The sequence below is a fragment of the Chlorocebus sabaeus genome, chromosome 18 (assembly GCF_047675955.1).
Source record: "Chlorocebus sabaeus isolate Y175 chromosome 18, mChlSab1.0.hap1, whole genome shotgun sequence".
NCBI classification, from domain to species: domain Eukaryota; kingdom Metazoa; phylum Chordata; class Mammalia; order Primates; family Cercopithecidae; genus Chlorocebus; species Chlorocebus sabaeus.
In genome coordinates, this window is record NC_132921.1 from 14,442,775 (window position 1) to 14,731,132 (window position 288,358).

The following is a 288,358-nucleotide window of genomic DNA, read 5'->3' on the forward strand; positions in this document are numbered from 1 at the left end:
ATGATCATCATCAAACAGCACTTTTTTCCTTTTTCAAGAACAGTCTATTGGTGGGTGAAAGCATCATGACTTTTAATCACTGGGTGATTAATATGCTACTCAGTATTTCTGTCCTGAGCGACTGAAAGAACTAGGTACAACTTGTACTTTTGATGTAGCGGCTAGTGCCAGCTAGTTTCCCCAGAGAAGGAGAAGAGAGGACCAGACAGGACCTGGTATTTCAGCAGAAAATTTAATCTTATTTTTTTTCTCTCTCAAAGCAATCTTCAGCATCATCTACAATAATCTAGAAACCTCAGTGTTAAAGAAGAAATCTATGAGAATTTTACTCTAAATTAAGATATAATATTATGTTTTATTAGTGGGGAAAGAGGGAAGCATTGTAAATTACACATCTCTTGACTGTATTTTCTTCTTCATCATCGTCATCACCCCTTTCCCTGACTTGAGCGCATTTAATGAAGAAGTAATAAGATCAGTCACAAAATCAATATACATTTCCCAAACAAATACTTAAAGTAAATTATGTTGGTCTAAACAAAGTGAAAACTGTGCTTTTTGAAAGGGCTGTATTTTCACATTAAAGAAAACAATGAAAAGTTAAAAGTCCATTTCATTTTCTTCCTTTTCCAAATTTAATAATGAGGAAAAATAATTCTTAATATAAATATTTTATAAAAAGTTAACTGACTCAAACCTTTCTCAAAATCAGTTACTTTCCTTTTTAGAAGTTTCACATTGCAAGTTCATTGTTTCTATGTATGTTATGAAACTGCTGAGGATCACATATATTACATCCTTCAACATTCTTTATTTTCATGCCAATTAATTATGATATGTTCTCCTTGATCCTAGAGCAGGGAGCACAAACATAGTCATGTTTTTCTTAGTGCTTAGTACCATGGAAATTCAGAAACAGATTTTTAACTTGTCCTCTGAAAATAAATAAATGCTACTTTTAGGTAGCTTCTTTTTCTTGTCCCTTTTTTCTTAAAAAAAAAAAAAACTAGCATTTTGTAATAAGTGAGCTCAAATATGCTTTAGAAAGAGATAGGAAAAATAAATAAAATTAAAATATTTAAATGTAATAAATCAATAAACAGAAAAAAGAAATATTAAATAGCACATTAGACATGAATTTCAAGTTTAATGGTATGTAGAGAGATCACTATCATTGTGCAATTTTTATATTCACATTCTGGAAGTAAAGTTTTGTGCTATGTAAGTTGTAGGTCCAGGTATTAACTATAGAAGCTATGCTTCTCTGAATGCATCCCTTTATCCTTCCAAGTATACTGTTATTTTTTAGCTATATGTGCCAATTTTATTCTGTAATATAGTCACCATAACTATAAAACAAATTCAGCAGATGCAGGTCACTTAAAAATGTCCAATTCAACTGTGTGCTTTTTAGAATAGATTTGTCATGATTTCTAATCAATCAAAGGAAAAATATTGTTTGCCAAGTATTCAGAGAAATAATTGCCTAGTATCTTCTTTGGAAAACAAAACAAAACAAAACAAAACAAAATGGCCAAAGGGTAATAAAAGAAAAGCGATCATATCAGTGGTAAAATGGTGCAACATTGTGGCCCTGTGGATAGAAAAACTTCAGAGAACAGAGGAGTCTCCCTAAGCCTGATGGTTCAAGGTTTTTTGAAGATGAGATTGAGGTTAGACCCAAGAAAATGACAAGAAGATGAAACAAGACATACTGTAAACAGAGCTACAGATATTGGAACATTTCAGGCTTGAGTAGAAGGTTCATGTGAGGAACAATGAGAGCATTGGGGTTAAAAATTAAAACTTTTAATTAAAATTTAACATTGGGGTTAAAAATTAAAATAGTGTCCTTCTCAAAGAAATGGCAATTTTGTAAATGAATGTAAGATTTTTCTCCTGATTATTAACTGCCTCAGGACCCCATCTTCTCCATTCAGTTTCCACAGAGAAAGGGCCTCTTCTAGTCTCAAGGGCTAGGCAAGTGACAATCACTTTGTGCCTCAGTTTCCTCAGCAGTAAATTAATGATAGCAATATCTAACTCATAGGGTTGTAGTGAGATTCAAATGTGTCAATGCATGGAAAAATACTTAGTACAGTGCCTGGGCTTAGAAAATTGACAATAAACATCAGCCATTATTATGTCAATACTAAATAAAAACTCCTTCCACCTCGTATATACTTTTAACTACTTCAGTGATTCTCTTTCCTGTAGAAAGTCTAATTGATGGAGGGCAGGTGAACCCCTAAACTGGGGCTTCACCTGGGAGGGTTTTTGTCTTCACCTAGGAAATAATCCAAAGGCAGGCTGGCGGTGTCAGCAATTTCATTGTAGCAGCAATGTACATAGCAACAGAGGTATTGTCCCTCATGGAGCAGGTCTACCCCATGGCAACTGTGCCCAGAGCAGCAGTATATGGGGTGTGGGTCTCTGTATGTATACCCACATTTAATTATATTAATTAGCATGTAATTAAATGTGGGTATAAATACAACTGCCAACTATATTCAGTGGGCCATGCAGAACTTTCTTTTTTTTTTTTTTTTTTTTTTCATGCAGAATTTTCTGGAAAAATGTTTCTAGAACTTTTGAGGTATTTCCAGGACCATATAAGGTAACTTTCTGGTCATTGCCAAAGCCCATTGCCATGGCATTTATAAACTGTCATGGCACCAGTGGGAGTGTCTTCATGTTAATGAGGAGTGAGGGCAACTAGAGCTTGCTTTCATCGCCATCCGCTGGTTTCAGCGGGCTTTTTCGCTGCTCCCTCTTTCAACAAGATGTGGCTTTAATTAGCAGGGTTGCAGCCAGGGTCAACCTGTGCTCAGAAAGTAAGTCCTGATGAATTCCTACCTCACAATGATATCTCTTGATATTCAAGCTTACTCAGTTATAAAGATCAGAGGGTGTTCTAGTCAGGATTCTTCAGGAAAGCAGAACCAATAGGTTAGAGATAGATGATAGATAGTTAGACAGATAATAAGGAATTGGCTCACATGACTGTGGAGGCTGAGAAATCTCAGGATTTGCAGCGGGCAAACTGAACATCCAGGAAGGCGGCAGATGGCATAGTTCCAGTCCAACCCCAAAGGCTTCAGAAACAGGACAGCTAATGGTGTAGATTCCAGTCCAAGTTGAATCTGAAGACAAGAGAAAGCAGATGTCCCAGATGGAAGACAGCCTGGCACAGACTGAAAATTCTTTGTTATCTCACCTCTTGTTCTTTCTTGTCCTATTCAGGTCTCCAAGGATTGGATGAGGTCCACCCACTCTAGGAAGTGTAATTTGATTTAATTAGTCTCCAGACTCAATGTTAATGTCATCCAGAAATAGACTCTCAGATACACCCAGAATGATGCTTAAGCAAATGTCTGGGCACCCTGTGGCACAGTCAAATTGACTCTCACAGGGAGTGAGAGTCACAATGTTCACTCCAATTTGTTCTTTCATTCCATCTGGTATTTGTCAGTTTCCTAGCACTCCACTGAAGTTGGCCTTAGTAATATTACTTCTACTCTGCATGTGGTCAAATCCAAGTATCCTCTTCCCCTCATCTAGCTTGTCCTCTCGGCTTCACTGGAGACGTCTATCATTTCCTTTCTGACTTCAATGAAACCACATGTTTTCATGCTTAGAGTTTACTTTTCTAGGCCTACTTTTTTTTTTTTTAACCTGACCTTGAAATGTTTAGTATTTTGAGCACTTTCGCTTTAAAATACTACATAGGTAGGTTATTCTTCTATTGTGTCTCAGCTCCAAAATCACTCTTCTATATTTTGCTCTGTCATACAGGCCTGGAACTCTGCAAACTGTAGGTTTTAGACTCCTTTGTCAGACAGTTCCTTGATCTGCCTATTTGTTGGTCTGCCTAAAAGGAAAATTAGAAGATAAGAGGAAGTTTTGTTGTCCTGGTCACATCACACTAGCAGTTCGGTTTGCCCTATTCTTCAGAAAATTGTGGTCATTCCCAGAATCAACCTCATTTACATCAGTACCACCAGGAGGAAACCATTCAAGTTCTTCTGTTACCTATGAAACCTATTAGATTTCCTCTGAAAGTTCAAATGTTTCCACTTTCCTAACTGGATTCTGACTGATATATCGTTACATGCTGACATTTTCACTTTAAGATATTCAGCCCAGAGCTGGATTTCTATTCATGTAATTATGTTTTTCTTTTTACAGATTGACCGTGGTATCATTTGAATACCATGGAATTCACTATATTTAAATGTACAATTCAATGACTTTTAGTATGTTTCCAGAGTTGTGAAGCTATTACCACAATTTGATTTCAGAACCTTTACATCACCCCCATAAAAAAAGATGACCATTTGCAGTCTCTCCCCATTCCTTTGTGCAGCCAAGGCAGCAATTTTACCTTATTCCTCAATTGATTTACTTTTTTGGGACATTTTATTTAAGTGGAATCAAACAATATATGGTATTTTGTTAGTGACTTCTTTCACACACCATAATGTTTTTCAGGTTAATCCAAATTATAACACTTAAGAGTACTTCTTTCTTTTTACTGTCAATAATATTCGATTGTATGCATACACTACATTTTGTTTATCCATTTACCAACTATTGGATATTTTCTCCCTTTTTTGGCCATTAAGGGTAGTGTTGCTGTGAGTATTTGCAAAGAAGTATGTACATATGTTCTCATTTCTATCAGGTATATACCTGGGGATGGAGACGTTGGATCATATGGTAACTCTGTGTTTAACATTTAAAGAAACTTCCCAACTATTGTACAAAGTGACTTCACCATTCTACATTCCCACCAGCAATGTTTGAGGATTTTAATTTCTCCACATACTTTTCAACCCATGTTCTTGCCTTTCTTTTTTTTTTATTTTAGCCATTCTTGTGGGTGCGAAGGAATACCTCATTATGGCTTTAATTTCCATTATTTAGAAACTAATGATTTTGAGTATGCTTATTGGTCATTTGTGTAAATTCTTTGATGAATGTCTATTTAACTCTTTTGCTCATTTTTAATGGTATGTCTTTCTTTTCTTTTTCTTTTCTTTTTTTTTTTCAGATGGGATTTCACTCTCTCTGTTGCCTAGGCTGATTTTAAGGCCCTGGTCTCAAGTGATTAAGTGTCAAAGTACTAGGGTTAACTTTTGTTCATTGTTAAAATATTATTGTCTTATTACTGGGTTGTAAGAGTTTTAAAAATCTATCTTCTCAGGTCTATAAGTTGCAATTTTTTTTTCCCAGTGTATGGCTTATCATTTCACTTTCTTAATGGTGTCTTTGAAAAACAAACGTTTTTAAGCTGATGGTCTTATTTTTTTCTTCTTTGCTTGTCATTCTGGAGCTATATCTAAGAAATCTGTGAAGTACTTATTTGTTTTCTCCAAAATTACTTATATAGGTTTAACTCTTACATTTAGTTTCATCATCAATTTTGCCTCCTCTTATAATTAATTTCTATATCAATTAATTTTGATATTTTCACTTAGATGACTGATAAGATCTCAGACAGCATCTCAGAGTGAAGGTGCTCTTGGAATTTTTCACAAGTCTTGGAATTTTCTCTCCTTACACTTCCCTTTCCAAGCAAGCAAAGTGAGTGTTCATTTATTTAATAAATGTTAAACATTGAATCATCTTTAGTCCTATCTTTTTTTCACTTCTCCCCAACCAATTTCAGCATCTCAGTTCTGTCCAACTCTTTGTATTTTCACTACTCTTATCCTAAAAATCAGCCAGCTTATTAGTTTTCCAACTGATATCACCATTTCCTTCCAAATAGGTGCAATCTATACTCCACATAGAAACAAAATTGTCTTATAAGCCTTAAATCTGATTGTGTCACTCCCTTGCTTAAAACAATGCTCTTAAAACAAGAGGCTCTTAATAGGTTTGGATTGATTGTTTCATGCTGTAGGCCTGCTTTACAGTCTGGGGAAACCTATGAGCCCCTTCTCAGACTAATGGTTTTAACTATGTAAAATGACATATATAGTGTTACAAATAAAATTGCTGAAGTACACTTATCAAACTATTTTTTAAACTAATTTGTGAGATAATGTAAGAAATTCATTTAATACATTAAACAATAAAATTTAATGGAATGTTAAAACTGTTATACTTACATAGTGCTGACAGCATAAATGTTGAGGTGTCTGCAACGACTATAAAGCACCGTGAAAATATCTCTCATTTCTTTTGATGACAAAGTCGCAGGTTCTTCAAATGTGATGGTTATTTGGTAAATTTTATTATGGGTGGGAAAAAAGGATGCAGTATTGACTCATTCAAGTGAAGAACCCTTAGTCCGTTTTCCAGGTTTTTGTTTGTTTGTTTGTTTGTTTTGTTTTGCTTTTAGTTATAACAGATTACCTGAGACTGGGTGAGGCTGGAAAATCCAAGATCAATGGGCCATATCTGGTTGGCTTCTGGTGAGGGCCTTGTGCTGTGGCATAACATGCTAGAAAAGTAGAAGGAGAACCAGACAGGTGCAAAAATAGTACACAGGAGAGGCAGCCTCATTTGGTAACAACTTGTTCTCACAGTAACTAGCCCAGTCCCTTGAGAACTCATCAAGTCTCACTTAATGACCTATTGACCTCTTAAAAACCTCACCTGTTATTGCTGTCACTTCAGGGATGAAGCCACAACCCCAGTTTCAGAGGGAACAAAAATTTGAACCATAAAAGACCCTTAAATTCTATCCACATGTCTCCAAGGAGTGACCCCTAGTAGGAATTCCTAGGAATGGTTTCAATTGTGTTTACAGCAAACCCCTTACCATAGCTTAAAAGACCCACTTGATTTGGTACCCACCTGTCTTTCACCTCAGTGCCTGCCCTTTAATCTCACTCACTAAGATCTGGTCTCACTCTGCCTTACTGTCTCTCCAGGAGTTCTAGGATGTGCCAAGCTCATTTGGCACAGGGTCTCTGTACATGCTGCTCCTTCTGTCTGGAATGTTTCCCCGACTCCATAGCTGCTTCCTGACCAGTCTTCCTCAGTACACTTTATTTTTGCCATAATAAAATGAATCACACATTTTAACAATTTTATGCAATGGTTTTACTTGCTTAAAAATATTTTCTCTCCCACTAAAATATGTTTGTGGGGCTAGAGAATAAATACAATGCCCTCAATTCTATCCCATCCTCTGACATAGAGGAATCACACAGTTACCGGTATGTATTGCAAAACTAGTGTTAAATAAATAAATGATCCTACAAACATCCACAATCTTTCCCCTGAATGTCATTATTTCCAAGTGTACTATTGCAATAGCTGCAGCCCTTGCTTTCTTACCTGTTTTGTTGTTGTTGTTGTTGTTTGTTGTTGTTTGTTTTTGAAACAGAATCTCACTCTGTTGCCCAGGCTGTAATTCACTGGCATGATCTCAGCCCACTGCGACCTACACCTGCTGGGTTCAAGCGATTCTTCTTCCTCAGACTCCTGAGTAGTTAGGATTACAGGTGTGTGCCACCACGCCTTGCTAATTTTTTGTATTTTTAGTAGAGATGGGGTTTCACCGTGTAGGCCGGGCCAGTCTCAAACTCCTCACCTCAAGTGATCCACCCACCTAAGCTCCCAAACCTGTGTTATTTTTAATGAAACAGCCAGAGTTGTCTTTATTTATTTTTATTTAATTTTTTATTATACTTTAAGTTCCGGGATACATGTGCAGAACATGCAGGTTTCTTACATAGGTATACACGTGCCATCGTGGTCTGCTGCACCCATAAACCCATCATCTACATTAGGTATTTCTCCTAATGCTATCTCTCCCCTTGCCCTCCACCCCCTGGCTGGCCCTGGTGTGTGATGTTCCCCTCCCTGTGTCCGTATGTTATTGTTCAACTCTCATTCATGAGTGAGGACATGCAGTGTTTGGTTTTCTGTTCCTGTGTTAGTTTGCTGAGAACGATAGTTTCCAGTTTCATCCATGTCCCTGCAAAGGACATGAACTCATCCTTTTTATGGCTGCATAGTATTCTATGGTGTATATGTGCCACATTATCTTTATCCAGTCTAGCACTGATGGGCATTTGGGTTCGTTGCAAGTTTTTGCTATTGTGAATAGTGCTGCAATGAAAATACTTGTGCATGTGTCTTTATAGTAGAATGATTTATAATCCTTTGGGTATATACCCAGTACTGGGATTGCTGGGTCAAATGGTATTTATGGTTCTAGATCCTTGAGGAATCGCCACACTGTCTTTCACATTGGTTGAACTAATTTACACTCCCATCAACAATGTAAAATGTTCCTATTTCTCCACATCTTCTCCAGCATCTGTTGTTTCCTGACTTTTTAATGAACACCATTCTAACTGGTATGAGATGTTACCTCATTGTGGTTTTGATTTGCATTTGTCTAATGACCAGTGATTATGAGCTTTTTTTTTACATGTTTGTTGGCCACATAAATGTTTTCTTTTAAGAAGTGTCTGTTCATTTTCTTTGCCCACTTTTTGATGGGGATGTTTGTTTTTTTCTTGTAAATTTGTTTAAGTTCCTGGTAGATTCTGGATATTAGCCCTTTGTCAGATGGAGAGATTGAAAATTCCGGATTGAAAATTCTTTTCTTTAAGAATGCTGAATATTTCCTCCCAATCTTTCTGGCTTGTAGGGTTTCTGCAGAGAGATCCGCTGTTAGTCTGATGAACTTCCCTTTGTGGGTAACCCAACCTTTCTGTCTGACTACCCTTAATATTTTTTCCTCCATTTCAACCTTGGTGAATCTGACGATTATGTGGCTTGGGGTTGCTCTTTTTGAGGAGTACCTTTGTGGTGTTCTCTGTATTTCCCGAATTTGAATACTGGCCTGTCTTGCTTGGTTAGGAAAGTTCTCCTGGATAATATCCTGAAGAGTGGTTTTCCAACTTGGTTTTATTCTCCCCCTCACTTTCAGGCACACCAATCAAACGTAGGTATGGTCTTTTCAGATAGTCCCATATTTCTTGGAGGCTTTGTTCATTCCTTTTCACTCTTTTTTCTCTAATCTTATCTTCCCACTTTATTTCATCAAGTTGGTCTTCAATCTCTGATATACTTTCTTCTGCTTGATCGATTTGGCTATTGATACTTGTGTATGCTTCAGCGAGTTCTCGTGCTCCATTTTTCAGCTTCATCAGGTCATTTATGTTCTTCTCTAAACTGATTATTCTAAGTAGCAGTTCCTGTAACTTTTATCAACGTTCTTAGCTTTTTTGCATTGGGTTAGAACATGCTCCTTTAGCTCAGAGGAGTTTGTTATTACCCACCTTCGGAAGCCTGCTTCTGTCAATTCATCAAACTCATTCTCTGTCCAGTTTTGTTCCCTTGCTGGCAAGGAGTTGTGATCCTTTAGAGGAGAAGAGGCATTCTGTTTTTTTTGAATTTTCAGTCTTTTTGAACTGGTTTTATCTCGTCTTTGTGGGTTCATCTACCTTTGGTGTTTGATGTTGGTGACCTTTGGATGGAGTTTTTGCATAGGCGTCGCTTTTGTTGATGTTGATGTTATTTCTTTCTGTTTGCTAGTTTTCCTTCTAATAGGCCCCTCTTCTGCAGGTCTGCTGGAGTTTGCTGGAGGTCCACTCCAGACCCTGTTTGCCTGGATATCACCAGCAGAGGCTGCAGAATAGCAAAGATTGCTGCCTGCCCCTTCCTCTGGAAAGTTCATCCCAAGGGGCACCTGCCAGATGCCAGCCAGAGCTCTCCAGTATGAAGTGTCTGTCAACCCCTGCTGGGAGGTGTCTCCCAGTCAGGAGGCAGGGAAGTCAGTGACCCACTTGAGGAGTCAGTCTGTCCCTTAGCAGAGCTCGAGCACTGTGCTGAGAGATCCAGTGCTCTTCAGAGCTTACAGCCAGGAATGTTTAAGTCTGCTGAATCTGCACGCACAGCCACCCCTTCCCCTTTGAATTCTGTCCCAGGGAGATGGAAGTTTTATCTATAAGCTCCGGACTTGGGCTGCTGCCTTCTTTCAGAGATGCCTTGCCCAGAGAGGAGGAGTCTAAAGAGGCAGTCTGGCTACAGCGGCTTTGCTGCACTGTGTTGGGTTCTGCACCCAGTTCGAACTTCCCAGTGGCTTTATTTACACTGTGAAGGGAAAACCGCCTACTGAAGCCTCAGTAATGGCAGATGCTCCTCCCCCCGCAAGCTCGAGCATCCCAGGTTGACTTCAGACTGCTGTGCTGGCAGCGAGAATTTCAAGCCAGTAGATGTCATCTTGTTGGACTCCCTGGGGGTGGGATCCACTAAGCAAGACCACTCTGCTCTCTGGCTTCAGGTCCCTTTCCAGGGAGTCAGTGGTTCTGTCTCGCTGGCATTTCAGGTGCCACTGGGGTATGGAAAAAACAAAAAACAAAAACTCTTGCAACTAGCTTGGTATCTGCCCAAATGGCCACCCTGTTTTGTGCTTGAAACCCAGGACTCTGGTGGTGTAGACACCCAAGGGAATCTTCTGGCTTGCAGGTTGTGAAGACAGTGGGAAAAGTGTATTATCTGGGAAAAGCATAGTATCTGGGCCAGATAGCACTGTCCCGCATGGCACAGTCCCTCATGGCTTCCCTTGGTTAGGGGAGGAAATTCTCTGACCCCTTGCACTTCCCAGGTGAGGCATAGCCTCACCTTTGGCTCACTCTCTGTGGGCTGCACCCTCTGTCTAAGCAGTCCCAGTGAGATGATCGGGTACCTCAGGTGGAAATGCAGAAATCACCTGCCTTCTGCATTGGTCTTTCTGGGAACTGCAGACTGGAACTGTTCCTATTCGGCTAACTTGCCTGGTCCCAGCGTTGTCTTTATAAAATGCATATCATATTGTCACTCCCTTATATAGCACTACTCGATGGCTTACTTGGACAAAATCCATGGTCCTTACTTGTCCTACAAAAACAAGCATGGCTTCACTGTTGCTTTACCTCATCCATTTTAAATTTTTTTTTCACTCTTATTAAGCAACCATAAGTTATGAATTTCATTTCTGAGTGGTGAATTTTGCTAGTGTTATTTCTACTTATGGGAATAAGCGTCCTTTATCTTTTTCTTTCATTCTTCAGTTCTCAACCTAAATGTCACCTCTTTAGAGGAAATATCTCTAAATATGCTAACCAATTAGGTTTTCCTGTGGTTTTCACGATTCTCAAATGTGCCAGGAACTTTGCTTTGCAGTAGTGAGTTGCTTTGTACTCACTGTATGATAGTGAGTGCAGAGTGGATTTATCATGAAACAAATAAAGCTTAAAATCCAGAGCTTTCCTGTTTGCATGGACCCTGTCCAAGACTATTGACAAGTCTTAAATATATTTAATTGATGTTATGCTCTTGCAAAAATTTAAATGCAAAGGGTTCAGTCTACTCTTTCTCGATATTCTGGCCTATTATTTATCAAATAGTAACTAACATTTATCTGTATGTTATTGTAAGAGCCATGAGCATTTGTAAACTATTTATCTTAAATAAAACCTATAAACAGAGTTAGCCTGGATGAGAAAAAGCTGCCATGTCCCTGCTTTAAACTGTGTATCAGTATAGTTTCATGACAAACAGAGACATTAAGTGGAGGATGACACATCTAGTGCAAAAATTACTGTGCTGAAGAAGCCAAGGAAGTCATGGAGACCTCTTACAGTGAAGATCAATTTAGTCATTTTAATATATCTGTCAGATATATAAGATATATTATCATCAACTATTTTAAAGATAATGAATCATAAATTGAAACATGGTCTTACTAGAAATCAAAGCAACACAAATTAAAATAATGGAACACTATGTATCACCTATCAAATTGGCAGAAGTGAATAATATTAAATTATGGAAAGGAGACCAGGCGTAGTGGCTCATGCTTGTAATCCTAGCACTTTGGGAGGTTGAGGCAGGAGGATCTCTTGAGCTCAAGAGTTTGAGACCAGCATGCATAACATAAAGAGACTTCATCTCTACAATTTTTTTTTTTTTGATTAGCTAGATGTGGTGGTGCATCCTTTTAGTCCCAGCTATTCGGGTGGCTGAGATGGGATAATCACTTGAGCCCAGGAGGTCAAAATTGCAGTGAGCAGTGACCATGCCACTGCGCTCCAGCCTGGTGGAACAGAGCAAGACCATGTCTCAAAAAATAAAAATAAAAAATAATAAATTAATTTTTGAATAAATAAAATAAATTATGGAGAGGTAATCATGTGACACTTTCTCCTAGACTTTGAGAAGCAATTGGTTGTATGCAACAGAAACTTTTGTAAGGATCACAAACATTGGCCTAATAATTTAACATCTAGGATTCTATCAAGGACTGTAGGAAGATTTATATGTAAAAATTATATATTTTAATTTTCGTTATAATAGCATATCTTTGATAATGATGCATTGAGTAATAGAAAAAATGGTTAAATGAATTGTGCTACATGTATATGATAGTGTTTAGAATTTTATTTTTTATTTATTTATTTTTTTAAAGATAGGTTCTAGGTCTATGGGTCAGGCTGTAGTACAGTAGTGCAATCCTAGCTCACTGCAATTTTGAACTCCCCAGGCTGCAGCAATCCTGCTGACTTGACCTCTAGAGTAGTTAAGAATATAGGCACATGTCACCATGCCTAGCTATTTTTAAAATTTTTGTAGAGATGGAGTCTCTCTATGTTGCTCAGGCTGGTCTTGAACTCCTGGCTTCAAGTAATTTTTCCACCTTAGCCTCCCAAAGTGCTAGGATTATAGGCATGAACCACCACACCCAGCCAAAAATTCTACTTTGAGAGACTTGTTAAGGAAAAGAGAAAATATGCATAATATATTGTCAAGCAAAAGAAAGAAGATTAAGAGCCAAGCATGGTGGCTTACACCTGTAGTCCCAGCTACTCGGGAAGATTACTTGAGGAGTTTGAGGCCAGCCTGGGAAACATAATGAGACCCTGTCTCTAAATATAAAGAAATAAATATTAAAAAGAAAAGAGACTGAAAACCTGTCTACATAGTAAAATCTTAGTTACGTATAACTACCAGAAACAAATATACCAAAATGATAATGGAAGTTTTCTCTGGTACAGAGATAATAATGCACAGCTTCTATTTTCAATTTTTAATTTTCTATATTTCAAATTTTCTGTAATGAGAATGTATTATTTTAAAAACATGATGAAAAAATACTATGTCATATGAGCAAATTAAGTCATTTTATTAAGAAAAAAGTGGTTAAAGTATAGGCTTCTTGGACATAAATGGAGATTGCATACACTCATGAAATTGTATTGAAAACAGACAAGATTAACTCTGATGAATCAACTCTGCCTCTTGTACAGGTTTTCTTCTTTGGCACTTGGGTGGTGTTGGGTAATTAGCATGATGCTGACAGATGCTTAAAAGAAGTGTTTGAAATAAAGTTTTCTGACTTACTAATGAAACTACAAGGACAAAATCAAATGATTCAATAGAACTCGTGATCTTAGAAAAGACTGATAATGAATACTAAATTTTAATGAAGTCCACAGTAACACTGAAATGCACCATTTCATTTGCCGTTAACCTTTCTGGTATGCTACTCAGAGGTCTTTAAATTCTTAGGACAGGATACCATTTAACGACAAGGACAGGTGACTGTTTCATTTAAATGAGCACACTTTACTAAAACATGGCTGGGGAAGAAAATCGGTGAATGATATATGTGAAGAGATATGGAAAATCTAGATGAAATTAAGGCAAAAACAAAGGAAGTGAAGGAGTATTTTTCACAGAATTTAGCAAACTACTGATACTTCCATATGTGTTTTGGATATAACACATTTTTTCAAAGTAACAAAATTTTCAAATGAATAACAGTCTTTTACAGATATCTGACAAGAAACATTTAAATCTAATTCCATAAAGCATTCTTCAAGTATTTATTCAAATAAAAAACAATCTCTACAGAGAAGTTCCGCTAAGGGAGCAATTCAGTAGTGAGATCTGAGTTGGAACACATATTGTTGGAAATTGGCAGTATTGAAAAAAATAATTTTGCAACATTTCCACTATCACATTTCTTAGCAGCAGAAAATTGTGAATATCAAAGTTACGCTTCACAGCCCAGGTTCATGATGAGACAGGTGGCATAGTCGTATGAGAGATGAATCAAAAACATAGGGTACTCTTTCACATGATACTACAAGTTTTGTTTTTTTTTTTTTTTTTTTTTTTGAGACGGAGTCTCGCTCTGTCGCCCAGGCTGGAGTGCAGTGGCCGGATCTCGGCTCACTGCAAGCTCCGCCTCCCGGGTTCACGCCATTCTCCTGCCTCAGCCTCCCGAGTAGCTGGGACTACAGGCGCCCGCCACCTCGCCCGGCTAGTTTTTTGTATTTTTTAGTAGAGACGGGGTTTCACCATGTTAGTCAGGATGGTCTCGATCTCCTGACCTCGTGATCCGCCCGTCTCGGCCTCCCAAAGTGCTGGGATTACAGGCTTGAGCCACCGCGCCCGGCCGATACAACAAGTTTTGAGTTGATTTTATTTTTAGCTTTGTGGTTGTAATGTCACCAAAAAATTCAGAGACAACGCATCCAGTTGAGTGAGGAAAATAAGTGCACTATAATCCTCTGTTTTCTGCTGCAACTCCTAACCGCCTTCTTAGTCTCAGCATCTGATCCATGCTACCAGCCAAGTCCTTTCCTGAACCCTGGTAAATCGCAATGCCTGCTTCCTAAAGCAAGGTTATTCCTTCCTTTTCACTAATGTAAGAACTTCTCACGTGGGTTTAAGTTCAGGGTTTAAGCCAGCACCTATTGACTACCTCACAGCTTCTGCAGGTCAGCACTCTGCTAGCTCGAGTGTATCCCTAGCTGAGAGTCTCACTAGCCTCACTGAAATCAAGGTATCAAGGCCTGAGTTCCTTATTGGAAGCTCAGAGGAAGAACCTGCTTCCAAGTGCATTCAGGTTGGTGGTTCGGTTTAGCTCAGTGGGATTGTAGAACCAAAGTTCATGACTCTTAGCTCTCAGCCAGAGGCCTGCCTTTGCTCCTGGAAACTTGCTCCCATACCTTCTCAGGCTTTCCGTGAGGCCTCCTCCAGCAGTGAGAGGTGAGACCCTCTTATGTTGCCAATCTTTCTGATTTTGCCTTCTGCTGCATTTCTCTAACTCCAGCCAGAGAAAGTTCTCTGCTTTTAAGGACTTTTGTGAAGACTCAGATAATCTAGTTAAATCCCCCCATTTAAGGTCAGTAACCTTAACTACCTAGATGAAGTTACTTTTGTAATAGAAGGTGACATATTCAGAGATTCCAGGGATTAGGAAATTGATTTCTTTGGGGGACCATGCTGTCTACTACACAGATACTAGATGTGTGCCAGATAATTTATTATTGACTTGTTTTCATTGAATTTTAAAAATAATTAGAATAGATTTGTAAGATACAACCAGTTTTGTAATTTTTAAGATGTTTTCAGAATAGCTCTAATTACCTGGTCATTTAGAATGTATTACAACTTTCAAGTAAAAAATTCACCAAATCCATTAGAGCCATTACCTTTCAGAGAAAACTTTGGGCATTTGCTCTGCTTTATTTATCAGTATTTTGACAAAACCAACAAGCAAACCCCTCACAAGAATTATTCAATCCTTAGTAGCTGCTTTCTGTCATTAAATTCAAGAAACTAAGCATATATTGTTAACCAACATTTTTATTAATTTATCTCAATAAAGGATTCATTTTGCAAAAGTGAAACTTCGTATTCTTTGATAAATATCATCCCATTTGCTCATTTCACAATGCATATATATCAAAACATCAAGTTTTACACTTTAAATATGTGTAATTTTTGTCAGTTATGCCCCAGTAAATGAAAAAAAATAAAGTATGATAGTTATCTATAAAATAAAATTGTATCTAAAAGTATAAGTCTAAAGCACTATTGATGTATATATGAGTTATTATACATTAAATAATAAGCCAAAGACCATAAAGAAACTGACATTTTAATGACTACACTTAAACAATGATGACTTATAATTTAAGAAGCAAAATAGAAACATTTTAATGAGGATTTCAAGATCATGCTTACCATGGACTGATAGCAGATACTTAAAATTTCAGGAATTCCAAATACATACACACATACACATACACAGAGAGAGAAAGTGCTTTACAAACTTGCCAATTACTGTATGGCAACGAGAATTCACAGAATACTGATTTAGAATTATTAGTAAACTGATCTGGTAGGGCATCACTTTAAAATTATGAACAACTAATTAAATAACATTTTAAAAATAAATTGTTTTAGATCTAGTAAAAAAAAAAAAAACCCCTATGTTGTTGGTAAAAATACAATTTTGAGAAGATATTCAAAATATATATTTTTTAAATTTACCTTTTTGGACACTTCGCAGTCTGCTAGCAGGATATTCTTTGCCAGTGAGTGGTATGCAGACTAAGTGCCTCTCCTGATACATGAAAGCGCTGATTTGCTACATTTCCTATTACCGTGATATGAATACTCTCACCAGGGCCCATTTCAAAGTCTCCACATGATGTCGCTGAACAGGTTGCTAGAAACATATGCACATAATCAGATCTCCTGAGCAGGTTGGAGCCAGCCCCAGTACACCACAGTCTGTAACCTGGTATCACACTTTGAGAAATATTGTTCTGTGGTTAATGCGCATCCGTCGTCATCAAATTTCATTGTCAGACAGACTTGGGTCAATAGTCCAACTCTTTTCAATGACATCAACTTAATAGCCTCTGCAAACAATTAACTCATCCATTAGGAGAGGATAATACTACTTTCTTAACAGTTTTGTCATGAAGATTAAATCATATAACATATGTAAAGTGTTATACCCAGTGAATGCATTAACTCATATTATTATTATCATTATTACAAATCTGTTCTAGAGAAACAGATTTTGCTACCCCAGATATAGAATAAACTCTGTAAATAAGCTCTGTAAAACATCATAATGCGAGTCTCCTAACAATATAGCATAATGTACAAAATATGAGGTTTCAAGAATAGCCTACACACACGTGCATGTGTATACACACACTGAGCCCAGTACCTTTAGAAAACCTGCTGTACTAGTCCGTCCTCACACTGCCAATAAAAACATATCTGAGGCTGAATACTTTATAAAGAAAAAGGGTTTTAACGGACTCACAGTTCCACATGGCTGGGGAGGACTCACAATCATGGTAGAAGGTAAAGGAGGAACAAAGGCAGGTAAGAGAGCATGTGTAGGGGAATTGCCCTTTATAAAATCAGATCTCGTGAGACTTATTCACTATCATGAGAACCGCATGAGAAAAAACACAGCCTCATTATTCAATTTCCTCCCACAGGGTGCCTTCCACAACATGTGGAGATTATAGGAGAGACAATTCAACATGAGATTTGGATGGGGACAGAGTCAAACCATATCACCTACTATGCAAGTGTCTTTACTTATCAACTGATTTTAACACTCAAATATAGAAAGAAATGACAAATTGTAAGGTGTGGATATTTATAAGCTCCATTTCGTATACCATATTCTTTGAATTATTGTTCCAAAATATATGGAAATTTTACTTAGCAAAAGATGTTTGAATTAAATCATTCATAAATGGTTTCCTAAAAATGACTAAGAGAAAAAACAGAAACAAACTATACTGAAAACCATCTTTCATATGAGTATCCTGAAAAATATGCAGTATTCTTGCAAAATATGTTTGGAATATAATCTATATTTCATGAAGTTTAGTAACTTTTTTATATGACAGCAAAAAGCACTTTAACATATAAAAGTAATAATTTGACATTTTTGAAAGTGTTGTTTAGATCTCAAATGATCCCTATTTGTTAAATAATCTGGATAACATCCTATGAATATAATATCATACCAAAATGAAATAAAATAAATGTAAGAGAAGCCATGTAAGCAGATATTTGTGTGCTGGCAAAAAGTGGTACAATATGTTCCTTTCTCTTAAAATCTCATTATGTTGGTCTAGATTAATTTCTTTTTCCAAAAGATATATTAAGTTTATTTCATTCCAGAAAGATGGGGCCTGTTACTGATTAGTTGAACAAAGACTAATACCAAGCCACTACTGATTTTCCCAATATATTTAACTGCAGTAACCATGTGAATTTGTATGCACGTTTTACCATCGTTGTCTGTATCTATTCCATTTCAAAGTTCAAATAAAGAGTTCGGATAGCTTTGATAGATTGTAAAGAATATCGTTTTATTGTCTTTATTTAGTTCCTGAATTTCAGGTAGCAAGTAGTGAGAGTTTAAGATATCAAGCAATTTTAATCTAAAAAAAATTATTGGTTGCCCAAGGCCAGGCGTAGTGACTCATGCCTGTAATCTCAGTACTTTGGGATGGCAAAGGCGGGAGGATCTCTTGAGCCCAGAAGTTCAAGACCAGCTTGAGTAACAAAGTGAGACCCTGTCTCTGTGAAAAATCCAAAAGTTAGCTGAGCATGGTGGTGCATGCTTATTGTCTCAGCTACTCAGGAGGCTGAAGTGGGAGGATTGCTTAGTTTCAGAAGGTGGAGGTTGCAGTGAGCCATGATTGCGCCACTGCACCCACCCTGGGTGGTAGAGTGAGACACTATCTCAAAAAAAGAAAAAAAAAATTGTTTCCTGAAGTTGAATAGCAAGTGACTCGTAGAACTACAACTCATGAAAATCTTACACTTTAACTGATCATTACTAAAGCTATGTTACAGATGTAAAAACTAAATTGTGGCAATATGAAGTGATCATTCTTTCAAAATACAGACAGCAAGCAGCAGAGCTGTGTTTCAGTCCTTACATGTGTAACTACAATGCCTGTGATATAATACACTAAGCGAAATTGGCTTAGATCCTTTCATTGACATGTAACGTCACCTTCCAAAAGGCCAGTGATCTTTTAACTTTGTTTTTACTATCCTTTTCAACGGAAGACTTTAATTTTTGATATAATCAAATTGATTGATTTTTAGCCTTAAGATGTGTGAATTTGTTTTTTTAATCTTATTTAGCAAGTCCTTCCCAATATAGAGCGTCATGATTATCTTCCACAGTGATATTACCAGTATAGTAAAACTTGTTACAATCAGGTTTTTAATCCCTCTAGAGTTAGAGTAAGAATTAAGTTTTATTTCTGTCCTTTTGACTAATCAGTTTTCTCCAAATGCTCGGTTATTTTTTATTTTCTTTTGATTTGGGGGCCACTTTGTTGTAAATTAAGTTCTTATAAAGTTATATTCCCAAATTATATCTTCCACTCTTCTGATTAAAACCTCTAAAATTTTATGTAGTTTAAATGACAAACTCCTTAACATGGAATTTATTTATTTATTTATTCCCAAAATGTCTACTGAGCTTCTACTATGTGTCAAAGCTATCTGTCAGAATTAAATACTGTCTCTGCCTTCATGAATCTTGTTGTCAGGTATCACCGCCACTGAACAGGTAATTACAAGTGGATGGTGATTGGAAAGAGGAAGAATAAGGTGCTATCAGAGTGTTCTGGGTGCCTGCTAAAGTCTAGGGGTTAGTGCATGTTCTCATTTATAAGTGAGCGCTAAGCACTGAGCACACATAGACATAAACATGGGAAGAGCAGACACTGTGAACTACTAGGAGGAGGAGGGAGGGAAGGGATCACAGGTTTAAAAAGTACATATCAGGTGCTATGCTCACTACCTAGATGATGGGATCTGTACCCCAAACCTCAACATCACACAGTGTTCCCATTAACAAACCTGTACATGTACTCCCTGCATCCAAATTAGAAGTTGAAATTTAAATAATAGTGATAAGTCAATAAAAATAAAAATACGGGAATAAGCCATTAATAAAAATAAAGTCTGGGGATTAGGACAAACTACACTACGTGAATGACATTTCCCCTAAGAAGGCAACGTGGAAGCAGAATGTGGCCAAATGAGGGGCAGAAGACACATGAAACAGGTTTCAAGCAAAGGAAATACTATGTTGAAGGACGTAGAATACATGCAGATTGTGGCTTCCCCTAGACACTGGGTCACTTCTCTAGTATAGCTGAAGCAAAGAAAATGTCAGAGGTCAGATTCAGATTGCCAAGAAGTGTCAGAGGTCAGATTCAGAAGGTCTTTGAAGCCTTACAAAGACCTTTCCCATCTGCCCAATAGCTGAGCTTCATTTGTTTTACTCTCCTTAACATTCTTGCTATTTTCAAAACATACCATGTATTTTCACATGTTCTTGTGTCTTTCAACCTGTTCTCTCTGTTTGTGTTGCCCTCTTACTTCTCCCCATCTCCAGTAAACTCCCACCATGTCCATCTTTATTTAATTCAGCCTTTACTTCAGTCCTTAAGCTTGTCATACTTTTGTCAGTCTAAATTATGTCTTGGCTAGCAGAACACATACCTGTCACCTCCATTAATATGCACTTAGATCCATTTCTTATCACATGTTACCCAAATACTATGCTGTGTGTAAGTACCTTTTCTCATCTTTCTGAGATAACTGCAGAAATCACGGAATGGCCATAAGGATTAAATGAGACTATTGATGTAAAGCACTTGGCATGGTGTCTGGTACATAACACATCTTCAATAAAATTCATTATTTGTATGATAATTATCATGTTTGTCACTACTATCATCATCATCATCCTGCATTTTCCAGAGACTTCTCTGAAATCTTTCACTTCTTAGAAGATATGTATCTCAGAAACTATTTTTATCCATATGTACTTGTCTTTTATATTTGTTATGTTTTGTTTCCTCCATCTTCTCTGGGTTGGAGAACAAGAACCTAGTACTGAATCCACGGTTTGTGTCAAGGCCGGAAGAACATTTGGTCCGGCTAAAGTGTGGAAAGAGATAAAACCATATTCAAGCCATTCTGAGTCCTTTGCTTTCTCCGACTTTCTTATACACATTAAAACTCCCCAATAATAGAAAATTTGTATCATTTTTCCACCTTATCTACCACTAAAAAATATCCATTTATATATCTGTGTATTCAAAAAGTAATATAGACATGAATGATGACTTCTTCCCCAAGAGCTCTGGTCTTAGTACTTCAGGTGTGCTTCAGACCTATAGCGACCATGGCTAAGGAGGCATCAAGCGTTCCAGCCCAAGCCAAAGTTGACCATAATTGAGGTCAAATACTTGAATTATGCTGCATGCTAATCTAATATTTTCTCAGTATATATCTGTCTAGTTATCTGCTCCTTGCTTTGGAAAACCCATATTTGTTTTGCCATTTGATTTTTTCAGAGTAGCTGAAAGCATTCATTTTAAGTACTAAATTATAAGTACGAATTTAGTACTTGTAATGTATGAAATTGTCCGGGCACGGTGGCTCACGCCTGTAATCCCAGCACTTTGGGAAACCGAGGCAGGCGGATCACATGGTCAGCAGATCGAGACCAACCTGGCTAACATGGTGAAACCCCATCTCTACTAAAAATACAAATAATTAGCCGGGTGTGGTGGCGGGTGCCTGTAGTCCCAGCTACTCAGGAGGCTGAGGCAGGAGAATGGCGTGAACCCGGTAGGCGGAGTTTGCAGTGAGCCGAGATCAGGCCACTGCACTCCAACCTGGGCGACAGAGTGAGACTGTCTCAAAAAAAAAAAAAAAAAAAAAATGAAATTACAGAAATTAATTTATAAAAAACAAATTTTAATGTTGATTCTCCTTTAAAGTAAGCTTAAATGTGATTAATATGTAGTTCTTGATAAATTGGTATGGTAATAATGAATACATTAAGTATAGCAATGATAATTCCGAGATCATAGAACATAAATAATGTTAACAGATATTTTCATCCCATGCCATTAATGATCTCTGATAACCAGACATTAATTCCTACTAGTTATAAATCACTGTTAAGTTCAACCCACTATGTATTTATAGTTTAGTTTCTATATACAGCCAACCATATATATGCATCTCTTTTTAAAAATTTTACTTTAAGTTCTGGGATACATGTGCAGGACATGCAGGTTTGTTACATAAGTATACATGTGCCATGGTGGTTTGCTGCATCCATCAACCTGTCATCTAGGTTTTGAGCCCCACATGCATTAAGTATTTTAACACACTCTTCATTCTCCTCCATTTCTATTTCCTCTGCTCAGTGATAAATTGATTGCCGCTCAGTTCAGACACAGAATTGAGCACCAAGGGACTCTGACTACAAAGTGATGTTAGAAGGTCAGGATGAATCATGAAGCAGCTAATTTAGATCTCCATACATGAAAAAAGATGAAAGAGACAACCTGCCCATAATTTTCATATTATAGCAGAGGGGAGAAATAACAAATATAGACAAGGATTTGATGTTATGCCAAGCATTTATTTTTCCAATACATGAAAGTTCATATAAGCATAAGTTATCATTTTATGTTGCTATGGCAGTCTTTAGAGAGCTGCACACAAAATGTGCTGCCAAGCCATACACAAGAGAATTGAACTTGTATCTTGAGAGAGGGAGGAAGAAGGAAATGTGGCAGTTGGTTAAAATAAGGAGTTTGTAAGATGAAATATAAAAACATAAGTTTGTGATATTAGAGACTTAAGCATTCAACAGAATTTATACACTCCTAATGTTGAAAGCAAGACACTAAGATAGAATCTATTCCACTGACGTTATTTATATATCACATTTGAAGGAATATATATGCTTTAGTAGTTAGAAGAATACTTGAGCTAAAGTCAAATATGAAAACCAGAAGGCATGGACTAGCGATAGGATGCTAGTCATCCTATCAGATGTTCAGAGAATATGAGTATTTGTCTTTTAGAATGGGAGCAATCACCCTGCAAAGTAAATGACTAAGAGAAGCAATTAGCATAAAGGGTTTTTAAATGTTGTTAGATGATCATATAATTTGAAAGAGTCATAAAGGTTCCATCATTATAAGGACTGTATACAACACTTACATATTTTCAATGTACTTTATGATCATTAACTAGTAATTAGTGAAAAACTTTCTCACGCCAGAGAAATAAATGAAAATACATTTTTTGCTTTCCTTACCATATAAAATCTCCTGTGCAACTTCACCTAGCTTGTAGTGGATTTAACTCCTTGTTTTTCTTAGTATCTAGCAGAGGTCTAAACCTTTATGATTTGTGCCAGTGTATTTACAGAATGATTTAAAACATCCTTAACAAGTTAGTATTCAAACATCATTAAATATTTAATACTGGAGGGATGCTAAAAGTTAGCTCCTGTTCCATGAGAATAGTGTTAAAGAACACAACAAAAACTTATTAAAACTGCAGAGCTGGAGCAGCAGAAAAGTAAGAGAATCAGAAATTAAAATCATTGTCTCAAGGCAAGCTATGACTAATGAAAATGTACTACTGATCATTACCTTGCATGTAAACTGCTTTTATTGACAACCACACATAAAATCACCAGAGGAGGTATGGAGAGTTATAGGAAGGAAGGAAAGCAACAAAAGCATTAAATCTTACAGTAACTATTTCAAGTATTATTACATTAATTTACACGTGAAGAAACTGAAACCGAGAAAGGTTAATTTAATAGCCCAAAGAATAGAGTAAGCGAGTGTCAGAACAAGGATTCCAAGTTTATCTGATTCAAAATGGCTTCATCTCGTTGTCCTTCTATTTTCACTGCATCATCTCTGCCACTTCATTACATGCATAAACAGGGTCTAAATCTGAGTCCTGTACTGAGAATTCTGTCCCCTAAAGAATACATAATATACCTAAGTTCCTGAGATGTGAGATTTGATACTAATGTTTTCTAAAGTGGGTGGAGTAATGGGGTAAAGAGGGAAAATGAAAGTTAAATTGCTCTTAAAAATGCTGCTTTGTGGCAAAGCATAGTGATTTTGCTAGTATGCCTTGTATATCTATGCAAACGGGTTTCAGGGACATAAGGAAATAAACAAACTGGGACATTATGTGTTGCTTTGGAAATGACTAGGCAGCTGCCATGAGTAATTCGCTTGTATTAATTCTTGACATTCCTCCAACATAACTTAACTATTATTATTGTCTTTGTGGATTCATGCTCATGCCAAGTATCAAGAGGAATGCTCTGATGGACTATTCGGAGCCCCAATTTCTGTAACTATCACTTCTCAGTGTATTGAAAGCTGCTAAACATTAGAATCAACTGAACTGACTTTATTGTTTTATTACACTATATTGAATTGGATTCTTTGAGATTCTTATTCTCCAAACAATGAAAGGAATAAATATAAACTGTGTCTAACAAGTGAAGAAAAGATGGAGATCACTAGTTTGTTAAAATAATTTTGATGTAAGCAATTATTATAAAATAAAATTTTTGTAGAATAATGTAGGTATGCCACTGTTACTAAAAAGTTTTTTACGTATTCTCATCATTTAAAGCAAATATAGCAATATGTATTAAACTCAACAAATTTTACTATCAAAATTATATCTAGATAGAAACTTATAATATTCAAAACTCGTTAATAAGCAGATTAAGAAAATGACCTAATTTAATAAAAAATTACAGTTACTAGCTTGTGCCTTTGAATGGCTAGTTCAAATTATTAACAATTTCAGGAAAAAATTTTAAATTAATGATACAAAACATAATATTTTGCAATGTCCTTAGGTATTTGTCCTAAATTTGATATCATATGGTTTCATGTTTATGAAGAACTATTTCAACTGTGTCCTAAGTTGGTTTGCTACAGTTTTGCATATGACATCAGTTGAACACTCATAAGACGAGTGTTTGAACAAAATAAGTTAATAAATGATAGACATCTCCCTGAGTACTTCATTTTACAGCAGTCTCAGACTTTTTAAGTAAAAAGATAAGATTATTCAAACAGTGAATTCACACTCTGGTGTGCTCAGAATCACCCTGAGGGCTTATTAAAGTTAGCTGAGCCTTACAGAGTTTCTGATATAGTAAATCTGAAAGAAACGTTCGGGGCAAAGGAGACTGGAGCAAGATTTGCATCTCTAACAAGTTCCCAGGTAATGCTGATGCTTCTGCTCAGTGATCATCCTTCGAGAGACGCTACTATAAAGAAGGCTATTGAAGGTGTTTAGCCACCTGAGTATGAGCATTCGGAGTATTCTGTGTAATACTTCATGACGAAATTGACTAGATTGATCACAATAAGGCAATTTTAAACTCATTCCAGAAAAAAAGGTTTGATTTTCATAAATCATTCATAATGTAGTTATTTTATAGTCTTCATAATTAGGTGAAAATATTTCATAAGATAAATATATTACCTAAATACTTCTTTGGGCTACCAGTCAGATTTAAGTTCAACATGCATATATGCCACTTTGGGTCATGTGAGGACTATCCAATCCAAGCTAGACCTACTTTGTTTAAATTAAACAATGAGACTAAAACATCAGAATGCATGAAACTGAAAACCCAAGGTGACATTCTCCTAAACATTTAGTCATTATGGGAAAAAATAACAAAACAAGATAAAAAAAAGGAAACAAAACTGTCAGTTATTCATGTGTTTCAGCCCTTTCTGATATTTGCTAACCTTATAACCTGGTATATTTTGATCATCTATAACCTATTATATGAGTTACCCACATCGTTAAACTCCTTTTGGGAAATAAAAATGATGGAATATATAAAACATATTAGATGCAGCCAATAAATAAGCCATTCCATTATATGTATTTGACCATGCCTACCCTGAAGGAACCTAATAAAATAACACTTTCTTAGTGTATCTTTGTTAAAATATAGCTAGTAGTAGATTTGAACAAAATCTACGTGTGGTTCATTATGGGAAAATACTAATTCGCAAAGTTTATTGTTTTAACATGAACTAGGGTTTTGTTTACAAACTCTAGGGTTACAACTTAATGAACAAAACTGATGAAACCATGATTCAAGAAAAAGATTAATTGAAGAAAGAAAATTACCTTGACTAAATAAAAGATAAATTATGGGTTAATTACCCAAGAGCCAGACCCAAAACAGAGAAATAATGTTTAGGGTCCAGAATTTACTTAATATATAGGTAATTAATATCATGAGAAACAAATTTGAAAACCCTAAACTATTTATAATTAGGAAGCATTTAATAGATTTTCTTTTATCTCTATATTACTCTCTTTCTTCTAATTTTGATGATAGTTTCGATGGTTTGAAGTTGTAGTTATGAATTAATTTCACAAGAACCAGCCAGTACCCTTTATATATGTTCCAACAGTATAAAACAATGATTTACAGTGACTTATGGTGATAAAGAAAACACTTTAAAGCCCATCTGGCAACCTCAATGCAGATGGCCAGGATTCACTGGACAACTATTGTCTCTCTAAGCTAGGGTGAGCCATAAGGAGATTAGCCATGGATAATTATTAATTCCCAATTGCTTGCTGGACCGTATGGGAATACATTCAACTGTGAAAAGCATCAAACTGTTCCACTTCATATAATAAGAAGAGCAGATAATCAATGACTTGATACAAATGCTAATGACAGTTCTGTGGACAGATCTGAAGCTGGCACTTGAAGAATGTATGCAAATACAGTAAAAAATATGTACATTATAACAAGCCCAGCAATATTACAGGGTAAATTTTATGTCTCTAGTAAACAGAGCAGAGTATCAAACTAATTGTTCAGAATAAATGTGGAAACCTCAAATAAATTTATTTATTTGTGCCTCAAGTATGAGAGAATGAATCAGCGTGGTAAAAATAGAATACCACATTTAGAAGGGTATGGCCCTTGGAACACTTTGAATGACAAGACTAAAATAAGGAAGAAAGACAAAGTCCTGAAATGCTTAGGTATAAATGACTGTTATGTAGGTAAAATCCACATGGATTCATTGGAAGAGGGCTAAACATTTCATTGTGTATATGGGAATTTCTACTTCTGGTCAAAATGGAATAACAGAGGCTAGATTTATTCTCTACAATTGCAAAGCCAGAAAAATAAAATCAAATCACTCTTACAACATGAGACACAAAACAATGAGAGACACTGATTTCTGAGGGACAGAAACAAATTAGGTGAACCCTCCAAATACCCTCAGACATATTACCAAAAATAAATTTTGTGGACGGAAAAAAGGTACATGAAAAGGGCTCAAGATCATGAGTTATTAGATAAACACAAGTTAAAATCACAACTAGATAGCTCTACATGTCTACTTAAATGCCTAAAACTAAAAAGACTGTGCTTGTAGAGTGTTGCTGGGGATATGGAGCACTTGAAATGCTTATGTACTAGTGTGGTAGATAAACATATACCCACCACAGGGCACAGCCAATCCTAACTTAGAGGAGATGAATGCGTATTTTCATTAAAAGATTTCTACACAAATATTCATAGTAGCTTTGTCTGAAATAGCTAAAAACTAAAAACAATTGAAATGTCCACCCACAGGATTATAGAATATCTATACAATGGGCTCTGAGACAGTGCCCTCAGAGTAAAGAGGCTAAATAAATAAATAGGAAAAAAGAAAATAAAGCAAAAAACAAAGAGTTAATGTTCAGTAACAAGAGGAAGAAATTATGGACGCACATAGCAATGCAATGTGGATGGGTATTAAGTGTTTATGCTGAAAAGAAGAAGCTGGATTTAGAAAATGCATTCCTTTCATATAAAATTTTAGAAAAATAAACTATTCTATAGTGAACCAGATCATTGGTTGCTTGTGGATGGTGGAGACACAAAAGGACAAGAGAACAAGATTATAAAGAGGCACAAAGAAATTTTGGGTGGTGATGGATAAGTTCATTTTCTTGATTATGGTGATGAATTATCACCATATGTGAAAACATATGATACACTTTAATCATGTACTATATATTATAGTTCAATTATACCTTAATAAAACTGTAATAAAAATAAGCAAATAATTCCATACATAAGTTGTAGATGTGACCTATCTGTATTGGAAAATGTCAACTAGAGCATGGTGAAGAGGAGAAGTTGTAGGAATTCAAAGTGTTGCAACCATAGATCAGAATGTGAGATCCTGGCAATCTTTGGTATTGTAGCACACTATATATATAGTTATATAGATAGATAGATAGATAGATCCTGGCAATCTTTGGTATTGTAGCACTATATATATATATATATTTTTTTTCTTTGAATATATATATATAGTTCTTTGAAAGATATATAGTTATATATATAGTTCTTTGAATATATATATATTCAGAGAATATATATTCCTTTTGAATTTATAAAATTCTTTTGAATTCATAAAAAATTCCTTTATGATTGAGAATGTAAAAATAAGTTTTCAAAAATAAATCATATTATATAATTTGAAGAATTTTGCAGGACAAAGAATTAGCAATAACAGGAAAGTTAATAAGAGAATATTAGGTCAAAGTTGTACTTTAATTTTTTGGTCTGACAAATCATACAATCGAAGCAGCATTAAGAAGAGAGATGTCTGAGAAGTCGCAATATCCAAATGTAACACTCACAAATATCTATTCACTTTGGTTGCTTCAACATATTGAATTTAGTGTGTAACAGCTGAAATTGTGCCATTTGTTAAATGGCATTAGTCACAATGAGTTTGGCTTCTCTGATCAACTTGGGTGCCCTAGAGACCTAGACTTTGAAAGGTTTGTAAAAAATGTTTTTATTAATTTTAGGAACAATTTGTGATATATTGGACAGTGAGAGAAAATGGCAAAAAATTCTAATATCAGATGATTTGTGGACTAAAATTTTTTTAAATGTGCTGCAAGGATCATAACTCATAGGGCTAATCAATAGCATTATTAGCATTATTAATTGAAAGGCATTGATGCTCTTTACGAGTTTATAACAGTTGGGCTAGAACATGTAGGGGATAACAATTATCTTGAACCCACAAAGCTTAATTAAATTGGGATAAATAAATAAAATTTGTAAGTCAATCTAATTAGGATCAAATGCAGTGGTGCAATTATATTTTATTATAAGACAGAGCCCGTGGAGTTGAAAAATAATCAACTTCCATGAAAAATACATTAAATGAACAGCAACCTTAAAGGAGAACTGAGAAGAAAGTAACCCATTATGCTTGGTCATCTTAGTCTCAGGTAAGAGAATCTGTCATTATTTTAGTAGTATCATACGATTGACTCAGAGCCCTCTTTAATTTTACTTTATATAAAAGTCAAACAAGGATACAGAGTTCATTAAAGAGTATAGCAAACACAATTAAAAAAAACTTTTAAAGCAGTATAGCATGCAACTTTTCTAAATGATATGTAGAATTAAGTAGGAAATATTTCAAAAATTACCAAACATAGGGGATAAAGTATACATTGTTTTCAAAATGTTATATCATCCTTCTAAGAAAACTATGATATTTGTGACTTTAAAATAATAATGTTACAGGATAGAGAACTAAGACTCTCAATGTCCTAAACTACAACAATAGAAAGTTAATATCTTCATTACAGAAGAGAGAGTCCAGCCCTTTGAGATGAGCAGGGACCAAGTTGAATCTATGGGGCAGTGACCACAGACTAGCCTCTTTCTGTAACAAAAACACTTCCAGTTTAGTTCATTGATCATCACTTAATATTATCCTAGATATAAAAACTTTTTAAATTGCACTGCAGATAATGTCAAGATAACTCCAAGTTTTCTCTGCAATTTAAGAAATATGCCTTGAAATTGTAAATATTTTCTGCATATTTTATGAAATAATGAATTTAATAACCAAAAAGTGGCAAAGAAAGAGGGCCCACTCTAATCATTGCCCACCTAATTTTTTCAACATATTGAGTCAGTGGACTTTAGAGTAGAAAAGTAGAATATTTTCTAATGCCAGGTCTCCTTGTAGAGCACTCTGAGCTATATAACATTTTCAGTAATTCCTTTAACTTTGAATTCACATCAATAGGCTTATTGTTAACTTCTAACATCTCTTTCTCACAAAACTCAGATCAATAATTGGACTCATCTTCTTTTCAATATGACAATGCTCTTAATTTCTGGTGATAGTATTCATACTAAACACTCTTTCCAGTTTATGTGACAGTCCACAAAGGTTGTGGTATACACAGAACCAATATTTCTCCTCTTTGTATACACTACAATTAAGTCAAGTGTGAATTTCTGTTATGGATATGAGCAGTTTCATCCAAGTGTTAAAAATATATATCCTAGTTTACAAATGTGATTGCTTTTGTTATTCCATGTTGTATAGCATTAATATGGGGTGTCATTTAATAGTTTCTTTTGACAAATAATCTTGCCAATGGCCCGTTTCTGCTGCTTTACATGATTCTCAGCAATAGTGTTTCTTGTTTACATTCTGGCTATGAGACATGACACTTTGAATTGTGCCTTTGTAATTTTGTCTACTTTTCTACCTTTTAATGTTAAATAATTACTTATATGTAAGAAGGATTTATTATTAAGCTTGTGGAGAAAAAAGATATTGATTCATCCAAGAAATTAATGCATTCTATAAATCATGATAAGCATTGATGGCTCATGAGACTTTTGTTACATTTTCATATTGTGCACCTCTGTGGCAACTAGGGCTCTATGAATTGCAAAGTTAATAGAATGCAATTTTTACCATTCATGGAGATTCCTTCATCTTTTTTTAAAGCAATTTTTTTAAAAAGCAGCTTTTCATGAATTAATTAATACAGCTACAGAATCACCTGTTGAAGAACATATAAATTCACATTCTGTACTGGCACTAGGCCCTCATTATTTGCATTAATCATGTTATTTTTAGTTGTAATCATTATGTGAATAACATTACTACATTTTACTTCAATAACCCATGTTTTGGCTAATAATTCAGTCAGCATTTTGGAGATTTAATAGAACACAACAGTAACGATTAAAATGCAAACTTAATAAAGATAATGATAAAAAAGGGATGTAAAATTACATTTACAAATGACCCTCTGCTAATTTAGTAGCAGCCAAGGCAAACTCAACAAGGTAGGCCATATAGCACAAAGTGATATTGCTTTAAATGTAATGAAGTTTGCATAAAAGACTTATAATAAACTCTTTATTTCAATTTGTAAAATGAACATGCATTTTTGTTTCAAACTGTTTTTCCCTGTAAGTCACAAAACTGCCCAAAGACCAACAGGTTTTGGGAAAACTTGCTCCAGTGACTTCCTGACTCAGTATTAAAACTTATTCTCTAAAAGACAAACTTTCTCATTGTTTTAAAAATTATTTTAAAGAAAAGATGATCATGTTCCACCAACATTTCCAAGGTATATTAAACCTATATTCCAAAAAGATTTTTTACTTTTCACATTAATACAATTTTTCACTTATTCTCTGTTTCAATAAAGAGTTTTGCTCAACTGTCATGCCAAATAGTCTTCTGCCTCATTTAGCTGAAGATTGTGACACATAAATAAGAATAAAATAGAAACGAAATAATGAAATGTAAGCCTAGAAGGAAAAAAACTGAGGCAAAATTAATATAAGTGGAGAGTTTATTTGGTAAATCTTGAGAATTGCAAGCAGATAGCATGGATTCAAGTCACTCTGAATACACACTCCAATTAGCAGCAGTTACAAGTAGGTTTTTAAAGAAAAAGAAGAGGCAGTTCTAAAGTTGTTCACCAAGAATTTACATTAAAATAACCTAAACTGGCCAGGCATGGTGGCTCATGCCTGTAATCCCAGCACTTTGGGAGGCCGAGGTGGGCAGATCATTTGAGGCCAGGAGTTCGAGACCAGCCTGGGCAACATGGTGAAACCCCATCTCCACAAAAAAATACAAAAATTATCTGGGCATGGTGGCATGCACCTGTAGACTCAGCTACTTGGGAGGTGGAGGCATGAGAATCAAGAATCGCTTGAGCCCGAGAGGCAGAGTTTGCAGTGAGCCGTAATTGTGTCAGTGCACTCCAGCCTGGGCAACAGAGCAAGACTCTGTCACAAAAAGAAAACAAAACAATCAACTATTAATTGTGTATACATTGTTCTTTATTATCACAAATTCCAGGAACGTGAAGATAATGGATAAAACAGCTAGTCAGGAAAAAAGTGGCTTTAAACAATTGACCCCAGGCATCAGTGGCATGGCAGCAGCTGACTGAAGTTCCATACTCCTATCACTCCCGGCCTGACAAATTTTGCATGCCTCATATAACTCAAACTGCTCTGGGCTATCTTCCTTTCTCAGAAACCTGATGGAAATTTAAACACTTAAGAACACCTATGAAACCTACAACTGAAGGTGCAGTTGTATAAGATGATTAGTTTTACACCCGGCTCTTTTTCCTGGGGCACACTTTTCTTATTCTTTGTTTTTGCTTTTGTTTTGAAGGCCAGTGTCACATAGAGTTTTGACTTTTTTTTGATATAAAAAGCTAATAACATACCCCATCAAATTATGTTTTGGAGACACTGGATTATAATAGTATCTAATGGAAATAGAACAGTATGAACTTCAAAGAAGCTCAAGGAAAAAAATATGAAAACTAATGAATTAAAACAAAAAAGTTGATAGATAAGGCAAATGTAGCCTATAGAATTAAGCCTCACTTCTGTGCCAGTGAGAAAGGAAGTTTTGTTTTTGTTTTTGTTTTTTGTTTTTGATCTGCAGTGGTACAGAGGAAAACATGTTTGTAAAAACGAATCTGGAGTGAGCCAATCTGACACCAGCTTTAATAAGTTCCTGGCATAAAGCCAAGGGAGCTGAAGTACAATGATAAATTAAAGTTAATGACAATGGTTTTTACATGATACTAGGACAAATCACCACTTTGCAACTGATTGGGGAAATAACAACAAACTTTGTTTCACAATCAAATAAATACTAATGCGAGAGAGGGAAAGAAGAATGTAATTTAAAACTTAGTGTTTTGTTGATGAAAAAAGTCAAATTGTAAAATATTTGACTAGATTCTGAGCCAGATGTGAGGGCCATGACCCATGACACAGTCTCAGGAGGTCCTGAGAACATGCCCCCAAGTGGCTGGGTTACAGTTTGATTTTATACAATTTAGGGAGGTAGAAGGCCAGGTGCGGTGGCTCACGCCTGTCATCCCAGCACTTTGGGAGGCCAAGGAGGCACGCAGATCACCTGAGGTCAGGAGTTCAAGACCAGCCTGGTCAACATGGTGAAATCCCATCTCTACTAAAAATACCAAAATTAGCTGGGCGTGGGGGTTCACGCCTGTAATCCCAGCCACTTGAGAGGCTGAGGCAGAAGAATCTCTTGAACCCGGGAGGCAGAGGTTGCAGTGAGCCAAGTTTGTGTCACTGCACTCCAGCCTGGGGCACAGAGCGAGACTCCATCTCAAAAAAACCAGAGAAAACAAAAAACATAAATCCATATTGTATTTCATTAAGAAACTCTTTTTTTTTCCCTTAGAATACTTAGGTAAATCACTTTAAATGAAAGCAGCAAAAAAAAAAAAAAAAAAAAAAAAACTCCTCTAATTGATAGGTGACCATAGCAATAAAATGCCATATAGCTATTTTAGAAATTACAGCCAGTTTAAAAATAATTTCAATCCGATTTGCAGGACTTCCAGAGTCAAATCACAAATCAAATCTTAAAGCAATATTTTCTTTCTGCCTATAGTCTACAAGTTGTCCATTTTGGCAATGTCCTTTCAAATGATGCAATTATCGATCCCCAAACGTGAAAAATACTCAGAATTTCAATTGATATTTTATAATTTTCTAAAACTTGTTTGAAGTTAAACTGTTCTTTTAAAAATATATAATAAATTAGTGGCTCCATATCACTGCTTCAAAAGTCTACCATTTGATCCATTGTTTGTTTCACATAGCAAATGTTAATATCACTGAGAGGTGTTTTTGCCAATAATACAGATTGGTTTTGAACTACTAAAATTTTTCCAGAGCTAGGAGATTTGTTTAAACCTAGTACAATTATGTATAAACCATGATCATAAAAATAAGAATCATAAAAATACCAAAGCTGGGAATACTCGTTCTATTTCATAGAATGAGGTAATGGCAATTTCAAAAATCAAGAAAGAAAAAGAAAGAAAATCCTATCAAGGCCTAAATTATAGCATAGAATCTAAAAAATAAGAATTCTTCTGTTACTCTGTGCCATTTTTATCTTTCTTGCGTCAAGATACAGTACTCTTCAAGCAAGTACAAAGATTTTGAATGCTGGTCCACATGCTAGTTTAGAAAACCCTTTCCATTTGCAATCCATTATTTTTGAAAGCTAAGAGCACATACCCCGAGGCATGGCTTGCACAAACGTAAAGAGGAGAAGGACAGAGTAATTCAGAATAAGTAAATAATCACTTTTTTGATGGCTGCGAATGTGCCAATCATGTATTATAAACATTTTAAACATATTAACACATGGATTCTAATAATAGTACAGGATTATTAAACAGAAGTATTTGTTCCTTGAAAGCACACAACAGCAAAGAAGTCTCAGAAGCAGCAGATTTTGATAGTTAAACATCTCATCTGTACTTGACTAGTTTTCTTTGTTGCTAAATTGATGCTGATTTTAATCCTTTTTTTTCTTAGATGTAACTGTTTGGGTGAGGGAAAAGGGACAAGATGGAGGAAGGTGAACAAGATGGAGCAGTTCCTGTTGTTTCCGGGTTCTTCATCACAGATTTTCCCGCGCCCGGGAAAAATTCCCCGCTCCAGGGAAAAATTCCCCGCGCCCGGGAAAAGAACCAATCAACTGAGCCTGCGCAGAATGACGTCAAGCCGGGGACACTGAAATTCAAGAAGCCACTCCTACACACACGCCCCAAACTCCTCCCCTTCCAGCTCCCAGGCATAAAAGTCCACCGCCAGCAGGAACCCCAGTGACTTCTTCCGCCCCCCACATTTGTGGACCGGAGAACATCACCCGAGAGCGCCGGCGGGACTTCCCTGGCCCCCCCACCCCACACCTGAGGACCAGAGAACCTCCTCCGAGAGTGTATGCATATTTGCAAATAAAAGGCTGCCACTTTCTTCGCTCATTTTGGCCTTTATTGATTGAGAAACAAAACAGCTGGTGCCGAAACCCAACCTGGGAGGAGACCCTTCCTCAATATCCCCTAGGGGTCTGAGGAACCTCCTCCCCAGCGAACCAGCTCCCAACCCAACCAGCCACCAACACCGAACAAGTGTTCCAGCTTTCCACTGGTGCCGCTCTGAAAATTTCTTCTTCGGTGAGTACTCTCCTATGTTAACCATCTCCGTCCGTTTCCGTGTCCTTGGCCTGGAGTCGTAGGTACGCCCAAGGACGTAGCCACCCTGTGGCGCAGTGAGGCCTTCAACCCGGAGACGTCCGTCTTGAAGTCCCTCAATTCTCCGTTAGTGGCTCCAGGATCCCCCGGTCTCCAGCAGCAGCAAAGGACGCTTTGCCACTGCGTGAGGTCGGTTTCCATTTCTGGTGGTTAAACAATGGGAACCTCACAATCCAAAATCCCTAGGAACACCCCTTTAGGGTGTCTCCTCCAAAACTTGGAAGCCTTACATTTAGCTCAAGATTTAAAACGAAAGCGGCTAATTTTCCTCTCCACTGTGGCATGGCCGCAGTATAAATTAGACAACCAATCTCAATGGCCACCAGAGGGCACACTTGACTATAACATTCTATTAGATCTCTCTAATTTCTGCCAAAGGCTTGGAAAGTGGTCAGAGATTATCTATGTCCAAGGCTTTTGGGACTTGCGCTCTCGCCCAGACCTGTGCCCCCAGTGTTCAATGGCCCAGGTCTTGTTAGTTAAAACCCAGCCCTCGGCCCCCACACCACAAGCAGAGGAAGATTCTACTTCCTTCTCAGATGAGGCCTACGGGCGGGGCACCTCCCTCCCGACCTACCAACCCCCCTCCCTATGCTCCTCCTACCGCCCCTCCCTCAGCCACTCCTCTTACCTCTCCCATTTCCGCCCACACTCGCTCCAAGACCACAGTAGCGGCCCCCACTAGTCAGCCCTCTACCAGTCAGCCTGCCTCAACCCCCTCTACTGGTCAGCCGGTTTCAACCTACGCGACTGGTCAGTCTGTTTCAACCTCCCCTGTTAGTTTGTTGGCCCCCCTCCGAGAAGTTGCTGGAGCCGAAGGACTAGTTAGAGTCCATGTCCCTTTTTCCTTGGCAGATCTTTCCAAGATTGAAAAACGGCTCGGCGATTTCTCTGCTAACCCCACCCTATATTCCAAGGAGTTTTGATACACCTATGTCAGGCATATGATCTAACCTGGCATGACTTACAGGTCATTTTGTCCTCTTCCCTTAACCCAGAGGAAAGAGAGCATATTCTTGCAGCCGCCAGGCAACATGCAGATCAATGGCATTTAACCGACGCCACTGTCCCGTTAGGAGAGATGGCTGTCCCGTCCATGGAACCAGATTGGGACTACCAACCACAGCAGCCCGGCCGCCATAGGAGAGACATTATGGTTCAATGTCTCTTGGCCGGTATGCAGGCAGCCTCTAACAAAGTGTTCAATTTTGATAAACTAAAGGAAATCATCCAGCACTCAGATGAGAACCCGGCTTCCTTCCTAAATCGCCTTACAGAGGCAGTAGCCCAATTTACTCGGCTAGACCGCACCTCCCCAGCCAGAGCAGCTGTCCTAGCCTCCTATTTTATCTCCCAGTCAGCCTCAGATATTCGAAAAAAGCTAAAAAAGGTTGAAGATGGGCCTCAAACCCCCATACAGGACTTAGTAAAATTGGCCTTTAAAGTTTTTAACTCCAGAGAAGAAGCAGCTGAAGCTGCAGAGCTAGACAAGGAGAAAAGAAAGGCTGTGCTTCAGGCACAAGCTCTAGTGGCTGCCCTCCAACCAGCGTTGCCACTCTGCCGGCAGGGAAGACACAGGGCAAGTCTCCTAAGGGCGCTTGCTTCAGATGCGGAGACCCCAAGCATTGGGCTGATAAGTGCCCTCAGGCAAAGGGGAGTCTACCGTCCAATCCTTGTTTCAAGTGCGGCATAACTGGGCATTGGGCCAGTAAGTGCCCAAATCCTCGCTCGCCTACCACGCCATGTCCAGTATGCCATTAGGAAGGGCATTGGAAGTCTGATTGCCCCGCTGTCAGGACACGCCCTGCGCCTCAACGTGGTGCCTCTCCTCAAAGGTCGGAAGGCTCCTTCCAGCTCCTACACTTCGACGACGATTGACGGTGCCCTCACTTGGAGACCCCAGTCACCCTCGCCGAGCCCAGGGTAATGCTACAGGTAGTGGAGTGATCCAGCTAGTGACAGATTCTCTCAACATTACTTGGAAGCTACATATTCCATACCATCCCCAGTCATCTGGAAAGGTTGAACGGGCACATGGACTCATCAAGCAACAACTAACCAAACTTTCCATAGAGACACGTCAGTCGTGGGTAACCTTGCTTCCCCTTGCACTTACCCGGCTACAAGCTACACCTAGAGGCCCCACAGGCCTCAGTCCTTTTGAATTAGTATACGGGCGCCCCCTTGCACTACAAGAACTCCCTAGCCTCCCCACGCCATTAGCACCCTACCTTCCATACCTTTCTCTCTTAAGACAATTACTTAGAGAACACGCTGAGAGGTCACTTCCCCACCCTACACAAGGAAATTTGGAAGCCCCCTCAGCCCTTTCACCAGGTGACCAGGTTTTACTCAAGGACCTGCACGCAAAAGGCCTTACCCCTAAGTGGAAAGCTCCATACACAGTAATTCTTACCACTTCCACAGCAACCAAACTCTTAGGCCACAGTTCTTGGGTCCACCTTACTCAACTGAAAAGAGCCCCGGCCCCTCAGACTCAGTGGCAGTCCACTGAACTGTCACCCACCCGTCTGAGAATAACCAGACTTAATACAAACTACATGAGCTACGCTCTTCTGAAATTCTCCCGCTTTCTCACTATTCTCCATCTCAACTTAACTGAATTTCCCCTCATAGACCCTCTAGAAACTTTCCTTCCCGACCCTTCCCCCGACCAGTAGGTTTCCCAACTTTTTACTCGCATAGAAGACCTAGCTTGGTAAGGTGCCCTTTATGATTTCAGCAATGTTGAACTTACCCTCTACACCTTTGTTACCACTATTATGGTTCACTCTAATTATTCCTGCTAGCTTACTAATCCTAAATTTGTATGGAGATTTTCTATAACTGAAACCTGGTCTACTGACAACCAGGCTCACTCACAAACGCAAGGTACTGCAGATTGCTCCCCCAGGGCTGTCAAGCTGCCCTCCTCCTTAACTTTCACCTGAGTTCTGTCTACAACTATGACCACCCAGTCATATGTTTCTTGTACGACCAAACGGAATATAATTGTAAGAACTACTGGCAAGAAACCAACCTGGGGTGTCCATACAACTATTGCAACATGCATGAGATAGGTTTAATGTGTGCAAATGGCATTTGCTCCCCTAATGATCGACCTTTTGTAAGAAATATAACATCAGGAGGATATATTCTTACTATTAAGGATCCCTGGGACCCCCGGTGGGCTCAGGGAGTTAAAAGTGGACTATATGCAACATCTTGGTCCTCATATCCCACCGCAACCCTCCAAATAAAGAGAGTATACATGCAACAAGTACCCCTCCCTAAGAGTAAACAAGTATATCCTCCTAAGAGTGTACAGGCCCTACAAAATTTAACCTCAGTTGTAAAATCTCATGAACAGAAAATATAGAAGCTGTTAAGCCCCCCAAACTCCCTTAACAATGAGGACCCATTCTCATGGCTAACACTTATTCACCAGGGACTTAACCCAGGCTGCTGGAGTAAGGAACTTCTCCCACTGCTTCCTTTGTGCTGCACTCGGAAAAGCTCCCTTAGTGGCAGTCCCACTACCAACCGCTTTCAATATCACCACCGACTCTACCAGCTCCTCTCAAGCAACATCCTTGCCTCAAGTCCCATTATACCGTAATCCACAGAGTCAAACCCTTCCTTTTTGCTACTCTACTCCAAACTCTTCATGGTGTGATCACACACAAGCTCCCAGCAGGACCCAGACGGTCCCCATTGGAGGCTACTTTTGGTGTAACCAAACTCTATCTAAAACTCTTAACCATACCTCCATCACCCAGTCCCTTTGCGTTCCGGTATCTTTAGTGCCTAGCTTAACCCTATATAGCGAAGAATTGTCTGAACTAGCTTCTCAGCTCAGCTCCAGCAATAACATCCAAAAGCCGGCTGTTTTTCTTCCCTTAATTATCAGGGTTTCCCTAGCATCATCCCTAGTAGCCTCAGGACTTGGAACAGGGACCCTCACCCACTCGATTCAATCCACACAGATCCTCTCCACTCAGGTTCAGGAAGCCATAGAGGCTTCAGCTGAAAGCTTAGCCTCTTTACAACGTCAAATCACCTCAGTGGCCCAGGTAGCAGCACAAAATAGACGGGCATTAGATCTTCTTACTGCTGAAAAAGGAGGGACATGCCTCTTCCTAGGAGAGGAGTGTTGCTACTACATAAATGAATCAGGCCTGGTTGACACCAATGTCCAAACATTAAACAAAATCAAAAAGGAGCTTCAACAATTTAACGCCCCCTTAACCCCCGGACCACCGGTATGGCTGCTACCTGTAGTACAGCAGATGCTTCCATTCCTAATTCCCATACCAATCTTCTGTCTTATGTTATGTCTTGCTCCCATTCTAATAAAATTTCTCCGAGCCAGGGTCCAAGAGATCACCCGAGTCACCTTCAACCAAATGCTTCTGCATCCCTACACCCAACTGCCAACCTCAGACCCTAACTATGCCCCTTAACAGCAGGAAGCAGCCAGACAGACCACGGCACCCTAAATTCTTATAATAAGAGGTTGGACTGTTTGGGTGAGGGAAAAGGGACAAGATGGAGGAAGGTGAATAAGATGGAGCAGTTCCTGTTGTTTCCGGGTTCTTCATCACAGATTTTCCCGCGCCCGGGAAAAGAACCAAATCAACTGAGCCTGCGCAGAATGACATCAAGCCGGGGACACCGAAATTCAAGAAGCCACTCCTACACACACGCCCCAAACTCCTCCCCTTCCAGCTCCCAGGCATAAAAGTCTGCCGCCAGCAGGAGCCGGGGTGACTTCTTCGGCCCCCCACATTTGTGGACCGGAGAACATCACCCGAGAGCGCCGGCGCGACTTCCCTGGCCCCCCCCCCCCACACCTGAGGACCAGAGAACCTCCTCCGAGAGTGTATGCATATTTGCAAATAAAAGGCTGCCACTTTCTTCGCTCATTTTGGCCTTTATTGATTGAGAAACAAAACAGTAACCTTTATTACTCCCTTAAGTGGCCTTAATTTTTACCATTTAGCTATTCATTTCTTTTCTGCTTATGAAATTATGTTTTAAGGCCTTATTTGATTATAGCTAGGGACCCAAAATGCCTTCAGTTCTCCTCAGTTTGCCTGCAGTTTAGACATGCTTCTTCCTGAGAGCAGACTAGACCTCTGATTTACCTTTGCTTATAACATTTACCGTAGAAAGCTTGTCACTGTTAATCCTTTCTCTGCCCCTTTGAGATGTAAATCATTTTAAAATCTCTTTCTAGTTTTACAACCCAGGGATGTCTTTCTCAAGGACCTGGGAGCCATCCCTCTGAAATGCAATCAGCAAGGAAGATAGTGCCTTACCTCCCAGTCTCTGTGGGAGGGTAAGGTCTTCACTTCACTGGGCACTTTCTCCCAAGTTGTAAAAGCTACTTCCTTTCATGAAGATAGGAGGAGAAAGTTTACTTTTCCTTCAGGTAAAGCCAATTAGCAAACATAGAATGCCTAAGATCTTTCCACTCCAGCTCATACAAATTCTGAAGCTTTCTACCCCGTTGTTTCAGGGGAGTTGAGTGCAAACTGAGTTCTGGCCTCTCTCTTCCATTGCAAATAGCCTTGAACAAATTCTTGCTTGCCTGTTTGACTGTCTGGTGTAATTTTTTGCTTTGACAACAGCATTCCATAATAAGTTTGCCTGTGGTCACTATTTTTAATTTTAAAAGCACTTCCGCATGTACAAGCTAAAATGCATCTTCTCCATAACTTGTAATTGGCAAGAAAGTTCTTTAAAGTACTGACTTTTAAATGTTATTTTGCTTGCCCAAGAACACAAATAAAACCATGGCTACTGTTTATGAATCTCTTCCTACTTCCATAGGTAAGTCTATTGCATACATTAAATCAATTCTCATAACTATCCCATAATGTAGGGAACTGAGCTGCTTCAGCAGGAAAATTGGGGCCCCTAAATGAGGCCAAACCTCAGCCATGTTGCAGCAGCAGAGAGATTCTGAGAAGTGTTTTGGGAAAATGATATGCAGACTTCTGCTTTTTATATATCAGTAATCTCAAAGGAGATAGATCAGAATAGTGTTGTCAGTTCTCTTCCATGGAAGGACAATTTTAAAAAAAACAGTTATAAAATTGACTTTATAAAGGAAAAATTACTTTGAAACCTAAAATTAGAAGGGTTGTTATTTGAGAGTTAGGATAGCTTTTTAAAGTAATTAAATTTAAATTTCTGCAGGAAATTATCTATCCCATGGTTATTATTGTCTAATTTGGAAATCATTAGTTTAGAATGCATAAGAATATTAAATCTTGGAATGAGAACTATAGAAGTTATGCTGGAAAGTATTAGAAAGAAAGTGATGGAATATGGGACAATGAAGGCATGAGTATGAGCATTCAAGACAGGTGGCTTGGTTTACTTACCTAAGGAACAATGAACAATGATTACACAGATCTGAGTTAGGTAGAGTTGAAGTTGTTTCAGTGCTTGGAAAGACCTGAAATCCCCTAACTAGATCAATATGAATTTTGCACTAATTAAAAAAGGTGATGTCCTCTCAGAAGTCCTAAGCACGGTGGTGCTTGATAAGCCTCTTAAGTGAAGAAAAAGGTGGCTCATCCTCCAAGCTGAAGCAGACCTGGGAGAGGACACATGGCTTGGCTAGGAAAGAACAGGCTGGATCTCAATCTGTACTCCTTGTTTTTGCTGGGTGCTGTTATAAATTTCACAAACTGTGGTTTTTTTTTTTCCTGTGGAGGCTCTGAAGTCCCAGATAGTGTTTACGTTTTGTTCTCTCTAGCTGATTAATGCTTGTGCACAGCATTCTAGATAGCATAATAGTGTAAATCAGCCCTACATAATTTATCCATCATGAAGAAATTTAGGAGAACAAGGCCTGCTTTTTTCTTCTTCTTTTTTTTTCTTTTCCTTTGGCTCTTTGGCCTGCCAGCTTGCCCTATATATTTTGGACTGGCTAGCCTCCACAAATATGACAGCAAATTCCTTAAAATTTATCTCTCACTGTCTTGCTCTCTCTCTCGACACATACACACACACATAAAATGCTACATACGTGTATATCTGTATGTTTGTACATACAGATATGTACACGTTTCGTGTGTGTGTGTGTGTGTGTGTAAGATTTAGATTTAATTAAGTGCCCTACATTTTATCTGGCTATCCTAGTTTGAAGGAAAGTCACAGGAAATGTAAAACAGACCTAGCGTGACAGACTGATTTCAGTAATGTACCTAATGATGATTAATTTATCAACTTATTTGTATTTTCTTTATGACAGGCAAACACATGAAAAGCTTATTTTAGTGCAAACTATGCATGTCCAATGCCATAGATGCCCAACGTCATTGGTCCTAAGGAAAAAACAAATTAAAATTAAAATCCCAATGCAATACCACTCACATCTACTAAGAAGGTTAAAATTAAATGGACTGATCATACCAAGTGTTGACAGAGAAACTTGAACTCTCCCATATTGCTGGGGGGAGTAGAAAATGGTACAAGTTTGGAAAAGTTTTCCAGTTTCTTAATATAGTTAACAAATGCCAACTATATTATCCAGATATTTATACAAAAATACCAAATTCTATGTATACACAAACTATTATGCACAAATGGCTATAAAAGCTTTATTGGTAATAACCAAAATGGAATGCAATCCAAATGTCCCTCAGGAGGTAAATGGATGAACAAACATTAGTATATTTATTAATGAAATACTAATAAGCAGAAAAAAAGAATGAGCTATTGTTTCAACATCAATAAATCTCAAACGATTTCCCTGATTGAAAGAAAACAGATTTTAAAAGATTATGCACAGTATAATTTAATTTACATAAAATTCTAGTAACCAATCTATAGTAACAGAAAGATCAGTGCTTTTCTGTAAAGGGCATGGGTAAGGGGCAAGAAAAAAAGAATTATATTTAACAGGAACACTTAGGCAATCAATTTCTTTCTGGGCACTGCTTTGACTGCACCCCCAACCTTTTGAAATGTTAGATTTTTGTCACTTATCTTAAAAGATTTAATAAACTATCTTTTGATTTTTAAAAATTCTATGATTTATTTAAAAGTATTTCCAATGTTGTGGGGCTTTTTAAAGCATCTCTTTTTTATTTCTAACTTAGTATTATTGTGGTCAGATAGTATAGTCTGTAAGATTTCACTTTTTGAAACACATTGGTCCTTATTTGATGCCAAGCCCATCCTCTGTGTTGGTGGATATTAAATGTGAACTTGGAAAATATAATTTATATTTTTCATTTGTTCAGTGTAATTTTCTTTTTTCTTTTTTTTTTTTTTTAGATGGAGTCTCGCTCTTTTGCCCAGGCTGGAGTGCAGTGACATGATCTCGGCTCACTGCAAGCTCCGCCTCCCGGGTTCAAGCAATTCTCCTGTCTCAGCCTCCTGAGTAACTGGGATTACAGGTGCCCGCCACCACGCCCGGCTAATTTTTGTATTTTTAGTAGAGATGGGGTTTCACCACGTTGGTCAGGCTGGTCTCGAACCCCTGACCTCGTGATCCACCCACCTTGGCCTCCCAAAGTGCTGGGATTACAGGCGTGAGCCACCGTGCCCAGCGTGTTCAGTGTAATTTTCTATAGGTATAATTTAAGCTCTGTTGGTTTATATTGTTCTTTATAGTTATTGCTGATTTTTTAAATTATTTTTATTTCAATATGTTTTGGTATACAGTTGGTTTTGCTTACATTAAGAAGTTCTTTACTGGTGATTTCTGAGATTTTAGTGAACTTGCCATCAAAACAATGTACACTGTACTCAATATGTAGTGTTTTATCCTTCACTTCTCTCTCAACCTTGCCTTCCGAGTCCCCAAAAATGATTGTATCATTGTTACGCCTTTACGTCCTCATAGCTTACCTCCCACTTACAATGGAGAACATACAATATGTAGTTTTATAATGGCCTCCAGCTCCATCCAAGTCGCTGCAAAAGACTTTATTTTGTTCCTTTCTATGGCTGAATAGTATTCAATGTTGTATATATACCACATATTCTTTTTCCATTCGTTGGTTGCTGGGCCCTTAGGTTGGTTACATATCTTCACAACTGAAAATTGTGCTCATATAAACATAAATGTTCATGTGTCTTTTTCATATAACGACTTCTTTTCCTTTTGGTAGATACCCAGTAGTGGGATTGATGGAAAACTTACTGTTTTCCATAGTGGTTATATTAGTTTGTATCCCCACCAGCAGTGCAAAAGTGTTCCCTTTTCACCACATTCATGCCAACATCTATCATTTTAAAAAAATTTTTAACTTATAGCCATCCTTGAAGAAGATGGTATCTCATCTTGATTTTAATTTCATTGCTGAAATTAAAATTAAAAATTTTTAAATCTCCATCTATTAATGTAGATTTAGCTCTTTTTAACTGCAGACCTTCCAGTTTTATTTCATATATTCTGAAATTCTAATCAATACACATTTTTACTTGTTACATTTTCTTGATGAATTGATGTGTTCATCATTATGAAATATTTTATCTCTGGTGAGATTTATTACTTTGAAGTCTGCACTAATTGATGTTAATAAAACTGCACAAGTTTTTAAGCAGAAAGTTTGTCTGGTGTATTATTTTCCATATTATTCATTTCAACCTATGCTTGTTTTGATATCCACACCTACACTGTGTGCATCTTTTATATACAACATACAGCTATTTCTTGATTAACATCAAGTTTGAAAACCTCTTGTTTTCATTGAATTATTTTTTTTTCTATTTATATTTGCTGTAATTTTGATATATTTTGGCTTAAGTCAACCATCTTGGTGTGTGTCTTCCATTTATCATTTCTCTTTTTTTTTGTTTTTCTGTTACTCCTTTCTCATATTACATTGGCTTAATTGGCTGGGATTTTTTTTTTTTTTTTTTTTTTTTTGTATTCTTTCCTTTTTGGGCTTTTTAGCCATGTTTATTTTCTATCATTAATATTTAGTGTTTGTGCTAGTTTAATGATATTCAACTTTATCAGACTGCTAAATTTCAAAGTTTAATCACTTCACACTTCACTCATGTGCTCCTTTTCTTTCAACAGCTAAATACCCTCTGGTTTCGCCTACGTCTGTCTTCAAATGGTTATTTTTCATCTATTTTAATGATAGAGTGTATCGTTAACTACAGGGAGATTTTTCTGATATAAGCTACTTCACCATCACCAGAAATGTAAGTCTTCATTTAATTTTATACACATGATAACATGTATTAGAAATTTCAGAATAAATAACACATTATCAAATATCTCTAGCAGGTTATTAAGACTATTCCGGAGATATTTGTTGTTTGTGTTTGTTTTCACATCATGATGTCTATTTTAGATCTGAGATACACTTCTTTAATATGTAAGGTTGAATGTATCTTTAATGAATCACTGAGATTCCTTATTCAAATTATGTTGGTAGCCTCACCTCTTTTTCTTCTAGATTTATTGTTCAAAACAATATATTTCAAGTATATGCTATGTGTGACTCAGAAGGAAGTCTTCATGTTTATCAAGTGAAATAAGATATAAGAGAAGAACTTTTATCTTGTCTCAAGAAGTTTACTATACAGTTGAATACAACAAACATATTAAAACTAACTTCAGATTTTTAAACCTGGCAATAAAGTGTGTAATGTGTGTACAGATTTATGGTCATAAGGTTTAGGAAGGTCTGAAATGTCTTATTCGAACACATCATTGCATCTTCTCTCACTCTCAATTACACTTTTCAAGCTAGAACTCCTGAAGACCACTCACTAGTTAGACTCAGATAAAGCAAATTAGAATTCACACGAAAGGTACATTTTAAAATCCTTTTTAAATGGAAATAATGGTATCAGCTCTTTCACAGGAGTTAAGAGAGTCCCCCAAAACCAATGAATCAGAAGCTCACATTTTTGAATACTTTGCTTTTCCTTTGTTCTGTGGTTATGTGTTCACTGGTTTATATTTGTGTTTGTATTTGGAAAGAGTATAGTGTAGTCTATAATCTCTCTGGATTTTTACGATAAAGAAAGGTAATTATTTCGTGTCTGTTAGAATTATCTTGGAAAAAATAAAAGTACTCAGTACATTTGATATGATGTGTTTATCTTTTTTTTTTTTCCATATCTAGATAATTAAATGTTATTACAGGGTTATTATCAGAGAATTAAAGCCATTACATGGTCAAATTTAAAATACTTCAACCAGAATTAAAAATACTTTGTCAATACAAGTATTGACCAAATACACAAACCCAGTTTTCTCAAAAGAATGGACTGTCTGGGTACTTCTGAACTATCTTCTTCACAACACTTGTTATTATTTTTCAGGTTGATGTGGATTCGTTTCTACATAATTATCTGATTTGTTTATAATAATGCAGGCATTCTTACAGAATACAACTGGCATCATGCCTAAAACTCAATACTTTAGCAAATTTTATGGTATGAATTCCAAACTTAAACTTATTTCAAATTAGCAAAGCTCTTCACTGGGTCTGGAGTGAGAAAATCCCATAGAAAAGGTGAAAAAGCCCCAGAGAGAGTAAAAGAATCACGGAGCATATGAACAGTCATATATTTCAAGTTGCTAAGGGCAGTCTTGTAAGATGCTGAGGGACTATTGCCCTCTAAATTGTCTCTTTTCATTCCTCTGTGTATTTTATGCTTGTTTTAGAGGCTCAAAGGCACTGGATTTATTTCTTGTGGAATGCAGCTTATATTTTAGTCTCCTGTGTTCAATTTTACATTTTCCAAAGTGCACTACATTTAATAAATCTAGGTTAACAGTTCTCAAATGAATATGGGCAATTGTCAACACAACACAACATATTTCTGAGCTGTTTAGAGGTTGTGGCACACACTTAGGAATCATGGTACTGCAGTGATATGCACACATGATTAAAAATGCTTTTTTGCTGCTTGCGAATCATGTACAATTTAAAAATCAACTCATTTGACTTTATTTTAGCTTTAAGCATATTTTAGCTTTAAGCATAAAAGTTTGAAAGTGATACAGAATAGTCTGAAATTGAATGTCCAAGACTAAGGATATCTGCAGAAATACTCAAAGAAATAAATTATTAATCTTCAGATAATTCATTTATATCAGCACCTGAATTATATCCTGTTGCTCAACACAAAAGGAATAAATATACTACTTGAAACTTTATGCCCTTTACACAGAAAAGAAATTCTAAAAAGTGAGTCAATTGCAGGTTCAAAACAAAGTTGAAAAAATAAACATAGAGGAATCTCTTTTGTATTAAACTGGGGAAGCACCTTGAAAAGGAAGTATTCATGTAAGTTCTTTTCAGTGTGATGCAAAGGTTTATCTCTAATTTTTTAAAAAAATCCTTAATAAAGTAAAATGAATTTAATGATTGCCATTAAATATTTTTTTTTTTTCTAGAAGTAAGAAAGGTAAGAGATATCATTAGGTACCTTTTAAGACATATTGTTCACATGAAGGCCATTACAGTTATGTGCCTAGTTCAGTAGGAAGATGTATGAGTTTGCTTTATTTATATCCTGAATTATAAGTAACTTAAATACCCTAGCAAGCTGCAAAGAGAAAATAGTCTTTCATCTTACAAAAGACTTCATGCAGCTGTCCTAGTTTTGTAACATTATAGGGGAAAAAGTTCTGCAGGTATCAATACCCACATTTTATCACTGAGATATAGTAATGGGAAGTACATGTTCCAAGGATGGTGATCCAGTTATTTGTGCTTTTTGTCCTCACCCCAATCTCATCTTGAATTGTAATCCCCATAATCCCTAGGTGTGAAGGGAGGTACCAGGTGGGGAGGTAACTGAATTATAGAGGTGGTTTCCCCCATGCTGTTTTTGTGATAGTGAGTGAGTTTTCAGGAGATCTGATGGCTTCCTAAGCATCTGGCATTTCCCCTGTTAGCACTCTCTCTCCTGCCACCTTGTGAAGAAGACACCTGCTTCTGCTTCACCTGGCATCAAGATTGTAAGTTTCCTGAGGCCTAGCCAGCCATGCAGAACTGTGAGTTAATTAGACCTCTGTTTTGTATAAATTACCCAGTCTCGGGTATTTCTTTACAGCAGTGTGAAAACGGACTAATATAGGTGGTCTTTATGTCTTTGGCAACTTATAAATGGAAAACAAACTACGTGAGTCAGAACTGAGTCTTGGAATCCAACTTGAGTTGAATGGCAAAATATACACATACATATATAAGAGGATAAATATTTGACATCTGGCCTCCTTTCTTTCATTAATCTGGTGGTGTTTAAAACAAGCTCTCTAAATCCCCGTAGTTTGCATATTCATAATAAGTATAATAATACATTGACTTAATATCTGCAGGCTGGAAAAATAAAACTAGTTCCCAATATTAGATATGTGAAATTATTTCTTAAGTTGCCTTTTCTTTCTTTGTTCAGGTTATAGTTCCAATTTTTAATCTAATTGTGTTTCAGAAAGGCAATTTTCTATCGTTTAAAAGTATTTTCCTTGTAGACAATATCCCCAACTCAGATGCTCTCAAATGGTTTGCAGTTATTAAATACTTTTTATTCTCATATTTCAAACTAGTTATCTAATTAATCTGTATTTACTCTATAATACAACAAAATGAAGAAGTACTGAAAAGTTTAATGTTTTCTGAATACCTTTACCATCATTTCTAGCTTCATAGGAAAATAGGTATGAAAGGGCAGAAACAGACAAATAGTGTTCAAATCTTTGTTCTTAGAAGAAAATGAATGTTTTAATTTTTATACAATGCATGCACCTTTACAGTGTCCTTGAATGTAAAGTGCAATGTAATATCACACACGGTAATTTTTATTTTTCTGGGTATTGCCTGTAAGCAAGGCAAAATTGTTTGAGATGCAAAAGAATCTTTGAAGAGCATTTTTATAAAGTAAAAAGGACTTCATTCTTAATAATTCTGATCAAATGCATCTCCAAAGAGAAAAGATGATCAGTGCAGTTAAATGCCCTGTTGTATTCCAGTAGAAACTTATTTCTCCTGGGTGGATTTCAGCTCTTCCTGTGATGTGATTCAGGCAGTTTTTAGGCACCATTCCTTGTCTTAATGCTTTGCTTCTAAAATAGATAAACTTGATGACTTTAGATTATTGCTCTCCCTCAAAATTCAATCACATTTTACTTCTTTCAAGAAGATTTAGATACTTAGAATGCTAGAGTCAACTAAAGAGAATTTATTTCTCTTAAAAGTTATATTATTTGAATTTCTATAGACCTGAGAAAGAATTTCCATTCAGTAGACCTCATCTTTTCAGATTTTCTTAGAATTTGTGGACATGTCTTACAAATCTCCAGTCATACAAAAAAGTAAAGCATAAAGAGAATTAAACAAATATTTCAAAAGTTTAAAATAAAATATGAAAACTGGAGCAGTAGAATAGTGATGAGTTGTAACAGGTTTTCACATTGGGGATGTCCTTTGATAGTACACGATAATCCTGAAAAGTCATGTTAGTTAATTGGATGTATTCAAAATATGATATTCCATTTCTTAAAGGGGCCTTTGGGGGTAGTAGTGAACATAGAAAGGTGTTCAATAATATTGTTTTTGGATCTCTTTCTTTTTCTCTCTGATAGAAATAAATTTAATTAGGCAAGGGTGTATTCTTTTACTCATATAAATGGTCAAATTAGTGATGTGTTAATAATTAATTATCATTAAGCGGGACTGAAGATTTCTTCAACTTTTTTATTGACCTTTTTTTGGTTTAGTTTTAATTTTTTAGCTTTTTTTATTTTTTTGAGATGAGGTCTCACTCTGTCACCCATTGTGGTGTGCAGTGGTGGAAACATGGGTCACTGCAGCCTCCCGTCTTAGCCCCCTGAGCAGCTGGGACTGCAGGCACATACCCAGGTAATTTTTTATGTTTTGCAGAGATGGGTCTCCCCTGTTGCCCAGGCTGGTCTCAATTTCCTTGCCTCAAGCAATCCTCCTCCCTCAGCCACCCAAAGTGCTGGGATAGACACCTAAGCCATGATGTCTGCCCATTCTCTAACTTTTAGAACAAGTTTCTACCACTGCTCTTCTAGAAATAACAAAATGATGCAAGAATGCTTGGGCAGGTGGGAGGGGCGCTTTCATTTGTGAGCGGTTTCATACTTACACAATAAAAGTCACTCAGTAATGCCAACCATAATTTAGACCACAAAGACTCCCAAACGACTACCAAAATTAGACATGTTGTCAAATAGGCCACAGTAATAGGCTAGTTCTATTAGTTCATCCATTTGATTTTATTTTTTCAAAGTAATCCAGGGATTTCAGTTTGGTAAGATTTCTGTTTATTTGGCAAATGCAGTGCCTAATACTGTTCTAAGTACTACTTCATAAGTGTTAATACATTTAACCGTTTTAGCATGCATAGGACGTAGATTATATTGTTCTACCCACTGCATAGATGGTACATTTGAATATAAAGAGGCAAATCTTTTGCCTGGAGTCACTCAGAGAATAAGTAAGCTAGGAACCAGTAGGCCTACATCTAGTGGCTAGACATGATGGTGCCAGATGGTCTCCCCTAATGACTTCTGAAAAATTCACCTTAAGATGTGTGTGTGTGTGTATGTGTGTGCCTATGTGTGTGTGTATGTGTGTGTGTGTGTGTCTATGTGTGTGTGTATGTGTGTTTGTGTACGTGTCTGTGCATGTGAGCAGGTTGATAATTTAGTAAATCAGAAATTAGAAGGTCAATACACACCTTTACTTAAATAGTATATGTACTATGTTGGGATGTGGGAGTGTAGGGACAATTTTAGTTGATTTCTGGAGATGGTCAATAAGTTCAATAAGTGTTGAGCCCTTCCTGCTGCCAGAGGTTCTAGGACATTTATGTGATCCTTTCCCTTCCCTTAGTTATCTACTTCACACTTTTATCTCATCCATCATTAAGATTTCTTCCACTTCCTCACATTCCACTGATGATTTTGCTCTTCTGTTTAGCAAGAACAATAAAAGTAACCCAAGAAGAAATTCCACATGTTCCTACTTGAACATGTTCCCATTGATACTAGTATCATTATGACTTATTATCTCTATTTTTCCATTTCTGGACTCTTCTTTTTTTTCTACCTAAGACCAATCTTTATGCATTCACTATACCCGTTCACTCTCACCTTCTAAAAGATATCACTTCGGAAATTTTCTGCCCTGCATTGGTTAGCAAAAATAGTGAACTATTGTCTTATCTTTAAAAAACTCTCCTTTGACCCTGCATTATCTTACAGCTACGTCGTCCTCTGCAATCCAACCATGTCAACGTCCAGAAGCCAAGGACTACGAGTAATAGACATATATAGTTCAACAATACTGAGTTTAACTGTGATTCCCAACAAAGGAGAACACATAGCACCTAATTGTTGGGCATCTTAGTATGAGGATGTTAGAAAAGGCATATTATCAGATCTTGTGCTTCAGTGACATAGGAAAGTTTCAAGAAAGCAAGGTCTCTGAATTTGATGCTGCTGGGAATTAGGATGATATCCTGATTGAGTATCTTAAGAAACCTTATCTAAAAGGCAGAAGGAATAAAGGGAAAGGTAAACTTGTTAAGTTCATTATACACAATGATATTTTATTTTATTATTTATTTATTTATTTTTGAGTTGAAGTTTCACCCTTGTTGGGCTGGAGTGCAATGGCGTGATCTCTGCTCACTGCAACCTCTGCCTCCCGAGTTCAAGCGATTCTCCTGCCTTAGCCTCCAGAGTAGCTGGGATTACAGATGCCTGCCACCACGCCTGACTAATTCTGTATTTTTAGTAGAGACGGGCTTTCACCATGTTGGTCAGGCTGGTCACAAACTGCTGACCTCAGTTGATCCACCCACCTCAGCCTCCCAAAGTGTTGGGATTACAGGCATGAGTCACTGTGCACGGTCCACAATGACGATTTAAATAGGATTAAGAGAAAGTTTAAGGTTCTTCAGTGGCAGATATTTAAAGGCAATACTATTAATTACACACAAAATTATATTTTATCTTTTGCCAGCCTTTAAAGCAGATAAAATAAGTCCCCCTCCATTTTATTGTATTGTGTTAGTTTATTTTGTCATTTTTACCCTTTGCTTACATATAATTTAAATTTCTTAAAAATGCTTGAATATGCAAAATGCTTCTCTAGTATACTCCGAATCTGTCAGTTGCAAGTTTTGACAGTAAATAATACTCAGCAATGACTCAAACCATTAGGCATTTATTATTTTCTTAATAAGTACAATGAGTGAGAATGTATCACTTAAAATACTTCATGATATTTTCAATAGCTACCATTATTTCAGATAATATTTTCTAAAGAAAATTTCTAATTTTAAATTAATATGTAGATTTCCATATGTAGATATTTCCATATCTACTCTGCCATTCACATAGTATTAAAAAGTGATGTTGGTTACAATCTTTATAGACCTTTATTTAAAAAAATCTAATTGGATTATTTAAAAATTAGTTATTATCACCTAATATTCCAATAATAAAATATGACCATGACTAATAATTACAATAACTAATTTTTGAACAAACCAATTAGTTTTATAACATACATATACTTTATAGATCATTTCTTAGAATCTTGCAAAAAGAAATACTGACATATGGAAAAAAAATTACTGATTAGCAGCTCTTTTGCAATCACCATAGAAACTATTGTACTTCCAAGTCTGCATTGTATGCATCAGTATTGCCATGTGCAAATCTATCTTATTTTATCTTATCTATTTTGATTTATCTGGGGAACTAAGATAATGCTGTCTTTACTATTCTATTTCTACTGTAATTAAATATTGCATTTGTTATTTATTAAATACAAAAAGATTTCTTCATGTAATCTCACAGAAGCTAGACTGTCAGGTTGTAGTTTCAGAAAAACATTTAGGGAAAAAAATGCCTTCTGACTATGAAAACACTTGCATTGCATTTATACAATTTTTAAAGAATCTGGAACCTTCCCTAGCTTTTCTTTATATTTGTTGATCTTGACATTTTTGAAAAATATAGGCACCTTAATTTGTATAACGTTCTTTTATGGTTTGTATTATGTCCTTCTAAATAGAAATAGGTTATACATATCTGTCAGGAATAACACAAAAGTGATGTTGTGTCCTCAGTGCATCATATCAGGACACATTTCACAACATTTTTTTCTAATCTTATTGATCAGCTAATTCATTGGTTCAGGCAGTGTCTCCCATATTTCTGCACCAGAAATTATTACTTTTTCCTCTGTAATTAATAAATTCCTTGTGAAAAAAAAGTTGAGTGTTATGTAAACATGTTTATTGTCTCATGTTATACACTAGTTTTAAAAAACTTTGATGAATTTCTACTTTCATCATCCCTTCAATATTTATTGGTTGGCATCCTACTACAAGAAAGTACTTGTATGAATCTCTAATTATTTATTTGTTTGTGCCAGTGTGGACTCAGGTTATAACTCAGGTTATACTCCATGCTTTTAAAGCGGTATCTCTGTTAGGAGTAATACTTGAGGTTCGTTGTCCCACAGCCATGGAAAACTAGGATGTGGACACACCAGAGTGAGGTTAAGTGTGGAAATTTAATAGGCAAAAGAAAGAGAAAAGCTCTCTCTGCTGCAGATAGAGGGGCCCTGGAGAAAATGGGTTGGCACTCCTGTGGTGAAGTGCAGGAGGTTTTATAGATGAGCTTGAGGAGGCAGTGTTTGATTTACATGGGACATGAAAAATTGGTTAGACCAGGCGTATGCCATTCACACAGTGTGCAAAAATCTGGTCACCCCTACTCTAATCTTTGATTATGCAGTTTGGTTCTTTACCTGGCTAGTGCCATATTACCTGCTTCTTTTATGGTATGTATGGTGACAAAGAAAAGGGAAGATGAAGCCTCCATGTTGAACATACCTGGCCCACGGTAGGCTTTTCCCAGTGGAACAGCTGCTGGCATTCACCCATGGATGCTTCCAGTTTGCTCATCTATGTCCGCAGCTTGATTTTTTTTAGGCCGCTCTTTGTTAGAAAGGAAATGATTTGGGGGCTGCTTTTTATTAAAAAGAAAGCCTTGCCAAGGACCCCTTTGTCCTCACTATCTGTCTCTCCTGTATCACTCACTATTAGCACTTATTTTGATGGTCAAATTGCAAAAGACTATTTGAAGTGCTTCAAATCAATGATGATTATAAAACTTTCTTTACTCAATATGGAGAACAGTTGGTTCCCTGTATAATATTAGAATGAACATATAATGAATTTTATTTGCTGATCTCCATGGTGGAGAACCTGACAGAGGCACCTGTTGGGACATTTTCTTTTTCTTTCTTTTCTTTTCTTTTCCTTCCTTCCTTCCTTCCTTCCTTCCTTCCTTCCTTTCTTTCTTTCCTCCTTTCCTCCTTTCCTTCTTTCCTCCTTTCTTCCTTTCTTCCTTCCTTTCTTCCTTTCTTTCTTTCCTCCTTCCTTCCTTCCTTCCTTCTTTCCTTCCTTCCTTCCTTCCTTCCTCTTTCTTTCTCTCTCTCTCCTTCCTTCCTTCCTTCCTTCCTCCCTCCCTCCCTCCCTCCCTCCCTCCCTCCCTCCCTCCTTCCTTCCTTCCTTCCTTCCTTCCTTCCTTCCTTCCTTCCTTCCTTCCTTCCTTCCTTCCTTCCTTCCTTCTTTCCCTCTCTCTCTCTTTCTTTCTTTTTGAGACAGAGTCTCACTGTCACCCAGGCTGCAGGGCAGTGGCACAATCTCAGCTCTCTGCAACCTCCACCTTCTGGGTTCAAGCAATTCTCCTGCCTCAGCCTCCGGAGTAGCTGGTACTACAGGCGCGTGCCACCATGCCCAGCTATTTTTTTTTTTTTTTTAATTTTTAGTAGAGACGAGGTTTCACCTTGTTGGCCAGGATGGGTTCAATCTCTTGACCTCGTGATCTGCCTGCCTTGGCCTCCCAAAGTGCTGGGATTACAAGGCATGAGCCACTGAGCCTGACTGGGACATTTCTATGGTAGTTGTTACTGATCAGGAGGAGAGGATGCCCTGAAATGCTAAGCTTTTCACTCCTAAAAATTCTAATTCAATGTGCAGTATGAAGTCTGCAGAAACACACTAAACAAGAATTCTGTTATGTAACAGGAATTACTATGACTTAGGTAATCCAGGAATCACATTCAGAGAAAACTGTCTAGTAGCTCTAGTAATAATATCTCTTTAACTCACTGTTGTATAGCCAGTTCCCACCCCATACAGATGCTTACTTCTAAATGAATGAGTGAATGATAAGATTTATAGAAGCTGAATTGAAGATGGGGAAGGATTTTGACATGAATTACAACTAATTTGAATAATAATTTTCTATAAATATCCTACTTTCTTGTTTTACAATTTTTTGGTCTTTTTTGATCAACCTCTATTCTGCTCTAAATTACTGTACTTTCAAGCAACATTGTTTGAAACTTTCGCTAACAGTTTCAATGGGTTTAAGAATGCAGACACCTTTTTCTAATTGTTTATATATTAATAGCCTTGAAGATGATTTCAACTGCAAACATAACATGTTATAGCAGTTATCATAACAAAACTGTCCCTTTCCTGTTTCTGGTAGGTGCATTTGTTTCTCAGTGTGGTTAATACTGAGGATTTTTGTTTCCATCATGCCTTCTACTTCTAGCCCTCATCCATTGTTTCACTAATTCACTTCTAATCTTTACAGTTGCCCAAATGGTTTATCGGGAATTCTTTTGCATTCCTGTTTGATCTGTATATACACCAATGTGGTGCTATGAAGGTGAACTGATATTTAAAACTTAAAGACTTGCCTACATAAATTTGACCATAAGCCCACGTCACACATTTTCTCACCGAAACATAGAGCTGAAAGGGTTATCTTTTTAGGGACCTTTCCCCTCTGAGCACCTGGAGGAAAAACAATAAACTTTTAATTACTTATACTTACCTACCTATGTGATGTTAACACATACATTTAACAGGTGAAATTACAGTATCATCATGTGAAACCTCAAATTATGAATGTTCATAGCAGTGTTAAGGCAGAATGGAAGTAACCTGGGTCAGGTACTGCCCTATCACTCAATGCTTGTGGAATGTTGGCCAATTCATCGAACTTCTTGGAGTTTCACTTTCCTCGTGGGTTAAATGCTGGTAATAATACATGTCCCCAGAATATACATGTGTAATAATGGTGAAATATACTTCATATAAATAAGTTTCTTAAATTTCAGTTCAGGAGCATTTATGTGATTAAACCTCTCCTGATAAAATTATGCATAATAAAAATAATGCATAATGCATATTTAAAATTTAAAAATGTCCTTTCTAAATAATTGGTACATATTATTCAACTAATTATTTTCATTTTGGAAGCTAGATATTACATGCTTAGATTAAGAAAAGTGAAACATGAACCTTTTTAAGTTTTTTATGTAAGTGAGACTTTTCTTTGGTCTCTTCTGCATGCTTATAGTCATATGCACATTCTACTTAACCCACCATGAACTAGGAGACTACATTTTATTCATTTATTATTCCTTTTGATGAGGGAACTGGATGGTTTTAAGTACAAAGGATCTATGCCTGTCATACAACCCTGGCATTGTTAACATCTTAGGAAAACAAGTAGTGACATATGCTCATCCCTGACCCACCATTGATGCAAAAAACAAAAACAAAAACAAAAAAAAACGAAGACAGCAATCTTTGCCTTGAACTAAAACTAAGAGAATCCCCTTTACTACCAAACTGTGAAATGGCAAAAGCACAGCTTAGTTATCTTTATGAAACTTTAAATCAAGATATTGAAGACCACCTAGAAGTGATGAAGATCAGAATTACTCACTGATAAATCAATTGAGAGCTGCAGAATTGACCCAGTCCTCAACTCATTTGATTTTCTGGCTATCGAATATATTGTTAAAAGGATTTTGGTGGACTAAAGAAGTAGGAAGAGAGTATTTAAAAGAAAAGAAAAAACACAAAATCTTGATTTATGCCACTTAAACCATGATTATATTGTATCATTTCTGTATAACCCAAATAAATTCCCCTTTTATTAGAGGAAAAAATAGGGCTTTATTTTGATCTTCACTAACCCCAGAGAAAGTAATCCAAAACACCATAGAGAGAAAAGATAAATGAAAACACAGAGCCCATATTTAGTTATCTGATTTTAATTAAAATTGCTTGGGCATCCTGATCACTTTTCATAGGTGTGCCACACATTTTGATGAATGTACATAATTTATTTTTGCTAGAATTGAAGCTTCATAGATTTATAACAATATTGGTTAAATGGACCATTAAGCTGAATAAATTAAATCAAGTCATACAAAGTCAGTAAATCTTCCTATAAAGGTAGTGGCATAGGAGGCTTCAGGTGAAGTTAAGCTACCATTAAAAAAATGGGAGACACCTGGCATAGTGACTCACACCTGTAATTCCAGCATTTAGGGAGGCAGAGGCAGGAGGATGACTTGAGACCAGGAGTTAAAAGCCAGTCTGGGAAACATAATGAGACCTTGTCTAAAAAAAAAAAAAAAAAAAAAGTGGTGGCAGTAGAGGTATCACACAAGGCAATGGAACATTCTAGAATTCTGATTAACAAAGATCACATTGGTTCTAAGCATGTTAAACTCTGTATTTTATCCTTGTCCCTTATGTTCTTTCAGATTATCTTTTTTTCTCTATGTGGCAGACTAATTTCTTGCATTCTATTTTTTAGCTTCACAAGTTCCTTCTTGCACAGTGTCTAATATAGTATATACACTCTTCATAGTACTTCTAGCTTCAAAGATATATTTAAATCTTAAATACACTGTTTGGTTATTTTCCAAGTATACACCATCATAGATCATCTTTTCATTATTGCTTGTGTTTTATTCTATATTTTACACAAAGTTTTTTCTTGTCATATTTCTGACAATTACCATATATGAAGTTCTTGGAGATTTCTATGAACTATCTCCCTCATGGTGGGTTATCATCTGTGTTTGGTCATTTTTGTCTACTAATTCATATTTGGTCTAAAATAATCTGTGGGAGGTAGGGGTGAAACTGTCCTCAAATGACACTAGCACCTTTATGGATCTTGGCTTGATGCAGGTACCTTGCTGCCTTCCACGAGCCCAGTGCTGGGTTGGAGCTGCCCCCATAGCAACTTCGGTAGATCTGTTGGTTGACAGTTTAGCTTCATAAGATTTAGCTTTTTCTTTCTTTTTATTTTTTCTTTTTGGAAAAGGTGGAGGGCTTGTTGGGATTTTTCTTCCACCCTGTGAGTCAACTATTCAATAACAAGTTTATGAATCTGCAAAGTGGGTAACCCTCAGAAAATCTGGTCTGCCATGTTTTTGTGCTATCATCCATTCTTAAAACAATGTCCCACCTCAAAGACATAATAGAGTATCGGGGAACCAGCCCTCAATATTTCAACCTAGGTTCTTTTCTGTTTTCCCTAAGTGTCAGCTGGTCTGAGAAATAAAGAGAAAGAGTACAAAAGAGAGAAATTTTACAGCTGGGTCTCTGGGAGTGACATCACATATTGGCAGGTTCCATCATGCCCACCTGAGCTGCAAAACCAGCAGGTTTCTATTTTACTAGGAAAAGAACTCAGCGATATTTCTCCTACTCTTTTTCTGCAATAAAGAAAACATGACTCTGTTCTGCCCGGCCCCGCAGGTAGTCAGAACTTATGGTTATCTCCCTTGTTCCCTGAACATCGCTGTTATCCTGTTCTTTTTCAGGGTGCCCAGATTTCATATTGTTCAAGCACACGTTTTACAAACCATTTGTGCAGCTAATCATCACAGGATCCTGAGGCGACATACATCCTCATCTCACAAAGATGATGGGATTAAGAGATTAAAGACAAGCATAGGAAATTATAAGAGTATTGATTGGGGAAGTGATAAATGTCCACGAAATCTTCACAATTTAAGTTCAGAGACTGCAGTAAAGACAGGCGTAATAAATTATAAAAGTATTAATTTGGGGAACTAACAAATGTCCATGAAATCATCACAATTTATGTTCTTCTGCCGCAGCTTCAGCCAGTCCCTCCATTTGGGGTCCCTGACTTCCCACAACAATTGAGAATAGATTGGGACATACTGGTGAAGTGCCATCATCATGACAATATAAATATTTCTATTTTCTCATTACATGGAAACATAATTTAATGTCACATCCTGATTAAATTATTTTTTAAAAAAAGAATCGCAAGGAAGTTTCACAATCCTAGTGAGGGAACTGAAGACTAATTAAGATTGGAAAGTCAAATTATTAGAGTTTCAGCTATCTTCTTATCCTCCTAAACCAAACCATCATTTATTGACAGTCTAAGATAATAGAAAAGATAAAGGGCAAAATGTCCCAAAGTTTTTTTTTTCCTTCTTCTTCTTCTTCTTTCATTTCTACCATTTACTTTATGTGTGTGTGTGTGTGTGTTTTTTTTTTTCCCATAAGTTACACTTATTCTGGTCATCAAAGTTTTTCCTTAAAAAACCTAACAATGCCTAACTTGAGTGATTCACGGACTTATACGAAAATTGAAATCATGTATATGTTAGAATGTTATGGAACTTAAAATTACGTATCTATAGAAAAACTTTATTATGATAATTTTATATTAAAAAATCAGTCACTTAGAAGAAAATGTTAAACTTTAATTACAATGATACTCATTTTCTGTACCGAGTTGTCAGGAGGTATATGTTGGAAACCAGGTTGGCACCACCATCAGAGCTGAGAATTATGACAATAGAAGTCTTCATTGTAGTGAGGTACCAAGAATTGAGGAAATTATTTTCTTCCATGTATCTTACTCTGCGACAATTTTTTCTTATTTTTTTAAAATACAGCAAAACACACAAGAAAATACAACAATACACTGAACTCTCACATTCTCACGGTTTGTCTTCCTACATTTATTTCAGTTCAGAGTACACTTTGTATGTATCTCTTCACTTGTTAGTTCTGAAACAGTACCCTATTTCTTATATTTGTTTTAAAATCTCCAATACTGAATATTGTAGAAGCCTATTTGCCAGAAAGATAGCACTTCAGCTGAATGAAAATAATCTATTCAGTTCTGACATACATCCTGACCTCAAGTTTTATGCTTCATGGCTCATTTCCAAGGTTAAGTGAACTGGATTTTCAGGATCAATTCTGCAGTCAATTGAATTAACATTTTTAAGACTGTTTTATTATACAAGTGACTCTTACATAAGCAAAAACATTTAAAAAGTGGTTTTAATTCTTTTTAATGTAATTGTAATGGAATTTCATAAACATAAGAGTTATAGTTTCATTGAAAGTAATGCTGTGTGTTTTACTAATGTGAATTGTTCATTCCTCTAAATTTCTGAAAAAAAATTCTGAAATCTCTACTAAAGAGAACCTTTACAAATGTGCATTTTTTTCTCAGTATGCTCATATAATTTAATTGTAGAGGTTGGATCTAATTTAAAAGTCATTTACTTCAACACTTAGCCTCAAATTGTGTGTGTTCCTGCATATGTGTATGTATGTGTGTGCATGCTCTCTCTCTGTCTATATGTATACACACACACGTATGCACACATAATTCAAAGACAAATACATAATATATATTATATATAAGTTGTGTAGTGAGTTGTTTTTCCTTTTCCTTTTATTTTTGGACATTTAAAATTACTGCATGTAAAATGAAATTGGTATATAGTTATCTAATGTTTTAAAACTTGATTGCTAGTAAAGTATTGGTCATATACAATATACAACATATTCCAGATCTTGAAATACAAAAACATAGCGTTTATACTCACAAAAATAGAACACGAAGCTGTAGGGTACTGAATCATATAATTTTTTCCAGCTTATAAAAATATAAACTATTACCATAATTATATTCATTAATAAAATGAAAATGCAAGTTTAAGTTTTTGAATGAAAGTATGCTGTACTTCTCAACATTCTCATTAGTTACATAGTTATTAATATATTTGTTTCTAGTGTCTGTTCACATGAGCATAAAATAACCAGATAACTAAGAGCTAAAGTTGAGAAGAGAGCTTATTAACATTCATCTTGGCATCACTGACAAAAAGTAATATCTATTGTATATTATTTTTTAGTTTCCTAGAGCTTCTTCATTCATGAGATTAAGATGAGCTATTGTAAGATATAAGAAGTGAGTTTGAGTCATCAAGAGTACATTGCATTCAGAATGGTTTTCATGTTAAGCCAGTATCATTGCATTCTAATTTTTTCAAGTGTATAAATTATTAATTACACATATGTCACTGTGACTTTAAAAAGTATTGTATTCTCTAGAACTTCATTTTCTTTATCTACTCTGGATGCCTGGAAGACCACTTAACTTATACTCATTATTGTCTTTTTATTTTCTCTATTCTGGTGTTTTGTGTTCAGCAATGAGGTTGGGATCATTTAAAGGCAGGCCTTTGTCTTCTACTCAGTCATCATCATAAGTAGGAAAGATTTGTTCTTTATTTATAATTCCATTCACATATGGATATCAATTCATATAAATAGTTGAATTAGGTTGAGTTAAACTTCACTCTTTTAAGATCTTATGACTGTATTTGAGTGGCTTCAATTAATTATGACAATTTTCTATTTGAATATTATTTCCCAATTTAGGATACCAAATTGCATGTATTTTTCCTTAATGTATATATCTCGAAACAGAAATTCTCTGTTTACCATATAACAATAATTGACCTTTTTACATAATTCCCATTATTTCCCATAATAAAGCTCTATATTTTTATAGTGTTTTACAGTTTACACAGTCTTTCACTTAATCATTCACAAGCCTCTGAAACAGGATAGTAGTTAACTCAATTTTAATCATGAAGCTATAAAAGTTCAGAGAATGAGAATGGCATCTACGGCACAGCAAAAATGTGGCGAAACTGAGCTTCTGACCTAGATTTTATAACCACAGACCAGAGGTAATTTCTGGTATACCACACTGACACCAATGCCCAGTAACATTTCATAACAAATAATTCACACTCTATATTCTATGTTAACAATGAGATTAAATCTACACAATAATATGTGACAATTTCTCAACTAATTCAGCTAAATGTTCTTTCCTTAGCTACTGAAATCCTTATCCTAATATCAATTAGATGGTTACAGCAAATAAGATATTTCTCCTTTCATTCAGTACCATATTTTCTAGTCTTATTGCCTAACAGTCACTTGGCAAGTGACAACAATATGCCAGCATTTACCAGGCATTATGAGACTCTTATTTTTACATTGCTTCAGATACATCTCTCAAGGTTCCCAATCACACACATAAAAACACATACACAGGGACCCATCCTTTTCAGTTAAATTCTGAGCCAGTAGAAGTAAGCACAATAATGAAAAAGTGTCAGAATGCAACACACACTGCCTGCCTTGATTTGCTTGAAAAGTTTTACCCACAGAATCATACGTTACAGTATTTGCCAAATCACAGCCTTAAACATCTCCCATGTTTCTTAAGGTCTTATTCCACTCTTCTGAAATCATTTCAATTATATTTAAAATGCAAATGCTATTATTCCTTTCTTGTTCTTTATTATATCCAGCCAACTAACATGATTGTATTAGCTTTCATTGCCGACTTTCATACACCATCATATATACACACAATATACATTATTCATAATTAAAAAATAAACATACACTAACATAAAATAAATTGGTTTATCTATTAGTTGTCATATATATTTCACCTGCCTCCAGGCATCATTGACCAGAAAGAGTTAAAAAATAAGTTGAAGCTTTCATCAACTTTAATTTGATTAGGTCAACTGTAAATAAAACTTTAAATGGTGACTTGGAAAATAATTAGGGTTATTATTAGAACAGTTTGTAAGCGAATATATGTTAAATTGAAAATCTGAAGATTAATATTTACAGCTAGTGCTTTAAAACTTTAACATGTTTAAACTAAATCATTTAGCTTCTTGCAGTGTGTTTAGCCTAGTTTATTTTAAGCTCCTTTAGATTTTATATTTCAATATAAATGCTAACACTATTTGCATTTACATTTCTTGGGCATGTGGGTCATATCACAAATATCATTCCTACATTGTGTAACTATGCCGTTGACATGAAAATAATTGCCTATGTCTGTTTATCATCCAGTGTAGTAAATGTAATTGTGCATCAAGATAAAATAATTTAAAACATCCTCAGAGGGCAGAGTGAAAAGGCAGCTACCATCACTTAACCACTGCTACCTCCTGCATGTATCTTGTAGACAACTAATCTCAATTGTAGTTATAAGCGAAGCTTCCTGGCAAATCAAGGTATTTACCAGATCCCCAATCTGGTGATTGCTTGTAGAAAAATCTACTTATTGCCTGTAAATTACTACCTAATTTTTTCTTGATTCTGTTCCTTTAGCTGACTGATCTAGGAATATTTCTTTGACAGACTAATTTGTGAATTGAGATTGATAATTTAGGTTTGACCTCCAGAAATCCATTTTCTTATGATTTGATTTTTATAGTTTTATGTTGATTTTAAATAATGCAATGGTGACAATTCAGATTAAGGGCTTGAGTGTATTTCCTTGACATAGACAGTAACAAGTAAAATGCATCTGATTTTTCAATAAATTAAAATGTTCAAAATGAGCATAATTTGGCACACCCTGAGTTTCTATTGATGCTCCTATATGGACAAGCGGAAAATATTTAAATATATTGACTTCCTGAACTATTATCTCTACTTAAAATTTAGCCATTGTTTTCCATAAAGAAGTGAATCCTCTCCCTGTCTACAAGTAGCTCCAAGGATTTCACGTCAGGAAATCACTACCATATGCATTGATATTTAGTAGTAAAATATAGCATAAATTCCTTTCATGTCATTATTTTAAATCATATAAATTCATAACATATTTACAATTATCACATGTCCTTTTATAAAATAATTTAAGCAGTAGAATGCTGGTAAATGTTTAACAACTTGTTCTCCAGAGAAAATGGTAGTGTTTGCTAATTACTGTTGTGGTCTAAATAATCCCACCAAGGCTGACATCAACATACCAAAATGATATCACTGTACCTGGAGTTGGGAAGAGATATGCATAATTAGTTCTTGTGAGCTCATTCTAGTTGATTTCAGTATAACACTGAATTTAAGCAACTTGATAATATATATTTATTTAAATGATTTTTGGAGAATTTTCTGAATAGATTTAATATTAATTTTATCAATCAACTCTTCAATCTCTGTTTTTGAAACAAAGCATATATCTCAAGTATTGTCAGTCATCATATACAGCATTAGTTTTCAGAAGAAAAAAGAAAACTAAAATAAGCAACAGCAGAACATTTACTACTCTTACAATTAACCTTAGACAACTTCATGTAAATACTATGTATATTAGGAACATTCTTCCAGCCATCTTAAGAAATTTTTTTAATTAAAAAAAAAAACACTGAATCAAATTTAATACTGCATTGATATAATAATCTGCACATAAATAGCAATTGGGTATATGCAATAATTTTAAATTATTATTTAAATATGAACCTTTCTTTTTCCAATCTATCACTGGTAAACATTTGAAAAAATTAATGAGAAAAAACACACATTTTAAAAGCAGAAAAAGACGGGTGAATGATATGTGTTCCTTTTCTAAAATACATCCACACCTCCGTTTAGTGATATGTGCAACAATCAGCAGTTTTGGCAACATAATCCAAATGTACTAAACTATTTCATCATCTTGCAGACAACAACGGGATTATTACAAACTGTATTCTCAGCACCTTGCTGATTTAACATCTATGTAATTCCTGCACCACATGCTGATTTTATTAAACTGGGTAAATGCACTGTTTTTTTTTTTTCTTAATTTGAAAAACTTGCATGTGTGATTAAAAGTTATGAACAGCATATTTCACTCTGTTATAATTTTTTAAAATATATATGCATATTAATACAGCAAGAAGCATATCTATATAGTTATAAAACAATGTTTACAAAACTTTATTCAAATTAAAGAACTGTTTGCAGGTAATCAAATTTATTGGATTATCTATTTTTATGAAGCTGAAGGTCACTTTTGCATACTTCATTTCTAAAGTTGGGCTGCAAGTTTACAGAATCGTACGTAGTTCTTCTTTGTGTAATCAACATACTAATATTCTAATTTCACTGTCTGCCTTTCAAAAAGCACTTTTAGAACATGATTCTCTATACAGTGTTTACTATCTATAAATGTATTAGGAACCCAACAATGAATTATTTTCAAAAGAGAAAGGAAGGAAAAAAATAAATCCATTCTTACTTGAATATATATGCACATTAGACTAGTATTAACCTAGGAAAAATAATAGGTAGAAATATCATTTTGGTCATGAAAGTCATACTCTAAGAAGCTCATCTCAGACTTAAACAACATGATGACTTGCAATTGCCTTCCTTCCTTTGGCAAATCTAAACCACATAGAAATCATACATTGCTTGGTTAATTCTTGAGGGACATATTTGCATCAGAATTTAAAGATGGATTTTAATCTTTATAACATTATATTGTTTAAGATTTTTAAGAAATCAGTATTTTACTCAATATGTTTGCAGCAAGAAAGGTTGGGTTCTTGAAAGTCTTTGGAGCATGTAGAACTCATGACCTTGAAAAATAATTCTTGCGTCAAAGAAAATCTCAATTCGCTCTGAAGTCTTTCTAAAATACAAATATTTTATTCCAATGTTTTGACATTCTAATGGCTCAGAAGAACAATTTATATGTCCTTGTAGCTGTGCTCCTCCTTGAGATGTGAACTGCAACAGGGCTCAATTGCTTTACTATTATTTCTCCATTTCCATGCTTCATTTCCTTCATGTAGCTCGGGCTGGAGAAAAATCAGCATGTTCTGATGAGTTTAATACTATGAGGCAGTATGATGGACCTGAATTTAGTGGAGATTGGAGCTCCAAAATAAATACAACACCATGTGTCAAATAAAAAAGAAAAGATATTCTCCTGTACGAATCAGAAGAGAATAAAAATCAATGAATAGACAGCAACTTTTTTTTTTATCATACCTACACAAGCATCTCAAAGCTATCACAAACTTTAAAAATTATTTACCTTTTTCTTATTTGGAACACTTCATAATTTATTGGATAAACAATGGTTTATATTGCCTTAAACTAGATTTTACTGGCTTTTGTGGCAGGGTTTTCAATTAGGAAGGAATTTCTGAGAATTTATATATTGCTAAATAAAATATTTCTGTTAGTCAAGAGCAACATAATTCTGTTGGATTCAATAATATAGTAAGCTCTAAGCATCTCTGTAAATTAAATTTGTCCCAAGTTTTGATATGCAAGAAGTTCCAGGGTTTTTCAATAGCTCATCATGTTCTCTTCCTCTCAATGACAGTACCATGAAGGTATGTACAGGGCATCTTTGACTCACTGACAACACAGGGCACTACTTTCTCATAGAGGTTTGGTGCCTTTGCAGGTAGATGAGAGTTGCTATCTATTCACAAACCACTGAGCATTTCTTTTTACCAAAAAACCTTCAAACGCTCAGAGTCTGTGGTCAGTGCAGTCCCTTAGATAAGTCTAATGAAGATATGCCTCACCAAGGCAGAAACCTAAACAATTAAAAATGGAGAAATATTTACAACCATCTTTCTCCAGCAAGTGGAGTTCTTGTTTTCTGTATGTAGTGGTTTTATTTCATTTTATTTTATTTTTTTGCTGTTACTTTTTCTTCAGTACATTTCAAATTAAGGTTCCAAGGCTATGAGTACAAACTCTCTTGGCCAGTCCCATACATGTCCGCGAGTCGTTTAAAGCGAGGTCCCCAGTCACTTAGGTAGTCATAGTTCTGATCAGAGTTTGAGCTGATGGAATCTAAAGAGCTGAGTGACTCAGCAACTGAGCCATTTCCTTCGAAAGCATATGTCTGCAGGGAGTCATAAGGAGGAGCACCAGGATCAACATCGGCTTCTTTTAATCTTTCCCAAATAAATTCCCTAAAGATAACATTATCTGGGATGCTTTTAAAAGCTGGTCGACTCAGGAACTGAATTTCTGGAGTCACATCCCTCCGGGTCTTGGTGTCTCGGATGACGTTGAGGTTTCTCAGTGCAGCCATGTCAAAGGCTTCCGTGTCCTCCTCTCCCCCGCCCTCGTCATCGTATCTCACAATATTTTCTCTGATGTCTCTTTCTTCGTCAAAAATAAGGGGCTCTTTTTTCCGTCTTCTCATGGTGACGATGAGGAGGATCAACACTGAAACAATGAGACAGGAAGAGAAAGTTTCAGTGAACTCACCCATTGCCCCACGTCATGGTAAAATTAGGCCCAGGACACTGAGTTATAGGTTTTCTTCCCTTTAAAGAGAAATGAATTGGCCACCTACTTCCACGAGGATTCACAGCGGTAGATGTGCTAAAATTGCTAAAATGGCTTTAAAATAGAACACTTTCATACATCAAGGAACCCTTTTTCACACCTGTTCAGAACTGATGTCTTCCTCTTTAACGTAACCTCCAATGTATTTGATAGAAGAAATTGAAGGGCCAGTTCATAATAAACATAATCATTTCAAAGCCAGGAAACACAAAGGGATTTTTTTGAACTCCTTAATTGCTGGAAAGGCAAATTGAAATTCATAAATGTTTTGTGTCTAATTTAACAACTGCAATTTCAGAAAGAAATGGATTATAGCATTCAGTCAGGTTCTTTGAAGAAATGCCTACTCCTTCTCTATGAAAGTCAACTGTTAAATAAAATCCAGCATGTCAGGCCATTTACAAAGATTAAAAGCTTCTCTATAATAAATTGAGTCCCACTTTCATGTATAACATACTGAACTTGGTCTTTATCCATTATACCTACAGACAGAATACAAGCTGTGAGATTTTCAGCAACTGTCCAAGCTAAATTTAAGAAATGAATCACCCCTTTAATGTTAGGAACGTTAGGAATTTATCTTCCTATATCAAAACTAATAATTAAATCTTAAAGCAGGAGGTTGCACTGTAAAACAAGTAAGAACAACTACACTGGGTATATGGGGGACTTAAACAAACAACATATTCTGTGCATATTTCACACAAATAAGGTAAGTGCTCTGGCCTCCGAGTGACTGCATGCTCCTTGATTTGGGAATACATTTAATTTCACTGCTACTTCAACTAAACTACAATGAAATAAAAAGGGTATTCTTGAATTTTGGAATTTAAAAATATGTAAAGCAATGAAGTACCTTTCTTCGTCTACAAAATACCTTTTAACAATTTAAATTGCATCAGCTTAAGATTTTTTTCTGGAAAGTCGGAACAGCCCAAAACGTATATTATATGGATTATCGTTTTGGGTACGTTATTGTCATCATATTTTTAAAAGCGGGCATGAAATATTTTAAAAATATCTTGTAAACTTTTTACTCCGGCATTAGGAACACTTTTGAAAATAAAAATACAAAACCAAAAAGGGCATCAATGTCCCTAACTGCAGTAACTAGGGGTGAGGCATACTCCATCCCCCACCTCAGTGTACTTTCAAAAACCAAAAGACTGAGCACTTATTTAATTTTAAATAAAATGATTTCATCTTCAATAAAAATATATGCTTTCTTTTTTTTTTTTTTAATTTATTTATTATTATTAAACTTCAAGTTGTAGGGTACATGTGCACAACGTGCAGGTTTGCTACATATGTATACTTGTGCCATGTTGGTGTGCTGCACCCATCCACTCGTCATTTACATCAGGTATAACTCCCAATGCAATCCCTCCCCCCTCCCCCCTCCCCATGATAGGCCCCGGTGTGTGATGTTCCCCTTCCCGAGTCCAAGTGATCTCATTGTTCAGTTCCCACCTACGAGTGAGAACATGCGGTGTTTGGTTTTCTGTTCTTGTGATAGTTTGCTAAGAATGATGGTTTCCAGCTGCATCCATGTCCCTACAAAGGACACAAACTCATCCTTTTTTATGGCTGCATAGTATTCCATGGTGTATATGTGCCACATTTTCTTAATCCAATCTGTCACTGATGGACATTTGGGTTGATTCCAAGTCTTTGCTATTGTGAATAGTGCTGCAATAAACATACGTGTGCATGTGTCCTTATAGCAGCATAATTTATAATCCTTTGGGTATATACCCAGTAATGGGATGGCTGGGTCATATGGTACATCTAGTTCTAGATCCTTGAGGAATCGCCATACTGTTTTCCATAATGGTTGAACTAGTTTACACTCCCACCAACAGTGTAAAAGTGTTCCTATTTCTCCACATCCTCTCCAGCACCTGTTGTTTCCTGACTTTTTAATGATCGCCATTCTAACTGGTGTGAGATGGTATCTCATTGTGGCTTTCTTAAATGTCTGTCAGCTATCTGTGTTAACATCATCAACAGGAATGTGACTGATGAACAAACTGTACTGGTGATCTGTGGAAATAGTTGTGAAAACAATTTTTTTTGTGTGTGGCACTTTTTCCTTATCTTTCCCACTGGATCCTACTGTACTGCTCTTCTCATAAGCTTTACACTTTAAGGATGACCTACAGTTCAGAAACTGATACATTTCTGAGCTCTTCTGGCTACCACCTCATGCTGCATTGGCACAGATATGCCTGCTCTCTTTTTGCTCCTGTTTACTTCATTTGGATATTTTCAGCCAGCTTCACCAAGAGGGCATATAGGTATTAGGTTGATGCAAAAGTAACTGGTTTTTGCAATTAAGGTAATAGCAAAAATCGCAATTACTTTTGCACCAACCTAAGTTCAAAAGTTACTGCTTGTATATCTTTCGGTTCCCATAAATAGTCTGGTATTCACCTTCCCTCCCTGTTAAGGGGATTGTCCTTTCTTGTCTACTTGGAATTAGCACTTTCACCACTCTAATGCCTTGTGGTTGTCAAGGTACACGCCAGAATGCTACAACAGGAGCTGCAGCTTTGGTGTCAGAAAGGCCTTGTCCAACCTTCCTACATGTTAGCTGTGTGATGTTGGGACAAGTAACTTTCAAACCAACTGAAATTAGCAATATATGATAATCATAGTCCACATCAATCTTCACAGTGTGGACTGAAGAGATAAAGAACATTGGAAATAACATAAGTAGAGTTAGCAGAATCCCAGTTACTTGTCAGTGTGCAACAGAGCAGTTTGTTTTTAAGGTAACAAGCAACATAGAAAGTGTACCATATATGGCTAGGCATATGTACCAAAGATTAAATGGGAAATAGGAAAGGTGGTACCGTGAAAAATGAAGGTCTGCATATAGGACATATTATTTAACACTCACAACAATTCTCTGGGGTAGGGGTTTTCCCATTTGATGATTGTCTTAGACACATAAAATAACTGTCTAAATGTAATTAAATGCAGCAGTGAGGGGTGAGGCATACTCCATCTCAGTCTGTCTTCAACACCCTCATGCTGTTTATAACACTATGTGTAGTACTTCCATAGAAGGTGATTAAAAAACAAAGGCTAAGGGTGACAAGTATGAAAGCTCAAAAGGTAATTGCTTGCTCAAGAAAGATAACGATTTTAAAAATACATGGATGAAAAAATAATTATGTTATATTTACATACAACTTTAGTTTCTGAAATTTTTTACATAGTTCCCCCAAAATGAAAGTAACTGCAGTAGAAAGAAAGTAGAACCCAGTAGAACTTGTTAGTGAGAAATCAAATAAAGGAAAGCAAGGAATGAAGAGGGATGTTGAGAGAAAATAGTGATGGGATGTACAGATGGAGGCAGGTAGAAATAAGACATCTGTTACACATGTTGAACAGCAAAATTAAGGAGGAGAAAGGTCCAATTGAGAACAAAAGGATGTAAGAAATGAATGACTATGAGAGTCAGTAAGGGTATAAAGAGGGTAAGAATTACATAATAATTAGATGCTCTTTTAATTTAAATCAATGTCTAAGTAGACAAAAATATTTCAAAATTATCAATTCTTTAATTATAATAAATATTGTCATAAATATATACCTATATATAGTATATATCAATTATTTCATATATTCGATTGTAAATGTATTTCATGCTACCGATAAACTTGACTTTTGATTCTCAAATCTTCAAAATAAAAATCTAAAGTACCTGTGGGTATATCAGCCCTAAGGTACAAGGATATTAATGTCTTATGCAGTTCACTTCATTTCCCAACCTTGTCCAAGGCAAAGAAAAACATGGTATTTTGGAAGGTCAGATAATTTAACATTTGAATGACCTCGGAAAGTATTACTTTCTAACTATGTAAGTGCACATAAAAAATAGAATTTAATGTTTATATAGAACAAGAATTAACTGTTCTTCATAGACTATGGTGTTAATCACTGTATTAAGAATACTTTGCCTAAATAAGCATAAGATAATATATTTTAAGAGGTTTTATCATTTCTCTTTTCTGTCATATGACCTCTACTTTTGAGTGGAAATAGAAGAAAAGATTTAGTTCTAGCTGAAATCTAGTCATATTTGACACTTAGATTGTTCTGGTTGTTCAGGAATTTACATATCTGTTTAACAAAAATATGTTAACCATTTATAATATGCATTAGGTATTGTAGTGTAATGTTGCACATAGAAGCAGACATGTAACATTTACTCATGGACCTTACAATTCATTGGGATCAATAGATACTGATTCAAACATTAAAATATATGAATGCAGAAGTGGAATTGTAATAATTGTTCCAAAAGAGGGAAACGTGATCTTAGAAGAAACATACTAGGGGAAATAGATGCAGACAAGAAAGACTTAACTGCTGATAACTGGAGGCTGAGGGTAGGGACGGGAAGGAGATGTGATATGGAGGAACATGCCTGGTATGGTGACGACAGTGAGCAGATATTTGAGGCCAACATGACTAGAGGACAAAGAAAGAGGTGAGGTAAGGGTGGAGCTGTAGACATGAGTCAGACCCTACAGGCCCAAGAACAAACATATTTTAAGGACTGCATGATATAACCAGATTGTTTAAAAAAAAATTAAAAATTAAAAATCATTCTTACTGGACCAAGGAGAGGAAGATAGGGGAGTCAATGTCAGAAAATAAGTTAGAGTGCTATTACAGCAGTAAAAGCACGATGCAGGCCTAAATTTCTGGTTTTGGAATTCAGTCTTACAACATTCAATTCAGCATTTTCTGAGCATCCTAGCAGATAGAAAATAGTGCTACTTGCACTTGGCAAAAGCATATCAAGAGGTTCCTACAAGAAAGCAGTTCCAACGCTGTAGACCGTATATTCACAGATAAATATAGTATGAATCTTAGTGCAATTCATTGTAAGAAGATACAGACATGCATAGGTGCAGAGAAATATGCAGAAAAGAGAATTACAAGAATAAAATTATATAAAATTACAACACCCTACTGTGAACTATGTTACAAATTTTGATGTAATTCTTTATACTCTTTTGAACTGATGTGTTGTTAACTTTATTTTTGTTTTATTTTTAGTTTTTGGAGACAGAGTCTCACTTTGTCACCCAAGCTGAAGTGCAGCGGAAGGATCTTGGCTTACTGCATCCTCGACCTCCTGGGCTCAAGCAATATTCCTGCCTCAGTACCTCCAAGTAGCTGAGACTACAGGTATGCACCACCACACATGGATATTTTTTGTACAGACAGGGTTTCACCATATTGCCCAGGCTGGTCTCAAACTCCTTGAGCTCAAAAGAGTTTTGCTATTTTGCCCACGCTGGTCTTGAGCTCCTTGAGCTCAAGCGATCCTCCTGCCTTGGCCTCCCAAAGTGTTAGGATTACAGGTGTAAGCCACCATGCCCAGCCTTTTGTCAGTTTTAAATTAGTTTTAGTTGTCCAGCAATTGGATAGAATCATTCTCTCAAAACCAAGATAAATAAAAGGAAGGGAATATGGAGAAAAATATTGATGTGCAAACACACACCATACTACAAATCAGTGGACACCTTTATTCTCAGCTGTACTGTGATCTTTGGCAGATGTCTATTTGCACAGTAAAGTGGAGCATGATTTCTACTGGACTATCGTCAAGTCCTATGGTCCTAACCAATCTTCCCACTTGATGATAACCATGGACTTACTGGTCTCTACAATTAAGCATCCCTTCTTTCCAATGAATATATTCTATTGGGAACTGTCATATCCTCTTGAAGATGGCAGACACTTTAGAAGTCACCTAGATTTGCTCTACAGCAGGGATGTCCAATCTTTTGGCTTCCCTTGCCCACACTGCAAGAAGAATTGTCTTGGGCCTCACATAAAATACACTAACACAAATGATAGCTGATGACCTAAAAAAATTGCAAAAATATTTCCTAATATATTAAGAAAGTGTATGAATTTGTGTTAGGCCAAATTCAATGCTGTCCTGGGCCACATGTGGCCCATGGGCCTCAGGTTGAACAAGTTTGCTCCACAGGCACGTGTAGTGTTCAGCTTGTCTTGAGTTCAAAACCTCATTGTCATCCTGAGTCCCCTACTCTGGATGTTCTGTGTCTGGAAATGTCAGAATTCTCAATATTCAGTTTTGGCACCCAGAACTAGCAGAATTCTGCCAATGAGATCTGATTACCACAAAATGATACCATTGCTAAATAAGGCTATATATATACACACACACATATATACACATACATATATAGTTATATATATATACACACACACACACACCCTTTATATATGCCTATATATGTATATACATATAAAATATATATATTTAAAATTTTTAATTTTTATGTATTTAGGGATTAGAAGTGAAGATTTTTTACATGCATTTATCTTGCAGTGGTGAAGTCTGGAATTTTGGTGTTCATTACCCAAATAGTGAACATTGTACTCATCAGGTAGTTTTTCAACCCTTACTCCCTGCCAACTCTCCCACCTTTTGTAGTTTCCAATGTCTATTATTCCACCATGTTATATCCATGTGTACCCATTGTTTAGCTCCCATTTATAAATGACAACGTGAGGTATTTGGCTTTCTAAAGTTACTTATATTAAAGAGAAAGTAACGCCACTAATGTATTGTTTTTTAACATATTTAAAATGTTGAATCTAGTATCCTTTTAAAATCACTCAGTCATGTAAACTACATCCCACTAGGCTTTTTCCTAGCCTAAAACTCTGTAAAAAAAGTTTTTAAAAAACCAAATCGCATAAATTTATATTTGTATCTGTTAAATATCACTTTCTTAAGTTTGATCCATTGTTTAGTGGCTACTACCACAGGTTTAAAGCCTAAATTCCATTTAATTCAATAATATTTTTAATGAGTACTAATTGCTGAAACTGTAAGCCATATGAAGGGTAGTGACTTTGCTTTCTACAGATTTACCCTAAGCACAAAGAATAATACATGATAGTAAGTATGTGCTCAATAAATATTTGTTAAATGGGTTAATAAATTATAGGCAAGGAAATGTGACTAGAAATATGTGGACTTGCTGGATTGCCATCAACAAGCCCAACATTTCGAATAAAAAATAAACAGTCAAATATCATAGAATGAATTAAATATATAGCAATATAAAATATGCTAGGAAAATTTGTATGGGAAAGGGATTATTTCTGCCCAGGATCCTCAGAGAAAGTCCAACATAACAGATGACATTTGAAATGTGACTTGAGGGATGAGTAAGTCTTTACCAAAAACACCATCATCTATATGGTCTCTTATGAACAATCATCATTTCTAATTGGCCATAAAAGAGTCATTTAAATTTTCATTGTCTACCATAGTTGCCACTAGCTACATGTGGCTATTGAACACTTGGAATGTGGCTATTCTTCATTGAGATATACTCTAAGTGTAAAATAAACATATGTTCAAGACTTGTTTCTTTTTTTAAAAAGTGAAATATTGTCTCAATAATCTTCATGGATTACATATTAAAATGATAATAGTTTGGTATAGTGTGTTTGAAATATATTATTAGCATTTATTTCAATAGTTTCTTTTTACTTTTTCTAATAAAGTTCCATGAAAATTTGAAATTACATATGTGTTTCACACTGATGGTTCACAATAACTTTATTTTGGACAACTGATCTAAACAAAAGACTCAAACACCAGAATAATCTAATTACATATGGTCTTAGAGGTATTCTCATATTTATTGTCCAATGACATATTGAAGAATAGGACAGCTATAATCAGTTCAATGATTAGTGTACCTATAAGGTATACCTGAAAAATAATCTAATCAAAATAAAAATTCTGCCAGCACAATCTGTATACTATTTCAATAATTTATTTTAAACAATCATCCACACTGACATGCAGGTATAACTTAGCCTTCCAATAACTTTCTATTTTGTAATTCTTCACCATGTATTGATCCTGTTGATTTACATGAAGTTTATTAAAAATCTGTCAGTTTTTTCTACTGGGCACTAATTATGCTTTAGTAATTTTTTTTCTTTTTTGTTTAATTTCAAAAATTGTTTAATTCTGTTTTTTAAATTTATTTTTAATTTTTTGAGACATTTTAATTTTTAAAATTAAATTTATTTATTTATTTTAATTTTTCTCACTCTGTCACCCAGGCTGGAGTGATCATGGCTCACTGCAGCCTCAAACTCCTAGGCTCAAGCAATCCTCCTGCCTCAGCTTCCCGGGCAGCCGGGACTTTGGGTGCACGCCACCATGCCTAGCTAATTGTTTTATGTTTTGTAGAGAAAGAGGTCTCGCTTGTTGCTCAGGCTGGTCTCAAACCCTGGCTTCAAGTGATCCTTTGGCCTCATCCTCCCAAACTGCTGGGATTACAGTCATGAGCCTCTGCTCCCAGCTTCTTTTCCTTTTAATATTGAACTGAGCTTGAATGTTGTTGGCTTCAGATGGATCACAAATAACCATGATGAAGAAACATGGTATCCTCACTCTTTTCAGGGTCAACTTGAAACTCTCTCCACTGCCTCCAGACACACTATTCCATCAGAGCTCAGACAGGGAGGACATTAAGTGGACATGGTTTCCTGAAATTTTCCAATCAACATTTATCTTCATATACCCTCAATATTATTAACTTTTATTTTATGTAAAAGTAGCCTACTCCACATTGCCACTTTCTTATATCCTGATTGCTCTCAAACCAGAGCAATCTGAGTTTTCCCTGCTATTTCCCAGGGACCAAGGCTACCAATGACTGACATTTTGCTAAATCCAATGAGCACTTTGTGACCCTTTTTTTACATGGCATGTGTGTCCTATTTGACACAGAACTTCATGGGAAATTGTGTGGGCCAGCTCTCTTGAACTTACCCAATAGTAAACAATGCAGCTGCTTGCAGCCAGTTTAAAAGAAAAAAATTTTTTATTTTCTTATTTCAAACTATATATATATTTTTTTGTAGCCGCTCTCTTCTGAGAAGTACTTACAGTAAATATTCCTCAAGTTCCATACTTGGCTTCTTGGCTTTTCACCCCACATTCTTCCTAGGCAAGCCCAGTGAAACCCCAGGTTCAACTGCCTCTTGTATGGCAAGAGCTGATGTCTCTGACATCTAAATCTCTCATTTATCTCTTTGGATAACCAGACCGTATTTTAAAATGACTACTCCTATTTTTGATAATACAAATATATGTACTCGTCAGAATATAATAAATGTTCAAAACGGTAATTATCATCATTGTTATGATTTGTTATGACCACTTCCTTTACTGATAACAACGTTCTGTCCAATGGCTCTCATTCATACACCATTCAAAATCTGTAAGTTTAATCTCATTAACGTTCCTCTGATTTGTTTCCTATCTTGTGTTCTTTTCTCAAGTAAGAGAATACCCAAACCAGAAACTTCAAGTCACCTTTGACTCCAGCTTCTTCATTTCCTCTTCGCTTCAACTCTCCATCACCGCATGTTCCACTCAACCAATTCTTCTTACTCACTGTAACCCATGGAATACGTCTCACGTCCTGTCCCTCAGTCCATGGCTCCTGCCTATTTAAGGACCTCATCTGTGTTGACTCCCTGTTATTCCATTTCCTGGATATATGGAGGTAGGTGAGATCTTTTACTTCTCCTTGCCTCAGTTTCCTGCTCTCCAAAATGAAAATAATAGTCTTTACCTCTTTGAAACCACTTCATAGTAACTTTATGAAGATTAAGTGAGTGTCTATTTGTACAGGGCTTAAGTAGTGTAACCCACGTAGGCAATATCTGTTTTTATTCAATAATAGGTCACACATTGTGAAATTTCTACAATAAATTCATATGATTCAGTTCCAAACTTTTTGGGTCTTGCTAAAATTTGAGTCATGTAACTCATACACAGATAAAATGTAAATTTTACCATGCTCTCACTTGTGATTTTGATGACCTCCTGTAATGTAGTTAATTTATCTGTTATCTACTCTATTCTAACTGATGGTAGAATAATGAATTATAGAGGATACTGGACCTATTCTTGAAGGGATTAAAATATGTGGATAAGGTTGCAAAATTCACTGTAGAGTACAACAAATAATATTTATGGATTAAAAATATTGTCTCCATATGTGCCTATGACAGGCCCCAATAATATACTGGTTAAGAAGACAGACAGACTTGAAGATCACTACATTGAAAAGCTTTTATATTTGAGCAAAACAAACAAACTCATATAGTTACAAGTTGTGATAAGCACTACAAAAGAAATAAATACTATGATGGAGAAGAATGGTGCTTAGGACACTCCTCCTGGGGAGATAACACTGAAGCTGAGGCATTAAAGATAATCTAAACTTGACAGGTGAAGGAATGCAGCAAGAACGTTTCAGCAGGAGGGTAGCACACTTGAAAATAATGGGAAGAAATGCACTGTGGGTCCTCCTACTGGGTGAGAGAAGGATCTGACAGCCTGATACCTTAGAGAGGTAAGCAGGTGGCCGAACACGCTTGCCTTGTGGACCATGATAAACATTTGGATTTCATGCAAGTGCATCTGATGCTTTTGAAATGTTTCAAGCAGAGACGTAAAATAATTTATGTCTTAAAAAGGAAAGTGATAGGAAAAATGCAGGAGTACCAGCACCATCTGGTTGTGATCAGAAAAGGATGTCATCAGAAGTGGCATTTAAGCAAAGATCTGAAGGATGAGTGGAAATCAACCTGTCATTTTGTCTGGATTTATGTGCTATGGAATCTGAGGCTCATGCAGATCCCCAGTAACACAAGGCTAAAATTTTATCTTGCGCTTAGGGACCCACTCTACCACTTTTACTTTTGCAAAGGATAACTAAAGATTCATAATTGATATGATCCAAGTGAGTGATTGAGATATCAATTGTAACATTTAACTGAATTTTAAACTGATAAATAAAATATCTCTGACATCTCTTCTGCAATATTTTGTCTATCTACCTTTAGCCATATATTCTAATTTGTTTTCTTAAGCCATTATGTAGTTCCATGGCTATTAACCTGAAAACATCATTTAAATTCTTTTAATTTGTGACACATCCATTTTCCTGAAGAGTTAAAGAGATAGACCAAATCTCAGAAAAAATGTCCTAAAATTATAGAGTCTTGGGAAATAGAAAAAACAGGGTCTAATGGAGATACTCCTACGGGTAATAAAAATAAGTCAAATCAATTATTCTTTTCCACAATTGAGTACATTCAAATCATTCATGCTTCATTCATCATGCATGTATGGAATGTTCTGCATGTGTCAGATCAGCATCTGATTAGCTGATATAAATAATGATAAAATAATGCTCAGTCCTTGCCTCTAAAAGCAGTCTACTGGAAGAGATGGACAAGGAGATAAACCAATGAAACAGACAAGTCAGCCACGTCAGATGCTCAAAGACTGCTAGATACAAGGTGTTGTGGGGTCTTTAGGAACAGCACCCAACCTTGACTCAGAAGCCAAAGAAGTGAGTCTTGAATAATAATAATAAAAAAAAGTGACCCACTTGTAGATTCTGGGAAGAGGTATTCCAGGCAGAAAGACAAAGCAGAATGAGTCTTAGAAAAAGCAACTGATGCAATTTGACTAAAGTACACCAAGTAAGTAGAGAAAAATAAGGTTGAACTGGATGAGAGCTGTCTGGTCCTGGAGAGTCTGTTATTTTAGTCCATAGACAATGGGGTTTCATGAAAATACAATTTTAAGCTGGGGTGTGGCAAAATCCCATTTACGTTTTAAAAGCTTACTCTGCAATACTGATGGATTGGTTCTGATAAAGAATGGTAGAGTTGCCACAATTCAAGAGGAAAAGAAAGGACCCTGGACAAATATCAGGTGCAACAATAAGAGACAGAAACAAATTGATCCAAGGCCCAACAAACTAAAGTTAACAGTATGTGTGGACTAACTGACCCTGGAGGATGCAAGTGAGAAGAGAGAGGCCTGACTGATTCCACTCAGAAAAACATATAAATGGGGTTCAATAAGAAAAAGAGGCAGAAATGTAGGAAAATTGTTCAGGATTGATGTTTTTATGGAGATTTCAACTCTCCAATAGAACAAGGAAGCTACATTGGTCGACCTGCTGTGATAGATCATATATGCTTAAAGGGGCTAATTCTTTCCAGGTCTCAAGAAAAGGAAAAGTTTAACTAAAATGGATCTTTTCCCAAAACAGGTATCGTAAAATTCATTTCCTTTAAATGTGTGAGAGAGAATGATTTCACCTTAGTCTCAGTTAATATAGAAAAAAAAAATTCCTAGGTACAATGAATGGTGTATGCACAAAGACAATTTGTGTATTAGATTTTGGTTGTACTGGAATATAACCTCAAATTTAACATACACCCTTCTAAATGTGTTTTCTAAAGACTGGAAGGAATTGGAAGATACTCAGAGTTAACTGGATAAATAATAAAGCCACTATGTGAAACACAGCAAAGATACTCTTGCACCTAATTTGGCAGTGCCCAGGCTGTAATATCCACAGACCTATTGGCATTTCCTAGAAATGGAGGGTTCTTTCACATGGGGAAACACATATGCAAAAATACCTTATACAGAACATTTAGGAGGCAGGCTTCCCTGTGTTTGGGTCCTGACTCTGACACTCGTTCGCCCTATAACTTTTTGTGTATTTCCTCTAAGTTGTAGTCTTCTTATATAAAATGTGGGCATAGTAATACTTGCCTAGGAAATTTGTTATGAGCATTAAATTAGATAATGCTTGTAAAGCACTTAGGCTGATGTTTAGCACATAGTACAGGCTTATGAAATGCAATTCATTTTTTATTATACTCATGCTTGTTTGAGAGAGGAACACATCTGCTACCATAAATTAGCCAACTGTAGTCTGCACATTATGATCTCTAGGGCGGCTCTGCCAATGATGTTCTATCATTATAGATTATGATGGGGATCAATTTTTTTTTACATAGCGCTACCACTTTTTTTTTTCTATGCAATTTAACGTATTTTTTCCTTCAGTAATGCTCACTATCACTTGCAAAAACAAGAAAGTATTTTTCTGTTGGAAAAAAGTCATGAATAGCCACAGTTACTGGTGACCAAATATAGTTTAGTACTTGGGAGATCAGCGAAGAAAAGTGAAAAGATGCATGACAGCTAACTGTCAAGCTGACCATCATAGACATACTGGAAGAGACTGAATCCCACGCAGTGAACAGCAAGTTTCTACAAACACCTTATTAAACCTGAGTTTATGAAGTTGGGCTGGTCTAACTAATTCCAATTGTTTCAGAAGAGCAAAGAGCTGGAAGGAATGCTACAGGACTTCAATTACTGCGACCTCGAAGTCCAAGTACAGAAACACCCAAAACGTAATATAGTAAATTCAGTGGCAGCTTTATTGTGCAAGAAACAGGTTTTATTTTTGTGTGTGCGGAGGAACAGAAAAAATTTAGCTGTAATATTTTTAGAATAGGAGTACAATATTTAATATTGAAACCATATTTTTAAACAAAACAGCTGAAATTCTTCCCCTTTATTAAAAAAAAAAATCTACTGAATAATCTAATGTCTTAGTCATTCATAGATTTTTTTTCCTTTAAAGTATTTTTAGCCTGGTAGAAGAATAACTGTGTATGTCTATAAGTGTGAATTTAACTATGATTAAAAATGCATAATTAAATTAGTATTGATGTTACGCATGGGTTGTAATTTCTATTCAAAATTTAGAATACCAGAATATCTTGCCCTATACTGATGGACTTTTTCTGCATGAAAAATAATTGAGGCATCTAATTGATTATTTTATGATGAAATGTGAATATAGCAATAACGTATCTCATTCAAACTGTACTCACTGTAAATAAAGTAATCCCATGTTCTAAGTTTTGGATTTTTTTTTTTCATTTAGAGAATTCAGGTGCAAATAAATTAGAGAGAGAGGTGAGAGCAAGAATGAGAAATTAGAAAGCAGTTCATCCATAAAGTTAGAAGAATACGGATAGAGATGAAGACTGACAAATACAACTTCAGGTAACATGAATTATTTCAGCAATATATAGGAGTAAACATTTTTATATTTTCAAGATGTATTTTTTGTGCAGTTTAATAAAAATCAGTGATTGAGAATAAGGAGACCTAGAATCTTATCCCATCATATCCTCTAACTGTACTCCTACAAATCCTCAAACCCACCCTATACCTCAAGTTCTCCCTCTGTAAGGTTTGGGTTAGCATCGATACCTGGGATGCCTTCCAGCATTAAACTTCCGGTAATGTCAGTGCATCCCCATCCATCATGTTACAAGTAGCTTTAATTTGTCACATCACTGGCATACAGACTTAACACGTAGTCAAGTGCTTTTATTTTTTAAGAGCCTAAAGTCCAGGTACTTTATAGTTTCATTCTTAACTGAACTTGATTTTCAAGTTGTTATTCCCATCTCCACCTCCTCACCTTGCTATTTCCTAGTAATATTTGTTCGGAAGTCTTAAAAGGTTTGAGTTACAAATCCTGGTACCTAATGCCTAGAAATGAGATTCACACCACTTTCTGAGGTGTCATAAAGAATGAATTGTGTACTAGAACTCCATTTTCATGCCAGGCTGCAGGCCTCACTTGCACCCCCTGTGAATACTTAATCTCATTGACTTCAGCACTTACTGTGTGAAAATCCAGAGTCTACAATACTGGTGACAAAACTAAAAACGTCTAAAAATTCCTGATTATCTGCTTTTAAAAACTTGGGAAATAAGACACAAAGAGACCACATTTCTGAGCTAAAATGCTAGCATTTGATGATACTGATTATTGTGCGGTCACTATAGAAATGGAAGCTGCAGGCAGAAGTCCCTTGTTCCAAACTGTATTTCAGTACAATAGACTTTGTTTTACTTAAGGTTTTGGAGACTTGAAGTAACTCTTAAGAAATGAATAAAATATAGGGCACAAAAAAATTGATCCTTAGAAGTAGAAGAGGGATTCCAAATTTGGTGTCTACTTAAGCAAATTTGGTGTCTACTTAAGCAATATGTTCAAATTTAGCAGAAAGCGTAGCCATACTTAAATTCTGACAAAATCCCTCAAACCTTTATGCACAGACACACACACAAACACACACACACATACTGTATATGTATACTTGTATATAGTATATCTAATAATGAAATCTAATCTCTATTTCAGTGGCTTTCAGTAATAATTAGCTGATAATTTTTAATTAATTAGAATCATCAAGCAACCTAAATCGCAAAAAAAACCCCAAATTCAAAGGTGAAAGTATTACTAAAGTGAAGCAAGCTTCATCAGACAGCCTTAAAATAATAAAAAATCAATTCAGTATTGAGGATCATTAAAATTGGGGGAATACAATCTTATTCCTTTAAGGCATAATCTAAGTTGTTTATGATAAACTGACCAAACTTAAAAAGTCTTCCACACATCATCTACTTGTCCTCTCATTCTTCTTTCTGATTCTGTGCCTTCAAGCTAAAGACATTCTAAACATGGATGGAATTTTTAAATCTTCTAATGTAGGTTATTCTGCTACTATAAAATAAATATGCAATTTACATCTTTTTTATTACGTTTTAGGTTCCAAAATTTAAATCTTTTGACTTCCCTGGGCCACACTGAAAGAAGAATACTTGTCTTAGGCCACATATAAAATAGACTAACAATAGCTGATGAGCAAAAAAAAAAAAAAAAAAAAAAGTACACACAAACAGAAAACATTTCATCATGTTTTAAGAATGTTTAAGAATTTGTGTTGGGCCGCATTCAAAGCCATCTTGGGCTGCATGCGGCTCACAGGCCACAGGTCACAGGTTGGACAAGTTTGTTTTAGAAGCTTCTAGACTAATAAAAAGTTGTTTGCAGTGGTTCTACCTTTTTCAAAATTTAATCCCTTAGATTCTAATTAGATTTAGCAGGTAATTACTTTCCATTTCTAATTCTGAAAGTTTCTGCATCTGTGTCAAGTTCTATGCAAAATACAACAGTTTATTTTCTTTTAGATTTACTTGTTTAGCTTAAGTTACTTAAGACAATAACCTCTATTTTCATGACAGCATTTATAATGTATTGGTAAACGGGTCTTAGCTGATAATTTGCCATCAGTAACACTTAAAATTTATTGAACGTTCACTATATGGTATATTGAATGTTTACTCTGTTCTTTATATGAATTGTTTGATTTAATTCTCACAACAATCTTACGAATTCAGTTTGGTTATTTTTCACTTTTAGGTTAATTAACCAGCTACTGAAGGATTAACATTAACCTTGGGAAGAAGGAGTGCATGTTGCAGGCAGAAGTAAAAGCTCAGTTTACCTAAATCCAGAAATCTAGTTTTTAAACATTATACAATGGTGACTATCATTGTAAATGCTGTTATATAAAAATGTCATAAGTGGATTCACTAATTCTATTAAAACCCAAGAAAACACAGAGTATAGTTTCAGGTAACATATTAAGTGCTTGTTGTCCGTGTTACAGGCAGTTACATTGAGAAGAAAAATGTTGCTTTGGAATGAACCTATTACCCAATGTCCACATTAGACGTCTCCCAATTTTTAAAAGGATGCTGCAAAATCTGAGTTCCTGCAAGCATGAGTTATAAATTGAATTTAACCGAGTAATAAAGTAATCATAGAAATGTACAATTAAATGTGTTAGTATTTAATACTTTTAAAATATAACATTTGCATTGCTGAAATTGTAATCATTTCAAATTTGCAAATTATTTAAGAAAGCCATCTTAAATATTTTCTTTAAAAAGTAGAATATAAAGCCATAATTTCTAAAGTACGCATAATATCAAAACAATATAGAAAATGTATTGTCCAGTCTAGTGTATCTCCTCTGTCGAGTGCTCTAAAGCAAAGAACTGGGATAAGATAGATTCTTTTTAATCTTAAAAAACATTAATTTAAAGCATAAGCCATTTATCTTCACTGTTGTTTTGAAAATGAAATTGATAGAACTTTTGTCTGAGTTATACTTTAAATATACCACTGGAAAGTGTGGCCAACAATTGTATCACTTAGTGAGCAAAACACCATCCAGGCCAGGAGCGATGGCTCACTCCTGTAATCCTAACACTTTGGGAGGCCAATGCGGGTGGATCACCTGAGGTCAGGAGTTCAAGATCAACCTGCCCAACATGATGAAACCCCGTCTCTACTAAAAATACAAAAGTTAGCTGGGTGTGGTACACCCCTGTAATCCCAGCTACTCAGGAGGCTGAGGTGGGAGAATTGCTTGAACCTGAGGGGCAGAGGCTGCAGTGATCCAAGATCCTGCTACTGCACTCCAGCTTGGGCAACAGAGTGAGACCCCATCTCAAAGAAAAACAAAACAAAACAAACACCATCTAGTAGAATGTCTGCATATGTTCACCAAATGGAGAAGAAAATAGGCAAGTTGTGACACATGGTTATTGTGACAGCTCTTTCAGAGCAAGCCCTGGAAACAGTACCTACCCAATAATGTCAAGACACAGGCGAGTATTGCTATCAGGGCTCCTGTACTGAGGCCAGCAGGTAAGACATAGGCCTCTGCATTGCAGGTCTGGGCTACACCGTCGGCATCACAGTCACACACGCGGATGGTGAGGGTGTTGGTGCTGCTAAGTGAAGGAGATCCACTGTCCACAATGAAAATTGGCAGATAGTAAACCGATTGTTCCTGTCTCCGGAAGCCGTTTCTCCTGGTCAATATTGAGGCTGTGTTGTCTAGGATAACGAAAGCAAATGTGTAACACAAGATTTCTGATGGAATCAGTCTTCCCAAACTTTATTTAAGTCACTCTATTTTCTTTGATGCCTTAATTAGGCAAATCTCTGGAGTTGCAGATTTATTTCAACCATTTTCTTTGAGTTCTCTGGGACAGGGGGACATTTCCAGTTTAATACATTATAAGATACTTATGTTATTCTACACAGTATAACAAAAGAAATAGTTATAAAGTAAAACAAAATACGAAAATGTTTATGCATCACTTATTACATTAATTGCAACTTTATAAAAACTACACCTTTTTACTTATCTTAGATTTTACACCATAAACTTATAGAAAGGATGGTACATATTAACAGCTTAAATATTTTGCAGCATCATCATATAGTACAGATAAAATTTTCAATCTATCCTTTTTTTGACAGGTTTCAAGACCAACATTTAAAAAGGGTAAAATCAGCTATTTTAACTTTATTTAAATTGAATATAGAGGGGTATTCAGAATAATTTTATTGTAAAATTTAAAAAATTCTATATTTGTATTTATAGCTACTCTATGTGTATAAACATTTTGTCAGTGATAAAATAGGCCATTTATGTTTAATTTGTATTCAATATTTGATTTCATCTAAGCAATTATAGTAATTAAAAACTTTTAAAAAGTGATCAATAAGTCTTTATAACATGTGTGATTTATATATAAAAAATGTTTTGTCTCCGTTAGTTTTCCAAATAACTTGTCTTAATTAAATAGAGTATTTATGAGATTTTTAAAATTAATAGCTATTAATAAAAATATAAAGGAAAAGAAGAAAAATCAGGATCAGAGTTTCATGCAGTGTGCTTTTATATATTTTTCTCTCTTCTAAATTGTCAAAAAGATTTATTCAATGATAGCATAAAAATAATGGTACTCTAGTGAAACAGCAAGATGAAATCTGTCTCAAACAGCACAAAACAGCAAGCTCATATTAGACTGCAGAAAATGTATTACATGCAATTATAGAAGAGACAGTAATAAAACGATTTGATTTTCAGATTCCATCTGGTAGATTTTTATGTAAACAAATCTTTTCTTTTAAAATGTATGAATTCGATAAGGTATTCAATAAAAAATTAAGCTGGAGTTGTTGAAGGATATGGTTTTCAGTTAGTTCCTGTACATTTCACAATAGCATGCAGGCTTATGCCTTTGCCTCCTACCAATTCAGACGTCAGATGCATTTATGACTTGATACAAAAAGTTTTAGAAAGTTGATTTGTAATCTAACATGACTGATATGAAAATGACACACACACACACAATTGAGGAACACAAGCTGAAATGCCTAAAAAGTGCGAATATGACTCTATTCAGAAAAGCGATCCTATGGAAGACTTCTTAAGAACTGACCTTCTCTGTATTCATATATTTTCCTTCAAGGTACAGTCAAGGGAGCTCTGGGCTTAAAGTAGATAATTTTTCAATTGTGTGGCAATGTGGATGTCCTATAGATGCAGACATTTTAGTGCACGTGCTGTACAGCAATCATGGTGGTACTGGATGATGACACATGGGCGATATAGTCACATTCTCCTCGTGAAGGTCATAAATTCCCTTCTCTGCATGTGTACCAGACGAATCTAAATGCTGAGAATTATCCTTCTTAACTATGTTTAAGTCAGTGAGTCTGGAGTTACCCATGTAGAGAATGCTCTACCTTTTATATTACTGAAGGGACACAATAGTATTCTCATTGAGTAGGAAATAAGACCAGAAAAATTATTATTTTCAGATTGAATTGTTGAGGCCTGGGTTGCACTAAATAAGGTGACAGCCTCAGGCAAAAGTTCTTGTCCACCTTTTGGTAGTAAGTGTGTTTTAAACAAGCCAGTACTGACTAGCAAATCCACTTCTGTATTTTTCCCTAAAACCAGATTTACATAAACAACATAAATGTTTAAAAATAGGTATTTTCCATGCTGTTGGGGGGTACTATTCACCCTCTACGTCAGTTTCAAATGCTCTCCTTCCTCTAAAATATCTTGAATAAAAACTCATACAAATATATAATTCAAAATTAGACAATGATAGCAGGTTCTCGTGCTTTAAGTTCTCATAATTGTCAATATATAACATTATGCAAAACTAAAATCTACTTATCGGTATTTGTGTTTTTTTACTATAATGATATTTAGGAAACTGCTAAGACTGTTTACCTTTGAAGCAGAGAAATACAATCTGACATGAGAGGGAGTCATTTTGTTATTTTTAATATTTCTTAGCTCATAAATATGTCATTTTATTACTATTTGCATGAATTACCTTTGCATTTATGTAAAAATAAAAGAGTAAGGGGTGTTATTACTGAAAACATTAAGTCAAAGCTGATTTAGATTAAAATGTGTAATGTCCAGTTCTTATGTCTCAAGTTGCATCTATGAGCATAGTACTTATTAGGGTATTTAGTTGACCATCAACTTATTATATTATTTGGATAATGAACTTGATACACAAGTAAAAAAACGAGTGCCTATAAGAAAACAATAAGAAAAATCTAACTTTCCCTCCTATTTGGCTTTAGGCCTAAAATAAGTTAAATAGCACCTTTTCCTTCATGACAGTAAATCCATAGATAAAAATCACTTGAGGTGCTCATTGCCCTTTAATTAATGTCTTTGCTTTTAAAAAAAAAAAAAGTCCCTAATCAGTATTCCTGAGGGAGAAAAATACTTGCTTAGAGTACCTGGACCTGCTGCCTCTATCAGTAACAATATTAATACATTACCTTTGTTATCTTTCAATGAAAAGTTGTGGTTATTTGTTGCATCCGTTGTTAAGCTGAAGTAAAACTGATGTCCATTGGATGGCTCATCTTTATCCACAGCACTGATTTTCTGGATAACCTAGGAAAAGAGAAAGTAAAAGTTGAAAGCACACTGGTGTGCTATGCTTAGTTTTCTGTGTCAGGACAAAGCAGTTTTACACTTTATAATAAATACCATCTCCCTGAATGAGCTAGGGAGAAAGGATCAAATGTATTATTATGAACCCAATTTAAAAAAGGGCTCTGAAAAACAAATCATGTCCTTTTCTTAGTTCATGTTTGAATTCACTTTTGTGAACTTCAGAAATAAGCTGTTCCAATTGATTAGACATCCCGGGAAACATCACAAGACACTGAACAATAGATGAACAAACCAACCTGAGATTGAACTGCACTTAATTCTTTGAACTGTAAGACACTTAAACCTGGTTGTGTAAGGTGGAAACAGCCTAATCAGCGTACTATGCTATCTTTCTCTTAAAGGAGTCTAAGTTCTTAGCCATTTAACAGAGCTTTTACAACGTTTACCTTTTCTTCCTGAGGAATTTTCATCACCCCAATTAAGCTGGAATTTGAAGGTTCCTTTAATATGAGTTCATGCTACACATCAAAGTGTTAGTTTTGCTGAAACAAGCTGATTATGTTTTATCTTAAAGCTGGAAGAATTTCAAAGGCAACTGCTGCTGGATATTTTTAAGAAACCACAAATTAGAAGCAAAGTGTTCTGAAGACTCTTACCTGCCCTGGCTGGGCATTTTCACAGACGGTGGTCTCATAGTCCATGGCGAATTCAGGGGCGTTATCATTGATGTCAAGAATAGTGATGGCCACATAGCCTCTTCCTACTTGAGATGGATTCTCTAATAAATAAGACAGTGTCTTATCATTTACGCTTTGCCCCTCTAAAGCACAATTCTAATAATAAAATGACTAAGCTGAGAATGAAATCTAGAATCATAATGCTGTATTACTTAAAAGGACCTATAGAAAATTGAAAATATGATCCAAATACACACTCACATACATTCATATGTATGTATATATGTGTGTATATATACACATACATACATGTGTATACATATATGTGTATGTATACATACATATGTATACCCAAATATATACATATACATGATTATATGTGTGTGTATTTGGATATACATGTATACATATAAATGTATATTTATAGTCCATATGTGTACTTGTAGTTTTTTAGTCCCTGATGAGAAAATTGTTGAAAGAAGAATAAATGGTAAACCATGAATTTCAATATTCTTTGATGTTAGAACTCATATTTGCATGACTATACATTTGTATTATCAACACATGTATTATAAATGCATACATATTAAAATACACAATATATCATATACATATATACATGCAAATATGCATTCATTTTTCAATAGTTTTTATTTTATTACTTATTTTATTTTTTATGAGGGACTAAACTTAGTTAATATCAGAATATTCAAATCCAGATGTCTTGGTTATAGATCAATGTACTAATTTTTATAAGCTATTTCACTAACTCCATAACAGCATTAACATGATGTATGAATTGTGATCAGAAAACAAGAAATCCTGTGAAGGTAATATAGGCCCACTGTTTTTTAGTCCTTGGTTTTCATAAATTTTGTAATTATTAGCATACAAAGACAGTGAAGATAAGTATATTTCACAGCTTAGAAATTTGGTGTTCTCAAGTTTTCGTTCAATTCATATAAGGAACTATTTTAATTAAGTTGAATTTACAACCTCATGACAATCGATTCTCCACTCACTGTCCTCCATCTTAATTTAGTTTTAAGCCTCACAACTTACGGCTTTCCATTGCAAGTACTGTGATATTGTGAACAGCATTTGTCTCTCGATCCAAAGACTTGGCAGTTGTGATGACCCCACTGTTGGCATCAATATTGAAGTATCTCTCCAAGTCTGTGTTTCTGTCAATTGAGTACCTAATTGAACATTGAAGAAAAGAAAAGCCTTCAACATGCATGTTTGATTATAATCTGCTAAAACGATTTCATTATTTATGTAGCTCATCACTAAATCCTACTGACTCTCTGATCTGTCATATTCATCACATAAATGCATGCCTTGTTTAAAACTCTACCCACATATTAGATGGTTTATAACCTGTGTCTCACTAATATATTTGCTTTTCTGTCAGACAGTACTAAATGAACACCACAGTGATCTTCACAATGGCTTTGAATATGTCATTAGAACTACAAGTTCATTATTATTACTATTATTATTTATTTATTTTTGATACAGGGTCTTGCTGTCACCCAGGCTGGGGTGGAGTGGATCACTGTAACCTCGAACTCCCGGGCTTAAGGGATTCTGACACCTCAGCCTCCTGAGTAGCTAGGACTAGAGGCATGCAACACCATATTTGGCCATTTTATTATTATTATTATTATTATTATTATTATTATTATTATTATTTGTAGATGCAGGGTCTTGCTATGTTCCTCAGGCTGGTCTTGAATTCCTGGGCTCAAGTGACCCTTCTGTCTCAGACTCCTAATATGCTAGGATTATAGGCGTGAGCCACCATCCCTGGCTAAATTCATTATTATTATTATGACTCCTGTAAATCATTTACAATATATTTGGTAACCCTGCTCACGATTATGGACCCTTCTAAAATGAAACATGTAAACATCTTGCCCATTTGCATATACTTAGTAATATCTTTTGTTCTGACAGCACCAACCTGTTATTAACCCTTTTTCTTTTCTTTTTTTTTTTTTAAATCTTACTCAGTGGTCTTGACGAGGATTCTAAAAACATGTTTCAAAGTAGAACCCCTGAGATTGCATGGCTATTGTTGCATGTAAAAGCCTTTTCTCGAAATATCTGTAATCCAAATATTTTTTCAGCAGTGAAAAATTACTGCTCCACTTGTATTTTTGTCTATGTTATTATTTGTTTTATACACAAAATTCACCCTCCCCTTATGATGATCATCTTCAGGTTCCTCTCACAGTCTTTCTGGTTGGGTGAGATGGCTCTCATTTCAAAACAAACAATTAAACAAACAAACGAACAAAAGAACAAACAGAAAAAAAAAGCATACACCCACTTTAGACATGATGATTAGTAACTGCTTCAACTACACTCATGATCCATTAAACATAATGGCCTTTCATGTTCTTCATCTTCTTGATTCCTGATTTGCTCCTTTACTCCAGTTGTCATGGATTCTTATGAACATACCCTTGACTTGTCAGCTCTAATATACGGATTACTGTTGGAAACTCTACTTCAAGCATCTTACTCTCTGTTCACCACCTCCTATTCCAGCAATTCTCCATCCTGACAGGGATCTACAATTTATTGACACTAGCAACATTTTCTTAAAATCAGTTTGCCTTTATTTCCTCACATCTCTCTTACCAATTTATGTACTGTGAGCCCTCATTATTATTACTCCTGTATATATGCATATTATATCGTAATATATCAAACTTAGTGACATCAAACAATAATAATATATCTTATTTTGTTTGAGTCAGAAATTTGAAAGTGTGTTTGTAGGGCAGTTTTAGCTCTTAATCTCACAGGAGGTTGTAGTCAATGTTGGCTGGGTCAACCGTGATTTGATGATTTGACTGGGATTGGAGGATCCAGTTTCGAAGTGTCTTATTCACATTGGTGGCATGTGCATGGCATGGATGGCAAGCTGGTGCTGCCAAATGGACTCCTCTTCACAGCACTGCCTGAGTGTCCTCATGGCAGGAGAGCCAGCTTCCCCCATTTTTTTCAATTTATCTGACAGTGTGTTTTTTCTTCTTTAATTTTTTAATATGATGAATTATATTGATGAACTTTTGAATATTAAACCAATCTTATGCTTCTGGGATAAACCCTACTTTATCATGGTGAATTATTCTTTTATATATTGCTTGATTGAGTTATCTAAATGTTCTGTGGAAAATATTTGCATGAAAGTCTTGATCAAAGTTTTTTTTTCTTGTACTACATCTACCTGGTTTTGGTAGTAAGAATAAGGCTGTGTAAAAATGTTGGGATGCATTCCCTCTTCTTGTATTTCCTGAACAATACTGTGTAGAATTGGTAATTCTTCTTTAAGTCTTTGGTAAAAATTTGTCACTGAAGTGATCTGGGCTCAAATATTTCCATTTTCAGAAAGTTTTAAACTAAAATTATAATTTATTTAATAGTTATGGGATTATTTAGGCTATCTATTTCATGTTGAGTTTTGAGAGTTAACACTTTTTGAATAATTGATCCATTTATTCCAAATTGTCCAATTTCATTGAAATTATAAACTTTATGTCAGTAGACGTGTTTATAGTATTTTCTTATTCTGTTTTTTATGTTTGCAGGGTCTGTAACATCTCCTCTTTTGTTCTTAATATTTATCATTTTTTCTGTTTTTTTTTTTTTTCCTTTTTCAGTGTTGGTAGAGGTTTATCAATATTTAGGTCTGTTCAAAAAAACAAGCATTTAATTTTATTGATTTCTGTATAATTTGTTTTGAAATGCATTGTTTTTTGCTCTTATATTTATTGTTTTATTTCTTCATCTTGCTTTGGATTTATTATGCTAATGTTTTTCTAATTATTACTCCAGGACAGGGGACAGTAGAGGGAAAATAATGGTAAACTCATCACACGTTTGGAGATACTTTGTAGTACTCTTCTTCACTAAACTACCTGCTAATATTTACTTTTCAGAGTTCTGATGGCTCCACTCTATCCAGGTTTCGTAGCTGCATTTACTGTGAGATACAGGGTGGAATATGTTTACTTAGAACAGGATTATGTGTGTATCTATGTATACATATGTATATATACATGTACATACATACTACATATATATGTATGCAACCAATATACATATATAAAATACACTTCTATATAAGTAATATTCAATGGCAATATGATAGCTGATATTAATGTTTGATAAGAGGATTGTAACTTAATGAGATTATAACCCATACATTCATGCATCAATTGAGCCAATATTAAAGTCTGAATTGTTCTTTGTCAAATCTCTAAGTTAATAACTGAGATAATGTTTGAATATTCATGAAAAAATAAATGTCTATATTCTTAAAAGCAAAAAGGCCTTGAACTTGACAGACATCGGTCTAAATGAATTCATGAAATTCCCCACAGGGCTAAAGTCAATAACTAAAACACCTGCCTCTATTATCAATAGTCTCAAAGATCCTAGCATTAGAATAAAAAACATTTTAAAGTGGAGAATTTATTTAATATGCTAAATGTCTCCAACCACTATTTGCCTCACAGAAAACCACAAATAATTTAGGGATCTAGTTATAACCTAGGCCTCTATCTGTTTTGAAAAAACATGGGCCACAAAAGTTTCTATCATTCAAATATTTATCATTTCTGAATTATAAATTCTGCAGCTTCCCCTAGTAGATTTATTTATTTATTTATTTATTTATTTAGACAAAAGCTACTCTGTAGCCCAGGCTGGAGTATAGTGGTGCAACCATGAGCTCACTACAGCCTCAGCCTCTCAGGCTCAAGTGATCCTCCCATCTCAGCCTCCCAAGGAGCAAGGTCTACACACGTGGGCCATGTGCCAAGCTAATTTTTGTGTTTTTTGTAGAGACACGGTCTCACTATGCCTCCAGGGCTGGTCCCCAACTCCTAGGCTCAAGCAATTCTCCTGCCTCAGCCTCTCAAAGTATTAGGATTACAGGCTTGAACTACACACCACGTCTGGCCCCCCTTCTAAACTGTGTGTATTTGTTAATAACTATAATTCCCACTTAGATCTCACTAAATAGCATATATTTATACATATATATGGTAATTTATGATGTTATAATTTCCTTATGTCTTCCATTTATTCATTTATGCATTTGGCAATTATTCTTGAGCACCTGCAAGTGACATACTATTTCAGGAAATACATTACATAAACAATTTTTTAAAACTTGCAACTAAAATAATAAATATTGAAGAAGAAACTAAGAAGTTGTTATGAAGGAGGTCAAGGTATGTTTGCAGAAAAGTATTGACTTGAGAAGACATGGGATGCTTTGGCAAAGACGAGGTTTAGACTGACAATCCAGAACAGTCCTGGTGGTTATTACATTTCTTAATGACAAGGACTTGGGATCACCTAGTATTAAAGGGGTTTCCTATTTCTACCAGTCCCTCTGGACATGCAAAAACCTTAAGTTGTTGTATAAAGCATTAGCTAATGTATAAAGTTGCTTGAGAAAAAAAAATCCTTAGGTAAGAAAAATAAAGAAAATACAGATACTTTTTAGAATGAGAAGTGTAAAATATCTCTGCCTTAGTAATGTGGGAGGGCTCATTGAGTCAAGAGAAGAAAGGCCCTAAAAGAAGTCTGGAAGGACACACTATTTGATGTTGTGGATTGACTGGCCCAGGGACTTGAGAAATGCAGTTGCCTGAGTTCATTGAAGGCTGAACTAGAAGTGTGAGGATACGTGATTTCCTAATCATGAACCACCACCAACTACAGTGCAACTTCTGACGCCATTAGTGGTATGTGGACTTAGAACAATCTCTCTAGCTTCTGCAAAATACAGCCTAAAATACTTGGCTACCTTTAGTGTATGTTGGAGTGAACAATCAGAGAGATCACTTCCATATTTTTGCAGCAACAGCAGTTAAGCTTCTGCCCCATCCACTTACTATGCTGACAGCTCTGTATCTCAATATCCAGTCTCAAACTAGTTCCTGAGATTTGTGTACACTGCTTTATAGATGCCTGTACCATCACTAATACAATCTCGATATATCTATGAGCAAATTTATCAACCTTTTCCCCAAATTACCCTACCTTCTGAACTTTTCTCTTTGCAGGATGTAATATTTAAAATATAGTTTACCTTCTTTCCTTAATTCTCAAACAAATATGTAAGGTCATATAGTGGCAGAAACTTCCATTTGCATACCTAATAATTATATTTCTCTTACGTCCTGTTAAGAGAACTGTGCTTTTGTTAGAGTCAGCCATACGTCCAGCTGAAAAACTGTATTTGCTAGCCTCCCTTGTAGATGTGGTGCCTTTTTATTTAAGTTTTGGGAAATGAGGTACAAAATACATTTTTAGCCTACAGCCTAATTGAAAAACTCCTTAAAGCATGAGTGATAGTTGTTAATTTATCTGGTATTTGATTTCTGCCCTTCCCCTTTCTCTTACCTGAGGCATAAACACAATGGAGGAGATCCAGAAGCCATATTGTAAATAAGTGCTGACAAGTGCTTAAAAAATGAAGCCAAGGCTCTTGATGGCATTATACTGCCAAGGTGTCAGTCCTTGAGAGCATAGCTACAGACTTCTCATTAGTATGTCATTAGTGTTAAGCTTTGCTGCTACTAGCCAAGCACAATTTCTAACTAACGCAAGCATATGTTATTATTGAGGTTATTTCAATACTGGACTCTAAAATTTCACAGTTGGGGGTTGGATCCAAGATTTAGAATCATGACTATTTGAGCCAGTTTTCCATCATACTATGTTGCATATACATTAATTGTAGTTTCAGCCACGTACATCTCTATAATTCAGCTTCTATTTGTGTTTTTTCCCCCTCTGCTTTCCTATCTAAACTCAAAACCAGTCAAACCGATGTATTAATTGGTGAACAAATATATACTACACACATCTCCAATTCTGTGCCTTTTCTCATGTTGGTCATTCTGTATCCCTGTTTTTCTTCCTTTCCAATTATTTCAGTCCTGCTATTCCTTGAAGACAAACTAGTAGCATTAAAGCAGCATGCCTTTCCAATTACATCAGAAGTCATGCTTTTTAAAGAAAACCTGCAGGGTGTGTGATCCGTGGAGTTTACCAAATGTTCCTTGTGCTACACCACCAGGAACCAAAGACTGAGGATTAAGGGACAGTATTTCTGGCCATGACCCTGTCACTAACTTACTGTACTAATTGGGGCTTTTCATCTGTGCTTTTTCTGTTTCTTCATTTGTTCAATGAGAAAGGTTTACAAGATTAATTATCATTTTCAGATCTAACACTGAATTTTTTAAAATGAGTTTTCACGTAAGATCTCTTCTACAGCTACATAACAAGAGGGTTTCTGCAAAAGACCGTATCTCATACATCTGTGTGTCTTCAGTGTTTGAACATCTGTTACAAAATGAATTCCCTAATGAATACCGGTGATTATCCTGCAGCTATTTGATAAGCTAAAGAGATCAATTAAAATGTTCTTCTTTATATTCACAGGTAGCATTCTTATCACCAGCTATTAATTTGCATATCAGTGTTCGCAAACAGAAAGTGGGGGTGATCTAGATTAACACAAATATATCATCAGTCCTCCCAAAGTGGCAAAAGATAATGTAATAAAAAAGCATCAGAAAGTTTAATCAATTGAAATAGATGAATAATTTGAATTGAAAATTTAATCTACTATAAAGTTTGTCAGTATGTGTGTGGACATTTGCGTGTGTCTATGTGGATTGCTGTAAGGATCGTACAGGTTTGATATAGACCTCACTAAAATCCTGGAACCATATTTTCTAACTGTGTAGCCAGGGATATATTTACTTCTAAGAACATAGTAATAATAATGCTTGCCTCTTAGGAATTTAATAAGTAAACTTCAAAATAAACTATTGAGGCCGGGCCCTGTGGCTCACGCCTATAATCCCAGCATTTTGGGAGGCCGAGGTGGGTGGAATGCTTGAATTCAGGAGTTAGAGACCAGCCTAGGCAACATGGCAAAGCCCCAGCTCTACAAAAAATTAGTTGGCCGTGGTGGTATGTGCCTGTTGTCCTAGCTGCTGGGGAGGCTGAAATGGGAGGATCACCTGAGCGCAGAAGGCGGAAGTTGCAGTGAGTCATGATTTTGTCATTGCACTCCAGCCTGGGCAATAGAGTGAGGACTTGTTTCAAAAAAAAAAAAAAAAAAAGAATAAAAATGAACTATTGATTTCTGAACTTAATGATAGCAGACACCTTGCTCACCCCTCTTCTGACTATGTCAACACAATTTTCCTTTAGTGTTTTAAACTTTTTCAAATCTCATATGCAATCTTCATGGCACTCAAGATGTCCAGAACGTTTTGGAGAAGAGATGGCCACATATATCAATATATGCAAAAAAAAACAAAAACAAAAACAAAACCTCTGCAGCAAATGTGAATCTTAAACAGAGAGCTGCAGGAAAAGAGTTGCAGCTGATTCATCACAGTTGCCACATTCTGAAGAGCCTGCTACCCCTGCTACAAGTATTTACAGAGGAACCCTACTCCTCTCCTTTTCTGAAGATTGGTCATTCAACTTTTTCCTTTGATTCTTTGAGCTATACCCTGTTATTCCAATAAACTTCTTTCTTTTTTTAATTAACCATGGCCAATTTCTGTTGATTACGGTTAAAGAATGTTAAGAGGACAGTACATGATAAAAAGTAATATTCCCTAACTTTTTAACCCCATGAATAATTCTTTACCATTTACACCAAGAACACTGAATTTTTGTATTCCTTTATTAATGTGACTTTTCATTAAGTATTTATTTAATAAACTATATATTATATTTTTAATATACGTGTATGTGTGTGTGTGTGTGTGGCAGGGCATACTGTGTCACTGAGGCTGGAGTGCAGTGGCATCATCTCAGTTCACTGCACCCTCCACCTCCTGATTTCAAGAGATTCTTCTGCCTCAGCCTCCCAAGTAGCTGGGATTACAGGCATGTACCACGACACATGGGTAATTTTTGTATTTTTTGTAAGGACAGGGCTTCACCACATGGGCCAGGCTGGTCTCCAACTCCTGGCTTCAAATGATCCACCTGCCATGGCCTCCCAAAATGCTGGAATTACAGATGTGAGCCACTGTGCCCAGCCCTCAATAAGTATTTTAGATATGAAAAATACTGTAAGAAACAAATCAGAACAAATGTAATTTTCAATGAATTTATTTTACCTTGAGTCTTCCAAAAAGGTAACTAAGAAAGGCTTTGCTGACAGCAGAGCTTTGTAATTCTACAGCAATATAATAAAACATGAAAAAACGGCCGGGGTGGTGGCTTATACCTGTAATGCCAGTACTTTGGGAGGCTGAGGCAGGTGGATCACCTGAGATCAGGAGTTCGAGGCAAGCCTGGCCAACACGGCGGGACCCTGTCTCTATTAAAAATACAAAAATTAGCCAGGCATGGTGGCGGATGCCTTTAATGCCAGCTACTTGGGAGGCAGGGGCAGAAGAATTGCTTGAACTTGGGAGGCGGAAGTTGCAGTGAACCAAGATTACACCACTGCACTCCAGCTGGGCAAAAGAAAAGAGAAAGAGAAGAGAGAGAAGAGAAGAGAAGAGAAGAGAAGAGAAGAGAAAAAGATGGCTCAAATAAATTAGGCATTTCCTAGAAACTTTAACTCTACAAAAATTATCTCTGGATAGTAAGTACACTACTCTAACAAAAACACTATGTTTTCACCAGACATGAACATATACTCTCTTTTTTCATTTTTAGTGGTAGTTATGCTAAAATGAGCAGCATTTTGAAATAGAGTACAGCTTACAGTCTTCTCACAGATTTAATATCCGCTACTTTTTAAGTTAATCAGTTTTACTGCTGCTATTATTTTTCTGTATGCTATGTTATCAGCTTGCTAATTTTCTTAGAATAAAATAGATATTCACAAATAATTTAGATTTCATATGTGCACATAAATGCAGTAATACAAGCTACTCAAAAAATACACATTGAATTATTCAAATACTCCAAATATGTTCACACTAGTCACAAAAAGGAATTTCTGATATACTATTACTAGTTTGTATGTGAGGGTATACAATACCAGGAATGTTGAAAAAGCCCACAGGTAAATATTATCCAAGAATCCTTTAACATAAATATAAACATATTTCTATAATTAGATTATTAGAAATGCTTAAAATGATGCCTAGTACTTTTTCTTTTCCTGTATTCATATCTGATCTTATTTGTAATAATATCCTGTTCTATTTCATTGGTCATTTTTAGCATAGGAACTTTGGGTTTGCTGTGATGCCTGCAGAAATGAATTTGCTTATTTCATAATTTAGTACTAGGCTTTTAAGATATAACCAAATAAAACATAAATGTATTTTGCATGATGTTTTCTTGGCTTGTCCAAATCTTGCCATCCCTTGAAGCCCTACTTACTCTACCTCTCCTTCACATGAAATCTCACAGCTTGAACTTGGAGTGATGATTATTTATCTTACAATTTGCCATATTACAGTGCTGGCATATTTTTCCCCATATTGTTTAACTTTTATGAGATCTTATTACTTCATCCAGATTATAAGTTCCTTGAGGTCAGAGGAAATGTTTTATTTATCTTTGTTTTCTCATTAGCATTTCCCCAGTACCTTGCATAACACAGGTTTTTAATGAATGCCTGTTCAGTCATTGATCAGTCTGCCGATGCTGACATGAAAAATGAGTCAAATCCTCTGGACTTTAGGCTGTTCTTACAGCTTTTACCATCTTGGATGAGAAACACAGAAGTGAAGTTTCTATCATTCAGAAACATGACCAGAATCAACACACCACAATCTGTCCTTCCAAGTTCAAGAGATAAAGCCCAATATTGAGTACTTAGGGCCAAAATACATGATGTGATAAACAGCTACTTATCAAATAACAAGCCAGAAACATGCTTGCCCTCAATTACCCATTTTTCCTAAAAAAAAAAAAAAAAAAAAAATTTCCTCTAAGTATTCTCAAGTATCAACAAACTTCCACCCTTGGCTTTGACTGCAATTTTAGTTTACATGTGGTTTTATTTCCACATACCACCCCCTGCCACAAACGGACAGTACAGTGTACATGAAATGGTGGTTTACTGGACTTTCGGCTTAATCTTTCCATCTATGACAACTACACTTGTGAACATCAAAATGCTCAGGTTCCAATAGTCATGTAGGTGCCCCAGTCTTTTTTAAAGGATTCACAGAGAAGAGTTATGCATAACCTTTGGTTGGTACTTCAGTAAATTAGCTAGACATTTTAAAATGCTGTGCAAAGCAGGGATCATGTAGGAAGACAGTATCAACTTTGCCTTGCTGGGGACAACTAAATATATATTTTCTAGAATTTTAACTTATTGCCTCATATATCAGAAAATATTACAAACATAAATGACATATGCTAGATTTCAGTATTATACAACCAACAATGTCAATAAATTCAAAACTAATCATCCCATTGGCTATATTATTTTACAAGTCAAACCCTGCTGGTCTAATTTTAAACAATTACAACAAAACAAATAATGCTTTTTCATTCCTCAGAGAACTACAATATTGCTAAAGGTGTAACGCACAAAGCTCACAATTGTTAAGACTCCTCATGCCCCATCTCAGTCTGGAGATTCACTTTTCCTAGTACCTCAGAAGACTGCTATTTATTCATCCATTAACATATGTTTTACTATGTTAAACATATATTATGAGACAGGATCTACATTTTGATAGTTATTGGAGTGCCTAATGCAAATACATGTTGATACTCATCAAAAAGCCCTACAATATGTTATATCTTTTGGAATATGTGTGAGTACAAAACAACCTGCAATACAGATTGCCAATATGGTTGCGTATAAAATGCTATGTCTCTTTTACTGACTTCATTAATCTCAGAATTAAAATGGCAAGAAAACACAATAACCTATAATAATAGCAATACATAATGATAATACATGGTAATATTTAAGTCATGATTCACAGTTTAAAAGCTTCATTTACTTTCTCTCTCTTAGTCAATCATCAGAAAATCCTGGGATAAAGCATCAGTTACTTTTCCTTTTTGCTGGCTAATACAAAAACATAGGAAGCAAGGTGACATCTCCTAGGTCATTCCACAAACAGCAGTGCTGGGAAGGGAACCAGTCTTCAAGAGAATGCATGAGAGTAATGCAGACTCAACAAATTATAAAATAAAGAGACTGGCCTCTTAAGGGATATTATATAAAAGGATAGAGGAAGAGAAGTATGAGAAAGACAAATGCAGAAAAAAAAAAAGGTGCAAAGAATTGTGCTGACCTTATGAAAAGCATGTAAAAACTTTCAAGTGTGTAAGTATTAAACGTGACTCAAGAAATTAATTCTACAGATGCAAAAGAAATATCCATATATTCAAAATAAAATTTTAATTCACTGGGGACAAAGTCTATTTCTCTATTTGTGAGATAACAATGTAAGCTAATACTAACTTGAACTTTCAGGTCACCGTCATTACTTTTAAGGAAATGAAAGTAGGGTAAAAAATATGGTGCTGGGTAGGTACTCTTTCACTGATAAAGACTACAGAGATTTTTACTTCCAAAATCAGAAATTCAGCCTTTGACCTCTGTGCTTCAGAGAACAGACCTGGAGCTCACTTCATCTCTCTCTAGTCACTACTTGCTCTTTCTCAAGTCACCTTCCACTTGGGCCCTCTATTCCTTCTTCTTCCTCAAATTATTATATAATAATATTGACATTTTTTCAACAAAAATACTATAAAAAGTGAAATATTTTCTATGAAAGGCTTCAACAGAACGACAACAAGGGACTGGGTAATAGAAGAATTTGAACAGGATAAAAATATCAAGGCAATCAATGAAAATATTCTTAAATCCTTTCATTTTACTTATTCATTTATTTATTTTTGAGACAGGGGTCTCACTATGTTGTCCAGGCTGGAGTGCAATGGTTACTTACAAGTGCAATTGTAGCTTACTGCAATCTAGAACTCCTGGTCTCAAGTGATCCTCCTGTTTCAGCCTCCCAAGTAGCTAGAACTACAGGCATTTGTCATCCTACCTGGCTCCATCATTCATTTTAGTAGTAAATTATGATATATATTAATGTCTTTCTTTCTCCATATCTCCAACTTTATGAAAGCATGTTCTCTTTCCATTAAATTAAATGATTCAAGCAAAAACCAAATTGTCCTAAGCAGCTAATCTATGCCAGTAATTGTGCTGTGGTTGATTGTTCATGAGGGCAAGAGATTTAAGGTTTCACTAAGAGATGGAATGCTATAACAAAACTCACACTCATGTTTGCCCAAATTAATATAACTTGGTATGTGGGGCTGAACTGCAGTCAGGAAATTTTCTTGACCATGAAGGCAGGGCAATTACAGAGAAGAGGGGAAGGCTTATTCTATCTGCTATATTTGTGATTCATAAATATACTTGTGCACAGATTATATTCTCAGAAATGGTCTATTATCACCACATTAAAAACATTATAATCATCAATATATTCTGAAATTGCTGTCTAGATAAGGACATAATATGTATGATATCATTTTTTAAATAACTATTATTCTATACCAATCCCTTACAAAGTTCTATATATATGTGTGTGTATGTGTGTATATATATATGTATATATACACACACATATATATACACATATATGTATATATACTACTTTAAAATATATGTGTGTGTGTATAAATGTATATAATCACTTTATTAGTTTAGACAGAAACAACATTATAGGCTTTTTTAAACCAAGAAATATTAAGTAATTTTCATGACAATTTAGAGTCAAAGTCCAGACTTATCTCAAAAGTTAGCTGAAAAGCACTTACCATTGTTAAATATTATTTAAATCTAAAAATCTGTGGATAGCTTATAATTGAACATATCTGAATACAAAATAATCATTGTGTTTTCTTTTTCTTTTTTTACCTTATAGTCTTTGTAATCAAAATCAAACCTTTATGTTGAAAAGTGAAGTATTTTACTTACAAACCCAAATAAGACATATAATACAATAGACATTTTATTTCAATTATATTCTATTTTTTATAATGTTAACTTAAATAAGTCTCACAGACACACAGAAACACATGTGTACACACAAAAACACATGTAGATCTCAGATTATAAATTATAGCTAAAAAGTGCAAAATGTAAGGTTGACATATTTTGAAATGCTTACATATCACCATTGTGTCAGTATTAAAGATATTTTCTGGCTATAGCAGTGTCTAGCCTTGATACAAGACTACTGAAAGGATATTCTTAATAGTCTTTACATGTAGATAGTTTTAAAAATTTTTTTAAGTGGAAATATTAAACTGAACAAATATATACTGTTCAAGTAGACCAATATCAATAAAATGATTTGTTTTCAAATTAGTCCCTAATTTGAATTGCTGATACAATTATTTTTCTAACATATGCACGTATCCTACAACTAAAACATGCATTGCTTCATTTTTGAACATGCTTTGCTTTAAAATAGGTTCAGGATAATTAGTTGAATAGAAACATAAGCTATGGCTTGTAGATAATAATGGATGCCTAAAAATATGGCTCAATGATAATGGCCTTGATAATCAGATGACGATTTTGAGTTAGTAAAATGTAGGTTTCTAATCCTGTTTTACCTCTGCTGTTATAACTCTCTCTCTCTCTGTATATATATACAGTTTTTTATTTGTTATGAACAAAGAAGCATCATAGCGTAAAACAAGAGTTGTGAATAAAGATGCACTGTTTGTAAAACCATAGAAAAGGAGAGCAATGACTTTTTACCTCACAGGGCTATTGGAAGAATCTGGGTCATGAGCTGCTACAGTGCCAATGATATTCCCAACCTGGGTAGCTTCTGACACCTCCATAGGGTACAAGGGTGAAGAGAACACAGGGGGCTCATCCACATCTTCCACAATTATTTTCACGGTTGTTGTGTCGCTGAATGGACCCAAGCTTAGAAAGCGGGGGTCGGCATCTTTATTTGCAGCTTCTATCCGTAGTGTGTAACTTGTTTTGGCTTCAAAATCCAGTTCCTGTAAAGAAAGTCATTAGGAAAATTAAATTACCAGTTAAATAGTCAGCAAAGCAGAGCCTTTTCATTCATGAATGTCAATAAGCACAGGAAAGACTCTGTCATGTAAATGCACCATCAGCATTCAAAAATAATAAGTAACAACGCCAATCAGAATTCTTGCTGCTTTCCTGGCTCACAAACAATGGTTAGTGCTTCTGAATCAACTTCATCCACTCTGCTGCTGTACGCTGCATGAACAGACAGATATCAGTCTTTGGAATATTATTTGAAAGAAAAACTGATCAAATTTATATTTTTCCAACAGGGACTTTCAATGTAATATTCTTCAACCATGTGATTTAACTGTACTACCCAGGGTGTACTTTAAAAATTAAGAAAAGCATTACTTTCAACTGAATTTCTCATTTAAAAGTCAGTGATTTGGGGGACTACATTAGGATTCTGAGTTTTCAGGGCATTCAAAGTGTGGTTGCAGGGGCAAGTGTGCCATCCTGAGGTTGTTCAGTCTGCAAACATGGCCAGTTCTTCTCCATGAAGCACCCATCATGTCTGCCTTCACTATTCTTCCATCAAAATATACTAGATTATTGTGGGAACCAGAGTCCAATATTTCAATGTAGGTTCTTTCTATTTTCCCTAAGTGTCAGCCAATCTGAGAAATAAAGAGAAAGAGTACAAAGAGAGAAATTTTACAGCTGGGACTTTGGGGGTGTCATCACATATTGGTAGGACTATGATGATGACCTCGAGCTGTAAAACCAGCAAGTTTTTATTAGGGATTTTAAAAGGGGAGGGGGTGTACGAACAGGCAGTAGGTCACAAGGAATCACATGCTTCAAAGGGCAATAAAGATCACAAGGCCAGGCAAAATTAGAATTACTGATGAGGGTCTCTGTTCCACTGTGCACGCGTTGTCTTGATAAACATCTTAACAGGAAACAGGGTTCGAGAGCAGACAAACTGATCAGGCTAGAATTGACCAGGCTGGAATTTCCCAATCCTAGTAAGCCTGAGGGTACTGCAGGAGACCGGTGTGTATTTCAGTTCTTATCTCAACTGCATAAGACAGACAATCCCAGAGCAGCCGTCTATAGACCTACCCCCAGCAATGCATTCCTTTCCCAGAGTCTCAATTATTAATATTCCTTGCTGGGAAAATAATTCAGTGATATTTCTCCTACTTACACATCTGTCTATAGGCTCTCTGCAAGAAGAAAAATATGGCTCTATTCTGCTCGATCCTGTAGGCAGTCAGACCTTATGGTTATCTTCCCTCATTGCCTGAAAATCACTGCTGTTCTGTTCTTTATCAGAGTACACTGATTTCATATTGTTCAAACACACATATTTTACAATCAATTTGTACAATAGTGGTCCTGAGGTGATGTACATTCTCAGTGTATGAAGATAACAGGATTATGAGATTAAAGTAAAGACAGGCATAAGAAATTATAAGAGTACTGACTGGGGAAGTGATAAATGTCCATGAAATCTCCACAATTTGTGTTCTTCTGCCTCAGCTCCAGCCTTGGGGCCTCCATTCGGGGTCCCTGACTTCCTGCAACACTAGATCTCTATTTTAGGAGGTTAACAGTTATAGCTCAGAATCTTTACACTGTATCTAATTTTCCAACAGGATTTACATGCTACAATTTTCCTAAAAATTAGTGACCAACTCAAACTGCAAGAGAGCTGAAAAAGGTTGTAAGGACAATTAAACTAGTTGCACTAGCACAGCATCATCTTTGAAAAATAAAAATCATATACACAACATGTAGACATTGTTTGTGACAATAACATGCTCCTTTTTCTTCAGTGGATACAGAAAGTAACAGCTTTTTATGACTTTCAATTTCAGTATCACCACTGCAAAACTGTCCCCAAATTCTTTTTACATTTAATGATGTAAAACAAAAAGAATTAAAAATAGTTAAAAAAAAATGTATAGGAATACTGTAAAATATAATACATATTTTACTTAGTTGTCAGTATATAAAAATAAAACATTATGAAATGTGAGCTAATATATAATACTGAGAATTGTAATTCTAATTCATTCACTATATGTTTGGGTGTACGTGTGTGTATATATGCAGGCACACATTTATTCCAACTTAACCCACAAAGGATGTGATAACCAAAATAAATAAAACAATATAGTTACATAAGTATAAAATAGGATATATATACACATACTGTACTGTGTATCATATATCCCATACTGTGTACAGTGCATATTCACTTTGCTACATAAAATATAACACATATATACACACATATACACATTTTATATAGATAAATACATGTATACACATTACATATATATACACATATCTGTGTGTGTATATATACATAAGAATATATACATATATATATGTATATTTGCACACAAATATTAAAAAGATCCCATGGTTTATCTCTGAGTAAGAAAAATGAAAAAAAAAATGTATAAATCAATACAGAAAATAGGCTTACAATATCTAGACCAGACTGTACTTACTAAAATGCTTATTTAACATCTGTCTTAGCTACTAGATTTGAAGCCCTGACCATTTTGTTCATCACTATTACTCCCAGTACCTAAAACACTTTTGATACATAGGGGAGTCTCAATACATTCTTGAGTCTCCTTTTCTTGAATTAACACAACAACAACAACAAAAATTAGAACATAGATATTCAGGTACAAGAGGCTGAAAATTAAACTATACATCTGACCCAAAGAATCCTGCTGGTCAAAGTGAGAGGCAAGGGAAGAAATATAGTCAGCTATATTGTTTTTCTTAAGCACAAAAACACTTTATAGAATTGCTCCAGAATGAAAAAGTTTTAATTCTTATCTAAGGTTTTACATAAAAATGTTGGGGCACATGGAAAATGCTGCCATAACAACATTGTATTAACAAACTCAGTAATATTTTTATGAAGCTAACTTTTTTGGTTTTTTATTATCTAAGAGCTGGTTTTGTCCAATGGTGGTCAAACAAAGGTGAGAATCAGAACCTACCAGAGACCCTTCTAAATTATGTGTGGCCCCTTTCAAGGGATTTTGATTCAGCAGGTGCAGGATGAGGCACAGGCAGATATATTTTTAGAAGGCTCATCAGGTGATTCTGATGCAAATCTTCTCTTAAGAAACCTGACCTATTCATTAAAATTTTCTTGGGCCTATATAAAAATTCCAACCTTTATTTTGGGGACACTTCTCAGAACCATTCTCATTTACCTAAAAGCATCTACTGAGAAATCAAAACATACTTGTAAATAGTTTGGATAATAATCTCAGTTTGTCCTCATATTCTTTATAAAAATTACTAACTATAAGAGAAAACTTATTTTCAAATATGATGTGTCTATATGTAAAAGAATATGCTTAGAAATCCCATTTGTCAGCTCCTTTCAAATCAATGCAAAACCACAACTTTATTTATTCAGGTTTTCACATTAGCAAAAGGCATACCAAGTATTTCTGTATTCAAGTAAAAGTTTGTCTCCCTTATGAAAGAATAATTTAAAATTTACTGCAGAAATGAATGCAATTTTTTATAGCAACTTATTTTTTTAAATGTGTCTAAAAGGCAGTAACATGAGGTATAGACATCTGGATGCTAAAAAGTCATGATGAAACACAGTATTATGCATGATGATTGGTTGCCTAAAAGCTATTATGAAAATAAAGCAATAAAAGAATTCATGTGAAAGTCTATGAATCAAGATTACAGACAAAAGGAATTGCTTCACAAAATTATTTTCAGAGCCTATCAGAATATGCCAGGATCTAGTTTTCAAAGAGGGGAACAGTGTGATGAATAAGACTGTTAAGCATTTGAATAAAAAATAAAGTTTTACAGTAAAATTTACTTTTTATTTGATTTCTCATTGTTGATTTCTAGATAAGTAATATAGTCCATAACGATTAGAATTAATTATTAGGATTATACTTGAAAAATAATAACAATGGAGAAAAGACACCAAAGAAGGAAATAGAAAAAAATAAAAGTAATTTCTAAATAAATTATCTCGATGTTTGAAAGTACATTGTATTAGTTCGTTTACTCGCTGCTGATAAAGACATACCCGAGATTGGGCAATTTACAAAGGAAAGAGGTTTAATGGACTCACAGTTCCACGTGGCTGGGGAGGTCTCACAACCATGACAGAAGGTGAAAGGCACATCTCACATGGTGGCAGACAAGAGAAGAAGAGCTTGTGCAGTGAAACTCCCCCTTATAAAACCATCAGATCTCATGAGACATACTCACTACCATAAGAGCAGTATGGGGGAAACCGCCTCCATGACTGAATTATCTACCACTGGTTCCTTCCCACAACACATAAAAATCATGGGAGCTACAGTTCAAGATGAGATTTGGGTAGGGACACAGCCAAACGTATCATACGTGTAAGTGGATACTTACATAATTGGAAATTTAACCAGGATTAAAAAAAAAAAAAAAAAGCTTCTTCTCTCTTTTAGCATCTCTAGCATTCCCAGAATGACTCTGTGGCTTCACCACTTCAAGTCTGGAATCAAATAAGGGACATACAGACCGGTAGATACTTTTTGAGTGACATCTGTGTTAGAGACACTAAAAGAAAGAAGCAGTTTTTTGGTTGTATTAGTTTCCAAAGTACAAAAGTAGTCTTTAAATTTATAATTAATTTTAAATTTATAATTAATTTTGTCATTTAAATTTATAAATTAGGATTAAATAAAAAGAATTAAAAAGATTAAATAAAAAGAATTCTGTGTAAGGCAAGAGTCTGCAAACTTTTTTGTGAAGTGTAAGTATGAGTGACTATTAGCCTTTGCAGGGCATATATTGTCTGCCATATGAAAATGAATAAATACGATTGTTTGCAAATAGTAATTTTTTGATAGTTAACTCAGATTTTAAATTCCATATGGCTTTCATGTATCATGACACAGTTTTCTTGTTTTGAGACGTTCCAATCATTTAAAAATATAAAACCATCTTCATCTCCTGGGCTGGGCTAAAACAGGCAGGCAGTTGTTTGCCAGTCTCTCATCTAAGGAGCCCAATATGGTAAGGCTAACATTTCAAGTGATCAGCATCCAGTACACTTTCTCTCTTCTAGTATATATCACCTGCTGCTCCTTCTTTCTCAGATGATTCAAAACTTGTATTTATTTCTCACATAACTTAGTCATTCCTCTCAGAGAAATCTTCTAGAGACTATCACCTTCTTAATAAGCATTTCCATAATCCCCTTACCTATGTAATAAAACTTTTTTTATATTAAGAGCTAACTACAAAGAGTTGTACACACACACATCTTTAACATGCATTTAAAAAAATGTAAGATTAGTGTTTCTTTTGCATTTTATATTTGTTTCCACCCCCCAAATACCACCAAAATTCATATGTTCAAATCCCAAGGTGATGTTATTAGGAGGTGGGACCTGTGGGGTTTAATTAGGTTTTGAGTGTGGATCCCTCATGAATGGTATTAGTGCCCTTATAAATGGGACCTCAGAGAGCTCCCTCACCCTTTCTGCTATGAGAGGACACAGGATATGGCTGTGTATGAATCAGAAAGAGGGCCCTCATCAGACACCAAATCTTGACTTTGGACTTCTCAGCCTCCATAACTGTGAGAAATAAATATTTTGCTGTTTAAACATCCAGCGTATATTTCTGTTATAGTAGCCCAAACAGACTAAGACAATATTATTACACATGAAAAGTAAAGAGCAAAGAGTTCTAGTGAAAGTCCAAAAAGCCCATGTTTAAAGAGCACAGATACTACATGAACTCACGGTCATGTATATCCATCACACTGTATAATGTTATCCTGCATAAGCCCTTGCTGAACTTACCAACTTCATGAGGTTTTTGTAAATTATTGAGAAATAAATAGCACCTAGAACAGTGACTGACACAAAATAATCACTGTATAAATATGTGCTGTATTACTATTATGCTGTTATTAGAAGCATTATTTCCTGCTAGATAATAAGCAAATGGAAAGTAAAGAGTATATGTTTCTCATCTTTGTTCCGCTCTGGCACCTAGGTTGTCTGTCTTTGGCAAATTCTATTGCTGGATTAAAAAATATGACTATCACAAATAGTGGAGTCTCAAAGTTTCCCTTGCCATTTTTAGCCTTTTCAATATTAAAACAAGTTAATTACTGAATTCATTTAATAAAATCATTGCACTTTATTTTTCTTCATTAATATAGCTTTGCTTCTGGTTTATAGCCAAATATATACTCGTTAGGTTCAATGACCTTCTTACGGATCTTGCGCCTTTAGACAATGATGTTGTTAATGTTTCAGGAATTGATCCAAGTTAAATCCTTCTAAAATTCTCCATTCTGTTCTCTTTAATGGTAGCATGACACTATCAGGGCTGGATAGTGTATGTCTATATGTGTGTGTCTATATACTTAATGTCTTATGTTTAATGTTGATTTTGTTCAATAGTTCTATGATGGATTGCCATCATTAAGAGTATTTCTTTCTCTGGAGATTCTAGCTGTTTTTTCAGATGAAAGTATATTTTGTAGCTTTCAATATCCGTAGCTTTTCCTTACTTCTTGAACAAATAAATATGAATATTTTTTCCTAAGTAAATGGGCTTAAATGAGATCATACCTATGGAAAAATAACCCTCATTTATAACTTTTCCCTTACAATAATTTTATGTTAGGTTGGGCACAGTGGCTCACACCTTTAATTCCAGCGCTTTGGGAGGCCATGGTGGGCAGATCATGAGGTCAGGAGTTCGAGATCAGCCTGGTCAACATGGTGAAATACTGTCTCTACTAAAAATACAAAAGTTAGCTGGGCACAGTGGCACGTGCCTGTAATCCCAGCTACTCGGGAGGCTGAGGCAGGAGAATTGCTTGAACCCAGCAGGTAGAGGTTGCAGTGAGCTGAAAGCACGCCACTGCACTTCAGCCTGGGCAACAGAGCAAGATGCCATCTCAAAAGAAAAAAAAAGAAGAAGAAAAATTCTCTAAATAAATATACTACCCAAAACCTTAAAGCTGATCTACAACCTTGGATGAGGTATAAGAGCAGGAATAATTCTGTACATTTAAATATAATGATTCCCCAAGAATTTTCCAAAGTAAAATACATCCTCTTTATTATGAACAACTGCATTCTGTGGTTTCTATTTTCTTATTTCCCTGGGTTATGACCAAGAAGGCCCTATGTTTCTTCTAGCTTGAGTAAATTTAGACAGGTTTCTTTCTAATTTTAGGTCCCGACCTCTCTTTAGAAAATCTGTCATTGTAAATCTTTTCTCTGCCCTTTTAATATGCAAATCTTTTAAAAATCCTCTTGACACTTTTATTACCAAGGAATGTCTTCCTCAAGGGCCCCAAAGCCATCTCTATGAAATTTTATCCTTAAGGAAGACAGAACCAATACATCCCAGTTTCTGTAAAAGGATAAGAGCCTAACTTCAGCAAGAGCCTTGTTCCAAATTGCAAAACTATCCCCTGTCATGACGATACAAGAACATTTACTTTCCTATTGGTTAAAGCCAATTATCAAATACAATTGGCCTATGATCCTCACCCTCCATCCTGGCTCATAAAAACTCTGCTGCCCTTTGCTTTAGCCAAGTTGAGTTTGGACTGAGTCAGGTTTCTCTCTCCTGTTGCAACAGCCTTGAATGAAATCTTCCTTACCCGTTTAACTGTCCTGTGCAATTTTTGTTTTCACAGAAAGTGATTTTGGCAGGTAGATGAGGGCTCTATTTTGAAATTTTTGTGACTCACGAATTTTAGCAAGCACTTATATTTTCTAGAGAAGAAGGTGAGAGAAAGAGAATATATAAACAATAAATACTATGTTCTATCTAGGTGCACGCTGTTGCTGCATTCATAGAGGTCTATGGGAGAGGAGCTCTGGAGGTCTAGCCAGCTCTGTGTATTCTCTGCAGCGGAACTGACACTTTCTTATCATTCTAACAGTACTACACTTGAGATTCCTATAACAGGATCCTAACTTTATTAATCTTACAAATCTACAATAGATATGATTGTTTTTGAATAAAATAGAGATTTACTGATTTACGAACAAAAAAAATATCTAAGGCCAAACAAATTACCTGAAAAACAGTAAAATAAGTGTAAGCAAATTCAGAATAAGCAAAAGAGATTACTGGTTGTCTCCATGTCTATTTTATACTTTTATGACAGTCATTATCATTATTATTTTAATTATACTTGAACACAGATATTAGGACAGTACATGAACAAACACTTGCAGTTTGCAAATATATTATTGCCAGTAGATAGAAAGTATCTGTGCTCCAAAGGTAGGTTGAAACAAATATAATAAATAATGCAGAAATGATTGGAGCCTAAAACCATAAATTATACAAAGACATGATGAGGAATACAATAATGATATAAATATCAGGAGATATTATTTTCATCATCTAGTAACACAAGTTAACACTGAGGACTGTTATCATCAAAGGAACCACAGCCATCACGTATTATTTTAAACTGAGCACAGAATTTCTGGCTCTGCCTATCCAGATTCTTATTCATACTTAGTTAACGAGTGTTTTCCTTTCTCTCTTCTGTTCTCCTGTCTGGATCAGCTTTCGCCCCCACAGAAATGTTCCATTTTGATTTCTGCATTAATTAATTTCATACTGCTACAGTAACAAATTACCAACGTCTTACTGGCTTAAAAACAAATCTATTTCTTTATAGTTTGGGAGGTCAGAAATCTAAAATCAAGGTGTTGGCAGAGCTTCATTCTTTCTGGAGGCTTTCGGGGGAGAATTGTTCCAGTGTCCAAAATCTGCAGTATTCTTGGCTCATACCCCCCTCCTCCATCTCAAAGTGCATCACTCCAAGCTTGGGTTCCGTTACTGTATCTCTTTTTTATAACACTGACTCATCCTTCTTTCTTCTTTAAGGAGCCTTGACTGCACCCAATTATGTGATCCAGGATAATGTTCCCATTAAGCTCCATAACTTAATCACGTTTCCAAAATTCACTTTACCACATAAGGTAAAACATTCACATATTCCGTGAATATCTTTTTGAGGAGGAGGCATTATTGTGTCTACCACAGCCTCCTACTGTGAACTTAGGTAGTCTGTTTTGATTTTATAAGCATAAAGCAGAAAACAAGCCTTGGAAAGGACGGCATTTCTGCCCAGCATCTAAAACCTGGTTTACCTTACAGCTCAGGCCAATTCCCATACTATGCTGAGGTCAACATTTTCCAGTGTGCACTATAGCTACACCCAATGACTTCTAGAGGGTTTCATACATTGTCTGGAAAGCAGAATCCACATTATGACCTGAAGACACCTTAGCATATGCTTTCCTGGAACCCTTCATCAAACAGTGGCAAATCTTAACTGATCTTGATCAATAAAATGACTTTGTGAGATAGGCTAACAGAGGAGAAATGATGATGAGGGATGTGGGCAGATCTGAGATTCAGTATTTTCTTTGCCATTTCATGAAGTGTAACCTGAAGGTTAGTTAGTCTCTCTAGAGCGGTGCTGGATCTCAACATTTTTTGACTTTCCGTGTGTCCACAATACCATATTGCTTCTTTCTTCTCAGGGATGTTTTTCCCTTCACTACCTGAATCTAGGTTGTCCTGTGTCTTGCTTGGGTCGATATAATGTAGCAGAAATTATGATGTGTCAATTTTGTCTAACAGCCTCAAAAGACCATACAACCTCTGTTCTTACCATTCTTGAAACAAGCCCAGGTTACCCAAGGGATGACAGGAGGCAGAGGTTCAGGCCCCTTTTTTTCCGGGCAGACAGACAGCCACCTTCATGGAGGCAGAGCCACCATGCTGACCAATAGCTGATGCACGTGTGAACCCACTTAAGACCAGCATAAAAACACCCTACTGAGCCCAGGACAAATTAATGATCCACAAAATGATGAGGTAAGGAAATTAAAGCACCAGGTTTGGGGATGATTTATTAAGCAATAAGGTAGTTGATACAACCACAGATAGAAAGAGAATGAGAGTTAGTGACCAGTTTTTGTCAGGTGATGGCAGCATATCCTGATAAAATGAACCAAAATAAACTTGAAATGGCCAAATTAAACAGTGGGGGAGAAGTCAGATCTTGACATGGGAATTTCTTTGAACTCAGCAAGAACTCCAGTTCCTTGACTATTCGAATCTTCGCCTTATCTGTTATGTCCCATCATTACTATGTATCATAGATGTCAGGATCCATCAATTCTCTCTTCTATTGATAATACATGCAATTTCTTCTATTCATCTAAATATAAAACTTTATTAGCCTTTTTAATAAGTTATTTTTAACTCCTCTTAAAATACCTTAATTCTGGAAGAATAAAACAGTTTGCCTTCTCTGAGTCTTTCTTTGCCACGATAACTTAAATTTTTCAGTTTCACCAAGAATTGTCTAAAGCCTTCTTTTCATCATTTAATGTATGCCCTCCATGGATGTTATCAATGGTCTCTTTCATTTTGATTACCATGCACATGCATATAACTCCCAGACCTAAGAATGTACTATAGACCTTTTCCTTGAACTACAGACCTATATTCACGACTTCTTAAACATATTTACCTTGCTATTACAGTGCATCAAACATCACTTGCTCCAAGCCATCCTATACATCTCCATCCCATTCTCAAAGAACAACACAAGTATTCAGCTATTTACACAAACTAGAAACACTGGCTTTGTCTTTAAATTCTCCTTTTAACCTTCCTCATACAATTATTAAATTCTCTCCTGTCTACTTCTTATATATCTCTTTCTTGGACTCCTACCCATTGAAATTGACCTAGGAATCAACACACCATGGGAGGGCTGGGGGGAAAGGAAGGACAATTTTACATGATCTGTGACTTGTACTCAGCAAAATAAATTCCATAATGGACTCACTGGAAAACATCTTTGATATACACATATTCTGAGAATACTGCTATAATAACTATCAAAATTTAAAAAAAAAACAAAAGCTGAAATACTCTCAAGTGAACAAAATCAACAAAAGTTGAAATAATCCTAAGTGAAAAAAGTCAGTGCCTTTTGATCAGGTCAAATGTGTCAACATGTAAATTAGTATAATTTTCTTCAAAGAATGTTGATTTCTTATTTTCTTTTTTTTTTTTATAAAACTCTATGTTCATCTCTACTCTTGACTACTCAAGAACAGTTAAATTTATACCTTAATTAGCAGACAATAAGCCTTTCTACACAAACACACAGAGATAATGATTAAAACAGTATATACTTATATACATAGTAACAATGATTGAATTAAGTGGAAAATATAATCTGAAGTCCAGAAGCTCACCAAATTTTCTCGGCCTTGAAAACTAAAATAATCCAAAATTTATGCCTTATAATGGTCTAATGAGAGCAATGTCTTTGCTCAATTTTAAGAAATATGCATCCTGAGCAGCAGGATTAATTGAACAAAATGTTGGTGGGATTGTAAACTAGTTCAACCATTCTGGAAAACAGTATGGCGATTCCTCAAGGATCTAGAACTAGAAGTACCATATGACCCAGCCATCCCATTACTGGGTATATACCCAAAGGATTATAAATCATGCTGCTATAAAGACACATGCACACGTATGTTTATTGCGGCACTATTCACAATAGCAAAGACTTGGAATCAACCCAAATGTCCATCAGTGACAGACTGGATTAAGAAAATGTGGCACATATACACCATGGAATACTATGCAGCCATAAAAAAGGATGAGTTTGTGTCCTTTGTAGGGACATGGATGCAGCTGGAAACCATCATTCTTAGCAAACTATCACAAGAACAGAAAACCAAACACCGCATGTTCTCACTCATAGGTAGGAACTGAACAATGAGATCACTTGGACTCGGGAAGGGGGGACATCACACACCAGGTCCTATCATGGGGGGGAGGGGGGAAGGATTGCATTGGGAGTTATACCTGATGTAAATGACAAGTTGATGGGTGCTGACAAGTTGATGGGTGCAGCACACCAACATGGCACAAGTATACATATATAACAAACCTGCACGTTATGCACATGTACCCTAGAACTTAAAGTATAATAATAATAAAAAATAAAAAATAAAAATAAATAAATAAATAAAAGAAAATAAAAATGAGAGGAAGAAAAATAAATTGGAATTAACCTTGGTTTGATTTTCTCTCACCACCTATCAGCAACATTTATGAAATACTAAATGAAATACATATTTGATTGTGGAAATTAGCCCTTAATATTGCAAGTAATAGGCAAAAGAAACATTTCAATACAAGATAGTAAACCCCAGATCGTCCATATCTGTGCAGCTTGAGTTGAAGTTTGGAAGGACACTGTGCTATCTAACTTAGCGCAGTGAATGGCAGGCAGACGGCATTATCAACGCCTCCACATCTTGCTCTACTATTTTGACTTCATTCAGCCTTTCATAGGGTATGGATATGAGAATATTTTGAATCTAGCACAGCAAAATTAGCCTTTAAAAGCCTAAATGTCTTAATAGTGTGACAATGTGGACCACCAAAGAAATTACATGTCAGATACTGGATGCATAGTTGTCTTTCATAGGAAATTAATTTTGAAAATGCACATTTTTTTACTCTATAGTAACTCCATAGTAATGTGTTTTATAGGAAAAAATCCATGTTTAATCATAACTGAGGACTTATATTGAAAACTGAGGTCCATTGGAGGAGAGACTCCCATATATTAAAGAAAAAAAATTAAAAAATACTAAAGTACCTAATTTTAAGTTATGATAGCAAATGTAAAAAGAAATAATTCTAGGTAAAACAAAAACTATTGTATTCACTCAAATGTGATAATCTCTATGTTTACACTACGTAAATTTTCAAGTCCTATTTAACTGGTTATAAAGGGTATCACAGAAGTATTCATAAATGGTCAAGAAATAGTATTTGCATTGCTTTAACTGTTTAAGATGAAAGTTTCATCATCATTTTTACCTTTAAACTATATAATTAGGTTTATTCTTATAGGAATGATTAAATCATAAAAAACTCTATGTCATTATTTACAGCAATCTTTAGCCTTCCAAATTCTGCACATTTTGTCATATTAATAAATATTTTCTGTATAAGATATTGACACAATAATAGAATAAGCACCAGCATTTTTTCATGTTTCTCTATTTATTCTTTTTCAAATATTTATTTTAAAAATGATTGCTTTTGTGTTTTTCTCTTCCTGCTTCTAAAATTATTCTATGCCAAGTATAGCACATTCAGATGCTGCAACATACAATGACAATTTTCACAAACTGGAATAAATCTCATTGTACATATAATAGTACATTATTTATGAAAAGGGTATGGACCAAAGCTTTATTATAGTATAGAATAGAGAGAAAATAGATTCAGATGATTATCAAGCATGGTCTGCAGGTAGAAAGTAATCTAATTCCAATAGAAGTTACTCTATCCAGATGGACATTGAAACTTGATTGTCCAAATGTGAAGTAGTATTGAGACATTCAGAACCACCAGAACAAGCACATTTATGACTTATAACAAAAATCTTGTCAACATCTGAGCAACGTCTGGTTGTAAATGTTTTCTTATGTGGAGAAGGGACTGGGAGACCAACCAAAAAACTGTTCGTTTTGGTGGACTGCTATCTCAGTAAAATTTTAAAAATATTCTGCGGTGATAAAAGGAGGCCAAATTTATCTCTTTTTTTTTTTTTTTTTCCAGAATTTCTGGGTTTTAGTCTTCCAACTTGGATTCAAAAATCCATTCAAAATTTCACATACAATGCCACTACTTTCTGGGACAGAAAGAATACTGAACTTAGGGGACTCATCTATTGTTTTGCAGATCTCTCCTGCTGTGAAATGTCCCTGGAAAAGTTTTATCTAGGGTATACTGTAGGCTCCATGTTTATTTAAATCTTGGTAAGTAGAATTGAAAATCAAAATCCTGTCTTGTTAGGGCCACAAACAGTAAACTGTTAGTTCAGACTGAGGAATCTTAAGAACAAGACTTCCTTGATTTTGGGAAAATAACTCCAAATAAACTCTAGTTACAAAATGGTAAGCAAATATTTTCTTCTGAAATTGAGTATAGAGATACTGTTGGCCTTATGATAGAAAGACACCTGGAAATGGGGGTAAAGGCTGCCTTTGTTGGGCCAGCAGATCACATTCTTTTAAGATGGAAGGTTTTAGGGATGTGAATGAGAGTGATGGATATTCCTTACATAGGTCCTCACAGGTTGCTCTTCCATGGTTAGAGTAAGCCCAGAAACTCATACAAATGTTCTCATGAAGTATATACAGTGAGTGTATTCATTTTTAACTTGTTTTGTAGCTCTCATTATTGAAAGTTCTCATTAATTTAACAAAATTGTGATAAATTATTTTAGAATTTCTAAGTATATAATATGATTCTATAATAATTATTTCACTGTTTGCTTTCAATTGCTGATATTATTCTGTTTCCCTTAGTATTAGGTAGATTCTTTTAAGACTAGTTGGAATAATAAAAATATATAGTTTTGAGTTTAAACAGCAATTTTTTTAAAAGATGTATTTAAAAATGAAGAAGTTAGAAGCAGGTTATGAACTAGGTGTGGGGGACATAAAAATAACTTAAGAAGTGAAGCAATGATCACTAAGCTTAGGATAATGTCAAAGGGAAAATAAACAGCCAAGAGCTATCATGACAGGAAGAGGCAAGGAAAGAAATTTAAAGTAACTTCAAGGCTAAGAAAGAATAAGAAAAGACAGAACGAAGAAAGAAAGAAGGAAAGAAAGAAAAGGAGAGAGAAAGAAAAAAGAAAGAAAGAAAAGACAAGAAAGAAGAGTGAGAAAGAAAGAAAGAAAGAAAGAAAGAGGAAATGTATTTATAACCAGAAAGTAATAACGTTTTAAATAAATATTGATATTCATTATAATACAGTCCTTTGAAAAGAAGTGAAAGGCTTGAAATGAATTAAAATTATCACAGACACTTCCATGAATAAGTGTTTAAGAGAAATAAGCAAATATTTTAATTTTCTAGTCATATTTTATTGAGCTGCACCTAAAATGCCTTACAATGTGTATCATGTGTAATCCATTCTATTTGCAAAGCACTGTACATATATGTTCCTATTTACCTACAGCAGTTTTGTGAAGGAGCATTAAGAGCCCTCTCATTTATATTACCTCATCTGTTGCCCACATTTCCTTCCTCATTATTCTCCAGTGAAATTGCCCCAGTTCTTCTTTCTGTATTTAGCAGGTTATCTCATAAGTGAAGTCTCTGCACAGGTGGTTACCTCTGTGCCGCTTTCCCTTGTCTACCTGAGAAAAACAGTGTTACGCATTCACTATTCAACTTCTTCCTCAGGGCATGCTCAAATCCTTGAAAGCCCTGGTAGAACTGACCAGTTGGCTGACAGATGGGGCCTGAGTTCTCTTGGACACTTCTAAAAAGCCTTGGATATTTATTCAATCCTTGTGACCACAGCTAAGTCTATGAAAAAGATCACAATATTTATGGAACTGGGACATCTACATTCCATGATTAGACCAGTTCCCATGACTGAAGGGACACACACACACACACACACACTCCCTCCTAGAAAAAAAAAAATACATCTTGCTGGTCCAGGCGCTATGCTTCTTCTGTTTACTGTTTAAAGAAATAACAGGAGCGGTTTTTTAGACTCAAAAGATGAGTATGGTAAGGGGCATGAAAGCAGAGCACAGGGGAGTCAGCAGGCAGGGGGAGGTTTGAAGAACTGGAAAAAACTTTACGTTGCTTTCCAGGAATTACAAGTAGTTTAGTGACTGCTCTAGATTGTTGAGTGAAACTGAGGAATAGTGATATGTATCTGGCAACTATGAGTCTGAAGCACCACAATTTTTTTTTAATTTTACTTATTTCAAACAGTAAAGTTTCAAATATCTCGTTTTAATACCCATGTATCCTATTCTGATGAGTTAATGATCATAAAAATTTGACAGACCATACTGCTTAGGTTCATGCCTTCTGTTGCTATACATATTATTTAACTTTTAGAATCTAATGGTTCTGCCTCAGAATGGTAAATATATTATCCACATTAAGATAAAACTTAAAAATCAGATCTATTTTCCTCACTAGAAAACTGACGCAAGTTTAAGAGATCCCAATTCTAAGCATCTAATAGTTCTTTGCAGTTCATAGAAAGCATATGAACAATGTTTGAGGATAACAGGACAAACCCTGGAATATTCTGGAACCAATTACAGTGTAAGAAGCATAGAAGATACACATCAACTTTGAATTTATATTTCAATACATTAATAAAATAATTGCTGAGAATAAGAAAATTATGAATTAATGATAAATTTTCATCTAAAAACTAGATGAATATACAATTGACCCCTGAAAAACGTACAGGTTGGGAGAACCACCCCCGACACAGCCAAAAATCTGTGTATAACTTTGGATCGCTCAAAACTTAACTACTAGTATCCTACTGTTGGCCAGAAACCTTACTGATAACACAATTAGCCTATTAACACATAAATAGACTAATATCTTCATATATTTTAGGCATTCAATACATAACTATTTTTCTTAAAATTTTCAAGATGTCTAGGCTACATAAGTCATCTGTGAGTATTTTCAAATTGTCACAAATTTCCAAAAAGATTGTAATACAGTTATTGAAAAAATATCCATATATAAGTGGACTCACTCAGTTAAAGCCCATGTTTTTTAAGGATCAACTGTATAACACTATAAGCTTAAACTGCAGTAAAACTCAAATGTATCATTTCCATTATTTTTAGTCAACTCTTACAGAAGTTACTTATTTATGTTTGTTTATTCCAATGCAGATGAGAAAGTAGGATTGTTTGGACACTGGAACATATTAACAGACAATAAAAAATTGTAAAATTTTTAAAAATTAGTTTGGAGGTGGAGGGAGCTTTGGAAATAAAAATTAAGCTCCTGTATATGAGTTAATTTTCCACTATCTAGTATCTACTCAGAACTACATGGAGAAGGAGCAGCGTAGGAAGAAAGTAAAAAGTAACATTTGCTAAGCCTAAAGATTTTTAGCATGAAGAAAACTGAGATTTTGTTTTCATTTATCTCCATGTTGATATTATCTGCTCTGTATAAAAGCACCATAGGTATTTTAAAAAATATTTTTACCTATTTCAAACAGCAAAATTTCAGATATCTCGTCTTAACACCCATGCATCCTATCATGATGAATTAATGAACATAGAAATTGCAGACCATACTGCTTAGGTTCATGCCATCTGTTGCTACACATTATTTTACTTTTAGAATCTAATGGTTCTGCCTCAAATGGTGTATATATTCTCCACATTAAGATAAAACTTAAAAATCAGATCTACTTTGCACGTGAGAAAGCTGAAAGCAAGTTAGTGCCATCCCCTTAAGAGTAATAAACTATGACTAACTTCTTAGTCTAAATTATTGTTCATATAAACAGTGTATTTAGGCTCAAAATAATATAGAAAATCATGATAGCATTCAACATCTGAACTGTCTACTGATGTGTATATAATCCCTGGGTAACTAAATGTTATATTTTTGACCTTTGATAGCTACTCGGTTTGGTTCTACACTTCATAGTAATTCAGGATGAACCAGAATTGTTTCATTACATATGAAGATTTACATTGGCTACTTATGACACAGAAGTAATATGAAATTTTTCACCACTGTTGTTTCTCAAGGTTCTCCTGCATATTATCTGTGCTTAATTATTCCTAATCTTTGATGTTATATAAGAAAACAAAGAATTAGACAAGTATTTATGTATTAGAAGCCATTTAAGAAAATAAAATTTAATTTTAGTTGCTAACAATCTCAAGTAAAAATAACGGAGTTTTGACCTCATATTCAGTGAAAAAATTGTTAAAATATTTAGCTAACTTCTCATATAATGGTTGATGAATAAATATTTAATAATAACCAATTATTGACTTTTATTAGATTCAAAGCATCACTCAGATTTTGGGCAGAAGTAAGGAATCTCTAGTATCAAAACCAAAAATTCTATTAATCTAAATTTTTAAAAATTTGGAATGTTTTTTAATCATAATTTATTAAATAGAAGATTGTATCTTTTTTAATACCTAAGAGAACTTCATACATGAAATTTGGGCCCGCTGAATACCCTGTCTGTGACTTATTTCTGCATTTGTAAAATAATTACCATCTCTAATAATAGCCAAAGTAGATTTACAGTGTTTTTTAAAGAGATTTATTTCAGTTTGGCCTTTGAATAACTCTTTTATAAATTTAACAACATTTCAATTATAACAATAACTAGTGAATATTACATATTACTGAAAAAGCAGTAAAGGTAAGATCTAGAAATGATACTACTAACATTTTAACATTTTTCTTGTAATCTGTTATTCTGTATAAATATACTTTTTATAAAATGTGACTGTAAAAGTTTGGATACTGCCTTTTTAATAATTTTTCAATAAAAATTTTCATATTCATTTGCAAAAACAACATCACCACATTACTACAATGATGGATGCAAATTTCTTAATATGATAATATCAATTATTTACCATTTCTTCAATTGTTCAATATTTTATAATGTTTCCATATTTTCAGTGTCCTAATAGTAGCTTCATGAAATTGTTGAGAAAATAAAATAAAGTCTGTAAGTTACTCAAAAAGAAAAGCCTGACAGATATTAATTGCTAGCTATAAGAATAATAATGATTGTGATGCTTTTCTATTGTTATAAGTGATAATCAAATTTATCCTTGCAATTTTTTCATGAGTTGTATGCTTTTAGATGACATAATTTTTAACCTAGGTTTTTTATGTCTCCTTTTCTAACAATTTTCTAAAATTTCCAGAAATGATATAAAATTAGAAAATAAGTTTTATATTTCCCTTACTAAATCAAATATTTTATACTGAATTTAGAATTTTCAAAGATTCGTGCCACCTTCACTATAATATATAAAATACAGGTAGTTGTTCAACAAAAAGTTTCAGTTTGCATTAAAAATTCTTGAATGTGAACAGATTGATTTCAGATGACTCTTTGAAATTTTTGAGCAGCATTGTACCTTACTGAATTCCTTTTATTTTAGACAACAAAACAAAACATTTTACCAACAGTTGGCCTACTCTAGTTATTAAAACTTGTATACACAGATTGTTAACCAGCTTAGCTAAAACAGCAGCTGTCCACTGGAAATAATTGCAGAAATGTATTTCTCATTGGTCTGAAATCAAACATATGTTTTCCTATAACAACTAAAATATAACTTTATTTATTGATATGTGCTAATTATTGAAAAGCATTAATTACAAAGTTATACACTAGATTTTCATACTGACAAAAAATTCATATCTTAGGGATCAATATATTGATATATTTTTAATGTTTCAAATAGTTGAGAAACTAAGACTACATTTTGAAATAACAGCTTTTGAGTTATTATTTTTGATTAAATACTTGTAAAAAGTCATGTCTCTATATTGAAAAGAGAAGAGTCCATTTTCTCCCATAACTGTGTTGAGAACTAATTTAAATATATTATGGAAAATAATCTTTAGTTTAGGCTGTACTGACTTTCCGTCTCTTTCACACTCTCTAGAAATTACGATAGGTTTTACAACTTTTCATGCTCTTCTTGTATGAAATATTCAAGTCTCCCAATTACTATAAATTTTAAATGGCAATAATTGTTAATGTAGCAAGTCTTCAACATTTTGGTTTCTACTTGAAATTATATTATTTTCATTCATGGAGAAAATAATAGCATATGTTGTTTGCATACACGGCTTTTGGTTGATTTTAGGGTTTCATTAGTGGAACAGTCAAGGCAGAAACATACTCATCTCTCCAAATAGGTCTTTAAAACAGCACATTGGCAGTCTGCTTTATTTTTATAGTGCTATAGATAACGGCTGTGAGTTTCTTAAAGAATAGAATTGATGGGTGTTATTACAAATGTAACTCAAGGTTCCCTAAGAGTCTGACACCTAAAAATAAATGCATAGCTTATCTTACTAAAATTAAAATAGTAATGATCCCATATGGCCATTCATTTTGTCTACTGCATTCTCCCATCAAACAGATAGGACTTCTCAGTAATCTGTGGTAAGAGATAAATAAAGAAAACATTACCTTCTGTATAGTAATGATTCCTTCCTGTGTTTCTTTGTCAACAGAAATCTTAAAAATGCCCAATCCATCACCATCCACAATTCTGTACTCCATTTCAGCATTAGCTCCAATATCTGCATCGGCAGCTTTAATTCTGGCCACAACTGAGGCTACAGGTAATGACTCTGGGACGTTATATTGATAAGACCCTGTGAAATTGAAAATAAGAAATGAACACATTATACCAAGACAACCAATAAAAACTTAACTATTGGGTTATTTTGACCTCATCTTAGCATAACTTCTTTTTATTTTTTGATAAAAAATATGCTAAGATAATGGAAAACAAAAGATGTTTCATATAGCCTTAAGAGATTTGATGGGAATGATTAGTTAATAATCACTGTGATAGCAGAAATAGATGGTGAGGAAAAGCAAGAGAAGAATCTCTAATTCCTGTTTTTCTGGTGGTGAGAAATATCCTACACTGAAAAATAAAAATAAATTTAAAGTAATTATAATTGATATATAATTATTAAATGTAATTCAATATAATAATTACAATAATGTATAAAACACTAAGAAATAAAAATAGAATAGATTGGGCTTCCACTGGGCAAATACAAGCCTAAATCGTTTTCATAACTTAATGTTGGAATTTTCTTAGCATCTTTTACCAAGAGAGTTTCAGAAAACTGGGTAAGAAAACTGGATAAGAAAGGATAAGAATGATTTGTGTGGGTCGTACGTAGAACTGATTTGGGCCACAATGGTCCAGGAGCCTAGGCAATATTAGTCGAACAGAAAAAAAAAAAAAAAAAAAAAGCCAGTAAAAGAGAAAAAAAAAACTTTTAAAAATTTTTGTTTAAATTTTGTAGTAACTCCTCATCGCCATCCCTCAAACTAAAGAAAAAGTTTCGGGGCAGATGAAGAAATGCATGAACCACATCACTCAGAAGTGAGGAAACACCTCAGCACACTATATTCCTTCACTACTTTTTCTCTAATCATTTACTTTTTCCTGCCTCCTCCATCTTTTTCCGTTTATTTTGGTTGTTAAATTTTGTTGCATTTGTCCTGTCTTGGGAAGGGAGAAGGAAGGATTCTCTCTGAGAAGAACATAGAAAGGAAAATGTGTCTGTATGATGGAAATATGTATTAGACTGAGACTTGTTTGCAATTTTCTAGATTTTGTGAATAGTTACTGTTTGTTTTTAAAATGATTATAATATATGCTATTACTTTTGAGTGACCCCTTTTACACATCTCAAAGTGTCCTTTGTAAAATCCAAAAATGTCAAGGTTAAACTAGTGATTCAATGGTAGAGAAAAATCCCAGCAAAAATGAATAACAATGATATATCCTTGGCTTTTTTCACTTTAATAAGTTTGAGGGGAATCTATAATGGCCTAGAACACCTATATCTTACTAAAATTCTACATAATTTTATCAATCTAGGCTTAAACAAAAGGAAAGCAGTTCATTTCATTATAAGCCCAAGATAACTGCATTATTTCCTTTTATAATTCTAAAAGTCCCTCCTTCTCCATGATAAGCCATCAAGATCACAATTAAGAGTAGGCTTATTTAAAGAAAATAATGCTAAACTTGGGGTCACTTTTTTATATTACCAGGAGATATCGTTTCTTGTATAATATAAATGTTAAAACTATATAAGATAAAGATGAAAATTTTAAAGAGGCAGTCATTGAAGGAGAAAAGAGTGACACTCGTATTTGCTCAGAAAGCTTCCTTTTTTGATACAATTCACTTCTAAGTTCTGTTGGTAGGGAGTTTAGTTCCCATTTGTACTGGAAAAGCATTTTAGAGACATTGTACATTGTAGACATTGTAGTCTGTACAATCTCTTTATTTTCTTGAGCATTCTAAAGAAATAACACACTTAGGGAAAAAAGGGAACTAAAAAGAGAGTGAGGTGAAACGTTCTTTCAAACAGCACACCTCTACCTAGAGAATTTTTTTTTCTTTTTTCTTGGTTAAGTCAAAAGCCCCTTTGGTCAAATAAGTGGAATTGAGGGCATTTGGTTTTTTAGTTCTTTAGATTGGTTTTTAAAACACTGAATGTTTGCACAAGAAAGATGTGGGGGAACGACTAATGTTCAGTGTGCACAAACTGGCTTTAAAAAGTGTGAAATGAAAAAATGGAAATGTTTATTACTCTTTTTTAATTTTCAATAATAAATCAATATTTTAGTGCATAGAATGAATAAAATGTATTTGAATATTATTAATTGGCAACAACTATAATTTACAAAATATAAAAAGTAATTCTTAGAAAAAACACTAATACATAAACACAATTAGTAATTGTCTAGTATTGAAAATGTGAATGAAAGAAAAATCTTACTATATTTAAGATATGGTAGTCAAAATTTGCATTACTTAGAAGTAATGCAAGTATATGATGGCTTCTAGTTCTTCTCAATACCCTTATAATCCATATTGCTGAATCAAAATTATGTCTCTAATGAAATGTAAATTTGGAAGAATGAAGTAAGATAATTATTTGCTTTAGAAATATTTGAAAAAAGTCATTTTAAAGACATATTTTATACTGTCAGGAAAAGTTATTACACTTGTATCACTTAAGAAAACAACTTACTTCGAGGAAAGCGAGGTGGGTTATCGTTGACGTCCGTTAGCGTCACAGTGACTGATGTAGTTCCTGACAGTCCTCCATTTTGACCAACCATATCCTTTGCCTGAATAACAAGCAAATACTGGTCTTTAGCCTCTCTATCCATGTTTGGAAGGGCAGTCTTGATGACTCCTGTAAAATTTCAAATCCCAGTAAAACTCATCATGAATCACTGCATTTATACTAACAAAGAATACTGATACAAGTAGTAAGTTGCTCTTGAGTTGTTGCCTTTTGTTGTTTCGTTTGTTTACTTTAAGTAATTTTACTGTTTATTAAATACCAAAGGAATATGATAGTTTTACACAATGTTACAAAACAGAGAAAACATTATTAATGTGGTTTTCTCAATACTGAATAAAGAGGATTATCTTTAGGTTTCAGGGAAAAGTGGTTAAGAAAATAACAATTTATAAATAAATAAAATGGCCTTTTACCAAGAATAATGGACAATCACCTGTACAAGTACACAGCAATGAACTCGTCCTTTTCTTCCATCTCAACAACTTATAAAAATGCATAACCACTTACTATCAGTTTTCAAGTAAAATAATATTCTTACTATCCTTCGCAACAATACTTTTGTTTAAATCTGAGCACACTAGCTCTCAAGCACAAACATACACATACATCAGCAACAGATCTGTATTTTAAGCATTCAAATTACACTTATTTGAGAAGTCTAGGTTGCTTATTTATTTTTTGACATTACTCATTTATTCCCATACACGAACTGTAGTTGGATGCTATTGTCACGGTAATCCGGGCTCACTTTACGTAACACTTTCAATGAATCCTTATGCGTGTCTATATATTTTATAATTGATCTTTGAAATATTATAATAAAAATGAAAACAAAATCATATACAAATTAGGTCCAGGTGGTAAGTATCTAATACATATTCTTCTTAGAGCCATAATGATTTTATGGATTTTTCATGTTTGCTCTTCAATACTTCTATTAACTCTAATTTATAACAAAGCAAATATTGACTTCCCTAACACTGTCACCAAACATAAACTATCTTTGTGTGAGAATTCTGGGACATATCTCCACCTTTATCTTTTCTGTTTTTTTGTTTGTTTGTTATTTTTTTGCTGTTAATCATCTTTATTTCTGTAACCCTTTTTTTAAAAATTGAGCATTACTTATTTTGAACATGACCAACACATATTTCATTTATATGAAAAATATTAATAAAACAAGTTATTTTTAGAAAAGAAGTCCCACTTACTTTTATGTTTTTTAAAAAAATTTGATTTATCTCTCATTTTTCCTTCTAATATCAATATGTGTGTTATCGTCTGTGCATATTTATTGTGATGGAGAGAAGTCTATAACCCCTCAACTAATCAGTAAAGGAAACACTGCAGCCTCATCCTCTCATGGGTTTGCTTAGTGGAATTATTTTTGAAAGGAAATATAGCATCGTTAAGATAGAAGTCTGGTAGTCAACGTTTCTCACTTATTTTTCACACATCTAATTGTCTCTTTATAAGTGAGCCTATAAATAACACCTTTCCAAGGCAGAAATCATCACAAAGTTTGCAAATCAATGCAGGTAGGAAAGGTAATTTCCAAATGCCTCAACTATTGAACATATTTTTGACAAGAATAACATAATTGGGAAAAGTTGATTTGAAATAAGAACACCCACTAATAATAGATTTCTACTTGTATGGCATTTGCTCGCTTTTACTTTTAAGTAAAAACTGTCTAAATTTGGAAAAGCATTCTCATACATTGGATTTCATTTGTGTTTTGTCATGTATTATATAATTGTATATATAAATACACGCACAGACAGAAAATTGTTAATATCATATTACTGAACTAGTAAAGTCTAGTCTTGACCAACTGGATACCTCTAACTCTGTGAAATTTTCATGCTTAATAATAATCAATACTTTTAAGTCACATAGGCTTAGCGCAAAAAAAAAAAAAAAAAAAAGGAATTCTATCTGTGGGTTCTTTGGAGAAGACATTGGCTCGTATTTTAGGCTTTGTGAATAATAATTTTTCTATAACTATATCATCTGATACCACAACTCAGAACTTTTCATTTATTTATAATCCATGTTCACAAAAAGCATTGTGCATGTGAAACATAAACTTATATTGCTATTGTTCAAAGCTGTTTTTAAGTATAGGAAAAAAATCTGATGATCCAATATCCTATAAGCCTCAGATGATTTTTTTAATGCATATTCAGCTACTATTGAATCTTTTTAAAAATTTGGTATATGTACCTCATGTAACAGATGATAGCCATTTCTGAAATCTTCCACACTTTAGGGAAGGAATGGAACACGGGTTCTGCATACTCAGGCTTCAAATTACCCTCAGGAGTCTAGACAACCACATGAACCCAAGGATTAATAACCAGGGGCTGGGGAGATTCACACTGTGAGGGCTCAACCCTTTAGGATTGTTCTCACTAAAACTAAATAAACGTTTTTGAATATCACTTTGACTGGACTACCATTCCAAGGGGAATCTCAATATTGCAAAACCGGCTTCCTCAGGGATCTTGTTAACTGAGGAAGTACCTTCTCACAGTAACCAGGATCTGGGTCATCTGCACTTCCAACTCCCAAAGCCCTTCATGCCTCCTTCTCTCTCCATGACAGCCTTTATTGTCTGTAGCTATTCCAAGAATTCTAAAACCATACAATTAGACTTTAAAGAAACTGGTTTCCTTACGGTTTTTATGTACTTAATAATATATGTCAAGAGGTAAGTGATACCAAACAGTCAAGCCCCCAAATTGGGACTTAGCCCAGGAGGTTCTTGGCTTTGCCCAAGAAAGAATTCAAGGGTAATCCAGTGGGTTTTGGACAGCAACTTTTATTAAATGGTACTGCTGTTTGTGGAGCAGTGCTAACTCATAGTCAGTGTGCCCAAACTCTGCAATCTATGGTCTCTTGGCAAAGTTATTTTTACTTATGTAAACCCAATTTCAATTACATGCAAATTAAGGAGTGGGTCAATGCAAATTGAGGGGTAGATTATTTAGAAATTTCTAGGAAAGAGGGAAGTAACTTCCAGGTCATTGCGACGGAGACGGGTGGTAACTTTCAAGTTGTTGCCATAGTATTTATAAACTGTCATGGCACTGGTGGGAGTGTCTTATGCCAAAGAGCAATGAGGGCAGCTAGGGACTGCTTATGCTGACATCTGCTGGTTCCTGCCAGTTTCTTCACTTTATCCTGTCTGAACCAGATCCTGTTTTGGTCAACAAGGTTGTGACCAGAAAATAAGTCCTGCTGGTCTCCTACCTCATAAGGACCATGAATGAACTAAAGCCATTTGGTATGGCCATCACCAAAATGGAGCAGCCAATGAAGACAGCACCATCGAGATATGGACAGGAGAATGACGCAACAGCAAATAAATCATTTCAAATACATGTAGTTTGGCTGTTTGCTTTGCTTTTGTTCTAACAGAACTAATTGGATATCATGTTAGCTCTCTTGGTAACTCCTTTAAAGATAATTATTTTTGTGTGATTATTCCCTAGTGAATGAGAATAATAGATATAACTGGTAATGAACTGAATATGTATTTATGTAATCAGTTTCTGTCAATATGTATTCTTAGTATTTAAAATATCTCAGTGATGCTTGTGACTAATATTAACTTATTCTGTTTTACATTATATCAATGAGTGCTATGTTACATGATGTTTAGAAATACAGTACATATTCAGGAAAAAAAAATCCAATATGATGTTTTGCTAATGACACAATTGAATATTTTAATGCAGTGTGATCAGCTGTTATGCTATCTCTCCCATGCACATTCTGACTGGATAACAATGATCACTTTTGTAAACTTATTCTGAGTCCTAACTGCCACCTTCTTTCCCTTGGACAGCTTCTGTTGGAGCAATTCACCAATTATAATAAACTCAACTCATTCTGTAACATATTGATAACTATTGAAATTAAAAAAGAAAAAATTCAAAACCTGGTAGCATACAAAGTTAACTAAAAGTAAATTAGAAATAAAATGGAGAATGGGATGTATAAACATCCTTAAGTATGTGCATCTTTGAGACTTGAATTGCATTGTGAAGATAAATATACCACTTTATATTTTAAAAATATTATGAGTGCAATACATTGTGAAGTCTTGTGTTACATATTTGTAGAACTACAGAGACGAATACAGATTGGGGTCAAGCAACACTCTTTCTTGCAAATGTAGACACTGAGGCAAGAAGAAACAGATCCTGAACAAAGCAGTTTCAAATTAAAAAAAAAATATTCATGATGCTTGAAAGTTAAATTTCAAAGGAACTTAGAAACTGAAATGAGCACAAATGTTTCAGGCTTGCTTTCTATTTTTAAAAATACCCTTTGATGATAATCGTTTAAATACTGGAATACAAATTATAAATGAATTTCATATAATAGGCAATAAAGTCAAGTACGGCACTTTTATTACAGACATTTATCAGTAAATCAAATACGAAAGAAATGCACAGCCCTGGCTATGCAGAAACTATGTTACTGATTAGCTGAGAAAACTCTTGGGAGGAGGAACCTATTTATAAAACAAAATCACAAAAGTTTTTGGATGCTCATTTTGTTTTACACTTAAGATAAAAATCTGCTAATGAGTTTCTATTTCTTTCTAAATTTTGTGCCTAAGCTCTGTATTACTTGACTTGTCTATCTGTAGTGTAGATATGAAAGAGCTATAAAAAGATGGAGAAGAGCCAACAACAGTGAAGTAGTAAAGTTGGAAGCTTCTGGAACATAAAAGAATTCCAGTGCTGGCAGAAAATGAAGAGTCATTGAGGAAGGGACTCTTTTTGCAACCTGTGGGGGATGTTCTCAGCAAGCTTTCAAAAGAGACAGCACTCTTGCATAGAATGAGAACCGGGAGTGTGTGAAGGGTGTAGTTGGAAGGGGTCACTTGTTATGGCAATACCCTTTACATAAAATTATGATGTAATAGGTATGCTTGCAACACATAATGCAGCCACCACGTAATCATACTTCTTATGTCTAAAAAAGAAGTCCTAAATGACAAAAGATGTTTAACACTCAATTAATTTTCCACAGCTTGCTTCATGGCCAGGTGAGCTGTACCATCACTCTTACCCTGTACTTAGTTTAAAGCTCTGCTGCTGATGTCTTCAAATCCTTAATCATTTAAGAATAAAGGACCTGTATGTTCATTTTAAGTTACGAATTAGGTAGCCAGTCCTCCCATATATCACATAGACCCAAAAAAGGTATCTGCTGTTTGCTTGCAGGTTACAAAATAAATAGATACACCTTAGAATGATCCTAAGTATGTTTAATGGAATAAATGTAATGTCTGTAATCCCCTAGTAAGTTTGTGGACATTATGAAGATAGGTGTTGAGAAGTTTGAAGGGAATGTGCTTTACCTTGTTTCCAGTGTCATGCTACCTTGCTTGTTAAAGTCAACTGTCAACACTGGGTTTTGCAACTACTCACATTCTAGCTTGGGGAAAGGAGAAATTGACGCAGAAAATACAGTTTCCCTCTGGTCATTCAGCCTGTAAATAGTGCTATAGATGAAAATTTGTGTTCTGAGATTTTAGTCATGTTATTTTCTTGGAAATTGAGAAGAAGAAATTTATAGAAATGCACCTAACAGTGATGGCTTGTGCCTATGGTTACATAATTTTTATTTAGCATAATTTCAACATTTTTCCTGTCAAAATTTTACTTTCTGACCCAAAAACTCTCAGATTTGAAGGATAAATAATGTTATTTCTCACATATAAATGAATGAGACAGACATCAGGAAAGGAAGACTAACAAGACCAAGTGAACCTTGATTTACAATTCCCCATGCCCTTTAGGTCTGAAAACTTTCCATTTCTGTCAGAAAAACATGTAATTTATTTTTTCTCACAAGAAATGTACTCTACATATTATAAATTAGCAGAGAAGACAAAGATGCCCAGAATATCTCTGCATTAATGACCATGTAAAAAGAAGTTCCAGTGATTACCATAATTACAGTATTAAAAAAAAAAACTAAACTAAACTTTCCTCTTCTCTTGAAACACACAATCCCTTCAACTCTGAAATTAAAATCAGGTTTGAAGTATTAATAATGTAATCCTATGACATATACCATTGTCTAGTTGATCAACCGGTAAGGCTTTATCTCCACAGTGTTACATGGAAATCCTGTTATTCTGCAGCAAAGCCAAAATCACAAGCCAATCATTAGTAGCAGCAAAATATTTAATCCTTGAACTTAATACACGCTATTTTTGGACAAGTTATATAAGGCAGGAGCGTATGATTGTGAGCAAATTGTCAGGAACTTGTCAATGTCTTTTTAGGTTGTCAAGAGTAGGCACAGAAGGGAAGAGGTGGGTGTTTGAATTTAGGTTTCTCAGATCTATCATTCAGTCAAACAGAAGCACGCTTTCCACATTCACAGGATTCATATCATAAATCAAATACTTTCATTTACTTCTCCTTTAATACTTGCTTAATCATGACTGTTTCTTCCTTATTAGACTTTCCATGTGGTTTCCAAGCCCCATCTCTACACTGGTATAAAATATGCATTCCGTCTCTATGAAAGCTCTAATGAATGAGCTAAGATTGAATTTACTTCTCTGTTCATGCACATTACAATGGTCATTCCAAAAGGTGTTCATGAGAATAAATTAATATTGCCCTTTTTATAAATATGAAAAACAAGACTAATGACATTAAAATATTCATTTAGGATTACAGGTACTGATGAATATTCATAATCATAAATTTATATATTTGAATAATTCTAACTCCATGATAAAGGCAAAATTATTTTTAAAAAGAGAAAACATGGATTTCACAGTGATTAAAAAAATCAGTGTTATTCACACCCGCCTGTGTGAATCAGTAATATTCACACCCACCCGCCCTTCCCTACATACACAGGACCAGAAAAACTGAATACATTAAAATATCAATTAATAACCAAGATAACAATGTCCCATGTTATAGTCTTAATGTAAACGGTTTCAGCTTAAAAGCAAAACAGAACAAACCAGCTACATATTCTATCCATACCGCTTTTCAACCCAGCAAAAATTGTTCCCCAAAATTAAAAAGTAGATATATTTAGTTTCATTTTTGATTTGGCAGATCATCACCCTAACTGTTATGTTTAAACTTATTTCCCTGAGAAAAATAACATCTGGAAGAATAAACTGAAACTACTACCTATTATATTACATGGCAGAGAGGTTTCTGTTTGAGATGTAAAGATTACCATGTATAATTTCCTATGTGAATGAAAACACAAAACAAAACACAAGTAAAACTCTGAGGTAAAGTATCAAAATTTTCTTAAGCATTCAGGAGATAGAAACTGAAATACTTTTGAATATATAGCATTATTTTTAATTTTGTTAAGATACTGATGAATAAAATAAAATATTTTAAATGGTGAGAATATTTTAAATATTGAGAGAAGCAGAACAAAATAGTATGTTATTAGTGTCAACTATATTTAGAAATAATCATATTAATTGTAAGAAACAAACAAATTATGACTCTACAAGAATGTCACATTTCAATTTTTACCTGTCTTTGGCTCCACTGAGAAGTATGGCTGTCCTTGCAGAATACTGTAGACCACTCTGGCACTGTTGCCATACGTAGGATCATCAGCATCCGTCGCTGTCACTTGTACCACTGAGGTCCCTAGATGCCAATCCCAAAACCACTGAATTAAAAACTTCCAAATACCACAAAACAAAATAACTTACAAAATGTTACTGATTCCACATTAAGCTTATTTGAAATTTTTCATTTATCTTTTTCAAGGCACATGAAAAATTGATACTGTATTATTTTATAATAAACCAGCTCCAAAGAAATGATAAATATTAACAAAACCCTTGAAATATTTAAGGGACAAGAAAATATTCTGACAAAAAAAAAAAAAAAAATACCATCGATGATGCACATTAGACTGGGATATACTCCGAATGGGATGGGACTGAAACTTTAGGTGTCTCATCCATTGGGCTCAGGTAATATATTTTCATCAAGAGCAGCTTCTATAAGACTCAATCACTGTCTAGAAAACAGCATGATAACAGCATCTTGGACACTTGAATCATTGCAGGTACAAAAATGTCACAGTTAAGATGATCCAGATGGAAACGAAAATGTCATTAACTGACAAAGAACATTTGATGCACCTAACTGGATATTAGGTGGCTACCCTATCTCCTTAGGATTTTTAAAAATTTTCTCTGCCAATTGATTTAAAAACAAAACAGGGAAAGAAAATTTAAACCAAACCTCTTGTAAAAGAGGAAAGCCACGGCAACTTTAAAAATTACATCAATAGTTTTTTGGTTGTTACATATGATGTATGACATATGATGTTACATATGAAATGTTGTATTCTTTCTTCATTTACTATGTATTCACACATTCAATATGGAAAGCATTTCTTCTGATCTGTTTTTTTTTTCCATTTGGAATGTAATCTTTAAAATATCAGAAAGACTCATGTTTGCTTAGTTTATATATTTAGTTATATATTATCATTTGGTAAATATCCTGTCTTTTAAATATGGAACAGGTCCCTTTCTTTATGTATTCTTTAAGGTCCTAGTTTGTTTCAAATAATTTCCTGAATATGACATTTTAAAGCTTACATATTTTTAGATTGACTTCTATGTAAATATCTCTTTCAAAATGCCTTAAGCAAGTCATTAATGTCCATTTTGCTATAAATCCACTTTATTTTCTATATAGATTTCATTGCCAATTCCATTTTCTTTAAAATTATGTGAAAATTATGAAAGTTAAGTGTACAACATTATTCTTTAAATCCTAAAGTTTTTGTTTATTTCATTATATTTTTGAGACGGAGTTTCGCTCTTCTACCCAGGCTGGAGTGCAATGGCACAATCTCAGCTCACCGTAACCTCCGCCTCCTGGGTTCAAGTGATTCTGCTGCCTCAGCCTCCTGAGTAGCTGGGATTACAGGCATGCGCCACCATGCCCAGCTAATTTTGTATTTTTAATAGAGACGGAGTTTCTCCATGTTGGTCCGGCTGGTCTCGAACTCCCGACTTCAGGTGATCCGCCTGCCTCGGCCTCCCAAAGTGCTGGGATTCCAGGCGTGAGTCACTACACCCAGCCTGAAGTTTTTTATTTTATGGACTTAAATGATTGTGCCCTGCAGATGTCTGGTGGGGCCACGATGGTAAATAATGTGTATTTTAAAATCTTTTTTAAGAATTAAATTTTGAATATTTTAAATGTTATAATAAATTACATTGATGTGCTCTCTTTCTTCTATATGTATCAGCTTTACAATATTTATTTTGGTAGTATGCCTAAGTATGATTTTGCTACTTCATTTTTTAAAAAAGCAAACAATTTTAAACCAAATAATAAAAACTAAACTTCAGTAAGTTTGGCTGTTAACAATAATACTTTTTTTTTCTGAAAAGTCCATTATCTCATTTAACACATATAGACACACAAATCAGATAACACACACACATATTCACAAATAAATTTAAACTTTCCATGCCTGTCTATGTTCTTCTGGCAATAAACAAAATATCCTAAAGGCTTACTAGTGTGTTTAAAATTTTAGGATTAGTTAACATCTAATAAAAAAAGATCCCTGGATATTAAACACTGAAAACCTGCATGGCCTATATCATACTATTTGATGGTTATTATACTTGGTTAGACTTAAGCACTTTGATTAACTGTAGTGTTTGATAAACTGTAAGTCCATATGTTATGTAGTTTAGGTATTCCATGTTCTATGTCCCAATTTTTATATTAATTGTTTGAATCGGTGTCAGATAAACCCTGAAGACATCTGAAAATAATTTTCTAAGAAAGTTCTGAACCCATTTGAATCAGCCAAGTAAATAACTTAAATATAAATTATTTAAACACTGTGATATGGGCCAGGTACAGTGGCTCACACCTGTAATCCCAGCACTTTGGGAGACTGAGTCGGGCAGATCGTGAGGTCAAGAGATCGAGATCATCCTGGCCAACATGGTGAAACCCCATTTCTACTAAAAATACAAAAATTAGCTGGGCATGGTGGTGCACACCTGTAGTCCCAGCTACTTAGGAGGCAAGAGAATCTCTTGAACCTGGGAGGCGGAAGTTGCAGTGAGTCGAGATCATGCCACTGCATTCCAGTCTGTAAACACAGTGAGACTCTGTCTCAAAAAAAAAAAAGAAAAAGAAAAGAAAAAATAAAGGAAAAAAAAAAAGGTATTTTGACATGAAATAGCATGACTATTAATGACTATTATGCACACTTAAATAACATAAGTTATTTGACTTATACATTAAGTATGCATAATAGTCATGCTGTTTCATGTCAGACTACCATCAAAATCAAAACGACAGTGCACTATCAGATTTTTCTTCTCTTTTTTTTTTTTTGAGATGGAGTCTTGCTCTGCCTCCCAGGCAGGAGTGCAGTGGCGAGATCTCAGCTCACTGAAATCACTGCTTCCCGGGTTCACACCATTCTCCTGCCTCAGCCTCCCGAGTAGCTGGGACTACAGGTGCCCGCCACCACGTCCAGCTAATTTTTGTATTTTTAGTAGAGACGGGGTTTCACTGTGTTAGCCAGGATGGTCTCGATCCCCTGACCTCGTGATCCACCTGTCTCTGCCTCCCAAAGTGCTGGGATTACAGGCATGAGCCACCGTGCCCGGCCACTATTAGCTTCTAAAACAAAAAGTTCACATATACCTATATAAAATTTGCATATCTATATTCTATGTAGGAAAGGAAAACACTGGCAAGCCAATGCAGAACCACCAAAATGTCCATGAGAACTAGGAATATGAAGTTGAATTAAATTGCTCAAACACATCTCAAAAACTCCTGATTTACCAAACATTACTAATTTGGGGAGGAAGATGTGCCCTTTCTTTTTTCTAAAACCTCCAAAATCTTGTAACAGTTACTGTTGCTGCTGCTCTTGTTGGTAAGCAGGAAGTGCAGAAAGCACTTGGAAGGCGTGGATGGTAGTGAGGAAAAGTGAACACACCTGTTTGGTCACAGAAATGCTAGCAATGCTTACATATGTGCTAATTATAGTAAGATCATGCCACTGTGGTTCAAATTCTTCCTGGCCACAAGCATTGATTCTTCTGTCTCCTTGTCATTTGGCATTTGCCTAGCAGCTAGAGGCATGGTGGTGCCCCAAATAATTTCCCCTCTCTCTTCTAATAGGAACAGAAATTTAGGGCCACTAGACTGCGATCCCTTTAAGAGCACACATTATACACATCTTTGCAACCCCACTCCTCAGGGTCGTAGGTATGTTGATTGTATGATTGGATGAATGAAATGACCTTTAAAAAAAAATAAATCACATTGGTTAAAATGCCCATGTATTAAAATACAAGTTCCATTATTATTTTAAATAAACTTCCTGTTTCAATATTAAAAACAGCAGGAAATTAATATATAAATCAATCCATCTCTCACCCAGTCTCATAACTTTTTATTTTTTTTTGTAAGATTGCCTACGCTTAAATTACATACTGGCTGTAAACTATTCCAAAAGTACTTGAATCAATGAAATTTAAAAGAGAATTTCTATTATTCGATATAAATAAAGTACACACTAGAAGTACTTTACTTGCTATCTTTCTAGTAATGGTGCAATGACAAAAGGCCTTTGAACAAAAAAGCCTTCATTTTTTTAAATATATATCTCCAAATGGGTATCTCCTTACCATTGCTATAAGTTCGCTATAAATTTTCATTCATTTAAGTTTTTGGAGAATTTTTTTTAAATTAATGGTGGCATGGACACATGGCAGGGAACACCACACACTGGGGCCTGTTGAAGGGTTGGGGGAGGAGGCAGAGCATCAGGAAGAGTAATTTAGGGATGCTGGGCTTAATACTTAGGTGATGGGATAATCTGTGCAGCAAACCACCACGGCACACGTTTACCTGTCTAACCTGCACATCTGCACATGTATTCCTGAAATTAAAATTTTGAAATAATCAGTGGTGGCATGTGGATGGCCATTTGTAGGTTCAATCATACTCATTACAATTAAACAGATCAGCCGATCCAAATATTAGCCTGGCTAGCCATCAATGGCCTTCTTGATACACTGGCCATAGAGAGATGTTTAGAACAATGAATCAATATCTTAATATCATGGAAAGAAAAGTAAAAGATCACCACTGGCCTGTGTCTGGAAGAATTCTATTTGTTAACCTCTGAGGCATCACTGTAATCATTTAAAAATATAAATAAATATCAAGTTAAAAAAATGTAAGATTAAAGTAATTTCCTGAAAACACTGAAATAGCTGTACAAAAACAATTTCCTAATTTCCCATACAAATAAATAAATCAGTTAAGTTAATGGATACTGGCCACCAACATGTCTCAAACGTTTCCCTCACCCTAACTGACAATTGCTACGTACGTACAGTCTATTCAGTACTTAAGGATGATTTAATTTTAAATAAAAAACTCCCCAAATCAGCCACAGGCTACAAAGCAGATTGTTCTTTACTTACCCACAGGAGACATTTCTGGAACTCCTGCCGTGTATGGGCCATCCAAAAATTTGGGTTCGTTGTCGTTGATATCCTGAATTTTGATGACAAACTCCGACTCGGGCTCCACGGGTTTGTTGGTGAGCCTGTCCAGAGCTTGAGCTCGGAGCGTGTAGTAGGCCTGCTCCTCACGATCCAGTCTCTTGGTGGCATGAATATCCCCAGTGTTCTCATCAATAATGAAAATGGAACTTGCCCCTTCGCCTGACAAGATGTATTTGATGGAACCATCTCCTTTATCAACATCAGAGTGAAGCTGGTGAAAAATTCATGTGAGATGAGATTAACTTACAAGAGAGTCAGCGATACGGAGATATGTAAAAACAATTCTTATGTCAGGTAGGAGTACACGAAATTTTATTGTTCTTGGAAAGATAAGCTGAACGCTTATTGTGCACAGTAGAAAGGCTATGAGAATGTGTCAGCTTGTACTTGTGAGCAAGACAATTTCATTTCTTCCTGTAAACAGTCACATTTCCAAAGGTATTTTATATCAGTCCCAAAGTTGGGAACTGATTGTAGTGTTATTTTTTATTTGATCTGTCCTTGCCAGTTTTAGCCATCTTATTTGAACAGAGCAGGCATTCAGTAAACATGTATAATTGGTTGATTTGATCTACTCCAAGCAAAGAAACTTTCTATAGGACATTTGTAAATCTAGTTCCAACATACCATTTAATACGCTTAGAAACCCCCATATTATTTAAGGGTGCCCTTCTCTCCCTCCTTCCTGCCCTGTCCCCACTCACACTCTTTTCTGTGATTAACAAGTGTGGCTGGATGTCCAGTCTCTAAATCTGTCTCCAAATCCTGTTCTGTATTTTAAAAATTGGAGCTGAAAAAAAAATGACACAGCTCTCTCAAGTAGGAATTTTAAATCAATACACGCATGGGACTTCAGCTAAACCCTTTCTTGAAATACCAAGAACTGCATTCGACTTGCATGATTAAGCACAGCATCAGCAGCACAGCAGTCCCTCCCGATTTGCGTTTCACATCTGGAGCTGTCCCTGCTGTATGTCAGAACATTATGCTGAACAGAGGAACCTCAGGAAACTCAGACGTAATTACACATTTTCCTGAACTTCATAACCTGAGAAACGCGCTACTCAATCTGTCATTTCAACAATCTTTCACCCCCTATAACTGCCATCATTCTGGGCTTTGGTTAATATGAATGTAAAACCCAATTTACCAAATAATAAAGCTTTTCGCTGCCCTTCAGAACTACGTTTGCATTTTTTAAAAGACAAGGTGCTAAAGAGACATAAAATATGAAAAAAAAAAAAACACTGAGGAAAGTATGGACACAGTACATTTTCATCCTTCCCTGGTAGCTGTTGAGGACATAGCTTTTTGTACCTTGAATTTCTGTAAATGATTGTTTTACTGCACTGTAACAGCTGTGCTTATCCTCTGCTTCCAAGTACTTGAATACCTGATTTATCTTTTGGTTGCAATGGGACTACATAATACAAAAAGTAAATTTCTGGCACCAGTTATAATTTAATTTTTTTCAGTGTGAATTATCTAGTGGATCCTAAGCCACACGTTTATTCAGTGTACGGAAAAGGTGTGTTCTTCAACTATTGTGAATTATTTAACTTTCTTAAGTCATTTTTAGGGTTATGACTATATATGTAACTCCCTCTAATTTATAATACTAAGGGTGAAATATAAGAATTATTATAGTTTTAATTATTAAGAACTTCCTAGATGTCAGTCACTATGCTTAACATTCTTTTTTTTTTTTTTTTAACAAAACAATACTTTTATTTTAGGTTCGGAGGTACATGTGAAGGTTTGTTACATGGGTAAAACATTATTTACATAGTAACTCATTCAATATTCACATTTGCCCTTAATCCTACTAACAAATGAGGAAACTGAGGAAGAGAAAGGCTAAGAACGTTGTCTGAAGTGGCCCAGCCAACTCTGGCAGACGCAGGATTATGAAAATCGGCAGGCTGGTCTAAAGCCCACATCCCCACTCCCTATAATGAGATCCAGCCTCCAGGATAGGAACTGTTGTGCTGTGTGCTAGGGTCTTCAAGAGTTGATGCAAAGGGGAATGTGAGGAAAGAAGGGAATATGCAACCAACCCCACCTGATCACCCCCCAAATCTTCAAGAAGCTCAGTGCTTCGAGTGGTTTCCATCTGTACGTTTTATGACTTACCCACAGGGTCCCTTCTTGCCATTACATAACAGTAAACTCCACCACACTCAGTAGCACAGAGCAAAAAACTTGCCTCCCAAGACAAATGCAGATGATGGATGAAAACAAGTTGTTTTTAAAACACGCTTCCAGTCCCTGGGCCGCTTAAATACTCAATGCTGCTCTCCTAAGGCTCCCTCACCCTCATCTGTGCTCCCATGGGGCGGCAGCTGGTGGTAAGTTATCTACACGTTACTGCTGACAGTGGCGTGCAATGTTAGAACATCCAGAAGACCACAAGAAATATCAATTATACATGAGTCATGTCTTTAATCAAAGCCTTTTTACACTGAAATCACATGAACGATTTTCATTTACAGAACAAACCCTTATGATTCATTTACCTAATTCCTACCAGCTGATCACTGTTTTCGTGGCATGGCGCTACAATGTCCCTGTGGTATTCCAAGTATGAGAAACAAAACAAATTTATTTTCTTTTTTTTTTTTTTTTTTTTTTAATTTATTTATTATTATTAAACTTCAAGTTGTAGGGTACATGTGCACAACGTGCAGGTTTGCTACATATGTATACTTGTGCCATGTTGGTGTGCTGCACCCATCAACTCGTCATTTACATCAGGTATAACTCCCAATGCAATCCCTCCCCCCTCCCCCCTCCCCATGATAGGCCCCAGTGTGTGATGTTCCCCTTCCCGAGTCCAGGTGATCTCATTGTTCAGTTCCCACCTACGAGTGAGAACATGCGGTGTTTGGTTTTCTGTTCTTGTGATAGTTTGCTAAGAATGATGGTTTCCAGCTGCATCCATGTCCCTACAAAGGACACCAACTCATCCTTTTTTATGGCTGCATAGTATTCCATGGTGTATATGTGCCACATTTTCTTAATCCAATCTGTCACTGATGGACATTTGGGTTGATTCCAAGTCTTTGCTATTGTGAATAGTGCTGCAATAAATATACGTGTGCATGTGTCCTTATAGCAGCATAATTTGTAATCCTTTGGGTATATACCCAGTAATGGGATGGCTGGGTCATATGGTACATCTAGTTCTAGATCCTTGAGGAATCGCCATACTGTTTTCCATAATGGTTGAACTAGTTTACAATCCCACCAACAGTGTAAAAGTGTTCCTATTTCTCCACATCCTCTCCAGCACCTGTTGTTTCCTGACTTTTGAATGATCGCCATTCTAACTGGTGTGAGATGGTATCTCATTGTGGTTTTGATTTGCATTTCTCTGATGGCCAGTGATGATGAGCATTTTTTCATGTGTCTGTTGGCTGAAGAAGTTGAATCCCTGAATAGACCAATAGTAGGCTCTGAAATTGAGGCAATAATTAATAGCCTACCAACCAAAAAAAGTCCAGGACCAGATGGATTCACAGCTGAATTCTACCAGAGGTACAAGGAGGAGCTGGTACCATTCCTTCTGAAACTATTCCAATCAATAGAAAAAGAGGGAATCCTCCCTAACTCATTTTATGAGGCCAACATCATCCTGATACCAAAGCCTGGCAGAGACACAACAAAAAAAGAGAATTTTAGACCAATATCCCTGATGAACATCGATGCAAAAATCCTCAATAAAATACTGGCAAACCGGATTCAGCAGCACATCAAAAAGCTTATCCACCATGATCAAGTGGGCTTCATCCCTGGGATGCAAGGCTGGTTCAACATTCGCAAATCAATAAACATAATCCAGCGTATAAACAGAACCAAAGACAAGAACCACATCATTATCTCAATAGATGCAGAAAAGGCTTTTGACAAAATTCAACAGCCCTTCATGCTAAAAACGCTCAATAAATTCGGTATTGATGGAACGTACCTCAAAATCATAAGAGCTATTTATGACAAACCCACAGCCAATATCATACTGAATGGGCAAAAACTGGAAAAATTCCCTTTGAAAACTGGCACAAGACAGGGATGCCCTCTCTCACCACTCCTATTCAACATAGTGTTGGAAGTTCTGGCTAGGGCAATCAGGCAAGAGAAAGAAATCAAGGGGATTCACTTAGGAAAAGAAGAAGTCAAATTGTCCCTGTTTGCAGACGACATGATTGTATATTTAGAAAACCCCATTGTCTCAGCCCAAAATCTCCTTAAGCTGCTAAGCAACTTCAGCAAAGTCTCAGGATACAAAATTAATGTGCAAAAATCACAAGCATTCTTATACACCAGTGACAGTCAAACAGAGAGCCAAATCAGGAATGAACTTCCATTCACAATTGCTTCAAAGAGAATAAAATACCTAGGAATCCAACTGACAAGGGATGTAAAGGACCTCTTCAAGGAGAACTACAAACCACTGCTCAGTGAAATCAAAGAGGACACAAACAAATGGAAGAACATACCATGCTCATGGATAGGAAGAATCAATATCGTGAAAATGGCCATACTGCCCAAGGTAATTTATAGATTCGATGCCATCCCCATCAAGCTACCAATGAGCTTCTTCACAGAATTGGAAAAAACTGCTTTAAAGTTCATATGGAACCAAAAAAGAGCCTGCATCTCCAAGACAATCCTAAGTCAAAAGAACAAAGCTGGAGGCATCACGCTACCTGACTTCAAACTATACTACAAGGCTACAGTAACCAAAACAGCATGGTACTGGTACCAAAACAGAGATATAGACCAATGGAACAGAACAGAGTCCTCAGAAATAATACCACACATCTACAGCCATCTGATCTTTGACAAACCTGAGAGAAACAAGAAATGGGGAAAGGATTCCCTATTTAATAAATGGTGCTGGGAAAACTGGCTAGCCATAAGTAGAAAGCTGAAACTGGATCCTTTCCTTACTCCTTATACGAAAATTAATTCAAGATGGATTAGAGACTTAAATGTTAGACCTAATACCATAAAAATCCTAGAGGAAAACCTAGGTAGTACCATTCAGGACATAGGCATGGGCAAAGACTTCATGTCTAAAACACCAAAAGCAACGGCAGCAAAAGCCAAAATTGACAAATGGGATCTCATCAAACTAAAGAGCTTCTGCACAGCAAAAGAAACTACCATCAGAGTGAGCAGGCAACCTACAGAATGGGAGAAAATTTTTGCAATCTACTCATCTGACAAAGGGCTAATATCCAGAACCTACAAAGAACTCAAACAAATTTACAAGAAAAAATCAAACCACCCCATCAAAAAGTGGGCAAAGGATATGAACAGACATTTCTCAAAACAAATTTATTTTCAAGAAAAATCACACAGTAAGACCTGACTGTGAACTTCAACCTGAGCTCTGACGCCTCATTTTATTAAATATTATGGGGTTGTCAGTTGTTCTCCATTACTGACAACATCAGAACTTAAAAGTTTCATACTGCTGGATTCTCCAATCATTCAACAATCAAATTCTTCCTCTTCTACTACCTACCCGTGCCCCACCCATGCCCCACTACCCCCGGCCCCGCACACATCCTGTTTCAGGAGCCCTAAACTTTACTATTCTTCCCATCGCTGACCATTTTCTCCCAGCTGGTACCATCACTAGGCTTCTAACCACTGCCAAAATTCACAAGCAGAAAATTGCTTGGAGCCTATATTCAGTGTCTTTGCAAAGTTACTCTAAGCATCTGTGGTTAAAAGGGACCAACTTTGAATTGTTAAAATGGGTACATAATTATCTGAGGCATTCAGACATTTAATCTGTGAGACTTTGTGCATTTTACTAATCCTAATAGGTGGAGTGAAATCCACACTCTTAGTAAAAAGCTCCTCTCTCTTTGATGAAAAAGAATGCTCAGCAAAGAAATGTTCTCAAGTGTAGAAATAGCAAATCACGTTCTTAAGTTGACAAGTGTCTAGTAGGCACGTGCACACTCACGGACACACACACACACACACGGACACATGCATGGACATCTTTGAGAATAACTATAACAACCCGAACAGAAAAATGTTACTCTCCGCTGTGAAAACCTTTGACCAAGAAAAAAACAAACTATGATCCTATAAAATGGTAAATAAGTACATAAGCAAAAGAAACAATGCAACCAAAGACAAGTATTTGTGCTCTATTTGGGGGCAGAACAGCGAATCACCTCAGTCTATTCTACTCACAAATACCCTTGCAAATGTGAACCTGAGATTAGCCTAAAAAATAATAAAAAAATATTAATAAGCAGATAAAACTTACCTTTACTGCCTGGGTTCCTAAATCATTTTCAAAGTATTTGTTTTGACTTCAAAGTAACTATTTACAGATTTTTTTTTTTTACAATGAGCACAAAAAGTGAGAGGCATAGAACCTTAGCTGAGTCTAGCTCATGATAAGGCAAAAGACAAGCTGAGGAGGAGGAACGATTATGTACATCCTGTGTCATTATGTCAGCATTATGTATTCATATGTAAGAAATATCAGACTCTCATAAACTACATAGACCATGAATGCAAATCACATTTTACATGTACCCTAAAATATATCCGTGAATAATCCATTAATGTTCCATCAGCCCCTGCTTGACAGAGCACCCCCCACCATGAGTCTATTGTATCTGAGCCCTTTTTCATTCATTCTGAACTATAATCCTCGTTCAGAATCATCAAACCTTTCACTTGGGCTATTGGAAAACACCTCAGTTATTTTTTAATTTAATAACTCACATTGTCTAGGCTGTCACAATCGAATTATTTCCTCTAACACATATATTAAATTCTATCACACCCCTCATTAAATATGTTTCTGTCCACAAGAGTATCTTTATTGATAAGTGCTGAAAGATAACACTGAGATATCATAATATATCATATTTGCACAACAATGTTAGCTCTGAAGGACTTTCATGATGGATCAGCCCCTGGGCGTGGCCTGGAGCTTCCCGATGGTCCAGCCAATTATGGCTGATTATTCCAGGAAGCATCTATTGCTATATTTATGCTTATTTTAGAGCCTATGGAAAGTACATCTGTGCTATTTCAAAGTGTATGGAACATTTACTGGGCTGACTCTTGATCTTCCTTCTTTGGCCTTTTCAGCATGCTCACCAAATATATTTAATTGCTTCCCATGGTCTATGGATTTAACCGAAAATTCTAGGCATGAGTCCCAATCTGATTCCATTCTATCTCCCTGGCCTTGTTTTTCCACCACATCTCACAGTGTAGTCTATGGTCCAAGCGTGCTGGACTAGTTTTCACTGCCTGAGCATGGCAAGCATTTCCCATGCTTCCCAACACACCCACTCACAGACATCCAATTCAGCTCGATGCAAGTTCCCTTTTTCTGAAGTTTTACAACTGTCCTGTTTATTTCCCATAGTTTCTTATTTCAATTTCTATGATAGAATTCATTTAATTCTGCTTTATATGGAAAAATCTAGTTATTTTTACATTCAACTTTAATTTATAAACTCCTTAAGAACTAAGTTCTTTTTATCACTATGTTCTACATCCTTAATAAAGTCTGTTGTATTAAATTTGGTAAATTTACAATCCACTTTGTAAAATAGCAGTATTTGTTTTATTTCAATTTCTGTCAAGTTTTAATAGCTTTTTAAAGAAAAACAAAACAAAACAAAAAACATCCTATATCTCTGGTTTGTTCTCCATAATCCTCTGAACCACTTAGATGGAGTTCAGATGCCTTGCTTTGTTGCTCATGGTAACACTTAGTGTATGATTTTGTACTTTCACACTTACATGTTTTTGTTCCCCAGGAGACAGAGCCTTGGTAGAAACAGGCATCTTTCTTATTCCTGTTTCCTCACCTTTTATACAGTAGTTCTCTCTCCCTTTTTTTCTCTCTCTCATAAATACACAGACATACACACATGCACGTGTGTTAAGGGAGGGTTGAAACCCACTTGCACATCCTTGGGTGCCAGAATATCCATTACCTTCATTAAATTTTTATCCACCTTATTTTTAAATTTAAGATTGTAGAGACCAAAACTAAAAGAGCAACGCACTGATGTTCTGGTGATCTTTTTACATCTATATAACCAGATTACACTTGATATGAACTACCTGGTCTACCACTTTCAATCCATCTGCTTAAATAAAAGTCTGAAAATGGAAAACATCCTCTATTTAGGAGATGAAGGTAAAAAAAAAATCAATTCAGTTTATTAATCAACTTTTCTTTCCTCTAGTACTTCTTAAATTCTGCTTGTTATTTGATCTTACTGATGATCTTGTGTTTACTACCTAAAGCTTAGCCATGTAAAATGGAGACAAATATATTCACACTTGAACTTGCATAATTGTGACCAGTACTTGAGATGATATGCTGGACTAGGATTCATAAAGGTAAATTATTGTAATGTTAGAGTTGCACTTTTTGATGTCTTTGCCTTTGAAAAAAATACTAAATTTTCATGCCACAGAAAGACCATCTACAAACATAAGGTGAAATTTTATGAAAGAGATAATATGTATTGTGAAAGCTTTAATATTAATAAATGAAACTAGAAACTAAAGCCTCTGTGATGCTCACTGACTTATTTACAATAAGGATGACAATAATTGCAGCTTTGTATTAAATGTTTCCTTAAAATGAACGTTGGAATAAGAAAAAATACATTGTAATATAAATAAAACGCATACTGGTGCTATTGCATTTGTGTCAAAAAAATGAAGTAATGCTAGCAAAGTAAAAAATGTGTTTTTCAGAGCAGTAAGTTAATCAATCTGAGAGTGATTTATATTAAATATTAATAAAGTATTAAAAGTAAATTTTACCACTGATTTACTTATTATAGATTCCTGACTTTTAAAATTTAAAAGTGTCTTCCAGATTATTAGAACCCATGCAGGGTAAGTCTATTAAAATTTTACAAGTTTACAATTATAAGTACAGAAAGTAGATTTAAACAATGATTGGCAGAAGTATAACTGCCTGAATATACATATGATAAACAAATTTTCTTTTCTCATAATGTCTTTTAATAAATATTTTCCACATACCACTGGATATGTTGCAATTATCAAGCTGTTGAAGAAATGTTATAGATGAAAACAAATGTATGAGTCATTTCTTTCTGGTTGAAGTATTCCTAATTTATAATTATTACTGTAATTCAAGGTAATGGAACACAATTTACTTGTAAAGCATCTCTAATGAAGACAGTGGTTTAAGAAGTAAAGATATTGTTTAACAAACAGGAATAAAGGAAAGAAATATAACTCAGGAAGTACATGGGTAATGGTAATATTGCTGAAAAATTCATTTCTTTTATTAAGTAATAAAAAGAAAAAAATACTACTCATATTGTTTTTATTCTCAGAAAAAGTGCACAGTAAGTCACTTGTGACAAACAGCCATTCTAGGGGGTCACAGTCCATTTTCTTAGAAGCAGAATGACCCAATTGGAAGGTCAATGCAAAGAAGCCCCAGGTATGGCTACTGAATCTCATTCTGCTCCATGTTGTGTTGTCTTGATGGTGCTTGAGTCCCAGTTTATGCATCTGTTATAGATCCATATCTGTAAATGGACAATTGGCTTTCAATGTTGGAGTGAGGATAAAATAAAAAGATGCATTTGGAAGTAATTTTGTAAAATTAAATTTTCCATCCATATTAACACATTTCCATATAGTAGTGTAATATACTTATCTGCATTCCTTAGGGAAAACAGTCCTGCTCTGGAGTGAAAAGGTCATAGATCTGTGCCTACGACATGGTTACTTAAAGCTTCACGTTCACAGACACAGCTTTTTCATCAGGGACCAAGAGACAGCAACTCAAAAAAGCATTCTTTATTCCACACAGCTACATTCACTTCCCTAAAGAAAACCCCACTCATCCTGTCTCTGATTGCTGTCTCCAGGCCAGATCTACAACTCTCACACAACTTAAGAAATCCGCCTACAGTCGAATTCTTAATGATCAGAATTGAAGCTGAGGCTTCATCTTCGCTTAGTGTAATTGTGAATGCTTCATGTTCTCTACTTGAGGGCTCGCCGGATAGGAGAGTACCTTGCTCTCTTAGTTGTAAACTCCATGAAATAGGCCAGAAGCACTTAAAAGCAACCCCTGGAGAGACTCAGCTTTTTATCAAAAGAATAACTTTTAATTTTACTTTTTAAAATGAGACCGGTTGAGCAGGAAATGTATATAACCAAGGCAAAAGCAACACCACTCAAAGTGAGGTATCTGTTTTTTGGAATTAAGATAAAAACAGAATTTGAGATGAATGGCCTAGCAACTGTTATAGTAAGCTCACCAAATAATTTCATGTCTGTTGAACCCAAATACAATGATAAAAATAATGGGAATTGATTTTTTTTATCTAAGAAACTTATTTTTATTGCATTTTACAAAACCAGCATCAAGTGACAATAGTATAGTGTGTTCTTAGAAAACCAAATGTGTGTACAAAAACACAACCAACAACAAAACACACCTTGGCCTTTCATCACAGATCCATTGAGAAGCACTGGGCCCATGAAAAAAACCCTACATGAAAACTGTTTTCAATGCTTCTAGGCAAAAGTCCATCTAACACTTCTTCCCTGTCATAACATTAGAGATGACTGGAAGATACCATGATGAAGGCAGAGAGCAATCTGAGAGCTCATCTTTAAGATTTGCACAAATGTTTTGTACCTGGCATTTTGGAGAAGGTATGCACGTACATGTTGCAGATGCCAATAGCATAAGGTGTTCGCAAACTGTTTCTCGGAGTTGTCTGCACTACAGTGCTTTGTCCATTAGAAAATATCAACGATAACAGCTAAAGCAACGGAAATAAAAGTTTAGAGTCTCCATTTGGTTGAGGGGAGAAAACGTCAACACTTGTGTAATCTAAAGAGAGAATTTTCTAAAGCATCTTTTCAATTCTAATATAAGAATAATATTTGTTCAATGTGGTCTAATGGAAGCCAATGCCTGGACAAAGATATGGACAAACACAGAATGTCAGAGATAATGCAGAACAAGGAGGGCAAACTAAAAGGAGCTAGGTAAGAGGACAGATGGTGACTTAGCCACAATTCTTTTTTTCTTTTATTTTTTGTTGGGGGAATGGACTCTCGCTCTATCGCTCAGGCTGGAGTGCAGTGGCGCAATCTTGGCTCACTGCAAGCTCCACCTCCCGGGGGTAAGCAGAACACTGAAGACCAAGAACCAAAGGATCAGAATGGGATTGTCCTTCTTACCTCACTCCTATTGACTCACTGGGTGTTGATGTGTGCTTCTCATTTCTACAGCAGGGTGACTCTACCAGGTTCACAAGGTATGTCGGTCCCATTCTCTTGGGACTCCTGGCACCAAGGGACCAGCAGACTAGGACAAGTGTCACAATTCTGGTAGGTGTAACCTATCTCGATCATCAGGAGGAGGTGGGCTTCTGTTATCTAATGGGGGCTTCTGTTAGTATCTGGGCACTAGAGTGTCTCTTGATGTTCTCTTGTCCATCTTAATGGCAAATGGACAAGTGAAAGAACCTGTCCAAGGGGGAGCTGGCGATGAGACGGATGTAATGAGTACCACTTGCAACCTGGAGATTCTTAATCTTCTCGTGAATTCTAGCAGGAAAGAGGGCCTAACATATTTCTGCAGAACTGTTTCCTGAACTTACTACATGAAGCAAGTGGATATGAGTGGTGCAAGGGGCTGATTCTAGGGCATGTCATGAAAGCCTCCCAGATCCCCTCCCTGCTCCACCAAATGAAACACTGGTGTGCTGGTGGCCAACACATCTCAGCTAAGTCCTTTCCAAAAGTCGTCCTCAGTTGAAGAGAGCCACCTTGACCAAAGGTAACACCTCTTTCTTAAGAACAGGCTACATCCAATGATGATTGGCTGCCGTGAGCCTTTAAAGCTCCTCCTTCTCCCCTTAACTCAGGACAGCTATGAAGACCTTTCCCTACTCCTGAACTCTCCATAAGGTCAGCCAAGTCCTAGGCTGCTTTGTTCAACAACTTTTACTGCCCAATCCTATTTCCTTCTTTTCTCCCTCACAAGTGTTTATTCCAAGAATGCACTCGAATAAATTCCTTACGGGCAAATCCACCCTGGGCCAGGTCTGTTTCCTATGCAACCTTACCTGCAGCATACACACACATTACCAACTCAGTAACTAATGAATCACAGAGCTTGGCTCCTTGGTACTCATGCATACCATGCTCTCTCCTTCAGAGGCACAGGTGATAGAGGGGAACATGTATGTCATTTGTTGACAGATGTGTACTTGTTGATAAGCAGCAGCAGCCACTGAAGTAGAGGCTGTCAAATGGCAAAATTCGTAAAAGTTGTAGCCCCAGGCAGTGAGTCACTCGTTTCTTTCAGTAGATATCTGACATACTCTTATTTTTCCATGCTCTCAAATGCTTTGATTTATGGAAACTTCACACTGTGAATGGACCAATCCCAAGAGCATGAAGGATTCATTCTGGTGTTTTTCATTTGAGAAGAGAAAGAAGCAAAATCGTCTTAGCTCTGGGAAGCCAGCGACCCAGTTTGCATGCCTTCCTCCTCAGTTATCTGTGTCAAGGGTTGAGTATCTTATGCTCACTCAAGTGCTGTGATGCTCAGATCACACTACTGTTTAATTCAATCAGAATATCCATCCATAGTCCCAGCCTTTTTTATTTGTAAAAGCTTCCTGGGTCAAACTAGTTAATACCCAAGGTAAGAGCCACTGGCCTAAAAAGAAGAGAGAAATACAGAGGAAGTTTGAGGACAATGTCCTTCCATTGTACTATCATTTTGAAAGACAGAGGAGAAATAGGGTTATTAGCTAGCTATAAAAGAGGGAAAATAAGCATGTCTGCAGAACGTTTGAAATAATTTGCTGAGAAGGTACAAATGTTTAAAAGCTTACCTCAAAAAGTCTCTGGCATAATTTCAATTTCAAAACACTAAAGCTTCCTAAATGAAAAACAAACCTGGTTCACATAACAAGACCCTCCATGGAATATGTAATTGTCTCTTCTAAAATAGAGCTGATATAAAGAATAATAAGACTATACTCTAGCCCACGTGACCTAAGGAGGCCTGAGAGAGGTTTTCTTCTCTAAGCAAAATATTATTTAGAAATACAGAGGAAAACAAAGTCTCCTCTGAGCTCTCTCAGGGACTCATCTTTGCAACCAGAGAAACTTCCATCCCCTGCTTTCCTGCACACTAACAATCTTGACTGCAGTTGTTAAGGCCCTAAGGATAAACATTTTCATAAAGAAATGTAATAAAATGGGCAGAAATCAATAGGAAGAAAAAGGGAAAAAAAGAGAGTGATGTGGAAGAAACAAGCAATGACCATAATAAAGTCAACAATTAGGTTGATGTGAGAATACGACATTCTCAAATAGCCATTAATATTATCCCATGGACTCTGGAAAGGTATACTGGCTTTCCAAGAGAGATTGGCCATGATTTGTTGTTGTTGTTGTTGTTGTCGTCTTTGCATATTGGCTGCTCTGGTGTTAACAGGAGGCCACCACTAACACTGCCTGGAGAGAGTCGACCACATCACGGAACTGACGAAAAGGCAAGGGAGAATCAATAACACTATTGCTTGAGGAAGACGCTTTCTGCAAAATTCTGTTTAGCTTTTCAGCTGTTTAATTTCTGTTTAGATTTTTGAACTGTAATAGGTGTCCTATTTTCTTAACGGCTACATATATTTCACAGTTTGACTCTTCACTCCTTCTGCTCAAATGAGTATCAAATACAGAAGTATATTCAGTTATTTATTAATCCACAGAACTGGGATTCAAGATGAATCAAACAACCTCCTCAGTAACATAATTAGAATTGCTCAAGCGAGTCAGCATGATATTAAAACTGCTTCAAGCCTGTGTTATGCGCTAACATGCACGAGAGCCATGGGATTTGGGGTCTCATGCCCTTGTGTTGCTCTGATGTTGGGCAACCTGCAGCCATCATTACTTTCTCTGGTCTTTACTTTGTTCATCTACAAAACAGATTGAACCAAGGGGTCTTAAAGATCTCTTCTATTCCCCAAACTCTGTACATCTCATCTAAATAAATGTGAGTAAACTACAATAATTAACTCAGTCAATAAATATGTAGTAGCTACCTAACGAATATTGTACATCCCAGGAATTGCACAAGGCATGGGGGACTAAGTTCTGGGTGTGTAATGTGGTCTTATTTTAAAATAGTTTATAACGTGACACATAGGAATTGTGTAGTTACGCCACCTTGGGAAAGTCAGGAATGTTTTCAGAACATGTTCAGACTACTGTATTCAAAAAAAATTCTTCTATAATTTCAAAATGTCTATTTAGTTATGGCTTGTGAAAAAAAAAAAGGACATTAGGTCATTTATTTCTGGATGCTTGGGAGTGACGATCTGTGTTTTCTTTTCTTTTTTTTTTTTTTTTTTTTTTGAGACGGAGTCTTGCTCTGTCGTCCAGGCTGGAGTGCGGTGGCGCGATCTCGGCTCACTGCAAGCTCCGCCTCCCGGGTTCCCGCCATTCTCCTGCCTCAACCTCCCAAGTAGCTGGAACTACAGGCGCCCACCACCTCGCCTGGCTAATATTTTGTATTTTTAGTAGAGACGGGGTTTCACTGTCGTAGCCAGGATGGTCTCGATCTCCTGACCTCGTAATCCACCCGTCTCAGCCTCCCAAAGTGCTGGGATTACAGGTGTGAGCCACCGCACCTGGCCAATGATCTGTGTTTTCTTGTGTATACCAGCTTGCAATTTGGTTAAGATAATTCAACACAAGAAAGTAAATTTTGATTTAAAAATCTATGTCCCGAGGCAAAATTAGCCGGGCGTGGTGGCGGGAGCCTGCAGTCCCAGCTACTCGGGAGGCTGAGGCAAGAGAATGGCGTGAACCCGGGAGGCGGAGCTTGCAGTGAGCCCAGATGGCGCCACTGCACTCCAGCCTGGGCGACAGAGCGAGACTCTATCTCCAAAAGAAAAAAAAAAAAAAAACTATGTCAAGAACATACACAAAATATATTTAAAGGCTATTGTACTAGTCCATTCTCACACTGCCATGAAGAAATACCCGAGACTGGGTAATTTATTTAAAAACAAAACTTTTAATTGACTCACAGTTCTGCATGGCTGGTGAGGCTTCAGGAAACTTACAATCACGGCAGAACGCACCTCTTCACAGGGCGGCAGGAGAGAGAATGAGGGCGGAGCGAAGGGGAGTATCTCTTATTAAACTCAGATCTTGTGAGAACTCACTATCATGAGAACAGTATGGGGGAACTGCCCCCCATGATTCAATTACCTCCCACTGGGTCCCTCCCACGACATGATGGGATTATGAGATTACAATTCAAGATGAGATTTGGGTGGGGACACAAAGTCAAACCATTTCAAGTATGTCAATATAATATGTTACCTGAACATGCAATTTTCAGGACAAGTGCCTTTATTTGAAAGGACATATTATGAATGGTACTTACTTATAATTTATCTAATATCATGTACAAATCCAATTGGTATCACTTACAAATACACACACTAAGAATGTTCATTTGCTCTTCATTTCTCTGAGATTTACAATGTTATACATTTTCTCTGTACTTCATCCTGTCACATAATAGATACAAAGTTTAGATGTATTATTCTATTTCAATTTTAACTATTCAAAACTCCTTGCAGCAGTACTGGGATGATAATGATTTCCTGGTAGAAACCTGCTTCTGAGGGATATTATTATAGGGAAACATTCCTGGAGGGCATAACTTCGGATGGGTGTTTCCTCCCCTATTATCCATGTTGCTTCCATTAACTAAAACATACTTTGCTGTGGGGGAAAAAAGTATCAACTAAATCATCTTTCTTTTACATTGCTTATAATTATTAAAAACATATCCTACAACTGAATGGACATGTGTCAAATAAAAAAAATTAGTAATCACTGTTATGAATTGACTCTGAACTTCAGTACTATGTGAAATGGGAACATTTTAGCAACGATGAAATTATGATGGAAAATTTCCTGGCACACTTGATCCATTCTAATTTAAAATCCCATCACTACTATTTCTCTATTCCTTAGACTACTTCATATTTGCAACCTTGAATTTTATTCACTCCATTTCACAAATTGTTTTATAGCTCTTTTATTCAAATAATTAACAGCTAATATTTATTGAGCATAATTATGTGTTAGACACTGTGGTAAAGGGCTCTTTGATTCTTCTGACAAACTTTTGTGGTAGGCATTATTGTACTAATTTTACACACGAGAAAACTATGATTAAGAGGATTCAGGCTTTTGCCCAAGTTTACGCAATAATTTCACAGACTTGACTGCAGGTGTCTCCAACAACGAAGCCTGTATTCTCACCCACTACACCACCCTGAGTGTGCCCATTTCCACTCCCACCCATCTCCTCTCAGAAGACATGACTTAGAAAAGCTTGGATTCTTACATTTCTCCACATGAAAAATCCAATCATTATTAAGGCAAAAACGTGAACTTAAAAACAACTAAATTTTTGGGTTTTTTTTCTGACCCCTCCTTGTCCCTTGCTCCCAACCCCCAATTGGTTGTCAATTCACAATGTTCCATCTCCATAGCTCAATAACCTCCTTTTTCTTTGTCTCTACTCCACCCATTACTGCCCTGAATCAGGATGGTTTCATTTCTCACACAGATTAACAGCTTAGCAATTTATACTTTGTATAGTAAAAAAGACTTGTAGATGTTTAAAGGGTCACCTACTCTTCAACATCTCTAATCCATAGTGTTACATGATTGTCATGTGCATCTTATTAAAACACATCGCTATTCTTCTCTAGATTGAAATCATCGACAGTTCCCTACAACTTTCCATATTAAAGATCAGCTTAGTATTCAAAATGTTCACTGGTATGGTGTCATTGACTGTAACGTACACCAAAATCTTACATACTACCACAAAAGAAAAAAAATGCATATTATCACTTTAAAATGTTATGTATCATAACAAGCATCCTGATTTTGGAAGGTAAAATGTGGAAAAAGATGCATTTTATAATTGATAGTATGTGCTAGTTTTGATTCTTGTCTCCTACTTCCTACTTCTAATTCCCTATTCTTCGATATTCCCCCTTCTGCCCTGGAAATGCACCAGGCTTTACAAAGCAACAATGTATCGCCCACAGCTTTCCTATAATCAAATGCATCAAATTCTATAGCAAAATTATTCATATTTTGCACTTTTCTAAAATAAAAATCAAGAAAAACCAAATCAAAGTGTAAGGAGCACATGAAGTCATGAATATTATGTGTTGTTCAAAGAAACATGATGACAACAGCTTCAATCAATGCCAGCATTTTGTTTATTACTGCTAGTGCATGTGTTTTCTTCACATCTAAGATTATCTTACTCTTATTTTCTTTACAAAATCAAGTCTCCTTTGCAATCACACTGAATGACAGGATACTTTGGTGATTAGTACAGTGTGATGAGATGTTCTAGGCAACTTATAATCACCACCATTAACAATAAATCTTACCTAATTTTTGAGATCCGATCTACAGACATAGCTGTGATAATATTGTTTTACAGGCTTTTAATGCAGAGAGAAATATCTCTGTCGTGTAATAAAATAGAAATAAATATATTTGCTGGAATTTCTCTCTTTTTTTTTTTTTTTTGAGACTGGGTGTCGCTGTCACCTGGAGTACAGTGGCACTACAAGACTCCACCTCTCAGACTCAAGCAATCCTCCCACCACAGCCTGTGGAGAAGCTGAGATGATACATATATGACACCACATCCAGCTAATTTTCATATTTTTTAGTATTTTTGTAGAGACAGGGTTTTGCCCCAGGCTGGTCTCAAATTCTTGAGCTCAAGTGGTCTGCCCACTTCAGCCTCCCAAAGTGCTGAGATTACAGGTGTGAGCCTCTGCACCTGGCCTCAGAATTTTTTAGATTTATTCAGAAAAAATGTTTCATAAACTTTATGTGGTGGAGAGTGAGAAACTCACCCACCGTACACAAATGCTCAAGTTGTAAGACATAATTACTAAATCTCCCAATACAACTAAAGAAGAGCGAGATAAACCAGTAGCTGATGCTCCACAGAATACAGCATCAAGGAAATTACATTAAACCCTCCAAGGCAGGGTCTCAGAGGTGGGACAGCCAAGGGCGGAATGCCAGATGAGGATTTGTTAAGAGGGATGCTGTACTGCACTCCCCACTGCCTCCCTTATCTTTAATAATGATTTTTAAAATGTTACAAAATGCTTGATGTAATTGGTTTTTTTATGGAAATTGGCAAAGAGCTGAGTTTTCACGCAGGCCAAACAGAATTAGCCTGCATGGATAAGAGGGCTTCTGGAGACTGGGTAACAATGGATAGAGTGAAGAGTGTTTTGATCCTTTTTTTTTTTTTTTTTTTTTTTTTGCTTCTCTAGAGGGCACAGTGCTACAACATTAGAATGCAACTCTGTGGCCATATAAAGAAAAAGCAAAAAAGCTGAAAACCTACTATTCCAGAATACAGTATTATCCACACACATATTACCTTAGAAGGAAGATACATAGATTCTCCTATCTGCATTGTCCTTTCTGAAATTAAAAGGTGAAAACGCTGTAAGGTAAAACGGCTAATATGCAGCCCTATGGTGGAATATTGCCTGCTGCCTCACCCACAAGCTTCTCTGAGGGACATGACACGGGGCCTTTTCAAGGTTTAGTTGTTTGATTCTTTACACTTATACTCAACAGACATTGACCTCGTTTTGAGCCTTAGGGGGCTTATCAATTCACTCTTCCCGAGTACAGAAATCAGAAAACCCTCCTTTTTCCTTTTATTCTTTTCTTTCCCAAATTCTCTAAGATGTCTTCCCTATTTTGTCAGTCTTAAAAAAAAAAAAAAAAAAAAAAAAAAAAAGACTGGTTGCAGCAGACATTCTGGGGTTCCATGGAGTACAGCTAGAACTTTTAAGAGCCATTTTTAAATGCAGAGAATGTCAGCGTCAGGGGCACTTAAGAAAAATATCTAACATACCCCTATGTAATAAATAGCTAATGTAGTTTGCAAATCTTAATGTCTGGGTCCAGTATAAACACATTAGCATACTAGGCAGAGAAAGTTTATTTAGTCAAAGGCCATTTAATTAAAAACCAGAGATAGCCACTGAAAATAAAGGCCACAGAGAAACACATGAAAGATAAGGATGACTGGAGAACACACACAACCATTAGAGTAGAAGGAATTTAAACTAGACAAGTTGCATTTGTTTCCCCAATAATTCTGCCATATTCTAAAGAAATTACGAAACTAGGGACAGTGTTTACTGAACAGAATCCCAGAGTGAGCTTTACACGATTATATACATTATGTCATGTCACAAGGCTCCTAAGAATTCCATAAGCCATTTTCTGTATCTTTAAAGAACGGAAAATAAGTCTTGACATAAGCTGGCTACACTGTAACATTATTGGACTAGTTCATGCAGTGAGAATTCACAGCATTTGACATCGGATTAAACAGAGAATGGCCGAGAGTGGAACGGAGAGCATGGTCTGTGATCAAGTCGGTTTGACTCTACTGCTTATTAAACTTTCTCTCAGCTTAACTTTCCCATATGTACAAATGAACTAGTGAGAATAATGTCTCCTCTACCTCATTTTTTTAAGACTCCAGTGAAATAATGTACAAGAACATAGCTTACAAACCACATAATATTAAATGAAGGGAATTATGTTAGTGCTACTGGTTCAAGAACACCACATAGAAAGACCAGGGTTTCAGGCCGGGCGCGGTGGCTCACACCTGTAATCTCAGCACTTTGGAAGGCCGAGGCGGGCAGATCAGGAGGTCAGGAGATCGAGGCCATTCTGGCTAACACAGTGAAACCCTGTCTCTACTACAAAATACAAAACAAAATTAGCCAGGTGTGGTGGCGGGCACCTGTAGTCCCAGCTACTTGGGAGAACGGTGTGAACCCGGGAGGCAGAGTTTGCAGCCAGCCGAGACTGCGCCACTGCACTCCAGCCTGGGTGACACAGCGAGACTCCGTCTCAAAAAAAAAAAAAAAAAAAGACAGACCAGGGTTTCAAATCAAACTGTGTTACTAATTTGTATGCATAAACATATGCAAAGAGCTGGCCTATTAAATGTGTAATGTAATATATACAAACATGCACACATACATAAGCACACATGCATGTACTCTCAGATGTTTCATGTTTCAAATGAAGATGATAACCAGAGACTAAAAGACAGAGGTGTCATTTCTCATATTCAGATTAAATCATTCTTCAAATATTTTATATATGTAAAGGAAGGTTGCCTCATAAGTAAGAATATTAATTAAATCTTTAAACATTTTTTACGTTTTTGAAAGCCTGTTTTGTAAGTAACTAGAGTTCTTTTCTGTTCAAGATGTCTAAATAATGTACTGTTACAAAAACAGCAATGGTTCATAGGTACTTCATACTTTAATGGGTCCATTTTGAACTAATCAATTACCTTTTGTTTGTTTTGTTCTGAGACAGTGTTTCACTCTGTTGCCCAAACTGGAGTGCAGTGATGCAATCTTGGCTTACTGCAACCTCAGCTTCCATGGTTCAAGTGATTCTCCTACCTCAGCCTCCTGAATTGCTGGGATTACAGGCATGCACCACCACATCAGGCTAATTCTGTATTTTTAGTAGAGGCAAGATTTCATAATGTTGGCCAGGCTGGTCTTGGACTCCTGACCTCAAGTGATCCTCCCGCCTTGGCCTCCCAAATTGCTGGGATAGCAGGCAATCAGTTACCTTTTATACATAGTCTGTAACAATGATTTTCCTATAAAGACTACTAAGTCTACTTAATGTAGTATTTTTTTTAAAAAAGTATTCCTGACTACTTGGGTGAACAGAAAAAGAGAATGAAGAGGAGAAAGAGAATATAAAAATCAGTGTATTGTAGAGTACTTGTTCTTACCCTTCACTCTCAAGGGACCTTGTTAATAATCAAGCTTACAGTCTATTCTTCTTTATTGAGAGACATTAAATAATATATGCTTCACTATCAAACAGGTTCAATTATTTTTTCCATATACCTCTATATTTTGACTATTTCATGCATGCACACCTCCACATAGATATCCCTCAGGCAACTTTTTTTTTTTTTTTTTTTTTTTTTTTTGAGACAGAGTCTCGCTCTGTCGCCCAGGCTGGAGTGCAGTGCAATGATCTTGGCTCACTGCAAACCCCGCCTCCCGGGTACACGCCGTTCTCCTGCCTCAGCCTCCCGAGTAGCTGGGACTACAGGTGCCCACCACCATGCCTGGTTATTTTTTTTTTTTTGTATTTTTAGTAGAGACAGGGTGTCACCATGTTAGCCAGGATGGTCTCAATCTTCTGACCTCATGATCCATCCTCCTCGGCCTCCCAAAGTGCTGGGATTACAGGCATGAGCCACCGCACCCAGCCTCGCGCAGGCAACTTCAAATGTAACATGGCCAAACTGCAACTTAATCTTATATATTCTTCCTAGAGCCAGAAATAGTGGATTTGTCATTCATTGAATAGAACATATTATGGGAGAAGTCCCCTTGCTGGTGCTGTAGATGCAACAAAGAGTAAGATACCTCCCTACCTCCTTTCCCTCTGCCTAGGACCCTCCTAACATCCTCAACTCCGTACTTAACTGTTAAACATCTCACAACCACTCTACTTTCCAAATAATTGTTATTTATCTGATCCTTAACTTCATCCATGACCATTTTTCAGTCCTCACCATATCCTGCCGGGAATATTTAAACCCTCACCGACTTGGTTTTCTGTCTCCTGTCTTACCCACCACCCCAAATGTTACAGACTTTGACTGTAACAGAATTGATGTTTCTAAAATGCAAACTGTCTCAGAACCATCCTCAAACTTACCAAAAGACAAACAAAAACAAAACAACAACAACAACAACAAAAATACTTAGCACATATATTAAACTTTCATGATGTGGCTGGCTGTTACTGGTTGTCTTCGTTTTTATTTGTCCTATACTTTAACCATCTGAATCAATTACAGACTCCTAAACAGATTGTATTGTCTCCAGTCTCTATGCCTTTGTATAAGCTGCTTCTTTTGAACAATATCTTTTTCTCTAGTCCCATTTATTTAGGAGTCACTTTCTCATTCTTCAAGGCTCAGCTGAAATATTACCTTCTCTTTAAAGACTTGCCTGATGTGCCAGGCTGATTTTCATACTCTTTCCTTAATCATCCACTGCACATTTATAAAATTCACCAGCAAACGACACTGAGATTACATGTATGTTTACTCATATTACAATCTGCAGGAAGGACAAGAATATTTCTTTGCATATTTTAAATCCACAGTATGGCCACACGGGTGTACAAATTATATACACCATATATATTTGTTCAAAGAGTAAATTAATATCCTTAAAAATATTCATGATAACATAACTTTTTATAGGACCATGATAGACTACATATTTCTTCTTGTTTTTTTACACTTCCTTAACCCATAAGTTTGATTTTCAACCAGGCAAACTGTGTTAGCTATAGGTAAAATCTAAACTTGGGTAGGGCAGAACTGTACAGAAAAAATTCTTATTGAAAACTTTTACTCACTGGAAACTTTTTCATCTAAGCAAAAGCAGGTGTAACTCTGTTTCCTCTTTTCCATAAAAATATATATAAAAATAGCATTCACTATTCTGTTCTTTGAACTGCGCAAGTGTCTGGCAAGTGGCATCAGCCAAAAGGTCTATCTGATCCATAAGGTGGTGTTTTCAGAAGGCTGCAGGTGGCTAGAGGCTCAAGCAAACGCATTAGTTGAGCAAACCAGCAGATGGACCCTGTGATCCCTGCATCCGAAGTGATCATCTATAAACATACCTGCTCGCACTACACAGCATGGCTTGCAGCTACCAACATGAACTTCACACACCATGTGATAAGTAGGGTCTTTCTTTTTCTTTCTCTCTCATTCCCTCTCTCTTTCTTTCTTTTAGAATTTCATATTTTTTTATGTGTTACTTAGGATGAGTAGATTAGACAAAACAAGCACTCAGAAGCCAACTATTTTAGTGATGATGACCACATACTGTTCCCTGTGTGCAAGACTTCTGTCTGTAAACTTAATTGATGATTTTAGACAGTAATGTAAAATTTGCTATGGATTTTAGTGGTGTGTCCTTGGTACATCCAGACAGGATGTTCATATTAACCCATGCTTTGCAAGCAACCGGTCCTGTGTCTGGAGCCCAACAGTTTAACAAGTTGTTCACCTGATAAACCTGAATCAATTCCTGATTATACAAGCTTATTTCCAGAGTGTGTTCAAATGAAGGATGGAATTCAGTAAAAATATTGGGGGGAAAAAAACTCCAAAATCCTTAGAGTTAATATATGTTTTTCTCTTTGCCTAATATTTTAATACATGATTTCAACACTTTGATTTTCATATAATTTAATCTGTTAAAAAGTAAATGGGATTTACTCTTCTCCATTCTTCACACTAACTGGTCACTCGCTTTCTCTTAAATTTCATCAACTTTTCCAGGAAATACATTATCCGTATATCTACTGACTGTAGAGTCCTGTTAGCCTCAGACTATTTAAAAATTGTAGTTTTGTAGCTATGTTCACCTGTGTAATGTATTTTAAAAACACATACATCACATCATCTGCTAGGTGCTGAGAATGCAAAATTGAGAGCAGATCCACTCTCACCCGAGAGAAGAGCAGTCCACTAAATGGGTAATCACAGCTCTGCCTCATGACTTTGTGGTTCCTGCCTTTATATATCTGGAAAGGCCATCCAGTCTTTCATTGTTGCTGAATTTAAAATCAAAGCAGCTCTAACTTTGTCCTTTTATCTGTCTGGACCCTCATTACTTATACCAAATCTCCTGAAATGTAGATGAAGAATTCCTTAAAATATGTTACTTGTATTTGGTAACTACTCTCCATCCTCCTGCTGGTAGGTAAACGCCTGCCGAATCTTGTAGAATGAGTGGCAAATGCTCAATAAATCCCTGTTAAATTAAATTGAACTGATGTCAAAATCATTTCCACTAGCAGGAGCAGCACCAACTATGGCAGCAACAGAAGCAATAATTGGGAACAGCGGATAACCACTCCCCAGTCAAGTTCTAATAATCCTTCTTATATGTAGAAGGAATGTATGTTGCATAATTCGATAAATTTAAAACAATAAACTGTTTTGTCAGAAAAGCCCTTTCTACATAGATATGAAATCTACTGAAATGTTAAAATAAATAATTTTCCATAAAAATTTGTTTCATGCCTGACTTTTGGGCTGCATGTGTCGACAGATACTGCTAATGATAATGATCTTGAATCTGTTTTGGTGAAAACACATAAATATGTGACAGTCTCGTATCAGGAAAAAAAAAAAAAAGTTTTCGTTGATGGGCATGAAACTTAGGAAATAGAGGGGGCCTAGCAGTTTGTACCTATAATCCCAGCTACTAGGGGGGCTGAGGCCATAGGATCATTTGATGCCAAGAGTTCGAGACCAGCCTGGGCAACATACCAAGACTCTGTCTCTAAAAACATAAATTCTGTTTAATTAGCTATGCATAGTGACATACACCTGTAGTCTCAGCTACCCAAGAGGCTGAGGCAGGATGACTGTTTGAGACCAGGAATTTGGGGCTTCAGTGAGCTATGACTGTACCACTGCACTCCAGTCTGGGCAACAAAGCAAGATCTTATCTCAAAGAAAAAAAAAGAGAGAAAGAGAGAGAGAGAGAGAGAGAGAGGAGCAGCCAAGGAAATTATCTCTGACTCAGAGTAATCAGACTTATCATACCTCTTAAAGCTATCTTTTACAACATCATTTTAAACAAGAGCTGAATCCCATCACAGACATTATATTAATATATTCAATTAAACATTATCAGTACAGATTTATGGTTTGCTATGCAGAGGGAGATTTACTCTGAAGCTAGTGCAGGCTAAGATTTAGAGCTTCACACTTGCATAGGTCATTTTAAAATCCAAGAACTGGCAGGGAGGTTGTGGGCTTAGGAACATAATGGTAATTTTGTAAAATGTCCAAAATAAATTTTTATGTTATTTGAAGCTTTAACACCCATATTTTTTATGTCAGCCTGAGACCCCACAAAACTCATATCTATCCTTGGTTATCACTTGAAATGTTAGGTATGCTTCTAATGTCATTTGTCAATGAGATCAAACTTAGCTTGAAAAAAAGTACTTTCTCATTGATCTCCTTGATACAATCAGGTCCATTCAGTGTACAGACAGAAGCTTGAAAATATGTTAAATATTACAGTAAAAATTTCATCGTTATCCATTCATGTTACAACCACATTAATGGGCAGCTCTACCTCAGATCAATCATCACCATTTATTTATTCAGGGTAATATCTCGGGGCCTAGGGAACCAAAAGCTGCATGCCAGTGTATGGGAAATATGCAGGTGCAATCAACGCCACATGTATTTATAATGCGTTTTAAACTGAACATCTAGCATCCTGGTATAATATGCAGGTAAACATATTCTACTGCTGTCCATACTTTTACAAATTTTATTTCTTATGTTGAAAAGTTTAATTTCATTTTAATTTTTGTGTTACTTCCTTGAGCAGAAAGGAACTCTTCTAAAGGAAAGAACTGGGGCGGAGCAAGATGGCCGAATAGGAACAGCTGCAGTCTCCAACTACCAGCGCCAGCGACACAGAAGACCGGTGATTTCTGCATTTTCAACTGAGCCTCTGCTGCTGATACCCAGGCAAACAGGGTCTGGAGTGGACCTCAAGCAATCTCCAACAGACCTACAGCTGAGGGTCCTGACTGTTAGAAGGAAAACTATCAAACAAGAAGGACACCTACACCAAAACCCCATCAGTACATCACCATCATCAAAGACCAGAGGCAGATAAAACCACAAAGATGGGGAAAAAGCAGGGCAGAAAAGCTGGAAATTCAAAAAATAAGAGCGCATCTCCCCCGGCAAAGGAGCGCAGCTCATCGCCAGCAACGGATCAAAGCTGGACAGAGAATGACTTCGATGAGATGAGAGAAGAAGGCTTCAGTCCATCAAATTTCTCAGAGCTAAAGGAGGAATTACGTACCCAGTGCAAAGAAACTAAAAATCTTGAAAAAAAAGTGGAAGAATTGATGGCTAGAGTAATTAATGCAGAGAAGCTCACAAACGAAATGAAAGAGACGAAAACCATGGCACGAGAAATACGTGACAAATGCACAAGCTTCAGTAACCGACTCGATCAACTGGAAGAAAGAATGTCAGTGATTGAGGATCAAATGAATGAAATGAAGCGAGAAGAGAAACCAAAAGAAAAAAGAAGAAAAAGAAATGAACAAAGCCTGCAAGAAGTATGGGATTATGTAAAAAGACCAAATCTACGTCTGATTGGGGTGCCTGAAAGTGAGGGGGAAAATGGAACCAAGTTGGAAAACACTCTTCAGGATATCATCCAGGAGAACTTCCCCAACCTAGTAGGGCAGGCCAACATTCAAATCCAGGAAATACAGAGAACGCCACAAAGATACTCCTCGAGAAGAGCAACTCCAAGACACATAATTGCCAGATTCACCAAAGTTGAAATGAAGGAAAAAATCTTAAGGGCAGCCAGAGAGAAAGGTCGGGTTACCCACAAAGGGAAGCCCATCAGACTAACAGCAGATCTCTCGGCAGAAACTCTTCAAGCCAGAAGAGAGTGGGGGCCAATATTCAACATTCTTAAAGAAAAGAATTTTAAACCCAGAATTTTATATCCAGCCAAACTAAGTTTCATAAGTGAAGGAGAAATAAAATCCTTTACAGATAAGCAAATGCTTAGAGATTTTGTCACCACTAGGCCTGCCTTACAAGAGACCCTGAAGGAAGCACTAAACATGGAAAGCAACAACCGGTACCAGCCATTGCAAAAACATGCCAAAATGTAAAGACCATCAAGGCTAGGAAGAAACTGCATCAACTAACGAGCAAAATAACCAGTTAATATCATAATGGCAGGATCAAGTTCACACATAACAATCTTAACCTTTAATGTAAATGGACTAAATGCTCCAATTAAAAGACACAGACTGGCAAACTGGATAAAGAGTCAAGACCCATCAGTCTGCTGTATTCAGGAGACCCATCTCACACGCAGAGACATACATAGGCTCAAAATAAAGGGATGGAGGAAGATTTACCAAGCAAATGGAGAACAAAAAAAAGCGGGGGTTGCAATACTAGTCTCTGATAAAACAGACTTTAAACCATCAAAGATCAAAAGAGACAAAGAAGGCCATTACATAATGGTAAAGGGATCAATTCAACAGGAACAGCTAACTATCCTAAATATATATGCACCCAATACAGGAGCACCCAGATTCATAAAGCAAGTCCTTAGAGACTTACAAAGAGACTTAGACTCCCATACAATAATAATGGGAGACTTAAACACTCCACTGTCAACATTAGACAGATCAACGAGACAGAAAGTTAACAAGGATATCCAGGAATTGAACTCATCTCTGCAGCAAGCAGACCTAATAGACATCTATAGAACTCTCCACCCCAAATCAACAGAATATACATTCTTCTCAGCACCACATCGTACTTACTCCAAAATTGACCACGTAATTGGAAGTAAAGCACTCCTCAGCAAATGTACAAGAACAGAAATTATAACAAACTGTCTCTCAGACCACAGTGCAATCAAACTAGAACTCAGGACTAAGAAACTCAATCAAAACCGCTCAACTACATGGAAACTGAACAACCTGCTCCTGAATGACCACTGGGTACATAACGAAATGAAGGCAGAAATAAAGATGTTCTTTGAAACCAATGAGAACAAAGATACAACATACCAGAATCTCTGGGACACATTTAAAGCAGTGTGTAGAGGGAAATTTATAGCACTAAATGCCCACAAGAGAAAGCAGGAAAGATCTAAAATTGACACTCTAACATCACAATTAAAAGAACGAGAGAAGCAAGAGCAAACACATTCAAAAGCTAGCAGAAGGCAAGAAATAACTAAGATCAGAGCAGAACTGAAGGAGATAGAGACACAAAAAACCCTCCAAAAAATCAATGAATCCAGGAGTTGGTTTTTTGAAAAGATCAACAAAATTGACAGACCACTAGCAAGACTAATAAAGAAGAAAAGAGAGAAGAATCAAATCGACGCAATTAAAAATGATAAAGGGGATATCACCACCGACCCCACAGAAATACAAACTACCATCAGAGAATACTATAAACACCTCTACGCAAATAAACTGGAAAATCTAGAAGAAATGGATAATTTCCTGGACACTTACACTCTTCCAAGACTAAACCAGGAAGAAGTTGAATCCCTGAATAGACCAATAGTAGGCTCTGAAATTGAGGCAATAATTAATAGCCTACCAACCAAAAAAAGTCCAGGACCAGATGGATTCACAGCTGAATTCTACCAGAGGTACAAGGAGGAGTTGGTACCATTCCTTCTGAAACTATTCCAATCAATAGAAAAAGAGGGAATCCTCCCTAACTCATTTTATGAGGCCAACATCATCCTGATACCAAAGCTTGGCAGAGACACAACAAAAAAAGAGAATTTTAGACCAATATCCCTGATGAACATCGATGCAAAAATCCTCAATAAAATACTGGCAAACCGGATTCAGCAACACATCAAAAAGCTTATCCACCATGATCAAGTGGGCTTCATCCCTGGGATGCAAGGCTGGTTCAACATTCGCAAATCAATAAACATAATCCAGCATATAAACAGAACCAAAGACAAGAACCACATCATTATCTCAATAGATGCAGAAAAGGCTTTTGACAAAATTCAACAGCCCTTCATGCTAAAAACGCTCAATAAATTCGGTATTGATGGAACGTACCTCAAAATAATAAGAGCTATTTATGACAAACCCACAGCCAATATCATACTGAATGGGCAAAAACTGGAAAAATTCCCTTTGAAAACTGGCACAACACAGGGATGCCCTCTCTCACCACTCCTATTCAACATAGTGTTGGAAGTTCTGGCTAGGGCAATCAGGCAAGAGAAAGAAATCAAGGGGATTCAGTTAGGAAAAGAAGAAGTCAAATTGTCCCTGTTTGCAGATGACATGATTGTATATTTAGAAAACCCCATTGTCTCAGCCCAAAATCTCCTTAAGCTGATAAGCAACTTCAGCAAAGTCTCAGGATACAAAATTAATGTGCAAAAATCACAAGCATTCTTATACACCAGTAACAGACAAACAGAGAGCCAAATCATGAATGAACTTCCATTCACAATTGCTTCAAAGAGAATAAAATACCTAGGAATCCAACTTACAAGGGATGTCAAGGACCTCTTCAAGGAGAACTACAAACCACTGCTCAGTGAAATAAAAGAGGACACAAACAAATGGAAGAACATACCATGCTCATGGATAGGAAGAATCAATATCGTGAAAATGGCCATACTGCCCAAGGTTATTTATAGATTCAATGCCATCCCCATCAAGCTACCAATGACCTTCTTCACAGAATTGGAAAAAACTGCTTTAAAGTTCATATGGAACCAAAAAAGAGCCTGCATCTCCAAGACAATCCTAAGTCAAAAGAACAAAGCTGGAGGCATCACGCTACCTGACTTCAAACTATACTACAAGGCTACAGTAACCAAAACAGCATGGTACTGGTACCAAAACAGAGATATAGACCAATGGAACAGAACAGAGTCCTCAGAAATAATACCACACATCTACAGCCATCTGATCTTTGACAAACCTGAGAGAAACAAGAAATGGGGAAAGGATTCCCTATTTAATAAATGGTGCTGGGAAAATTGGCTAGCCATAAGTAGAAAGCTGAAACTGGATCCTTTCCTTACCCCTTATACGAAAATTAATTCAAGATGGATTAGAGACTTAAATGTTAGACCTAATACCATAAAAATCCTAGAGGAAAACCTAGGTAGTACCATTCAGGACATAGGCATGGGCAAAGACTTCATGTCTAAAACACCAAAAGCAACGGCAGCAAAAGCCAAAATTGACAAATGGGATCTCATTAAACTAAAGAGCTTCTGCACAGCAAAAGAAACTACCATCAGAGTGAACAGGCAACCTACAGAATGGGAGAAAATTTTTGCAATCTACTCATCTGACAAAGGGCTAATATCCAGAACCTACAAAGAACTCAAACAAATTTACAAGAAAAAAACAAACAACCCCATCAAAAAGTGGGCAAAGGATATGAACAGACATTTCTCAAAAGAAGACATTCATACAGCCAACAGACACATGAAAAAATGCTCATCATCACTGGCCATCAGAGAAATGCAAATCAAAACCACAATGAGATACCATCTCACACCAGTTAGAATGGCGATCATTCAAAAGTCAGGAAACAACAGGTGCTGGAGAGGATGTGGAGAAATAGGAACACTTTTACACTGTTGGTGGGATTGTAAACTAGTTCAATCATTATGGAAAACAGTATGGCGATTCCTCAAGGATCTAGAACTAGATGTACCATATGACCCAGCCATCCCATTACTGGGTATATACCCAAAGGATGATAAATTATGCTGCTATAAAGACACAGGCACACGTATGTTTATTGCAGCACTATTCACAATAGCAAAGACTTGGAATCAACCCAAATGTCCATCAGTGACAGATTGGATTAAGAAAATGTGGCACATATACACCATGGAATACTATGCAGCCATAAAAAAGGATGAGTTTGTGTCCTTTGTAGGGACATGGATGCAGCTGGAAACCATCATTCTTAGCAAAGTATCACAAGAACAGAAAACCAAACACCGCATGTTCTCACTCATAGGTAGGAACTGAACAATGAGATCACTTGGACTCGGGAAGGGGAACATCACACACCGGGACCTATCATGGGGAGGGGGGATGGGGGAGGGATTGCATTGGGAGTTATACCTGATGTAAATGACGAGTTGGTGGGTGCAGCACACCAACATGGCACAAGTATACATATGTAACAAACCTGCACGTTATGCACATGTACCCTAGAACTTAAAGTATAATAATAATAAATAAATTTTTTTAAAAAAAAAAAAGGAAAGAATTTTGCCATCATAATTTTCTTGCTTTTTATTTGGCAATACCAAAATCAGAATAAAATTAATAAATATACCCTCCATAATGTATACAATGAACTCAAAACTAATGCCACTAGGAAAATAATATATATTAAGTTTCCCTAAACTCCATTAGATATTTTTTCATTGTTTGTCACTTAGGTTTTTTTTTCCCCTTTTTTTCAAAGATTTTAGAGGTTTTCTTCTATATATGTAATATCTACTACATTGGGCAGAGCTGACTTAGAATGCTGGCTAAGAATTCATTGTTAATGTCCCTTCTACCAATAAAAGTTCTATGCTAAAGAATGTGATTCTTAAATGACCAGTATTTGCCTCAAGAATGACTCAATTAATTCCATGCTACAACTTTAACCAGACATATTTTTACTAAATTGTATTTAACGTCGTACAGAACCTTATCTACAACACTGTCATCATATTCTAATGAAATGATACAATTTTCATGCTATCTCTACAGAATACGTCATATTTGTTCCCATTATTTGAGAAAAGCCTAATTATATCTCTATATATATGACATATTGTATGACACATATGCTTGTTTTAGACACATCATGGTTCTCTAATAATCAATTTCATAAAACTTGTCAGATACAACACACTGGATTCAGTCAAATTATAATTTAAATGTATTGCTTTACAAGTGGATTGTTGCAATAAATTAACCAAAATTCTAATTAACTAAAAATCAACCCAAAAGTCATTAATTGAACTACAGTTGCCACAGATATCATCAAAGAACAAAAGGTCAATTTCCTGATTATTATTTATTTATTCATCTGCCTATTATAAATATCTTTATCTGGAAGGGAGTTATAATGGCTGACAGGGACACTAAATATAATATAACACATAAATGAACAAGGGTAAAAATGTGGAGACATAGAAAAGAATTAGTAATAGGAAGGAATCAAAACATGCTATGCAGAACTTCTTGACATATTTGTTGCATCAAAAATTAAGTTCTGAGAATTGTGGCAAAAAATTAAAAGCTTAGAGATTTAAAGATCCAACAAGGAGATGAAGTGCAATGATTCCTGATATAAAGTCCACGTAATGACTTCTCTCAAGGAATTCATCAAAAGAATACTGTGGAATGAAATTAACAAGATTAAGGACAGTATTTCTATAGCAGACATGAAGAGGGGTTTTCTAGTTCTTCTTCTCCTTATGGTATATTTTAACTGCAGTCCAACATCATTATGTCAAAGAGCACTTCACCCACTGGAATGATACGGTGAGTCAGATAATTCAGCAACTTTGTGAGAAGCTGATTCTCCTTTCTTTTCATACACTACTTACTCCAAAGTAGCCACGCTGGCCTTTCTTACTTCCTCAAGCATAGCAAGCCACGCCTGCTTAAGAGTCTGCGCTCTCACTGTTTCCAGTGTCTGGAATTCACCTTCCCCAGGTGTCCACTTTGTTCATTCCTGCATTTCTCTCTGGGCTTTGTAAAAATATCACTTTAGGTGAAACTGACCACCCTTTTAAAAACTACAACTTTTCAGCTAAGCGCGGTGGCTCGTGCCTGTAACCTCAGCACTTTGGGAAGCTGAGATGGGTGCTTAAGCCGAGGAATTTGAGAGCAAACGGGGCAACTTGGCAAAACCCCATCTCTACAAAAAAAACAAAAAAGCTGTGGGTAGTGATGCCAACCTGTGGTCCCAGCTACTCACAACCTGAGGTGGGTGGGAGCATCTTGTGAGTCAGGGAGGTGGAAGTTGTGGTGAGCCAAGATCGCACCATTGCACTCCAGTCTGAACAGAGCCAGGCTCTGTCTCAAATAAATAATGAATGAATAAATAAATAAAAAATTATGCCTTATCCATTCATTGACAGCCTTTATTTCTATTTTCTTAGGTGATTTATCTACAGTATTTATCAGCATCTATTACACTCTTTTTAAAATTTGATTTTGTTGTGTTCCTCACTAGAATATTCTTGTCATATTCTTGGTGTCTTTCTCTATCTTCATTTTCAGCTATTAAGACTACTCCTTGAACAGCTGTAGTCAGGATTTTCATGAAAAAGGTTAGACTAATAAAATACGGTGTCAGGCACTTGTGAACTCCCACTGCAGCCTACATCAGTGACCCTCAAGGTGCTATCTTCAGCCCACCAACGTCCTCACAAATTCTACAGAAATTTTTGGACCACTAAATTTTCCATAGAAACTCTATATACTGTTAAGGGTTAATGCAAGTACTTGACTAATTTGGTATTCATAATCTAAAGTTAAGACACAATGGTCATTTGTAGATTAATTCGAAGTTCTACAAGAGACATGGCTGTTAAGAAATAGTGCATTATTTTGCCAACCTCCTATATTGTATATATGCATAAAGTGATTTAAACATCCTTTGTTTTCAGAAAGGATGCTGGATGATTAGTGATGTTATAAGGTTTTCAGAACGTTCAACTATTGCCATTCTTGCTTATAATTCTCTTTGCTAATTTACCTTTAAATATTGTCAATTTTCTTTTCTCTGGATTGTTTACTTGGCTGGATTCATTACCTAAAAACAGAATGTTGAAGTGTTCATGCCCTGTGGTCCAAAAGCTTACTCTTTCCTAAATAGACAGAGTTGATATTTATTATTGCAGGAATTTGTGTTTGAGAATGCATCTACTCAATGAAATGTATTTATCTGTGGTCATTCTTGAACATACACAGACCAGCAAAATATCTGAGTGTCCTGATTCACACATTCCCAACTAAGGCTGAAGAAAGCAACACCCCTATCTCCTCATTCTGCTTCCATATTGTAAACAATTATCCTTTTTGTACTTTCTGTTTGTGGTTGTTTTGGTGACACATTTTTCCTCTTTTGCACTTTCTGTTTGTGGTTTTGCTGTTTAAAATGATCCCCAGATATAGCGCTGAAATGCTTTCCAGTGTTCCTAGGCACAAAAAGGCTGTGACGTGCCTTAGGGAAGAAACAAGTGTGTTAAATGAGCTTTTCCAGGCATTAGTTACAGTGTGTTGTCTGTGAGCTTAATATTAATAAATCCATAGTATATATTAAATAATATATTAAATTACACAGAAACACACATGAAGCAAGATTAAGGGTTGACCAGTTCAGGAAAACGTTGGGACCACAGTCTCAAAGAATCTAATCTCGTATTTCTCCTAAGAGCAATGGTTCCCTATGCACCAATTCAGTGTTCATGGTGTCTTTATAGAAATAACTATCGTAGATGAGAGTCAACTGTACATAAATTATCACTCATCCAAAAGAAAATTTTGCTCTATTTTAATATACTTGTAAACCCCAAATTCCACTTCTACCTACAAATAGAAATCAGGCTGAGCGAAGCGGCTCATGCCTGTAATCCCAGCACTTTGGGAAGCCAAGGCGGGTGGATCACTTGAAGTTAGGAGTTCAAGACCAGCCTGGCCAACATGGCAAAACCCCATCTCTACTAAAAATACAAAAATTAGTCAGGTGTGGTGGCGCATGCCTGTAATCCCAGCTGTTCGGGAGGCTGAGGTGGCAGAATTGCTTGAACCTGGGAGGTGGAGATTGCAGTGAGCCGCAATGGCGCCACTGCACTATAGCCTGGGCAATGGAGTGAGACTCTGTCTCAAAAATAAAAAAGAAAGAAAAAGAAATCAACCAATAGGGTAGCTAGACAGAAAGGTTGTTTGCTCTATTTGTAGTTCTCCCTCTTAAGTATCAGACAGCTATTAAGATGTGACAGAAGAATGACTTTTAAAAAGGAATAGAGTGCAGAAAGTTGAAAAGGTAAGAAAAAGGATTTGAATTACATGTATTGTTTTGTATTTCCTTCTCTCCAATAATGTAGCCTTTTAAAATGTCTAAAATGTGAAATAATTCCAAACTTGTACCAAAAAGCTACATTCAAGTATATAAAATGTTCAGTGTAAAAATAGTAATGTTATATATGCTTGCATATATTTCTATGTAATTTATATGTATGGTCAGATTATTTTATGCTATTTAAAACATAAAATTTAAATGTTAACCTGATTCCTGATTTAAATTAATTCTTCTTTTCCCAATCATGTTTTATTGCCTGCCAAATGTGGTTGACATAAAATGAAATATATTTGAAATATATACAATGAAAAGTAACATGAGGCTAATCTAAGTAAAAGGGCAGTAAGCACCACTCTCGAATCTGAGGATTCAGTGTCAATTCTCTGATAAACTGGCAACAATGTAGCCATGAGAAAGAATCAAATTTAAGCTCTGCCAGATGTTTCTCCTGAAACACTGAAAGGGATGCAATTCTTCCCATTCCGACACCATATTGGGAAGATTCTTATTTGTGTTTTATAGCTCCACTGACTTCCAAAGAGTACTGATGAAGAGCATATGATGTGACTCCAGTGAAGATGGGACCATAGCTAGTGCAAATAAATGAGCATCAGAGATTTGGACAGAAAAATCCTCCTATTTTGTCTGAAAAACAAACAAACAAACAAACAAACAAACAAACAAAACCAGAATAGAGAGAGGCAAACATGGCAGGGAAGGGTGCAAAACTGAAGAAGGAATGCCATCTCTACAGTGGGTAACTGCTAACCCTACCCCTGTTTTTCCCTGAGAGTGTCAGCTTTCTTAACAGCGAGACACCTGGGGCACAAAACTTTACAAGGTGCTCACTCTCAGACTCCTGTCAGTTCTGATTGCAGAAGAGGAGAATGGAAGGATGGTGGATATCCTGGGAATAAAAAGAAACCAGTTTCCTCTGTGCAGTTTTCCTGGTTTGGTTTTGTAATTTAGTCCATCATGTTCTATAATTCTGTATGAATTCAGGGTTGTATGCTTTTGAGTCAGCACGGCACTAAACCTTTTTTTTTTTTTTTTTTTTTTTTTTTTTTTGAGACAGGGTCTCATTCTGTCACCCAGGCTGGAGTACAGTAGCGTGATCTCGACTCACTGCAACATCTGCCTCCCGGGTTCAAGGGATTCTTCTGCCTCAGCCTCCTGAGTAGCTGGGATTACAGGCACGCGCCACCATGGCTGGCTAATTTTTTTGTATTTTTAGTAGAGACTGGGTTTCGTCATGTTGCCCAGGCTGGTTTTGAACTCACAAGCTCAGGCAATCTCCTTGCCTTGGCCCCACAAACTGCTGGAATTACAGGCGTGAGCCACTGCGCCCCCTCCCTTGCCCTGTTTTTTTTTTTTTTTTTTTTTTTGAGACAGAGTCTCGCTCTCTTGCCCAGGCTGGAGTGCAGTGGAAGCATCTCGGCTCAATGCAACCTCCACTTCAAGTTATTCTCCTGCCTCAGACTCCTGAGTAGCTGGGATTACAGATGTCTGACACCACGCCCAGCTAATTTTTGTATTTTTAGTAGAGAGAGGGTTTCATCATATTGGCCAGGCTGGTCTCGAACTCCTGACCTCGTGATCCACCCACCTCGACCTTCCGAAGTGCTGGGATTACAGGCGTAAACCACCACGCTCGACTGGCACTAGTTCTAAATAAAAATAGTAATGATAGACACAGGTATCCTTAGCATTTTATTGTAGATCAGCATAAAATATAAAGGAAATCTCACTGAGCGCCTGAAAAATACAGACTAAAATTGTTAAATAGCTGATAATACTTCTCAATGAGATACAATCAAGCTCTGACAAATGTGAATCTAGAATTTAGCTTTTCTAAGGAGACACTGCAACAAAACCAACAAAGGTGGCATTGCAATGGCCATATTCTTACATACTCTTTAAAATTTAAAAATTACATAATAGCTATAATTTGGTGAGTAGTAATTATACTCTAGTGGTGGGTGGGAGGAGAGCATGCATTCCTACTAGAATTTTCATTCCATAAACGGCAGGGAGTAAGGGAGGAAGCGTGTTACCCAAAGTTATGTAGTGATGACTTCGTGAAGCAAAGACAAGTATGTTTTCCACTTAACCAGATGCTTCTGCTTGGATGGATAAAACGTAATATCCATTTGAGTGGATAAATTTGCTTCAGGTTTGGAGAGTTTTACTTTTCACCTGTAGGCTAGTCTCACTTCAAAGATCATATAATAAATCTCCTTTTGGAGACTCTGGAGCTTTTGGTGGGTTTCACATGCATTTTATCAAGAAACCTTGAGTATTTGCACACTCCAATGTAGAGAGTTTGCCCTAAAACTCATGTACTTTTCATCTGGATATAGTCAACTGACATGATTATTTTTGTTCATGAAGAAATACTTATCTTCACATTTTCTTCAGCTTTATATTGCAGAATTACATTACAGGAAGCCCCTGTGGATAATTACTTTCAGCATCAAGTCTTTCATTTTATTTAATTTGGGAAAAGAGGAGAAAAATAATCTCTGATCCTCATTTTTCTTCTGGTTTTTCTAGAACAACTGCCTACCCAAACTGATTTGTTAGCAATGGCAATTCCTAAAAGCCTGGCAAAAGTTCCCCTTTTAGTCAGTCTATGCCCCTCCCTCTATATGTCAGTAAAACTATTAGAATTGTAAAATATTTGGTTTCTACTAATTTATCTTTCCAAAGGTATAAAAATGCCTGTTTATAGAAGTATGTGAATTATATCAAGATGTTCAGCACCTTTTCCCTGCAAACTGTCAGAATTTCACTACTCTAAAAATGCAATCAGTATTAATTTTGAATACTTAAGCTGCTGATATTTAAATGCCACCACTTGTGGAACTAAAATGAATTTGTCAAACTCAGATTCTGAATTTAGAACTTTATGGAGTATAGGATCGGTAAACCTCAGTGATATAATAGGTTGGAGCCAAACTTCAATAAATTCAAAGATTTAATGAAGTTCTGACCTAAGGCATGGTCAAGAAAAAGACAGAGAAAGAAGGACAGAGAGTGAGAGAAAATTAACTGAGAGATTAACAAGCAATCTCATTTATTTAGTTCCATTAAGCATCACTTTTCTTCAGTAAAATCCTAATGGCACTAGAATCTCTTGCCTTCTGGGAAACTCAAGAATTTCATTAGCTTTCAGGATTTGAAAAGTATTTGAGAATAGAACAATCCTCTCTCTCTCTCTCTCTCTCTGTGTGTGTGTGTGTGTTTCTACATTTTTTTCAAATGTGTGATTTGAAAAGCTGTCCTATATAATTTTAATTCTGATTTGATTCAGAATATGTAAACTATTAAACCAGCAGTCAAATCCTGGAAGTGTTTCTGGTATATATAAAATATTACTTGCTGGGCACAGTGGGATTCACCTGTTGTCCCAGTTAATGACAAGACTCCATCGCTAAATAAAAATAAAATAAAGTATCAAATACCATGTATCACTCATCAATAATTGCCAAAAGACAGTTCCAAAGTATTACTCATAAATAATCACCAAAATGGGTGTATGTGTTGCCAATTCTGTTCTTACTCTAATAATTTATAAATATAACTAGTATCTGTTCTTCCCATCAGAAATAACTCTTATTTAACATTTAATACTTTATATACTTCAAAGTATTTTAGCAGGAGTTATCTGATTCAAAGCTGACTCCAATTTTAAGGAGGAGGGAGACCTGGCATCACAGTTCCTTTCTGATAGATGAGAGAACAAGGAAAGGTAATTTAAAGGACTTGTCTGTTGTCACAAAGTGTGCCAATGTGATGATTCTTGCTTGAGTTCATCCTTGTTTTTTCTTTAGACCAAACTTGTCCAACCCAAGGCCCACAGGGTACTTGCAGCCCAAGATGGCTTTGAATGCAGCACAGCACAAATTCATAAACTTTCTTAAAACATGATGCATTTTTTTCTTTAGTTCATCAGCTGTCATTACTGTTACCGTATTTTATGTTTGGTCCAAGATAATTCTTTTTCTTTCAATGTGGTCCAAGGAAGACAAAAGATTGGACATCCCTGCCTCATTCTTTAGGTTGTTTTAAAAATATGCTTGAAAACAAAGCACCTGAATTAGGCCAGTTATAGAAAGTAGCAATTGAATGCAGAATAAAAATATGTGCCACTATTATTAACAACTAATCCTTAATTAATGTTTGCTGTACATAAAACAAGAAGTCTTTATATATGTTAACTTATTTAGTCTTGACAACAATTGTATTACATGAGACCTGTTGTTAAACCCATTTTACAGAAATTAAGTGGAGAAAAGCTGAGCCATTTCAAAGTAAATAGCAATGCTGAGACTCACAGTCACATCTTCCACACTCAGCACCACAGTGAAAACTACTAGGCTAAACCTCCTCTCTATGTACTGGCATAATCATATTTCATTACTGTCTATGCCATCTGTGTTACGTAACATAGCCAAAGACAATCATACAACATAGGAATTGCCGCATAACTTCCAATTCTCTATGAGAATACAAAACAAAAAGCTTGCATCTTTCCATCTTACTTTGAAAAAATCCTCACCTTCTGGGTTCAACACCCATTTCCTGTCTGTATCTTCAATACTTTAGTTATCGACTTCACACCATTCTCCTGCCTCAGCCTCCCGATTAGCTGGGACTACAGGCATCCGCCACCACGCCTGGCTAATTTTTTGTATTTTTAGTAGAGGCGGGGTTTCACCGTGTTAACCAGGGTGATCTCGATCTCCTGACCTCGTGATCCAACCGCCTCGGCCTCCCAAAGTGCTGGGATTACGGGCGTGAGCCACCACGCCTGGCCTGAAATGTGTATTTTTAAGACAACTCCTGCTTCCACTAAGAGATGGACCTCAGGCTACCTGATCACTCATCAGTGATTTGTACAAAGAATTTCTGAATTCAGGAACCTAAAGTAAATGAATTCCAAAGCCCCAAGAAACTCTAATATTAAAATACAGTAAGAAGAAGAATATATTTTTTTAGTGAACATATATGATATTCATACGATATTTATATTCAAGTTTAAGGCATTTATATAATTTGATAAAATCATTACATGTGATTTACATGTATTTTATGACCAAAATTATAAACTTTATATTTTTTGGTGAATTCCAAGACGATGCTTGGAAAAATAATAAAAAAAGCTGTTGTATGACTGTTGAACCTCCGAGGTAGCCTAAACTTCTTCCTCCTTAAACTTTCTATTCCTTGCACACATGCCTCAGCTCTGGTTGAGCAGAAAGTTAAAAGTTAAGTAAAAAACTGAAAAACTGGACTTTATCAACGTGCCCAGAGTTTACAGAGAAATTAAACATAAATCGGAAGCCACAGACAGGGTGAAGAGAGCAGCACTGAGAAAAATATACATATAAGATGTCAGTCATTCAAATATTGTTTCAGTCATAAATATCCTCTGTGAAATCTGATTTGGATCTGAAACAGAATGCACTTCCTCCTCTGACCCTAACCCTGAATCCATACTTACTCGTATGTATTTTCATCATCAGTTGTACTCATGTTTCCCACAGGTGATCTAATCAATGGGAAAACTGTCTTGTTTCAGGTCATTACGCTTCACAACTGCTCTTCCAAAATCACTGAATGCAGCTGTGCAGCCACAGGTAAAAGTTTCCTTGCAAGCATTACAATGATCAGCCAAGAAGATAACTTCGCCTTTGTATTAAAGTTTGTGTTTTTAATTTCAATAGCAAGCTTTAAACTTTATCTCATCACTAGATACTTACCTTGTAAAAATCACTTTTCTAACGTTGTGTCTATGCCGTATAATGCAGTTGCTTTTATTTTACTTCATATTATAGACTCTACATTTCATTATAAGCCTTATGTATGACTTCAGCTTAACAAATGTGATGATTTTTCAATGTGATAATTTTCATCTATTTCTTTGGTAATCCTTTTTAACTGTCGATGGCCACATGTTCTTAGGTATAATTAAATCAAATCCCAATGACTAGAACTCCCCAGTATCTGCTTCTCCAGATAAAGCAAAACATATCAGTTAACCACCTAAATTCAGCTCTTACGATTCAGTTGAGAAAATTATGTAAACTGCATCAGAGATAGAGTAGATGAGAAATACAGAACTGAGTTTCTCAGATATTTTATGGGAAAGAAAATGCCGATTTTTATCTTATTTCTTCTTCATTGCAAAGAATCAAGTGCGGAATGTGTAATCTTTTCTTCTCCATACAGATTCCACTCCAATATGGACCCTTAAATGACTCACAAATCAGAAAAATCTAATTTAAGCATGGTTTGACTAATTTCACTGGTGATCATCACAAATCTTTCAAACTCACATCTGTTGAACATTATGTATGTGTTGTCCAAATTTTGATTGTGTGTTTTCAGTTAAATACCTTAAAACATGTCAGCATTTTAACGAAGGAGATAAGCAAACATTCTAAGGGAAGCATTCTTATCAGATAATTCTGCACTGTTTACACACACAACTTGCTAGAATGATGTTAATCATTTTGGTTCTGGTACTTTAATTACCATTCCTGTAACACAGCCCCATCTTGAGAAATTACTCTTCTGCATTTATCTTACAAAAGACAAAGATTCTAGCCTAACTAGAAATGTAGATGGTCTCCCCATACTGGTTTGTTTTCCCCCAATGTCTTTTGGCTCTTTCTTTTTTGTTTGCATGGCAAAAGGACAGAAGGTAATTCTCAGGCTCTTGGCCTGAGACCTACAGTTGACTGAAGCAAACATGGGTAAAATTTCCAAACCTTCAGTTAAACTATTTTTCTAATACTGTATTTTTTTTTTTTTCTTTTGAGGCAGAGTCTCACTTTGTAGACCAGGTGGAGTGCAGTGGCATGATCTTGGCTCGCTGCAGCCTCCACCTCTCGGGCTCAAGTGATTCTCCTTCCTCAGCCTCTCAAGTAGCTAAGAATACAATAGGCACAGGCGATGATGTGTGTGTGTGTGTGTGTGTGTGTGTGTGTGTGTGTGTGTGTGTATATATATATTTTTTTTTTTTTTTTTTTTTTTAAGTAGAGATGGGGTTTCACCATGTTGGCCAGGCTGGCCTCAAACTCCTGACCTCAAGAGATCCACACATCTTGGCCTCCCAAAATGCTGGGATTACAGGCATAAGCCACTGTGTCCAGCTTTAATACATTTTTGAAACTGCTATGTAAACTTCTACTTGTTAAAACTAAACTATAGATTACATTATTATTGTCAACAATTACTTGTTACTCATTCATTTCCTATGAATTATAATGAATTTAGGTACTTGCTATGAACTGAGTCATGACCCTCCACCCTTCAAAATTCATAAGCTGAAACCCTAACTCCCAATGTGACTAATCTGTAGGTACGTCTTCTGCAAGTTTACTAAGGTTAAATGAGATTATGTGGTTGTGACTTGAATCCCATAACACTGATAGCCTCATTAAAATAGTAAGAAATTTTTCTCTTCTGCCATATGAGGACATGGAGAAGGCTGTGCTGTCCTCAAGCCAAGAAAAAAGCACCACCAGAAACTGACTTTTCTGGCACTTTGATTGTGGACTTCTCAGCCAGAACTATGAGCAAGGAATTTCTATCGTTATCTAATCTGATATTTTGTTATGGAAACCAGAACAGACAAATACAAGACTGAACTTATATCTATCTTCAAAATACGATTGGTTGGTATTATGACAGAGTACTATTAATTTGAGTTCTAACTCTACTAAAATTTTAAGATTTTAAAAAATGATAATTATTCATTGCAGACATCTGATATGCCTTCCAGCTCTTCTCAATTATAATTCTAATGCTGTTCCATTATTCTACTTATTTTATTACCAAACATATACATTACTTGAACTCTAACATAGGAACGACACCTTTCTAATTCACAAGGCTTTCTAAAGATTTAATAAGTACTGATGAGGCAACAGGAAGATAAGTTTTAAACAAGAATAATTAGAAGAAACTGTCATTACTAATTTTTTTCAACATTGAATATAATTCTATGAGTTGTTTAGATTTCAACCCTGTGAATATATAATAAATGTAATACATCAGATTGTAATGTCTTGTGTTAGTTCTTTAACTTATAGGATTCTAAGTGTTTATTATTCCAAAACAATGTTTCATTTGTAATTACAATGGCTAAGTATTTGGAGCCCAACCTTACAATGCAAAACAATTCTTTCCATTTTGTAGGCAATGTGCGGAGAAAGCTCTTATTTTTAACTCTATATTAGTGAAAACTTTCCTGCAATTCTGGACTATAAAGAATATTATCGCATGGTTCAGAAAAAAAATAAGCAAAATCAATTGCCCTTTGACATCTTAAATCGATGCATTTTTGAGAAACAGTCAATTGCTGCATAAAATTATGAACATTACCTAACTGTCTTACAGATTTAAATCTGGCTCACACTCATTCGAAATATGGACAACAGATTGTACGGAATCAACCCTTGTACCTCCCTCAAACCAGCAGTAGTATTTTTTCCCATCTGTAATGAGAGCTTAGGTTATTTTCTATCTCTTTCAAGATTTTAGAACTTCCAGATAATGTTCATTCCATGGAGGAACCTGGCAGACGCCACCCTAACCAAGTGATCAAGCTCAACATCATTATGAATGAGTCATGTCAGCATCCTCTATCTTCTGACGTGATACAGTGAGAAGAGAAAAGCATCACTTCTGTCTTATACTTGCCAAAAATATATTCCCTGAAACATATGCATTAAGAAGAAACATGAGACAGGGTCATATTATAAGATGTTCTACCCAATTGTGGGTCAGAATGATGACGAAAGACTAAGGAACTATCCCGGACTGGAAAATGTAAGTAAACAGGACAGATGAAAGGTGTGATATTGAATTGGTTCCTGCCAGAAACAAGTATTTAATACTTTATTAGAACAACTGGCAAATTTTGAATATGTGCTGTTAATTAGTAAATAGTATTGTACCAATGTTAATTTCCTAGCTTAAATAATTGCTGTAGTCAGGTAAGATATTACCATTTGGAAAAAGTGGATTAGAGAATAGCACTTTGCAACATTATTTATAAGTTTGAAATTAGTTCAAAATAAAAAAGTTTAAAACTTTACCAATTTGATCACATTTTACAGATAAGAAAATCAAAACTTATTGTTTCAGGGCTGTGTTTAAAATAACGAGAAAATTGCTACTTTAACCTGGAATTTCTGCTTACTGATCTTTCTACCATATAAAGCTTCTGTCAATATAGTTTTAGAAACTCTGCCCTATTTTCTAAGAAGATAATTTGCTTTTACTTTGATTTGAAGATTGTATGAAAAAGATACAAAATCACAGAGGTGCACCAGGTGTCCTCATGCAAGCATTTGTTCTTGGATCTGTGAGTTCTTCCTCTGTGGTAGCCACCTCCACAGCTGTTGGTTAGCTTTGGCTTTTACTGCTATCCACTGTCATAGGGTTACCTGCTTGGCTTATCAACCAGACTGTGAATTTTATGAAAGAGTTTATTTTTTAATGCTTCTATCTAGCACATTATCAATCACAGTATAAGTATGTGATAAATATTTGAAAATAAAAACGAGAAAAACAAGAAGAAAGAAAACACAGAGGGTAGGTTTAGCAGCATACAAGAGATTTTCTCGGATACAAAGTTAACCATGTTTGTACAAACTAGCGTTTCTCTCAGGTAATCAACCTAAGGCATATAATCAATATAAATCATACAAAACAATGAGGACCCAATTTCTCCCAATATAGTCCTTGCCTACATATGCTCAACCCAGTGAAGTCTCAGTGACTGTCCTGCTGCTTATCCAATTCTGTCGTGTATCCTGGTGAGTCACGGAGGGCTGCAGATCCCATGACTCTGTATCTATGAGCAATCCACATAAAGCCTGTCCAAACAATTACAGTGCATTTTGTAGAGAAAAAACTCAATCATCGTTTCAGTTTATATCTTGTCCTTTGCACCTAAAACCTCAAAATAAATACAATGATAAAACACAGCTAATATACATTTTGGGAGGCAGATCACATGAGGTCAGGAGTTTGAAACCAGCCTGGCCAACATGATGAAACCCTCGTCTCTACTAAAACTACAGAAACCATCCAAGTGTGGTGGTACGTGCCTGTAGTCCCAGATACTGGGGAGGCTGAGGCAGGAGAATTGCTTGAACCGGGAGGCAGAGGCTGCAGTGAGCTGAGATTGCGTCACTGCATGCCAGTTTGGGTGAGAGCACAAGACTCCATCTCAAAACAACAAGAACAAAAAAACACAACTAATATAGACTGTATTTGAAAATGTTTGCTGTTTTCATCACAAAATAGGAGGCAAGTAGATTGCACATAAATACAAACATGGTTAAAAAGACAGAATTTTTAAATGATTTTGGTCAAAATACATAGATAATCAGGAAATGTGGAGTCCAATCTAGAGTATCTAGTTAGGCTATAATCAGGCAAATAACTGAAAATCCTCCACTCTGTCTATAACTTTTAGCTGTATAGTTAAAGCCTTCGGTAATTATAACCTTCATTTCTGAATTAAGATGACTTTTTAAGATAATTAGCCATATTAAGCTGAATAAATGGGGGTTTCCGCATTTTAGTGGCACAACCTAACACGTTATTTACAAAATGGTAAGAATAAAACAAAATGACAATTGATTCGTTTATTAGAGCATTATAAGAGCTAAATATAACTGCCAAGAAGTATTTCTAAAAATCTGAACTTATTTGCATCTGATAGAGCTGATCCATGTCCAAATTTCTTTTGAAATCACCAGGAATTTCACACGTCTATCAGCAAACTGACAAAGAACAAGTGCCTTTACAAATTAACTCTGGTTGTAAAGTTACTATGAAAATGGGGTTTCTACTCATTACTAGAAAAAATAAACTACCTTTGTTTTCTTCTAAGAGTTGACCTGGTGTTAGGCAATCTACATTTTCAGAGGACACTTCTCCTGTTTGTCTTTTCTCAACAAAATCTATAACCTGTAAATGTTACTATGATGACTATGTTCTTTCCTGTTGCTCATACTTGGCATTCATTATTGACCTTTTCTGTATCTAATATAAAATTTTCCAGTTAAGGAATCTAATTTGTAACCCAAGTTTTTAAAAATAAACACAACCTATTTTCAATATGAAACTTCCTTTTGGAACACTGAATGTATCTTTAGATATCAGGAGGTAGATAATTTCTTGGTGAGAGATACAGCTGAGGTGTAATTAAATGCATTGAAAATGCTCACCAACACTTCCAAGTTAGCTTAAATTTAAAGCAAAGCCAATCCTGCAAACTGCATTTCTATGTATTTGATTTGTACTGGGGTAATAGGTATAAATTTTCCCTGAATAAGCTGGGAAAAAAGGGGAGTAGTAAAAAAAAAAAAAAAAAGCAAGAGTGATGTTAACAGCTAGGGGAGCGATTGTGGAAGAGGCACGAAGCACACATTTCAGTGAAAGTAATGGCCTAGGGCACAGCGATCAGCTGGCAGCCCATTACAGTTAGGAAAGATGAAAAACACTTAATACCTGGAACAGAGGCTGAGTGGTTTTGTAGACAATTTTTTTTTCCATCAGATAATTAGGGGACAAGGGGACATCAAGTGAGTAATGCCAAGGTGAGTAAAAGACTGGGCTGAAAAAATGCAGTGTGATCCAATGAAATGGGTGGAAACTGTAACCTCCTATGTACTGTAAATAACCACGGGAGGGGTGATATAAATGAAAAGGAGAAAAGACAGGATCCTCCCCCCTTCCTTCTTCCCATATAAAAACAAGAAAACAGGCATGATGGTAATTAAAACATACATGCAAGGAAAGGGGCACTATTATTTTTTAAAACAGAACTCAGAGTGACACCCAAGGACTCCTTCCTTAAGTCTATACATTTAGGGTCAGGGGTTTATCAACTTATTTCACAAGAAAATGATGGGAAGCTAATGACAAAGGTTGCACCACCAGAGTCTAGCATAGCCCAGAAGTCTGTGCCCTGGTGGGTCCTGAGTATGGGTTCTAGAAGCACTCCTGGTTCCACTCAACAGACTGTTCTACTTTGGTCTTCGGTTATCATATGTAAAAACCAACTCAGTAAACTACCTAAAATAATATGCTTGACAGCCATATTATAGCCTCATTATCTTCAATGTCTTAATGACCAAATTTTATTGACTGAAGAGTCATTTAATTGATCTTGCTGCTCACTTGCCATTAACATGGACTCGAAATTTGAAAGTCTAAAATAACTCACAGGCATAATTTCTCTAACATTTGAAGTTCTTCTATTAAGGACTGAATTTTTTACCCATTAATTATATCTCCACCATAGTTTAACCATATATAAATAATTTCTAAAAGCTGCATTGTTAAGCACCCCCAGAACAGACATTCCTATAATTAACTGGAATAAATATAAACACTATTAGAACATAAAATAATACTGGCTTTCATCTGAGGAACCACACAGATAACATTTGACATGTAACAAAATAGATGATCCACAACTAAGTTAATTTATAATATGTAGTGAAATATAAAGTATAAAAATGTCTAGAGTAATTGAATGTCATAAATATTTTAATCGATTTATTCAGTAACAGAATTGAATTGTGGATACTGTTTTTCTATTTTAGAGATTAGAAAACTTAAACTTAATGGTATTAGGCAACTTGCCTCCAAGTTATACAACTAGTAGAAAGTGATAGAGCAAGAAAACAAAAATGATGTCAATTTGACACATACTGTAGTTTTATCCATTATGTGATCAAGTTAAGGTATAAAATGTATCAAAGTCATCACCCATATTTTCCAAATTACCCAAATAGCTAGATTGTGTTAGGATGACTAAGAGTGTGACCATCTAACTAGCCTAGGTTGCATATACATCTGTGAAAAGCACTCATTAATTAGGTTCTTTCTTTTCTTTCTATGATTATCTGCCCAACCATTTCTTCACATCTTCTTCTATAACTTTTAGTTCTTTCTGTCCTATAAACAACATTTCTGGGCATAGACATCACCTCCCCAAACTAACAAAAAAAAAAAAAAAAAAAAAAAAAAGAAAAGAAAATGTGTCTATTTACCCAAGTAATAAAAAACGTACTTAAGTCAAAGTTGTTATATCTCTGCTTATTCAGACCACCAAATTATTGATAAAAAGAATAATTTCATCATCTCAAATACAAAATCTATAGTACTCAAGTTCTCTGCCACTTTTTTCCAAGGATATATGAAAATTGTTCCTGTAAGGCCTTGTATTTGTCTCTCTTGTCTATAAATTCTCCCTCCATCTCAAATTATGTTACAGCCATTTTTCTGTATTTTAGTCAATTTTAAAAAAACTTAAATCCATTTCCATCCTGGACAATTTACTATGAAAGGCGACACTGAACTCCCAATATACAGCATGCAAAAGATAAACATGAACTAATTTCTGTCATATAAATATAAGTGACCTTCTTTGATTACTTGAAAGGGAAGTACATAATGTTTCCTGTTAACTACACAATTTCTCTTAGAAAAATAACACCTTTGCCCAGTAATTTTGTATGTATATGGAATTTAAGTAACATAGGGGCATATCTCTTCATAATTTTAAATGGACTTATAGGAGTTTTATGGAATAAGCATTCTGAATTATTATGTGAAGGTTGTGAAATTCAAAAGAAGGGCACTTAAATTTTAAAACTATATTGATTTTTTAAATGTCAACTTCACCCAAGCAACTCCATTTAACACCAAATTAAATGGCATTTACTTTGGAAACATTTTTGCTGCTTTTAGAAAATTTTACATTGTCACAAAATATGATTTTGCTTAATAACTATTACTTCCTTTTATACGTTACTTGAATATTACAGATCTGTCCATTTAAGAAAGTTAGATGACTTTGTTAAATGTCCATTAAAAATGAATGAAATTAAGAGCTAGTTTCCTAATCAAATCCTGATCATTACGGTTACTCTTCTCAATTTCTTTATAAGAAAACAAGTAAAAAGAGAGACAGAAATTTAGCATATAAAAGTATAGTAAATATGACGGTATTACTGGTAGGATGGCTATAAAAATATATATTTGTACACAAAACACCTCTGTATTTACATAAGCTTAGGTAGGAAAATGCTATAACTGGACCAAAAAAAAAAAAATCCTAATTCACATCCCTAGAAACCTTTAACTTATTAACATCCTTTTGTTTACAAGGCAGTAAAAGTCAGTATTTATAAAATATAGAGACATTAAAATGAAATAATAAATATAATACAGATTACCTTGATTGATGTAGATGCTCATCAACAAAAATAATTTTTGCCCTTACTTAAGGTGTGCTCAAACGAAGAAAAGGACCCATGGAGTAAATCACCAAGATTATTCCTCTATCTTCTAAAGTTGAAAAATTGATTTGTAGATAAACTCATTAGGTAGCTATGCTTCATTTTACCAGGAAGACAAATATAGAACTGACAGAATGAAGCGTAAAAATACAGAGGCACAGATTTCTTGCTAATATACCCTATTTAGAAAACCTTCACCAGTACTCAGTACCAAATTGAGAGACTCAGTAGGCCTTTACAAATATTAAAATAACTGAACCAGAAGTAGACCAGGAACTGGGAACATGATAGGTCAAATGGCGGAGAAAAGGTCATGCTTTCTAGAAGCACCTTTTGGTTCAGGAAGTTCTCCAATGAAAATCTTCTCAAATATTCAGACAGAAGGAAGCTGTGAGAAACAATGTCTATCCAGTTAACACCTGGTCACGCAATAAATCAATGCACCATGAACTGCCCATCACTTGTCTGATATCGTTTCTAACTGACATCTGTCCACCATCATTTTTAATCCAAAGGAAAATGTTTAAAGCAGCCTAAAACACACAAACACACACATACACACACACACACACACACACACACACCCCTATGAAAACAAGATTGCTAAGAAAAGTGGGTTTGAATTGTTCATAATTTGGAAACACTAGGCTCAATAGTTTCACTCTGCAGTTTTTCCACTGCAAGTATGAGGGAAGGATATCTAAATATGAATGTTAGCGTGGACATCATTTTCACAACAGCCCAAAAGCAGCAGCTGAAACCAACTGGCTACAAGAACCTACCACTCTTCATTTTTTGTGACTAGTCTTGCTCTACTTTGGCAACGACAGTTTTATCAGTGTGTTACAACCATGGTAAACTAGGGCTCTGTAGAATCCTCATCTGTTTTTAGGAATGAAGCATCATTCCCTAAGATACGGCTTCACTGTAATGAGTATTATACCCTGATCACAACTTCGCAGTGGCTATCGCCAAAAACCTTCATTAACTCTTTCATAGAAATGATGTCTTGTATTTATCATCCCCATAGCCATATATATATATGTGTGTGTGTGTGTGTGTGTGTGTATATATATATAGCAGTTTTTCATCCAACCACAGACATGAACAATAATCATTTATAACTTTGAAAGGTCACATACCCTACCTTTCCTACATAGAGGGGGTCTGAACCCATGTATTCCTCCAGCACAAAGAACTGATTCCACACCCAGCTGCGCTTGGTCCGGGACCTCCCTGATTGGAAATAGGGCTTTGATCTGGACCTTGAGAGTTCTGCTTGACTCATCCCAGAAAAACACAGGAAAAGAGCTATTAGCTGCAGAAAATGGCAGAACTCCACTTTGCCCAACTTCATCTTTTTTTTTTCTTTCTTTTTCCTGTGTAAGAAAAAAACCTTGACAAGAGAAAAGGCACAGTTCCAGTTGGCTTAGTAGCTCTTGCCTCCGGCAGGGTGTCAGCTGGGAGTCCAGAGATAATAATTTGTAGAGTGTTGGATTGGAAGAGGTCACCACTGCTGAATAGCCTTCGCCAAAGAATGGTGTAATAAGTACCTATCAGAACAAAGAGAAGAGCTGGTGTCAGGAACCAAAACACATAATAATATTTAGCATTCATTTACTAGCCTACTATTGATTTTCTTAAGGCTATACAAATTTCCTAAGATTATACAAATATCATTTTTGTATAATTAAAATATTAATTATATACTTAGAAAATTATAATAAACATTGCTATATTTGTGAATTAAATACAGCTGATGCAGAATTATCTTCATTTCATAACACTACTTTAAAGTATCACTTTTCTTCTAGGGCATTTTATTTGAGCATATGGCTTATTTTACACAAATGTAGCAGCATCATTTTAAAAATCATTTTAATGTTAGCCTTTATTTTTTTTATTTTATATTACAGTGATTTTCATTCGTTGATATTAGAATGTGAAAGCGAAGCAACTCAAAGCAGAAATTTAACCAAATGGGAAGGACATATGCTGGTTTAAATCTCTTCTGTGAAACTGGAAAGAGAAATAAAGAAGTATGAGGTGATGCAAAACTGGTTGATTGATTCTGAGTCACAGAACACCAGCTGTTTTGATGTATTCTGATTTGATTGTGATCAGCTGAAAAGCTCAGTAGTTTCCATTTTCCATCCTTCGAACTTATTGTCATGTATGCTGTGTAGCATGTTAGCTTATGCTATTGCACTGCGGTTACTTGCTATTTTACAATTATTTATTGAGCATCTTGAAGCATGAGTTGTGCATAGTAGGGCCTCCCTACATAAACATTGATAGAACTGAATTACGTTGACCAACAGAAGAGTAAGAAAACTCAGCTGTATTTGTGAGGCCCATTCACTGTTGGCATGCACCCAGGAGGTGCTTTAGCAGAAGCATGGAAAAGCCCTTTTATTCTAATATCTATTTATTTCAGTTCCAGAATTCTGATTATGCAAGAGATATAAAATCAGCTACAAAATAAACTTTTGAACACACCCCTAAAACACAGAGGAATGAGAATTTAGAACAAAGTGCTCACTTAACTTACCATGTTGCACTTTGGTTTATGAATACATTTTACTTCCTATAAATAAATCAACAATAGAATAATTAAGGCAAAAAAGTATCATTTGCCTATTTCTGTTTTTTTGTTTTGTTTTTTTTGTTTTTTTTTTTAGGGAGACAAATATAGCGTTGAGAATATAAAGCCAAAAGCCAAAAGATGTCTCCCCATTAAGGCAGAAAATGCACTATCCTCATAAGCTTTTCAGTCTTTCTAACTGTCCCTTGTGTAAGATGAGTGTCTGTTATGCAATAAAAAAAGTACTTTTGATAGTCAAATTTAAGAAAATACTATAGATAGTAAAATAAATGTGATATAAATATATACTTATATACAAATTTATCAAATTTTTAAATAGTTCACACAACTAGAACAGTGCCCACTGACTTTGTGCAATGAACTGTTAAAATGAATGCATACATTTAAAAATATATATCCATAAAGTTTTGATATACCAGAGGGCATTTAAGAAAAATCCAACGTTCATCTAATTATTGTACCTGAGAGGCACCAGAATGGTAACTCTTATTAGAGCACATTAACTGCAGCCTGTGCAGAGAACACAATCTCCCCAAATCCAGATACCCTATCCAAGGATCAAAAATAAATTTATTCCACTTAGAAACCACCCTAGAGCGCCAGTTGTTCTAGACTTTGACTTATAAAGAACAAGTAACTTGGGTTCATTCCTTGGTGTTTCAATATAGGTACTTTAATTAAGTTGAAAGTTTATTGTAGACAGGTCTGACTAACCCACCTGAAAGGCATGCTTCCTATAGTTTAAAAAGGCAGGGAGGTGCTGAAATTTTGATCTGGACATAGTATACTAATGTAGAGATTAGTCCAGTAATGAGATGAGAATCGTGAAGAGTGGTCTTCAGTAGGAATGGCTGACAGAATGGGAAGGGGCAAAGTCATGTAGCTTCTTCCTTCAACTAGTGGCAAACCAGTCTCCCGGGGATGGGGAGGGATGGTTTAGAGTTCTGGTCAGGTGGCTGAGAAAAGCATGTGAAGCCTGTGGCCATAGAACAGTTCCAGTTTCACCACTCTTCTCAAGAGAATGAATTATCTCTTAAAGACAATGACATAAACACTTTGGCTCCAGATAATATATTTTTTAGATGCAATAGAGCAAAATTATATCATTTAGGCTACTTTATGTTTTGAGTGGATGTGGTAACATTGTTTCAGAGAGTGACAATACATTCAACTTCTAAAAACCTAAAGAGCAAATGAGCTTCTGGAATTCAATACTTGAGGAGTTAGTTACCGGTAAAGACTGTTGGTGTCTGCATCAGATAAAGATTCAAATTCTGGGCCAGTCACGTCTTAACTATCTAATCTTGAACAAGTTCAATTCTAAGAAGTTCCAGAAATAAAGCCTTAAGTCTCTCATCTATAAAACAAAGATGGTAATAATGGCACCTACTTCATAGGATTAAATGAGCAAATCATGAGATGCCAAAAATAGTGCCTGGCAATCAAAAATGTGTTTTTAAACAGCTCTTGGGATTATTATCATATTTTTAGTTTGAAACTGGCTATGTTAAAATTAGTTTATGGGTTGATGTTAGTTTTCACTGGAATGTTATCTATGTTCAAATGTTTTAGACAACTCTTACACCAAGTGAAAGCATTTTGATAGTTGTAGTTGGTTCCAGAGAACCATATGGTCATAAATCAAAAAATCAAGATGAATACAAAGGCGCCAAAGTACTATATATATGTATAACTCTTTATTTCTTAAAGGCACACCTTCTGTAATTTTTTAGAAATCAAACACAAATATCAGAACTGGAGAAATTTATTTTAGTTCACTAGGCATTTACTGATGAGGAACAAAGCACACAGTCTGGACCAGGGATAAGATCACAGGATTCACTGTCCTACAAGCTCCATCACTTGCTGTATGACCTTGGATCGCTCTGGGATTTTATTTTCCACATTTGCAAAATGAAGCAGCTGAACTCAATTATCTTATAAAGTCTATTATTTTTTCAGGTCCTACTTTTCTACTTTTTGACAATTATGTAAAATTGATTTTGTTAGCTCTTTTAAAGCTGTGATAAAATACATATTGTTAATAATAAAAGATAATGGGGCTGGGCGCTGTGGCTCATGCCTATAATCCCAGCAGTTTGGGAGGCCAAGGTGGGAAAATCATGAGGTCAGGAGATTGAGACCATCCTGGCTAACATGGTGAAACCCTGTCTCTACTAAAAATTTAAAAAAAAAAAATATATATATATATATATATTAGCTGGGCATGGTTTCACACACCTGTAATCCCTACTCAGGGGCTGAGGCCCAAGAATCGCTTAAACCCACGAGGTGGAGGTTGCAGGGAGCCACTGCACTCCAGCTTGGGTGACAGAGAGAGATTCCATCTCAAAACAAAACAAACAAAAAAAGATAATGGGCAGAATGTAAAAGAAACATTTGACTTGCTTTTAAAATGCAACATTCACTTTAAGAAGAGGTGTTTAATATACTCTTCTTGCTCTTGAAGATTATTTCTCTTTCATTTAACAAGACTGGGGATTTATCAAACTAGCTAGAATATATAAGAGAAGAGATTTACAGAACATGGCATGGGTGACATTAAAGTCATTGAAATAATGTCTTTGAAGGGAAGATACTTGATAATTGTGCAACTCATTTTAATCAAGGGTTTTTAAAAGCAGCTAGTACAAATATAAACCTTGATGAAGAAGGAGACCCACCCTATCGTTGTATCTGTAGCATCTAAGACTGAAGTAGGCACATAATTGACATTCGGAAACTATGCAATACTCATTTTCATTATGATCAACCTCATTTTTTAATATGAAAAGTTAACCATATAACAAGTCAAGATACAAATTCCTTGGTAAGTTAACCATGTTCATAAGTCACAATCACTTTCAAGAAAATTTCATTATATTTCTCTGCAGTATTTGAAGTATTTGCCAACCTCCTGAGCTAAATTGTCTTTACCCTGATCCAAATTCTACCAGAGTGCATAAGGATATTTAACTGGCATTATATATATTATTAGAGGATGAAATTTTCTTTTTTGAGATAAATGTACCTGTCATACCCTTTGTGGAGTGCACTTCGAAAATCAGAAAATAGTGTGTGAACCATTGTGATCTGAAGTGAGGATGTTTCGTAATGTGTTCCCCAGTATTTTTGGCAGTACCAACTCTGCCAGGAATATAAGTCCTCTATAGCAGCAGAAGAGTCGCATGGCCTCAGGTCAGGTGTCACCTTTCCTTATCAGTCTTTCACGAATGTTTGCCTTCCTTTTCAATCAAATCTCATTTTCAAGAGAAAGGCGAGTATAGCAGTTCAACTGATTTCATTCTGTCCTGAGTTGGGTATCATGAGAGAAATAAGGGCTCTGAAGCATTATTTTAAAAAACCTATAGTTCTTTGTGGTTGTCAACCAGAAGTAACCCAAACTTAAACTTGAGAATTTTGTCATATATTATATAACCTCTTTATAAGGCTTTTTATATTCTCACAAATATCAACATGTAGAAAGCCACAATAACTTTTATTACATTTAAATGAACTTGAGTACAGAGTAACAAATTGTTGACTTTTCACAATGGATTAAATATTGCCTCACAAATCTGTGCCCTAAAGCAAAAACACTGCATCCCTCTTTAGAAGTCTATGTGGTTTATCTTCTGTCTTTTTTCTACCTCCTTTCCTATCTGAGTTTCATACATAGGAGTTAAAAACAAGATTCACATCAGAAAAAAATGAGTACTCTGCATCCATGCATGTGGTTTGGAGAGTTGACCTCGTCACTATCACTAGTCCTTTTTAAAAGTACAGGAAAGAATATAAAATATATATGGGTATACAGTTGAAAGAATGTCCACAGATCTGTATAAACTTTTGGACAGTAATAATATGGAACAAGATGGAACATTTCTGAAGAGAAAAACAAGAAGAACAGGTTATATCTGAGGAGAGAATGGCACAGAGGTAAATCACAGATGTCTGAGGGAGTAGTGGGCTACTTGATAAATGATTAATCTGAAAAGGAAAAAAAAAATCTGATGAAGATTTAAAATGATTTCGTTTACTCTGATATTTTAAGGCTAAAACTTATATTTTAAAAAACAATTTATAATATTTTCCCATGTTTTACAAACTGAAATACATGAAAATCACAAGTAGTACTGTGATGAGTATAACAGACCTTAATCATCAGAATATAAAATGAAACACTGAAAAATATATTTTGAACAAACTGAAGCAAAAAGAAAAAAGAAGAGGTAAAAATCCCTTAGGCAGTATTTACTAAATCAACATCATTTGATATTAAATCGCTTGATCATGCTACCATTTTGTTCCAATTATTTTTGTTAAACTAAGTGGCAGTGTATTCGTTTCAAGTAGACTGTTTATTATCCAGTTAACTTTAACAGCTAATGTTATTTTACCAAAACAAATTCATTACTATAAAGTTTTCTTGGAATTTCTACTCCACTTGACATCTCTAGGAAACCACTTTTAACAGGTCAAGTGACTATTGTGCTCTTAATCAAATGGTGTTTTCATACTTATAAACAATGACTAAAGGTCCTTCTATGCAAAAAAAAAAAAAAAAAAAAAAAAACTGTTATGCATTAGCATATCAATTACTAATCAGCAAAACTGCAAGTCTTCCAGAACCTGTTCCATTTAAAGTCAGCATGCTAAAAACATAACAAGTATACATCATATTCAGCCATTGCACATTAACATATCACCACAAGAGTAGTTTTAAAAACATGTCTAATTGCCAATTAATTTGTAATGTTCTAGACTGCTTTTTCAAAAAGTACACAGTCCTGTATGCTTTCTAGAAATAACATGTAATATAATATCTAACTATCAGCTATACTAAAGGAAATATAGGACTATTTTTGGTTTTGTGGCACTTAAAGTTGAACTGGAATGTTTGTTGCAGTCCAATATAAATAAGCAATGACTTATCACAATTAAAGACCACATTCCACCAAAGTTTCTCTAAATTCGAGGCAAGGAGCAGCTGCTCATGCTCTCTGCTGTCTGGAGTCTGCCTCAGATTCAGGTCTTCTGAAACTGTTTTGAAATATACTTAATATATACCACACTAACACACAGCTTACTGTCAATTGGTAACGCTGATTTAAAGAAGTTATGCCTCTCTTTTAAAAATTGGTATAGTTTATGACTAGATGGAGCATGGCAGTCCGAAAATAAATTCAATTATTTGCATTTTCTAGAAAAACAACTGTAGGAATGACATTTGAGGACTGTCAGTGTACTTAATAGAATAATCTACAAGAATCAAAAAATCCATAATGGTTGACTGACAAACACCTCCAGAATCTGACTGATATTCCCTGAGACATTTTGTTGGCTGACCTATGAAACATAATAGTACAAGAAATCACAGTCGGAATAATAGCAACAAAATATAAAAAATCTTGTTGACCTATTAGGAGTAAACTATCATTTCCAAGACTGCTTTAAGGATGAACTACATTTAGACAGCAGCATGTTTTTAATGAATCTCTAAGTAAGGTGAAAGATGCACATGTTTAAATGTGGAAATGACAGCATTCCACAGCAAGGAAACTATGCAAGATATTACCAATGTTTTAAGACCAACCTTCTATTTACTAGTGTGTTTGTTTGTTTGTTTTGTGTAGTCTGGGAGAAGAACTCTGTTTCTTTTTAGGAATTCCTTGGGTATTTAATGGTTCTATTTAAATTCAATGAAGAGATTGCTTCCTGATTCATCCACTGTCTTCTCTGAAGACTTTCATTTGCTCGTGTCCCCAGTACAGCTTCCACCTGTTACCACTGACGTCCTCCCTGTGATTTATCCCAGTCCACAAAGTTAGAGTAGTCTGCTTTGTGGAAAGGGTAGTACTTATCCGTTGTTGCTTTTGCCTATTTTTAATGTAGAACCGCTTAATACATTTTTGGGAATGCCAAAGGGGGAAAATATGTTCTAATTCCCTCCCATTCATGACTGAGCAGATGTCAGAATACAACACTAGAGAGAAAATAGTCCGGGACAGAGTGTTTTCAGAGCTGAAGCCACACTTTATTTGGAACCACAACACTAGCAGCCACACTATTCAGGACAGTGTCTAAGACATAAATAAAGAGACTATTTCAATACTGAAGAATGTAATAGTTTGGTTTTCATTAGGGTTCATGTTAGAGGAAAAACATTTTAAAATCCTCAAATTCTGCTGCTCCTTAAGTTTGAAGATTCCCAAAGTGGTGGAACCACACATTGATGACATGTTTGAACTGCAATAGACGTTAGAAAAACCAAAGTAGCCCTTTCTTTACTTTGAATACAATGGAAATCTACAGATTCCCAGTGAAATGCCCAAGGTCACACAGCTAGGTACTGATCCAATATCCATTGCATAACTGGATGTAATGAGCATTTTCAAGTATTTGTTTAAAATTGCTCATTCTGCTAATGAGTGCTTTTGCAATGTGTGATCTTTGGAACTTACCATCTTTCCTGAAAGTCAAACAAAGTAGATTTGATTGTACTTAAATTTTTCTGTGACCATAAGTTTTAATTTTCTAAGGAGGTAATGGTAACCATAATTATTCAGAAGGGCAGAGAATGCAGACTAAGAAGAAAGGGTGAAGGAACCTATTGTCTAGGGTTGTATGTTTCTATCTTACAAAAAAATGAATCCAAATTTAAAATTGCTTTTTCCCTTCTAAACAACTCTGGAATCCAAAAATAACTTCCTACTACATTATGACACAAGGTAGCTAACTATTTCCACTGAAATTTAAACAGCAGCCTAGCGAACATTTTAGAAATAGGGTACCAACTCAGGACAGTATGTTAGGATAGAAAAATCTATATATGGAGCCATTTTGTTTGGCAAAATAAGTATCATTCCAGTTGTACCCTTTCAGTTGGTGATATAAGTCCTATATTTTGAGATGACTGCTTGCTCCTGATATTCCCATTATAATCATCCTAAACTTAATGTTGCTATCTTCAGTTTCCAGTATAGTCATATATGAACATTAATTTGTTTCATCTGAATGCCATTTACAATTTAACATTACATTCAATAATTTTAATTTTGATGAAAGAGCCCTCTCTTTTCTACTTAAAAGGTATAATTTTTTACATTTTAATTAGTGAGGCTAGGGACTCTCTGTGATATGTGACTTCTCACGTAAAGAAACTGTGATCAAATCCATTAGCTCACTGGGCCAGATAACATTACAACTACAGACCACAACCTCCTACTGTTAACTGGCCTAAATATGCAGGCAGGGGCCCTGGAAATGAATCACATAGCCTGTAGTGTGCATCTGGTTATCAAACATAGAAAGAAAACTTCTCAAAGTGGATTACAGACTCAATTTCAACCAAGCACAACCTCTGCCATGGGTGAAAGGAATTTTTAAAAAGGGGAAACAAGAGTTTATAATTAACTAGAAGAAGCCTTTGTAAATTAAAAAGTAAACAAAGTAACAAGGCACAATCTTTCTGAATGATTTATGTAATAACAAAACGGTAAAATTATATCCAGAGTTTTTTTATAATTTATTCTTACAAGAAATCTTAGCTGTATCAACTTTAATGTTTAATTTACCCTTGTATTTACCTTGTGCCACGTGTGATTTATGTGACTTCAACAAAAGTCATGTTTCAATAAACACTTTGCAAAATAGCAGAAAAGAGATTCTACCCGAATGAAAATCTATACTATAATCTGAAATGAAGATATGGACAGATGTCTGCATATTCATTTGCACTGGTAATTTTATCTGTGAGACTCACAGAATAACAAGGGGGAAGTGCTTGTAGGGGTATCTTTCTGCAGAACCAGCAAATCCCCAGAGGAGGCACTCGTGTATTGCTGGTTACAGCTAGATCCTCTCTGCTTGTCAGACGCTGGGGAGATGGTCACACACAAGACTCTGATCACATGTCTTCTTTCCTTGTCCTCAGCTCCCCTTTATCACCCCACCAAGTAGCATCTGATTCCTTCATCCAAGGAAGAAAAAGCTTCCATCTCAATCCCTTTGCAATCAACTAATGCATGTTAGTTATTTTAGAAGTTCCTGAAACTTCCAATTTAAGCTAAGGCTTTGAAGCCTTCCAATCAAGTTAAAGACATTTGTGTGTGTGTAAAAGAGAGCGAACCGTGATGTGATACAAGCTATCAAAGCAATAAATGTAAAACCTTATAAAACCCAGGAAGATTGGAATCATTCAGCAATAAATACCCACAGCACAGAACAATTTGTGAGTTTAGTATTTTATAAAGTATTTCCGAAAGAGCTGACAAAAAAAGTATTTGCTCAACACAAAAATGTATTCACTTCCTCATATCAGTACACACTCTGAGGAGTTTATATCAGCTTTGCCATCAAAAAAGCAAAATGCTGAATAACAGGGAAACCAGTAAAGAAACAGTGCCCGAGGAGAGACAGTCATTTGATTTTTAGGCCAAGGAAGGCTGAACAGTGGCCAACTCCGCGTGCTCTCCACCCTCTCTTCTTCATTGGACGCTAAACACTAGAGTCAATTCAAGGGTAAATTGCAGTAATATAGATGCTTTACAATTATCCTTTTATAAGAAAGGAAAAAGCTCTGTGCTATTAAATCAATAAAAGAAGACTTAAGAAGAGTTGTGAGTCTGTCAAGTGATTGTTAACACAATTCTAATGACCTCTTGCAGCCCTTAATTACAATAATATCTCACGTTGTAAATGCACAATGCCCTTTTATTAAAGCTGCAAACCTTAATAGCTTTTAGCAGGGTGATGGTCTGTGCCACTGAGTATTGTTTTCTTTATTTTTCTTTCCTCAGACAGACTCGGCTAGCTTTCCCAGATAAGACTATTAACGTTGGATGTTACCTAATTGCTCTGCTGCCCCACTCCATATTAAACACTAACACAGAAGCAAGACTTTCACAAAGTTGCCAGTCTTCCTACCTGCCTCAATTCTTTTGCATTTTAATTCATACTGTTCCAAATAGCCTTACAAAGAAAGAAAAGGATTCTTCACGCATTTCCCCTTGAATACAGTAACAAGAAAATATCTTAGGTAAATCAAAGTCTAACTAGTTCGTTAGGAGAGAAGTAATTCTTGGTGAGTTACTGAAAGCTTCAAATGTAATTTTTTTTCCTTAGCTCTTTTCTCCCCTAACAATTTGCCTTTATTAAGACACTCTTAAAACTATTTAGATATTGTGTCTATGCAAACTTTCCTTTAGCAAAAGACTGCTACTGCTCCTAAACTCTTAAAATACACATTTTGTGTGTGTGTGAGGTGTTATCTGCTTTTAAAAATACATATATACTTGTCACTTGGCAAGGGCCATATATTAACAAGTCACTTACATTTTTCGGGTTTTTTTTTTTTTTGTATAAAGTTCTGTTTATCTACTTCTCTATGAAAAATGATCTGAACACCTGTCTGGTAGTTACAGAAATTATGAGGACAAGTCTTACATAAAGGTCTCACTTAATAAACGATCTAGTAGAGGCAAGATATTTATTGCAAAGCAAAAGATGTTATAAGTACATTCCTAGTTCAATTTACAGATCTCCAAAGCCTTGATACACCCAATCCTTGATGGTTTCTCAACAGCTTGCCATTTGCCCGGTGCTGGGTGAACTCATTGCCCATCTTTACTCACCTGAACTATGACATTTAAGAAATCCGTAGGGTTAACGATCTAAAACGTGAGGCAGTACAGAATAACGGGTCTTTTCTCATTAATCCACACTGGAAGGTTGAATACCAGCAACTAGCAGTGTACCATGTGCACCCATGAAGAAGTCCACCATGCCTTCAGAGAAGCAGGGCGCCCTTTTCCCAGCGCACACTTAAGGTACTGCCAGGCGGAGGGGACGCAGGATGCAGATGAACCAGATCAGCAGAATACTAATTACAGAGGAAAAAAGCAAAGCACCCCGAGGTGAGCTCCACCTTCACGAAAGGTAAAAGGTGTCTAGAGCGGTTGGTTCAAAGGACTCCTGCCCACAGCGGCGCATACCCCCTTCCAGCCTCAGACCTCTGCAGAACCCGGCGGCACAGCCGGCGCGGAGTTGTGCCCCCATCAGTCCGAGGTCGAGGGAGGAGCCTGCTTGTGTTCCTCTTTGAGGAGAGTGCTCCAGCCTGCCCATGTTTGCCGCTGCACCTGGAGAGTGCCGGGATTTGCTCTTACCCTCAACTACTACTCGTCGTGTCGCACCTGGTGTCTGTCAACACCCGCTTTCCGGGCCAAACGCCCCCGGCTCCGTCCACAAGCCTGTCCTGCCTTGCAGAGCCACGTCTCACGGCAACACGCAGTAACTTGGGGACGCCAAGGGAAACTCCGCACGGACATCCCCGCCCGCTCTCCGCTCACTGATTAGTCCTGCTTCCAAAGGCGCACAGCAAGGGCGCACATCTGCCCAGCGGCGCCTCCCCAGCCCCGCGCAGCCAGGCACACTCACCTGGGGCCTCGCTGCCCTCCCCGCGGCGTCAGACGCCAGGGACCCGGGCGTGTGCATCCGAAAGGACGTGCGCTCCGCTGCCGGGCTCCCGCGGGCTCTTGAGGACCCAGTGCGCGCAGCTCCGCGCGCGGGGCAGATTGGAGGCACCGGCTCGACACCCGCTCGGGCCCGCCCGGCACGGGCTCCTCCTCCAATCACAGCCCACTCCGCGGCGCGCCGGGACCCTGCCCCGGCCTGGGGCTGCCGGGGCCCGCTGGTTCCGCTCGCTGAAAGGGGCCCCTCCGCCTCGCCCGGGCGGCTGAGACGCAAGGTCCGGAGCCAGCGGGAGCGCGCGGCCGGAGAGAGGGCGAGAGGGCGCGCCGGAGAGCAGCAGAGAGCGCGCTGGAGCCGGGGCCGAAGAGGGAGGAGAAGAGGGCGAAGGTGGTGGGCGGCTGTCAGTGCCGTCGGAGGCCGGCCTGGGGAACCACTGAGACTTCCGCGCCTCCCAGAGACCCGCTTGGGGCTACTGGAAATGAACGCGAAGACCGAGCCGCTCGGCCGCCACGCGCGCACACACACACGCGCGCACCCTCGCGCACCCTCCTCCACCTCCCGCCTGACAGATCTGTACAGATGGATTCCTTCGCAGGAAAATAAAGAAGAGGGGTGAAAGTAGGAGGGGCTGCAGCCCATCCATCTCTCCGCGAGGCATTTGCATCTGAAAGCACGGAGCTGGAGGAGAGTTTTGAGGGTATTTTCAAGCTGCCCCCCCAACACCCACCTTAGCCTGTCGTGAAAGCCGTGATCAATTGAGCTCCTGAGGCATGAAGGCAAAGTCATAAAACTAATCAGAACTTACAGTTTTCTTGCTTGATAGTTTTGCCCTTTCAATCTCCTCGGACTGCCCTAGTTCTTTTTTTTTTTTTTTTTTTCTTGCAGACAATTTTCTCTCCAGCTGAGCTCTGTAATGCAAAACTTCCAAAGTGTATGATTTACTCGCAGGGCAGGACAGAGGACCCTTGCAAGGTGTGGAAGGAAGGGGATTTGGTCTTTTCTTTAGAGCACGGTGCAGTCCCTGGAGTTGAGCACGCTTTGTTTTCCCCTGCTCTGGTGCTCCTTTTAATCTGATGACTGGGTGTTCTGTCATAGGGGTTAGGAGGGGGAAGAGATCATTTCCAACTACGTTCGTTTCATTTTTCTCACTCTACCAGTGGAAAGTGTCCTCTTTCTGTTACGCACTTATTCTTACTTAACCTTAGCAGTAATTCTTCGAATACCAGTTACATGGGCTTATACTTGTCCGTGCTATTATCTCTGATTTCTTGTGCAGTCAAGCACACTTTTCTGTCCCCAGTCCAGCCTCTCCTGGTCATTTAACTGGCACCATGCCTCCCCCAGCTCGCCCATTCAATTTAGTCAATGTTTAAAACCAAATTCTCTGCTAATAATTCTAACAGCAATTTTGGACTCCTATTAAGTTCCAGATACCATCCTATGTTGTTTACTTAACATTATGCATTTTAAAAGTTCTAACTACAACCCCAAAACTCCCCAGATCCAGGGCTGCTTGGATGACCATTTCATGGTCCATTTCCACTCAGCTGTCAGCCATCACCCAAATTCAAGATGCTTAGAAAAGACCTCCGTATCTTTTCTTAGATATTAGCTTGAATTTCCCCTGTATGTTCTTTTCTGTCAGGGGCACTATCCTTCACCTGATACCCGGATATCAAACCTTGGCTTCACCTTTGAGCTCTTTGAAATGCTTTTCTGTGTTAAAATGCTCAATTATTCTGGCTCATGTAGTACAATCTTTAGATTAACTTTAGATTTGTCTGGTAACGTTACATATATTTGCCTTGTTTTGCCTATGAACTGACTTCTGGGATGAGACTTTTTCTTATAACTGTTCTGAACTAAAAGCTTCAGGAGGGCAGTAATTAATATTCAATATCAGCAAGACACAGCACATATTTGGCCCATAGTAAGCATTTCTTGAATATAGAAGTGTTTGTATCCCATCTAGCATTTATTGCAAATCTGACCATGTCAAGCTATTTTTAAACTGCTCATGGATTGCCTGGGTTGTTTATCTATACGAGGTCATGTTGTGATTGGGAATCAGAAACTGCACTGTCTTCATCTACTGGCTTGTTTTGATCAAAGGACGTTGCATAGAAAAGGAAAATATTGGCCGGGCGTGGTGGCTCAAGCCTGTAATCCTAGCACTTTGGGAGGCCGAGACGGGCGGATCACGAGGTCAGGAGATCGAGATCATCCTGGCTAACACTGTGAAACCCCGTCAGTACTAAAAATACAAAAAATTAGCCGGGCGAGGTGGCAGGCGCCTGTAGTCCCAGCTACACGGGAGGCTGAGGCAGGAGAATGGCGTAAACCCGGAGGCGGAGCTTGCAGTGAGCTGAGATCCGGCCACTGCACTCCAGCCCGGGCAACAGAGCGAGACTCCGTCTCAAAAAAAAAAAAAAAAAAGAAAAGGAAAATATTTTGAGGCCCTTTAAGAAAAAGATATTTTTCCTCAAGTTTTCATATTTTTTTCTCTTATGACTACATATAAATATTGATTCCAAATGCATGCTTTCTTAAACCATTCTACGTGCCTTCCTTTTAAAAAAAATTTCCTCAAACAATAACCTCTACAGAATCCAAAACAGGTGAAGTAATTTCACTTAACCAGAATTCTAGCCCTGGTTCCCACATTCACAGCTGTTGGTCTTAGAATCCAAAACAGGTGAAGTAATTTCACTTAACCAAAATTCTAGCCCTGGTTCCCACATTCACAGCTGTTGGTCTTAGAGGGAGGTCTAGATTCTTCTTGACCAAAAGACACAACCTAGAGCAAGGGTAAGAGCTGGGAATAATACAGACAGTAACCAAGGGACGCCTGTTATCTAAGGAGGCTGGGGATGGTCTCTTTCTGAGGAGATGGCACATAGACTGAGACGTAATGATGATAATGAGTCAGCGTTGTACAGCTCTGAGGGAAGAATGATCTAGGCAGAATAAACAAGGGGAATGTCTGTGGCAGGAAGGGGTTGGATGTATGTACTGCAGACGGGGAGGAGAATGGAGATGGATTACGTTGTAGTAATGGACATGGAATAGATCTTTCTAAGTCTTCCAGCCTCTGAAAGATGTTTCTATTTTATTCTGAGGAGGAAGCCCAGCATCAAGAACAGCAAATAAGAATTCACCGGGCTTAAGCTGTTGTCAAATTTAGGGTCAACACATGTTCTATTAGGTCCTTTCTCCTCTCCTTTCTTTTTCTCACAATTTCCGGTTTGATTAGAAGACCCGGTTTTCTGAGAAACACACACACACAAAAACAAACAACAACAAAAAACTGTAGTAGATGAATCCCAAGGCACTGCCAACCAAGGCACTGCCAGTTGTTTAAGATTCCTTGAACTTCAAATGCAAGCCATCATGTCTTACTTACAAAATTTCATGTTTTCTTATACATTTCAAATGTATGTTATAATATTTCTATCCTTACGTGTGTATATATTTTCAAATTCCCTCAGTTGAAGGCTTTATGTCTTTAGTGTTGTATATAGCATTATTTGAATAAATGTCCCCTTTTCTACCCTACTTTAAAAAGTCCTCTTTTTAATTTATTTTCACTGTCTTGATTAAATTGAGAAAAGTTACCCGCACTGAAACTATATTTTGGAGAAGGAGGAATCAGTAAAATGTAGGAGAATTCTGTCATGGTTTCTGTTGGTATGAAAAGTATATTCTTAGATGCTTTATCACACAAAGTAGATACGATACAAGCAAGTACTTTCTTATGAGATTACTGATCAGATTTTATTCATATTCATAACATTATGATCTTACTCTAAAGCCAAAGACATAGGCCTGGTATCTGGTAGCTAAGAAGAGAAGAGATGTAATCCTTGAGAACTAAGTAGTTCTAAACATTCTGGAGAACCTCAGGTAGGAAAACAGAGATGTGGCAGAAGGTAGGAGGCTCTCCCCATAAGGCCTCAAAAGGTCTCAAAACATGGGGCCACTTATGGTTTCTTGTGAATGTTTCTCCTAATTTAACTGAGAATAATAATGAAAATCTGTATTTAATGCTTAACATTTTTTCTGAGGGTATCTGTGTCCTTCAATTTAGTTCATCTAATTAGATATGATTCCATCTTCTAGAAAGTAAGGACTTCTAGCACAAGGTAGCCATTTAGTGCATATTTACTGAACCCCTGCTATGTGATTCCTCAACTAGGGCATGGGAACACAAAGATGAATAAGATTTAGTTCTTCAGGAACTTCTCAATCTACTGTGAAAATAAAGAGGTGTATACATCTCCACACACCACGTGATGAAGTGGGCACAAAATGTCACGCATGGGAGTACAACAAAGGCGCATATGATGAAAAACCTTAAATGAAGGAAAAATGTTTGGAATGTGCTGTGAGGACAAAGAGACTCTATTGAGGAGTGTTATGAAGAACAATGGTGATCACATTTGCATTAGAAGATACACCCTAGTCCCTAAGAAATGTTTAGGAAGTTGTTTTAGAAATCCAGTTGCTGAGAAAAACCTTGGCCTGGACTCTAGTTGTGGCACTGCTATTATATGAAAGTTCCTTGGATATAGTCAGAAAATATAAATAGATGTAAAGATGGTTTGACTAGAGTTATCACTAATGGAGCATAAATAATCACTAAAAGAAGAAAGACGTTGGTACCTAAGATTGGCATCATGGAGTGAACCCCCAAACAGCATCACTCATGACCATGCCACTTCATAGAGTAACTAAACTAGAAAAATCCAAAATCTGAGGTAATACAACCATTTTGCTTCTTAGGATACACTCAAGGTCTCCTCTTTCATTATCCAAAAAATTCAGTTTTGCACAAAAATGAATACTTACCTGGAGAATATACCACTCAGTTAAAGAACTCTAAAATATTCATAGAATAATGGAGCTGCTTAGACACCACAGAAATATTTAGAAAATGCAAAGATGGCTGGGCGCAGTGACTTAGGCCTGTAATCCCAGCACTTTGGGAGGCTGAGGTGGGCAGATCACAAGGTCAGCAGTTCGAGACCAGCCTGGCCAGCATAGTGAAACCCCATCTCTACTAAAAATACAAATGTTAGCCAGGTGTGGTAGCACGTGCCTGTAGTCCCAGCTACTCAGGAGGCTGAGGCGGAAGAATCGCTTGCACCTGAGAGGCAGAGGTTGCAGTGAGCCAAGACCATGCCATTGCACTCCAGTCTGGGTGACAGAGCGAGGCTCCATCTAAAAAAAAAACAAAAAAGGCAAAGATGTTTGATGGGATCTAAGGAATTTCACTGTGTAATCTGGCAGAAGGTAAGTGCAAATCTTCATGGAAGAATTCTGTGGAGCTTTCAGCCCGTGCTACCAGAGATGGTGCTTCAGCTGGGAGTTTGCAGGTAACTTATTCCTTCCCTGAACCACTTAGAAAAAATCCTTCAGAAAAGAAATGAGAATGAAAGGACACCTAGTGGGGTTGGAAAGCAAGGGTAGAAGTCCATTTTAGCCCCATACTCAGCAAACGAAGTTGTTCCTATTATTATTCCATTCTCCTACAGATACTTAGGACTTCTTTTCAGGCATGGGAAAATCTGTGATGGTTGGGTCATTGGTTAACATCTTAAGGTAGGAGTTTAATTTTCTCCACTACATGTCAAATTTCAATATTTTCTTTCTGAAGAACAAACTCAAACAGATAAACGTGTGATTTCAATATGGTGTCAAATGCCAAAGCAGGGGAACACTTACTTATTAAAATAGTGTATGATACCACTGATGTGTAGTTGTATCTCTGGATTCAGAATAGTTGGGACAAAAATTATTTTTAAAAAGCAGCTCAGCTGGGGAAGCTGAGGCAGGAGAATGGCGTGAACCTGGGAGGCGGAGCTTGCAGTGAGCTGAGATCGTGCCATTGCACTCCAGCCTGGGCAACAGAGTGAGACTCCATCTCAAAAAATAAAAAATAAAAATAAAAGAAAAGAAAAAGAAAAGAAAAGAAAAGAAAAAAAGCAGCTCAAATCAAAATGGTCAGAAATAATACAGCTAGGGCAACACTGTCTCTTGAATTATAGTTGTTCCGTAAAAGTCTTCTAAAACCTCAAGAGAGAGAGAAAAAAAAAAAGGCAAATTTCTGCTAAGCGTTTCTCTTTCACTTTGCCGTAAGCCATAGAATCTTTTTTAAAAAGTAGATTTTTTGCAACATCTCAATTCATTTAACAAATATGTCTTAAGTATGTGCTGTGTAGCAGGTTCTATGCCAAAACTTGAGAGATCTACTGAGGAAAGTAAGACCAAGACCCCAAGCAGATACAGGCACGAATGTAACTAAAATACATAAAAGTGAAAGATTAGGCTAAACTCAGTAAGCAAATAGCAAGCAGTAGGGTATGGGATTTGAAGGAGGAAGATAGCACGTGCTATCGCAGAGTACTAAAACCATTAACCAATGTGACATTTCATTTGAGGCTTGAAACATGAGTTAGATACAGACAGAAAGGGACAGCAGAAAATTGAAAGAATATTCAGATAACTTTAATCTTCTAGAAGCATGAGGAATTAATATAATTTTTTAAGCTAAAATGAGGTATATATAATTCTCTACTCACCTAAACAGAAAGGGAGCTTCCTAAGCATGCACTCACTCGGTTCACCTGTATTTGTACTTGGAGTACTGTTTCTCCCCTCCACTCCATGCCCACTGCTTTTTTCTCAGAAGAACTAACCTGATTGCTCCCGGCGTGTAGATCCAGAGAGCTGGTTTGCCCTGGGTTCTGCAGGTTTTATAGCTGGTGCCACTCAATTTTATTTAGTGCTCCCCTAACACACATAAAATGTGCATGTAGAAATGACCCTACTTCCTTCCAGCTGATGCATTGAGCCAAGTACAACTCCCTGGTGTATGTGACTTTGAGGCTAAACTCATATTCAAAAGGAAAATTCAGAAGGGGAAAAAATTTAAGAAAAAAACTACATACCTTAGAAAGAAAGATTAGATAAAATAAGCCAGTTTATTCAAAGGTGAACTTTTAGGAAGAGAAGGATGTTTAATAAAACATTGAAATACTGCCACCCTAGAAGATACTTGTGGTGAAAAGCAATAATCCTTTTATGAACTTGAACTACTTTGTGCACAAAGGTGAATTCTGAGGCAGTCATTATCTCTGTGAACTGCAAGTGTCTCCACTTTCCACTTTTAGGTCTGAATGATTAAAAAGGGATGTAGCAAGCATCTCCTTCACTCTATCCTTATCTAGCAACAGGATTACTCTAAATTCAGAATTGAGGGAGGGCTCCAGCCTATAAAAGATTAAATAAAACACTAATTCATTCAGAACGATGTTGTATATTAGAACCAACATAAACAAATAGATCTAAGAAACGAAATAAACGCAGTATTTTCTAGCCTATTTGTGTATTTATGTGAGAATAAGTTTTGATGGAAATGAACAATCATTATGCCACATTTATTTATTTAGGGCTTTTTATTTAACATTTAACACTGGCAGAAAAATGTTATACTTACAGTACATAATGTAACAATTTACTTCCAAATATAGTTGTGAGTACAAATAATGGTCTAAAAGGGTTAATGAGCCTCATTAAGCAACTAAATTACCAGAGGTAGCCACCGAAGATAATTGAGCTCCATACCATATGCGTGAAATGGCTTATATAAGACATCTTTGAAGACACGCATATTTCTTTTTATTTTATCAGTGACAAAACTGAAGTTTACAAAAGTAAAGGAATTGATTTATGACCTCATGGCAAACTTCACGTAAGGATATAAGAATCTAAACCCAGTAATGAAGCCTGGTTGATCCACACAGCAATATTCAAAGCAAGATTCCTAAAGATCCTAGATATTCAGACCATTATTATTTGATATTTTGTATTTCAAATACCAAACAGGACTTTTGTTCACATTCCCTAGCTTTTCTAAGCAATGGAATAAGAGCTTGGTTGTAGCCTTTCTTGTTTTGAATTATTTATTATAGCTTGTACTATAGTGAATTTACAATTGTAAAAATTGAATGTATGTTTATAAATAATTTTATAAATTTTTAATAAATTATTTATTAAAAACTAAGTATTTTAATAAATAATTTATTTAAAAATTATAAATATTTTTATAAATAATTCTGTAGATGTGGCTCTCAATCACACCTTGAAATTTCATTTAAATACTAATGTAAATCATAATTCATATTTTTATTTTGAGATGGAGTCTCGCTCTATCTCCCATCATGCAGTGGCGCGATCTCGGCTCACTGCAACCTCTACCTCCTGGGTTCAAGCAGTTCTCTGCCTCAGCCTCCCGAGTAGCTGGGATTACAGGCACCCACCACCACGCCTGGCTAATTTTTGTATTTTTAGTAGAGACGGAGTTTCACCATCTTGACTAGGCTAGTCTTGAACTCCTGACCTCATGATATACCAGCCTTGGCCTCCCAAAGTGCTGGGATTACAGGCGTGAGCCACCGCGCCCGGCCAAGATGTCTTTCTTAATCCCCAAAAGACTGTTCATTAATTGACCTTGAAATTTGTCTAGTGTGAGTCTGATGTTTGAATGAATTCAAAAAAATGTAAGGCAAATACTATTTAGGTGTTATAGTTTGATTTAATCAAGATGTGCCAGCTAACAATTCTGATTTCACCCAACCTGCAGATAAACTTTGGCCCACACAGTGCTTTTTTTTTTTTTTTTTTTAAGAGTTTTAAGTGTCTTCTAGGGTTTGTCATTGAAAGATGATGCACGCAACACTCTATTTTTTACTTCTGTTAAACTCAGTGAAAATCTGACCATATCTGGTTTTTCATTTTGATAATATCATCTATGATTGAACTTCAGGATTGTCTATTTCTTTGAAATGGGCCATGTATACTCCAGTTCACCATAGTCAATTTACCCCTTAATTTAGCCGTCGGACTTCTGTAGGCATGTGAGTCTAGAATTACTAGTATAATATCAAAGGTAAGATATACAAGCAGGCAGACGTCAAAGCCTAAAGTGGTTTTTATTTTTGTCATTTAACTATTAGACGTAATTAGATCTTATCATCCTTGTGTATGACAGTTGTGTGCAGTGTGTATTTGATGTGAATGGAAACCTCAGTACTAGCCCATTTGCATTATTACATACCTGGAAACCTTGAGTACCGTCCACTAGGTCATGTCTACCTTACTGTTTGTGAGTTTGAAAATTACTTTTGACCAATTTTATTTTTTTCCATTTTAAGTAAAATGAAATGCTTTCAAAGTTTTCCAGGCTTGGCAAATCTATTGTTTTCTTGGCAAAGCCTGGAAAACTTTGAATGCATTTAGATAACTTTAGTAGAAGCAAGAAAAGCAAAATATGAATCATCCCATTCAGTAAAGACTAGTTATGAAACTCTCTTAAGTAATTCTAATATCCTCTCTCCTAGTAAGATGGTCTAGATGTTAATGAATACCACCCAGTTTGTAAAAATTATTTTCTTTAAAAAATGCAGCTATTTTGCTTATTCCCAGAATATTTTCCACATTTATAGTACATGATCTTATATTTCTCCATTTCTACTTCTTATCTGAACTTGTTTTGCTATTTTTACTTTTGGTATAAAAACTTTTTAAATATTGATAATTACTAAAAAGAGTCATAAGAAGCACAAATACAATAGTGTATTATATTTTTAATTGCACATATTTAAATAGCACTGAAAGCATAATGCAGTTAAACAAAAAAATTTAACTTTTTCAGGCATTAACATTTTAATTATGAAATAAAATATACTCACTTTTGTAAGTTTAAAGGGCATTTTAAATAATACTTTAAAACATCATGTATTAATAAACTATAAAATAACTTGAGCATCAAAAGATCTATTATATATTTTTTAATAGATGTATAAATTCAGATATTTTCAGATGTATCGCTATGTCCTTATTATAATAGGACAAGGCTCATCAGTATTAAAAGTATATACGAATCTATTATTATCTTGATAAGCATAAATCTGCATCTTTAGATGTTGTCTTTAAATATATTTTCAAAATTATGTGAATAACTCCAAAAACATATATAATTAATAAAATAATAACTCCAAAAACATGTATTAGTAATAAAAATATCAATAATACCAAAAATATCATCCCAGCACTTTGGGAGGCAGAAGTAGGTGGATCCCTTGAGCCCAGGAGTTCAAGACCCACCTGAGCAACATAGAGGAACCTTATCTCTACAAAAAATAAGAAAATTAGCCTGGCATGGTGGTTCGCATCTGTAGTCATAGCTACTCTGGAGGCTGAGGTGGGAGAACTGCTTGAGTCCAGGAGGTGGAGGTTGCAGTAAGGTGAGATTGTGCTACTGCGCTCCAGCCTGGGTGACAGAGTGAGACCCTCTCTCTCTCTCTCTCTGTCTCTCTCTTTCTCTGTCTCTCTCTCTATATACATGTATCTGTGTATATATATGTTTTTTATATATATATAAAAGGAAATGAGAAACGTACGAAACAAATACAAAACAATAGAAATGTCTAGAATATATATGTATGATATATACACATATATAACTCTATTTTTGTTTTACAAAACAGAAGCCAGCAGGTGATATATATACACATCAGCTGCATCTGCATCCTCATTGATGTCAAAGTATGTGATGGTTGGAGTGAACAAAACTGTTCATGAAAGACATCTTGCAAATAAAAGCAGGTAACTTTTTCTATATAAATTATCCCAAGTTAATGTTTACTGTAACCCATCATTAGATAAGTAGGGTAAAATGAACAGGTCACATTGAAGGGAAAAATAATCAGTGTGAAATATTCATTTTCACAAAAAACAACCTTCCTATTGCTCCCAAACTGTAGGAAAAAGTATAAAACTAACTTAATAGGAAAGGCCAAAAGTAACAGACATGATAAAACGTACAGTATAAATTTCTTCACATTTCTGATTCACCGAGCTTAAAGTTCAGGTATCACTGGGAATGAAAACGAAGAGTTTGAAATGTAACTTTTCTATATTTCTTTAAGGGCTTTAAGCACTAATTGGGAAATATATATATATTTTTCATATATTTATATATATGTATATTTTTTTATATATTTATATATAAATATATAAAAATATATATGTATATTTTTTTTTCTGGCAGTTTCATCAGGAAGTAGAGGAAAATAAACTTTCTTTATACTCGTTCTGACAGAAACCACAAAAGATTCAAGTGGGTCTGAGGCAACATGGCCATACTTCCTTCAGTTGAGATCTTTTATTTTATCCTTTTCAACAGGACGTCAGTCCCCTTTTGAAAAGTTATTGTGCTCAACCAAGACCCGTGTGAAAGGCAACAGATGTTGCTAAGATTATACCAGCCTGTCTGCTATCTTGTTTCATTTTTAAAGAAAGGAGAGAGAGAGAGAGAGAGAGAGAGAGGGAGAGAAAGAAAAGAGAACAAGTCTTGCTCTAAATCATTGACCATTTTGCACTTCAGCAAATCTGTTTGCACATGCTCTGCTGGCCTGGCAGAAAGGTTGGAGCCTTTTACATTCAGCTTGAGGTCAGTCCTAATGTGATGTTCAGTGGTCCTCACGCCTTTCCCATGAAGCAGCTGCCTCTGATTGCCAGAACAAATTGAGGTGATTCAAGCCACCAGCCGGGCATAAGTATAACTTCCATTCACTGAGAAGGGAGGAAGAAGCTCAGAGCAGACCAACTGGGGTTGCTCACAATAAACCATAGGATTAGATTTGATACACTTGATATTAAGACATGGTCATATTGAAAAGTAGGCCGTAATGTCATAAGAAAACTACAAGACAGTTACATGAATGACAATAAGAAAAAACAGTATTTGGGTGTTTATTAAGTTACACTTAATTATCAAATGCCCTATAAGTTTTGCCTCTTCCTAACACCTGAGGAATTCTCTCTGGCACTTAGATACATCATAAACATTTTAGGTGCACTTGGTACATACAGAAAAGGTGGCTGAAAACATAAAGGAGAAACCTTTCATTAAATAAGAGGTGATTTTAAGCAAAGTGATGATCAGGCAGCATTTGTTAGTTTGTCTTCCAATTTAAGCATAGAATTAGATGAGCAGTTTTAAACTAAAAGCTAGATTTATACCAAAATGAAGCAGTAAAAGAAAGTGTCCAAAGGGTAACAAATGAGTTAGGTAAAAAGCAGCATAAATAGATTTTAGTGACACTATCATCTTAGTCAGGTTAGAAATCATTAGGCAAAGAAATTTTAAATGTGCATGCTTCAAATTTGTTATATTTACTTTTGAAATAAAATGCACCTAGTCCATTAATTGACATAAGAACATTAGGTAAACATTATCTAAAAATAGATGAGCTTCTTTTTATTTGATGGAATTATAATCATTTAATCATTAGCATCAATCCTACGTATTCCAGTCCCCAACATTTATTACAATGTTAAGGTTCAGGAAAATTATTCCCTGAGACCAGTGTAATTCCAGATCTCCCACTCATAGGCAGTGATGAGATTTTCATGTGTGAAAATTTTGCTTCAGAATATCTTTTCTTTGTATCCCCACTAGAACTGCCAGATATTGAGGATAGAAAACATTCTTTGTCTATGTTAGTAGAACTTAGTAGAGGCTGTTATATAGCATATGCATTTAGTCAATGAATGAATTATATTTACATGTTAATGTAAATGAGATTAATGTAATAACAATGCAAAAATAAAGAAACGCAAATATGTGAAAGCTACTGTATTTTTTTAGCTGTCATTAAGCACATAGCATATTTTTGGATCAAGTTATTCACCTCCTAAATTATAAAGGGGGAATTATTCTGGCAATGAAAAGCCCGTTGGCCTTTGCTTTTCTGAGTGAAAGCTGACCTTTAAGTGAATTCTATGGTCATTTAAATAGAGATTGACTCCACTGTTTCTGAAAGGATGATCTAAATTCTACATAGTATTTAAAATTGAAATCTTTCTTCCATGTGGCCTCTGTAATTTGTTCCTATGCGTAGCTCTTTTCATGATTGGCAATTTAAATATTTTTCAACTCGCTTGTTTCCTAATATATCTTAAAATGATTCTATGCCAAGAAATCCTGTTCCTAAAGTCAAGAATTCACATGGATTTTGGAATTTAGCCACAGATTCATTTGAAGTACATTAGATACAAATAGAATTATCTCTTCAAGATATACACATTATTAATAATGAAGACAAGGAATGGTATCTGTTTTGGAAGTTAGTTATCCTGCTGATATGGGTGTTAATAGCTCCATATCAAATATAATTTCAGTGTATTCATCCATTAGGGTCCAGAGTGTGTGTGATAACACAATGAAATTTACAGTGAAATTAACAGCAAGGAATTTATTTCATGACAATAAATTTTCAGGAAAAATAAACAAAGACATTTGACGTAAGTGAAATGGAGCCAATTATATACTTTGATAAGCATAGTTTTTTTTTTTTAATAATGCACCTTTCAAACTACTGAGGGGAATATGAAATACAAGTAGAACAGTTTTTCTAAAAACAGTTGACCTGTAGCTAGTAAAACAAGATAGAACAATATATTAAACACTCAAATATGTTTTTTTCAGAAAAACATTCAAGGATGAACAATATTTTTCACCTGTGTAACTCTAGGCAACAGGATATGAATACGAGAAAATGATCCTGAAAATAATTAGACACTCACATGAGGAAGAATAGCATCTGCAGTTACAGTACACTAGCTAGGATAGAATTACACCAGCTATCAATCTTCATGCTTCAGGGCAGAAGCTGCTCACCAGATGGGTCAGGAAGATATTCCCCCCTATGGTATAGTATTGTGAAATTAAGTGTATTATGGGAGGTTTATTTCTCTTAGTGAAACATCTGGCATTGGCCACCGGACGAGATCGACCCTCTGTCTGTTCCAGAATGATAACTCCAATTTTTGCTCACAAAATGATTGTGTATACCAATTGAAGTCACACAATCCTTACTCATATGTCATGACCAACCCTTCAATTCTTAAATACTTTTGCATTTTCATTAAACTTCTAAAAGAAAAATGGAAGATTATTTAGAAATAGTTTTCAATTATTACTGGAATTTCATCTGTCTTTATGAAATAAATAATCATAATAAAGGTAAGGAGGAAAAATATCCACTATGCTTATGTGGCCAGGACTGGCAGCTGTCCATCAATATTGGTCTCTCTCTTCTTTGTGGGCATTTGAATAAAGTACATTTTCCAGCCTTTCTTGAGCTGGGCATGGTTATGAGCCCAAATTTTTCTTAAAGGAATGTGAGTGATGTAGTGTGTGCACTAAAGAGAAATATCTGCCTCTTCTGTTCATCCCCCTTCCCAGACCTTTCTTGTCTGAAAGGACCATGCACAGAGCAGCAGTGGATACTGCAGAGTAAACACGACAGAGCCATTGTCAACTTAGGTCACTGGATGATTTTGTTGCTGGGGACTTGCTTATCTTCCCTGAAACAATCACCTGAGAGACAAATAACCTATGTTTTCAGTTCACTGCCTTTGGGTTGTCTCCATTATTAGAGTTTGCCTACTGTAATGCATCAACAATTTTCACATTCACATATTTGGTTTCGCCATCATAGGAATTCAGAATCTCTAAACAACTACAGGCAAACTATAAGGGCAATTGTTCATTTATTAAATATAATGTTTAAAAATGTATTAAATACATAAAATACATTTAAATATCGAAAGCTTTTTATGTATCATCCAGTACTCATTAGTATTATTTAATGATGCACTTGAAGGCTGATAAACCATAATTAGGTAGCTGTTCTCCTAGTGTTATATATTTGGTTTCATTCCAAAATGTGAGGACTCTGGAGATGGATTTCTTGAGTTAGAATTCTGACTGTACTACCTACTGGCAGTATGATTTTGTGTAAGTCATGTAGCCTCTATTTTCTAATCTATAAAATGGAAATGATAATAATGTCTAACTTTTTGGTTCATTTAAACTAGTAGATGAGAAATCATGTACATAGAATTCAGAAGGGTCCCTACTATTTTGTGAGCACTCAGTAAATGCTAGAGATTTAATATTAGTATCCTGAAATTTTGCTCTTACACTTTGAAATTTATATCTTCATACACAAAATTGTTCTCCCTTATAATAATTTTCTTAAAAGTGGCTAATACCGTATCATCAGCCTGAAGATGTTTAAATAAAAGTGTTTAGGAGGATGTATTGCTAGATTTTCATGCTATGAGAACTGTAATACAATTTCCATCGCTTCACTGAGAATGAATTCCACATACATACATTTTCTACTCCTCTAGACATTCATTTGAAAATTAACTATTTCTTCCTGCCCTATTTCTGAATGTATTATGTTTTTGTCTAATTTCTGTGAGCACATTATATGTAACAGCGTCATATGGCAAATAGTAATTAAACCGTAGTAACACAAGTTTTTGTTTCCTCCTCAATTTGTTTTTAGTATTTTCTTTTTTAAATTCTTATCCCTCTTAGTTGATACTTCTAAACAGAGGTACCCCAAATCTCATTACTCCACTGTCTAGGATTGAGTTTTTTTCCTAAGTCAATAAGATTGGAAAGCCTTTTATGTTAGAGAAGTTGCAGTATCTATATTACAAGTCAAGGTGATGTGTATGCAACTGACTTCTTGGCCAGGATCTCTATGACTTGCATTGTTGTAATCCCTTATGCTGGAATTTCTTTCCTTGGATTAGGTCTTAATATATTTTATGCAACCATTGATATTGTAACTGAAAGCAGTCTAAAACAAGGAGCTGATTTTAAGCCATAGGAATTTGCCGTTGAGTTTAGAATTGTTTTTCTGTATTTATTCACTAACCGGTATGTTTTAATTTTAAGAAGTTTGAAATATACTATCTAATTTCTCATGATGTATAGCAGCTGTCTCCTTTTGTGAAGTGTGCTCAGAGGAATCTTTTTCAGTAAAGAAAGTCTGCACCCAGACATCTCACTTTGTATACCATGGAGACTTTAGCAGGACTCTTCTCAGTGATAAACTGCCACACAGAATAATCAGGAGAGAAAGAGAAATCCAGTAAAGAAATAAATCTGTAGAAAGCAACAACCCTAATGATCTATCTATCTATCTGTCTATCTATCATTATATAAAATATCTATTTTCCCCTGGATTGGAGCCCTGTGTGTAAGCCCTGGTGAGACTCAAAATTCGAATATTCCTTTTTTTTTTTGAGACGGAGTCTCACTCTGTCGCCCAGACTGGAGTACAGTGGTGCGATCTCCGCTCACTGCAGCCTCCGCCTTCAGGGTTTAAGCAATTCTGCTTCAGCCTCCCGAGTAGCTGGGATTATAAGGGTCTGCCATCATGCCCGGCTAATTTTTTTTTTTTTTCTTTAGTAGAGACAGGGTTTCACCGGGTTAGCTAGCCTGGTCTCCATCTCCTTACCTGGTGATTCATCTGCCTCGGGCTCCGAAAGTGCTAGGATTACAGGTGTGAGCCAACGCGCCCAACTTATTTCTGCTTTTTTCAGAAGCTCATGGGCCACCAGTAGGGGTCTTCATTGCACAAGGGCAGAAATATGTAAAAATTTTGGAAGAGGTTAAACCACTTTTTTTAAAATAAGACTATCATTAAAAAATTGGATGAATGAAAGAAAATCCAAACAATACTGAAAATGAAAAATAAAAAAGGTTTTCTCAGATAAGACACAGCAAATACAGACTAACCAAGCTGGGACCACTAGGCCTGGATTTCATCTAGAAGAGAAGTGTGTGCTATGGCATCCCATGAGAGTGACCCCCAGGGAGTTACCATGCTGTTCTGAGAGGGGTCCACACTTAGCTGTCAGAAGAGAACCTATAGCTTGAGGCATTACTGGTTCATAAGATTCACAAAAGAATGATCATAAATGTTTCCAGTTCAATGTCAAGGTTGGTCCAACAGCCTGAGTTATAAGTAGGATGATTATATACCTTGGTTTCTTTAGGAGAGTCCTTGTTTAAAATTCCTGTTTTCAAATTTGGTGAGTGCTCCATTTCACTCTAATGTAAGCTGATACTGAACTCTGAATTATATTTGCACCCTGGCTCTATGACAGTACTGCGTCAAACGTGCTACCTGGTATTTTATTGCATGCTGATGTTCACTCTGCCAGTAGGGGCAATTACTGCAATGCAATTTATAAAGCTGCAATCAATGAGATGTTGGAAGTCTTAAGAGAAGACATTCCATCCATCTCCAAGGAGCTTCATAGGGCAACGGCCTCAAATTCATCATGGTTCAAAGATTGGCTCTAAATCTAGGAGGCTTAGAAAACTGATTTATCAACATATCAGAAGTAATCCCACTCAAAAAGAATGATGCATAGCAGTTTTTCAATTTATAATGAGCAATCTAATTGGAGAGGCAACCAGACACTCCACCCGCAGGTGTATCACATGGGAAGCCACACAGTAATCGGGCTATTACATGGTGAGCATGAAATCACAATGAGGATTGTTAACTACGTGATTTAAAAGTGTGAAGGCATCAAGCTAAAATAGGCTCATGTATGTCTACTCAAATAGCTTATAATTTACTAGTATGTTTCCATTTTTTACTACCCACCTTCTCTGATCAACACTTTATTTATCTAGATACATTGCTAAGATTTTTTGGTTTGTTTCCTTGTTTTTTGCTTTTTCTTTTCTCCAAGCCTTATTTTATCTGGGAGCTATTGTCTTTGCTCATGACTTCACTTGATCTCTAATTCAATCCATCAAGTGACATAGGGGCTCTGTCTGATTCTGAAATCTTTCTTTTTCCACTACCCTACACCCAGAGCAGTGCCAGAATCCTTAGCAGAAACATTTCCCAGTGGTTTTGAGATTGAGAGATGGAGAATAATGTCTTGTTTAAAAGCCCAACAATTATAGTCACTTATTTTTATAGCATATTAGAATTAGGCTGTCACATTGAAACAGTCTTAGAGTCTGCGTGAAGAGCACATGAAATGCTTTTGTCAAACAACAGCAAAAACAATAAGAAAAATAAAATATTAGCATTTAGTGAAAGACCTTATGAACAATTGTCATCTTCAAAGCGTGTAAGAGCAAGTTGCTTCTGAAAATTGATTTGGGGCATGTATATGCATATAAATGTCTTCTTCAACATCAGTTTACTCTTTTGCATGGCATCATATCAAGTCGTATTCTAACACACATTATGTAGGGTAAACAGCTGTTTTTAACTACCAAATGATGTACACAACACATTTTTTAAATTGTAGCATTCGTTTAAGAATTTTTTATTTGTATCTGCTGATGAAGTTTATTTATAACATTGAAGCTTCTTTGATTCAATTACCTATTCTTTAAAACATGGTAGAACCTCTTTTATGCTTTGAATGACTTTTTAAACCAGCCATGTAGTGTCATGAAGACAGCTGTTACTCACAAGTGAGTACTGATTTTGGGAAGTTGCTTTGCTTTTGTTGTTGATACCACCTTCACTGAGAGAAAAGTTTGTTATAGGGACACTCAGCTTGTTCCAAACCACATTCATTATCCTCTCTCTAAATATTGTAAGTGTATGTGAAAAGTCAATATGCGGAAACACTAGATTGCAACAGAAAAAAGAGGTTTAATTGTAGGGCCACTAAATGAGACGAGATGAGAGAAAACCTCAAATTAATCTCTCCAGGGAATGTGGGACTAGGGGTTTAAGGGTTTTGGAGTGGCCAAAATGTAGAGATTATTGATTGATCGAAGAGTGCAAGGTGACGTTATGGAACAAAAAGATAAAGAAACTGTATTTTCATGCTGATTTGGTTCCTCTGATGGGTCTTTAAACTGATTGGTTTCAGCCGTTCCACTGGAATTCAGGATCTGCTTACATATTCTTAAAACAAAAGCCTTATGTTTCTAACATCAGAAATTTTATCTATAGTAACAATGGGGTGCAAGTGGTCAGTATCTAATGCTTTGTGACTTTTGGTTAGGAAGCAGTGGGTGAAAGCACTGCCTGATTAATGCTTAATTACAACTATATTTCCATCAGAATTCTTATTAACTCTGTGAGGACAGCTTCAATATTTAGTCTGCCAGAGTGACTTCTCTCCTTCGGTTACAGCCATCTTCCTCTCCTTGATATTTCTCACTCTCTACACCCAGTTATCAAATACCATTTTCTCTCCTATCGGTTCTCCCCCCTATTCTGACAATCTGTGCCCAGCCTCAGGCCTGGGTTGTCATTGCATGACTGGCCTATGGAAGAAACTCCTAATTAGTCTCCCTGGCTGTTTGTTTTGCTTTGTTTTGTTTTCTGTGCTCACATTTTGATCTTTTACACTGCTGCCCATCATTTTCATAAACTAGACTGAATTACGCTGGTACCTTCTCTTTAAAACCTGTAGAGTTTCCTTATTGTCTCAGGGGACATGCCACAGTTCCTTAGGTTGCATTCTAGACTGTCCAGGGTCTGGCCGCGTCTCCCCTTTCTGCTCCATCTGGAAGCACACCTCTGTGTTCATATTGGCTACTTATTATTCCCTGAACACAGACAAATTTTAATGCCAATTAACTTTGTTCATAGTGTTTGCTCTCCTGCTATATCAAAGCCCCGTTCGACCTTTAAGTCTCCATTCAAATGTTATTTCTTTCATAAAAACTTCTCTGAACGCTCCTGTAAGAATTTTTTCTCCTTCTGCAATTCCACGGAATGTTGTTTGTTTCCTAATAGAACACCAGTGCCTTATGTTTTTTATTCAAGTGCCTCCTCCTACCCTGCCAACGATAGGCGTTATCTTTTTCAGATAGTGAGTGTGTCTTTCATAGCTGCATGAGTACAGTAAGTGTTAGCTGAGCCGACTACCTGTCTGCTGGAGATGTAGCAGCACTAGTTTCAGATTTTTTTTTTTTTTTTGTCCATGTGTTTTCAATCCATATGGGAACATATAGAATATCAGATATATCAATATATAAAATATTGAATCCTGGTCAGTTAGAGAGCTGGTTAATCACAAATGTTAAAGGAACACTGGAGCTAAGGGAGGCATTGTGGTCTGTCCAACCTGGACTGTAACCTTTCATCAATAATGTGAGTTATATTAGACCAGTGAGCAAGATTCCTGTAAGACCCAATAATTACTTTCATTATAAGTACTGTATAATAGTTGTTCAATATCCTGAAATGGAATTCATAATAGCAAACCCACCTATACACTCACAATAACCAAAAATTATCCATATAATATCCCAACAAAAAATAAATTAGAAATTTAAAAAGTAGTTTATACTAAAATAATGTATATTTCAATATGTAAATGCTTGGTGGGGGAAGCAGAACTGCCCCTACCAATACCCAAAATGCCTGTACTGAAAATTTTGGATTTTGATACATTTTGGAAGGACAGAGGCATTGTCTTTTTAGAGATCTGGGGGAAAACCTATTCCTGGGTTTCTGTGACACATGTAAAGAAAACAGTGACAATTGGGTTGGTCTCAACAGCAGTGCTCTCTCTTTGTTGTTATATGTTAAGGTCAGAGAGGCAGATGATCATCATTTGAATGGAGAGAATAAAGTTGTCCTGGACTTAAGGTGACCAGAAAGTGTGGGAGGGAAACATGGTTCAGTTGCCTCAAACAATATGATGTTATTAGTTTATTTCTTCAAATCCGTAATCTAGTATCAAAGCAGTCCTGCAGATATAACCTCTAATTGAGGAGTAAGAAAATTTAGAAGAATCTTTTGCTTCCAATTTTTTTCTTTGATCTCTTTATTGCCTCAGAATCTTCCTTTTATTCCTCACCTGATTTAATTGCAAGGAAGAGAAGTACAAAATAAATTAGCAGGTTAATACTATTGCTGCCAATTTTGATGTTTAGGGTTAGGCGTAACTGCCAGCATTCCTTCTTGGACTTTTCCTGCTTTGGAGGGTCCACTGGAGTTGTTCCCGTATCCGTGATAGCTTTCTAATAAGGCTTGAAATATAATTAGACTCTACAATCATAACTTTTTGAAGTTGGTAAATCCATTGCACATCATATAATTCCATCCTCTCATTTTACAAGTGGGAAAAATTAGTTCTCAAGGGATTAGGTGACTCCAAGATCTTTCAGCTTGTTGATGTCAAAGCCTGGCCTCGAACCCATATCCACTGCCTGCAGGCCCAGGGCTCTTTTCTAAATAACTCATTGCCTCCCTTAACTGCTGGCAAATTTAGCTCTTCCAGATCTCTGACAGCACACGAAGCCTTTGTAAGCCACCTTTATTTCTTCCATTTCCCCCCGCCATGGTTCCTCTCCAGGCACATTTCTTCTAGTAACCTGTAGAACAATGATAAATATAAAAAGTCATAAATCCTTGTCTAAATTGGCCTCCAGGATATATATATATCTTCCTTCTCCATATATATCTATATTCCTTTATTTCAGTCAGTACTCCAAGCCAGCTGGTGTGATTTGATGGAGACAGCACTGAGCTAGTTTCCTACCCCCTTAGCCTCCGTGCTTTATTAGGCATGTCATTATTGTTATTTTAAGTATCCACTAATTCCTCTGTATCACAGGGTTAGCAATAATATCTGTTATCTCCTAGGATTCCAGAAAGAATCAAATAGTGGTATGAAAGCACTTTGTAAACTGTAAAACACTGAACAAGTATAAAATATCTATATTTTCTTACTTTTAATTTTATAGTCATACTAAATGCATCCTGGAACCACCCTTCTGTCACCAATTTTCAAGACAGTCTTCGGAAAACTGTATTTCTTCACTTTGCTGCTTTCACATCTGCTAATGGGAGTAAACCTTGTATTGTGGAATTACAGGGATTGGACTTAGGGAATATGTATCTCTTAGTGCAGACTAGGTACATTGTTCTGTACATAGGATTTGCATTCTTATTATATATTATTACTTTTATCTTTATTATTGTTGCTACTATTGCTATTTCTCACAGAGTCTCATTTATTTTCTTGTTTTCTTTACCCACATCTTGATATATCATTTCCATGATATATCTAGACGGGCCAGTTTGTTTTAGAATGGTATCATCTTGATTCCTAAAGTTGTTAGTGAACCATTCTCTAACATTACTCAGTGGTCACAAATAAGGTCGAGGAATAATCATACTAAGATGGTGCTTTATCCATTCAGTTGCAATAGAATAGTGGAAACACTGACTATAGCACATTTTATTGCTGGATGCAATTTTCAGCTATTTTGTAACACTTTTATAACATATTTAAAATGAGACTGTATATGGAAAAGTTGAATATCTTGTGTACTCACTGTGTATATTGTTATGAATAAATCCCTAAACTATAACAAATAAATAAAAAATAAAGTCAGGGACTGTCTTCTAAAAATGCTTCATCTTAAAACTGATAACAAGCTGGGTGCTTATTTGGGAGGCCAAAGTGGGTGGATCACCCGTGGTCAGGAGTTCGAGACCTGCCTGGCGAAACTCCATCTCTACTAAAAATACAAAAAATTAGCCAGGAATGGTATAGTGTGCACCTGTAATCCCAGCTACTCAAGAAAACTGAGGCAGGGAGAATTGCTTGAACCCAGGAAGCGGAGGTTGCAGTGAGCCTAGATCACACTACTGCACTCTAGCCTAGGTGACAGAGTGAGACTCTATCTCAAAAAAAAAAAAAAAAGAAAAAGAAAAAGAAAAGGTGTACTTTTAGGCAAAGTAAGTTCCCTGTTGCCCAGACAATATTACCAGCATCTCAAGGTGGTTGTACTGGCAGGAAAGAGGGAGCCTAGGCAGAACAGCACATCACTTCTCTAGACAAGCCCCTGAGGTGCTCAGACTCACGTACTTCTTACAGTCACTTCTATCTTGTTCTCATTTTTGTGAAACTTAGAAGTGCTAGTGTGATAAACAACAACTCACGGTGCTCCACTGCATCCGGAAAATGCAATTGATTCTTATTATCCCTCTTCTCCATAACCCATTCAAGATCCCCCAACCCTTTGTAGCATTCCTTTTAGTCCAGACACCTTGTGTATAAGATGACCAGATGTTCATTTTGGTTGTCATGCTCTTCTCAGTCTGTAGCCGCTATACTTACCGATTCACTATTAAAATGGGGCAACTGGCCGCAGGTTATTGTGCGAATGCTAATCATATACTCCCTGCCCTCATTGTGTAGAGGCAGCCCTGCCTTTTCTAGATACCAGAGTATATTACCAGCAAGGATGGTGACAATTTCCTTGCCTGATGCTCTTTCAGCATGATGAACCCAAAGTGAATAGATATTATCTATCAAATTAGCTATCAAAGCTATTTATGATATATTATTTTAACAGCTATCAAAGGAAATACCTATTATTTAAAGTTCCCTGGAACTTTTAAGGTGTTCTCTTCTAGAACTCAATCCACTCTGGGAACATGGACCTCTAGATGCACAGTGATAGGAAGGGAAAATATCCAAGTCAGTTAACAATAGTGATGGTGAGTGAGCCCACTCGTTCATCCATCCTTTGATATCCAAACCTGTTTATTCTACCTATTGAGGACATAATACCCTTCAGTAAAAATTAATTTAAGGTATATATCACAGCTTAATGGAGACTACCTTATTCTCATAAGGTGGCATATCCATTTTGGCATATTAGTTTTGTCTTTAAGGAGCCGTTCCCATATACAGTGGTTTCTAGATTGAGGTTTTCAATAGAATCAGTGTATTCCATGGTTAAGGGATCATTGTCACAATCATTTTGCTATAAAATAGATGGATTATTCTGGAGGGATGTTACATAGCACCCTGTGTGAACAGATTACTCTAGGTAGAGTTCTGGTCAAGGTCATACAATAGGAAGGCAAACCCGTACGTTTTTCTGACATTTTGCCAGAAAAACTTAACAAATAAGTTTTATTCTTCTAAACCAGGATATGTTCATTCCATTTTAAGAGGAAACACTTCTTTTCCCAGGAGAAGCAATCCAGTATCTTCAACTTGCCACCTAGGTTAATTTCTCTTTTGGGTATGATGTCATATCAGGTGCATAGATTTGGAAAGTTTGTCAATAGTTATATCATTCTTGGAATCATAGATTAACTTGTAAACTCATGAACAGACTTCATCACTGTCACTATGATCACTCTGTTCATGAGCCTTTTTGTCACCATTGGAATGACCAGCAAGAAACATTGATTTACTTCAACTGAGTCTTTTTTGTTGTTGTGGTTGTTTATTTGACTGTGTTGCATGTCATTTTAGCACATGATTTGAAACAATGTAACAACATATTTCTGCTTGCTTCTTATTCTAATAGATACATGCATATGTCTCTTACACAGAGCTGTTCATCTCCAGTTTTCTAATCTTCCTACTTCCAAACAGCGATTAAATCAGTCAGGTAACTTGTTGCTGCCTATAGGTTTATATGTACATCAACATAACATGAAATATGCTATTGATATTATGCCTACTAGTTGTAATTGTGTCCTCTTTGTCAGCTGTCCAGTAAGTAATTAATTCTCTAAATCCCATTTTAGAATTTGTTTTCTAAGGTCATTTCTAGAACCAACTGTTCCAGATTGTGGTATTCTTGAAGACACAATCTAAGACACTACTTATGCACAGATTTATTGCAGTGTGCTCTTGGGGGCTATACTTATAAGAATGTGGGAATATAGGATTGCACAAAAGAAGAAGCCTCCTCACAAGTAGTGTATAATTGAAACTTCAGTTGCACTTACTCCGAGATCTAAAACTAGGATGCCACTTCAGATTTTTCCCTAAGTGGACCTTTGCATGCATGCATCAGGCAGTCATTGAATAGAATCACAGCCACTCCCTCATTTCCCAGGAAAGAGGTAAAACCTTTGTCAAGACAATTTCCTCCAACTGAAGGCAATTCCTATTGAAAAATGTAACTGTGAACTGCCACCAGGAAGATTGCTAGCAGTAGGGGTTGAGTGTGTGGCAACTGAAAAGGGTATCTGGCCATTAAATAAGAAAATAATAGCTTTCAAAAAACAGACCTTGGCCAGGCGTGGTGGCTTATGCCTGTAATTCCAGCACTTTGGGAGGCCAAGGTAGGTGGATCACCTGAGGCTGGGAGTTCAAGACCAGCCTGGGCAACATGGTGAAACTCCACCTCTACTAAAAATACAAAAATTAGCCGGGCATGGTGGCATGTGCCTGTAATCTCAGCTACTCGGGAGGCTGAGGCATAAGAATTGCTTGAACCTGGGAGGTGGAGGTTCCAGTGGGCCGAAATCGTGCCATTGTACCACTCCAGTTTGAGTGACAAAGCAAACCTCTGTCTCAAAACAAAACAATCTTGATTTTTATATATATATATATATATAAAAACCCCAAACACAGGAATTTCTAGTGAAATGAGTAATTATTTACGTTTTCTAGATGTCTTTCTATATCTGTCTATCTATTGAATGATCAATGAATCAATCATCCTATTTTCCTTGGATACGTCCTACTAGAAAAATATAGTCAAATTATAATTTCAAATATATTTAAGTAATTTTCTTTCTGTGGTTTGGCCATCAACTTGTAATAATTTTTTATATCTACCAGAGTCTATCCTCTTCTGGTGCTAATTTTTATTTTGATTAACTGGGTGTACTAAAAATTTTAGTGGTTTAAAACAAGAGTATTTTATTATTTCTCATGATTATGTTGGCTTGATCTTTCTCCTGGCTTAAGCTAGTTCATCTGGGGCTAGAAGGCTCTGGACAGCCCTTATCACTTATATCAAAAGTGGCAGGCTCATTGGTCTGGGGACTACCGGAAGCACGGCCTGACTCATCTCTGCTTCAGGTAGTCTGTCATATAGGCCTTGTCAAGTAACAGGGTTCCAAAGACCAGGAGAGGACAAATCCTAATGTGCAAGTGTTTTTACACCTTTTGTCACACTTGCTAATGTTCCATTTGCTACATCAAGTCACATGGCCAAGATTAGGATAAAGACATTTTGACTTCTTCATCCAAGAATCTGCAAAGTCACCTGGCACATCAAGTTGGGAATAATTTTAGGTATTTTAAAATTGTCTACATTTAAGATAAAATAAAAAAGAAAGGAAAATTAGAAGCACTTTAAAAAAAAAAAACAAAAAACTATTTCATTTACAGAGACAACTGTTTTCTATCAAATTGCTCCAGGTTAAGAAACCGTTATTCAAAATGCTTGAGACCAGAAGTATTTTTGATTTTGATATTTTTTCCAGTTTTGGACTATTTGCATTATTCTTAATAGCTAAGTGTTTTTAATCCAAAAATCCAAAATCTGAAATGCTTAAATGAGCATTTCCTTTGAGTGTCTTGTCAGCACTCAACAATTTTCGGATTTTGGAGCATTTCAAAATTAAGATTTTTGAATTGGGGTTACTCAACCTTTAAGAATATCATTAATGTTTACTTTTAAATACTGTACTTAATTTGTCACATATCAGTGAAAAATATTGGACCACCCTCAGTTCACTGCTGTAGAGATTGCCAGTTTTAATTTCTTTTATTACATTCATCTGGTGTAGTTTGACATGTTCCTCTATTCTTTTAAAATTTTCTAGAAGTTGATTGGTTGCACATGCTTGGTCTGTTCCAAGTGTAACATTTTGCCAGAAAACTTAACAATTAAGTTTTGTTCTTCTATCATGAGATATACAATGCGTGGGCAACTATTTTTGTGTAGTTAGTAGCCATTGATATTCAGTATTTAGACCTTTCAATTTATCGCAGTTGTAAAAAGGTTATACCTACTATCTAATTCAATTATTAATTTTAATTAATGAGAAATACTTCTGTAATTTACTATTTAGTTTGCCCAATGGTACATTTTTTTTACAATGATGTACAAGAAATGTTGAATTTATTTGTCTTATAAACTACTTTTTAAAAATCATGACTTGGTTCCCAGTTTCCTGAAAAGTTGAACAATTAGTTTATGTGTGTATAATAATGAATGAGTGGATTTAAATAGCTTTAAAATAGTTTGATCAATAGGATTTTATCTTTATTGAAGCTCAAAATATTTTATCTTCTTTTATTTATCTTAGTTCTGCAGGCAGAAAAGTCCAAAAGCAAGGCATTAGCATCTGGTGTGGCATTATCAAGGGCCTTCTTTCTGCATCTAAACATGGCAGAAGGACAAACTCTGAAGCTTGCCTAATGCTACATGAAACCTGTTTTATGAGGGCCTTAATCCTGTTAATAAGGAAGGAGCCTCACGGCCTAACCACCTCTTACATACCCTCCTTCTTAATACTATCACATTGGCAACCCCTGAATTTCAGAGAGAATTAACTTTCGACATGAATTTGGAAGGAGACAAAAGCATTCAAACCATAGCACACTTCTTACTTTCTTCTTGGCCCATATCTAAATTCAGCCATTAATCCAAGAAGCTTTAGTTCTTTGGTGGGAAATCATATTTCAAGATCACAACCAAAGTGGTTACAATGCTTATTTATTTAATTCTATCTGCAACTCTAATTCCCTTTTTCTAAGTAACATAACGTATGCACAGATTCGAGGTATTAGGACATGGACATCTTCATGGGGCCATTATTCTATCACAATATTCTTGTGTATTTTTGTCACATCTCTCAAGAAATATGTAGTTGTTTATTAATGCTCTAAGAGTCACACATTCTTCTACAGGTTGACAAAATTTTTTATTTCAGAAGAGTCTGTTATAGCTCCATTGTGGATCATTTTCTTGAAAAAACAAAATGATGGTTTTATTATTTTTTCTCAAGAATTTGTTTTTGTATTTTATAATTCCTTTCCAGAGTTCCATTTGTTTGGGTTTACTTGAAAGTAATATTTATTGAGTTATATGTCATAAATATAATCCTTACCAGTCTCCAACCTATTCAGAAAGCTTTTAATTTTATACTTATTCTTAGAATTAATGGGCACTTACAAACAATTGATATCTATGTAATTTTCTCTCTTTATTTTATTATTTTAGGTTTTTGTGGTAATTATTTTATTATTGCTATTGTTTTATTAGTGGTGATTCAACATTATAAAAAAATCTTAATGAAATAAAAATGATACTTTCTACCATTAACATCATTCCCTTACTCATATAACTATTTCCTATTTTATGTGTAGTTTCTAGAAAGCCATCTGAAAGTTATTCTTATTCAAGCAAGAGCCACTATGACAAGGTATAATCAGTCTAGTAATATGTCTAAACTTTGTTTTTAGAATCTTGGCCATATGGAGAAGGAATGGTATGGTTGCATCTGGAGATTTGGAGACCTGAGAATACATTATGACAGTAATGCAGGTGAAAAGTGAGACGCTCTTGGAAATAGAATAAAAAGAGAACAGATGAAAAAATACTTTAGAGATCAAAGTGGGATGATTTCATGACTCGTTGGATAAATGAGGAGGAAAGGAAGTCAAAGATAATTCTTAGTACCTATTTCATTGATGGTGCCTTCTCAAAAATAAGGTCAGAGGAAGAGCAGCCTTTACTATTATTATTATTAGATTAGTTAAATTAGGGATCTTCAGGCTGTGATGCTTATGATAATCTCAATGTGAAATATGAATTTAGGAATCATTATAGATTCAATCCATAAAAACAATTAAGATTACCCAAAGAGAGCAAGTAGAGGGAGAAAAGAAACAAGGAGGGAATCTTAAGGAACATGAATATTTAAGCTATTGAAAGAACAGAGAGAATGTGGAAAATCAAATACAGAGCAGACTGTCAGGTTGGCATACTCTATTGGAGGCAAAAATCAGAAAAACAAATTCCAGTAGATGGGATTTTTCTATTTCACATATTTCAGATAGGTCAAGTAACTTGAAAATTGAAATGCAATTATGGAAGTTGGTAACACTTGGGAGCTATGGACTTTCTAATGCTCAGAAGATGGACTTAGAAAGTCCAAGTTAACGTGTCAAAGATTAAATAGCCAAAATGTTGACAAATATTAATTTTAGCCAGGAATGTTTGATTCCTAAATCTTAAACAATACAATTTAAAGAAAGTAAAAAAAATAAATAGACAAAACACCTACATAAATTACTGATAAAGACTTACTGGTTCTTGTGATGGAAAACATTTTCTAAATTTGAAGCCTTTATACAAAACCAAGTAGAGGAAAAATATTTTTTTCATAAAAATTGTTAAGATCTGCATGTAAAAACAACAAAAGCAAACTTAAAGGAAATAAAATATATTAAATGTTATTCTTGATACCTGTAAACTTTAATTTCAGATGTACTAAGTTTCTATCAATTTTTCTTAAAAACACATATGATGACTCAGAAACACCAAATCTCATAATACTGAAAACTATAAAATATTACAATAATCTGAAAGGAAGTACAAGACCTATGGGGCTGAATTGAGAATTACAATTGGCAGCTGGCATGAGCTTTTCCAATTGGAGCAGATGGTATAGATATGCTTTGGTCCTGTGCCACAACCTCCCCCTGGTAAGAGACCAGAATCTATGCCAACAGAAAACTTGGAAGCTACCTTCCTACTGCACAGACATACGATTTTTAGGGGATAATAGTATACCTGATTTCCTGTTGCTACACTGCTCTCAAGTACCTCTCATAATATATAAGATTTTAAAAAATAAAATGAGGACAGAGAGTCAGAATTGATATATTATATCCTGTAAAGTATTACCCAAACGTGTTAAATTATGTTGGCAAGGTCAACAACAGGGCTGCCACTATTCGTGTCTATTAACGAGTATATATATTTTTTGAATTATTTTATTTAACATAGTGTCAAATAAAGTAGTCATGGCTTTTTAAGACTGTCATAGCTCAGTCAAATGGAATCACATTACATAAGTATTTTCCAGCCCATGAAATGGGTCTAGAAGCTCTACCATCAACCTGATGTATACAAATCAATAAGCTGAGATTTGCTTGCTTTTTTCCTCTCCACTAAACAGGTTGGTATTTCAGCTTTCTGTTTAGAAAGCAAACAAAGGCTATGAAGTGGCATATATTAAAGTGGTCTTCCTTATTCCACAGGCTTCAGTCATGCAAAACTTTGCTAACTGTTTGCTTAAATACAGAAGCAAAAGGCTTCAGCCCAGCAATTATTTTCTAATGCTATCTAAGAAGTATACTCAATGGAGAGTGAGAAAACCCATCGTATGCCATAATATGTCTTTTTTCTCTAGAAACAGTAAATAGGCTAGACAATTCTTTATTCCAAAATAAGTAAACAGAATCAAAAATACAAATAAGACTTAAAAAAAAAGTGCAGAACAATGAATAACAGTAAAAATTGCTTTGAGAGTCAAAGACTTTTCTTCCAAAGGCAGTTTAATTCTCTGAATCATAAACTCAAATATACTCTGAAATCACACAGTTCAGATCATTCAACTATTCAATATCATTATTACCTTAATTCTTGCTTTTCAACATTACTGACGCCTCTAAACCCTGTTCTCCTCTTCTTTATTTCTCTCAACTTCTTTTTTTCTTTGTTACTTACTATTCAACGCAAACTTCAGAGTCTCATCCTTGATTATATGCATGTGAATATCCTCAGCTTTTCTTCTCCATCTTGTTCTACAGTAGCTGTTGCCCCCTGGAAGAAGTTCAAAGTTGGACAGACTCAATGTGAATTCCCTAAGTCTATGCTAGGTCTTCTGAGCTATGGTAGAAAAAAAAAAAAAAAAATCCCGGCCGGGAGCAGTGGCTCATGCCTGTAATCCCAGCACCTTGGGAGGCTGAGACAGGCGGATCACGAGATCAGGCGATCGAGACCATCCTGGCTAACACAGTGAAACCCTGTCTCTACTAAAAATACAAAAAAGTAGCAGGGCGTGGTGGCAGGTGCCTGTAGTCCCAGCTGACCGGGAGGCTGAGGCAGGAGACTAGCATGAACCCGGGGAGGTGGAGGTTGCAGTGAGCCGAGATTGGGCCACTGCACTCTAGCCTGGGCGACACAGCGAGACTCCGTCTCAAAAAAAAAAAAAAAAAAAAAAAAAAAAAAAAAAAAAATTCCCACCTAATTGCAAAGATTATGGCTTAATATTGATATTATTTATTGTTTTATTTTACATAGTGTAGTGCTTGGTCATATTTTCCCAGCTGTCTTTAAACTCATCCAGTTTCACCCTGTGATTTAACACACAACTTTGCTTCAGAAGTTGGTGACCATTAGATGACAATAGACTCCACTGTCTATCACAACATTAAAAAATTTCCTGAATTCTTACCAGTTTTTATTTCTGTTTTAGAGAAAAAGCAGCTTTTCTTTCCATATAGTGACACAAAATTAGAATGACAACACGTTTAAGAGTGGTTGAACATTTTAGCGGATGGCTATTAATTGTTACGATTGATGCACAAATGCTACTGGCACCTACTGGGGGGAGATCAGTGAAGCAAGAACTTTTTCAATTTTCAGAGCAGTTATGCACATCGAACACGATTCTTCACCTAGCACAACTTCAGTTGTGTCTCTGGAATTCAAATAAGTGAAAAATATATTTATAAGTAGGTGACTGTAGAACATAACTCTGATTTAAATGTAGCCCACCACTTTTTGCATGTGTTTAATATGCTGAGATATATATATATATAGTAGCCATTATAAATATGAGTGAGAAAGAAACAAATCAAAGTTTATCACTAGAAAAAGGCACCAAACCATTGGTGGCTGGGACAATGTCTGAATAACAAGACCTCTGGTCTGCCGCTCCCAGCAAGATCAACACAGAAAGCAGGTGATTACTGCATTTCCAACTGAGGTACCTGACTCATCTCATTGGGACTGGTTAGGCAGTGGGTGCAGCCAATGGAGGGAGAGCTGAAGCATGGTGGGGTATCGCCTCACCCAGGAAGCACAAGGGGTCAGGGAACTCCCTCCTCTAGCCAAGGGAAGCTGTGAGGGACTGTGCCCTAAGTACACATCGGACTTATTCTAAAATTGACCATATAACTGAAAGTAAAACACTCCTAAATAAATACAAAAGAAAGGAAATCATAACAAATAGTCTCTCAGACCACAGGGCAATCAAATTGGAACTCAGGATTAAGAAACTCACTCAAGGCCAGGCACGGTGGCTCACACCTGTAATCCAAGCACTTTGGAAGGCCAAAGCTGGCGGATCATGAAATCAGGAGATCGAGACCATCCTGGCTAACACGGTGAAACGCCATCTCTACTAAAAATACAAAAAAATTAGCCGGGTGTAGTGGTGGGCACCTGTAGTCTCAGATATAGGAGGCTGAGGCAGGAGAATGGCGTGAATCCAGGAGGTGGAGCTTGCAGTGAGCCTGGGCGACAGAGTGAGACCCAGTCTCAAGAAAAAAACAAACAAACAAACAAAACCACCTCACTCAAAACCACACAACTACATGGAAACTGAACAACCTGCTCCTGAATGACTACTCAGGTAAATAACAAATTAAGGAAGAAATAAATAAGTTATTTTAAAACCAAAGAGAGCAAAGACACAACATACCAGAATCTCTGGGACACAGCTAAAGCAGGTTTAGAGGGAAATTTAATGCACAAAATGCCCACAGGAGAAAGTGGGAAATCTCTAAAACTGACACCCTAACATCACAATTAAAAGAGCTAGAGAAGCAAGAGCAAACAAATTCAAGAGCTAGCAGAAGACAAGAAATAACTAATATCAGAGAAAAACTGAAGGAGATAGAGACACGAAAAACCCTTCAAAAAAATCAATGTATCGCAAGTTCTGGCCAGTGCAACCAGGCAAAAGAAAGAAATAAAGGGTATTCAAATAGAGAGGAAGTCAAATTGTCTCTGTTTGCAGATGACGTGATTTTATATTTAGAAAACTCCATCGTCTCAGCCCAAAATATTCTTAAGCTGAGAAGCAACTTCAGCAAAGTCTCAGGATACAAAATCAATGTGCAAAAATCACAAGCATTCCTATATACTATTAATAGCCAAATCATGAGTGAACTTCCATTCGCAATTGCTACAAAGAAAATAAAATACCTAGGAATACTACTTACAAGGGATGTGAAGGACCTCTTCAAGTAAAACTACAAGCCACTGCTCAAGGAAATAAGAGAAGACACAAACAAATTGAAGAACATTCCATGCTCATGGATAGGAAGAATCGATATAATGAAAATGGCCATACTGCCCAAAGTAATTTATAGATTCAATGCTATCCCCATCAAGTTACCATTGACTTTCTTCAGAGAATTACAAAAAACTACTTTACATTTCATATGGAATCAAAAAAGGGCCTGCATATCCAAGATAAATCTAAGCAAAAGGAACAATCCTGGAGGAATCACAACACCTGATTTCAAATTATATTACAAGGCTACAGTAACCAAAACAGCATGATACTGGTACAAAAACAGATATATAGAACAATAGAATAGAACAGAGACCTCAGAAATTATGCCACACATTTACAACCATCTGATTTTTGACAAAATTAACAAAAACAAGCAATGGGGAAAGGATTCCCTATTTAATAAATGATGTTGGAAAAACTGACTAGCCATATGCAGAAAACTGAAACTGAGCCCCTTTCTTACACCTTATACAAAAATTAACTCAAGAAGGATTAAAGACTTAAACGTAAAACCTAAAACCATAAAAACCCTAGAAAAAAGCATAGACAATACCATTCAGGACATAGGCATGGGCAAAGACTTCATGACTAAAACACCAAAACCCATGGCAACAAAAGCCAAATTTGACAAATGGAATCTAATTAAACTAAAGAGCTTCTGCACAGCAAAAGAAGCTATCATTAGAGTGAGCAGGCAACCTACAGAATGGGAGCCAATTTTTGCAATCTGTCCATCTGACAACGGGCTAATATCCAGAATCTACAAGAAACTTAAACAAATTGACAAGAAAAAAAAAAACCCAATCAAATAGTGGGTGAAGGGTATGAACAGACACTTCTCAAAAGAAGACATTTATGCAGCCAACAAACATACGAAAAAAAGCTCATCATCACTGGCCATTAGAGACATGCAAATCGAAACCACAATGAGATACCATCTCATGCCAGTTAGAATGATAATTAAAACGTCAGGAAACAACAGATACTGGAGAGAATGTGGAGAAATAGGAACGCTTTCACACTATTGGTAGGAGTGTAAATTAGTTCAACCATTGTGAAAGTGTAGAGATTCCTCAAGGATCTAGAACCAGAAATACTATTTGATGTGGCAATTTCATTACTGGGTATATACCCAAAGTATTATAAATCATTCTACCATAAAGACACATGCACATATATGTTTATCGCAGCACTATTCACAATAACAAAGACTTGGAAGCAATCCAAATGCCCATCAATGATAGACTGGATAAAGAAAATATGGCATGTATACACCATGAAATACTATGCATCCATAAAAAAGATGAGGTCACGTCCTTTTCAGGGACATGGATGAAGCTGGAAACCATCATTCTCAGAAAACCAACACTGGAACAGAAAACTAACACCTCATGTTCTCATTCATAAGTGGGAGTTAATCAATGAGAACACATGGACACAGGGAGGGGAACATCACATATCAGGGCCCGTCAGGGTGGGGGTGGCTAGGGAAGGGATGGCATTAGGATAAATACCTAATATAGATGATGGGTTGATGGGTGCAGCAAACCACCATGGCATGTGTATACCTATGTACCAAACTGGCAACTTCTGCACATGTATCCCAGAACTTCAAGTATAAAAAAAAAAAAGAAGAAGAAGAAATATAACTAATCATATGATCCAGCAGTCCCACTACTGGGTATTTGTTCAAAGGAGATGAAATCAGTATGCCAAAGAGATAGCTGTTCTCTTATATTTACTGCTGCACTGTCCTCAATAGCCTAGATATGATATCAACCTAAGTGTTTATGAACAGATGAATAAAGAAAATGTGGTATATATACACAATGGAATACTCTCAGCCACAGAAAAAGAATAAAATCTTGTCATTCACAGCAACATCAGTAAATCTAGGGGACATTATATTAAGTGAAATATGTCAAGCATGAAAAAATAAATATTGCATGAACTTACTCATTTTAGGCATCAAAAAATCTGGTATCATAGAAGTACAGAGTAGAATAGTGGTTACCAGAGGGTAAGGAGGGTAATAGAAAGGTGGGAGAAGGGGAGATGTTGATCAATGGGCATAAGAAGAATAAGCTCTGGTGTTCTATTGCAAAGTAGAGTGGAAATAGTTAACAATATCGTATATTTCAAGATAACTATAAGAGATGACTTTGAATGTTCTCGTCACAAATAAATGATAAATGTTTGAGCTGATGTATGTGCTAAATACTCTTATTTGATCATTACACCATGGACACATGTATTGAAACATCACTGTACCCCATACATATGAACAATTATTATGTCAATTAAAAATAAAATAAAACTTTTTAAAAAGAGTAATAGTTAAATGTCTCTAAAAAATACTTTTCAATTTTAAAGGATATAGTAGCTATAAAATTTTCCTTTTATTTAAATATTTTTGTATAATTGAATATTTATATTTTACTTACCTTTTCAGTTTAATTTATATGTTTTATTTCTTAAGCATAATATATGTATGATATTATTGTGTATCATTATTGTACCTCAGTTCTTAAACAAAATACATAAAGACTAGGAATATGTGAGATCACATGTTTACAAACTACTGTTTTTTTAATCAATGAAATTATTCCTATTGTAACATTTTTATTAAAACATAATTGGAGGGCTGGGCATGGTGGCTCATACCTGTAATGACAGAACTATGGGAGGCTGAGGCAGGCAGATTGCTTGAGCAAAGGATCTTGAGACAAACCTGGGCAACATGGCAAAAATCCGTCTCTACAAAAATACGAAAATTAGCTGGGCATGGTGGCAGGTGCTGGTGGTCACAGCTACTCAGGAAGATGAAGTGAGAAAATTACCGGAGCCCGAGGCGATCAGGGCTGCAGTGAACTGTGATCGTGTCACTGCACTCCAGCCTGGGCAACAGAGTCAGATTCTGTCTCACACACTGACACACATACACACGAAGTGAATGGAGGCACAGTGGCTCCCCGCTTTAATCCCAGCACTCTGTGAGGCTGAATTGGGAGGATCACTTGAGTTCAAGAGTTCAAGACCGGGGGCCGGGGGCCGGGCGCAGTGGCTCACGCCTGTAATCCCAGCACTTTGGGAGGCCAAGACAGGCCGTTATCACGAGGTCAGGAGATGGAGACCATGCTGGCTAACACGGTGAAACCCCGTATCTACTAAAAAACACACACACAAAAATTAGCCAGGCGTGGTGGTGGGCGCCTGTAGTCCCAAATACTCGGGAGGCTGAGGCAGAGTAAATAGATACCTACTCATAAATTTAAATGTCAACAAATTTGCAAATTAGAAGAAACTGAGACATTTAAAAATCCCACATTTATAAAAATTGAATTTCATATTACAATTGTTTTTTGAATTGACTGTGGGTGTACTGAGTGGTTAGAAGGAATGGGAAAAATGCACCCACTATGAAGCCTTAGAAATAAGAAGTAGGAGTACCATCTGCTTTAGAGAAAATTATTCTTCATCCATTAGTTAAATGTTTGTAAGCATTGTACCAATTTCTTAAAAGATGTCTGTGTTGCTTAAAGTAAATGTCATTTATGAAATCAAATATAAATATTCATAAATGAAATGTGTGGCTATATACAATATTGATTTTTTTTTGCTGAAAAAGAGCCTAATTAAAATGAAACATTGTTAAAAGAATAGCAAAATCTTAAAAAAAGAGAAATGTTCAATTGTCTATTATATAATGGCACTAAAAGAGAGATCATTAATTTGAATACTCTCTTGTGTCATGAATGCAGAATGTTTTTAGTTAAAAAATAAGTTAAAAGTTCTTGTGAAACTGAGAGATGGTTAATAGTTTGCCTATTTATCTTAAATATTATTTTTAATACAGAAGAATGTAGCAAATGTATTTGAGACTGAACTGAAGCTAGTTATTCAAGATTATTTTCTTTCAGAATAAAAATATACCTTTTTTCATTTATGATAAGTGATAATGCTATAAAAAATTCTATAGAGTATAAAAACTCTTAATGAAATGACTAAAAATCTAGGGATTTGGTGTCTGATATACCAAATATGAACACAACTGATAGAATTGTTCAATTTTTACTTAAATATTTTACCTTTACCTAAAACTGCCCTAAGTTAATAAGTTGCCTGTCTTATATCCCACTGTATGTTATCTTAAAATTTGAACTTGATTCTACCATAAAGACACATGGGCTCAAATGTTCATTGCAGCACTGTTCACACTAGCAAAGACATGGAATCAACCTAAATGCCCATCAATGACAGGCTGAATAAAGAAAATGTGGTACATACACACCATGTGATACATATGCCATGGTGTATTATGCAGCCATAAAAAAGACCAAGATCATATCTTTTGCAAGAACATGGATGGAGCTGGAGGCTATCATCCTTAGCAAACTAATTCAAGAACAGAAAACCAAATACTGCATGTTCTCATTTGTAAGTGGGAGCTAAATGTTAAGAAAATATGAACACAAAGAAAACAACAAACACTGGGGTCTACTCAGTGAGGGGGGTGGTGTGGGAGGACAGAGAGGAAAAAATGACTATTGGGTACTGAGAAAAAATAACTATTGGGTACTGAGTTTAATACCTGGGTGACGAAATAATATGTACAACAAACCCCCCTGACGATATTGGAGGAAACCACCCCCGATATTTAACGTGGGTTCTTTTCTATTTCCCTAAGCATCTCGACTGGTCTGAGAAATAAAGGGAAAGAGTACAAAAGGGAGAAATTTTACAGCTGGGTGTCCGGGGGAGACATCACATGTCAGCAGGTTCTGTGATGCTCCCTGAGCCATAAAACAAGCAATTTTTTGTTAGTGATTTTCAAAAGGGGAGGAAGTGTATGAATAGTGTGTAGGTCACAGAGATCACATGCTTCACAAGGTAATAAAGTATCTCAAAGCAAATGGAGGCAGGGTGAGATCACAGGACCACAGGACAGGGCAAAATTAAAATTGCTAATGAAGTTTTGGGCATGCATTGTCATTGAGAACATCTTATCAGGAGACAGGGTTTGAGAGCAGACAACCTGCCTGACCAAAATTTATTAGGCGGGAATTTCCTCGTCCTAATAAGCCTGGGAGCGCTACAGGAGACTGGGGCTTATTTCATCCCTTTGGCTTCCACTGTAAAAGGCAGCTGCCTCCAAAGGGGTCATTCATAGACCTACCCTCAGGGGTGCATTCTCTTTCTCAGGGATGTTCCTTGCTGAGAAAAAGAATTCAGCAATATTTCTCCTATTTGCTTTTGAAAGAAGAGAAATACGGCTCTGTTCCATCTGACTCACCAGCAGTCAGAGTCCAAGGCCATCTCCCTTGTTCCCTGAACACTGCTGTTATCCTGTTCCTTTTTCAAGGTGGCCAGATTTCATATTGTTCAAGCACACATGCTCTACAAATAATTTGTGCAGTTAACACAATCATTACAGGGTCCTGAGGCGACATATATCCTCCTCAGCTTACGAAGATGATGGGATTAAAAGATTAAAGTAAAGACAGGCATAGAAAATCACAAGGGTATTGACTGGGAAAGTGATAAGTGTCCATGAAATCTTCATAATTTATGTTCAGAGATTGCAGTAAAGACAGGCGTAAGAAATTGTAAAAGTATTAATTTGGGGCTCTAATAAATGTCCATGAAATCTTCACAATTTAGGTTCTTCTGCTGTGGTTTCAGCCAGTCCCTCTGTTTGGGGTCCCTGATGTCCTGCAACACCTGACATGTGTTTATCTATGTAACAAACCTTCACATGTACCTCCAAACCTAAAATAAAAAATTTAAAAATAGATAAATAAATAAAATTTAAGCTTGATGTTTTTATTTCCAAAATATTTATATTTTCCAAAGTATTTTAATATTATATTGTTATATTTTGTATGTACACAAAATGTATATACAGTGTATAATACTTACAATGTACATACCATGTATATGTGTAATACTCTTAAAACAATATTTTTCAGTAGTGTGCTATACTTGTTTTTAGAAACAAATTTGTTCTGTGTTGATAATTTTCTTTTATTACTTTATCACTTTATTTTTTATCACACATTTTCGGGGTCTTTTTGTTAAAATACATTTAGTGATTAATTTACCTAATCGTGTATTTCACTTAGCAAGGGCATTTCTTTTAGTAAAGTCTTTTCTCAATATGAGAATAATTGATGGTATATGATTATGTCATCTCAAAAAGTCAAATAACTTCTAAATGGAGAGTATCTTTGAAGGAACACTGCAGGAAATGTCTGAGTGATTGTATAGTTCAGGCTTGACAGAACTGCTGACTAAATATAATGAATCCATAGTGTTCTTGTCAACAGTAAGGAATCTGAGATGTTGTATATTTCCACAACGTTCATCCATTTTGGCTGACACTCACTTAAACAATGGTTACTTCAATTACACTCTTTGTCTGACTTGCTTCTCAATCATTTATTTTCACTAAATTAGCTATTTTAGGTGTGATTTTAGAATTAGTTGTTTAAGTTGAATAAACTCACTAACAGGTAGAACTTTTTTACATGGAAACTTAGATATTGATAGTGACATGTTTACAGTATTTTGAAAGAAGTTTTTGATTACCTTCAATTATTTTGGATACATAAATGTAAGTCATTTTGTGTAATTACTCAAAGATGCATATTTCATTTCTGACATCATGTTCAGAGCATTTTTAAAAATGTTTTTGATAAGCGCTAATTATTTTTCATGTAATAAAAGATTACTTGTTTGTGGAAATAGGTTAGACAGATATACCCAGTTCTCGGCTGCTGCAATATGCATGGCTTTACAAATAATAAAGTACTCATATAATATTTAAATAAAATGTATGAGAGTTTATGTGCATTATTAACATTTGACACCCTTTGGATTAATATAATGATGTTTTCAAACTAGAACAAAGTATTTTGGAAATGAGGTTGGTATGAAATGAGATTTTTTTTTTTACAAACTATTGTAGAAATAAATGTTGTTTTATTGTAAAAATTTGTTCTACATATTCTAAACTTTATCTAAAAACTTCCTATTTTCTTCACTGGAAATCTCTCTTTTGTATTGGTTTCACATATCAGTTAAAAACTTTACCTCTCCCTACAAAAAATTAATGTGTTAAAGAGAAAATCTTGATTAATTGAAGCAAAGGGTTTTATGAATGGATGCTAAAAGAGGATAGTTTCAAAAATAGATAAAGCAGCATGTAAAGACTGTGGCATTTCATTCAGGTGTATGGTTCAATTCCCTAGTTCTGGAAAATTAACCAAAGTGAGACTTTAATACAGTCCACTGCTGACTAAATCATTTATAATTACAAAGTTGGTAAATCGGCACAAAGGAGGGAAATCGATAATATACTAAGCTGGTACTACTTCATCTTGAATCATAGGAAACATTTAACATCTTAATAAGTCACACTTGATAATCTACCACATTGTACACAGTCATTGTGTCAATCCTAACTTACAATGGACAGAAGTTCCAGGGTTAGAAATGATTAAAGTATTTGAATGTTTTGAAGATACACTATTAGAAGCAATAGTTATTTCTTAAAATAACAAGGCTAGGTTGCTGATCTCAATAACATGATCTCTATCCCATGGTATAACCTTAATAATGCTGAATACAATTGAAAGGGTAGGTAAATGATCATTTCTACTATATTTTTTAAAAAGTGGTTCGACACAACAGCTTCGTGTTTTCTATAAAAGTAATATTCTCTTTTTCGTTAACCAGCACGTGACATGGGAAAGGAATGTGTGGACAGCGCTGAGATTCAGACAGCAGAATGATAGGCATGGATGGGGCAAAAGATAGAAACTGGATGTTTACACGCAGAAGAATGTAACTTGATTCTGATCTTTTACCACGTATAAAAGTCAAAATGGATTAAAATATTAAATGCAAGAACCGAAGCTATGAAACTACTAAAATAATGCATTGACCTGGACAAAAAAAATTTCTTTTTGGTAAGAACATAAAAGCACAGGAAACAAATACACGTATAAATGAATAAGATTATATTGAGCTAAAAATCTGCTGCACAGAAATGAAAACAATCAACAGAGTGAAGAGAGAATACAGAATGGGAGAAAATATCCACTTGTCAAGGGATTAATAGCCAGAAGAAGATGGCGAAAGCACTCAGTAACAAAAATAATAACAATCTGATTTAAAAATGAGCAAAAGGTCTGAGTAGACATGTCTCAAAAGAAAACACACAAACGGCCAGCAAGTGTGTGTGTGTGTGTGTATATATATGTGTATATATAAATATATATATATGTGTGTGTATATATATTTTGAGATGGAGTCTCGTTCTGTCACCCAGACTGGAGTGCAGTGGCTGGATCTCAGCTCACTGCAAACTCCGCCTTCCAGGTTTATGCCATTCTCCTGCCTCAGCCTCCTGAGTAGCTGGGACTACAGGCGCCCGCCACCACGCCCGGCTAGTTTTTTGTTTTTTTTGTTTTTTGTTTTTTGTTTGCATTTTTTAGTAGAGACGGGGTTTCACCATGTTAGCCAGGGTGGTCTCGATCTCCTGACCTCGTGATCTGCCTGTCTCAGCTTCCCAACGTGCTGGGATTACAGGCTTGAGTCACCGCGCCCAGCCCAGCAAGCATATTTTTAAAATGCTCAACATTACTAATTCTCAAAGAAATGCAAATAAATATCACAATGAGATATCATCCCATACCAGTTAAAATGGCTATTACCAAAAAGACAATAACAAATATAACAAATTGCTGCCCAGAATTCTGAGAAAACAGAACTCTTATACATGGTTGGTGGCAGTGTAAATTGGTACTGCCATTATGAAAAACAGTGTGAAGGTTCCTCAAAAAACAAAGAACATAACTACCACATGATCCAGCAATCCCACTGCTGCCTATATATCCAAAAGAAACAAAATCAGTATGTCAAAGAGATATATGTGTGCTGGTATGTATTGCAGCACGATTCACGTAGCCAAGATACAGAATCAACCTAAGTTTCCACCGACAGATAAATGGTTAAAGGCAATGTGGTAGTTATACAGAATAAAATATTTTCAGCCATTAAAAATATAAATTTCTGTCATTTGCAGCAACATGGATACACCTGAAGGATATTGTGTTAAGTGAAATAAGTTAGGCACAGAAAGGCAAATGTTACATGTGCGGGAGCTTTAAAAAGTTGATTTGATGAAGGTAGAGAGCAGAAAGTAGTTATCAGAGTCTGGGAAGGGTAGTGGAAAGGATGGATAAAGCCAAGTTGGTAAATAGGTACAAAAATACAGTTAGATAGAAGGAATACATTCTAAGGTTTGATAGTTTAGTGGGGTGGGCTACAGTTAATAATTTGTTATCTATTTTTCAAATAGCTAGAAGAGATTTGAAATGTTTTCAACACAAGTAAGGGATAAATGTTTGAGGGGATGAAATCCTAATTACCTTGATTTGATCATTACACAATGTATGCATGAAAATATCACATGTACCTTATACATACAATGATTTTATGTCAATTTATATAAGATAGGGAGCTGTCTAAGCACCAGTCTCATGGTGAATGTAAATGTAGAAGCATCTGGTCACTGAGGGGAAGGACAACAACGTGAAGATATAGTATCTGGATAGAACTTCTTTCCCCAAAAGAAATAAAGACCAAGTCATTATCATAGACAGACTTGGCATTGCAATGTGTGCTGAGGCAGGAGCTCAGTCACTGATTTTAAGATAAAGCATGTGGAGCTTGTCTTCAAGAACCAAGATGCGAAAATAAATCTATTACGGCAGCCAAGGTGCAAAATTAGGTAATATCAACAACGAGGTGTTCTTAGAGTGATCCTTGGTGATTTCTCTGTCTTTGTATTCTTCTGCCCAGAGACAGAATGAGAGAACAAGCATCTGGTGTGCATTAACTACAATAAAAGTTTGTGTCCTTTCCTTCCTTCCTCACTTCCTCCCTTCTTTCTTCCCTTCCTCCCTTCTTTCTTCCCTTCCTCCTTCTCTTTCTTTCGTCTCTCTTCCTTCCTTTATTCCTCCCTCCCTTCCTCTCTCTCTTCCTTTTTTCCCTTCCTTCTCCCTTTCCTTCCTTCCCTTCCCTTCCCTTTCCTTCCTTCCTTCCTTCCTTCCTTCCTTCCTTCCTTCCTTCCTTCCTTCCTTCCTTCCTTTCTTTCTTTCTTTCTTTCTTTCTTTCTTTCTTTCTTTCTTCTTCTTTCTTTCTTTCTTTCTTTCTTTCTTTCTTTCTTTCTCTTTCTTTCTTCTTTCTTTCTTTCTCTTTCTTTTCTTTCTTTCTTTCTTTCTCTCTTTCTTTCTTTCTTTCTTTCTTTCTCTTCTTTTCTTTCTTTCTTTCTTTCTTCTTTCTTTCTTTCTTTTTCTTTCTTTCTTTGTTTTTTCCTTCTTTCTCTTTCTTCATTCTATCATGCTATTGATCTATCTGTCTGCCTGCTGGCATGCTAGTCTATCTGCCCATCCATTATCCATTCACTCATCATCCATCCATCCATCCATCTATCCATCCATCCACCCACAGATACATCTATTTAAAATAAGGGGCAAAAAAAAAAAAAAAAAAAAAAAAGGAAAAAGAAAAGAAAAGAAAAAGGAAAAGGAAAGAAAGAGGCTAGGCATGGTAGCTCATGCCTATAATCTCGGCACATTGGGAGGTCAAGGCAGTTGGATCACCTGACCCAACATGAAGAACCCTATCTCTACTAAAAATACAAAATTAGCTGGGCTTGGTGCCTGTATTCCCAGCTACTCAGGAGGCTGAGGTAGGAGAATCGCTTGAACCCGGGAGGAGGAGGTTGAGGTGAGCTGAGATCACGCCATGGCATTCCAGCCTGAGCAAAAACAGCAAAACTCCATCAAAAAAAAAAAAAAAAGAAAAAAAAAAAAGAAAAGAAAAGAAAAAGAAAAAGAAAAAGAAAGATTACAAGATTACAAAGGTAACATATTTAGAGTACAAATAAAATTATTTGTATTTCTACCTTTCCAGTTCACTAAGTCCCCAACCTTTTCTAGATCCTCACCAAGATTCTCTTACATATACATGCAAATATTTGGTTATATGACCAACTTTTATCTTGTATTTAAGTGGTATCCAATAGAAGACAACACACACACACGTACACCACATGCATGATCTTAATTTTTTAATAGCCAAATTAACAACAAAAAAGTAAACACTTTTAATAATACATTTTATTTAACTCAATATATGTCAAATACTATATTTTCAACAAGTCAACATAAGGCATACTAATGAGATATTTGATGTTTTAAATATTGTCTTTAAAATTAGTGTATTTTACGCTTAGAGTACATCTCAGTTTGAAGTAGCCACATGTCACATGCTGAAAATCCACGTGTGGTTATAACTATCATATATGACAATACTTATACAGGTTATTCTACCATACACACTATGGAGCACTTCATCTGCTCCTTATAACATATTTTGGTCATATTCTTGAAGAGGATGGTGCGCTATGTCTCACTTTCTTTCTTTCTCTTTTTTTTTTTTTTTTTTTTTTTGAGATGGAGTATTGGTCTATCACCCAGGCTGCAGTGCAGTGGCACCATCTTGGCTCACTGCAACCTCTACTTCTTGGGTTTAAGCGATTCTTCTGCCTCAGCCTTCCCAGTAGCTGGGATTGCAGGTGCACGCCACCACACCTGGCTAATTTTGTATCTTTAGTAGAGATGAGGTTTCACCGTGTTGGCCAGGCTGATCTTGAACTCCTGACCTCGTGATTTGCCCGCCTCAGTCTCCCAAAGTGCTGAGATTACAAGCATGAGCCACTGCTCCTGGCTGGTTATGTCTCACTTTCTAAGCGCTCCAGACCATTCCATTTTATGGATGTTTCAAGTAGGGCTTAAATGTCTCTCAATGCAAATGGAAAGACTAAGAAAGCTTTAAACATTATGAATGAGATAAAATGTTACTGTGTTAAAGATGAGTAAGTGAAATTTCAGTTGTTATGCAATGGAAATTGAGACATTGGAAGTCTTAACAAATCAATATACAAAACCATATTTAAATATGTTTTACTTGAGTATTAGGATTGAAAATCCTAAAATATTGACTACTTTTAATAACTGGAAAAGATAAAGAGAAGAGGCTTAATAGAAGCATTATTTACATCTTTATTGTGACTTTGAGATTATTAGGTGTGATCTGGTAGTTATTTCCTTATAATTATTAAAAATATCAATAATATATTTCTTATGGAATACAAAGTTATTTTCCTTGGAAATGCTTCAGATAATGTTCCAATACATTTGAGTTAACTCATATAGTCAGCATTGAAAGGCAATCATTAAAATAAAGTATCAATTAGAAATGCAAATTAACTTCAAAATGTATGCCGACATGTACACTCAATGCTGAATGACTAGGCAAACCATGCTATTAATTCTATACATGTATAGGATCATTCAAGCTCCAATCTCTGAACAGAGTGTTGGAATCAGGCAGAGATTTGAAGCTGAGCTTAGTTGCTTTGGCCAAGATTCACTGACACAGGACTTAGACTTGCTCTGCTGTAGTTGGCTGAGCACTGATGCTCATAGATGCACACATATACTTTATACCAGATCGAGCTAACTGGTTTATTTGAATAGACAAATTTCTCTATTTAACACTAATTAATAGCATTACTATTTAACACTAATTAATAGCATTATTTCATTTTAAATGCTGGATAGTTTTAAAGGCTATATTTGCATGTACAAAAACCTTTGTTTTTTTTTTTTGTTTTTTTTTTTTTTTGAGAACTATGCCAAAGTTTTATACTATTAATTTTATTTTGGGGGAGGTGTTCAGGTAAGTGTTCAACCAACTAATACTCATCAATTCTAAAATAATATCAGAAGAGAATTCCTCTTTTAAAAAAACACTAACTTAATTGAGTTTTCATTTTATTAGCAGCCTTCTAGTAACTGGGACTAAATTTACTGACAAACATACAGCAATAAAAGAATAATTATAAGATTAAAATTATTAATAAACTGGGAGAAAAAATGGCAGGTAAAAGTACTACATAATGAGGATATGATTTTTATTTTTACAAAATTCATGAACGCTCATCTGATTTAAATACCAACTTAGTCCTTAAAATCTTTTAGAATGTGCCTTTAGTGTTTAAGTCCCCCCAAAAAGATTTATTTATGAAAAACAATATAAAGTAATGACTTAACTTTTTCATTTATAAATGTAACATTTTAATATTGATCATCATATAATAGTAATAATAATATTTAAATCTCATTAAATTGTAACATATATCAGAAAATTTAGAATGAAAGGATTATCTTAGTCTAGAGATCAGGCTAATTTCCCTTTTAAATAGACAGCATTATAATTACTAATTTGATCAGAGAAACTAAGGCATAAAACACCTCTTCATTTGGAAAGTTAGTACTATAATTTTCCACCATTTCTTAATAATACTATTCTTGTGTTAATATTTTATCTATCTAAAAACTTGTGAAAATAAATTAAATCCAGAGTACCTGATTTTTCTCAAATTACAAAGTAGTGTTACAAAAATGAGATTACAGAAAATTATGACACCTCATTCCCAGTAAAAGTAAGAAAGAAGTAAATTTTTTAAAAAATTAACTACAGGATTTAAAAGACAAATGCATAAAAATAATTATAAATCTGTACTATTGGACCCAAATGTATAAAAATATAATGTGTGACCACAGCATACAGGGTGAAAAGATAGAGCTGTAGACATATGTAAATTTGATATGCTATTGAAGTTATGTTGATATCAATTTAAATCAAGTTGTTATAAATTTAGGATTTTAAATGTAATCCCCATGGAAACCACAAATAAAATATTTTAAAAATATACATAGAAGGAAATGAGAAGAGAATCAACAGAGTTTACTAAAAAAAATCAACTAAACATAGAAGAATGAGGCAATGGAAGGAATGAAAGAAAAAGAACTATAAGAAATAAAGAAAACAAATAATAAAATGACAGAAGGTAGAAATAAGTCTTTCCTTATCAGTAATTGCTTTAAATGTAAATGGGTTATTTTAAAATAAAACACAACATGATACAACTACACACTGTCTCTCAAATACTCATTTTAGATCCAAGGACACAATAGGTTAAAAGTGAATGAATGGAAAATGGTATTATATGCAAATAATAATCAAAAGAGAGCTGAGGTGACTATACCAATATCATGCAAAGCAAACTGTATGTGAAAAAAAGGTTACATGCAATGAAGGACATTACATATTGATAACAATTTCAATTTCTCAGAAAGGTATAACAAAAACATATGTACCAAATAAAACTGCTCCCAAAATATATGAAGCAAATTTTTAAAAAATAAGGGAAAATTAGACAATTTTACAACAGTTGGAAATTTTAATATACCACTTCCAATAATGGATAAAACATCTATATATAGATTAATAAGAGAATAGATAAGTTGTACAATACTATGAACCCACTAGACCTAATAGATCCATATAAAACACCCTACAGTAGCAGCACACTCCTTATTTTCAGGTGCACGTGGAACATTCTGTAGGATAGATCAAATAGGCCACAAAACAATTATTAGAGAAGTGCAAATGAAATACAATCTCACACCAGTCAGAAGGGAGATTATTAAAAAGTCAAGAAACAACAGATGCTGGCAAGGTTGCAGAGAAATAGGAACACTTTTACACTGTTGGTGGGAATGGAAATTAGTTCAACTACTGTTGAAGACAGTGTAGAGATTCCTCAAAGATTTAGAACCGGAAATATCATTTGACCCAGCAATTCCATTATTGAGTATATACTCAAAGAAATATGAATTATTCTATTATAAAGGTACACGTATGTGTATGCTCATTGCAGCACTATTCACAATAGTAAATATATAGAATCAACCCAAATGCCCATCAATGATAAACTGGATAAAGAAGGTGTGGTACACTTTGGAATACTATGCAGCCATAAAAAGAAATGAGATCTTGTCTTTTGCATGGACACAGATGAAGCTGGAAGCCATTATCCTCAGCAAACTAATGCAGGAACAGAACACCAAACACTGTGTGTTCTCATTTATAAGTGGGCGCTGAACAATGAGAACACATGGACAGAGGGAGGGGAACAAAACTCACTGGGCTTAATACCTAGGTGATGGGTTGATAGGTGCAGCAAACCGTCATGGCACAGGTTTACCTTTGTGAAAAACCTGCATGTCCTGTACATGTACCCTGGAACTGAAAAAATAATAATAAACATAATTTTAAAAATTGAAATAATATAATCTATCTTTTCTGACCACAGGATATGAAGCTAGATATCAATAACAGAAGGAAAACTAGGAAATTCATAAATACAGGGAAACAAAATAATGTACTCAAAACCAATAAGTCAAAGAAAAATGTCACAAGAGAAATTTAAAAAAATACAGACAAATGAAAATAAAAACACAGCATATCAAAACTCATATGTTTGAGTAAAGGCAATACCAAGAGAAATTTATATTATGAATGCATACCTTGAAAAAGAAGAAAGATCTCAAATTAAGAACCTAGTTTTACATTTTGAGAAACTATAAAAAGAGAGCAAGCTAAACTTAAAGCTAGAAGAAGGAAGGAAATAATAGATATTAGAGTGGAGATAAATAAAATAGAGAGTCTTGTCTTTGAAAACATCAACAAAATTGGCAACTTTTTAGCTAGAGTGACCAAAATAAAATCAGAAATAAAACTGTTGACTATACTATCAACTTTACAGAAATAAAAAGGATTGTAAAATAATATTATGAACAATTTTACACTACAAAATTATAAAACCTAGAATAAATAGGCAATCTTTTGGAAACATACATATTACCTAAATTGACTCAAGAAAGAACAGAAATTTTCAACCATTGTGTAACAAGACATTGAAACAGTAATCAAAAACTTCCTAACAAGAAAAAGAACCAGTGGTTTTACCAGTGAATTCTACCAAACATTTAAAAAACAAATACCACCAATACTTCTCAAGGCTTTCCATAAAATTGAAAAGGAGGATACACTTCCTAACTCATTCTAAGAGGCCAGCATTACTCAGATACAAAAGTGAGATAAAGACATCACCAGAAAAGAAAACCACAGGTCAATATCCCTTATGCGTAGAGATGCAAAAAGCCTCAAAGAAATATTAGCAAATTGAATTCAACAGCATATTAAAAGGATTATAAATCATGACTAGGTGGGATTTATCCCAAGAATGCAATTGTGTTTCAAAAGCAAAAATCAATTAATGGAATACATAATATTAATGGAATAAAAAATGCACAATAATCTCAATTGAACAGAAAAAAAATTGACAAAATTGAACATTCTTTCAATATAAAAAAATACCCAACCTAGGAATAGAAAGAAACTCCCTCATTATGATAAAGGCCATATATAAAAAATCCGCAGCTAATAGCATATTCAATGTGGGAGGACTGAAAAATTTTCAGAAATAAGACAAGAATGTCCACTTTCACTGCTTTAATTAACATAGCATTGGAAGTCCTAGAAAGGGCACTTAGCCAAAACTAAGTAAATTAACTAATTAACAAAGAGCATTCAAATTGGAAAGGACCAAAATTTTCTCTGTGTGCAGATATAATCATCTTATACATGAAAAACCTTAAAGATTACACTATAAGTTAAAAAAAAAAAAACAGAACTAAACTAAACCAAAAAAAAAAAAAAACTGATAGCTAATAAACAGAAGCAGAAAAAAATGCATGATAGAAACTCTATACCCCAAAATCAAATGGGTATTTATACACTGGAAATGAGCAAACCAAAAAGGAAATTAAGAAAAAAATGCCATTTATAGCAGCATCTAAAATAGTAAAACACTTAAGAATATATTTCTTCAAAGATATGAAAGATTTGTACACTGAAAACTACAAGAAAAATGGTGAAAGAAATTAAAGACTTTTTATTTAAAAAAGAAATGTATCCTGTTTTCTCAATTAGAAAACTTAATATTGTTAAGATGTCAATCAATATTACCCAAAATGATCTATATATAGACTCAACCCCAAACCTATCAATATACCAACATCCTTTTTTGCATAAATGAAAAATCTGATTTTTTAATCCATACAAAATTGCAAGGGGACCTAAGTAGCAAGCCTAATTTTTAAAAGAAGAATAAGTCATAGTTCTTATATTTTTCAATTTCAAAACCTAGTGCAAACTACAGTTACCAAAACAGTAAGGTATTGGTATAAGGAAAGACATATAGACCAAGGAAGTAAAATTGAAAGTCAATGAATAAAACCTTACATTTGTAGCCAACTTATTATTGGCAAAGGCCCAAAGTTCCTTTTCCATTAAATGGAAGAAGAACTCATGTTGAAATTTAAATTCCCATTGTAATGGTCTTCAGAGGTGAGACCCTTAAAAGCTAGATGGGTCATGAGTACTTTTCTCTCATGAATTGATTAATGCTATTATCTCAGGAATGGGTTAGTTATTGTGGAAGCGGGCTCCTGAAAAATGATGGATTTGGCCCCATTGTATCTCTCTGTCTCACATCCCTGCCTACCTATTCCCCATGGGATAATGTGCAAGAATGCCCTTATTATCTGCCAATGCCATGCTCTTGGACTTCCCAACATCCAGAAATGTGAGGCAAGTAAACATCTACTATTTATAAATTACCCGATCTGTGGTATTTTGTTACAGCAGCAGAAAGTAGACTAAGACAGTCTCTTCAAAAATATGGCTGAGACAACTAGATCCAATGCAAAAGAATATGTTGGATATCTCTATCAAACCATGATCATACCGCACCACGTATAATAAAATGGATCCCACTATCATACAACTTGATATCCTCAAAATGGATCAATGACCTAAATATCAGACCTAAAATCATAACTCTTCAAGGAAAACAAAGGAGCAAATCTTCATGACCTTGACTTTGACAATAGAATCTTAGGTGTGCCATCAAATGTGTGAGCAAAAAGAGGAAAACAAGATAAATTGGACTTAATCAATAGTAAAAATTTTGTGATCAAACAACATTATTAAGAAAGTGAAAGGAAAACCTGTATAGTGGGAGAAAATATTTGCAAATCGTTTATCTGATAAGGGTTTAATATCCAGAATAGACAAAGAACTACTAGAATTTGTCTACAAGGAAATAGTAACCCAATTAAAAAATAGGCAAAGGCTTTTCTCTAGAGAATACACATATCAATAGCCACTAAGCACATGAAAAGCTTCTCAACACCGTTAGTCCTAGGGAAATGCAAATCAAAACCAGAAGATACCACTTCATACCTTTTCTAGGATGGTTATAACAATGGCAACACCAAAGGAGTGGGGGACCAGTGTTGTCAAAGATGTATAGAAATCAGAACCCTCATACATTGCTGGTGAGATGAAAAATGATGCAATTGCTATAAAAAAATAGCTTGGCAGTTCCTCAGGAAACTAAAGATAGAATTATCATATGACCTAGCAATTTCATTTCTAGGCATGTATCCAAAAGAATTAGAAACAGAGACTCGGTTACTTGTACAACAATATTCACTGGAGAATTATTTACAGTAGTCAAAAAGTAGAAACAACCTGGGTGTCCAACAACAAATGAATGGATAAACAAAAAGTGGTATGTATTTGTAATGGAATATTATTCAGCTTTAAAAATGAAATTCTGATAAATGCTACACCATAGATGGACTTTGAAAACATTTGGGTAAATGAAATTATCCAGACACAAAGGACAAATATTGTATGTTTCCATTTATATGAAATAGTTAAATTCATAAGGACTGAAAGTAAATTAGAGGTATCAGGTACGGGCAAAGGGAGGAATGGAGTAATTCTGTAATGGTCACAGAGATTCTGTTTGGGCAGTTAATAGAGTTTGGAAAATAGATAGTGATGACAGTTGCACAATATTGTGAATGCAAATAATGATATTAAATTGCATACTTAAGATGGTTAAAACAACTATATATTTACACATATATATAAAACTGTCTTTAAGTATGCATTAATATCATTATTTATATATAACATCATTACTAATATATATAAATAATTTCAACTCTTCAAGGAAAACAAAGGAGCAAATCTTCACGACCTTGACTTTGACAATAGAATCTTAGGTGTGCCATCAAATGTGTGAGCAAAAAGAGAAAACAAGATAAATTGGACTTAATATTAAAAATTATTGTTATCAAAGAACATTATTAAGAAAGTGAAATGAAAAATATTGTATTATCAGTCAAATAAAAATATAAAATATATCGCTTCTCGGCCTTTTGGCTAAGATCAAGTGTAAAAATATAAAATATTTTCTGCAATGTTTGTAGAGACTACCTTTTTCCAGCTGCTTGATTTTACTCAAATTTTACTCCCCTCCTTTTATAGTAATGTATAAGCAAGTAAAATATAAATGAATATATAATTTATATAAAGTAATTTATATATAAATAATGATATTATATATATATATTTCCCCATAAAAGTTGTTCAAAATTCTGCATATACAAAAATGCAAAATAAACAAACAGCAATAACAACAAACCTGGAAATCAGAAATTAGATGCATCCACATTAAAAATCTTTGATTTGTAGAAATAGACCTGTAACAGGTAATGAACAAATTCAGGCTTCTAATGTAATATTCCAAATGAAACAAAAATAAATTCTTCTCTGTGAAATTCTGACTTTCTAGATTATGACTTCAAAAAGTATTAATAATATAACATAAAGTCACATGAGTGATTAAAATATTTTATATTAGATAATGAGCTCATAAGGACAAGGACGTTTTTTTATTTTTAAATACTACTGAAGATATAAATATTTTAGGTAAAGTAGCATTTTTGAAAACAAAAGCAATGATATTTGATGTTTTTTAACACTTTTGCAAATCTAATGTCTAGCTAAAGTAGGATTCTCATATTTCGGTCTGCATTCAGTTTGCTAAGATACACTATTTGGTTTGAAGAATACAAAGAAAACACAATCTTACACACACATGTAGTCAAAAAGGGAGCATCTAGCAGACCCTGAACAACATCTCAGAGACTCCAGGAGACTTCAAGTCACAGTTTAGGAGCCACACATCTATCTGGAAACAATTTTACCAAGAAGACAAAAAGACACTTATAAAAGACATAGATGACATAGATTCTATCTAGAGTTATTCTCATTTTCCAGGATTCATAGGAAAGACTTTTTCTTTTCTTTTTTTTTTTAAGGAAACAATCACAGATACATCTATTTTGGGATAGGTTTTTTCCTGCTGTTTTCCCGCAAAACTATGGCTTATCTCCATCCTTGTCCCATTGTTTTGAGACAGGAGAATAGGGTCTGCAGGAAGGAAACCTAAGGCTAATTTGTGCTGACTTCCTAGAACTGAATCAAAAGGAAAACCTCACCTGTCCACATCCAAGTAACAAGAGGATCAGAGGCTACTCCCATTGCACCGCTGCCCAGATATAAAACGGAAAGTACCTCTGACTGGTCCCCTCCCAGAACCAATCAGATTGGTCATGAGCCATCTCTATTTACATAAGGTGTAACTTTGTAACTTCACTTCACCTCTCATTAGTTTCCTTCCACAACCAATCAGACTGGTTGCAAACCAAGTTCTAATTTACATATGGTGTAACCAAGTAACCAGAGGGAAACCTGTAGAGGATATTTAAACCCCAGAAAATTCTGTAACCAGCTCTCTTTAGCCCCTTGCTCAAACCTGCTCCCACTCTGTGGAGTGTACTTTCTAACAGTAGTGTTTAAATTACTGTTTGTCTCAACACACTGCCATTGTTTACAGGGCATGGGAAATGTCTTTCCACTAGTTAGGACCATGTCACAAGTTAAGAGTACAAGGAATCACTTGGAAGAGTGTATAAATGATTAGTTGAATGCACGGATAGAGCAAAATATTTAAAGTTTTATTTAAAAGGAAACATCAATTCTTATGGTAAGACTAAGAAATCATCTAAATGTTCATGTGGTCAGAGGATTTGGCAGGCTGGCAAGTGAGAGGCTTACATTCATCCATGCTAGCTATTGAACCTCTGGGGGAGAATTTGACATCTTGTAGACCTCCTGCTGGTATCCTTGACAGGTAACCAGCAAGTTTCTTTCTTTATTCTTTTAGTTTGCTGATGTGGTTTCAATGGTGGCATTGTTTTTACACTAATATGACTATTTAGAATCTGAAAAATATTTTTTATAAAATTATTCAATTTGTTTAGGATAATTTCTAAATTTAGATAATGTGATGGGAGCAATGAGAGAAACAATCTTTTATAATAATAAAGCAATCATTCTTTCCAGTCACTTATCTAGATATCTCCTAGCAAAACTTCTTACACATCTCCCAAATCCTTGACAAGGTAATTTCATCGATGGCATTTAATTTAATTTTAATTTTGCTATAGTTTTGTATTGATAGTAAAATTGTGTCTTTCAGTTTGTGCATGCATATGTGTAAGCATGAGACACAAAGAGAAAAATATTATATAACCTGTAGAATAAAAATATTAAATATTGTCTTGCAATTTTTGTAGAGACTTTACCTTTTTCCCGTTGCTTGATTTTACTTAAGTTTTACTCCCTTCCTTTTACAGGAATGTATAAGCAAAATATAAATGAATCGCTCAAATTTATATAATTAGAATAGAGGGAAACCTCCTGGATCTGTACTATTTTTCATGACATTACTTTGCCTCCTTTCTCTTCCTCTCACCTACTCAATCTTATTACCACAGATGTGCATTTCCTCTTTCTTTTGGTGTTTTGGATGAAAGCATAGTTGACTTTGTAGATCTTGCATAATGAAGCATTTGGTAGAAGTCCTGAAGTGGCTGGCATTCTTGTGTTTGCTCCACAGCGCAGTACAGATGGAAGCAGCGTTGATGAAACGATAGCTTCATGTACACATTGAGCCACAGGGACAAGTTATTCCCTTGGGTTTCTCTTACCAAAACCCACCGGGGAAAGGAATTACCTTACTCAGCGGAAGGGTGGCTATTTGTGAGGCGGCCACTGGGTGGGGCAAAAGTGCATCCTTTGTAAGAGGACACTGCCCTAATTGACTAGCATAACAATAAGCTAAAAGTGTTTTCTGTTGCTTTTGGTGTTTTAGACATGAAGTCCTTGCCCATGCCTATGTCCTGAATGGTATTATCCAGGTTTTCTTCCAAGGTTTTTATGGTATTAGGTTTAACATTTAAGTCTCTAATCCATCTTGAATTAATTTTTGTATAAGGACTAAGGAAAGGGGAAGGGGAACATCACACACCGGGGCCTATTATGGGGCAGGGGGTGGGGAAGGATTGCATTGGTAGTTATACCTGATGTAAATGACGAGTTGACGGTTGCTGACAAGTTGATGGGTGCAGCACACCAACATGGCACAAGTATACATATGTAACAAACCTGCACGTTATGCACATGTACCCTAGAACTTAAAGTATAATAATAATAAAAGAAAGAATAAGTAAATAAATAATTTTTTTAAAAAAGTGTTTTCCAAATTTAAGTTTGAAAACAAATTGGAAGACTTAAATTCAGAGTTAAGGAAAGTCTGAATTTTTATTATCTAGCATAACTCCTTTAAAATATTTTTATTAATTGCACATATCTTTGCACACATTAAAGAGGATTGTTCTGTCACACACAGTACATGGACTAAGCATGATCATTAATTTGTATAATAGAAAGTAAAATACCAAGTTATTGTCATGTATAATAAAATTTTGTCTCAAATAGATCTTATCTGCTGAGTGTTTGCCTTTCTTAGCATGTATGTTATAATTTTGCTTCAGTGTGGCAATTTAAAAAATGATAGTTTATTGCATTTTTCTTCTTAGTTCTATTGCTTTGTGATTGTTGTAGTTACATTCATCAAATGCTACATTCATATGCAGCAACATAATTGTGGCCGTTCAGTATCTATAATCACTTACAGAGAATGAGTGGGAATTAGCCCTTAGTTGGAGTGTTTAAAGAGGGAAAGAGTGAGTGTTAGTGTTTCAGAACAGATGAGCCATTTTCTACCTTTAGATTTCTTGCAGAATTTGTGCCTAGTCTGATTTTCTTTAGATTGAGAAAAACGCTCTCTCTCTGAAGCATTTAAACAAGTACATTATACAAATGTTCTATTCAGGTGAAATATAGTATAATGTAGCAGTTTTTAAAGAGAGTCACTGCCTAAAAATCCAGCGCAATATGTCTGATTCTCACAGACTTTCTTTAAAAAAAAAAAAAAGTTGCTTTAAAAATAGTTTTACATATGAAAGACTCATCTTCATGTACATTAGTAACAAATGTGGAAATGCCAACTGAAAATGATACTATCACAAACATTTTGACATTAAATTAAATTAAAACTTGTAGTGATGTATACGGATGTATTGAGTGGTTTCGTTTTTGTTTTTCTCTTTTTGTCTGTGAGGCAGGACTCTTCTTTCCTACAAATGTGAGGAGATAAGTGCAGAGATATTGAAATAACCAATTTGGAAAAAGGAAATAAATCAGTATTGAATGGTACCTTTCTTTTCCTTTTCAATTTTCATTTTCATTTGTTTATTGCCAAGAATTATAGCCAAGAAATTTCCTTCTCACTTTTTATTGTCAGTTTTTTGTTTGTTTGTTTTGTTTTGTTTTGTTTTGAGACAGAGTCTCACTCCGTCGCCCAGGCTGGAGTACAGTGGCCAGATCTCAGCTCAGGTTCACGCCATTCTCCTGCCTCAGCCTCCCGAGTAGCTGGGACTACAGGGGCCCACCACCTCGCCCGGCTAGTTTTTTGTATTTTTTAGTAGAGACGAGGTTTCACCGTGTTAGCCAGGATGGTCTCCATCTCCTGACCTCGTGATCCACCCACCTCGGCCTCCCAAAGTGCTGGGATTACAGGCGTGAGCCACCGCGCCCGGCCAAGTGCACCTTTTCTAAGCAACAACCTGCAGCCAGTGACTGGCTAATATGGGCATAAAATTTCCATCCTCTTTGCCTAATTGGAACAACACTCAAGGGCCAGTTTCAGAGATCCTATTAGATTTGGGATCAGCTGTCAGTTCACTGCAGGTTAGCTTCTCCTTTTGTGGAATCCTGCTTTCTTCATTTCCTTACATTTCCCCACAAGAGATCTTCCCGATAAAAATTCTGCACACGATTTTCCATCCTAGATTTGACTTCCCAGGAACCAAAACCAAACTAAAGTCCTGAAAAAGACCTTATCATTTAGAGATCATACTATAGTATTTATAGGTGAAGTGATAGGATATATGCAATTTGATTTAAAATACTGCAGAAGCCGGGCGCGGTGGCTCAAGCCTGTAATCCCAGCACCTTGGGAGGCCGAGACGGGCGGATCACGAGGTCAGGAGATGGAGACCATCCTCGCTAACCTGGTGAAACCCCGTCTCTACTAAAAAATACAAAAAACTAGCCGGGCGAGGTGGCGGCGCCTGTAGTCCCAGCTACTAGGGAGGCTGAGGCCGGAGAATGGTGTGAACCCAGGAGGCGGAGCTTGCAGTGAGCTGAGATCCGGCCACTGCACTCCAGCCTGGGCGACAGAGCGAGACTCCGTCCCCAAAAAAATAAATAAATAAATAACTAAATAAATAAATTAAATACTGCAGAAAAAAGTTTGCGTAAGGTCCAATTTATGATTCAAGAATCCCAAGAAATCAAATAAAATATATGTTATTTAGAATATAATTTCAAAAAAGACAAAAATTTCTAAATGAGTAAGAAATGTTCCCAATCCTATATGAATTTTTTAAATTAAAAAGAATATGAATAGCCGGGCGCGGTGGTTTACGCCTTTAATCCCAGCACTTTGGGAGGTCGAGGCGGGCGGTCAGGAGATCAAGACCGTCCTGGCTAACATGGTGAAACCCCATCTCTATTAAAAATACAAAAAATTAGCTGGGCGTGGTGGCGGGAGCCTGTAGTCCCAGCTACTCAGGAGGCTGAGGCAGGAGAATGGTGTGAACCCAGGAGGCGGAGCTTGCAGTGAGCCGAGATGGGGCCAGTGCACTCCAGCCTGGGCGACAGAGCAATCAATACTCTATTAAAAAAAAAAAAAAAAAAAAGAATATGAATAAATGACTTAATATGAAAAATACACCAAGCATGTAAATGGAGATTTTATAATAAAATAATTGCTATTGTATAATTATGTATCAATAGAGATGACACATGATGCATACACTTGTCAATGTATTCATGTCAGTGTTTATCTTCTCTAATAGTATTAAATGTAAATTAAACGGAATATGCACTACCTTTTCACTGGTCAAACTAGTAAAAACTGTGCTAAAATATGGTCCCCTTTCCTTTTTGTGTTTGTGTAAAACCTTTCTGAAAGGCATTTGCATATATATCCAAACATACAAACTTTTGTATCTTTTGACAACTCGCATCTTGAAACGTGTCTTACAAAAAAATCAAAGATGTGCCAAAGTATTTTATTAAAAGTGTTATCTAGTCTTTTTATAATTAAATTTTAAAACATTTTAAATATCTAATGATAGAATATTAATTATGAAGGTATAAAATACTGTTTTATAACAGACGTGATAAGATTGAAATATCAACAGTGTGATTATTTTAAAGAATAGAAAATGCATACAAAGAGGATAATATCAGTCTGTTATATAACACACACCTACAGTCAATATTACAGGATAGTACATTCAGGGGAGGTGATTATATAAGGACACTAAGACAGGAAGTTAAAAATCTTATCAGATCATACCCATCTATCTATCATTCATCATTTAGCTAATCTTCCATCACTCACCTACCTATTTTGGATGTAGTTATCCCTGGGTTCCAATGTTTAAATAATTATTTTTATACCCATCTGAATTGTACAATTTCTCTGTGTTCAAACATGATTCAATTTTATACATGCGCTTGCAGACACACACACACACGCACACACACAAACACACACACCCTCACTTATTCTTTTCACGATATCAAGGAGGAAACAATGTCAGACAATGTGTTTTTTGATTTGATTATGGGAGTGATTTGCTGGAAGGATAATGTGAATGCCTGCCAAGGAATCATTACTGTGTGTTAAGAGAATTTACTTCTGTGGAGATTAAAGTTACCCAGAATAATGGGAGAATTATCTGTGTAAGGGAAACCTGGGAAATCATGGGACATACTCCTCTGAATAGGTTTTGAATGACAGAGCGGGGACAATAAGCCATACAGGGTTAGTGCTAAATATCATAATAACTGGAAGTTGCTTCAATATAGCCTGCGTTGAATCTATAGATCAAGTTTTGGAAAATTCATGTATTAAAAATATAACAATATTATATCTTAACAGGACATCTTTTCATATATTTAGGCCATCTTTACTTTCAGTGATGTTTTAAAGTTCTCATTGTAAAGGGTTCACTAATTTTTCAATATATAAGTACCTGATATTTTTAGATGCTATTGTGAATGGTATTTATGTTTGGTGTGAGATGATAAGGTTGAGTTAAATTATGTGTTAGATCTACCGAAGCTCTTGAAATGGCTGTAAATATCTAAAACAAAATACACTAACCACTAAACTCATTTTATCAATAGGAAATTTTCCCTTATTTTCTTTTTTATCCTCTGAACTAATTCTGGTTGCTGCTTTTATATCTTCACAGTAACAACTTTAATGTGTAAACCATCATCAAGTCCATTGCTTACCAAAAAGTAGGACACATATGAATTGTATACCAGATATTTCCTATTAAAAATAATTACAGTGGATAATACAAACATAATTTTATAAAAATGATAAAAAGTGATCATATAAATTGTATTTTTTAATGTAATGGATATTGTCAAGGTATTATGAGTGATGCTGTTTCTTTATGACAGGATGGAGGAAGAGCTGCTGCACATAGGATAGTCCACTGAAAGTATTGACTTAAAAAATCTAACCTATAATAGATTATTTTGAGAGGGCTCTGTCTATTGATAGAATCAAAAATAAGAAAGTTTGAGTAATATAGTTTCGCTGGATTTTTGTTACAGTATTTTTGGTAAGAAGCCTGTTGCTTACTTGCTTGAGAATATGTAGTTTTGTCTTTTTACCTAAAGGGTAATTTGCTTTATATAAATGTTTGAATCACTCACTCCTTATATTATTTTTCCAGTTTTATGGTTTGCAATAGAAAAATGCAACAGCATAGATTTTTCCCTTGTCATTTTTTCACCTTTTCTGCCTATGAGACCACACAGCACTTCTTCGTACAGTCTTTAAACACAGGAACATGGTGTTGGTTATGATAGCCAATTTTTCTTGGGCAATGGAACATATCAATAAACAGAAGTGAGGATATGAGTGTTTTTGTGCTGATGAATGGATAAAGGAAATGTGGTACTTATACAAAATAGAGTACTATTAAGCTAGAAAAAAGAATGAGATGAGACCCTGTCATTTGCAACAACATGGATGCAACTGGTGGCCACTATACTAAGTGAAATAAAGCAGGCACAGGGTATAAATTTTGGGATCTGAAAACCAAAAAATTAAAGTCATGGAGATATTTGTGTGCCTTTTAATAATAAAATTTAAATTATCCTTGGTTTTTATAAACTGGACATTGATTTCTTAAAATCTCTTCACCATGTTGTAAATTGTGGATTATGCTGGGTTTTTTTAAATTGTCTCCCATTTACTGTAATGTTCCACTTCATTATTATTTTTTATTTTTTTCTGAGGTTATTCTGCTCTATATTCAATCCCATTTTTTTTTTCTTCAATTGAGACAACATTTACACATAGTGAAATGTTCAGGTCTATTCATTATGCTATGAGTTTTTCTTTCTTTCTTTTTTTTTAGTTTTGATGCTTGCTGAGATTTCCAGTAATATGTTTAATAGAAGTGGTGAGAAGCATATTTGTCTTACTCCAGATGTGAGCAGAAAAGCATTAAATCTTTTACCACCAAGTGTGCTATTATTTTTTTAGATACTAATTTTTTTACATACTAATTTGGTTTTTTCTAGATACTAATTATTGGAGGAAGTTTCTTCAACTTCTAGGTTGCTGAGATTTTTTAAATCATAAATGCGTACTGTCTTTTTTGAGCTATGTTTGCTACAGATATTATAATAATTATGTCATTTTGCTCTTTTATATCTGCTATGCTAATTATATTCATTGATTATTATGTGTTAAATCAATCTTTTTATTCCAGGAGTAAACCCACAAGTAAACTTTATTACGGTATACGATCTTTAACACAGATTTTAAAATTTGATTTCCTAATGTTTTGTTGACAAATTTTCTATTTATGTTCATGGGCTAGATTAGTATGAAATCGTCTTTTCTTGTAATTTTCTCATCTGGTTTGGTATCAGGACTCTAATGGCTGATCTGGTTTGATTCTGTGTCCCCACCCAAATCTCATCTTGTAGCTTCCATAATTCCCATGTGTTGTGGAAGGGACCCGGTGGGAGGTGACTGAATCGTGAGGATGGGTCTTTCTCATGCTGTTCTTGTGATTGTGGGTGGGTCTCACAAGAGCTGACGGTTTTAAAAACAGGAATTGCCCAGCACAAGCTCTTTTTTGCCTGTTGTTATCCACATAAGATGTCACTTGTTCCTCCTTGCCTTCTGCCATGATTGTCTTCCTAGCCATGTGGAACTGTAAGTCCAATAAGCCTCTTTCTTTTGTAAATTGCCCAGTCTTAGGTATGACTTTATCAGCAGCATGAAAATGGACTAATCCAGCAGCCTTATAAAATGAATTGAATCATGCTCTATTTTTGTACAGTTAGTATTATCTCTTCTTTAAATATTTGAGAGAACTCACAGTGAAAGTAATCTAAACCTGGATTTCTATTGTGGGTAGAATTTTATTAACAACGTCAATTAACTCCATGAATGTAAGGCTATTTAGATTTCTACTTCTTCTGGAGCAACTATTGGTAGCTTGTGACTGTTACTTCAACTATCACCTTTTTAACATATTATTGTAAGATAAATTATTTTGTTATTTATTTGAATTACTGTTTTTGCTTATATTCTGTATCTCCTTCTAAAAATATTTTCTATGCTTAGTTTCCATGATTATTTTTAATTATTAACTATTTTAAAAGAGATGACAACTCTTAATATTGGTTCAAGACTTTCTTTATAAGTTGGGCTTAGGGAAATAATCTGTTAGACGGGTGACTTTCTGGCATTCCTTGATGATACTTTGCTTAGCACTGTACAAAAGGGAACATGAGAGTATATTGATGCTTGCATATGGAGAATGGTGGTGGTAGTGGGCTATCAGAACCAAAACTTTCATTTAGGGGAGCCATTTGTATAGACCCTGTGTAATTACTGAAAAATAGAATGTGGACTGGCCACTAAAGGGTTGTGAAATGGGACAATATTGGCTATATCTCTGATGTATTGTCTTAAATATCCTCTCCTAAAAATAGAAGGATATTGTAAGTGCTTTTAAAAAGGAAATGAGTTTCATCAAGGAAATCATCAAGATGGTGGGATAGGAAATAACTTGCATGCCCCAATGAAAAACCAATTATAAAGCCATCCATTAACAAAAGTAACCATGGGATGGCTCAACAGTCCAATTAAGAACCTATAGAAAGAAAAAAAAAAAAAAAGAACCTATAGAAAGAAAATGGAGGAAAACTAAAGGGAAGAATAACTACACAGGATTCTTCTGGAGATATTTGCTTGGCAGAGACACATGGAAAAATGGCTCGGAACAAAGGAAAAAGGTGGGGGTTATCTGGTTCAGCCATGAGGCAGCTACCATTGTGTTCCCCACTGATCTTCTGTTGGGAGTCTTATCAGCCTTTGCTGTTAAGGACCTCAAAATTTCCCATGACAACAGTGTTTGCCTACAGCATTCACTGCAGTGGAAGCTGTAGTGTGCATCAGCACCAACCCCAGGGGCCTGCTCTCCAGAGGCATCAGCAACCTTCACCACTGAAGTCACCAATAGCCATAGCAATTATAGACACCCTGGAGAAAGAGACACTGCTGCACAACCACCACCACTCCTAGAAGGATCTGCTGTTCCACCACATTGGGAGCATGGCTGCCAACTTCCTACAACCATTGCTATGCTCCAGATACCAAGACCACAGCTGCATTGTGTATGTTCAGCTCCAGACCCTGGATCTGCAGGTGATCTACACAAGACTGTATTCCACACCTGGCTATGTAGCTGACAAAAATGCTTACTTATGTCTCAGCCACCAGAAACAGGGCTACCATGAGCTAGCCAGAATTCTAGATCCCAGAAATACTGTCATTCCATGAACTCCATGCCCCAAATCCCATATCCGTGGTCGTTCCACAAGCACTCATGCATCAAACAGTAGTGCTACTGCCACTGCAAAGGTGCCTACGATCTGAACCTGTCACCAAGAGTGATAATATCCGCAGTAGGAGATGAAGAAATCAGGAGGACCCTAGGAGTCTTTGCCAGCACAGATCTTTAGAGCCTTTGCTGGTACTGTGAACACTCGATGTCTTGGCTTTTGAGGACTTCTACAATCTTCTCTAATGCTGATCTCAGGTAACAGAGACGCATAGAGACTACACTGTCAGGCCATCCCCAGAGCTGTGTCACATTTCCTCTTGTTGGTGCCCTCCTCCCACCTGAAGTTAAAGGCCTTTATCCACCAAAATTGTCCTTAAGTCTAAAAGAGGTGACTGTTTCTTCAGCTTCAAATGTGCAGGCATCAGTGGAAGACTACCAGAAACATAAAAAGTAAAAGAAACATGGTATCAACAAAGGAATTCAATAATTGTCTAGTAATCAACCCCAAAATAGAGATACGTGAGTTTCCAAACAAAAACTTCAAAATAATTGTTTTAAGGTAGTTTGGGAATCTAATAGAGTACACAAATAGAGAAATCAACAATATCAAGAAAACAGTACAAAAGCAACATGAGAAGTTCAAAAAAATGTAGAAATTATAAAAAGAGAACCATATGTAAATTCTGGACCTGAAGAATACAATAAATGAAATGAAAAAATGTAATGTAAAGCATCAAGCAGAATTAAGCCAAAGAAATAATCTGTGAACTTGAAGACAGGTAATTTCAAATTATTCAGTCAGAGGAGAAAAAATAATTTAAAATAGAGAAGAAAGCCAGTGTAAATCATGGGACATCATCAAGTGAAATGATATTCGTATTATGGAAATTCCAAAAGGAGAAGAGAGATGAAAAGTGGCAGAAAGCTTATTTAAAGAAATAATGAATAAAAACTCTCCAAATCTGGGGAGGGATATGAACAACAAGTTAAATGAAACTCACAGAACCTTATACAGATTTAACCCAAAGTTTTGACTTCATTGAAGCACATTTATTATAATAAAACACCTTTTTTATTTTTTAAATTTTTATGGATACACAATATTAGGTTGATGCAAAAGTAATATTAATTTTTGATATTACTTTTAATGACAAAAATCATGAAAATTTTTGTACCAGCCTAATAGTCATACATATTTAAGGAGTACATGTGATATATTGAAACATGCATACTATGTGTAATGTTCAAATTAGTGAAACTGGGAAATTCATCATAGCAAACCTTGATCGTTTCTTTGTGTTAGGAACATTACAATTCCACTCTTTAGTTACTTTGAAATATACAATAAATCATTGTTAACTATAGTCATCCTATTTTATTAAACATTAGGTCTTATTCCTTCTATCTAACTGTATTTTGTACCATTCTCTCTTTGTTCCCACTTTGCTACTACCCTTCCTAGCCTCTGTTAACCATCATTCTATTCTCTATCTTCACAAGTTCTTCTTTTTTTTTTTTTTTAGCTGCAATGTGTGAGAGAGGACATCCAATATTTGTCTCCATGTACCTGGCTTATCTCACTTAACTTAACATTCTCCAGTTCCATTTATGTGTTTGCAAATAACAGGATTTCATTTTTTATGGCTGAATAATATTCTAAAACTTTGAAAATCAAAGCCAAAAAAAGAATTTTGAAAGCAACAAGAGTAAACAAAGTCATCCATACAAAGGAACATCATAGGGCCATCAGTTTCTCAGCAGAAATGTTGCAAGTCAGGAAAGTGTGGAAAGTGTTGATTTTATCAAACCATAGCAGAATACACATTCTTTATAAGCACACGCAGACAATTCTTCAGGATGGATTATACGTAAGTTCACAAAACAAGTCTGAACAAATTTAGTAAGATTGAGATCATAGAAAGTATTTATTTTCAGTACAGTGGTGTAAGAGTAGAAATCAGTAACAGTAGGAAAGCTGGAAAATTCACAAATATGTGAAAATTAAACAACATAGTTTTAAACAATCAATGAGCCAAAAAATCAAGAAGGAAATATAGAAATATCTTGAGATACATGGAAATAAAAGAACACATACCAAAACTTATGAAGTACAGTAGAAGCAGTTCTAGAAGAGAAATTTATAGTGATTAATTTGTACACTAAAGAGAGAAGTGGAGCTAAAATAAACAACCTACTTAACATCAAACCTTAAGGAACTAGAAAAAGAAAAACAAACTATATCCAAAATTAGCAGAAGGAAATAACAAAGTTGAGAGTAAAAATAAATTAGACACTAGAAAAACAACAGAAAATATTATGAAACTAAGCACCCAGTTTTGAAAAGATAAAATTAATAAAACTTTAGACTAAAAATAAAAGAGAAAAAAGAAAATAAAAAATGAAACAAGAGTGATTACAATTGATACAGTAGAAATACAAAGAATCATAAGACTTATGAAAATTATATGTCAATAAATAAGGTGAAGAAATTCACAAATTTCTAGAAACACACAACCTACCATGAATGAATCATGAGGAAAGATAAAATCTGAACAGACCAATAATATATAAGGAGATTTGGTCAGTAATCAGAACCCCTAAACACAAGAAGTCGAGATCCAGATTACTTCACTGGTTATTCAAATGAGCATTTATGTCTGTCCTTCTCAAACTTTTACAAAAATTTGAAAGAAGGGAACAAACTAATTTTAGGAGGCATGGTTACCAAAGACAAACAAAGAGACTACAAATAATTGCATGCTAATATCCTTTATGAACATAGATGCAAGAATTCTCAACAAAATATTAGCAAACTGAATGAAATAGTGCATTAGAAAGATTATGCACCATGATCAAGTGGGATTCATTCCTGTGATGTAAGATGTTTTAATACATGCAAATTGATAAATGTGATACATCACATTAACAAAATAAAGGATAAATGCAACTAAAACCCAAAATAAGATATTACCTCATACCGGTTAGGATGGCTATTATAAAAATGTCAAAAAAGATAAGTGTCACCAAGCTTGTACACTGTTGGTGAGGATACAAACTGATTTATTTATGTAAAATGTAATGCTATTCAGCCTTCAAAAAGAAGGAAATTCTATCATTTGGGACAGCATGGATGAACCCGCACAACATTATGCAAAGTAAAAAAACCAGGCAAAGACAAATATTGTAGGGTATCACTCATATGTGGAATCTAAACAAAAGAAAGTGAAACTCACAGAAACAAGGAATAGAATAGCGATTTCCAGGGAATGATGGTGGAGGTTATTAGGAGATGCTAGTCAAAGGGTACAAACTTTCTGTTATACGATGAATAAGTTCCAAAGATCTAATGTACAGCATCATGATTATAGTTAATAATACTGAATTACATATTTCAAATTAGCTATAGCACACATCTTAAGCATTCTCACACATAAAAGTTTACCATATGAGGATATAAATGTGTTAACTAACTTTACTGTGGTAATCATTTCACAATGTACATATATACCAAATCATCATGTTGTATACTTTACATGTATACGATTTGTTTGTCAATTACACCTCAAAATGAGAAAAAATAGTTACATATATATAATTGTGTTATTATATGTATATGTATAACTATATATATTTAATTGTATTATATATATTAGGTTAGTGCAAAAGTAATTGTGGCTTTTGCCATTACTTTCAATATTTCAAAAATATATGCATACAACATTATATATTTTAATGTATTATATATTGTATTTTGTTATACATTATATTTTGTATATCATATAAAATATATGTTATATTTTATACATTTTATATATTATATTATATATATTATATGTATATAATAGTCCATTAGGTCAAAGGTTTTTGTGTTGGATCTAGTATTTCCTACTATTCCCAGCTGCTGCTCAAGCAGTATTATGGAAGTACTCAACTATTCAATCTTGTACAATATTTTTATTTTCAATGTTAACACCTTGAAGTTTTGTAAGGTCTAAGCAAATCTCTGTAGAAGAAAAAAAAAACAGCTTTAGTGTGACCTCCTCATAATCTTAAACCTTATTGTTTCAATGAAAGTTTGATTGATTATTCCTTTCATGTAGGCAGCATTTATTTTTTAGAATAATCTTTATTTTCTGTAAAATTGGGGGTAATCTTTATTATTTCTCATGTGGTCTCATTTTATTCCAGATCATATAGTATTTAGCATTGTGCTTCCTGATTTAGATTTGTAGTTGAGGTAATTTTCTTATGTCCTTATGCATTAAATGATTTTGTTCTATATTTATTATATTTATTGTTTTTGTTGCAATTAATGTAGTAAAAAGATGTACAATTAATAATCTGAATCTCTATTAGCATTTATTATTACATGTTATTTACTTATACTGCTTGAGACTCGGAAATCTAAAAGATTTGGCATGTGGCATGCAGTAAGTCCTTACTTAAAATCAATTGGTTCTTGGATACTGCAATTATAAGTGAAACAACGTATCACAAAACCAATTTCACCACAGGCTAACTGATATAATAATAATTTATATAAATAAGAGTTAAGTTCCAACAGCATATCGGCATATTTCTGGTCATGAAAACACCAACCATCTCCTAAATAAAGACCAAAACACTTTTAAAATTGAACACTGAAATAAATGTGAGCTACACATACATTTAAGAAAGATTAGTTAAAACAAGTAAGATAATTAATTATCCAGTTATTCCAATTCAAGTTGTGGGTAGCTCCTGTCAGCTCAGGGAGCATGATGGGACAGAATTTGACAGAATTCCATTCCATCCCAGGATTCACTCACACACATACTCACATTCCCACTAACTCACCCTGGGACCACGTAGACATGCCATCGAACCCAGGGTGCACATCTTTGGGATGTGAGAGGAAACTGGAGTACTCAGAAAGAAGCTGGGCAGACATGGGGACAACATGCAAACTCCACACAGAAAGTGACCCTGCCATGAATATATATATATTTTTCTCATCAACATTGTAACAAAACAATGTGGAACAAAACAAAGTTATTCACTGTACTTATGTTTATATCAGCATGCATAGCACACTAACTAGTACATGGTAAGGATCATCAAATATTAATTTAATAAATAAATAAATACTTGAAAGAATAAGTAAATGAGGCTGGGTGCAGTGGCTCACGCCTGTAGTCCCTGCACTTTGGGAGGCCGGGGCAGGTAGATCACCTGAGGTCAGGAGTTCGTGATCACCCTGGCAAACACGGTGAAACCCCATCTCTACTAAAAATACAGAATTAGCTGGGTGTGATGGCACTCGCCTATAATCCCAGCTACTCGGGAGGCTGAGACAGGATAATTGATTGAACCCATGAGGCGGAGGTTGCAGTGAGCCGAGATCGCGCCACTGCACACTCCAGCCTGGCAGACAGAGCGAAACTCCATCTCAAAAAAAAAGAATAAAATTAATTAATTAATTAATAATTACATGAATAACAGTTACCACAAAATTTGATTCTTATTTTTCTTTTGTTTTATAATTTTATACTAACAGCTTTAATAGCTTCCTTATGCTTTTTGAAAAATTAGTGATTTATTTTAAAATGGCATGTTCTTCCAAATATACTTGGTTAAAATAAAATGGGCTATGACTAGAGGAAATGATGACTTGTTATCATGATTTGTACTCTATAATGAATTTTTTGCTCAGCAAATATCAATTTCATGTATGATCATTGAAGTTATTCAATGTATGATCAAACTAATGTGTAATTATTGAAGCTATTTGTTAACAGTTAGTAAATTGATAATCATATATAAATAGCACTTTCTGTAAGGGTTTTTATTTGTCCCAATAGGTGTATCAAGGATCCCTATCTAAAAAGAGAATATTTATATATACAGATACTTGGTGTGAAGAGAGTTACATTATAAATAGGATCAGTTAGATTGGCCATAACTTCTCAATGTTTGATCCCAAGAAAGCATCACCTGTGCTTTGCTTGGCATGATAATGCACTTCTGTATTAACTTCTCAGTAAAATAATTATAAAACCTGAAAAATCAGCATTTGTATGAAGTTTAATTAATTTCACATGTGAATATTTTTATAATGCTAATCTTATTTTTAAAGAAAAAGAAAAAAAAGCATTGCTAATTTTCCCAAGTCAGCCAGCTCATTCTCGTATATGTCCTCAATTGGCATCAGTTTTTTTCTTACCAATAGAGGCAGCACATCCTAAATGAAATCTCTATGATTTCACTCACTGTTAACATGCTGCATAATTCAGCTTTAAAAAGGGAAGAGCTAGCTTACTGTCTTTGAATAAGCCCTGGTTTATTACTGGCAACAGGATGATCAAATAAAAGTCTAGCTGAATCTCAGCTACAGAAGAGATCTATTCATTTCTTCTATGAACTTAAATAAAAGCTGTGTCAGTGCGTGATAGTAGTTTAACAATACTAATCTTGATAATCTCTTATATTTTTAGAACAATCCTCTCTGTTTCTTTCTTCTTGATATGCAACTAAATTTGTTAATCCACACTAGATCAAAGAAAACCAGACCAAAACAAAACAAACGTTTCTTTCCAAAAAGATTAATAAATTTGTCCTTGCTAGTTTTGTAATTAAAAAGGAAAATACCTGGTGCCATAAATCAGATAAAAGCAAGCACTGTTCTAATTAAAGTCTTTATCAATGCAATTCATCTCTCAATTTCATCTAAGGATGCTAATCAGCAATTTTATTTCTATTTGTTGACTGAGACAAAGATATTGAACAAAAAGGATTAGGCTTTCTATCCCTATTGGATTTTATGTCTATGAATAAAACAAACTCAACAATCTTCTATTACAATATATAGGAAACAATAAGTATCCTTTCTTGTCTAAATTTATTGTTTGCCTCCTGATCAAATGGTAGTCCAAGCATTTCTTATTTACCAGAATCTTATCAGTCCCTGGAAAGTGACTGGGTAATGAATTTTCAGATAGCGGATATCTATATACCATTACTTGAAATAGAAAAGCAATAACACATTTCAAGTCCATACACAACCCCAACTTTCTTCATGTATCTTTAAAACACTATAAAATACCTACATAAAAAGTCATCGAGGATTTGTAGAATACAAACTACCTAGCTACTAACCAATGAATGAATTGTGATGATTGGTTCCTTTCTTTTGTTGATTAGTTCTCTCTGTCTCTGTCTCTGTCTCTCTCTCTCTCTTTCTCTTTCTCCCTCCCTCCCTCCCTTCCTCCCTCTTTCCCTCCCTCCCTCTTTTCCTCCCTCCTTCCCTTCCTCCTTCCCTCCCTCCCTTCCTTCCTTACTCTCTTTCTCTCTTTTCTGGCATAACATGCCAAAAATTTCAAATACCAATCCACGTTTTTTTCTAAACTGCAACAAACATCTGCTGTAGCTACAGAGTCCATATAGAAAATACAAACCATCAGTTTGAGTGTGAATCATGTGCTATTAATAATTGCACCTGGATAACAGGTAAAAACTGTGATAGTTAATCATTCAACTCTAATGTTACCAAGAATCAAAATAACATGATAGGGATACATAAGGAATTCAAATTAGACCAAACACAATTGCTGCTTAACATTGGAAGGGTTGCTGGAATATGTTTAGTGAGGAGGGCAATTAAGGAGAGTCATCAAGTAGGTTAAGGTGAGCTCTAGGGAAGGAGCCAGGGCAACAGTAAATATGAGAGATTAATCGATTTCTGAATCCAAGAAACTAGTATGTATGCTCATCTGCTGATAATTCCAAGAATCCAGATACCATAAGACTGACGTGTCGTTACAGTTTTGTTTTTTTTTTTTTAATGTGATGCATCTGTTCACATCAGGAATTATCATTAACAGGATTTTAAAATCTTTTTTTGCATAACCTAAAATTTCAACTAAATTGTTGATGTCTGATTTTCATGGCTACTCATCTTCTCCTCCCTCTAATCAATGATAGCATCAAAATGAATATATTAGGATTAAGTTCTTCATTGTCACAAAATCCTGCCCTCTCTGAAAGATCCACGATGTCTTTAAATATGAGAGTGGGGTGACCATTCAGACCTTTAGCACTTTGGACATCACCAAGAAAGTGACATAACCATTTCTTCCATTATCTTTTCTTTCTTGTGATACTTTCAAGCCTAAGTGCCTCTTGATCCAAAACCGTTCTGTAAGTCCTTCATGGAATCACTAACATCTTCATCAGCACCCCTAATCAGATACTGCTTAGAATATGCTGTGAATGTTGTGCATAAAATTTGGTCCAAAAAATTGCAGTTAAGTATGTATTTTAAGGCAAAAAGCCCACTTCACTCTACTCTCTATAAATTAATAGTTTAGACATTAATAAATACATTCCTGATATATTGCCTGTTACCCAGGGCACTGTTTGTAAGATTTTCTTTCTTTTGTATAAATGTCTCCAAAGTTAAATAACCTACTTTCTCACTTGGGCTTTACTATTTGAGCACTATATGACAAGCAGTGCACACTCCAACATTGTTTGAAGGTCCCTGGAGTTTTGGAGTCATATACCTAGAAAGATTTTACCTTTGTTTTCCTAATTTCTACTCCAAAGCAGAATTGTGTCTATCTTTGGACAGTTAAAGTGCCACATGATTTTTTCACCTCCAATATAATCAGAAAATGGCCACTTGCTTCCAATGAGTATTGCTTTATTCAAATTACAATATTTGCTTTGCATTATAGCCAACTTTTGTTACCGGGAGTGGCTAGTGCAGTCTCGCTTTCAATGTAATGCATTTCACCATTGATCTTCACATTATATGGTCATGAAAGATTCTTTAATCCCCCAAACCATCTCAAACTTGCTTTCAAACTCAACTCTCCAAACGATCTCTTTGTTTCATCACTTTTTTTTTTTCCAGCTCCTCAAAGACTCTCCAGCACTTTCTTCTATGTCAACAAGATTCTCAATGGTGTATATAGGGACTAGGACATTTCGATCTTTCGTGGCAATGTTAACTTAGCATTTCAAAAATACTACACAGTGCTCAAGTATCCTGGTGTGACTACCCAGAACCAATAAAATTCTCATGAAACTTGTGCATGGCTAAGCTTATGTTGTTTAGGCATATACAATTCTCAGTAAGTTTCCTTACCACATATTCTTCTAATGAGTGAGATTTTCTGGGCTTCTTAGACCCACTTACTTTCTTCTCAAGATTTTACAATGTATATGACTTTTCTTTCTTACTTAAAAATGAGGAGTCTAGCAGGGCCTATTGGCCCATGCCTACAGTTCCAACATATCAGGATGCCTAAGTGGGAGGATTGCTTCAGGCCAGGAGTTTGAGACCTTGAGGTAGGAGGATCACTTGAGCCCAGGAGTTTGAGGCTGCAGCCAGCTATGACCCCACCTCTGCACTCTAGCGTGGGCAACAGAGTGAGATTCTATTTCAAAAAACAAAAAGCCTATAAAATGATAATGCACAGCCACAAATACAAGATACAATTTTGCTATGAGGAAGCTGAGATATGACTACAGCGCACACTACAGCTTCTCACTTAAACTTAGCGATTGGAATGTTCTCTCTCCTTGCATGAACATGTCAAATTGTTATAGCAGACACTGTGTTTGGGGTAAATTTCACAAGTTATGACAACTGGACAGGAAGAATTAAGATAGGGAGGGTACCTATGTGTTTTATTTCAGGAGTTCCTAAGTGAATTCTGAAATAAAAGTAAAAGACATTTTGGATGAAGTAAATTGGATTCTTCCAAATCCAAGCCATTGTTTGTTTGTTATCCCATACCTTGCCAAAACGAAAAGCACTTGTTAGGAACAAAATAGTCCATTCTCAGCTTAACTACAAAGGCAACTGTCGGTAACTGGACAGGGAGAAACTAAATTACCTGGATGAATTTTGCCAATTCAGAGGTCTTTAAAATACTAACTCTTGACCTATGACAAGCCATATAATTGGATACCTTTAAAACGTGAGGATGGATCAGACTATAAAATCTCTGACATTTTTTTCAGTTTTTCTTCTGCTGTCAAGACAGCTTATAAAATCATGTTCTCACATATAAACCCCTAAGACTTAACCTCCCCACAGTAAGAAATCACTTCAGAAATAAGATTTAGTTGTGTCCAGCAAAAACTTTGCCAACATCTGCCATTCATATTCATATAGATTGAATGTATATTATTTAAAATGCTTTGTGGTACTTACACATTTTGCCAGGAATATATTTGCCTTATTTAATTTTTATATAGTTATAGCTTTCCTTTTGAATAGATTATAAATTCTGAGAAAAGATGAATTATATAAAATCCTCTTTTTTGTGTGTAGCACCTGGCACACTGCTGAAAAAGAGGCCAAACCTCTACAATACTTCATTTCTTCATTTTTTTTTTAAATGATGATCTCTTGAAATCTTTTAAAAAATGATGATCTCATGAAAATGAGGTGTTGCAAGAATATTCTCTGTGGTTGAGGTTGAACTTCATTTCTGGAAAGAAGCTGTGAGAAAATGATCAAATAGAACATAGAAGGAAAGACATGGCCAAGAAAGGTGGTCAAAAATAAAAATGAGGACAGAAGTGATCTCATTTTATTAAGAAATAAGAGATCATGAAATTGAAATTGAGTTTAAAATTAATCATAAATTCAACTTTTTATGATTCTGCCAATTTTTTGAATAAATTAATTTTTAACAATATTTAAAGTTTTACAGCATGAGCATTTTGTATCATGTCATACAGAAAACAATAAATTTATGCTAAGGTTGAACATATGTCTTATTTCTCTATGACAACAGCAAACTGCTACTTTCTGTTCATTCTACATTTGTTAGAGATGTTCGACATAAACGTGTTGAAGTGATTCACTGTTGGAAGTTGAAAGATGTTATGTCACTTTTGTCTTCTATCCAGATAAAGGCATTATTTAAAGACATCAGGTACATTTTAAGTGCTATTGGTACCTTATACACAACATGACATAATATTAATCATTTGATAACGGATGATAAGAAATATCATTGAAAAATTTTCCCAATTCAGTTTAGATTAGTTCTGTCCAAACCAATTCTCTGTAGGAAACAATGCCAAACAATAACACCGTTAGATATGATGGGATTCTTTTCAAGCAAACTTATTCAAAAATGATTTTGTTTGTTTTTTTTTTTTTTGCGATTGAATATAACAGAACTTGATTGGTTTTTCTCAATGCCCGCAGTACAACAGCTAAGCAACCATTTGCTAAAGGTCTTCTGTGACTCTTAAGAAGGCATTTTATTTCACAAGAAATTTATAGATGTTGTTATTCTATACATTTCCTATCACTTTAAACCATACCAATAGAGAAAACTATTAATGGGAGAGAGACAAATATTTAAAAAATAAAACTGCTTGATAACTTCAACTGGTTTAGACCTTGAAGATTAAATATTATGATCTTGAATTAACCAATGAGGTTTGTTTTGCCCTTAAGTTGTCCATGCAATTAGTTATATTTTCCATATCACACCCCTTATCCATGCTATTATGAATTACGTCATTTTCTATGGTTTGAGGGAAACAATATGGGTTAAATCGTATCCTTCCTAAAATTCATATAACAAAGTCCTAATGGCCATTACCTTAGAATGTGAGCTGATTTAGAGAAAGGGTCTTTAAAGAGGTAACTAATTTAAAATGAATTCATTACAGGGAAGACCTTAATCTAATGTGAATAGTGTTCTAATAAGAAGAAAAAACTTGGACAGAGGTACAGTGGGAAGACCATGTGAAGAAAGGAAAGATAGTCATCTACAAACCAAGAAGAGAAGCCTGAGCCTCATAGGAGCTATGCCTGCTGATACCTTGTGTTCTTAAACTTCTGGTCTCCAGAACTACAAGGAAATACATTTCTTTTGTTTAACCCACACAGTTTGTGGTGCTCTGTTGTGGCAGCCCTAGCAAACTAAAACAGAAAGTAACAAAATATTTGCATAATTGTAAAAACTTTAAAAATTATCTGATATTGGATAAATAACAGAAATTTAGATGGGAAGACATGTCTACAATATAACTGAACATGAGGTGTTGCAAGAATGTTCTCTGTGGTTGAGGTTGAACTTCATTCCTGGAAAGAAGCTGAGTGAGCAAAGGATCAAATAGAACATAGAAGGAAAGACATGGCCAAGAGAGGTGGTCAAAAATAAAAATGAAGATATAAGTGACCTCATTTTATTAAGAAATAAGAGATGATGAAATTGAATTTAAATATATATTTTTATATATTAATAGCATATATTATATTTATTATTAATTTATATATAAATAGTATATATATACTTAAAACAGGGTCTTGCTTTGTCTACCATGCTGGAGTGCAGTGGTGCAAGCAACGCTTACGGCAGCCTTGACCTCCCTAGGCCCAGACGGTCCTCCCTCCTCAGCCTCTCAAGTAGCTGTGACTACAGGCACACGTGACCATACTCCACTAAATTTTGTATTTTTTGTTTGTTTTTTTGTAGAGAAGGGATTTCTCCATGTTGCTTGAGCTGGTCTTGAACTCCTGGGCCCAAGCAATCTGCCTGCCTTTGCATTCCACAGTTCTGGGATTACGGGAGTGCGCCACCACACCTGGCCTAGAATTTTCAAACGTTCAAATGGTGATATAATCATACATTACTGTAGCCATAGAAGAGTGAGGTTATGGGCGTAACAGCACATCGTCTTGTGAGAAGTACTGAACTGGAAAGTACAAAGCATACAGAAGGTTGAAAAAGTTCGTAAAGTGTTCGAGAATTTGAAAAATGCCTAATCGCTTATACTTAATTTTAGAGGCAGCAGGAAGACCTCAAACATTTGGACTAAATGTGGACTTTCCTATAATTAGTTTTAAGAATGGTCATTCCACTGGCACTTTGAGCATAGCTGTAATGAAGGTGGTGCAGACTGGAAATATGCCCCAGAAATCCTCTATTTGGAAATACTGCATGCATGAAGATGTATCAAGTGGGTACTTTTATTATTTCATTAGTTTTCCCTTAGTGACCTTTTTCATAAATGTATTGAACGTCAAATATATGAATGTACCCCATTATGTCATGAGTTCATTCATGTCCTGGGTTACTCTAGCTAGGGGAGGGAGACAGCGAACAAACACAGCATATTACCACCTGTTTCATTTTTTCCTTGTATGGAGTTTGGATTCTTTGGATGGAAACCAACGAACACAAAGAGATTGAGGAAGATCTGATGATAGTCTGGATTAGGGCAATAGATTTTAATGTGCATGAGAATAGACTGGGAAATTTGCAGAGAAAAAAAGGGACCAAGAAAAATGAATGGAAAAATAAAAGCAGATTGCTGGGTCGTGCCTCTAGAATTTCTGATTCAGTCGATTTAGGGTGGGGATATTGAGAATTTGCATTTTTAAAAGATTCTCAGATAACAATGATGCTTCTGGTTCCAGAAAAATACTGGGCTAGAGAAACGGAACTAAGAATAGAAAGTGAAGTGGGTGGGAAACAGCACTTCCTCAAAGACTAGGCTGTTTTAGTTTTGTTTCTTTGTTTGCTTAATGGAGTATACAAGAACAGAGTATGATGGAGTCTCCACTCACTACATTATTACATTATTTTAAAATTAATTATCTTGTTAATTACTCTTTCTAAAATTGTATTTAAATAGTTTTGGGGGAGAGGGTGGTTTTTCATTACACGAAAGAAGGTCTTCAGCGGTGATTTCCGAGATGTGGTGCGCCTCTCACTAGAGTACACGGCATCCAATACTTAGTATTTTGTTCCTCCCCTCTCTCCCATCCTTCCCCCCAAGTCTCCAAAATCACTCTTTACCGTTACACTTTGCCTACTTTATATTGCTTTATTTCCTATTTTTCTTTGTCAAATAATTTCTTACTTACATTTCTTGTTTTCCTCCATTTTTCCAAATTTATAGTAGTCAAAAGAAATTGCGTTAGCGGCCGGGCGCGGTGGCTCACGCCTGGAATCCCAGCACTTTGGGAGGCCGAGGCGGGCGGATCACGAGGTCAGGAAATCGAGACCATCCTGGCTAACGCCATGAAACCCCGTCTCTACAAAAACAAAAAATAAAAATAAAAATTAGCCGGGCGTGGTGGCGGGCGCCTGTAGTCCCAGCTACTCAGGAGGCTGAGGCAGGAGAATGGCGGGAACCCGGGAGGCGGAGCTTGTAGTGAGCGGAGATCGTGCCACCGCACTCCAGCCTGGGCGACAGAGCGAGACTCTGTCTCAAAAAAAATAAAAAATAAAAAGAAATTGTTTTAAATTATTAGGCTTAATACCTGGGTAATGAAATAATCTGTACAACAAACTCCCATGACACAAATTTACCTATGTAACAAATCTGCACATGTACCTCTGAACTTGAGAGTAAGTCTTTAATATAAGAGACTTGTGTAAATTGGTAATTTTCTCTGTTTCTGGAGAAAATATGTTTGGTGTGTTATTCACATCTTCTTTGAGCTTATTGATAATTATATTAATTAAGCATGGATCAACTTCTTTTTTGATGATGACTTTCATTAGCTTAAAAGTTGCATACATCCAGATGTGTTTTTAAAAAATTGATAGGTAATTAGAAACACTTTATTTCAATCAAGGAAAATTATGCCATCATGTATTAGAATAACAATGGAGATTCAAGAACATATTTAACGGTAATTATTATGTTCTACTGTACTTTCTGAGTAACTAAAAGTTCACACATTTTACGAACATGTCAAAATGTTAGCAGGTAGAGTGGTCTAGTAATGTTCATGGTATTTGATTTATGTGATTTTTAAGAAAAGCATTGCAGGTTTAAAGTGCATTAAAAAGTTCAGTATTTCTGGTAAATTTCTGTCCTAAATCATAGAAGAATATCATGGAAATTATCTATGTTAGTCATTTTAAATGTACTTTGTGTTCTACAATTTTACCCTCCCAACTCAAGACAAACTCTTTTCAAAAACCACATATTATTTGAAGTATAGGCAGCATATACACATGGTGCTTTCAGAAGACTTCTGTCACTCTGTTGCTTGTTATACATTAGTGTTTGATGAAAAGATACTGTTTCTGAGAAATGGTGAGCCCCTTGCAATTCAATTAAGTTCAGTTAATCACAATGTTCCACATATTCTTGGAACAGGTAACTGGAAATGGAATCTACAGAAATCTTTGTAATTCATGTCTCTTCTGGAAAGAAATTTAAGACAGCAAGAAATTAGAGTCATACACATTAAATACTTGATTCTTAGGCTATGCCTGTCTGTAATATTTATAACTGTGTGCTAAATATTTGTGTGAATTACCTGCATTGTCTGATATCAAACAGCGAGAAAACATACTGTATTTTCTTTGCTCGTATGCATGTCATTACTGTTTGAATAAGTAATTCTGGGGACATGAATAACTATAGGAGTAGCCGACTTTGCTTTCAGTTATTATTTCTAAAACCTGACAAAGAGAGTTAATTGGTGATGGTGAAAAGATATCTGATTAAACTGAAAACACCTATGGTGAGCTATTGGCAAACTGAATCAGTGTTCACAAAGTATATAGCTGTTTAATTGTTGATTTGGTGTTACTTAAATTCGACATATAAAAAACAACTAGCTTTGTTATTGAAAGTACATATAATCAATTTTATTTTATTTACTAATAAATTAAATTAATATTGTTGTCTAGAATGTAAAAAAGTTATGCAGAGATATAACAGGAATTTATAATTATTATAAGACTCATTGTCACAATGTAATTGTGAACAAGAAAATCTGACACTGTAAGATCATTTGAAAGATTTAATTCACCATCAAATTAAATTCAGAAAATTTTAGATGCAAATATTAGTTTGTAAAAAAACAAAATGGGAGAAATAGTTAAATGAAGAAATATTTGAGAATTATACTTTATATCATTTGTCTTTACAACTGTATTAAGAATTGTATTTACATATGTAACATATGTATGTATTTATTTTAGTGAACAATATTAAACATTTATGTCTCAGAGACTCATAGTTCACTAATTCAAGCATGCTTCTTAGATATCCATCTCTGCTTAAAACAATTCCAACTTACGGTGAAAACCCAGAGAAGGTACTGGGGTTGTATTTGTTCAGAGAGTCACCATTAATAAACCATAAAAATGTTATTGTAATTGAAGTTAAGGACCAATAGAGAGAGTAGAAAATGTTGCTAAATTATAGGGACAGTATATTAAGTTTCTAGAATACGTGTCTTTTTATGTAATCTCAATAAAAGTTTTCATCAGCAGCCTTTTATCACTGAGGAATAACATCTTATGCTTGGATTTCATGTCATTATCACCCATAAAAAATCACATTAAGACATTGTTTTGACAGCCTTAGGACACCGATGAGGCAGAAGCAATGTAGCCTGCTAAAATATAGGGTTACTTTCTCAAATTTTGTTGCATATTTATATATTTGTTATGAATAGTGCCCCTCAAAGATTTACATCTTAGAATCTCCAAATCTTGTAATGTGTTGCTTTAAATGGTGTATTATTTTTCTAGGCCTTCTAAAACCTATTACCATAAAATGGATAGCTTTACACAAACTAAATGTATCTTATCTTAATAGTCAGGGAGGCCAGAAGCATGAAATGAAGGTCTTGACAGGGTTAATTCCTTCTGGAGACTCAGACAGAGAATCCACCTCCATCTTCCATTGTGCTTCAATGTATAATTTTTTTTCTGTCTCTTATAAGGACTCTCCTCATTAGATTTAGAACCCACTCTAATCCCAAAGGCTCTCATTCTGTGATCTTTAACTACATCTTCAAAGACACTTACTCCAAATAAGGTCACATTCTGAGGTTCCAGTAGGCGTGCCTTCTGGGAATGCTATTCAACCCACTAAACATAGCCGAAAAGGACATTGCACATGTGGTTAAATTGGGCCTTAGAGTGGGAGAGGTTATCCTGGGTAACCTGAATGTGCCCAGTGTAACCATAAAGAGATTTACAAGACAACGGATAAAGCAGGATAGTCAGAGTCAGAAAAGGAGATGTTATAGGGAGGCAAGAGAGAGAAAGAGAGAGAAAATTGAAAATGTTTCTGCTGGCTTAGAAGATATAAAAATAGGCCAGGAGCCAAGGAAAGCAAGCAGCCTCTAGAAGCTGGAAAAGACGAAGAAACAGATTCAGCTTCAGTGCCTCCAGATAAAACACAGCCCTGTTTACCCCTTGATTTTGGGACTCTTGATCTACAGACAGAATTGTAAGCTAATACATTTGTGTAGTTTTGAGAGTCAAAATTTGTGGTTACTTGTTACTGCAGCAATAGAAAATAAATACACATTTTCACAAATCTACATCATCAGGAATTATCTACACCCTGTCCTCCTATAGTAGGAGTACTTATAAATTATTAAGATTCTTATTTCTAAGCCATATTGATAAATATTTCCAAATGATTACATATTAGACACCAAATTTCAAAAATATTTGTGGACATTTATAATTAGTAGCATTTTTACTAATTTATCATGGTTTTTTGATACCAAACAAGTGTTGAACTATGAAAGTTTTTAAATGATTACTAAATGCAAGTTTTATGTGAAGAAATAAACTTGTTTTTATTTTATAGTTATTGCAGACACACCTGACCAATTCTTTTTGTCTGTGGATAGCAATAATATGTTTCATCAAATTATGGAGCTAGCTTAATACTAATTGTTCTGTTTAACTCCATTTTGTTTTTTAATGTAGTGAAGTTTTGCAATTAGAAAAAATCCATTATACTTTCACATCTGACGAGTTTCTGCTGCACAAAAATTTCAATTTATCTAAGCACTAACATTGCAGCTAGCAACAATTTTAGAAAGTTCAGTGCTAATGCAAAAAAAAAAAAAAAAAAACCTTGCAAAATTTACCACAATTGTTTACTTTCTGAAAATGAGCACTAAACCATTTGCATAACAGCTGTACTGCTTGGAGGGCTGAAACACTAAAGCAATTAGCTCTGTATTCTATAATGTATGTCGCAACAGAGCAACACTGAAGTGGAGCTAACTTAATATTTAGTTAGAAGAGAAAAGGCACTTTATTGGCCCTTTACTACTAGTGCTTCTTTAAACCACCTGATCATGGGAAATGTGTTAAGAATCGTTTTTCCAAGACAGTTTCAGGAAACATTACTTGAAGAAAAAAGTCTCTAAGGGACATCCATTTAGTCTTTCTAATATGTGTTTTTTTACATCTATTGTATGTGCTTGACTACTAAAGACTTTATATACTAGCTATTGTGTAGTCCATAAGGCTTCAGATCTATTACAAAAATTACAAGAAATAACTTATAATAATCATATGCCAGAATAACTGTGTGGATGTCAATTAGATGTATGACCAGCACTCCTGATATCCCAAACAGGTGTCTGTACGTACACTCTTATTTTTAAGAAAATATGATATAACAAGAGTGGTCATGCTTGTTTTTGAATAGAGTCATTAGATTTAACAATGGATGGTTTTCTGGTTTCCTAATATGTTTAAATTTACAATTTTATATTTATTAAATTTATATTTATTAAATTACATTTAATTTTATATTAAAATCACCCTGATGATATGTACTATACTTTAATTCTAGATACTAAAGTATCACTATGTAACTACATAGCTACATATATGTGTGTGTGTGTATATATATGTATATATACCTGTACATACATATATCCTTCTTTTTAAGAAAGCATTCTTACATTTGCAATTTATTTATATAAATAAATAGGACGGTACCAGTGAAGTTTTATTACACAGGTATATTACGAAGAGGCAAAGTCTGGGCTTTTAGAATAGCCGTCACCCAAATAGTGTACATTGTACCCTTCAGGTAATTTCTCATCCATCCCTCACCCCCTCCCACCCTCCCACCCTCCCAAGTCTCCAGTGTCTACTATTTCACAATCTATGTCCATGTGTACGCCTTATTTAGCTCCTGCTTATAAGGACAATATGGTTAATTGAGTTATTTCACTTAAGATAATGGCCTCCAGTTACATCCATGTTGCTGCAAAAGACATGGCTGCATTGTTTTTTTATTCCATGTATATGTATATATGCCACATATTCTTTTCTTTTCTTTTTTTTCCCCCTGAGACAGAGTCTCCTGCTATCGCCCAGGCTGGAGTGCAGTGGTGCTGTCTCAGCTCACTGAAACCTCCGCCTCCCAGATCCAAGTGATTCTTGTACCTCAGTCTCCCAAATAGCTGGGACTACAGGCGTGAGTCACCATGCCCAGCCAATTTTTGCATTTTTGGTAGAGATGGGGTTTCGTCATGTTGGTGAGGTTGGGCTTGAACTCATGGCCTCAAATGATCTAACCACCTTGGCCTCCCAAAGTGCTGAGATTACAGGCATGAGCCACCATGCCCAGCTTATGTATCGCATTTTCTTTATCCAATCCTCCCTTGATGGACACTTCATTTGATTTCATATTTTTGCTATAGTGAATAGTAATAAGCATATAGGTGCAAAAGTATCTTTGTGGTATGATAATTGTCCAGTTGGAGACAGTGGACAATTTGCAATAGACAATTTTCTTTTTTTCCTTTCCAACTTTTGTCGTAGGTTTGGGAGGTACATGTGCAGGTTAGTTACATGGATAAATTGCATGTTACAGGGGCTTACTGTGCAAGTTATTTCACCCCCTAAGTAATGAGCATATTACCCAATAGGTAGTTTCTTGGTCCTCAATCTCCTCCCACCCTCCGCCTTCAAGTAGGCCCCAGTGTCTGTCGTTCCCTTCTCTGCGTTCAAGTGTACTCGATGTTTAGTTCCCACCTATAAGTGAGAACAAGCAGTATGTGGTTTTTCTGTTCCTATGTTAATTTACTTAGGATAATGGCCTCCAGCTGTATTCATGTTGCTACAAAGGACATTATTTCCTTCTTTTCTATGGCTGCATGGTATTCTGTGGTATATATGTACCACATTTTCTTTATCCAGTACACCATTGATGGTATCTATATTAATTCCTTTTTTTGGCGGGGGGATGGAGTTTTGCTCTGTCGTCCAGGCTGGAGTGCAGTGGCATGATCTTAGCTCACTGCAACCTCCGCCTCCTGGGTTCTAGCAATTCTCCTACCTGAGCCTCCTGAGTAGCTGGGACTACAGGTGTGTGCCACCATACCCGGCTAATATTTTGTATTTTAGTAGAGATGAAATTTCACTGTGTTGCCCAGGCTGGTCTCGAACTTCTGAGCTCAGGCAATCCACACGCCTCAACCTCCTAAAGTGCTGGGATTACAGGCATAACCCACCACGCCTGACCTATTAATTTCCTTTCTTTGCTATTGTGAATAGTGCTGTGATGAATATGTGTGTGCCTTTGTTTTTATGGTAAAATGATTTATATTCCTTTGGGTATATATTCAGTAATAGGATTGCTTGGTTGAATGGCAGTTCTGTTTTTAGGTCTTTGAGAAATTGCCACACTGTCTTGTTCATTCCTTTTCATTCTTTTTTTCTTTATTCCTGTGTATCTGTCTTATTTCAGAAAGATAGTCTTCAAGCTCTGAAGTTCTTTCCTCCACTTGGTCTATCCAGCTATTGATGCTTGTGACTGCATTGTGAAGTTTTGTGTTGTGTTTTTCAGCTCAATTGGGTCATTTATGTTCCTCTTCAAACTGGCTATTCTGGTCATCAGCTCCTGTAATGTTTTCTCATAATTCTTAGCTTCCTTGCATTGGGTTAGAACATGTTCTTTTAGCTCGTTAATTACCCACCTTGGGAAGCCTGCTTCTGTCAATTCATCCATCTCAGCCTCCGCCAAGTTCCGTGCCCTTTCTGGGAGGTGTTGCAATCATTTGGAGGAGAAAAGACACTCTGACTTTTTGAGTTTTCGGCATTTTTGTGAGGATTACTTCTCATTTTGTGGGCTTATCTACCTTCGATCTTTGAGGTTGCTGACTTTTGAATGGGATTTTTGTGGGGTCTTTTTTTGTTGTTGATGCTGTTGTTGCTGCTTTTTGTTTGTTTGTTTTTCATTTAACAGTCCAGCCCCTCTTCCATAGGTCTACTGTGGTTTGCTGGGGGTCTACTGCAGACCCTAGTTGTCTCAGACCTTCCTGCACCTGCAAGTATCACCAATGATGGCTGCAAACAGCAAACATGGCAGCCTGCTCCTTCCTCTGGGAGCTCTGTTCCAGGAGGGCACTGACCTGAAGCCGGCCCAAATGCTCCTGTAGGATGTGTATGGAGACGCCTACTGGGAGATCTCATCCAGTCAGGAGGAACAGGATCAGGGACCTGCTTAAGGAAGCAGTCTGGCTGCTCCTTGGCAGAGTGGGTGCACCGCGCTGGGGGAAATCTCCCACATTCAGACCTCTGGGACTTTCCAGAGCCAGCAGGCAGGAAAGGGTGTTGGCTGAACTGCAGATACAATGGCCACCCGTCCCACAACTTGCTGCATCCCAGGGAGTGATCAGAATTATTTCTTGTCTGCTAGCTTTGGGGTTGGTTTGCTCTTGTTTTCTTAGTTCCTCTAGGTGTGATATTAGGTTGTTAATTGGAGATCTTTCTAACTTTTTGATGTGGGTGTTTAGTGCTATCTATAAATTTTCCTCTTACTACTGCTTTAACTGTTTGCCAGAGGTTCTGGTATGTTTTATCCTTGTTTTCATTAGTTTCAAAGACTTTCTTGATTTCTGCCTTAATTTCATTCTTTACTCAAAAGTTATTCAGGAGCAAGTTAATTAATTTCCATGGAATTGTATGGTTTTAAGATATCTTTTTCTTATTGATTTCTATTTTTTGTTGCAGTGTGGTTTGAGAGTGTGGTTGGTATAATTTCAGTTTTTTTAAATTTTTTGAAAAGTGTTTTATGGCTGAGTGTGTGGTCAATTTTAGAGTGCGCAGATGAGAAAAATGTATATTCATGTGCAGATGAGAAAAACGAATATTCTGTTGTTGTTGGATGGTGTTCTGTAGATTCCTATTAGGTCCTTTTGGTCAAGTGTTAAGTTTGGATCCCAAATATCTTTTAGTTTTCCACTCAATGATGTGTCTAATACTGTCCTGTTGAAGTCTCCCGCTATTGTTGTGTGGCTATGTGAATCTCCTTTGTAGGCCTCTAAGAACTTGTTTTATGAATCTGGGTGCTCCAGCTGGGTGAATATGTATTTATGATACTTAAGTCTTCTTATTACATTGAACCATTTATCATTAGGTAATGCCCTTCTTTGTCCTTTTTGATTGTTATTGGTTTAAAGTCTGCTTTGTCTGAAATAAGAATAGAGACCCACTTGCTCTTTTTTTGTTTGTTTGCTTGTTTATCTTTCTCTGTTCCTTTACCTTAAGCCTATGGGTGTCACTGAATTGTGATACGGGTCTCTTGAAAACAGTATGCAGTTAGGTCTTGCTTTTTATTTATGTTGTCACTCTGTGCCTTTTGTGTGGGGTGCTTAGCTAATTTGTGTTTAAGGTTAATATTGTTATTTCAGGACTTGATCTTGTCATGTGTAGTTAGCTGGTTGTCACAAAACAAGTCTACATAGATGTGCTTGTGTTGTTACTTTAAAGTTACAATAGACAATTTTCTACCAACAATACTATAACTAATGCAAACTGATTCCGAAATAAATAAAATGATAATAGATTTATAATCACTGAAAAAAATTGAGTAAATCAAATAATCTTACCAATTTATTTCAAAAAATGCATTGGACACTTGTTAGAAATATCCGAAGAAGACTTTAGGGCTACTGCAAGAAAGCAGAGGGAACTCAATCTTGCTGAAATAAAAAGAGAGAGAGAGATTTCTAAATGCAGATGTGAGCTAATGGAAATGTACTGAACAACATTGAGGAGAGGTTGATAAAAGCAATTAGGCCATCTGTGTTAGCTAACTGTTGCTTGATTATTGACTTTGGGCTTGCATCTTCCACAGAGATTGGGAGATAAAGGAACTCGCTCCTCAGATGATGACTGTAATTATTACATTTCAAAAACATAACTCCCAGGTCCTTGAGAAAGATATTTCTTGTTTGTAGAAGATTTACATAAAAAGGACAATAGAAATAATTTACAATCCCCAATTTTCTAAAGCAAATGCTCTAAGGGAGGACAGGGGCCTGTAGTCTGGAAGAAACTTGTCTCAAGTTCACCATCTTGGCCACGGATAATGATAGAAATATCAAGATTAAAATTATCTTCAGCCCCAGTCCAGAAGCTTGAGGGTGGGGGAAATGGAGAGATGATGGTCGAAAGGTACAAAGTCTCAGTTATGCAGGATGAATAACTTCTGGAAGTCTAATGTACAGTATGGTGACTATAGTTAACGATACTCTACTGTGCACTTGAAATTTGCTAATAAAGTTCATCTCTAACTGTTCTCATCACCCACACACAAAAGTAGCCATTACATGAGATGAGGGATATGGTAATTAGTTTGGTTCTAGTAATTGCATTACAATGTATCTCAATGCATAAGGAACTTAAACAATTCAACAAGCAGAATAGAAATAACTCCATTAAAGGGTGGGCAAAGGATATGAACAGACACTTCTCAAAAGAAGGCATACAAACAGCCAACAAACATATGAAACATGTTCAAAGTGATTAATCATCAGCAAAATGCAAATCAAAACAACAAGGAGATACTA

General features: G+C 35.7%; 1 protein-coding gene and 1 pseudogene across 1 annotated transcript; one reads left to right on the forward strand and one right to left on the reverse strand.

The window, feature by feature from the left end:
• Window positions 1-61,359: 61,359 nt before the first annotated feature.
• Window positions 61,360-189,881, reverse strand: CDH7 (cadherin 7). The gene is made up of 11 exons (XM_073006246.1): window positions 189,573-189,881; window positions 139,094-139,388; window positions 134,121-134,240; window positions 126,511-126,678; window positions 123,908-124,095; window positions 103,519-103,772; window positions 89,796-89,932; window positions 88,713-88,834; window positions 87,936-88,053; window positions 84,912-85,163; window positions 61,360-67,344 (listed from the first exon to the last, which is right to left on the reverse strand). The coding sequence occupies exons 1-11, from the start codon at window positions 189,780-189,782 to the stop codon at window positions 66,851-66,853; spliced, it is 2,358 nt and encodes a 785-aa protein (XP_072862347.1). The 5' UTR covers window positions 189,783-189,881; the 3' UTR covers window positions 61,360-66,850.
• A 63,852-nt stretch (window positions 189,882-253,733) lies between these two features.
• LOC140709066 (U2 spliceosomal RNA) lies at window positions 253,734-253,878 on the forward strand (annotated as a pseudogene).
• The last annotated feature ends 34,480 nt before the right edge of the window (window positions 253,879-288,358 follow it).

Excerpts from the sequence above, each read along its gene's own strand:
- CDH7 (XM_073006246.1), bottom strand. The coding sequence starts at position 189,782 with ATGAAGTTGGGCAAAGTGGAGTTCTGCCATTTTCTGCAGCTAATAGCT. Across the intron at positions 103,773-123,907 it reads GAATCATTACTATACAGAAG|GAACTGGATTTTGAAGCCAA; the intron begins GTAATGTTTTCT and ends CTTTCTTTACAG. Across the intron at positions 67,345-84,911 it reads CTGTGTCTTGACATTATTGG|TGTTGATCCTCCTCATCGTC; the intron begins GTAGGTACTGTT and ends TCATTGTTTCAG.